The sequence below is a fragment of the Aplidium turbinatum genome, chromosome 5 (assembly GCF_918807975.1).
Source record: "Aplidium turbinatum chromosome 5, kaAplTurb1.1, whole genome shotgun sequence".
Taxonomy (NCBI): Eukaryota; Metazoa; Chordata; class Ascidiacea; order Aplousobranchia; family Polyclinidae; genus Aplidium; species Aplidium turbinatum.
Genome location: NC_137476.1, coordinates 13,972,522 through 14,260,879, shown reverse-complemented (window position 1 = coordinate 14,260,879; position 288,358 = coordinate 13,972,522). Strand labels below are relative to the sequence as shown.

Below are 288,358 nucleotides of genomic sequence, written 5' to 3'. Positions count from 1 at the left end.
TGAGTCTCACTCTTGCAACCTAGAAAATTTTTAGGTTAAAATATAACATTGCTATCCAAGGATAGGTATTCAAGGTCTGAATGTTCTGGTCACGTTTTCTTCAACTTACCTATGCGAATGCGGCTTCTCTGCATTGCTTACTATCAAACCTAAAGCACGACACCAACTTCATGTTGAGTCTGATATTTGTTGTGCACAATGCCGGTCTTAGGGCATTTCGGGCGTGTGCGGAATATGCTTTGCGGCCCCAATGACAATGATCCCATTCAGTAGCGTAGCTAGGTAATTTGAAAGAGGGGGGGTTGACGGCCGGCGGGCGAAGCCTGACGCTGACGGTGTGTTCTCAGAAGGCGACACCCAGCGGCGGAGGGATCTGGGAGGCTTCCCCCAGAAAATTTTGAACAATTACTGCATTTTCTCAGTAAATTGCGAGCGCCCCTAATTTGCGGGCCCTGTGCGATCGCAAGGTTTGCACACCCCAAAGACCTGCACTGGTTGTGCATTATTTCCTACGTTACCAGACATTAAACAACTCGTTGCCAAAAAGCAAGGACAGCCGTCGCATTGAATATGACTGATGGAATTTGTTACTTTCGTTTTTTAATACATGAAAAATGAGTATATACCATTTTATCTATTGGGGGTAAATCTGATATTCATTTTCCTTAAAAGGGTAAAACATACAAAAAAGATTAAGAACCACTGAGATAGAGCAACTGTCCTTAAGATACTTAGCTCATCCTGCTAATAATATCTCTTACAGTTGGTCGAAAGTGTGAGGGAGTCTCTGGAGGCCGATGGTATAGCCTAAATACACATTTCCTCAATAAGACTACATATTTTTGAAGTCGAAATATTTTCTGCCAAGCATGGGCCAATAGCAACTATTTGGGGGTGATGCAGGTTATTTATGACATCATAATGATATCATAGAAGATTATAATATTTTGTTTAATTGGTGCATTTATAAAATACCTTGTAAATGAATGTGCCTTGCTTGTTGGCAGTACAAGAAAAACAAAGAATAACACAAAATCTTGAAACTACTGTAACTCAACTTATTGCATTCCACATAGAACAGGAACAACCAAATTTTTCAGTACACACTACACAAGCACCTATTAATTAATTCAACAAACTTCGTACCGGTACCTCAAACATCCAACATAGGTATATAACATTGCTTAATGCTTATTAACACATAATTGATATGCAGCTTCTGCCTTTTTAGGCCAAACTTGTACATTTGACATACAAATCTCAAGGAAATCACTTAAATACAGTAGGTTGCAGTGATGTACGCGTATACAAAAAATATTGACGCCGTCAGCGTAAACGCACACGTTTGAAAAACCATTCAACGTAACTTGTAAAATAAATTGGCGGCGTCAGCGTCAGCGCATACACTAGCGTAAACTCATTTTGTTTGCTAGGTGCCAAACATTCACACGGTAGGCTATAAACCACTCGAAGCAAACAAGTTTTATTTTGAATTTCCACAAGGAAACACAAGCATCTGAAAGTGTTCATCTGACATTTTGCTGCATTTTGGTTTCAATATGTCTTTGCCCATTGAAAACATTCTTTCAACTGCAGCGCTGGAAGGTATTGGCGTGTTGCAGCGAAAAAAAGACATTAAAAAGTATACGTTGACGCTATGCGCTAAAAAATCGCGAAAACTTTACGGCGTAGCCTTAAGCGATAACTATCCAAAAAAATGTGGCCGTAAGCGTTAGCGTAAATAAAAAGTCTACGCCGCAAGTTTACGGCGTAGAATTTGCAGCGTATACGTAGGCTACATCTCTGGTAGGTGGTGACAATATTGTTTAATGTTTATACATGTTGGCCTTTTTGGGTGTGATTGAGCAACGAATTATGATATGCATTCAATTGGGTCCACACTTATTAGGGGGTTGCTGTGTTACCAAATACGAGGCCAACATTACAAGTTATATATGTGTTTTTAGAATCACAAGTTTTCAGAATGAACAGTTTGTTAGTAGCGTACTGTAGGCTATATTATGATTACTGCAACTTTAACAGTTTCTGAGATGGTTCTTTGCATGACAATGGAGTCATTGCTTTGTATAACTTATTGAGCAAAATATTGGACAAAGTAGTACAATGTAATGAAGTCATATCCATAAAAATCACTTACATATATACTGAAAAATTGTGCTAAGTGACTTTTGGCAAACATTTAATTTTACAACCAAAAATAAGCTATAGCAAAAACCACACTACTGAGTAGGCCTACTGACAATCTGACATGTTGCATCGTTTGTTAGGCTACATTTAATCCTCTCAGATTCAAGTACTGGGTATAAGAGCCAAATTTGTCATAATAAAAGAAAGTGTCGTCACTACAAATTTCCTCTTTCATTGTAACATATCCATTATTCAACTAAGTAGCCTAAACAATGGTTTGCAATTCATCAAATGATAAATTATTTTTTATACTTGGCAATCCCTCAAACACTTCCACTTCTGTTAAAACCATTCTGTATGAGCATAGATTGCAAACATGCCCTGCTGGTGCACATACAGAAGAAATGCCATTTCCCTGATGCAAAGCAAGCTTGGTCTTGCTTATTGACAGTTTTTCAGAGACCTACTGTCCGACAGACAGTCGAGACCGACAGTCGGCAGCAGTGGCCGAGTGGTTAGCGCGTTGGGCTCGCAGTCGAAAGCCTGCATGTTCGACTCCAACTACCCGCACTTGCTGTTGTTTCTCTGGGCAAGAAACTTTACGATAATTGCCTCTACTCAGTGATCGATTTCGAGTAATGGGTAGTACTAAATTTAAGTCATAAGTAGAGTAGACAACAAAACAGGAAACAGACATTGTCGTCGGCTGCAGCGTGGGTCAGGTGTACGTCGGAAGGCGTACACCGATCTATAGCGCTCAAGTCCACTTTCCCGCAATACAGGATAAAGATATGAAAAACAAACAAAAAAACAAAAACAAATACTGAACATTTCTAAAATATGTTCCCCCACAACCTTGTCAAATAATTTCTCAAGTGGATCTGTTGAAAACTCACTGAACATAACAAACTATGATCTGCTGATAAAAGGCTTCGAGCATGATCAACTAGACCTAAGCAGGTATGATGAAAAGCTGAGCTTGTTAAACTGTTGTAGGCTACTTGTTTTCTTTGAACTCTACCCATCCCATAGGCCTACATTCAACTGAATTAGCCAACTCTGTTAAAATCTTTAGCTGAATGTCATTGTCCGATCTTACAACATCTCTGACTGGATCCTTAAAGCACAAACTAGCTCCCTAACCCTTTCACATTGACAATCTTTCAAAACTGAAGAAACATTTTTATGAACTTATTTTTGTGTTTTGACAACCAAGGTTTATTTGAAATTGTTTTAAAATGTTTGAAAAAATACCTATTGACTTGGTTTCGATCACAGATGTAGCACCAATATGTGAACAACACTGCTCAAGTTTATCGAGAATAACGATGATTTGATCATATTGAAAGTCTGCTGTTAAATGATGAACTGGTATCATTTTTAATAAGAATTCGAGACCGCCAAAAAATACTTAACCATAACTGCTAGAACAATGGTTGCTAATTGTTTAGAATTATATTGAGCTTTCCAAAAAATCTATCTTCCGTGGTAAGACATACTAGGCTTGACATAAGCCTATATTTCGTTTATCAAAAGAAATACCGTACGGTAGCCTACTTGTTTCTGGCGACTCTGCAATGTATCTAAAATAGTTTTTAAGTTAAAACCTCGCATATTATTAACTTTTGATGCAATTCTAGTAAGAGCGCTCTCTCTCTCTTTTCACTATCCTTGGGTAAGTGATAAGAATTTATTTATTTCCGTAGTAACCAGATCTGCATCCAATAACACAACACTTTCTGCCTATTACCACTTATCACATTAGGGCTAGCGGTACGTCTCTAACCTACGAAACATATAGGCTATGTTACTTTCAAAAGCACACAATTTAGACTAATTAGCTTGGATTCAATGTAGGCTACGAAACATATCTATGTAGGCTACTAAACATATCATGAACTAAACATATCTAACACACTAGCCTGCTGGCTGGCTGGTGGCTTCTGCACTTTTACTGCCAGGCTAATCTAGTTTCACACATAAAAACCTCAAATTCTCTGAAAAAACTGCATTGCCTAGTTTAAATTTATTGTTATTAAGCATATTTAGCTCCCTGAATAACAATGCACTCGCAAAAATCAAAAGCACTTTGTGTGATAGCTAAAAACCTCGCTTGAACCATCCGCCTCCAGTTTTCGACTGGAGGCGCGCGGTGTCCAGGCCTGTTATAACTTAGAGATTGTCTTGCATACAGGCCGTGTAGCTGTCTTGTTTCTTGATTGATTGAATGTTTATCTTCGGACTGGGAAAGCTTCTTGCAGAGCTTAATCCTGGCAATTTTACACCTACTTGTAGAGTTTTTAACTACTAACGCAGACCCAATGACCCAGATTGACAGAATCAAGTTTCCGATTGTTGATGTGTTGTTGGCGGAGAATTACTCCATCCATTAGGTGCCACTAAATGGGTATAATGCATTGCTCAAGCGCACACCCCGAGAGTCGAACAAGCGCCGCTTGATCTTGAAGCTTCTTCGTTCCAGAAGTGACGCGTTAACCAACTGAGCTATCAGGGCGGCTTGAAATGCAATTGGCGAAGAGACTTCTTCAAAAGTGTATTTCGCTTGGTGACATCGCATACAGACGAAAGATATCGGGAATTTTATCTTACAACTTTCCCACGGAGATATTATGGTTTTCCGGTGTGACCAATATTAAAATCTATGAGGCTTTGTTCATAAAACTTGCAATCCTCCCCTTAATAGGCAGCTGTTTGCCGCCTATCTGCCAAATGTCTTTACTTAATTTTGCGTCATTGATTTGTATTTTTTTTTCTAGGTAGCCTAATTAAGCGTCATGTAATTTTGTCTCTCCTCTGCAGTGGCGTAGCTAGGGAAGGTGCCGGAATGTGCCGCCCGGGGCGGATTAAGATTTTTCCGCCCCTTCAATAAAAAGCATGTGAAAATGAAATGCGTTTTTTATCAAATTATAATCAAAAATCGTAGTTTGAAAGTGCCGCCCCCTGCCCTCCCCCTAGCTACGCCACTGCTCCTCTGCCTTGCCATTTCATTCTTATGCCTTTCTTTTCTCTATTTTTACTTTTAACTTATGAAGAACATCAGTCAGTTGGTTTCTTGAAAAGGGCTAACATGAGTATGACAGCAAACGTCTGTAATTTTTAGTTAATTTTCATGTTGTTATGTTAAATGCAGTCTGGTTGTTAGGTTTTATTTGTCTATGGCAGGGGTTCCCAACCTTTTTTACACTGTTGCCCCCTTGGAAAATTTTGAAAAATCAATGGCCCCCTTATTTTTTTCAACCTTTTGAAAAATAAAGAAACGTCATTTTAATTGAAAAACTTGTTAATACAGTAACGGTTACTGAGTAACCGGTAGTTACAATGATAAAATGATATAAATACAACACACAATGAACATGATAGTAGGCTACATTAATTAGTTATTACATGTGCAGTGTGGTGGCTGAGCTTGTTTTTGCTCTGACAATGTCTTAATTGCTGGTTTGGTGGTGGAAAGAGAAAGCCATATGTCATAAGTTATTGAGTATCCAAGACAATGCGCTGCTTTGTCTTCAGAAGTAACATTGTTGAAAACCAGTGACGTTCGGTGGCATTAAACCGTTGGGAAAGCAACTTGGAAATATGCTGCAGCAAGGTAGTAGGCACGAAGGGCGTAACCATCGGGCAAAGCCCGAAGGCGTGTTTCCGAAGGCAACACTTTCAGCGCGGGGTCTGGGGGGCCTCCCCCAGAAATTTTTGAAAAACACTTCCAATTTGGTGCGCTCTAAGAGCATTTCCAAAACAAATCAAAAATAAAAATCTGTCAAATTGTGCTTCGCCTATGTCGTGATCATACATCCATTTAATGTTTAGAAGTCATGAACAATCTTAATTTTAACGTTGCAGGACCAAAATCCAGTGTTAGACATGGAATAATAGTTGTCTAAATATTTAATTCGTCATCAATGTTCATTTTCAGATATTCAGTTAGGCCTACACTACAAAAACTAACACTTAGGCCTAAACATTACAACCGCAAGCAATTTGTACAGAAAGCTGGATAAGTTTGCCTCCTGCGTATAGAAGCTTAACGAACTAAATATTGTATCCGCACCTGAACGTTCATTGGCGAAGTAACGTTATATCAACGCTGTAAAAAGGGCAAAGGCATGACTATGAAAGCTAGTAGGCTAAGTACATGGCGAGGAGACATAAAAAAACAGCAAGAAATACAAACTAAACAAACAAAAGTACATAATATAACAATGAAGCTACCTTTCTCACCACATGAATAGGCACGGGTTAGATATAAAAAGCAGTAATGCCGCGATTTAAACACAGTTTCAATACACATTCACTTGAAACAGATTTTCTGCAATATTTCAGACTAAAGAAGTTTGCTGGTTCATAAACGTTACCCTTGCTGAATATCTGCTGCTTTTTGCAACGCACATCTTGAAGGGCACCAAATTGAAAAATTTTACCTGAAAGTAAAATTCATACGTCTTTCTGCTCTGGCGAAATGTGCGATGACTGAATCCTGGAAATTTTTTTTTTTTCTATTACTGAGGTGAGAAGCTCTGATTCTATAGATATAAGAGCCAGATCGGACAGCCTACTCTGACCCAGCTTATTGCGAGCATAGGACTTAATTCGTGTAAGAGAAGAAAACGATCTTTCTACACTTGATGTTAAAGCAGGTATAACGTTTACCAAGCAGCAAAGCAAATACAATTGAGGCAAAGCAGATTTTGCTGAGAAACTATCATTCAAAAACTTTAACATTTCTGCTGGTGATTTTCTTCGAAACTCCTGTGTCGAATAAAGCACTTTTAGTTGATTTTTTAACGAAACTTTGTCAAAAGCAAAACCGTAGTTGTCCCAAAAAACTTCAAAAGATTCAGCCGGAAAGTCTCCGCAGTAATCATTAAACTTCGAACTGTCCAACAAATCAAAAAATTGAATTTTTGAATAGTCAGCAAAACGGGTGCGCATATGTTGGGTAATATTATCTATGATTTCATAGAATGCAGCACGAAAATTTGATTGAGCATCATTGGTGGGACTTGAGCTTCTCAGTCGTTTCTTTGGAGGGCCCACATCATTGACAGTTGATCTCGTCAAAGAAATTGCGAATTGATTGAATTGTTTGAAGGGTAACATCGATTTTTTGCCTGCAACTCAGTATGTCAAACGAAGACTTTTGTAGAACTGAAAATAAAACGTCCGTGTGAGAACGAATTCTGTTGAAAACAGACAAATAGAAACAAAACGAAAAGTTTTTCAAGTTAGCCAGATGACCAGAAACTGATTCCAACACAGCAGAAGGCACATCGTCAAGCATTATCCAGCAAGGTAGTAAAAACAAGACGTAACTCCGACAGATTTTCGTACACAGTCTTTACGAGACGAGATGCATAACTCCAACGTGTTACGCACACATGTGGAAAACGACGAAGCTTGGTACGTTTTGCAGAATGCGAAAAGAAGGCAGCCAAACCATTCAGAGAAGCGAAAAACACTTTGCAAGAGGGAATTGCTTGGACACTTTGAGACGATACTAAATTTAATACATGTGCGTAGCAGTGAATAAACAAAGCAGTAGGATAAACAGATTTAACTTTAGCCTGTACTCCGTTAAGAGAGGATGACATCACAGCTGCGCCATCATAAGTTTATGAGACAAGTTTATTACCACAATCTGCAAAATCTTTGATGTTACTTAATATCAGAGAAGGCACTGCACTGGCTGACTTATCTTCACTCACGTCGTTCATACACATGAATCTTTCCACGGGACTTCCGTCACACACGTAGCAATAAACCAAAAAAAACTGACTTTTACAAGAAATATCTGTTGTTTCGTCAGCTAAAATTGACACAAATGGTGATTCTGCAATTTTTTTTTTGATTACTTGCCTGAAGGCGTGGGCAACAGCATGCATCATGTCATTTGAACTAGAAGAATTCAAGTGTTCTTGTAAATCTGGATCTAATTGGGCAGTGTAAATTAGTAATTCCCGGTAATTACCAGCATTTCGAGACACGGCACTTTCGTCATTGCCGCGAAATGCGAGTTCCTGCTTTCCAACAGACAATTTTGATTAACTGCAGTTTGCATTCTACCGTGCGGACGTGTTTCTGGAGCGCATGCAGTAATACGCTTTGGTGAGCGGTAAGAAGGGTAAACGATTATACGAATCAGATAGCAAATAAACCAAAGTATGTCACATTCAAAAAAGCAAACGTCAACGTCTAATAATCAGGTTACTCTGGAAAGTATACTTAAAGCAATAAAAGATACTGAAGATCGACTTTCTAACAAGTTCGAACAGTTAGAAACCAAATTAAACGGTTTAGATTTAGAAGAAAGATTGAATTCTACGATTGAACTACTTGACAAGAAAGTTGAGAGACAGGAAAATATTGTCAAAAACCTTGAACAAAAGTATGATGACGTTCGTGAAGAGTTAAAGAACTTCAAACAAAAAATCGAAAAGGAGAATCTAGAAAAAGATCAATACAGTAAAAGAATGAATATTCTCATTCACGGAATTAAAGAAGAAGCATGGGAAACGAAAGCAAAAACAGTGGAAAAAGTTAAGAATCTATTGAATAATTCACTGAAATGTGACGACATAGACATTGTTGATCATCGTCTGGGATCAACAACGAAAGGACGAGCAACTGGTGTAAGTACAACACGCCCGATTATATTTAAAGTTGGACCCATGCTGCAGAAGGAAATGATATTTAAATCGTTAAAATCTTTGAAAAAATTTAATATTTCTAACAACAGCAGAGTGTTTTTCTCGGAGCATTTGCCAAAATTGTTATATAACAAAAAAAACAATTGTTACCATTTGTGAAAAAAGCCAAACAAAGCGGCCAAACTTTCAAGTGGGTTAATGCGCCTGGTGACATAAATCTACTTGTGGATGGCAACCGAATTGATTTGTAGCTACTTTTCATTGCGAAGGCGTACCAGTTGGCGGTTGGCAATTGGAAGGTTGCAGTTGGCAATTGGCAATTGGCGGTTTGGCAGTTTGGCGGTTGGCAGTTGGCGGTGGCAGTTGCAAATTGGCAATTGGCTATTGGCAATTGGCAGGCGGCAGACAAATTGATTTACAATCAATTACTTTTCTATTTTACTTGTCTGAGCTTGGTTGAAATGTTTGTCTTTTGTCTATGCCTAATCTTAAGAAGTCTATATCTACTTAAAAACCGGTCGGCGGGGTTCCTCAATAAACTGACGCTTAGGCCTATTGAATTATTGACATTAATCAAGCTGTGATAGAAATCTGTGTCAGACCCTCATTATCTCACTCTTCTTACCAATCATTACCAATCGTATGTACCTAGACTCTACTCTAAGAACTCCTAATAGATTTAACTTGAATGATTCACTTACGTCGTCATTGACATCTAATATTAAATTGTGCAATTACTATGATCCTGATACTCCAACCTTCAGTAATAATCGACAAAAATCGCTACTGGTATTGCACGTTAACATCCGATCCGTACAAAAAAACATTGATTTACTACATGAATTTCTTGAATCCTTTAAGAAAGCCCCTGACGTCACCTGTATAAGTGAAACACGGATTAGAGATGAGCCATGTGTAAATATATCACTAACAGGTTATGATTTTGTATTTAAAAATTCTCATACCTCGGCCGGAGGAGTAATGATTTATATTTCGAAAAATTATAAATTTAACATTGTAACAGAATATCAAATTGAAAGTAACGACAGTGAAAACCTATGGGTTAGCATTGATACAGACTCTCCTCAATGTAAGCTTATAATTGGAGCAGTTTATCGCCACCCTAGAACTAGTCAAACTAACTTTGTTGAAGCTGTTGACGCTACTTTCTCCAAACTAAACAATTCAAAGAAAAAATACTTCATACTCGGAGATTTTAAAATAAACATTTCTGACTTCAACAGATGTCCCCTTGCAAACAATTATCTTACAATGCTTGCAAACAACGGAGTTTATCCTTTAATAACTAAACCCACGAGAATTTCTGAAAAATCTTCAACCGTCATCGATCATATCCTTACCAATGACATCTCTCATTGTTTAACGCCGGGAATTATTAATTACGATATGACTGACCATTATCCAGTTTTCTGTCTCATTACGGGTTGCAACTCCTCATCAAAGTAGCCTATTCAACAACCTACTCACGCGACAAACGAAATTTTGAATTAGAAAGTTATTGCCAAGAACTTTCTGATTGTGTGGAAAAATTCATGCCTTGCCTTACGGCTATATCACCTGTAAGTCTAAACGATAAATTCTCCGAGCTAATTGAAATAATCAAAAATGTAATAGATAACCATGCACCCCTTAGAAAAATCTCGCGGAAAAAGGCTGAATTGCATAGAAAACCCTGGATTTATAAAGGAATTTATGTGTCCATTAAAAATAAGCAAAAGATGTATAAAACTCATTTCTTAAAGGGCAATGGCTTAAGTAGGTTCCTTTACAAAAAGTACTCCAATAAACTAACAAAAGTAAAATCTTTTGCAAAAAAGTATTACTTCGAACAAAAACTCGCTTTTACCAAATAAAAAATCATCCCAAGCCATTGTAGGTACTATTAATGTAGAAGGAACACAGATCTCCCAGCCAAATAGTATAGCTGATAACTTCAATAATCAATTCTGTTCAATTGGAAACACTTGGCCGATAATGTTGAACCCAGTAATGATTATGATTATCTTAGGTACCTGAATAATCGAGTCCAATCTTCCATCTATTTCGAACCAACGGATGAAACTGATGTAGACAATGAATTACGTCTTTTACATACTAATAAAGCGTCTGGTTATGATAATATATCGTCATATTTTATCCGACCTGTATCAAGCATTATCGCATCTCCTTTGACAGCTTTGATCAACTATTCATTCACATATGGAACTTTTTCGGACAAGCTAAAAATTGCCAAAGTTATACCAGTTTATAAGTCTGGTAACAAACAAGATCTATCTAACTTTCGACCTATCTCGTTGTTATCATGCTTCTCAAAAGTATTCGAAAAGATAATATTTAAACGGATTTCCTGTTTTATTGATAAAAATTCTGTACTCATTCCTACGCAATATGGATTCCGTACTAATCGCTTTACAACACATGCCGCTCTCGATATCATCAGCACTTCCTACTATCAAATGAATACCAACGATTTTACAGGGCTTGCTTTCTTGGATCTAAAAAAGGCTTTCGATACTGTTTGCCATAAACGACTCTTGCGCAAACTTGTCCACTATGGCATCCGGGGAGTAGCAAACGACCTTGTCGCATCCTATTTGAATGGCCGTCAACAATATGTTGAGATTAACAATTGCTCTTCCACTCATCAGCTTATTGAGTACGGCGTTCCGCAGGGATCCACACTAGGCCCACTGCTCTTCTTGTTATATATAAATGATTTGTCTAATAGCATATCATCAATACCAAGTGTAGCATCCCGCTCGGTGGATGGCTGGGTTTATCGCTAACCTACCAGTCTAGCCTGACTCTCACCACAAGTAAAAACTACAGTCAGCATGAAAATTGTAATTTGACCAGAAAGTAATTAACAAGTGATAAACAGCATAATTTTAACAGTAACTAACCAATAGGAAGCAATTTAAACTAAAGTTTTCTTATCGTCCACCTTGCGACCGAACACCACATGAAAAGAAAGCACAAGAGATCAGCAACTTCGTTGTGCTATGTAGCGGACGCGTCGGTTAGTGCGCGCGCTCATATGCTGCCGTCCGTGCTGACGGCGACATTCCTGGGCAGCACGAGATTGGGGCTGGCAAGGAATGACCAGGACACGATGGTCTTCACTGTCTATTTTACTAACTGGCTTGACAGCTAATGCTTGACTACGAGAGTGAATTCTCCAAGGCTCCGTCGTTTATTAATCGATCCACTATTTTCAGGAGAACAGAGATTTAAACATAGCGAACTAAGAACGCCGAACTTTCAAAGAATAGAACTTCAACTTGCAGAAATCAAATAGCCAGCTTGGTTGCAAACAGAAAATACTAGCGAACTCTCTTGAATCGTCTCGAATAGTATAGTATAGTAAAGTCTAGTAAAGTTGAATAGTAAGGATCTAGTTGAAGGATCATGGTTGCCGTTACTTAAAAAGCACTCTAGCTTAATTGGAAAGGCGCAATCTACAGGCATTGCCAATTCTACATACGATCATTTAACATTATATTACGGTGGATCCACTTATCGATGAAATACAGTGGTACTATGATTCAGGCACGGTACAAAGATTGATTACAGGATTGCATTCCGAACGTATGCGGTATTTGTTGATTCGAAACGAAGGTGCTAGAATTCCATATGACGTCAGTATGTGACGTGCGTTACGTCAGAGCTTTCGGGCGCCACATGCTACATTGTCACACAGGTTCAAGTAAGAATAAATTGTAAACAAAAAGGGGCAAACATGAAATGATAGGAATCGTCCTCAACACCAAGATTGTTTGCTGATGACACGTGTCTCATTATCAAAGCTGAAAACTTAAGTCTGTTAGAAAACAGGCTCAACTCGGAACTAGTCGAAATCAATAGCTGGATAAATGCCAACAATAAGTTAACTATCAATACTTCCAAATCAAATTTATTAGTAATTCCGCCAAAAAAAACTACAGTAATCTTGATAAAATCAATGTTCTCTACAACGGTGATAAATTAGAAATAGTTGACCACGCTAAATATCTTGGAATAACTATTGACAATCAACTTTCGTTTAAACCCCACATTGATGATATAAAATTGAAACTTGCTCGGCCCATCTTGTCTAAATTGAAATCTTTCATTCCTCCGAAAATAAGACTTCAATTATATCACTCGCTTGTGCATCCTCATATACAATATGCAATAACAATATGGGGTTCCACTTTTAAGACACATGTCGACAAACTCCAAACATTCCAAAACAAAGCAATAAAAATAGTCGCGGGAGGTCGATGGTCGGATCACGTGACTTCATATTGCAGACAACTAAATGTTCTTAAAATAAAAGATTTGTTCAAACTCGAAACTTCAAAATTAATGCACAAATATGAAAACAATTCACTACCATGTACTTTTTCTAATTATTTTAAAAAAGCAAAAAATGTTCATTCTCGCAATACCAGAAATGCAATTGACAAGGATAATTGTTATGTTCCTCAATATTCATCTTCAAAACTTCAACGTAGTTTCAAGTATACAGGAGTGGAAATTTGGAATGCAATCCCATTGGAAATAAGAAAAAAATCACCTAACTTATTTAAAAAAATTTATAAAAATTTACTAGGCCTACTATCATTTTACCAATGATAATAGCCTCAGGACTATGTAGAACTTTTTATTAGATGATGTATTTTGTGTTCATTCAAGCAATTATACCGTAAATTTATGTTTTAGATTCTTTTGCCTCACTTCATTGATGTTTAATTTGTTACTTTTTTTTGTGTTGAGGGTGGCTGCTCGACTAGAAGACCTTCCAGGTCACTTCGCAGCCACCCGTTGCAGTATCCACACATAATACATTCTACGTTATTGTTTGTTTTATCCGGCTTTGTTGAATATGTGTGTTTATACTCGCAACAAATAAAATGTCAATCAATCAATGGCTCTGTTTTTCACCACCATGCGGTTGTGTGCAGAGATAGTCACCCGGCACTGCTCTCCTAGTTGCATGTCAACACGCTGGCTTCCAAAGATTGATGCACTCAGCGTAGCCTTGATATGTAACGTAGATTTTTTATGCTTGTGATCTTTAACGACAAGATTGCACAGACTTCGGATACCTTTTTTTACCCAAGGTCCGTACCGATCTTCAGAGAATAAAAGACAGCTCTAGCAGAATAAACAATTTTTTTGGTCACTTCCTGTAAGCCAATCAATTGTTTGGTAAGCCGAGACGTGAAAACGACGAACGCATTTTCTGTCTTGTTCTCTTAGCTCAGTAAGTTCAGGCAGAGGTCTACCAGCATCTACTATGTTACGCTTTTCTTCAAACTTTCTTCAGGAAAATGACCTGTCAAAAAGTTGATCCACAGTATTCATTTTACTTTTAATTTATGCAGTTCTTGAAACAATTAATTCTTGCACTCATCAGTTATTAACAAATCTCCTAAAATATTTTCTAACTTCAGAAATATACAAACGTACTTGGAATTTCCGTAGGCCTACAAGCAAGTGAAGTTTATATTCACGCTGAAGTTTAGATAGTTGTGTATTTGCAATAGCACTCAGTAGCAATAACAACCAAAGACATAATATAGCATAACCCAGGGGTGTGCAACCTTTATTACAGGAGGGCCAGATATAAATAATGGGGGGAAACCGCGGGCCGCACGTTTATTTAACATATGATTTCTAGTAGTGGCAGGCGCAAAAAAGTAGTTTTTTTGTTATTCATGTTATTCTTATGGCATTATTAGGAATTATCACCTTGCAGAAATTATAAGTTAAGACGCAGAAATTTTTAAAGAAAACTGTTATTCAAATTTATTGTCACACCGTCTTTAAACGAGTTCAGTGAGAAGTTTGCAGCTGGCTTCTTTTCCCGACAGCTTTTTTCCAAATTTACTTTAATGGAAGTGCTCGCAATTCAAGTCCATTTTCCAAGTGTTCGTCTGTCAGAATCGTTCGGTAGGGAGATTTCATGACGCCCATTTTAGAAAAAATTGGTCGCACAAATAGCCTACGTTGAGCCAAAAAGAGCCATTTTTGAAGCCATGGATTTTTTTAAATGTGGAAAGTCATCTTAGTTGAGATGTTTTCGGTAAAAATCGCCAAGATTCATTTCTAAATAACTTATACCTTGCTTTCAAATCTGTTTTTTCTTAAAAATCAATTAGTTCAAGTTATATTTGCTGGTGCTTTATCAATGTCTGTGTTGAATGGCGAAGCGAATATACCAAATAAATGTTCATGAGATTTGAAGTCTTTGAAACGAGCCAAAAATTCATACAAAAAATTTTCAAGTTGGTCTGCAAATTCAGTTTTCTTCTCAGAATGCATTCTATAGTCTCTCAAAGTTGGAAAGTGGAAAGGATTTCCTGTCTGTACGTGAGCTTTCCAGAGCTTTCGAAAGGACGTGGGTTTGACACCGCTTCAGAGCACGCGGCTGTGTCTCGGCAAAGACACTTAGTCTAATGACAAGTCAAAATAAGGGGAGCAGCTGACTCGAAGACTATATGTAACTTCGCTGCTTCTTATCGTCTGTTGTATCGCATCTGTGATCGCAGTGTACGGTATGTTATTGCAATGGGCGCAAATAAAAACACGAATCTTATTATTATTATTATAAGTCGTAATTTGTTCATAATGCCTTTTATGTGACCATACATTTTTACATTTCAAATAATTAAATACAATAGATTAGCGGTGGCCGGTGGGAGATTTCTAAAATGGTTAACAGAAGGGCGAAATCTACAATAATCCACTCCACAATGCATTGTTCACACGTACCAGACTAAACTAAACTATACACACGTTTCACGGGCCGCACACAATTCAAAATTGGAACATCTTCGCGGGCGCACAATTTTTCTTCGCGGGCCGCATTTGGCTCGCGGGCCGCACGTTGCACACCCCTGGCATAACCCATTACAACCAAATCATTTTAGTTTCAGGGTACAATCTATGCTGTTTTCCACCAACTCGAATAAGCTACAATGTGACTAAATTTGGAGCTACTCAGCACTCGCCTTTGACAGTAAAGTTTCTTGCCCAAGGAACAACAGGCGGTGGCTGGAATCGAACCCTCAACTCAAGCTCTCAACTGCGAACCCAACGCACTAACAATTACGCCACGACTGTTAGTTCAATGGTATAAGCCAGTGGCGTATCCTGGTTGGTTGAGCAAGGGAAGCAATAAAACTCGTGGGGAATAGAGCGTGCCGATGGCACGTGTTTTCTAAGGGGGTCCGGGGGCATGCTCCCCCGGAAAATTTTTGCAAAATTACTCTCAAATAATGAATTCTACTGCTTTCTGGAAACACTTTTAGGGTAATTTTTGTATGAAATTTATTAGCAGATAAACAGCTATTAACTTATTAAAGGTAGCTCTAACACACGAACGGGCAAAGGGCAAAAATGCGACTATAATTAGAGAACACCAAAAACTCAGCTACAAAGTCAAGTCTAGCTTAGACCTCACATATCCTGTCTTATTCCAAAGTCTATCCAGCCAGGATAACAGTGTAAAGCCAACATTTGGCTCAAACTTTTGCTTACAAGGCCGATATTATAACCATAACAGTGCCCTAGATTTTCTCATTACATAACTCACTGGCACAACATCCAACAGAGCAGAGTTGCCAGACTATGAAAAAGTCTTAAAGCCAAAATAATACAAAGAAAAGGCCAAAACAAAGAAAATATTAGACAAAAAAGACCAAATGGATATATTTACCTGTTTTTATCAAAAATAATAAAATTTACATATATATTTTATAACTTGTAGTGGATTTTAATAAATTGAAGCAAAAATAATTCTGAAAGTAGCCCAAAAAATAGCAAGTTAGCCTATAAAAGTAGCGGATGAGTTTTGATCCGCCACATTACGAGTATTAAACAAGTATAGAACATGTATTGAACAATGTTGAATATGGTTTCATCTGGTAAGGTTACAATATTAGAGAAATATTGATTATTATGCATTTTGAAAAGTTATTTTTAAAAAAACTAATTCGCGAAATTTGGCTAATCTGGCAACCCCGCGACTGGAAGCAATTTTTAAATCGCTTCCAGCGATTAGTTAAAAGAAACGTAAATTGCGAAAACTTTGCGCTGCTTTTTTCCTTTCTTTCAAACTTGTTTCTTCTTATTGCAAAAACGAGAGCAACGGATGCAATACGAATCTTCGCTTCCGTTGGCTTCCAACTTTTTAAAATTAAAACCGAGTTCAAAATCATACGGGGGGGCATGAGTTAAAAACCGTTCTAAATCGCATTTAGGTAAAGAAATTACGAAATCGTTTTACTGAAAAATATCAGCTTCTCTTTTTTCAATTTTGACAGGGGAAGCAATGCTTCCCTTGCTTCCATTGAGGATACGCCCCTGGTATAAGCACTTTCTTGGCATAATATTCTTCTTCTTCTTCTTCTTGCTTATGAGTCTTTTTGTTGCATGGAGCTCTGTGAGCTACAATTGCTGTCTCGATTTGTTGTCATTCGCTTGATTGCAAGAATCAATTACCAGGGCTCACCACTAGGAGGTTGACAACTTGAGCCCCGCATAATATTAATTAGGCTAGGCTAATTGCTTCTGTTGCATTTCCGACTTCCAACTGGTTAACACATTATTAGCTACTAGCCTATCTAGGGCTAGGCTAACTCTACTGCAATAATTAAAAGCAGCTGCTTTACAGCTTTATCCAGTGTAAGCTACCTATTGCACTGAGGAGGCCGGAAGGCCGAAACGGTGTGCCACTGTCTGCACCTACGAATACGCAAGTAGCAAAGATTGGCGTCTAGACAGCTACACGCTAGCGAAGTTGTTGGCGACTCGCCAGCGATAATCGCCATCCAGCCGCCACCGATCTGCTCATCGTTTAACCGGCGTAATGCTGGCGAAAATCGACAATAAAGTTGGTGGCGCGTAAGCGCCCCGAACGCGAAAGTCGCTCAAGTCAGTTAACGGCGCGCTGTCTGTACATCAACGAATTTCTCTAAACTTACTGGCACGTTTTTTCGGCTGCGCGCGCTGTCGCTTGGCTAACGAATGCCGCCCTGCTGAAGCCCTTTCTTTTTCGGCCACCATCAGCAGCTGTTGTTTTGCGAAATTACCAAAAAAAAACACTAAAACTTTTGGAAGTATTTTGTGTATTAATTGTCTTTTTGTGATTAAAGCGAGACGCAATTCAAAAATGTAAAACAACGAAAACAATGAAGATTTTTAATAGACAGTCTTACCACAGCTGCATTTTCGTAATAAAAATCTAAAAGATGTTGCACTAATTGAATGGCGGTTTTTCTGATCATTTGTAATACAAATAACAAATATATAGTTATAGCTAGGCCTACTGTATATAACTATATATAGTTATAGTTATATAACTATAGTTATGATACTGTAGTATGTAGTACACATAATAAGCTTATGTAGGCTGATTCTTTCTGTTGATTCTCTTACCAACTGCAACACAGTCGGCTACCATCAGGGGTAACTGTTACGGAGACTGACATGAGATTCTATACAAGAAATGCAGTTTCTCTGCGGTCTGAAATATTTCTATGACATCTTTTCGCCTTTATGATGCTGTGCTGTGTACCGTGACTAGAGACCATTCTGTGCGCATGACGAGATAGTCTAGCGATTGTACGCATTGACGTCACTGGGAAAGCAACTCTAACCATAACACATCTGATTGGCTAAGCAGCTGGTGACGTTTGGCAAAACGAGTGAGGATTGGATAAAACGAAGGCGTTTTTTGACGTTTTTGAACGTAGGGAAAGCAACTTTGAAAGTTGATTTCTCTGGAGCCTCAGTGGTGGTTTCTGACAGGAGCGTTTGCGTTAATTGGCATTTATAGGCAAGACGTGCGGTTTGGTGAGGACTTAGACTACTGACAAGCGTTACGAGTAGCCTAATTCTAGTCAAGAACACAGTAATTTTTAAGTTAAAATAGACGTGATAAAAATAATAAGAAGTTAAAACTAGAATTCAGTCATTATATTTTGCATAGTTTTCGCTCAGGTACCCAGCCAGCAAGCCCATATGGGCCCCATATACTATTTTAATGGGCTTGTGGGCATGTGGGTTCTATGTGGGTTTTTGTGTTTTTGCCATATGTGCCCAATATGGGCTTTCTTGCAGAATATGTTGCTAAATGACAAGGTGGAATATAAAACTTCCAATCTTCAAATGATCATATAAATGCATTTTCATAAATTTAGCCTTATAATGGGGATGATAGGGATGGACGATAAATGGCTCCTCGTGCCCCATCCTGTGAGTACCATCTGCTTTCAACCAGATGAGAAACGAAATTTGTCAACAAAGAGCCTCCACCCGGACGGCACAGCTGCAAGGGGCAATTGATAAGTTCAGATGCCCCACCATTCTGCAGCTCAACATAGAAGGCTACACAACAAGCAAGACCAAAGTTGTGGAGCAGCTTGCCTATACCAACCGGGCACTCGTCATCCTCCTCCAGGAGACCCACTGCACTTCTGCAGATAGGCTAGCCATTCCCAACTACACGCTAGCCGGGTCTACCTTAAGCAGGAAGCATATGGCATTGCCACGTTTGTGCATGAGAGCCTGAAGTGGACGTTTGTCGACCAATCTCCAACTGATGCCGAGATTGAGTGGGTGTGCATATGTATCTCAGACTACAACATCGTCAACATCTACAAGCCCCCACCCTCGCGAATGTTGCCATTATCCCTTCCAACGTTCCCCGCCCCAAATCTCTACGCTGGCGACTTCAACTGCCAGCACATCGACTGGGGCTACAACAACACAAGCAGCGACGGAGAATTGCTGGCTGACTGGGCCTCTACAAACCATCTTGCCCTCCTATTCAATCCAAAGGAACCAGCCAGTTTTCACTCCGGCCGCTGGGGAACAGGGACAAACCCTGACTTGGCCTTCGCGAGTGTCGACAGCTCTCTTCCAGACAGACGTGTGCTTGAGAAGTTCCCGCGCTCCCAACACCGGCCGTCCCTCATCATCGCCCCAAAACTTGTGGCTCCTGTCCCGAGTTCACCGGTGAAGCGATAGAACTTCAAAAAAGCCGGTTGGAATCAATACAGCCTCCTGACCAATGAGTCTGCTGCAAAGTTACCACCGACTGAAACATGCAACGCAGACGAAGCATACCAGGACTTCTGCAATGCCATAATAACTGCGGCAAAGGCCACAATACCACGTGGCCATCGAACCAGCTATAAACCATGCTGGGACTCTGAGTGTGAAGCTCTCTACCGCTCATACCTAGCCGCCACAAGTGGTGCTGCTTCTAACACCGCCGCCACCAGACTACTTGAGCGGCTTGGACACAAAGAAGCTTGAGCGGTGAAACGAAGCTGTCCAAACCATCGACTTCTCACACTCAAGCCGCAAAGCATGGAGCATCATCAACAACCTCACTGGGCGCTCAGCAAACTCCCCCGTCAGTGTCCGTTTCTGCTAATGCCATCGCTTCCCAGCTAGTGCAGAACGGGGTGTACAAGACAAAGGACCGCAAGGCATCCCGCCTTGTTGCCAAGGAAGTATCTGCCCTATGGCGAGTGGAAACACCACCAGAAGAAAAAATCTCTAGAGACTTCACTCCAGAGGAATTCGCCATCGCCCTCCGCCTAGTTAAGATCTGTCCTGAGCTTGTGCTCCATGCTGACCATGCCTTAAAGTCCTGGTTACGTAGATTCCTCTCTTCCTGCCTGCACCACCTCACAATCCCAAAAATCTGGAGAAGAGCTTTAGTAGTTGCGATCCCTAAGCCTCACAAGCCACCAGAGTACCCAAGGAGTTATCGTCCGATATCCCTCCTCTGTGTTCCTTTCAAGATTCTCGAAAGACTGATCTATGCCCGCGTCAACCCAATCATCGACCCGCTCCTTCCAAAACAGCAAGCTGGGTTTCGGCGCGGAAAATCCACTGTAGATCAGGTCACACTGTTGACCCAACACATTGAGGACTGCTTTGAGGCAAAAAAAGAAGGTTGGCGCTGTCTTTCTAGATCTCACAGCTGCCTACGATACTGTATGGCATCGCGGCCTTACTTACAAGCTGCTTCGCCTGCTTCCTGACTGACATATGGTCCATATGCAGAGGTGGGCAAAAAGTAGCGCCTCTCCCGCTACCGCTATTTTTTTGGTAAAAGTAGCAGTAGCGGCGCTACTTTTTAGTTGGAATAATGTCTGCAGAAGCGGCGCTACTTTTTTTCCAAAGTAGCGGTAGCGGAAGAAGCGCTACTTTTTGCCCACTTCTGTCCATATGATTATGGAACTTGTCAGGAATCGAAGCTTCACCCTCACCACCGGCAACCCACGGAGAAGCAGACTGAGACGCCTGAAAAACGGCGTCCCACAGGGTTCGGTTCTGGCTCCACTTCTTTTCAACATTTACACCCACGACCTGCCAACCACGGTCTCCGCATGTAATGAAATTGCGCTCTTCTGATTCGCGTGTGTGACGTCATTATTATTTTGTTTCGGACGCAGGCATTCTTTCTTTATTGGTACACGCGGTGTTTTGAGTTTTCAACTCGTTGCAGTCTTGAGTTTGTTAGCTGGTGTTAGGTTCCTATGTTTACAGAGTAATGATGTTCTTTTCTGTTTACGTATGTATTTATGTTCTGTATTTAGATATCATACTTTTAAGTAATTAAAACTTCAGTAAGTGAAATGTCTGGTTATTGTAACAGAACAATTTAATTAACTTATTTGAAAATGGAAAGCAAGTTTTATAAACCTAACGTCTTCAAGGCTGATCCAAGTTCTGCGCAATCCAAGAAAACCTGGCTACATTGGTACAAACAATTCACGGGATTCTTGGAAGGTACACCGGATGCGACTGATGTGGACAAGCTAAGATGCCTGATTGCGCATGTAGATGCCGACGTTTATGACTATATTAGTGAGTGTGACACGTTCGACAATGCAGTCGGGCCAGTCGCTACACTACGTGCTCTTTATGAGAAACCTATCAACAGTAGTTTCTCACGCTACCAATTGAAAACTTGCAAACAAGAAATAAGTCAATCGCTAGATGACTATCTACAAAAGCTAAAAACGTTAGCCAAAGATTGTGATTATAGACAGGTAACGACAATAGAATATCGAAACGAAGCTATATGCGAAACGTTCATTTCTGGTATTGTCTCTCACGAGATTCGACAGCGTCTTTTGGAAAACAACACGCCAGAGACCACAACGCTAGAAGCTATTTTCAAGCAAGCTCGTTCCCTAGAAATTGCTCATCGAAACTCCGAACAATACGACAGGCCGTTTGTGTCAAAGCCGATTTCTGAGTATCATGATGAACCCAGTACTGCTGCTATTCCAAACCAACTTGCGGGTAGTTCCAATCAATCCAGCTTCAAATCAAAATGTGGATATTGTGGAAGTTTTCCAAAACATGCTCGGTCGCTGTGCCCTGCCAGAAAAATCAAGTGCTACAAATGCAACGCTTACGGACACTACGCGGTGGTTTGTCGCACGAGTTGGAAGAACTCTTTTGCAATGGAATCGCTCGCGGTGGTATCATCGTCGGAACCAACAGGAGACCCCCCGACAAAGGTAAATGTTAGAATTAGCATCAATGGCATTTGGGCTAATGCATTAATTGACACCGGATCCAGTTTAAGCCATGTGGATAAAGAGTTTGTTCGAAGGCATAATCTTGTAGTTCACCCTCAATCATGTAAAATTGGAATGGCGATAAAGGGAAAAGCGTCAAGTAGTCAAGGTTACTGTCAAGTAAACATTGAACTCGAGCAACGCAAATATGTTGATGTCAATCTGGTGATTTTAAAACACTTACTGACTGACGTAATTTTGGGCCAAGACTTCTTAAAACAACACGAGTCAGTAAAAATTGATTTTGGTGGAAAGGAACCATAACTTCAGCTTGGCGCTCTAGGAAAAATTAAGACACCTCTCATGCCACAACTTTTTGAACATTTGACTGCAGATTGCAAACCTATTGCCACAAAATCAAGAAAACAATCTATTACTAATGAAAAATTTATTGGAAATGCCATTCAAACGCAACTAGCTAATAGAACAATTCGTCCAAGTACCTCCCCATGGAGAGCCGAAGTTCTTGTTGTGTCTGGGGAAAATGAAAAAATTCACCGGAAAAGAATGTGTGTGGATTATAGCCGCACAATTAACAAATTCACTGATTTAGACGCTTACCCATTACCCAATATGCAAGATCAAGTAAACAAAATTGCCCAATACACGTTCTTCAGCACACTCGATCTCAAAAGTGCTTATCATCAAATTGAAATTCCCGAAGCTGATCGCTTGTACACCGCTTTTGAAGCAAATGGTCAACTGTACGAGTACAATGTCATTCCATTCGGCTTAACTAACGCGGTGCCATGGTTTCAAAGAATTATAGATGACATTATTGATCGACATTCTTGTAAAAGTACTTTTGCTTACTTAGACAATGTGACCGTGTGTGGCAAAACAAAACAGGAGCACGATGAAAATCTGCGTCACTTCCTGGATCTTGCTAAAGACTGCAACCTTACTTTTAATGAAAAGAAGTGCAAGTACTCATGTAAAACAATTGATCTCCTAGGGTATAGAGTTCAAAATGGAACTATAATTCCAGATCCAGAAAGAGTAAGGCCCCTCCTTCAAATGCCTGTGCCCCGGAGTACAAAGGCTCTACGACGAATTGTCGGGTTATTTGCGTACTATGCACGTTGGATACCAAAGTATTCGGATAAAATAAAGCCTCTAACGGAAACAGCATCATTTCCATTGAATCAAGATGCTGAAAACGCGTTTAAAACCTTAAAACAAGTGTTGGCGGACGCGACGTTGCAAGCTATTGATGAAAATTTACCTTTTTGTGTTGAAACCGATCCGTCAAAATCCGAAACCGATCCGAAACCGTCACCGATCAAAATTCGGTAAAGTTTATGTTTGACAACAAAAATCATGGCAAAATTAAAAACGACAAAATTCTCCGATGGAGAGTTGAACTTTCACAATTTTCTTACGACATTATCTATAGGCCTGGGACTTTGAACGTAGCACCAGATGCTATTTCAAGAGTATATTGTGCCAGCACAGCAGACACTACACTGTACGAAATTCACGACAAATTATGTCACCCAGGGGTGACAAGAATGTTTCATTTTATTCGTATGAAAAATTTACCGTATTCAGTTGAAGACGTTCGACGTTTGACTGCTAATTGTGAAGTATGCTGTGAAGTAAAGCCACGATTTTATAAGCCACCGAATGCTACTTTAATCAAATCTACCCAACCGTTTGAGAGACTGAACATAGATTTTAAAGGCCCGATACCATCAGTTTCTAAAAATCGTTATTTTCTTACTATCGTGGATGAGTATTCTCGCTTTCCGTTTGTATTTCCTTGTGCTGATACCAGTGGCGATACTGTGATTTCATGTTTGCATAATTTGTTTTCGGTATACGGTACGCCTAGCATTATCCATTCTGATAACGCCAAAGCGTTTAAATTTTCTAAGAGGTTAAAAGAGTACTTGAGAAATTTGTCTGTTGCGACTAGTTTCACATCTGTATATAACCATTGTGTGGACTGCCATAAAACTGTGTTTAAGATCGAAAAATTTACGTACTGCCCACTGGGAAGCTGTGTTACCCAAGGCTTTACATTCGATCCGATCATTGCTTAATACTGCCACAAACGAAACCCCTCACGATCGCTTGTTTAAGTTTTCACGACGATCATCGTTTGGCACTTCTGCCCCGACTTGGCTCGAAGATGGTCCTGTGTATGTTAGACGGCATGTGCGTAACAGTAAATATGAACCTCTTGTTGACAGTGCCGAGATTCTCGAAAGTAATCCGAATTATGCCCGTGTACGTTAGGGTGACCCAAAAAAAACTAAATTTTGATTTTTAAACTTTTTCTTGTTTAGACCTCTGCATTATGGTCCAAAATGACACCTTGCCAAGTTTTGTTGAGATTGGTCCACATTTGACGCCCTAGCAGTGGGCCGATACCCCCCGCCGGGTCAAAATCGGCCAATCTGGCTGTATCTCAGCAACCGGTAGGCCTAGAATGCTCAAACTTGGCTTTAAAGAAGCAGAATGCATGGTTTCTTATCTAACTTCCAGAGGGTTTTGGGGTCTAAACCATTTAGTTTATGAAAAAAATGCAAAAAACACATTTTTGACCAAATGTGGCCCCCATAAACGTGTAATATTCAACTTTTAGTTTAATATACAACACTGATTGACTAATGACACAAAATTTAAAATACAAGCAACTTTTGTTTAATCATAGACAAGCTTTATTGCTTTTGCACTTTGGTTTACCACTTAACTTTCAACCACTGACCACTGTAATTACCCATTAAATAATTCAAGACAGTTTTTTTTTCATTTTTCCTATTAGTTCACCACTTAACATTCCTTAAAAATGATTTTGTAGTTGTGTCCAGCTTTTTGGTGGACAATGACTTCTTGGCCATATCTCGAACTTTGGAATGGTAAGCATGAGTGACTTTGATTGCTTTGTCCAATTCTTTCTCACTACTTGGAGCAGAAGCCCTTTCCTCAACATCAGTGACCATGCCCAAAACTCTCTCAACAACATCATTTGCAGCAGGCATGTTCTGTAGCAGAGTTTTGAACGATGAAAACTCCTCCATGTGGTGCCAAGATCTGGGACTTTCATCAGTCAGACATTGAAACTTGGGAAAAATTCTAATGAGTTCAGAAGAGTCTGGTCCGATCAAGTCCAGCAAGCGAGTGGAGTTTAGAAATGCATTTGAACCAAGTCCTCACCAATAATGGCTCTCTCAGAACTTGATCGAAATGTTTGCATCTTTTGCCACATTCGGACCTTGGTGGATATGCTCACACGATCACTTGCAAAAGCAAACACAACCTGGCGCTCAATGAGGTACCACAGGTGCAGGTTGAGTTTCGTGCGTGTAGTAACAGTCATTTCAAGGAAAAGGTCCAGGTAGCCTAAGTTGCTTCTTTTAGAGGTGAGCTGAATGGCATTTTTGAGAGTGTTCCACATTTCTAAGTCATACGCTGCAGCATTTGTCAAACTTGGTGATGTAAACCAATATTTAACATAAAAAAGTGTTAAAAAAGCAGCCAGTGAATATATATTCTCAAGGCCACAATCTTTTGTAAAAGCTGGATTTTCTAATTACTGCTGCTTGAACAAGGCAATTTGAATGGTATAAATGATCTTCGCCATCATACGTGCTAAACACACTTGGAGCATTGACCGTATAATATTGTATCCACACCGGAAAGTACCATCAAGAAAAAGAATGGACAATTTAGCTGACTTTTTGAAATCTTCTTGTATGTTTATTCCATTTTGAAGCCAACTGAACAAGAAATCTAGAACTGATTCTTTAATTCTTTTCAATTTTCTGTTGTTCGTTCGGAAAGTTTCGTAAACTTAAACATTTATATTGTTCACATAAACTTCTGCAAAGCTTTTAAATACAGCTTCATGTGGTGATTCTGTGTCACCGTAGACTACTGAAGCTGCTCCACCACAAACAAGCTCCATGTTATGATGCCTGCAGGCTAGTTGAAGGATACTGTGTCCTATATGGCTTTGAAATTGAACGGTTACGCCACTTTTCTAACCACTATTTACTGCAGTTGTGTCAAAAACAAGACTCAAGACTATTTTTATGTCGAAATTGACAGCATTCAGTGCTTCAATCACGTTTCTTGTTTCATTCTTTGATCCACTTGAGTCCGTGGTGTTTATCACATCAACCAACACTTCTGCCTCATTGTTTAAACATTTCAGTACTACTGCAAGAACTGGCTTCTTTTTTCCAGTATGTTAACGCTTTTTTATGTTAAATATTGGTTTACATCCCAAAGTTTGACCGAATGTGGCAAAAGATGCAAACATTTCGATCAAGTCCTGAGAGAGCCATTATTGGAAAGGGCTTAGTTCAAATGCATACTATTCAAAACTCCACTCGCTTGCCGGACTTAATTGGACCAGACTCTTTTGAACTCATTAGAGTTTTTCCCAAGTTTCAATGACTGACTCATAAAAGTCCCAGATCTTGGCACCATATGGAGGAGTTTTCATCATTCAAAACTCTGCTACAGAACATGCCTGCTACAAATGATGTTGTTGAGAGAGTTTTGGGCATGGTCACTGATGTTGAGGAAAGGGCTTCTGCCCCAAGTAATGAGAAAGAATTGGACAAAGCAATCAAAGTCACTCATGCTTACCGTTCTAAAGTTTGAGATATGGCCAAGAAGTCATTGTCCACCAAAAGCTGGACACAACCACAAAATCATTTTTAAGAAATGTTAAGTGGTAAACTAATAGATAAATGAAAAAAAAACTGTCTTGAATTATTTAATGGGTAATTATTGTGGTCAGTGGTTGAAAGTTAAGTGGTAAACCAAAGTGCAAAAGCAATAAAGCTTGTCTATGATTAAAAAAAAGTTGCTTGTATTTTAAATTTTGTGTTATCAGTCAATTAGTGTTGTATATTAAACTAAAAGTTGAATATTACACGTTTATGGGGGCCACATTTGGTCAAAAATGTGTTTTTTGCATTTTTTTCATAAACTAAATGGTTTAGACCCCAAAACCCTCTGGAAGTTAGATAGGAAACCATGCATTCTGCTTCTTTAAAGCCAAGTTTGAGCATTCTAGGCCTACCGGTTGCTGAGATACAGCCAGATTGGCCGATTTTGACCCGGCGGGGGGTACCGGCCCACTGCTAGGGCGTCAAATGTGGACCAATCTCAACAAAACTTGGCAAGGTGTCAATTTGGACCATAATGCAGAGGTCTAAACAAGAAAAAGTTTAAAAATCAAAATTTAGTTTTTTTTGGGTCACCCTAGTGTACGTTTCGAAAATGGTCATGAAGCCACTGTAGGGGAAGGGAAGGTAATTTGATACACTTTTAACATTTTTGCCTGTTAACTGAAAATTACGTGACACAAACTATTGATTTTAAGCTGAAATGAAAGTCTGATCCCTTACACACTTTTTAAAAACATTTTCACTTTTCTATTTTTGTTACTTTTTTTTTAATTGAAATTTTAAAAACGTCACTCAAATGTATCAATTTACCTTCCACGGAAGGTAAATTGATACACCCGGAAGGTAATTTGATACAGTAAAACTAATACAGAAATCCCTTTAGACAACAAAGCAATAAATGAAAATTTAATATGTGGTTGGCGTGCTTGGGTGCAAGGATGACTGTTGAGGACCATGTGTGCGGCGAAGCTTCTGCAGCGGGATGGACATGGAAAAGATCATTGGCTGGAGTTCTTATTCAAGGGGGGTGCTTTGCGCTGTTCTCATTTTTTGAAAGCAGATAGCGTGTAAGCCTACGAAAGCCCATATAATTGTTGTTTCCCAAAGTAGCAGGTCTTGTTAATAAAGAATAACTTATTTAAATCAACTAGATCAATGACAACATTTATTACAGTCACAAAAAAGAGTTTAATATACTGTATCAATTTACCTTTTTCAAAAAAAGTTATAAAGTTCTGATTTTTGTATGCTTGGATGCACATTGCAGAAAAAACGTGACAAGCCCTTGAAGCCTTATCAATGAACTGTCAAATGAGTTTGGTTTCATCTTTCAGGAGCTTTTCTTTAATTTTTCAGACGAAAATAATCATGAGTTAAAAATTTTACGAAAATACTCAAAAAACAGACTTTTACAATTTTATGCCATAAAAGCACGAGTTAGCTGCATGGTGCAATTTTTGTAGGCATTATTTTCACAGATCTTCCACCTAATGACAATATTTTTGTCTAATATTTTTTGTACATTTCTGTAGGGTGGGTGTATCAAATTACCTTCCGTATCAAATTACCTTCCCTTCCCCTATCTGCCAGAGATCTTGCCCCCACAGGACATTCGTCTTCACCTCCGTCACAAGATGGCGTGCTTGAACCTGATAGCATGGGAGTTAGCCCAGCAGATAATAGGCCTACCGACTTACCGCTCGCCGAAGTTGACGACTCGCCCAAAAAGGTTGTGAAAGCACAAACTGAAGTGGGTTGGCGATCATCAAGAGAACGTAAACCTCCTGATAGGCTATCTTACTAAATGTGTTCTCTTTAAGCTACCGTGTTATTATATTTGCTATGTATTCGTTATTATTATTCTCACTATTTTGGTGGAGGAGATTGTAATGAAATTGCGCTCTTCTGATTCGCGTGTGTGACGTCATTATTATTTTGTTTCGGACGCAGGCATTCTTTCTTTATTCTTTTCTTTCTTTTCTTTCTTTCTTCCACTCATTCAACCCAGATGGTGAAGCCTCCCCGGTAGACTCACTGCTTTTTGCGAACTCGTCACTTCGTCACGGTGACGAGTGTCCGATCCGCAATTCCGCACCACATCGTGGCTACCCCACCCATTTCGAGTCACCCTTCCCGAGGTCGAATAGACTGCAGTCCGTCTGCCCTATTCGCCTCACCCTCTCCAATCTATTCCCCCTTCTCTGTCCTTTCTCCACTTGCAGGAGGGCATCTCAACCTTACCGAGATGTGCAGGCGTATCAGGACCATATGCGAGCATTTCATGGTTCGCGCGCCGAGTTCCTGATCACCTGCAGCAGGTGCTGCCGTGTTCTCCCTCGAGCTTACAAGCTGGATGGGGCCCAAGAGCATTGGCGATCCTGCCCCGAGGGCCTTCAATTGCCAACCTGCCTTCCCTGGCTGAGCAATGACCCGACACCCTCGGAGAGCCAAACCAGACCCCCTATGATGACCAAGCCTGGGCTTTCCTACGCCTCTGTTGTCAGGCGTGGAAGGCGCCGGCCCTCGACTGCAGGCGCATCGGTCGAGGGGTCATCCCCTCTTCCCCCTTCTTCTGTCATCCGTTCTCAAGTCTTCTGGCGCCAAGGCCTAGACAGCACTCCCACTTTGCCCCCCCCACCTGACTTTATGCCTGAACTTTTCCGTACTGTTCTATCTCATCCAGGCAAGACTTCGCTCAGCCCTGCTGACACTGACAGCTTGCCTGACCTAGATGTGTTGTTTCTTCCTCATCTGTCTTCGGCCGGACCTGGGTCGGAAAGTGGGGACTCTTCCGACTCGTCTGACTCGTCGAACAGTGAATCTTTTTCCTCTTCCTCCAATTCTTTGCCCGATAGCCCGACCACGGACTGTTACGGCCCTACTGTTAGCGCGAACCATTTTCTACATGTACCTCTGCGCAAGCCGACCTCCACCGGAGCCGTGGCAGTGGACTCGCTCGGTTTATCCAAGCCGGCTTCGCGCCCTTCTTCTTCTCTGCCTCTGACGGCTACCACCGGAGCTGAAGCTGGGGACCCCATCAGCTCCTCCAAGCCGCCCATGCAAACCTTTTCTCCTAATTCTCTTCAGCGCTATTCATCTCACTCCTCCTTACCCTTTAATCCTGCTCCCATCTGTCCTATACAACCTTGTACCTCGACGCTGTCTGCTGAAGCCCAACCTTTTATCCCACCTACCCAAACCACCCACTCTAAATTCCTGCCAACTATCTCTTCCCAAACCTTGACTCAACCCCGAAGTGACACCATGACATGCAACCAAGCCACGATTGACTCCGGACTCCCACAGACTACCCCAGGGATGTCCATCTCACCCAACATTCAACGATCCATCCAAGACCCTGTTGAACCAGTCAGGGAAAGTAAGACGAAAAGCTCCAGGCGGGCTCTTTGCAGTTTAGTGAACCTTACTTTAGCGGGTGGCATAAATTTCGACCGGTTCTGCATTGAATTGGAAGAGTGGACCGCTGGCACTTCGCCGCCCAAGAGGACACGTCCTCGCAAACCACGCTTCAATCGTGGCGCCCGGGCTCGCGCGGCTCGCCGTCGTTCGAACGAGGGTTCTCCTCGGTCGGACGGCGGGGGTTCGCGCGGGAACGGAGCCCGATATTGTAGGGGCGTGGGGTTGCGAGCCGCCTTCTCACGGGACGCGAAGGGAACAGTCCGCCGGATCGTTGAAGGAAAAAACAGTGACCGTCGTTGCGAAATTCCACCTCAAGAAATTGAGGAGAGATTTCGACGCGACATGACCGCTCCTGAAGCTGGGAGTTGCTCGCAGATGCCCGAGTGGATGAACTCCCACCGTTACGAGCATGATAGTGTGAACCTCTTCCCCGTCGATGACGGTGAAGGTCCCATTACGGCCCGGGAGGTGGAGGCGGTCCTCCAGTCGCTTGATGTCGGTTCCGCCCCTGGTTCTGACGGATTGTCCTACGGTTTCTGGAAGACCCTGGATCCAAGAGGGGGACTCTTGGCCAGCCTTTTCGAGACCTGCCGGATCAACCGTCGTGTACCGGACCAGTGGAGAACCAGCAGGATCACACTCATATGTAAAGACCCTGAGGGTGACCTGCACGACGTCAGCAACTGGCGGCCCATCTCCATCTGCCGAAACATTTATAAAATCTACGCCGCCGTATTGGCCCGGCGCCTGCAGCGATGGGCGGTGGAGGGGAATGTTATCAGCCGAGAGCAAAAGGGATTCATGCCCACAGAGGGCGTCTATGAGCATGTGTTCATGCTCGACACCATCCTCTCGGATGCACAGTCACGCAAAAGGCCTGTGTCAGTTGCGTTTCTGGACATTCGAAACGCCTTTGGCAGTGTCCGGCACGAATGCATAGCCGAGGTCCTGCGTCATTTCGACGCCCCCACAGACCTTATTGAGTGCATCTCCGACATATACGTCGACAACACCTGCACCGTCCGCTGCGGCAATGGTGAAACCGACCGCAATGGTGAAACCGACCGTATCCCTGTGGGGCGGGGAGTCCGTCAGGGCTGCCCGTTGTCTGGGCTGCTATTCAATTTGGTCATCGAGGTGCTCCTCAGGGGCGTCCGTGACAAAACGGATTGCGGCTACAACCTTCCTGCCAAAGAAGACGACATCAAAGTGCGTTGTATGGCTTATGCGGACGACATCTGTCTCGTTTCTTCCGATCGCGAGCAGATGATCTCTCTTCTATCTGCTACTGAACCCTTCTCTTCCTGGTCCGGGCTACGGTTCAACCCACGCAAGTGTGGCACCCTTTCCTATGGGAAAGTGTCGGCGTCCCGTCTGCGGGTCGACCCGAAACCTTTCTCCCTTGCCGGGGAGAAAATTCGAGTCATCCCCAAAGGCGAGACGTATAAATACCTCGGCGCTCGAACCGGTTACGCCTCGGACGCATCCCTAACCCAACCCTTCATCTCCACTCTGGAGAAGCACATTTCCTTATTGATGAAATCCTTTCTTACCCCAAGCCAGAAACTTCTGGCACTCACTTCCATCATTCTCCCGTCCGCGTCATACCATCTGCGAGTGCGGCGCTTTAGACAGTATGAGCTTCTGAAGCTTGACCGACTGGTTTTGCGGTGTTTGAAGGTGGCGTGGCGTCTTCCCAAGTGGGCCTGCAGCGCGTTCTTTTACTGTAAGCCTGCATTGGGAGGTTTGGGCATCACGAACTTGTGTCGCGAAAGTGACACGCTTTCGCTAGCTCATGCTTTCAAGATGCTGACGTCACCTGACAGCATTGTCTCTGCCGTCGCTTTCGGGCAGCTTAGGCGTCATGCCTGTCTGAGGTTCGGCACTCCAGATCCCACGACTGACCACCTGGCCAGTTATCTGAATAGTGACCCCCCTCCTGACGGCGCCCGTCCTAGACCGTGCCCTACAGGCGAGAGCCTGTGGGGCCGTGTCCCGGCGGCCACCCGTCGCCTGAACGTACGTTGGTCCGCCCGCCCGGATGGCGGCCTTGAGTTGGCCGCAGGGAGCTCCACAATCACCCCTCCTATAAGGAAAAAAGTGGTGCCGACCCTCCATCAACACAATGACTTGTGGTGGAGGAGACAGTGGGAATCCAAACCTGACCAAGGCAAGACGGTCAGTGCCCACTGCCTGTCCGGATTTTCAAATTCCTGGACCCGGCGCCCGGAGCTCCTGGATCACGCGGACCGAGTATTTGCGTACAAAGCTCGATTGAATCTAATGCCACTTGAATCAAAACCAAGCCATGGGCGCCGTTACCTACCTTCCATGTGTCGTGCGTGTGGGAAAGCGGAAGAGACTCTCCCCCACATATTGAATCACTGCCCTACCGTGATGACTGTGATCACGGAACGACACAATTCGGTATTAAGGGAGATCGTGGGGCACGTGCCTGCCGAATGGCAACCCGGGCTTTCCATAGATAGTACGGTTCCACAGCACGTGGAAGCGGGCGGTGCTGATCTGCGTCCTGACATCGTCCTGCAACGCCCTGACGGTGTCACGGTCGTATGTGACGTCACATGTCCGTTCGACAACGGCGCGGATTCTCTTCGAAAAGCCGCCGACAGGAAACACGACAAGTACGGCGAGTTATGTGTCAACATAAAGGAAGACAGGAAGCGCCCTTGCAGGGACGTCCTGTCACTTCCATTCGTCGTAGGCTCCCTCGGGAGCTATGCCCCGATGAGCTCTCGAGCTCTGACGGCCTTGGGCGTTCCTACTCGTGGGGTAGCAGAGGTGGCTAGAAAAGTGGCTTCCCTCTCAATCAAAGGATCCTTCCGCGTCTGGAAAGCTTGGAACGCCGGGCTCTCTTGTGGAGGGGCTACGTCATAGAAAAGACGACATCAGCGATCAGAAACTTATTCCCCAATAACGTTGCAGTAAGTATCCGGGCGCGCAAGACAGCAAACCGTTTAGACGTTATAACCTTATAACAATATTGGCTTAAAATTGATCACCTTATGTCATCACCTTAATTCCATAAACCTGCGCCATTTCTTTTATATGATACTCCAGTCTCTTCAAAAACAACCATTCTAAAGTAAAAAGGAAGGAAATAAAATACCTCATGTACATTGTGACTTGAGACTGGTTTAATAGCAATTAAGCAATTTCAATCCTCACTAGATTCTCTATGTACTAATCAATCAATTGTTTCGAACTGTCATACGCTGCTTTCGCCTTGTAACGCTGTTCTTGCCCGCTCGGATCAACATCGCTCCGCTTTCAATGCATTGATCAACACGATCCCCTGATCAACTCGATGCAGCCTCAAAACTTCTACCCCAATTTTCTATTTTTACCAGTAATGCAGCCTATCAGTGCCTCTGGTTTCGATCGCTAGCCTCCCCGACCCAGCTGGGCGAACCTGCCTCAACGTCTGGCCAGTGCACATCCGTGCTCGCCGAATGAAAGCTTACTCTTCTCCAGTGAGTATTAATTACACTCCCACCTATATATATGTTGTTTTTTTTTGATTACAGTATATTGATTCATCGAGCCTCTGCTCCACATTTTTATTGAATATTCGTCTGCCACGAGAGCCAAATTATCCTTAAATGGTTCGACTCTCTTCCTCGTGGGAGACCCCAATTTCATCCGCTCTGCCTACTGGCAGACCGGGTATAAGAGTCAAAGTACCTGCGCGAGGACGCGTGAAGGAGACGTGGGCGCTGCCCGGCGGTCAATTACTGCCGGTTCCAGCGTCCACACACGACGGGTCGCCCGGTTCGTCGCAGGGCTTCTTTCTGGGCTATGCAGAAAGAGCCTGTCTCCCTGGCCCGCTCCGCCATTCTAAATTTGCGGACGGGCCATATAGTTTTTTGATCCACACTCTCCCTCCACAGCCTGGCCCTCGCGACCTAAGCTGGTGGACTTAACCCTCCGGGTGCATCGCCACCCCATAAATCACGCCGCTCCCCGCCGCCGCGGGGTGTGGCAGGCCGGTTTCTGAAAGTCTTCGACCTGGCTATGTTTGTTTGTGCTCTCTCGCCGTGTCAATTATTTGTACCCGTGCGCTGTTGATGCAAATAAAACAGTTTAACTTGATGATGAACTGTTTTATTTTGGTCAACGACGCACGAGTACAAAATAATTGACACGGCGAGAAGAACACAATAAACATAGCCAGGTCAGAGACTTTAAAGAACCGGCCTGCCACGCCCCGTGGAGGCGGGGAGCGGCGTGATTATGGGGTGGCGATGCACCCGGAAGGGAAATCCACCAGCTTAGGTCGCGGGAGCCAGGCTGGGGAGTCTAGGTACCTGTGGAAGGAAAGTGTGGATCGAGATTTTTGTGCGACTCGTCCGCAAAAGTTAGAATGGCGGAACGGGCCAGGGAGACGGGATTTGCTTTCTGCAAACGCAAAAAGGTCAGCTCACGACGGGCCGGGCGACAGAAGTTTTATAAAGCCAGGCAGCGCCCACGTCTCCATCACGTGACCGTAACACAGGTACGTTTGACTCCTATACCCGGTCTGCCCGTAGGCAGAGCGGATAAACTTTGGGGTCTCCCACGAGGAAGAGAAGCTTAGCTACAAGGACGATTTGAATACTCGTGGGAGACGAAAATTATTTAAAATCTGGAGCAAAGGCTCAATTAATTGGTGTAAAAAAAAAGATGGTAAGTGGGAATATATTGTATGCTTTACCTACCGAAAAAGTGTTGACGTTGAACCAACGAGCACGGAAGTGCACTGGCCAGACGTTGAGGCAGGTTCGCCCAGATGGGTCGGGGGGACTAGCGATCGAAGCGTAGATATGACTAGGCTACGTTACCAGGAAAAATATATAATAGTGGGATGAAACTTTGGAGGTTGCATCGAGTTGATCGGGAAATCATGATTATCGATGAGTTAAAAGCAACGCGAGGTTGATCCGAGCGGGAAAGAGCAGCATATCGGGAGAAGGTAGTGTGTGATAATCTAAAATATTGAAATATGAAAATACAGATCCAGTGTTGTTAATGATATTACGTCATTGATGATGATATGAGTCCATTCACGATATGCAATATATACTTAATTCATATATTGCTATTTTATTTTATTGATGATGATTGTATTCTTCATTGAGCTGCAGCATGCTGATGAAACGACAATTGTTTACAGGTAAATTGATAATGAAACAATGGATTTAACATACTATGACGTCACACAATTACTGGCGGGTTTTGAGGTTTGCTGTCTTGCGCGCTCGGATGCTTACTGCAGAGCTTCTGCTGTTGGGGAAATGAGCTTCTGATCGCTGGAATCGTCTTTTCCATGAATGTATATATATAATGGCCATGAAGGTATATGTATATCTATGTGACATTTTCCTATTTGTGGTACGTAAGCACCAAAAATAGTACTACTGCCAACCTTGCCAAAGTGCTCAAACTGCAAGCAGTGAGCTTTGCGCAATGCATAGCAAGGTGCCCCCAGTAAAGTGCTACATATGGGCAGCCCATATTAGATTTGTGGGTTGAGTGTGAGCAACCCACATGAAACCCATAAATGAATATGGGCAGCCTATATGGGGGCAATGTGATGCCCGCGGACACAATGTGTATGGGCCCCATATAGGCAGCTCACAGCTCACATGCTCACATGCTCACAGCTCACAGCTCACATGGGCCCCATATAGGCCCGTACATCAGCCCATATGGGTCCCCATGTGAGGCCCATATGAGCTTGCTGGCTGGGTAAGCACTGCTTTCCTTGCTTTCCCTCACCGATCGTCACTGTTGAAAACCCACAGATTTGGGCAAAATGTAGGCCTACAAGTATTTTTATTAAATTTTAATTAATTTCTTTTGTTATATAACGTTAGAGTGGACTTAGAGATGATAAATTAAAAAAAATTATTATTTTTCAAATGTTTCCATGTTGATGAAACCTCAAGCACCAACGTAAATTGTGTGACGTCATAATTGGTAGGCGTCGTGTTCTTAGTTCTGTGTTCACTGTAATCATTCTTTAGTTGCGCCTAGTACAATTGACACGTAATATTTGTTCTCCCTCTCACTCTTTTGTTAACATGGTGGCAGCGAAAACTTTAAGTTGAACAAATGAAAGAAGTTAACTGTTGAAAGTATATTGCTTAAAAAAAAAGATGGCAAATAATAACTTTAGAGCGCCCTGTCCGTTAGACTTACGTGATCCTAATTTATCAGAAGCATACAAGAGATGGAGGCAGCATCTAGAAGTTTATTTAAATGCAAGTGGAGCTTACGAAAAAGCAGACAAAATAAAAGCAGCCATCATACTTCAATGTGCAGGACCACAATTTATAGAAGCATTCTTTCAGATGAACTTCGATGAAGAGGACGACAAAAACAAACCAGACGTTGTTTTGAAAAAGATTGAAGAATATTGCCTTCCTAAACAGAACACAGTCATGGAAAGTTATAGATTTTGGAAAGTGCAATATCAACAGCCTTTCGACACATTTCTAACTGAACTCAGACAGCGAGCTGAAGGATGTAACTTCAAAGAAGCAGACAGAATGATTAGGGACAAAATTGTTTTTTCTATTCCAGACAAATTACAACAAGTTTTGTTAAGAGATCCAGATTTAAATTTAGAAAAAACTATTCAATTATGCAGGTTGGACGAAACGTCACAAAAACAAGCTAATGAAATGTCTCTTCAAAAATCTGAATCAATAATCCAGAAAGTGCAGAATCCAACACATTATGTGTATACCAGTGCTTCCACTTTTACAAAACTAGACAACTTTATCAAGAACTGTCCACGATGCGAAAATCTCATCGCCGAAGGAACTGCCCTGCTTATGGAAAAAAGTGCTTGAAATGCAACAAGATGAATCACTTCAGTACAGTCTGTCGCACTCGTATTCACTCTATGAAAAAGACGAACAACTACAAGGAAGAGCAAAAAGGTAACTGCGAAACTGATGACGATTTTTTATGGTATGTGTTGAAACATAACGAGACTCGCTTAATGGTGAAACTCAATATTAATGGACAAGACGTCAAATTCCACTTAGATACTGGCGCTGATGTCAACGTTATTAGGGAAGAAAATGTTCACAAACATCAAATAACTTTTAAACCCAATGCTCTAACCATGTGGTTAGAGCAACTCTGGTTAGAGCACTAACCAACTCTACACAAGTAAAATCGATTGGTGAAACAGTTTTGCATGTAGTGAATCCTAAAAATAAAGAAGTTTAGGCCTATAAATTACCATTCACTGTTGTAGAAAACAAGTTTGACTGTTTGCTAGAACTAAAGTCTATACGAGATATGGATCTTATTAAAGTAAACTTCGATAACTTTATATCTCAAGTTAAACAACTTGACCAATTAGGAGATTTAGGCACAGCAAATTTAATTGTTGATCCAAACGTGAAACCTCGAATATCACCATGCCGAAAACCTCCCTTTGCCATTCAAGATCAGGTCAAAGAAGAAATCGAACGTCTCGTGAAGCGGAACATTCTATCACCGATTGACAAACCTACACAATGGGTAAGCCAAATGGCTGTAGTAAAGAAACCTAATGGAAAAGTACGAATTTGCATTGATCCACAACCATTAAACGCCGCTCTACAGCGTGAGCATTACAAACTACCTACTATTGATGACGTGCTCCCAAAGATGAACAAAGCTAAAATATTCAGCAAACTAGATGTAAAAAAAGCTTATTGGCACATCAAGCTGGATGAAGAGTCAAGAAATCTCACAACCATGATCACTCCATTTGGACGATATCAATGGAATAGATTACCTTTCGGACTAAAAGTGAGTAGTGAAATCTTTCAAAAACGTTTCAATCATGCCCTTGTTTATCTCTCCGGTGTGATAACGGTAGCCGATGACATTGTTGTAGTAGGTTGGGGTAACACGAGTGACCAAGCTGAAGTTGATCACGAAACCAACATCAAGAAACTGCAAAAACGTTGTCAAGAGCAAAACATCATTCTCAACAATGAAAAAGCTGTAATCAAGCAAGAAGAAATCACTTTTATGGGTCACCGAATAACTAAAGAAAGCATTTCAGCCGATAAAGCAAAAGTTGAAGCAATCATGAATATGCCTGCCCCAACAGATATACACGGTGTGAAAAGATTTACCGGTATGATTCAATACTTGGCAAGATTTATGCCTAACTTGGCGAATGACCTGGAACCAATTAGAGCCCTCGTAAGAAAAGGTGCAAAATGGAATTGGTCAAGTGAGGCCGAAGAAGCTTTTCAAACAATCAAAAAGAAAGTGTCTGAAACATCACTGTTAGCTTACTTCGATCCCGAAAAAGAGCTTTGTCTTCAAGTAGACAGCAGCAAAGATGGTTTAGGAGCCGTACTTATGCAAGAAGGTAAACCTATTGAGTATGCCTCAAGATGCTTAACATCCGCAGAACGTAATTGGGCTCAAATAGAAAAAGAAGCTCTTGCTGTAGTATTTGGTTTGGAACGATTTGACCAGTAGCCTACACTTATGGCAATACAATTCTGGTGGAAAATGATCACAAGCCTCTGAAAATCATCCTAAACAAGCCTCTAAGTCAAGCCCCGAGAAGATTACAAGCATTGATGCTACGACTGCACAGATATAATTTTACATTTCAGTATGTTCCAGGAAAACAACTTAGGCTATTTTAGCTGACTGTCAACTCGATATCAGTCGACGGATTTGGAGATATACCCGATCTTCTGGTAGAAGAAGTAAGAAAAGCTTCCAATGAAGATCCCGACATCCAGAAACTATTAGAAGTTATTCAAAGCGTATGGCCAGATCACCAAAATGAACTCGAGGTATCTATACGACCATACTTTTCTTTAAGAGACACTCTAAGTTGCCACGATGGCATTGTCCTAAAAGGACAGAGACTTTTAATACCAAAAACTCTCAGACATGAAATGAAGCAGCGCTGTAGGGTTTTTAGCTTTCTACTCCCCTTAGTGTAGGGATTTGCCTAACTTAAGTCCCCAGCGTAGGGTTTAACTGTCTAGTTGTCGTATTTTTTGTTTATAAAAAGGAAATAAAAGGAGAATTTACAAGAATATATTAAAAGGATAATTTAGGCTTCTGGCTGTCTAGTCTAGGGGTATGACTTCCTACAAAAAGTAAACCAATCGAATAGAATCATACATTTTATTATTTATCAATGTTACAAGTTTTAGTATTTGGGGAGTTGAGAAAATATATAACTAATTTAATTTATTGAGACGGGTGTCGGATGAATGACATTCTCCCGGCGTGCATTTAACCTTCTCTTTCTAAAAAATTCAGTCCGTTCGTTTTGCCAGTCAAATTTCGAAATGCCTGTCATTTTCAATTCCCCGCTTACTTCATAATATACCGGTAGAGCCTTTTCATCAATAACAGCTATCGTAAGAATCAAGGGAAAAGCTATACCGGTTTCATAGTTATGTCGCTTTAGAAATACAGATGTGTTGAGCTAGATTCTGTGTGAGTGGCATTTGTTACAGGAAGCTTGACTTATGTTCTGTGAGAACGCTAGGTTTTGAATTTGCAGCATTGAAATGCATTTTGCAATACTGATAATTTTCGGTTAAATGTTAAAATATAATTTTGTTAGTTAAAAACATGGTACATGTTACACACTTCCCTCCTTACGGCAAAATAACAGATAAATAATATTACAATAACTCGGTTATACATGTTGCAACAATATATAGGTGTGTGGTTATAAGATATGTTTTTTTACAAAGAAAATTGACAATTGTAGGCTAACAATTGCTAGGGGAAGACACATGACCCCCCTCCTTTCGTGGGATGAGGAGATTGAACGCACACATAAGTTAACAAGTAGTCGATAACGTGATTGCAGGGATAACAGTCGATTATCATAAGAGATAAGGCGATGTCTTGAGTTCCCTGGGAGCCGTTTTGGCTTAGTAGGCTACGATATACAATAATTGCAGGACTGTAATAGGTTACAGTAATTGCGGTTACAGGGGTAACAGTCGTTTATCATAAGAGATAAGGCGATGTCTTAAGTTCCCTGGGAGCCATTTTGGCTTAGTAGGCTACGATATACTATAATTGCAGGACTGTAATAGGCTACAGTAATCGCGGTTTGCAGGGGTAACAGTCGTTTATCATAAGAGATAAGGCGATGTCGTATGTTCCCTGGAAGCCATTTTGGCTTAGTAGGCTACGATATACAATAATTGCAGGACTGTAATAGGCTACAGTAATTGCGGTTACAGGGGTAACAGTCGTTTATCATAAGAGATAAGGCGATGTCTTAAGTTCCCTGGGAGCCCTTTGGCTTAGAACGATATAGGCCTAGAGTAATTGCGGTTGCAGGGGAAACAATCGATTATCATAAGAGATAAGGCGATGTCGTATGTTCCCTGGAAGCCATTTTGGCTTAGTAGGCTACGATATAGGCTACAATAATTGCACTTGCAAGATAAAATACACAAATATGGTAGGCTAGGCTATATAGGCAGGTGAGTGTCCTTGATTGTTCATGCCCCGCGTTCGGGGAGATAGGCTTGACACTTCATAGAAGCAAACATAATAATAGAATAGCGGTGAGCTACGCGTGCGCGAAGGTTGTGCTAGGCGAAGATGGCGTTCATGAGAGTAATGTCTTTGAGGACAAGATATGCTATTGAGTTCAAGCATGTTGAGTTCGAGACTATGACAGCAGTGCTGATGAGCAGTTCAGTTTAGGTCTGTTGACGGATGATGAGCAGTGAGCACGACATGAATGAGTAGTCAGCTTGTAAGGTCGCAAGCTGTAAAGCAGACGTCTTGAGAAGCTGGATGCTGGATAGACAGTGCAACTGTGGTGCACGTCGGTGTGTCGCAAGCAACAGTGCTTCTTGTGTGAAGAAGGCTTGAGTGCGTAACAATGCAACTACGCGTGGTGTCGCAATGTAGCAGTGGACATGAGATTGACCATGTTGAAAGGTAACGATGAAGCTTCGGTGCATGTTGGCGGCTATGAGGTTAGCCGAGTTGACGTCGTCTGCGCAGAGCTTCTTTAAGTAAAGGCATCTCACGTGGAAGTAAGTTGATGAGAGTCACCGTGTGGTGGCGATAGAGAACTCTGTCGTGTCATCCGTCGTAGTGCTGTAGTCTCTCAAGGTCTCTCGAGGTCTCTCGCATCTCATCTAACAACAACCATGTGGTGAGGTGGCGCATCTGCAAAATTCGATACAGAGTAGCATCCGCAAGATACATAATTGCGGTGTGATAAGTAAAGTACGTACACAATAACACAATAACAAAATATAGCATAAAATTGTTGAAACCACTAGGCGACATGATTTAATCATGGCGGCAGATGCCAGCTTATGGGGTTCTAGAAGCTGTTCAAGTGTGAGAACAGGCAGGAAAAATCGGTAGACTGTAAGTATGTACAATGTGATATAATAAAGGGGATGCAATGTCAGTGAATGAGCGAAGTCGTTGAGGACGAATAGCTTAGTTAACGTAGGCTAGGTGAAATGGTGAGCACCTAAAATTGTAATTAAAATGCAGTGAAAAACAGGTGATGATGCGATATCAGTGAATGAACAATGTCAGTGAGACATGGCGTAGCTTAAAGTACGATATGTAAAAGCGGTAAATAATAACATAGGATAAATGGGAATACTACGTAACATGACAGTGTCATGGCGTAGGCTAAGCTTACGGCTAATAGGGTGTATGTAACAGGAAACAGTAATGGTTCAATAGAACATACCGAGATAAAATCGCTAGGCATAAAACGTCTAGCATGTTTTGTAATGGTTAATCAACGTTTGAACGACGTGGGATGAATGTTGCTGTTTAATCGATTTCAGAACGTGGCAGCGCTCCTGCCTTATCAAGAAACAAAAGAAATTACATGGCCAAATGCCAACCAAGCTTTTACACACAAAGTTCCATATTCAGGGTAAATAACTGTGCATATACTGCAATTCCAAACAAAAGAAAACAGCGGCTAAAACATAGCTAAACAAAGTTTCTCAAATCATGTTAGCTCCTAATAATTATAAAAAAATGGGGGGAACGATAACAACCTTATGTGTCCAGGCGGCTTCGCATGATTTCCCCTATCCTTTGCCCCAGGGAGTTGCACGAACTGATAGCTTCAGCTGAGAACGTATAAGGGTACCAAAGTGTCTCCTAGCCGGAGTAAAAAGACGCACAAAAATTACGATGGTTGCTTGGGAGCGAAACCACAACGCTTTGCAGAGCGGTGCCTGCACGTCTGTATAAAATAAGATTGGGACGGGGTGTCCTGCAATCTGCGATGCCGAGTAAGGCAAAATAAAAAGAATATTAAAATGAGCTAAAAATTTAAGTTACATTTGACACTGTGAATTTTAAACAAAAAATTACATGGTTATGTTTCCCTGAAAAGGCAACTTGTTGGTAATTACTAATTAGTAAATCTAATTATTCTAATGTGAACGTTTAAAAATATTAAAAGTGGCAAATGGCGGTTTAGCATGTAAATAAATTGTTGACATCGGCGTCTAAATGGGCTGTCTGCCGCTGAACAATTCGCTTTATTACTTTCCATGAGCAAACAACAAAAATCAGTTACGTTTGACAAGCAATGAATTGCCGGCGTTGCGCTTAAGAGTACAGTAGGCTACACAAAATTTATTGTCGAACTAACGTGTGAAATGTTATCAAGTAACATGTTTTTAAAAGATATTTATGATAAAAATTGTAGCATAGGGTACTTACCAGATTTTTTTATAGCTAGTTTGGAGAATATTTCTAAACTTACTTGTCTGAGTGTCACCAATGTGGTAGGCTAACATTTATATTACATATGTCAAATTAAAGGTTTAATAAGTTAACTATATTAAGACTGTCTGACTACCTGATAAATATTCTGTCTAATTTGGTTACACTAAAAATTTTTTCACAAACTAAAAATTTTTTACTTTGTTTGGACGAGCCCCCAGTGTAGGGTTTTTAGCTTTCTACTCCCCTTAGTGTAGGGATTTGCCTAACTTAAGTCCCCAGCGTAGGGTTTAACTGTCTAGTTGTCGTATTTTTTGTTTATAAAAAGGAAATAAAAGGAGAATTTACAAGAATATATTAAAAGGATAATTTAGGCTTCTGGCTGTCTAGTCTAGGGGTATGACTTCCTACAAAAAGTAAACCAATCGAATAGAATCATACATTTTATTATTTATCAATGTTACAAGTTTTAGTATTTGGGGAGTTGAGAAAATATATAACTAATTTAATTTATTGAGACGGGTGTCGGATGAATGACATTCTCCCGGCGTGCATTTAACCTTCTCTTTCTAAAAAATTCAGTCCGTTCGTTTTGCCAGTCAAATTTCGAAATGCCTGTCATTTTCAATTCCCCGCTTACTTCATAATATACCGGTAGAGCCTTTTCATCAATAACAGCTATCGTAAGAATCAAGGGAAAAGCTATACCGGTTTCATAGTTATGTCGCTTTAGAAATACAGATGTGTTGAGCTAGATTCTGTGTGAGTGGCATTTGTTACAGGAAGCTTGACTTATGTTCTGTGAGAACGCTAGGTTTTGAATTTGCAGCATTGAAATGCATTTTGCAATACTGATAATTTTCGGTTAAATGTTAAAATATAATTTTGTTAGTTAAAAACATGGTACATGTTACAGCGCCTTCATAAAGCACACTTAGGATGTGACAGTATGATGCGCCGTGCTCGAAACACCATTTTTTGGAAAGGCATGTGTAAAGAAATTTCTGAAATTGCTAATTCATGTGATGTTTGTCAAGAATTTAAGCCAAAAAATCAAAAAGAAACTTTAATTCAACATGCCTAAGGTAAAACGCCGTTTGAAAAAGTTGGTGTAGACATTTGTCACTATCAAAACAAAAACTACTTAATCACTGTTGATTAGTTTAGTAATTTTTTTAAAGTTGATGTTTTACCAAACTTGACTAGTAGTCAAGTGATTGCATGTTTGTGCCTGTTGGTGGAACCTCAAGCACCAACGTAAATTGTGTGACTTCATAATTGGTAGGCGTCGTGTTCTTAGTTCTGTGTTCAGTGTAATCATTCTTTAGTTGCGCCTAGTACAGTTGACACGTAATATTTGTTCTCCCTCTCACTCTTTTGTTAACAATGGCCCCCTTGAAAAAGGTTCATGGCCCACTAGGGGGTCATGGCCCCCTGGTTGGGAACCCCTGGTCTATGGTTAAGAAAATCACCTCCCTATCAAATTTGTATTTCATCTATTTTGAACTGTTGGGTTTGCTGGCCGTGCTTAATTTTCATCTACGCAACCTGTAAATCTGCATCGCGTGCACGTTTTAAACTATTGTGGTTTTTCCACCTTCTTCTTTTTAGTCTAAGCGTAAAACGTATTGACCTGGAATAAATTGCGACCCTAACAAATTAGGTATCGTTGAAAAGCTTAACTCCTCTAGATTAAGATTTTCACTCTCCTCCAATCAGAGACCCTTGGCAAAAAAAGTTATGGCCGTTTTTGAAGCAGCACCTTGCGCCGCTAGTGGCGAAACTGTATTTTTCCTTTTACACAAGTTTTTAGGCTCATTTTTAACTTTTTTTCCTATGTGTATAAGAAAGAGACAACTCACATTTGATAAAATATTATTTATATTTAAATGACGTCAATCTGACGTCATCAAATTAAAATTGCTTACCTATTACTCTCAGCCCATTGATAATTGCAGATCCAATACATTTGTTCTAAAAAATCGTTTTTAGACATAACGGAGCTTCATATAATGATTCAAGAGGGCATTTTGACCGCAGGTCCGGTTTAATGACGAAACTAAACGCTACAAGTGGCGAGAGTATATTATGGGCATTATACAAAAAATGCGAAAATTTTTTAAAACTTTGCTTCAATAATTATGCCGTGGAGTGTTTTATTATCTTTATCCTGCATTGCGGGAAAGCGGACTTGAGCGCTATGCACCGGTGTACGCCTTCCAACGTACACCTGACCCACGCTGCAAGGTCTGTTTCCGGTTGTCTACTCTACTTATGACTTATATTTGGTACTACCCATTACTCGAAATCGATCACTGGGTAGAGGCTATTTATCGTAAAGTTTCTTGCCCAGAGAAACAACAGCAAGTGCGGGTGGCTAGAGTCGAACATGCAGGCTCTCGACTGCGAGCCCAACACGCTAACCACTCGGCCACTGCTGCCAGTGCCCAAGGCGTGTAACTATTGTTCTTGTCGACGGTGAAAATTCGACTCACACTGCTAGTGGATATGCCATGTCTGAGGAGTACAGCTCAACTATCCAGTGGAATCTTTCGGGTAGCCCAAATTTGGGCAATAGGCTACACAAATAATAATATTTATTTGCATCAGACAAAGCTGTCAATATACAAAACAAAGAAATAATACACAAACTGCAAATGCACAAAATAGGCCATCTAATGTTACAAGTTTACAGACAATGGTACGGTAGTGTTGCAAGTTAGAAGAACTGAAAGTATTCAGAACGATAAAAATAATCAGATGACATGGCAGCCATCAAAACTAGATATCAGCATACATAGAATTACTATAATGAAGACGATGATTTGATATACGATGGCAATCAGACCTCATCAGGGAGGCAACAATAGTTAGACGATACTTCGCATCTTCCAACAAAAGAAAAAACATGTTTCCGAAGTAATGCATCAAATGTTATAATGTTGCACAAAACTTGATGTTCACGTACGCTATAATGTTTAGGCAAATTGTGTATAATTCTAAATGCATTATTGAAGGCAACACGCAGGCGATTAATGTTACGTTGAAGATAATTTTCCCACAGATGACATGCATACATTGGAGTACAATATGAACGCAATAGAACATTTTTAATATCACTGGAGCACTTGTAAAATTTTGATTTTAATTTATTGGCAGAACAGATCATTTATTGAAACATGATCAAAATGTCGCAATCCTCAGGGCAGTCGTCTTGTACACAACTGAGATTGCAACAAGTTTCCCCACGACACTCTCCACATGCTGTTACGCACTTTAAGCCATGTTTTCTGCAGCTGCAAGACATTGTACCACATTGATTTTTTGTTCCTTCTTTGCATTTGCATCGTACAACGTTCAATAGCCATTCTGGTGCCGGATCTAAATTGGCCTTTATTGGCATAACTGCACCTGCTGCGTCAGCTTTCCATTCCCATTGTGCGAGATCCAAGATTTCAGTGTCAAGATGCTTCCACTGACATACCTGAAGCAACAGTTTTATATCAACTTAGATAAATCAAGTCTTGCTGCCATAAAATTTTTGATTTGTAGTACACGACATGTTTATGCTAGTCCTATTATAACGCAAGTTGTTTTGCTATAACTTGCATCTTTTCCTTACAGCAGTTTAATAGCGCAATTTGCTGTAATATTTTGAAGTTACCGACAATAAACAATTCTTGAAAAATATCTTCAAGTGGTACAGTATAATCTATAGAGCAAAGACGCTTTTATACTAAATGATTACCGGTATTGTGTTACAATACCATTAGGCTACGCACTATTATTTCACCTGCAAAGGTACTCTGAAGGAATGAAAACGAATTGCAGCTTCGGTGGGTGGCAATCTTTCAGGATGAACAGTGGAAGCTGTTGCAACCATCTGCATGTAATTGACGTACCGTAGTTGGCCAAGTGAATCGGCAGGTTTTGCACTAAAGCTTGATGGATCAACAAAATATAGCATTACTATCGGTGAATCTCATTCAGACTGGTAGGCTACTCAGCAACATTTTCATTTCTTCTTATTTAATTAACTGTGCACCAATACAGTCCCAGTAACTAACCTTTTCAATAACAAATCTCTTCCAGCATCAGCTATTTGCTCACGTGTAGAATCTAATCTCCCAAATACATCAGCAGATTGTTGAAATTCTTCCTTCTTCAGGTAATTGAACATCTTTAGCTTTCCTAAGCAACAAGACAGATGACATAATTAATCATTGTCACCAAATAATGTGTGCAACTGTGCATACACTCCATACATTGGCATTCCAAATAAAAGTATTACAATATTAGAATAATATTGAGTGGATTTGGTAATGACTGCCATCTGAATTCTTGCATATCTTTTAAAAGCTGATCAGAAAATGGTAAAAATGTACTTTCAGACAAGCATGGTAAGCAGTTCAGGAATATATAAAACACTGTAACAAACACTATATATAAAACACTGAAAGCAAGATTAAAATGTACTGCTACCAAAGCTGATTAATTATACTGGTACCTTGTTGATATATTGCATAAGTTGTATCACATCCACTCCAAGCATGAGCAAACAGCAAGTAATTTTTGACACACCTCATGCACCTTACAACTACTTTCGCTCTCTTCTTTTTCTTTTAGATATTGATAAAGATGACTGTCACCAATGTTTTGTGCATAGCTGATTAATGTCTTCAGTCCACCTCGTTTCACTTCTTGTAGCTTCGATAAATTATGAGATTGGCATTTGATGCATAAACTTTCATTATAAAAAGCTTGATTCTGATTTTCCATTATTCAATTATCTCCATAACATCTGAAAACTAGTCTATCAATTCTAACTGTTTAATAAACTAAGCTATACAACTTAGAAATCATTACCGGTATTTCATAAAAATCTTTAAAGCTGTAAAGAGAGAAAACTAACATCAGACCTGGGAAAAAAATGGCCACACAGAACATTTGCTCTTTCGAACTTAATCTATATCTGAATATGTTATAGCCTTTACAGGTGGTCTCAGAAGTAACAAGAACCATAGCTCTTACTGGTAGGCTGGCCTCCTTATTTAACTGATAGTGTGTGCAATTACCAGAAAACGTATTGTTACATGGATATCAGTAGAAGCTACCAGGTCTCAATAAACACCCTTCCTTTGTCAGTTTGTGCACCAGTGCACTGGTAACAGTGGCCTACTACTACTACCATACTGCATTTATTGGTACAAATACTTCACACCTGCATGCAATGCCATTTAAAATCCAAGATGTTAAATGAAAGAGAACTCAACTAAAAGAACAACAGAAAACTCAAAAATTTAACATAAGCTAGAGATGATAAGACATGCTGCATGTAAAGAACATTTAGACCTGTTTCCTCTAACTTTCATCATAGCCCAGCATACCGTACTGGTACTGTACACTGTTATAGGCCTAGTGCATCTGTGTATCGCCTTCTGCCAGGTACCATATCTAACGTTTTGACTTCTGTTGCAAACCAAATTAAATGAATAACTTGACATAACTTACAGTACCGATAATGATGTTCTTGCAAACAGTTCCCAAAACATATTAAACTACAGTAGGCCTGCCTGGTACGGTACTCAGTTCTGTGATATTTAGGCTAGTACTGCAGCCAGTGCAGAGTGGTAGATCAAGAATTTTTGCTGTCCCAAACCTACTCAGTACTGCCTAGTTACTTACAAACCTCATGGCTATTTTTTTTTTCTTTTTGCGCAACGCTCAGAGTTCAAGATGGACACCACTACATGCCTAATAAGCTGGTCAGTTGTCACCGGAGCAACTTCGACTGCCAGAATTTTACACGCCTTGCTGTTTCTGCTGAAAACATAGCTAGATTAGCTGCGCCACTAGCGGCGTGTCGCGTTTTCGCTTATGGATGGGTTGGGGTCACCAGCTTAGCCCTTTGCTAAGCGCCACACGGTCTACGAAGCAACTGTGATGGAAGTCGCTTCGGCGACGCGACCGTGTAACTGTATAACAATAACTGTGTAGCCTACTTATTACCGTGTTCACTGTTCACTGCGTCCAGTAGTTTATTCCACGTTACTGTACATCCAAAGGTTGAGGGTTGTATCTCCAATATATAATCATTACTTTGATACAAGATCCGAAATAAATCGATTATGCATTTAAACATATATCCAGCGCTTGACTGTAATAAGCGACCGTTAAGCAGACGTCCAAAACGAACTAACTTTCTTTTTCAAGTTTGAGAAATAAAAATGGCTTCTTACAAGAGAGGAGCGCATCTCTCATAACGAAGAAACAAACACTGCGCTCTCACTAAATCTAACGTCACATTCCAGAACTGTGGAAGAGAGGACCAACCACGTGCTACTACGAGCTTGTCTCCCCAGTGATGCACAAAACACATTATTATTTGGGTTCCATGGAGGGGAGTACCGCGACATAGCTCCCCCTCTAAGTGGGTACGAAGTTATGCGAACACACGACCATAGCATCTTTTCACTTATAAGCTAGGTGGGCAATTGCCCACCTACTCCCTTCTCTTGCCTCCCTAGTCCTTTCTTTGCCCCCCTAGTTTGAAACTAGCTGGGCAATTTTTAAGACTTAATTTTGTTTAAGTTTGATCCTAGTTTTATCTTAAAACAGCAAGTCTGTAGTTTTTCTGCATTCTTATAGAACACTTCACCTCTGCGAGCTATCAGCTGAAAACGAAATAGCAACACTGAAAACAGCAAGAGAAAAATGCGGTAGCCACTTTAACAAGTCGAAATTCTGCCACTGAAATTGATTAGAATGAAACCGCCAACCAATCATAAGCTACGGTTTAAGTGACGTAAAAAATGGCGAAAAGAAGATCATAGAAAGCAAATTAAGTGATGGATCTTTTGTCAGCTGGTTGGCTTAGGGGATAGGGTTAGGGCTAGAAAGTAGTCATTTCATTGACGCGTGTTCGATTCTCACCACTGCTATTGCTCTTTTTCTTCTGTAATTACCAAATAAAGTTCAAAACAAGCATTAACTCTCTGGATGAGTGCTAGAAGGGTCACAATTGGACGGCAGCCTCTTATAACACGTTCTGATTGGTTGGCGGTTGCATTGTAGTCAATTTCAGTGGCAGAATTTCGACTTGTTAAAGTGGCTACCGAAAAATGCAGCGTTTTTAAGGTCTGGTGACTTCAGCTGTTCAAGTCAAATGTAAAATTTAGCTGACTGGGAGTGGGTTAGCGCTGCCATATCAAGGAGCTGGACGTTTAGTCTATTGGAATGTCGTCAGCTTCTTCACGAAGTAGAGTTATTAACAAATCACTTCGAATAAAACTTCTTTTCGGTCGAGGTGTTTTGCCACTCTCATTATCGCACTTTCCACCAAAGTAGCCGATGTCTTGTAGGGCCGAAACGTTGGGACGAAAGATCTCAGGGACGAAACATCTGGCACCCGCGCTGTCAATCAAAACCAGTATTCTGATGTGAAGTTGTTGTGATGGCCTAATTAAGTTATAGAATGCGCAGCAGTACCAGTAGGCTACCGAACGTGGGAATTCGTTGTATTTCATTGCAGCTATTTTTATATATTTATACTATAGCAACACAGGGTGGCATCACGAGATGCCTACATCATTTCTTACTAACAAAACCTGCCTTTCAACGCAACTACTTCGCGATTCTCACAGCTTTTACCATCAATGATTCATAGACCCAAGAAGCTGACTTGAGAGGGTAACCCCACCCCTAGTCCTTTTCAATTTTGATAAAAGTGATTCAGAAATTGCTTCTTAACGAAAAATGATGGGGAATATGTTTTGGTACGATGGGAATCGTCGTACTTTTATATTTTTAACTGGCTATAGGGCTAAAATTCAGTAGCCTATGCAGGGGTCCGCAAATACTGGGTCGCGACCCAAATTTGGGTCGCGAGACCATTCACAGTGGGTCGCAAAACGGTTTAAAATTACCATAAATATAACTTGTATGGCAAAAATAAATACAATCATATAGTCTTTGATGTGCTGAGTTTCGTACAATTTGGTAGGCTACAAGAAAATTTATACTTTCGATTGTAGTACAGTAGTTAAGCCCACGGGGCCACGGTTATATATATAGCCTGGAAGACAGCTTGAGCCAGGGCATGAAAACTCTCTCAGCTTAGGCTATCTCCAGAACTGGCGACTGAAACTTAGCGAAAACAAAACTTTGGCGGCAGCTTTCCACCTATAGCCTACAGTCGGGAAGTTGATCGTGAGCTACATGTTCAGAACAATGGAAAACCTCTGACCTTCTGCCCCGAACCAGAATATCTTGGGGTGACACTAGACAGATCGTACACATACCGCCACCATTTGGTGTCACTGCGCAAGAAAATGACATCCCACGCTGCACTACTCAAGCGCCTGGCAGGCCACAGCTGGGGGGCGAGGGCTGACACTTTGCGTATAGCAGCCTTAGCCCTTGTTTACTCTTCAGCAGAGTACTGTGCACCTGTTTGGTGCTGCAGTGCACACTGCCATAACATCGGCACTGCCATAAACAGCACCCTGCGCACAGTTACCGGATGCATGCGTCCCACATCATTGGATAATTTTGCCATTCTCGCTGGCATCCAACTTTCTGAGCTTCGTCACGAAGAAGCCACTCTGTTTCTTAGCCCACGGGCACTAAAGCCTAACCATCTTCTCCACCACAAGATCTCTGCTCTCCCCAAACCAGCACCCCAGTCGACTGAAGTCAAGACAACCATTCGTGCCAGCCGCTCAACTTCTGATCGACGCAGCAGATGAACTTCATCTCTGCGGCTACTTGGGCGGACTATAAATGGAATTCTGAAAGGAAGTCAAGTACCACCGGACTTCATTCGTTCATCTCCAACGCCGACACACGCCCCATCCGCCTGACACTACAAAGACAAGCATGGGTGCACCTCAACCGTCTTCGTACGTGCGTCGGGCTTTTCCGGTCAACCATGCGCCATTGGGGAATTAGCCTCTTCCTCCTCCTGTGAATGTGGTGCCGAGGAACAGACTGCAGACCACATCATCAATAACTGTACCATCTTCAAGCCACCTAACGGAGTGGAAGGTCTGCGTGTCATGGGTGATGAAACTAAATACTGGCTGCTCTCTAATAGCCTTCCAGTGTAGTCCGGGAACATCTTGAGTCTGGGCTGGTAAAAGGATAGAGTAGACCCTCGGCCCCAGAGGCTTGCACGACGACGAAGCGCACGGTTAATAGGTCCACCCGCTTATTAAGCCCAATTTGGTCCATTCCGGAATTACTGAAGGTATAGGAGTGGTAGAAAATTGTCTCCCGCAGCCAAAATTGTCCGGTCCCGATGTGGCCTTAATAAGTGGGGACGACCGTATTGGAATTAATATTAATTTGCAAGTGTTTTGCGCAAAATTATATGCTTCCGAAACGTTTGGGTCGCGAAGACTTCGAACGATTGCTTTTTGGGTCGCACCAAAAAGTATTTGCGGACCCCTGGATAGTTCCGTGGATTTCATTTTGTAACTCTGTTCATTTACTTCTTTCTGGTTTAAACCAACTGAATTTTCTTGTTCTTTCTAGGTAGCCTATGTGTAATGATGCATTAGAATTAGCAGGTCATGCCGGACTGAGCAATAATGTTTTATCAGCTTGTTGATGTCTCGCTGCCAGTTATTCATTATTGTTATTGTATCAGGGTCATCAATAATTAACGTTACAAGAGATCCAATTCAAAAACTGGCAAAAAAGACAAACGTGGCCTATGGAACCATGTTCACAGTTCTCAAGGATTGGAAGATGAGCCCATTCAAACACATGAAGAAACAGTTGCTAAATGCCAATGCCATTGAGAAACGTTTCTCCAGAGCCAGGATTCTGCTCTCACGCATTGAAGGAGGAGGCACGCTGCCAAACCTTGTGTTAGCAATGAGAAGAAATTTGATGTCCGGCATCATTTTAACAATCAGAATGATCGTGTTTGGTCACAAGAGGTGGTGACGTGGAACCCAGGGTAGTCACTCGGAGACAAGGGGCGACATGAATGATGGTGTGGGCCGCAGTCAACGAATCAGGAAGGGGTCCATTAATTTTTGTGGACCAAGAAAACTACCGAAATGATATTCCTGAGGGTTCATTGTTGCCTTGGGCAAAAAAAACTTCAAAAAACGTAATTGGTCATTTCAACAAGATTCTGCCCCTTCACATGGAGCTAAGAGAACGCAAAACTGGCTTTCAGCCAATGTTCCGTCTTTCATTTCCAAGGAAGAATGGCCTCCTTTATCCCTAGACCTGAACCCCCTAGACTGGCATCAGATCTTACCTGGAGAGCAAGGTTTTGGCTAAACACCACCAAAGTTTAGAAACGCTGAAAGCTAATCTGAAAAAGAATAAGCCAAAATACCTCAGAGTTATTCATGACTCTTGCAGGTCCTTTTCGAAGCGTCTCTGACTTGTTATCGACGCAAATGTCAGACACATGGAGTAAAACTTGTTTTTTTCTAATTAAGTTTTTTATTTATTTGACAATAATATTATATGTTTATTACTCAAAAATGGTCTACCATTTGTTAAATACAGTTGTTTGAAGTTATAACATTAATTACTGATGACCCTGCTATGTGCAGATTGCTCTGCAGTTTGACAAAACTGCAACATGATCTTCTAAATTTCCAAAAGACATGGAAAATGCTTCGCAAGACTAAAGAACAGCCAGGTACCCAAACCTTAGTCATCAATGACAAAAGAAAAGAGATAGGGCAAGCTGCATAACAGGTTCTGCACTATTTTTTATTTTAAAAATAATTTTTTATTAGGCATAACAGTTGGGAGAAAGCTTTGCAGCTTTTTTCAATTGAACTATTTAGATTATAAAAGTGATCAAGTAACGTTATTGGTACTCTTCACATTTTGAACTATTTTATTTCTTTGACAGTTAAAGAATGAACAGCTAAATGGAAAGCTTCAGCATAGGCTAGGCTACATCTAGAACTTATGGGCCCACCATTGACCTTACTTATAATATCCTTAATGTTCCATTCAAGCAGATTATCAATTTGTGTTGAGTAGCCTATCTCAAATTTTGTGTAAGATTTTAAAAGTCTGAATTACCGAAGTTTGTTTTCTAATTTTCATCAAAATGAAATACCAGCTCTTTAGAAACATCTAATTCTACAAAGATTCAACTCACTATAATATCTATGCAGTTGTGTTTCATATAGCCTAATCATAGTTGTTTCTTTTTACTTTGGTAGGCCTACAAGAGACCTCTGCAACTATATGTTGCTAGATTAAATTTTATTACATTATTATTTATAAAATATTGTGGGTTGGGATGAATATAGGAATCAATTATGATCTCAAAAGTCTAGCCTAAGTGTAATATGTCTTTTTACCCACAATTTTTGCCTGAGAAATCTACATTTGTACATGTTTTACGCTCGGAAAAAATGCTCTTTTCCCATCATTTACGGGCGAAAACTGCTCTTTTTAATATAATTCGCGCACTAAAAATGCCCTTTTTTGAAAATTTGCCCACCTAGTCTCAATTTGTGAAAAGATGCTATGCACACGACAAGAATACAAAACGAAATGACAAAAATATTGGTAGTTCTGGGTGAATCGGCTGATGGTCGTTGTTACGGCATGAAGCAGGCGGAGAAGAATGATCGTTGTTCTTCTAGCATGACGGTCATTCCGAGTAGCAATCCGGATGTGATAAAAATCCCGCGGAACGGCCGCAGTATCGCGTGAGCGATCGACATGCAGAGTATCCCTGCTCGCGATGACATAATGTCCGTAATTGTCCAATCAGTCCTTAGATTTCTTCTGATCTTTCAAAGTTGTGTCACCCAGTCTACAGCAGTGTTGGAGGTGAATATCTACAAAGTATATACAAGGCAGTAAGAGTCCTTCATAAGGAAGGTGTCTAAAGTAAGTCAAAAATTTTGAATCACAGTCATACTCAAAGATGTTCAAGACTCACCAGAGAAACGAAGGGACACGAACACAGAATCCCTAGACTCAAGGTAAGGTAAAAAAAAAAAGGAACTGTGTACAGCAGAAAGGTACGGTAAAGGCAAGGGTTCATCACTTCCGGAAACGAGTACGGTAGGTAACCTGACTTCTCTGCCGGTACGTGTCACGTAGTGTGAAGCGGTCGATGAGACTGGGAGCTCATCGGAAACCCTAGGATCATCCTGGGAACGAACGTACTGCATAGAAGAAGTCGAAGAAGTTAAGAACGTATCGTCTCGAAACGGCAGTGACGTTTCAGCATGACTTGAAAAATCCTCATCAGGGGAAGTGTCCATATAAGCAGGTTTTAATCTGTCAATGGTAACTGTATCAGTGCGACCAGCGATGTCAACGGTAAAGTACTTCTCACAACGATCGATTACACGGTAAGGCCCGTCGTAAGGCGGACGTAACGGTCCCTTCACTGCATCATGTCGTATAAAAACGTGTGAGCATGTGTCAAGGTCAGCGTCCATATAAACAGAGCGTTTGCCATGACGCGGCGTATGTAAGGAAAATTGTTGACAAAATCACGTAACTGACGCACGTAGTGGGAATTGACAGGACCTACAACGGGGTCTGCAAAAAAATCACCTGGTAAACGAAGGGTGGTGCCAAGTGTGGCTTCAGCAGAAGAAAAACCAAGATCTTCCTTTATCACTGCACGAGTGCCCAGGAGTGCCAATCCGAGGTGGGAGAACCAGTTGTTTGGGTTGGATTGAGCTCTGATGGCAGTTCTGAGTGTGCGATGCACCCTTTCAACTAATCCGTTGCAAGCAGGGTGGTAAGCAGTAGTTGTACGATGATCACACCCAAGGTATTGGCATAGCTCTTTCCACAGGAGAGAGGTGAATTGTCGACCACGGTCAGAGACCATGGTGACAGGGGCGCCAAAGCGTGATACCCAACCCCAGAGAAAGGCATCAGCACATGCACGTGCAGTAGGCCTAATGCTGGTCAACGGTAGGGCTTCGACCCAACGCGTGTGGCGGTCAATAACGGTGAGGAGATACGAATATCCGCTGGACTCAGGTAGTTCTCCAACGATATCAACATGGACATTCGCAAAACGTTTGTCAGGAGTAGGAAAATGAGTTAGAGGCGCCGAGACGTGCCGTTGAATTTTGGCGCGTTGACAAGATACACATGTCTTAACCCAAGCTTTAATGTCAGCCTTCATGTCAGGCCAAACGTAGCGTTGAGCAATAAGGCGTTGTGTTGATTTGATTTCTCCGTGGTTGAGGTTGTGCAGTTTGTCAAAAACTGTTTGGCGATACGTCGTCGGCAACAGGACTCTAAAGCGTCCAGTTGAGGTATCCCCCTCGATGGAGATGCCGTGTTCAGGTAGGAGTCGTTTTTCCAACGTAAGAGAGGTAGGACTCATACGAAAGTCAGCTAAGGAGGTGTCATCGTGTTGAGCAATGGCCAGGTCACAAAAGTCGAAGTTGATACCATCTTCATAAATGGCATTGACTGCAGCGCGACTGAGACAGTCTGCAACCAAGTTTTCACTACCCTTTAAGTAGCGAACATCAGTGGAGAACTCACTGACGTAGGCCAAGTAACGTAACTGTCGTGCTGTGGCTTTCGCCATCGTTGCGCTGAAAGCTGCAGCTAGCGGACGGTGATCTGTAAAGATTGTGAAATCACGTGACTCAAGGAAGTAGGAGAAATGTCGGACGGCGAGGTACATGGCTGTAAGCTCCCTATCAAAGACACTACTTCTGTTGAGCTGTATTAAAGAAACGAGAAAAAAACATGAGCGGCTTGGCTTCGCCATCGATGAGTTGTTGAACAACAGCGCCAGCGGCAGTATCTGACGCGTCTGTGACTAGTTGGATGGGAGCACCATGAACGGGGTGAGAGAGTAACGTGACTTTCGCGAGGCTCTGTTTCGCAGTCTCAAAAGCATGCTTCATGATGTCAGTCCAGATCAGAGGTTTCTTTGACGACTTACCAGGCGGTAAGGAAGTGTACAGAGGTTGAAGGATTTCCGCACAGTGTGGTATGAACATGCGGTAGAAGTTGAGCATACCCAGGAAACATCGTAATTGTCTTACGGTGGTGGGTAGAGGAAAGTTCAGGATAGCTGAGACTTTGCCAGGAAGCGGCCGTATGCCGCTCGAGTCGAGCTGGTGTCCTAGGAACTTCAGTTCGGGTACCGCAAAGGAACATTTTTCCTTGTTGAGGATGAGACCGTAGTGGTCAAGACGTTTGAACACCTGAGATAGGTGGCGTTTGTGCTCCTCTAAGTCTCGAGAATGGACGAGGACGTCGTCAATGTAACAATAGACATAGGGAAGACCCCGCAGCACTTCATCCATGAAGCGCTGAAACGTCTGTGCGGCACCCGAGAGACCCATAGCTGTACGTTTGAAGTTGTAACTCCCCATTGGAGTCACAAGGGTCGTCTTGTGACGATCCAGTTTTGCTATGGGTATCTGGTGGTAGCTCTTCACGAGATCCAGGCTGGAGAAGATAGTGGATCCAGAGAGGTGGTCTACAAAGTCGTGAAGATAGGGTATGCGGTAGGAGTCTTTCGTGGTTTGTTTGATTAGCAAGCGAAAATCACCCGTGATTCTGTACCGCCCATTTGGCTTGGGTACTAGGTGTACTGGTGTACCGTATGGAGAGTTCGCCGGTTCTATAATGTCCAAGTCAAGGAGCGTCTGCAGTTCCTTGCGGAGACCCTCCAGCTTTTCTGGAGATAGTCGTCGTGCCCGTTGGCACACAGGTGGACCATTGGTAGGAATATAGTGTTCCGTTGTGTGGCGAACTGGACGGTTGAAGTTCTCCAGCTCAAAAACAGAAGGAAACTCTTCCTCTAGGAAAGCTAGTTCAGCAGGAATCTGTGCCGTGCTCGCAGAAGGTGAACAGGCATCAGAATAGAGTTGAACTTCAGAAGCATCAGTAGGTGAAGTAGACAAATCCGTATCAGGAGCAAAGTCAGTACTCGATACACAGGGATCGGCTGGGGTCGTCTGTAGGAAACGGCCGTTAACAACGTCAGGTGTTAAACAAAAATGGCGTAAGAAATCCAGTCCAAGAATGGGAAAATCTACGTCTGCAATGCGGAACGTCCACTCAAATGTGCGGTCAAAACCAAGCGACAAAGTCAATGGTCTTTCGCCAAAAATGTTAACCGCAGTGTGATTAGCTGCGCGTAGACTGGATTGCGGTTCGGAAACGTCGGTATAACAACGCGGCAACAACGAAAAGGTCGATCCTGTATCAACACAAAAGTTAATGTCAGTAAGAGTGTCAAGAATCATGAAAAGAGCGGAATGTGTCGTAGGTCCTGCGGAGCCGAGGCTGCCCACTCGTCCATCCCTCGGCGTTATTCGTTTTTTGGCTTGCCTCTTGGGACCCAAGAGCAAGGTTTTTCACAGCGATGTGCCTTATTACCATATGTGAGGTGGTAATAGCATAAAACACGCCTTGAGTCATTGGACCTCGGTTTGGGTTTGAAGTCGGTGGAGTCCGAAATTTTCGGAGTAGAGGTACTCGGCTCCGAGCGCCTAAAATTCGCAGGCGAGCTTAGTGTAGACATCGAGGTTGTACATGAACGAGAGTCAGAAGAAGCAGTAATGGAGGTTTGGAGCTCCTCCAGGCGGTCCGCGAGTGAAGAAATGCGGTTCTCCAAGTGGAAGTTAATTTCTGGCTGTTTATTGGTATCTTGCGTGGGAGCAGAATTAGATGGCTCTCCCGCAGCAATGATGTCATCTGCTCGTTCGGCGAGCGTTTGAAGATCGTCACCCTTACAGATGGTTAAAAGTTGTCGCACTCCAGGAGGAAGACGGTCAAGAAAAACTATGCGAAGGAGAGGAAAAAAATTCTCAGGAACACGACCGTTTATAGCAACTAACTGACGTAAACGCTTTAAGAGCTCGGTCGGCTTAAGGCCTCGATCTTTGTTACCATGTAAGAACTCGTGAAGTCTCTCCTTAGAGGACTTCATATTCTCGGCAGTGATCAAAGTTTTAAAATTTTCATACGGTAAATCACAATGTACACAATTATCCAAAATTTCTGTCATATCAGCCAATTGCTTAGGATCAAGTTTTTGTACGATGCAATTGAACTTATCACGTGAGCTCATGTCAGGGTGCTGCATGAACGCAGATTCACACAGTGATAACCATAATTGCACATTGCTATCAGTAAACACAGGTAATTTAAGTTTTTTTGATACTGGTACGTTTGCCGACAAGTTCATAATATTTTGTGCAGCAGTGTGAAAAGCCTCTGTGGCGTTATTATTTGCCTTAGTATTAATGCTACGCACTACGAAGTACAGTAAGGTAGTTAAAAATGACGTCACAATAGCCAAAAGTGACACTACAATAACAATAAACTCCATGTTGGTTGAATTAGGCCAAGTTAAGTTACATAAAAAATTGTTGCAACGTTCCAAATCCAATCACGTCGAGGTCACCAATGTCGCCTTTTCGCTTATGGATGGGTTGGGGTCACCAGCTTAGCCCTTTGCTAAGCGCCACTCGGTCTACGAAGCAACTGTGATGGAAGTCGCTTCGGCGACGCGACCGTGTAACTGTATAACAATAACTGTGTAGCCTACTTATTACCGTGTTCACTGTTCACTGCGTCCAGTAGTTTATTCCACGTTACTGTACATCCAAAGGTTGAGGGTTGTATCTCCAATATATAATCATTACTTTGATACAAGATCCGAAATAAATCGATTATGCATTTAAACATATATCCAGTGCTTGACTGTAATAAGCGACCGTTAAGCAGACGTCCAAAACGAACTAACTTTCTTTTTCAAGTTTTAGAAATAAAAATGGCTTCTTACAAGAGAGGAGCGCATCTCTCATAACGAAGAAACAAACACTGCGCTCTCACTAAATCTAACGTCACATTCCAGAACTGTGGAAGAGAGGACCAATTACGTGCTACTACGAGCTTGTCTCCCCAGTGATGCACAAAACACATTATTATTTGGGTTCCATGGAGGGGAATACCGCGACAGGCGCAAGGTGTTGCTTAAAAAACGGCCACAACTTTTTTTGCCAAGGGTCCCTTGTTGGAGGAGAGTGATAATCCTAAACTAGAGGAATTAAGCTTTCCAACGATACCAAATTTGTTAAGGTCGCAATTTATTCCAGGCGGCCCTATATTTTCGCATTTTACGCTCAGACTATTTGTTGGTTTTGTTCCTGTTCACTATTTGTAAGTTTATCATTGTTGCTGTTGTTTTCCGACAAAGAAAAAAATCATGACTAGTCTCAACACAGTCAACTATTGGAAATATAAAAGCATTATGGGTACAGACGTCATTTCCAAAAAAGATTTGATTTGAATCCCACAGCCAAGGATGCCAGAGCTTGGTTTTTCCACCTAGATCTGGGTTTTTTTGACCACATCTGGGTTTTAAGTTTTTTTATTTCAAATTTAGGTAAATCTAGGTTTTTTTGGTTTTTAACTTTGTACAGAGCTTACACGGTATTAAGGCACTGGGATCCTCGATAAATGGTCCACACTGCAACACAAAAATGATAAGGTACCGGTAATGTTTTTTTGCATCAGCTACTGCAGTCAGTAGTACAACTATATGTGTTACTGAACATTTATTTATTGTGAATTTGAGTTATTCTTTTCACCATTAGCCTATGTTCAAATGAAAAAGGCTAAGCAGGGTTTATTGCTAAGAACCAAGTTATCGTAGTTGTACACTAAACTGTAAGCACTAAGCAGGCATGGTGATTTTCCTCAGCCGCAGTCTACAACTCACACAGCAAAAAGTTTAGTTCAAATGTCAAAACTAACCTTAATGGCTAGCCTATACACTCATACAGTGGCGTACGCAGGATTTTGTCAAGGGGGGGGGGGGGGCCATTGACAGTAGCGTATAGCCATAAATTTGTAAAGGGAGGGGTTTGACAAGGGTGGGCGAAGCCCGACAGCGTTTTTGCCTGAGAGGACACCCAGCGGCGGGGGGTCTGGGGGGCCTCCCCCAGAAAAATTTTGAAAATTACTTTGAATTTGGTGCATTCTGAGAGCATTTATCAACAAAAATGTGGGTATGAATATTCCTGTAAAATGGTGCTGTCAGGTGGCATAGCAAAAGGATAAGATCATGTTTTCTTCGGCATTTTTCGGAAATAAAGCTAAGTCTCTATGTTTTCTTGTTGTTAATTCCTGGCTGAGATGTTTGAATGTTTGGTATTGGCAAAACTCGCTCTTTTAATGCAGTTTTGTTTAAAATTAGGCAATTTTTTTATACTGAAAGCATCATTCCCAAGCATAAAGAGACCGAAGGCATGATTTTCAATATCGTGATGTCACACGCGTGCCAAAGGGGGGGTTGTAACCCCCAACTCCCCCCTGGCTACACCACTGGCCATTGATATCCCAGACGTCTTCATGATATCCCAGTATGGTTTTAGTTTAGACTTTATCCATTTTTCTCTCACAATAATAGGCTTACAGAACACTATGCTACATTGGCATACCTGGGGTGAGGTTGGTGGATTGGGCCATGTATTTCGTATTGGCTTAGTCTGTTGAACAACATTGTTAATATGCTTTGACAGTGCAATCCAAAACATATTAAATGCCTTAATCTACGTCGTTAACTACTAAAACATTTTCAAGGGGGGGGGGGGGCATGGCCCAATGGGCCCCCCCCTGCGTACGCTAGTGCACTCATACATCTAGTCAGTTTTAGAAATTTTGGTTAAACACACACTGAACCTTGCTAGCTAGACGCTTTACCATAAAGGTAATTTTGAACCAAAATTTTTGCTGTGAGCCCATATAGGCCTACCAAGCTCTTGTTTTTGTATATAGTTATATTACATATATATATATTAACTACCATACCAACATAAGCATGTATACGTGTTACGGTACTATTTGTAGCTTTCTGAGGCTCCTGTGTAACGATTTAAAATGGTGCTGAAAGCACACGCAGGTTTTTTTAACCGCTTTACTACATATTTTCTGGACCTGGGTTTTTTTTGCCTCATCTGGGTTTTTTTTAGCACACAATCTAAGTTTATTGGAAATTTGTCGCTGGCATCCCTGCCCACAGCTTAACCAAGGATGCCAGAGCTTGGTTTTTCCACTTAGATCTGTTTTTTTTTGACCACATCTGGGTTTTAAGTTTTTTTTTTCAAATTTAGGTGAATCTAGGTTTTTTTGTTTTTAACTTTGTACAGAGCTTGCACGGTATTAAGGCACTGGGATCCTCGATAAATGGTCCACACAGCAACACAAAAATGATTTTAAGTAAGGTAATGTTTTTTGCATTAGCTATTGTAGTCAGTGAGGTACAGCTGGTATACAGTAGTCTAGCGAGTTGTTGTGAGCAGGTTTTAATTGATACATATATTTGTCATCATTTATTACGCTTCTCAGGGTATTGGTATTAGGCTGCCTAAGCTATAAGACTCAAATACGACTGTTGGTGTAGATCTAATGTTATAAACTTATCTAAACTCTTCTACAGTACCGTACCGGTATTCTTACACAAACGAGTGATGAAAATGAAAAACCCAAAAAGAAGCAAAAATTGTGGTATGGACAATCATTCGAAAAGCACTGGCTAAAAGTTCCTGAATTCAAAGATTGGTTACAAATGAAAGAAGATGCTTCAAATAAAAACAAGGCAGTGGCTATTCGACCGGCGCCGGTCTTTGAATCTGAAACACTACTTGACCGTCATTATACAGTCACTTTTTTTCTTTTTCTCTTTCAAAGCAAAAGACGAGTAGCGCTTATATAAGTTCTAATCCAACAATTATCCAACTCGATATGTGGCGCGTGGGATACGTCGCCGGCTCCTATTCTAGAGGGACTGAGTTCGATACCACCCGGAAGCGTTCTATTTTCTTTTTTTAACTAAATTTTGACCCGAAGTGCAAAGGTTTAAAACGTGCCTGAATGAAAAATTATGTAGAGCTATATATCAGTAGTTAGCGCGACCACAAACGGAAAATTACCCAGAGAAATTCTCAAATTCCAGCAAATTAAAAAAACTCTTACTTTATTACTCACATTTGAAAAGACATAAAAAATTGGGCTGTAGGCAACTCAAATTAAAAATTGACTACAAAAATGCACTTCGTGTCAAAATTTAGTTAAAAAAAAATTAATAAGAAAAGGAACGCTTCCGGGTAGTATCAAACTCAGTCCCTCTAGACTAGGAGCCAGTGACGTATCGCACGCGCCACGTATCGAGTTGAATGAAATGGTTGGATTTAGAACTTATATGCGCGCTTCTTGTCTTTTGCTTTGAAAGAGAAAAAGAAAAAAAGTGACTGTATAGTGACGTCATGACCAGTTAAATAGTGTTTCAGATTCAAAGACCGGCGCCGGTCAAATAGCCATTGCCTAAAAACAACAGTTATATATTGTAAATGTTGAAATGTTGCAAAGCCATACTGAAAAATGCTAACAAATCATTGTTATTAGCTCACAGCAAGACTGAAAAACACAAACAAAACTACAGTGCTGCTAAGTCTCATGTGAAAATCAATACGGTACCTTTTTAACACAAAATGATCGTAATCGGTTTATTCAAGCTTTGGTTGACAACATTGGAAGCAGGATGGTGAACACCAACAATGAAAATTCTGTGAAGAGCTTGGAAATTATTGTACCAGAGTTATGGCCTGCTGCAGTCGAAGTTCCATGGCAAGAAGGGAAGCAGAGATTACGAAAAACAGAGGAGAGATTTCATGTCATCACTCCTATTTCCGATTTTTGATTGTATGATATGTTGACAATCCTTGTCATATAGCAGATATGATAAAGTTGCTCAAGAACGTAGTACTAAACATGATTGCTATAAGTTCTGCTGAAGCCGAACGCGGATTTTCACAAATGAACTTGATCATCACACCGCTACGATCACGGCTGACCGATGACCATATCACTTGTTTCAGCATTGTTGTTCATCAGCATCAATGGACCACCTCCTCGTTTATGGAATGGCACTGCGGCAACTCAGAAGTGGTTGCAGACTCATCGGTCGGCTGTGGATATTCAAGTTAAGCATTCTAAGCTCGGAATGGCCCGTTTCGGCGAGTCCGATTCGGCGAGTCCGATTCGACTAGTCCGATTCGGCGAGTTCCCTATTCGGCGAGAGCCTTTTTCGGCGAGTGCCCTATTCGGCGAGTTTTTGAAATTTTTAAAAGGAAATTATCGGGTACCGTAGCCTAATTACAATTGCCGTTTTTACATCGTTTTAACGTCGCTAAACGTTGAAATCGTGCAGAAAGGAATAAAAATAAAATGTTTGAACTATTAAATTAAAATTCGTCATGTCAGTTCAGTTAGTTTTATTTCTGACCATCATATCAAAAACAATACACGTCAACATAGCAAAGGTGTAGAAAAAGGTAGAAGCGACAAAACGCGAAGTTAAAACGTGCTTGTGACCGAAGTAAGTTATTGAGTTGAAAGAAATTTGGCACGGTCGCAACACCTTCAGAAAAATTTAAGATATGAAGGGAAAATAAAACAAAGACAATGTTACAAAAAAAATCATGTTTATGTCTATAAGTTAGTACTTTTGAATAGTTAAAATGATTAGTTTGGATCAACAAATGTGTGACCTACAGCTTAGATTGAAAGGAAATTATTGGGTACCGTAGCCTAGTTATCCCGACCAGCAAAAATTTGTTCCAAGAACCCAGTTAGCCTAACAGTTCATTTTTACATTGTAGTAACAGAATAAAAAGGCTAACCAAATGTGTGGCCTATCGTTTTAACGTCGCTAAACGTTGAAATCGTGTAGAAAAGAAAACTTTGCTGACTAGGATACGTTGAAACTGAAAAACATTCACAGAAGCCCTACGATACGTTGCATTTTTAAGATAATGTATTCAGACGTTGAATCAATGTACAAATGAAATGTTATGCTAAATGGGTTCTTGGAACAATTCGAAAGGCTTCTGTGAATGTTTCTCAGCTTCAACGTATCCTAGTCAGCAAAGTTCTCTTTTCTACACGATTTCAACATTTAGCGACGTTAAAACGATGTAAAAACGGCAATTTTTGCTGGTCGGGATAACTGGGCTACGGCACCCGATAATTTCCTTTCAATCCAAGCTGTAGGCGGCCTACAGTAGGCCACACATTTGGTTAGCCTTTTTATTCTGTTACTACAATGTAAAAATGAACTGTTAGGCTAACTGGGTTCTTGGAACAAATCGAAAGGCTTCTGTGAATGTTTCTCAGTTTCAAAGTATCCTAGTCAGCAAAAGCTCCCTTTTCTACACGATTTCAACGTTTAGCGACGTTAACACGATAGGCCACACATTTGGTTAGCCTTTTCATTCTGTTACTACAATGTAAAAATGAACTGTGTTCTTGGAACAAATTTTTGCTGGTCGGGATAACTAGGCTACGGTACCCGATAATTTCCTTTCAATCCAAGCTGTAGGCCACACATTTGTTGATCCAAACTAATCATTTTAACTATTCAAAAGTACTAACTTATAGACATAAACAAAATTTATTTTATTTTTTTTTGTAACATTTTCTTTATTTTATTTTCCCTTCATATCTTAAGTTTTTCTGAAGGTGTTGCGACCGTGCCAAATTTCTTTCCATAGGCGCCGACTTTTCAAAAAACCTTGGGGGGCGAGAAAGGTGATGACGTCATAACCATAACGCTATTTTACTCAATTAAAATAGTCTTTGATTAAGCTTAGTGTCTTGTTTATATTAACAAATAGGTCCCAAAGCGAATTTATTAGAAGCGCTGCTTGAAAGGATTAGTTTTACGCATGCAGTACGCCTAGTCGTAAAAATTTTGATATTGTTAGCTCATAATTGGAACTGTTGGAAAACAAGCCGATTCATTTCCTTTTCGTGCGAGTGAATAACAACGATCAAGACAGTGAAGTTATCGAAATAAAACGCAAAAAATCATGATCTCAAGCAGAGTGAAAACCCGCTATCAGTTTTATTAACCTCGTTTCGCTAATTACTTTCAAAGCGTTGACAACGGCGAAGTGTTTTCTCTTCTGTTTTTTATTGAAAGTCTTTATAGTCTTTTATTGAATACAGTAGGCTATACTCGAGTAAAGGTCGAGATGTTCGCAAGTGATTTTCACCTCAAAAAGACAAGTTCAACTAACACGGGACAAGCTGTTGTCTCCAGCTCGGCAATTTTCAAAATGAACGCACTAAAAATCATTGTCGACGTAGATTACGGAGTGTGAAATCGCGTCGGCCTAAGTAAAACTTTTGAATACGTTTATTTGCAGTGATTCAAACTTAATTTTCAAATTCAATGATTTCTTGTCAATTCTAAACTTTATGCACTTGTTGAGCAATATGCAAAGCTCACGAGACAAAACAGAAAGAGGAGATCATTTTTTTTATTTTTGCGTGTAGGATATAATCGTTCTTATTATAACGTAACATTCCATGATCGTTGAAGTCGATGTCAAACCTTAGCGGCCGCATAAGACAATGATGTCAGGTTAGCTAGGTGATAATAGCGGTAAGAGACGTCGTTAATGCAGGCAATATCTGCGACCAAGACCATTAAACACCTTTTCTTTTATCGGTTTTCGATTTAATTCTCACACATTGCGAAGAAAACAATGCGTTCTGTTGAATCATAATTGTCTCACAGCGGGAAGACCTCGTTGAAAATAGCGCATCTAATTTAGCTGGTTTACTTAATATTGCAGTGAATAGTTACGTGACTATTCCAGCAGTGCAAGTTACTCTACCATCTACTTTGAAACTTCCATACCGTATGAGAAAGCCATGCGATCAGCTGCTGTTTTGCGGGCAAGAGCAAAGTAGGCTTTTCTTGCTTTCGGCATTCTTTAAGTCCGTTTAAATTATCTAAATCTCTTTCACGAAGTGTTTTATCTTTGAAACACCACTTGTCATCACCATTTTTGTTGCCATTCAACCATAAATTTACGGGGGGCGCCGCCCCCCGGAAGTCGGCGCGTATGTACTCAATAACTTACTTCGGTCACAAGCACGTTTCAACGTTCGTGTTTTGTCGCTTCTACCTTTTTCTACACCTTTGCTATGTTGATGTGTATTGTTTTTCATATGATGGTCAGAAATAAAACTAACTGAACTGACATGACGAATTGTAATTTAATAGTTTAAACATTTAATTTTTATTCCTTTCTGCACGATTTTAACGTTTAGCGACGTTAAAACGATGTAAAAACGGCAATTGTAATTAGGCTACCGTATCCGATAATTTCCTTTCACAAATTTCAAAAACTCGCCGAATAGGGCACTCGCCGAAAAAGGCTCTCGCCGAATAGGGAACTCGCCGAATCGGACTAGTCGAATCGGACTCGCCGAATCGGACTCGCCGAATAGTAGCAGACCCTTCTAAGCTGCCCAGTGCCCACATTAAATGAACTCAGATCTCTGCAAAAACTGTTTGCGGGCTGTAAAACCAAAGACTGTCTTGGTGCTTTTAACTTAGCTCATAAAACCAAAGACCTGGCAAACAGGCTATTTGTTTTGTGTAATCTCGTTTGCACCAACTTGGAATATGTTTTTGCTGTAATTGGAGTTTTTTAAACTGTTTGTTAATAACTAAATGAGATTTTAGTGTAACTGTCACATTGGCAGCTTATTGGTTCTTATATAGCAAATCTGCAACCACAAGCGCTCATTTCAAGAATTGCATTTCCTTACTTTCCTATTGCAGTCAATGTTTTTGCAAGTGTGCTTAGGATTGGCTCATACAAATAAGTTTACAATTGAGTTAAGAAATTGGAATTAGCTCATGCAAATCGAGTTTCAAGTGTAGGCCTACGCAGTAAAAAAAAGCCAAGGAGATTGCAGTGTAGCAACCAAGCCAAACTTCAAACTTATAATTTTATATCGGATTCAACGACGTTTTCACGTTTTGTTGCTTCTACCTTTTTCTGTACTTCAAGCTATGTTTTAGCATGGGTTGTTTTTCGACATGATGTTCAAAAGTAAAAACATACTGAACAGTGTTTCCTTTTAAAAAAGGTAAACATTGTTGGCTAACCTACACCGATTACTTATACATACTTTGTCTATAACAACACAGCTAAATGTTAGAGCCCCCCAAAAAATTTTTTAGGAATGCACCCCTGATGACAGCCCCTATCGTTTGTTTTGCTGAGACTATGTCAATTAATCTCTATTGTACGGTACCGTAGTATTGTATGCTAATTCCTTTGAATAAACAAATGCGGCTGTGGGATTTTATAGAACTTCTATCTCTATGCAGACAATTGTATTTTTTTTTCACTGAGAATTTTTGGTTTTCCCAAAATCTCTGAAAAAGACTGTCTCCGAATTAGGACATCTCCAAATCAGGCTATTTCAAATGCAGATGAGTTTTGTTTCAACTTGGAAGATTGCATCAAGGATGTGCTTTTTCTGCCCCATCTCACTAACCTAGTGAGATGTGGCATTACTTACCTGTGTTTTTGTATTTTTTAGAATGTTTTTTATAGTTATAAAAGCTAATTTACTTGCAAAATCATGTTTTGGAAATTTGCAACAACATCAAATATTGATAACATTTTGGAAAAGGAAGATGTGACTTTACACGATCTGTTGGAAGATGATGATGTGCTGCAAGAATGCAAAGGACAAAATACTAAACTTGTTGAGTTGTAAGTTTTTGTTGAATATTACTGTGCAAAAGATCGGTCTACAACTTTTTGCCACGGTTCAAATGATGCGTACATGCGAATGACGCCATCCCTAGACTGCAAGGCACAAATGACGCAAGACCCGAATGATGCAAGACCTGAATTTGCCGCAATGCATGAATTTAAAATTAGGACGTGGTTCAATCGCTGTTGTGTCGTGGTAGATCGCAAGTAGGTTAAAAATTTTCAAAAAAGATTTTTGAGGGAGGCAATGGAAAGATCGTATTTTATTGAATAATAAATCCCATTGTAAACCTAACAAATGTAACAATGACTTATGACAAGTAACAAATAAAACGATTGCAACAACAAGGAAAAAACTCGTAGCCACGTGTTGCGTAATCTTCACGTAGCTTGCTTGATGTTACGCGAGTATCATGCTTGTGACAAAAACAATCATTTTCTTCGCAATACTGTATTGGTTCACCTCTTGCTTTACGTTGACTTGAAGTGAAAACCAATGATCAAAAAAAGATGTAAACGTCCGTTCAAATTACATTAATTTGCAGTAAGCAATGTAACCTAAACGGGGTGGCTGCCACCCCGCCATCGCCACAGCGGTTACGGGGTGGCGTGGCCACTCCGTAACCCCGTAAGTCGGCGCCAGTGGTATGAACGTGTTCCCCTAATAGTTTTTGTTGAGGCATAACGTCTCCAATTCATACTCTTCTTCATTTTTTTTTAACATTGTCTGCACTAATGAAGAAGAACTGAATGGTTTAGATGTTTGTTGTTGCCCATTCAAACATCTGGTGTCAAAATATGGTTTGCATCGGGGGCCTGAAGACTTGCACGTGCTGTAAGACGCTTGACAGTGCCTTCAATTCTGTCACATGGGCTTTTCCCATCTGAAGTGCTAAAAAAGTGCCATTCAGCAGAAATACCAAAGTCATGTTTGTGATAGCACAGGTTGGTGAAGTTCTTATAATTTTTATATTGTGAAGCTGCACCATCGCTAAAATAGATTACTTTGTGCAGATTTGGGATAAACTGTTTTAGATGAGGTAACAAGCGTCATAGAAAACAATGAACTGCAGTTGTGTCATGCGGCAATCTGAAATTACATACAGGCTGAGGCACTTTAGTTTCTGTGCATCTTTGTACCACAAATGAATGAAGGGTTGCTTGGCTGTTATCCCAGTGATGACCTTGCACAGCATCTTGGACAATAAAACTATAGTTTTCTGAAAAGTCCAAGAAAACAATTGCTGTAGCAGGGGCAACTTCTTCCTTCAGTGATCTTAGAAAAGACGCCTGTGCTTTCATAATGAAATGATGTTGTCGCAAGTGATCAAATAATGAACACATTATTTCTATAAATTCCTGGACTGACTTTTGCATTGACACAAGTGTTGTCCTGTCAGTGTGCACTAGGGTGGAGTGAAAATAACTTTTCTGCGAAATTCATAAACATAGCCCACTAAAAAGTTGCTTTTGTTCATGAAAAACACATTTGTGAAAAAAAAAAAATAATGTCTTGATGAAGCTCAATCCACAAATCAAAGATGGCCGCCAACTTTGCTTGAAAATACAGTAAATTTACCATAACTTTGCCAATACTTGCCCAATTTTCACCATATTTCAACAAGCTTTTCTCGTTCATGTCATAAAACACTAGAAATACATATGATGATAGCCATAGGCGTCAAAATAGGGTGGGCCGAGTGGGCGGCGCCCACCCTGCCGTGAAACGAGGGTGGGCAAAATATGTTTTGCCCACCCTGTTTTCATGACACTAATGAAGTGTTTGTTACAATTATTTATGTTTTTGTTAAACGCTGAATTATTCAACCAACTGCAGCGCAACTTCTTGTTTTACGCTATGTCTCTCGCTAGGTATCCGACAGAACAAAGCAATGTCGCAACAACGCTGGGTTGAAAAAAGGTGGTACTCACTGCATTGTTGCTACGGCAACTGCCACACGCTAGCAATTCCTGGTGAGAGAAAGCCACGTTTGATCTTTTCTCCGAATGGTCTCACTTTCGTTACGTCAAAATCAAACTTCAGTTCCGTGTCAGCGTAAGGGAATACGAATATGACATCATAATGAACATGATAATAAAATAACCGATACAAACTAAAGACGTACTGAAACAATCGCTTTTTACACATCTTTCCTCACAAACTTGTTGCTGGGTATAAATTGTGGCACCGCGCGATGTTGTCATTTCATTATTGAAAAGTTAAACATGAAGCAAAGTCAAACATCTATTCGCGCATTCTTAAAACCAGCTTTCAAAAGGCGTCGAGATGATAACACTGAAGAAGCCACGTCCAGCACGAATGAACGTAGAGATGACATTGATGAAGAAAGCAGTGCTTCAAGGATGGACAGTGGTGAAGTCAATGTCTCAGGCAATGGCACCGGTAGTTGTGGAAGACATCATGAGCCATGGATCTCGACTGCTCCATTTGACGTTAGCATGCTGCCGGATCAGCTTTCGGCTCGGGAAGGTCGTGTGTTGCAAAGGAAGCTTTTTCCGAATTCCAGTGGATGCGTCTTAACGGTGATGGTACTTGTAACTGTAATCAACTGTCCGAACATTTTGATTTTGCGGCAAATCCGAAGGCGCCATTTTAAAGATAACAGGTCACGAGTCACGCGCTTTTTAGGTCGCAAAGGAAAACATAAAAGAGGTTTATTTAGTTTAGCAGTGCGCATAAGATCGCAAGGCGCAAGAAAGCAAACATCAAACCTATTAAAGCTTAATTGCTGCAGGTTAATCACGTAGTCAAATGTTGCGAACATACACATTCAATGAAATCTTTTTGAAAACTCTCGCCCACCCAAAATTCCTCTCTTCTAAGAAAAAATTGACGCCTATGATGACAGCGTGAGCAAATTATGACGTCACCAAATCCAATATGGCCGCTAAATTATGTTTTTTTTTCATTTTTTCCATTTCTACTATAGTCAAGTGGGGTAAAAAAAAATAGTGGCGTTATTGGGGTAAAAAAAAACACTTACCATCTCACATCTAAAATGAGTAGATATTCACTCAACTTTTTTAGTGTCTGTTGAAGTGGTCTTTGGAGATTACTTTGAGGGGTAGAGGAAAAAGATTGGATTTGACAAAGAAGAGCTATGCTAAATAGAGTAAATATTGCCAGCGAAGGGTGCAAAATAAGGTTCGGAGGAGTTTATTAAAGGTTTTTGCTAAATTTTAGTGATAAGTAGTATGAATGTTTTAATGTTATATTGTGAGTACTATGTTGTGGGGCTACTAGATGCAACAAAGACTAGGGCCTCCAAATGTTTGTGTAAATTATTATTGAGGTGTTTTTTTTTACCCCAATAAAATTCGTTGATTTGGGGTAAAAAAAACAGTGCATTTTATGGAATGTTTTGGCTTTGTATTGGTGTTATGTCAACTGCCAAGCAGTATGATATATCACCAAAAAATACAAAAACAAACTTCTCGATGCATCAGTGCCAATGTATGCATGTGTTATGCACAATCAATTGATGTTTTTTTTTTGATTGAGAGTAAAAGCGCAGATTGAGAGTACAGAGTACAGAGAGAGAGTATTGAGAGTACAAGAGAGTATTGAGAGTACAGAGAGAGCGCAGATTGAGAGTACAGAGCGATCCATTGATTGATAGTGCACAGCACATACAATCATACATACACAAACTGTTGTTTTATTTCCTGTCTGTTGTTTTTTAGTTGTATGTTCATTCACAAACTGCTGGTTGACTTTTTAGGATTCACGATCCGCAAAATTTAATCGCCCACTTGCTTGTTCAAACCAGAGCTGCAGATAAAATTCAGGATGGCGGCATAAGTATACTTGTTCCCGACAATTTTCACCAAATCAAACGTCATATAAAAACCGTTCAAGTCTACTGAATATTACGTCATGGAAATTCCTAAAACGTGAGCCAAAATTGCACCAGCGTTCATAAGAATTGTGTCAGACCTGTTTGGGCCTGTTTGGGCCTGTTTAAACAGGAAATATTACATCAGCTTTAAACACCTGTTGGAATGACTTCATAATTGTCTTTCATTATTGCGTCACAGTACTGCATACGTGAATTTGAGATATTGCTATCTATTCTGGTCATTCGTAAAATGATTGTTTGAAAGTTGGCCGCACATTTAACTGTTGGCTTAGTGCTTGCTAGCTGGACAAAGGTTCCGTCTTTTATCCAAGTAATCTGTTCTGTAGTGACAGTTTTCAGTGGTGTACGCGTTGCACCCCCTCGTTTTCGGTAGCCGTGGGCTAATTTTTACAGAAATACACTTTTTGAAAAGAAGTTCAAGTGTGTGTTTCTTCGGTCATTATATGCAGTCGAAAGGATCCGGGAACTTTAAGTTACAATTTTCCCACGAAGAAATTATGGTTTACCGCTGTGACCATACAAAATAAAAGACGAGTTCTTGTCAGTTGGTAGGTCAAGAAGAAATTAAAACATAAAAAATAAAAGACGAAGTTTGTAGTTGGTAGGCTAAGAAGCACTTAGAAGCAAAGAAATAATAAAAGAAGATCTTATTGGTTGGTAGTCTAAAGAAGCAAAGAAAATTAAAGACATTTCTTCTCGGTAGGCAACTGAAGAACTTTAAGCTAAAAAGTAAAGACATTTCTTCTCAGTTTGGTACAGAAGAAAAATAACTTTGACATTTATTGGCAAGAAAGAAGATTAAAGGCAATCCATCTGTGCTTGAAGATTCAAGTGGAAGAATCCAAGCAAGTTTTGTGGACGTTTGGACTTCACATACTCGTACAGCTACGGTATCGTGCATTTAAATTCTTTTTTGTATTTTTACGGTCTTTGCAGTTAAGTTTTTTATAACTACTGTAATTTTGTGTGTTTGTGTAACTTAATTTTTTAATTGTTAAATTTAGCCCTAACATTTAATATGTCTACACTCGGTGGTGACAGGGACTCGACCGCCGTCGACTCGACTGAGTTTAAGCCTGATGATGTTCTTTGCGGTCGGGCAGGCCATTCTGGGGAGGGGCCCATTAACGATGAGGCTAAGTCAGTTCGAGAGGCCCGGCATCTTAGACGGGATATTTTGACTCAAATTGGGAAACTTTCTCTAGCCCTAGGTTCTTTGAGTGATAAGCAGGAACTGTTAATTTTTCGATCTAACTTATCTACTTTAGAAGAGGAATTAAGGCATTTCCATGCTCTTTTGAGTAAAATTGTTAACTCTGCAATCTTAGCAGAACTTCGTGATAGGGTAGATCCCGAATTTAACTCGTTAAAAAATAACTTCGAACAAAAAGAAAGTGAGTTCTCAGATAGGTTGGATGCTGACATACATCCTGAGGATAGCGCCTCAAATGTAAGCACTAGGATGTCTGAGAGCTCGTCACGGATAGTTGCACAAATTAATCTACAGTTAAGACGAGAGGAGCTCCAGATACAAGCTGAGGCCGAAGCAAGAGCTGCTGAGGCCATCGCGAGAGCTGAGGCCGTACGAGCTGAGGCTGCCGCGAAAGCTGCTGAGGCCGCCGCGAAAGCTGAAGCTAGAGCTGCTGAGTTCGCACTCAAAGACGCTCAGTTGAGGGCCAAACAACGTAAAGAGGTAGTTTTAGCTGAATATCGTTCTGAGTTGGGCTCCCGGCGTAGCTCTAGGAAGGGCTCTTCTAGGCATTCCAGAAGTGAACATCAATCGCAGTTTAATTTACCTAACCTTTTCCACACGCCTGTTCAATCCGTAAGTGGACCTGTACAATCCACATGTTTTCCAGCTGTTTCAGGAGGTCTCGGGGCCGCGGCTAAGGGTCTTCCGAAGGCTGTAGAGCCAAGGTCTGCAAATTATAACCGAACTCCTCCCCCAGAGCGTACAGGTCACGGGGCCGCTATCAGAAGTAATGTTTTGCCCCCTTCACAGTTTTCTGCGCCGCTAGTTTTTGATCGCCCAGCTACACGTAATTTGGGTGGTTGTGAGAGGCGTATCGCGTCTCCTGATTTTAACGTTTGCGAGGATCGTGATCGGGCTGTGCATGTGACTGAGCCCACTCAGCCCCTTAAGGGATATAGCTTGTCTTCTCCCGCTAAATCGAGTTCTCAACAGCAGGATTGCTTTTTTGAATACCAAAATAGTAGGACGTTCTTCGACAAGGCGGCCTTGATTGGTTACGATGGTAATAATATGCCATTTGTCTTCTTTAAAAATCGTGTTATGGCCTTGATGGCAGCTTCGCCCTTTAAGGGAACTCGTTTGACTTTGTTGCAAGCAGCTTGTGTTAGAACAGCTGCACAAACGATTGCTAATTTGGTTTCCGACACTCCTGGCTTGTCAGAGGAAGACAGGATAGAAATGTCGTTAGCTCGCTTGTCCCAACGTTTTGGAGTTCGTGGAGGTCTTTTCGCAGAACCAGAAATTAGAAAGTATCGCTATGGTAGCAAATTGACTTCTATCTCTTTCAGTGATTTGAAAGAGTTTAAAGATGAATTGTCGCAGTGTTTGCTTTACGCGAAAGCTTATGGTCAGCGTGATAAATTAGAAGGACGTTTTGTTTTGGATTTGGCTAAACGACTCCCGTTTGACGCTAAGCAGCGTTATCTTGACTTTTTAGGTGATCAGTATGGTAGCACTGAGGAACCTACTTTTCAGAGTTTGTTCGATTTTGTAGTACGGGAGGAAACGCGCAAGTCGACTGATTTTAGCATTATGCTAATGGGCGATTCTGGTGAGTCGCAGCATTTTAAAAAGTTTGGCAAAGGAAAATTGCCTTCATGTCCGGTTAGGCAGACGTCGGTAAAACCCCATGATAATGTGATTTCAGGGAGTTCGCAGTACTCGACTGCTGTTGGCGCACCGCGCGGCGGTGTGGCCAGACGTAGTGACATACCGGCATGTTTTTGTTGTTCGTCACGTGGTCAAGTTGAATATCATTTTTTGTCTAACTGTAAAGAATTTTTGCGCTTGACACCTAAAGATCGGAGAGATGTTATTGTGAAAGCTGGCAAATGCTTGAATTGTTTGCGCCAACATATGGTTAGGGATTGCGTTCATGCAAATAACTGTCGTAAGTGTGGACCTACCAGCGATAGGAAACACTATTTTCTTCTGCATGATTTTTATGTGACGTCACGTGATTCTCTGGATTCGATCGGTAAAGATGATGCTGATGCCAGAGTTCCTGTCCGTAATGTTAAGATTGGAAATGTTAAAGCAGCCTTTAACCGCGTTACTGCTGCTCGTGTTTTGAATCCAATGACTGGCAAATCGAAGTTGGTGTATTGTCAGCATGATCCTGGTTCGCAGTTGACCTTTGTTTCGAGTGACTTGGTGTGCGAACTTGGCCTTAAACCGTATGATAAAGCGTCGTTTAAAATGGATACTCTGGCTGGTCAGAAACCTACTTGTGCTGACCTTGTTAAACTCAACATCCAGTCGTTAGAGACTGATGAACTGTTTTGTGATATAACCTCGGTGGTTAACCCAGCTTGGGCTGACGATGTTAAAACTTTACCGCATAAACAAGATTTAAGTGGTTTCCGTCATTTTCATGACGTGAATATGTTTCATTTGAATGATTGTAGTACTGTAGATGTACTGATTGGCAATGACAACGCTTATTTGATGTGGACAAAAGAAGAACGTGTTGGTGAAAATCGCAGCGAACCGCATGCTTTACTCACTCCTCTCGGTTGGTTGGCTTGTGGTGGTAAGTCACCCTTAGTTGAAAGCGTTGCTAAAGTGTGCAGAGTGCAGACGTCTTCAGAGTCGGATGTCATCTCTGGCTTTCAGCGTAAAATTCAGTCTCGTGATATGGAAATAGCAGACCTGAATAAAGTCATTCAGGATTTGACTTTGCAAAATGAAACCTGTGAATTGTCTCGCAATGATATTTTGGCTAGAGAACTTGTCGAACCGAATATTGAGTTGAAAGATGGTCGATTTGAGATACCTGTTCCGTTGAAAGAAGATATTGATTTACCTAACAATTTTGTGTTGGCGTCAGATAGAGCTGCTGCTTTAAGGAAGAAGGCTTTAAAACAACCTGAACTTCGTGATTTCCTTACTGACACCATGAAAGATCTTAAATCTAATGGCTATATTGAGCGTGCGGGTAAAGCAGGAAATGTCAAGGGATTTGAATGGTATTTACCATACTTTGTGACGTCACAATTAAAAAAGCGTATTGTTTACGATGGCAAGTCTGAATTTCGAGGAACTTGTGTTAATGATGTAATGTTTTCGGGTCCTGACTTGTTAAACCCTCTGGTAGATGTCTTGGCTAGATTTCGGCTTGGTAGATTTGGTCTCATGGCTGATGTGACTAAATGCTTCTTTCAAATAAAGTTACCTGAGTCGCAGAGGGATTTGTTTCGTATATTGTGGTTTGAAGATGATGACCTTGAAAATGGTAGGATGGTACCATTTCGTTTTTGTGTACACCCTTGGGGAATAAAGAGTAGCCCGTATATCGCTTGCTTGGCTATAAAGAAAATGATCGAGCAGAACCCCAGCGGTGCTGGTGAACTAACTCTCTGCAATATTGCAGATAATATGTACATGGATGATTTTATATTTTCGGCTGATAGCTTAGAGGAAGCTCAGCAAATCACTCATGAATCAATTGCTTTGTTTGATAGCCGTGGGTTTAAACTTGTTAAGTGGAGTGCTAACAAGGAGGCTATGATTGTCTTGTCAAATTTGGATAATGAGATGCTTTCACCTTTGATTCGTGACATTGACTTTCAGACTGAAAATATGACTTTGCCATCAGCGAAGACATTGGGTTGTGTGTGGCAAACCGAGTCTGACGAGATGCGTATCGCATGTTCCTTAAAGCCCTTAGCTAAACACACGCGCCGAAGTATGCTCAGTCAGCTTGGACAAAATTTTGATCCGCTAGGCTTTGGAGCGCCATTTTTTCTAAAAGCACGCCTTATACTTCAGCAATTGGCGATAGACAAGTTTGATTGGGACACCGAGGTCCCTGATAGCTTTGTTAAAGAGTGGGAGTCGTGGCTTCGCTCTTTGGACCTGCTTAAGGATTTTTCGTTACCGAGATGGTATTTTGCAAACTCTGGTGTGTGCAGTCCGGATGATATTGTCTCATATCAATTGCATGGGTTTAGTGATGCTTCGAATCAAGCTTTCTCTTCTGTTGTTTACTTACGTAGACTGGTTAACGGAGTTCCGAGTGTGTCTTTCGTTCTGGGTAAATCTACCATTGTTGTAAAAAATCAGTTTTCTTGGCCGATAGCTAGGAAAGAGCTTGTTGCCGCTTTAAATACAGCAAGACTCGTGAAGCAGGCCTACGAGGCATTGAAGATGCCCGACTGCAGTAAGTATTTTTGGTGTGATTCTCGGACTGTGTTGCAGTGGGTTAAGAACCCTGATTTACGTTTGAATAAGTTTATTACGCGTCGAGTTGAGCATATTTTATTGTTGTCTGGAGCCCAGGATTGGCGTTTTTGCCCTACCGATATGAACCCAGCTGATGTTGGCACAAGGCCAAATCTTATTACAAAGAAAGAGTTTCGAGAGTTGTGGTTAAATGGTTCTAGTCTTCTCTATCAGTGTGAAGAAATTCCATCTGTAGAAAACCCCACTCCAGTACCTGTCCATAGCCTATATCTTCGTGACGAAGAGGAGTCGCTTGACGTTGGACAGGGTGGCCTTCACAAATTGATCGAGGCCGCACCTTCTTTGTATGTTATGAAAAAGAGAATCGCTTATTTAGTCGCCTTTGTTGAATATTTGTGCTGTAAAACGAGAAAGCGTAGCTTTGTGAAGCCAAAACTGGACGCCTCTTATCTTAACAGTGCCTTAGACTTGACTGTGAAGCTTGTTCAGAAGAGCGTGTATGGCGATGTGGTACATTTAATGACCAAGCGATCGCCGGATGCCCTTGAGGAAGTGATAAAGCGGGGTAGTGTTGGCGCTTCGCAACGTGAGAAGGAACGCTTAAAAGAATTGCGTTCACTTAAAAAGTACAGACCTTGTGTAGATGATGCTGGTGTAATCCGCATTGAAGGGCGCTTAAGTAATTCTCCCGAGATTTCTCTAGAAGCAAAGCATCCGATTGTTTTGCCTTCGAAACACCCCTTCACTAGGCTTGTTGTACTGTCGCATCATAATCGAAATGCGCACTGTGGAGTACAGCACACTTTGTTGTCTACGCGACAGAAGTTTTGGATTGCTAATGGTAATGCTTCCGTGAAGAGGTATCTTAATGATTGTGGTGTATGTGCGATTGAGAAAGCTCGGCCTATAAGGCAGCTCATGTCTGATTTACCTTTGTCTCGCACAACTGCCCATAGGAAACCCTTTTTTGATTGCGGCTTAGACTATCTTGGACCATTGACCTTTGTTGAAGGTAGGAGTCACAAAAAAGCTTGGGGACTCTTATTCACATGTATGGCATCTCGCGCTATTCATGTTGAGCTGGTTACGTCATTGTCGCTGAGTGATTTTTTACTTGCCTTTACAAGGTTTACAGATTTACGTGGGCAGGTTAATGCTATCTATTCCGATAATGGAAGTACCTTTCAGGCAGCATCTAAGAAGTTACCCGAGTTGATAGAATCAGCTGAATTTCACAACGCCCTGAGACAGAGAGAGATAAACTGGGAATTTATACCTCCGTATGCTCCGGCGCAAGGTGGCGCCTGGGAGGCAATGGTTAAACAATTTAAAATTGCATTTTTTCACATTTTGGACTCTTCAATTCGTAAGCCCAATTTTATTGAACTGCTTACGTACACAGGCAGTGCCGTTCGGATCGTGAACGAACGCCCTTTGGTACCTTTGAGTGACGACCCTAGGGATTTTACTGTCATCACCCCTGCCTCACTTTTGACCCCATACTTAGACCCATACTGTGCTGTTGGGCAACCACATGATCGTGACCAATTAAGAAGGGATTATCGGTTCAATTTGTCACTTTCTCAGCAGTTTTGGAGTAAATGGATCGATTTTTACTTGCCAGGTCTTCAGGGCCGGAAGAAATGGCTAAAAATGGCCGAGAATTTGGAGCCTGGTCAACTTGTAGTGGTAGGTTCTCTCCAAGACATTGGTAAACGTGGGAAGTATCAACTTGGGAGGGTGCATGAGGTAGTTCCACAAATTAGGAAAGGGAAGCCTGTGGTTCGTAGAGCCAAAGTTGCCGTCTGCAACTATGATGAGAGTACGGGGAAAGTAAAAGTAGACTACGTGTTGAGGGATATTTCGTGCCTCGCCCCCGTAAAGAACACCTAAGTGTTAGGGTTTGAGCCTGGTTTTGTCTGCGGTGGCCGACCCCTGTCTGAGCCCGGAACAGTCGGTTATTATCGCAACTATTGTATATAGCGTCATTTTAGCGTGTACCTATGGTACCAATTTCATGTATCGTCGTGTATTATTCCGTATTGTTGTTCATTCTTTGCATGCCCTTTGTATTTACGTATTAACTTAAACGTGAGTGATTCAAACAATTAGTGTATCATGTGTTTTTATTCATTGGCTCACAATTGTCGTCAATTCTTTTTAGTTATGCCATGTCAGACTGTCATAACTAGGGGCCGCTATGTTCCCGACAATTTTCACCAAATCAAACGTCATATAAAAACCGTTCAAGTCTACTGAATATTACGTCATGGAAATTCCTAAAACATGAGCCAAAATTGCACCAGCGTTCATAAGAATTGTGTCAGACCTGTTTGGGCCTGTTTAAACAGGAAATATTACATCAGCTTTAAACACCTGTTGGAATGACTTCATAATTGTCTTTCATTATTGCGTCACAGTACTGCATACGTGAATTTGAGATATTGCTATCTATTCTGGTCATTCGTAAAATGATTGTTTGAAAGTTGGCCGCACATTTAACTGTTGGCTTAGTGCTTGCTAGCTGGACAAAGGTTCCGTCTTTTATCCAAGTAATCTGTTCTGTAGTGACAGTTTTCAGTGGTGTACGCGTTGCACCCCCTCGTTTTCGGTAGCCGTGGGCTAATTTTTACAGAAATACACTTTTTGAAAAGAAGTTCAAGTGTGTGTTTCTTCGGTCATTATATGCAGTCGAAAGGATCCGGGAACTTTAAGTTACAATTTTCCCACGAAGAAATTATGGTTTACCGCTGTGACCAATACTAGACACAATTTTTTGTCTTGCTGCTGTTTTTATTACAGTAATGAGACTTTGCGATTTCACAATGTGTATTTTAATAAAAAGTGCATACAAAAATTGTAGGCAAAATCGTTTATATCATCATCATGACCCATCCGGTCAGTTCCGAGTATGGGTTCAGCATCTCTCACAGTCCTTGATTTATGAGTTACACAAAGCTTCTTTCCTCTGGTGGAGAATCATTTACATTACATATGAAATCGATAGCAAAACATATGAAAGCAATATTATAATAATAAAGAAGAAGAAGCTGCTATACTAACAGGTGTTTTTTTTACCCCATGAAAATTTTTTTTTACCCCAAAGCTGGGGTAAAAAAAAATTCAGGTATTTTGGGCATAATTTCCAAACCAGTTAATGGATTTAAAATATTTCATTGGGGGATGATAGACATACATGGTCTGCATATTGTGACCAACTTTAGTGGTCATACTTGATAAGCTAAAAAATCTAGGACAACCTTTTTGAAAAAAATTTTTTTTTACCCCACTTGACTATATATCTTCTTTCATTTTTTTATAGCTATATACCATCCATCGATTTGACGTTTCGGCTTGCAAGTGTGCTAACTTGTATAACTGCAAGTGTGAGAAAGAGTGTAAATTGCTTAATGTCGAAAAGGAATTTCTGATAGATCAAAGAAATGCCAGGCAAATGATTATTGGTAGTATTGATAAAGCAGAAACACAAAAGCTAGAAAAAAGAAACAAAAGGAGAACATTGTTAAAGCATTGTGAAATGACCCCAAGAAGTTGTGCAACTCAGTCGTCTGCATCATCTCAGGTTTATCATAGTGACAGTAACAGTGATAAAGAATGTCCTAACAATAGTGGTGGTACATATATAGATGCTTCCTGTCCAAAGAAGAGAAAGGTCTTCCCCAAATCTTTGCAAACAATGGCAACAATTTGTGACAGATATGGAGTCTCAGATAGGGCAGCAGCAGCCATGGCGAGTTCTGTTCTTGCTGATGTTCAAGGCGGCAACTCTTTGGTGATCGACAGAAGCAAAGTTTGCAGGGAAAGGATGAAGAAACGCACAGCTTAGTCAGGTGAAGCCAGCACAAAGATTACAGGTATAGTCAAGTGGGGTAAAAAAAATAGTGGGGTTGTTGGGGTAAAAAAAAAACACTTACCATCTCACATCTAAAATGAGTAGATATTCACTCAAATTTGTTAGTGTCTGTTTAAGTGGTCTCTGGTGATTACTTTGAGGGGTAGAGGAAAAAGATTGGATTTGACAAAGCAGAGATATGTTAAATAGAGTAAATATGGCCAGCGAAGGGTGCAAAAAAAGGTTCGGAGGAGTTTATTAAAGGTTTTTGCTAAATTTTAGTGATAGGTAGTATGAATGTTTTAATGTTATATTGTGAGTACTATGTTATGAGGCTACTAGATGCAACAAAGACTGGGGCCTCCAAATGTTTGTGTAAATTATTATTGAGGTGTTTTTTTTTACCCCAATAAAATTCGTTGATTTGGGGTAAAAAAAAACAGTGCATTTTATGGAATGTTTTGGCTTTGTATTGGTGTTATGTCAACTGCCAAGCAGTATGATATATCACCAAAAAATACAAAAACAAACTTCTCGATGCATCAGTGCCAATGTATGCATTTGTTATGCGCAATCAATCGATGTTTGGTGGAATTGGGGGTCCGAGGTTAGGGATGCACAATACAGAATACCTGGCTATTCTAGAATATTCTAAAATACTTAATTTCGAATCCAGAATTTCGAATCTATTCTGAAATTACGCGGCAATTTTTTCCAAATAATATCGAAGCAATAATTGATGCCTGTGTTACTGTGAATCAAATTTTTGATTTTTATCAAATTTTTTAAAAAATTTCAAACGGGCATCAAGCATTAAAATGCGTAAACTGAACATTCAAGAATACATTTCAAAAAAAAATTACCGAAAAAAATTTGTTTTCAATGGCACTGGCAAGGCCCAAAGTCCAATGTTTCATTTATTTTTAATTTTTTTAAAATGACCAAAAAGTGCAAACACTGCTCGATAATACATCACTATCGACAGCAATAACAAAAGCCACGTTACCACGTTACCACGTTTGTAACAGTTTTGCAGAGTTTAGTAAAATTGACAGATATATTTCTAAATCTATGTTCATGCTTGTTTTTGTGTGCATACGATAGTATTTTGCTACTATACAGCACCTTTTATTGAAGCAGAAAATGGAGCCATGCTCTATTGGAATATTGAAGAATGTAGAAAAACAATGCCACGGAACTTCCAGAATTCGAATCCAAAGTTTTGTCAAGTTTAGTGACATCAGTGATGATGAAAGGATCATTTATTATACCTTTGGCGAGCTGGACTAAACAGAAAGTTGTGGGAGAGAAGGAAAAATTTGTTTATTTCATAAAAAGCATTTAGGAGAATATTTTCTTTCCAAAAAGGTTAAGTGTATTGATGTGTATCAAAAACACAAGAAGAAAAAAGTTGCCGGGGACCGTATTATTGATTTGAAAATGGCATTGCACTTGAGGTCCAAAGACTTTACTTGCATACCGGGCAATAAATTATGTAGGAATTGCTGGAGCATGGTGTGGAAAGATATGAATGTTGAGGAAGAAGCTTCAACATCCTCAGCTGATTCTGAAATCAGATCATCCGATTCAAGCTCAATTGAAATGTTGGATGAATCCTTTAATCAATCAGATTCTTTAAAACGATTGAATGAAGTCCTACAGTTGTTGGGCAAATCACCAGTAAAAATGCACTCCATCAACAAGCGCCAACGTACCTCATACGCTCAAGCTAAAATAAGTATTGCTGTCAAGAATCTACAACAAAACATATCGGTTGCAACGGCAATACAAGAAGAAGAACTAACACCTTCCACTTCAGATGAGAAAGAGCACGAATATGCCATCAAAGCAAATGATTTGGATATGTTAATGAACGAACTAAAGGAAAAAATAACAACTGCAAATCGCCAAGAAAAACTTGCAATATTAACTTTAAAACCAAACTCTTGGCATGTAGAAAAGACAAGAAAGTTTTTTGAAGTGTCTAACTATTATGTTTCTCAGTCCGTCAAGTTAAAACAAGAACATGGAATTTTGGCCAAAGCTGATTCCATCGGAGCCAAGCATAAAATTCCAGAAGACACAAGACAGCTGGTTAAAGATTTCTACTTGGATGAGGAGCATTCATTTTCTCGAATCATGCCGGGCCAAAAAGATTTTGTCAGTATAACAAAGAATGTACATGAACAAAAACGTCTATTGCTTTACAATATTAGCTAACTTTATGCACTGTTTCAAAAGAAATATCCGGATGTGAAAATCGGATCATCAATATTTTACTGTCTTCGGCCTAAACAATGCATCACTGTATCAGCATCAGGAACGCATAGTGTATGCGTACAATACATCAAAATGCAAAATTGCTCGCAGCTGGAACAAAATCAGGCAAAACATGCAAGGATTTCATGCGTATGATTGTGTGTGATCCATCAAACAAACAATGCATGCTTCATGGCTGTGTAACTTGTCCAAGTATATCAGTTCTAGAAAATGAATTACAGAGTATATTCGATGCAGAAGATATAACTGATGTGATGTTTCAGCAATGGACTACGACTGACAGATGCACAATTGTAGCACAGACTTGTTCCACAGAAGAGTTCATAAGCTTGTTTACTTCAAGCATGAATAAGTTGAAAAGGCACTCTTTCATAGCAAAAACTCAGAGCATGCATTTGAAAGAGCAAAAAGAAAACCTACAATCCCATGAAGCAATTGTTCTGTTAGACTTTGCCGAAAACTACAGTTTTGTAGTACAAGATGAAGCACAATCTTTCCACTGGAATAACTTGGGTATGGTTCTTCAAGTTGATGAAAATCAAATGGATGCCGAAGTAAAATTTATGCGCCCTTCTGGACCTTCACCTTCTTTTTATTGGCCTCAGCATGACGACATATGTTACATTCCTTTTAATCACATACTGTGCAAAATTGAAACTCCAAGAGCAACAGGCAGTGGGAGAACATACAAACTATCTGCAAACTCCATAAAAAACATTTCTACTATGTGCCATGTTTAGCTTCAATCAAAATGTAGTCCTCAAAGTAAGAAAATATTTGAAAAAAGTATCATTTGCAAATCCCATTACAATTACAGACCAACAACCATCTTGATTAAAATAGAGATTGCCATGTATTTAAGCTAAAAAAACTTCCAGTTTCTTTTCTGTAGCTGATCAAAGCAAATTAAATATAAATTGCAATTACCATTTGGATTGTTTTTGCACTTGTTTCTCAAAACGTGATAATATGCTGTAAGGAGATTTGCAAATGAACACATAAATTGAGGCAGCCGTAATGACCCAAACTGCAATGCTTGACTACACTGTGTTAAGATTGTGTGTGTATTGCTGTTTTGTATTGAAATTGGTAATTATGAACAATTCAAAACACTGCTTAGTAATAGTATATTTGAATTAAAATCACATTTAAAGTATCGTACTAAATGTATCATTGGATATGGGTGCTTCATACATGCTAGTATTGCTATGTAATGCATATTCTATGGCTGTGAAATAGTGTAGAAATTGACTGGACCTTTAATGATTCGTGCAACATTGAGCTCTAGTAATAGGGGCTCCCCTTATATTGTTATTCTTCTTTGTAACCCAATCTTGGATGCCCTAGTAAAGGGCTTTCACAAGAGTTCCATTTTTGTGCTTTATGATATTGCAATCAACACACTCGACAGTTCATAACCAGACCCCAAGGACGTTGGTTTGCATAGTTTACTCAAGCCTACATTTGATTTTTTTCGATTTTCCGTTGTTTTCACAGTGATTAGTGCATGGCAGTAGCAAAACCGGTTACAAGCAACAATAAATTTGATGGTACTTGACTTTACTAAATTAATGAGTTTATTTGTGCCATTACAAGTTAAAATAAGAAATCTAATTGGCAATCATACAGCAATACAACGAGAAATAAGTCACCAAGTTTTCCCCCTCTATACTATTGAGATAGCCTACCTCTCAAACCGTAACTTCTTTTGTATATATACATGAATATAGGAATTAAATTGTATAATAACATTATAACTTTGTTTATACTAATGGTTATTTTTGTTTTTATAGGTCTCCTTGGTAATATGAATTCATGTAATTTAATGTTAATGTGATACCGGTAGGCTAGACATATTGAATTTGTCACTAGATACTATTTAATCAGTCAACACAATAATGGAATTTACCAAGAATCATTTCAGTAATCCCAAGTAGTATCATGCTTCAGCTTTCGTTTGCCATCTTCAAAATTTTTTTAAACATGTAGAGCGCTCTGGAACGGAGTTCGGAAGAAAATAAACTAAAAATGAAGTTTACGCCTAGAAGGCATGGTCAAAGAGCATTTTAAATAACTTTTTGAATTCTCCACCCCCAAAAATGGGGGAATAGCATTTTACCCCAAGTCTCTACCTCAACGTTAAGCCCACAGACCAAAAACCACTCAAGCGGAACCAAAAAACCCCAATTTCCCCATTTTTCACAAATTTCAAAATGCGATATCTCGGAAACCGCTTAATATAGAATGCTCATTTTTTTGCAAACTCATTTTTTCAATGAGATCTTTAATTGTGCCAAATATGAAAAAAATCTGAGACCATTGGTGAACAGGCTTTAAATTAAAGATGGAATGACCCGGTTGTATCTTTCAGCAGAAGCACCGTCCATAGAATTGAAGACTGTTGTCACCTTCATAGGCGTCGAAATAGGGTGAGGCGGGTGGGCGACGCCCACCCTGTCGTGAAACGAGGGTGGGCAAAATATGTTTCGCCTACCCTGTTTTCATGACACTTATGAAGTGTTTGTTACAATTCCGTTTTTGTTAAACGCTGAATTATCCAACCAACTGCAGCGCAATTTCTTGTTTTACGCTGTGTCTCTCGCTAGTCATCCGACAGAACAAAGCAATTTCGTAACAACGCTGCATTGAAAAAAGGGTTACTCAGTGGGCTGCTCACTGCAGTGTTGTTGCTACGGCAACTGCAACATGCTGGCAATTCCTGTTGAGAGAAAGCCACGTTTGATCTTTCTCCGAATGGTCTCACTTTCGTTACGTCACAATCAAGCTTCAGTTCCGGGTCAGTGTAAGCACCGGCGCCGAGTCTCGGGCGGGCGGGCTGCTCCCGCCGGACATTTCAGAAATTAAAAAAAAAGTTTAATGCAATTTTAAGTCCCAAAATTTCTGTAACCATTTGCCACCTTCTGATACTAGCCTACTTACATTATTCGCAGGGTTTTGTCGCCATATGATAGGCCCTACTACACCTACTAATTAAGCGATTAGTTTTCGTCAATTATTGCCATTGTTGTATTCATGCAACGTTAAACAACGTTGATTCGCCGTTAAACGAGCAAAAGTGTCCAGCCACGCCGTTTGTCTCCACTCTGCCACTCGTAGGCCAGTGCTATAAATCAAGTAAATTGCGCAAACCTGTGGCTGCGAGGAACTTCATTCGCGGCAAAAGTCTGACCGCAATTTCCACTGTTTTTACATCGTTTTAACATCGCCAGATGTTAAATCGCTGTAAAAACTGTAGCATTGTCCTTCAAAGGAGTGATTTTCTCTCAAACGACAGTATCAATTAACTCTGCTGCCAAAATGCTCTACTTTATCGTCTCCAATCATCACAGTTGCGTCTGTTACGTCACTGATAACTGTGCACACGTGTTGGTTTGGCCGGATGAAACTGTTGGTTGTCATTAGTTGCAATTCAGCTCCTTAGTTATATATATAACTGTTCTAATTGTAGATTTAATGTAAGCTCGGTTCAATAGCGCAGTTTATCGCTAGATATTTGCAATTTATAGTAGTAGGAACTAGGAAGCCTATTACTTGTACTTGTTTCCAAATCGTGTTAGAGGAGACATAGACTTAAATGTAAAACTAAGCTAGCCCAACAACCTAGCAAAAGCGCTCTTTTGAAAAACGCACAAAATAACCTTTATGACGTGACAGTATGTGTTCGCCCGCCCAGCTTTTTTGAAAACTCGGCGCCTATGAGTGTAAGGGAATATGAATATGACATTATAATGAACATGACAATAAAATAACCGATACAAACTAAAGACATATTGAAACAATCGCTTTTTTCAAATCTTTCCTCACAAACTTGTTGCTGGGTATAAATTGGGCCACCTCGCGACATTGTCATTTTATTATTGAAAAGTTAAACATGAAGCAAAGTCAAACATCTATTCGCGCATTCTTAAAACCAGCTTCCAAAAGGCGTCGAGATGATAACGCTGAAGAAGCCACGTCCAGCACGAATGAGCGTAGAGATGACATTGATGAAGAAAGCAGTGCTTCAAGGATGGACAGTCGTGAAGTCAATGTCTCAGACCTGGGTTTCCCAAACTTTTTTGGGCTACGGACCACTATTTGTGAATTTTTTTGGCCATGGACTACTTTCTTTTCGTAAACAACTTTTTAACTGCAATGAAGGTGCAACAAGTAAGATTTAGGATACTGGACTGGATAGCAAAAGCTTTCGAATTCATTTAAGTTGTAAAGAACTGCGGCAATTATCTTTGACAGGGTAGCCTAAGTACTGTACAGTAGGGAGGGTCGTCGGAAACAGGTCGCTTAGCAACTCGAGTTTCTTAGGAGGTTTGTCGAGTAAATGGCGAAATCGAAAACCATTTTTTAATTGAACGCCAGGAAGACGGCGCACAACACGGACCTAATCGGTAAATCACCCCATTCCAGGGATGTTGACAGGGTTGCCATACCGTCCTTATTTCTAAGATTTGTCCTTATTTTGAAGAACTCTATCTTGGAAAATATTACTGTCCTTATTGCTAGGAAATGTCCTTCTTTTTGATTTGAGTCCTTATTTTGTCTTATTTTCAACAATTAGTGAATAAACTTAGTGGAATGACAGCCAAATCCCTACTACAGTAAAAGTGAACCTAGACCAGAGTTGTCGTGAGATGTACAAAGTATTTTTTTACGAACAATGAGTTGCTGGGACACATTGTTTCTGGCAAACAATATGGCATGTGATATATAATGGCTCGTATAAATGCTGAGATTTGTTCAAAAACGTTTGTTTTACTTTGTATGAAAATTTAATTTTTCTGTTGTCCTTATTTTGGGGTTCATGTCGATGGCAACCCTGGATATTGCATTGGCGTATATTCAGAGTTTGTGCGCCGCACACCGATCAAACATGGTTGTTTCATCAATCGTCATACAGTTAAACATGCAAGTAGGCAACTTGGTTATACAAGTAGCCTAAGTACTTGGTAGCCTATATAAAAGGTGATGGCAGGGTATACAAGTAAGTATGCTTCTTGGTAGCCTATATAAAAGGTGAAGGTTTGGTATGCAAGTAACTAGGCTCTTGGTAGCCTATAAAAAAGGTGAAGGCATGGTATGTAAGTAAGTAGGCTACTTGGTAGCCTACATAAAAGGTGAAGGCATGGTATGCAAGTAAGTAGGCTACTTAATGGTACCGTAGCTTATATAAATGATGAAGGCAGGGTATACAAGTACGGTAGCCTAAGTACTTGGTAGCCTACATAAAAGGTGATGGCAGGGTATGCAAGTAAGTAGGCTGCTTGGTAGCCTACATAAAAGGTGAAGGCATGTTATGCAAGTAAGTAGGTTTCTTGATACCCTATATAAATGGTGAAGGCATGGTATGTAAGTAAGTAGGCTACTTAGTGGCCTATAGAACCTATAAAAAGTGAAGTCAGGGTATATGGACGACACAGGTATCAGATAAGTATCAGTGCTCAGTGAAGGCAGAACAGGTAGGGTGTTACCCTACTGGCTGAAGCAAGTACCATAATTGGGTTCTGTTTCAGTGAAACATATAATCATAATTTATGATTTCATAATAGGGAAGTGAAGGGATATTTAAAACACAATTCGCAATTTATTACAGGTATTCAGGATAGTAATTCGTAATAGTGTTAGTGTGGTAGCCTACCAGTCATATTTTACGTTGATTGATTGAATGCAAATAATGACAACATACTAGTTGCTCCGGTGGAGTCAACAGAAACTCACTGAGCCATCAATTCTACGCGATTTCAGCATCCAACAGCTCACAGAGCTTTTCGTCGAGACCGATGTTCCTACATCGATTGATAGTTTTCGTTGCTGCACACAAGCAGTTGAGCGCGCAGTCAAACTCGCCACCGAAGTGAGCGATGAAGTCATCGGCCATGATAGTAGACATGAACTTATTCTGACGCGAACTGCTGCTCGTTCACAGCGTCCACGTTTTGAGTCAAAGAAAGATTACGTTCTATGATTGTTTTTGACTGTTTACGTCGTTTTGTGTATTTTTTATATTTTTAATTACTTTTTTTTTGGAAAAACAATTTATTTTATTTTATTTGGGTGATATTGATTTTTTTGTGCGGCGTCTTCCCGCGGCCCGATCTAAAAAAAAATTCAGATTATTTGTTTGTGACCTAAGCCTCCTATCTGAGCCGAGTTGCTAAGGGATTTGACAAAAAAGTGCATTGACGGCCCTCCCTACTGTACAGCGTATATGTGTGACTTTTTAATTTCTTATATCGCCACAGACCACCTGTGCAGTCGTCGCGGACCACCAATGGTCTGCGTACCACAGTTTGGGAACGGAATTCCCCGTTTCGTTGAGTCCGATTCGGTTAGTCCGATTTGGTAAATCCGATCCCTTAACGGGGGATTTTTTCATTTTTTTTAAAAATTATTGGGTGCCGTAGCCTAATTATCATTGCCGTTTTAGGGTTAGGGGTTAAGGTTAGGGGTTAGAAGTTAGGAACTCACCGAATCGGACTCACCGAATAGTAGCAGACCCGTTTGGGAAACCCTGTCTCAGGCAATGCACCGGTAGTTGTAGAAGACAGCGTGAGCCATGGATTTCTACCTGCTCCATTTGACGTTAGCATGCTGCCGGATCAGCTTTCGGCTCGGGAAGGTCGTGTGTTGCAAAGGAAGCTTTTTTTCCGAATTCCAGTAGATGCGTCTTAACCCTGATGGTACTTGTTACTGTAGTCACCTGTCTGAACATTTTACGGCAAATCCGAAAGCGCCACTTTAAAGATAACAGGTCACGAGTCACGCGCTTTTTAGGTCGCAATAGAAAACAAAAGAAGTTTGTTTAGTTTAACAGCGCTCGTAAGATCGCAAGAAAGCAAACATCAAACCTATTACAGCATAATTGCTGTCAGCGGCGCTAAACACAGTCTTTGTGAGAAAGACTAACCATTGCGAATTTGCAAACATACACAATTACACATTCAATGAAATCTGTTTGAAAACTCTCGCCCACCCAGAACTCCTCTCTTCTAAGAAAAAATCGACGCCTATGGTCACCTTTATTTTGAAAGTGTATGCACCGATGTGGTTTTCTATTAAAAAGGCATCTTTGTGTACAGATGGAGCAAAACATGTCTACAAAATGGTAGACAAGGCCAGATATCTTGAGGATGAGCTTAAGGAAGTTGTTATGAATGCTATCCAGAGAAATGCTTTTTTTGCGCACCCTGAAAACGTTCTGCTGGAAATGTCGGCAGACGACAACATCAGTATCAGAGAACTGGCTCTCTGGCGAATACTGAAGTCCAGAGAACGCAAGAGCAGCAGTACCGTACAGTGCGAGTTTTTAGAGTGCCAACCTTGAACCTTCACGCTAGGAATTATATAGAAATAATTGACTGGCAGACTGAAGATATCACTGAACCTCCCCACACCAAGAACCTTAGCAATGAAGATTTGATTAATATGATCAAAACAAATCCATTCACGACGAGTCCTCTCACAGTTGAAAGTTTCCCCTGTCATAACCAGGCTGTGGAACGCCATGTTAAGCTTGTGACAGAGGCTTCAGGCTCCGTTTGTGGAGAAGATAACATAGATGGTTTCATCAGGGCTCGATTATAGAGCAGGCACAAAATGCCAAAGTTTGACAGCAAGGCTGATTTCAAAGTTTAGAATTTCAGTGAAGGTTACATTGAACAAGTCATTCTGGGGTGAAATTCATATCAATTGGACTTCCCAGAATGCTCTTGGGCGACAAACGTATTCCATCCCCGGTTTGCCCCTTAAAAGGTTCACATGTAGGACTGCCTCCACGTGGCGTGAACTGGAAACGTTAATTCTACGGGCTTAACGGCTAAACGTCCTATCCTACTCTGTTGCAATCATTGAAGGTATTTTTAATTTCTAGATGAATACTATACTAAATAAAGCTTCCATCCGTATTTACTATTATCAAGAGGAAAAATCGTACCCATGACAGAAGACAGCATAACCATATAACTGTCAAACGTTGGAGCAAATCGGAAAAGAAGTGTGTAACATGGATAGGAGATCTGAAAAACTGAATTTGGTGGCCATATTGGATTTGGTGATGTCATAATTTGCTCACGCTGTCATCATATGTATTTCTAGTGTTTTATGACATGAACGAGGAAAGCTTGTTGAAATATGATGAGAATTGGGCAAGTATTGACAAAGTTATGGTGAATTTACTGTATTTTCAAGCAAAGTTGGCGGCCATCTTTGATTTGTGGATTGAACTTCATCAAGACATTATTTTTTTTATTTTATTTTTTCACAAATGTGCTTTTCATTAACAAAAGCAACTTTTTAGTGGGCTATGTTTATGAATTACGCAAAAAAGTTATTTTCACTCCACTCTAGTGTGCACCCATTGTTTGTAAGAAATGGTATCATCAACATCAAAATCATTTTTTTCAAATATATTGTTTAAGTAAGCTTGCAGTCCTTCCTTTCCTGGGCATGAGTCACAAAGATGGATCATGCATTCCCTTTCATTTTGTGCTGTAGCCTGTAACATTGGATCAAGTATGACAAACCAAAAATCATAAATATCTTAAAAACAATACAAAATCAGGACAGGTGAATAGAAAATTTTGCCAAATTGGAAACCTAGCTAAAAAAATACTCCTAAATGGACCCATCTACGTAACCCTAAGCATTGTTCACTGCTTGGTAAGAGTGGTGTACCAACAACCGAACAATTGGAATATTGATTTGAGCTAAGCATTTTACATAATGCAGAATTATAGTGCAAACTGAAAACAGTTTATTTTTTGAAAACGGATAGATCATTTTTCTACAATTTTATCTCTACATCATAGCTTATTGATTGCAGGATTCAGGTGGGTACTTTTTCATGGGTGAGAAGAGGTGAAAGCATCATTTTGAACATAAATTAATGGTCAACAATGTCAGCATTCCAATGTTTATGATCACTAAGCATAGTACCTACTTATTTTCACTATTTTCATGATAAATCATTGTTGAATTTTCTCTGACCTACATTAAGGACTTGAGATTATTTTGCCAAAAATGACCAAAATGTTTACATTTGAAGACATAAAATTTATAGTGAAGGAGTTTGATACTCAAAGATTTTGTTTCATGAAATGAAAGAATTAATGTATGTGTTTGTCTGGTATAAATTTCAGCATGACCATAAAATGCCCACGAGAGCATTTGGGGCTCTAAACATAGGGGTAAATAAGCGCCATTTCTGCCTGATAGGGTTTTCAGACCCCCATAAGATCTCTGTTAATGGCACCACAACTCCCAAATTGAAGTTGGTAAAAGAAAAGTTTCCAAGTATTACAAATAATTAGGTTTTAGAGAAATATTTTGATTGGTTTGGGTGGTAGAAGCATTTGAAAATTGAAAAAATCACTTATGCTGGGCAAAAAAACAGGATTTTGATGACCCACGTAACACTTATGCATCAAGAGATGTTGTTAGTTACTATTTAATTGTGTAGTGTAGTTTATGATGAACTAGCACAGCAATTTTTAGTCTTCTACCACAATTACAATAAAAGTTATAGGGCTCTGAAAATGGCTGAAATTGCTATTCGCCACCCCCCAAGTCAAAAACTAGGGTAGCGCCCGAAATTCAAATGGCCGCCATGGGAAAACTGTTTGAGATATTGATCTAAAACTTAGGATTCTTTCGTTTGGTAGACTAAGGTATGGTATGACAACTTTTCAGCAAAATCTGAGAGGTGCCATATACATGGGTGGCTGAGTTGATATGGAATCACTCTAATGCAAGCGTGTGATGAATGATGTCATGAACATGGTTAAGGCACAAGAGTAGGGGTGCGCTGCACCTCTCCACCCCCTACTCTACACCTATATGATGACCGATAAATGACCAAAAACAAACAACCTATTCCTGCGTCATTCGAGCCTTGTGGCCTAGGGATGGCGTCATTCGTGTTTGCATCATTTGAACCACACCATAATGCACTGTATCCTTAATAGATTTTAGTGCTTATGGTGATTTTCCTAACCACGAATATTTAGTAGAATAACGCAAAACACGAATTTCAAAATAAACAGGCTAATGTTTGTTTAAACTCAAAAACTGAAATGACACAGGTAAAAAGATTGCTATCCCTATTTCTGCACTAAAAATTAGACCAAAACCACTTTTCAGATTTCAGCAATTTCTTTCTCAAATCAAATTGAAAACTTTTTGACCGTCTGCACTAACTTTGTTGTAAATTCTCTTTATAGTGAGCTTAGAATGACCAATGAAACATCAATACAATTAGAAAATAATACTCTAGCACCATGTGACAAATAAAAGTTTAAAACAGCAACCGCTAGATGCGATAGTAAGATGGCAATCGCAGTTCACGAAATTTTAACATTGCGCAACAACGCGACCAGGGTTGGCGGTTTCACTGCCATATACTAGAAATTTGGCCTTTTTTTAGGTGGTTTGGCAGGAAAAACATGGTTTGGCAGTTAGTTACAGTTTGGCATTTTTTTTGCATTTTTTTTGATAAGTTAGCTAGAAAACTTTTGTGTGGCAGTTCTTGGAGATGCAGCAAACCCAAAATTTTTATCCGCTCACTGCACTGCAACTGAATCACCTATACGGCTATACGCACAGTCGCACACCACAGTTTATTTGGAACGTGTTTTTATATAGTCAATTGTGGCAAAAAAACACCCATGGCATATAACTGGTAACATACCGGTACAGTTGTGCACTATTTGACTAGGCTAACCAGATCATATTGTCTTATCAACAATGCATTTAACTTCTAAGACATCATTTTTTTTCAAATAGAATGTTCCTGGATGCAGTATCAGGACTTTTGAACACTTTCTGTAAGCAATAATGCAATTTTAATGTCAGTGGTTGTATGAACTACACATACAGACACGACGTCAAGAGTAAAACTTATAGCCTGAACTCACTGGGCTAACTGTTATAGTAACTAATGCAGTAGTTGCGCTAGGCCTATAGCCTGGTAACTGGGAGCAGAGCTTATCAGCTAGGCTATTAACTAAGAACACTCGTACAGCTTCCCTCACAAGCAGAATTGCCAGATTTTTGTCACAAAAAGTAGCAAAAAAGTAGAAAAATGGCTTGCAAAGTAGCCCAATTTCCGCACGTTGTTTTTCTTTCAACAAAAACTACAGTACGGTACATTTTATTCTGTTAACCAAGTCGATGATTATGTTAACTTAATTAACAGCAAATGCGTTATGTATATCAAAATGATTAAAAAGCACCTCGGTGCTTACAACATCAAATATTTATTATTATTATTATTTTATATTTAGCATAATTTTCCAACATGTCCAAATTGTAAGATATTGCATAGTATATCAGTTCGAACTGTATTATACAGTTAAATTTTGCAACCTTAAATTACCTAAATAGAAAAAAGATTATACATTCAGTAATGGTTTAATATACAGTACATTCAAATATACATTCAAATACAATGGTTTGTTTTTTCAGTTACTGCTTCATCAACATAAAAATATTGCCTACTGTTTCCACCTATTTTAAGATTTACTACAAGTGAGCAATGATGGTAGCACAATAAAGACTAACGAGGAGAGTTTTGTGCTAGGTAGAGCTAACCAGAGGAAAACTGGTCACAAAATTGGTTTTAATGTCACTCCATTAGCTTTATTGTGATTGTTTCTGATTTAAAATATTATAAGACTGTCACAGCTAGTCACTATTAGGCTAATAGGATTTACTACATTACTTAACTCACTACACCTCTAGTCTTTGTCTAATTAAATTGTATGTTGTCTAAAGGTTTACTAATTCAAAACTAAACCCAACTCTTAACCATAAAAAATAACTCTATCACAAAATTCACTCTCTAACCTCTAACAATTTAGCAACTAGGCCTACTTACAAAAACCTCTGGGAAACTTCTGCCTTCTAACAAACGCATCGAGCCGGATAGAGGCTACAATACTTGGCCAACTGGGTAACTCAGCAAGTCGCCCCTAGGCTAGGAACAGTAGGCTTTAGGCTATACAATACATGGTCATCACGCCATTCTTACCAAGAAGAGAAAGTATATAAAAACGCTCGAATTTAGGAAGAGACGTAATGCAAGTCGATTATTCTGTGATTCTTTTCACTTTCATCTTTGTTAGGCATTATAACTTAAGTCTTAAGGCAAGGTAAAAGTAGCCCAAAAAGTCGCAAATGTCAAAAAATCGCAAACCTTCAAATTCAAGTCGCAAAGCAAATTAAAAGTAGCCCAATTCGCGATAAGTAGCCCAATCTGGCAACTCTGCTCACAAGCCAGCCCCAGAAACCCTGTCAACTGCAAGCCATTTGCACAGCTTTCCAGTTTAGGGTTTCCGTTAAAAAAATAAAAAGTGATCCATGTTTCCAATTTAAATTTGAAGTTTAATAACTAATAATTCTTCAAAGTTTACGCGGCAAGCGCGGCTTTGTCATTTCAACCTTCCAAGCAGCAAAAAAGTCAAAAGCGGCCTCGTACGCAGCGCAGTTTGCATCACTAGCTGTTATGTCAGTGGTTCCCAACCTTTTTTATCCAGTGGACCCTTTTTGTCGATATTCAAATTTAAATTCCCCCCCTATAAATTTAGTTTGTTAAAAACTTGTTTACATTAATATTGTAATCTAAGTCTTGGAAAATAAACTAAACTTTTACTAGTAATAAGCTGTTTAGCCTCGGAATGGCCCGTTTCGGTGAGTCCGGGTACCATAGCCTAATTATCATTGTCGTTTTAGAGGTTAGGAACTCACCGAATCGGACTCACTGAATAGTAGCAGACCCGTTTAGCCTGTAGGTCTAATATTCCTTTTCATACGGTACTAAAATAATTTAATTAATGAACAACGTTGCTGAAAGGTATTTTATTCAAAGAATACATTTAAAAGTTATGAGTCATTGCATTCAATAGGCTAGTCTGTGTGAAGCTTATGATTTTTCGTTTCGATAACTCATGAATGGTGAAAGAGTATTGGAAAGAGCACAACGAATATCATTCTCCACGTCTAATCTGTTTCTATTTGAATCTGGAGAAGAGCTCTTGTGGTTGCAGTTCCTAAGCCGAATAAGCCCCCAGGAGACCCCAAGAGCTACCGTCCAATCTCACTGCTCTGCATCCCCTTCAAGATCCTCGAGAGACTCATCTACGCCCGTGTCGAACCAATAATAGATCCGCAGCTCCCCCGTGAACAAGCTGGTTTCCGACACGGACGATCAACCGTAGATCAGGTCACACTTATGACCCAAGACATTGAGGACAGCTTCTCGGCTAAGAAGAAGGCTGGCGCCATGTTTGTTGATCTCACAGCTGCCTATGATACCGTATGGCACAGCGGCCTTACCTGCAAGTTACTCCGTCTGCTCCCTGACAGACACATGGTCCATATGATGATGGAACTTGTGCAAAACCGCAGTTTTTCCCTCACAACCGGTAGCGGTCGTCAAAGCAGACTACATCGACTTAAAAACGGCATCCCACAGGGCTCAGTCTTGGCTCCTCTCCTGTTCAACATATACACCTACGACTTGCCCCCCACCATCTCCAGGAAATATGCTTACGCAGACGACCTGGCACTCCTGCACTCAGCAGGAAACTGTCAGTCATTGGAGAGGAACCTCAGCCAAGACATGCAAACACTATCAGCATACCTCCAGAAATGGAAGCTACAGCTCAGCAAGCCAAAGACAGTGTCGACGGCCTTCCACCTTAACAATCGGGAGGCACAGCGTGAGATAAAAACATCAACATTGATGGGGAACGCCTGCCCTACTGTGCCGAACCTACATACCTCGGCATAACCCTGGACAGTAGGGTGGAGTGAAAGATTTTTTTTCTCTCAAATCAAAAAAGAGGGGTTCTAAAAACTTGTTATTTGACACAAAATCACCATTAAAATTGATTTTGGGGTGTGGCACTTGATTTTAATTGGCCGTGCCACCCGACCCTAGGGGTCGTGACGAGGTCAAACTTCATGAAATCCGCATAACTTTACAACCGTACATGCTAGAAACTTGAAATTGGTCTTAAAAGATTCAGAAGCTACATGTTTCTATCTGCTCTAAGAGCAATTTTTACCCTAAGTGCAACAGAAAACATTTTATCAAAAGAAAACTGATATTTGTATTAAACAAGCATCAAGCATTGTGAGTCGATGAAATGCATGCAAAAAAAAGCACTTTTAGAAATAGGAGAGTGGGATTAAACAAATTTCTTGACCTAACGTTGTAAATGAATGTATAGCCCAGTCAAGAATATAGAACACAGCCATTTGACACTTCAGGCATGTTGATGAACTGAAACTCAAAGCCATAAACAGACATAACTCAGCAACAACACTACATTTAACATTATAAAAAACAAAAAGCGAAAAGAAAAATTTCTAAACAATTATTTTATTTAACCTCTCAAATACTTGACCCGTTGTGCTGTGTAATTTTAAGTTATCAATTTGTGTGAGCGAGGCAGTTTCTCAAATGTTTAGATTTGACCATATTTTTGCTGTGATACTGTATGATTCTTTAGCATTTCTTTTAAAATGTATTTTTCTTATAGGCTTGAAAAGGGCTGTATGACTGGCCGAAAACATTCGCTTTTTGTTTTTTATAATGTTAAATGTAATGTTGTTGCTGAGTTATGTCTATTTATGGTTTAAAAGAGTTACCTCTCTACCCAAATTGTATGAAACTCAAAGGTATATACAGCAACAATAAGTAACTCTGTATGGTCACTGCTCAGTATTCTATGCCTGTTTAATGTTCATGAAGCAATTGTTTCTCTGTGTCAAAGCGTTTCAACAGACGTCTAGATTTAATTTTCTATCTGATGATTTCTATCTATCTATCTCAAACTGTCACGCCTGTCATACCTTGCTACAGAGGATGATGCATCTGTCACCAACTTTATGTGCCGTTCAACTCTTTGATTGTGGCAAGGATGCTGAAGGCGCAATGGACTATCTCAAATCTCCTCAAGTGTGGATCGACTTAGAGCTTTGATCAGTGGAGGTTCACAAATCCCAGGGTCATTTAGATTGATAAGCTTGTAATGCTCCTTCGCCTTGATGTTGATTTTAGGAACAAGAAACCAACGCACACTGGAACTAACATTTGTACCAGTCTTCTCATCTGATTGTTCCAGGTCACCTCCTTCAAAGTTGTCATTCGGTGAAATGTTGACTCCATGTTGCTGTAAACATCCTTTCATCGCCAATATTTTGTTCACAGCAATTCTGCAAATTTATTCACTGCCGTCCCACCAGAATATTCTCCGGATGTGCAAAGAATGAATTTCTTTGCACAACCTTTAACAAAGTTCCCCTCACTTTTTTGGACGGGAACTGGACGATTCAACTCTGGACAAGATCGAACAGAGTCTTTGGCCCATCAGATATTTTATCTTTGTGCTTGATTTGAAACCATGTGGAAGTATATATACCTTTAAGCAAAATTCAGCCAAAGTATGCCGGTTTGCGGACGGCTTTGATATTGAAGTATAATACCGCAGGATTCTGCATGCAAGTGTGAGCCACCTCGAGTGGAAAATTGGCCCTATCTCCAACATTGCTAAATCATCATCCACATGACCAAGGACAGTTTTCCAACAAATCCTGTAAGCATAATGCTGGTCTATGCTGAGGTTAGCGACAACCTTATTGGGCAGTAATGGAAAGTTCTGGTTTGAAATTGGTTTCATCATAATCCATCGTCGGTTTGTTCCCCACTAGTGGGGGTGGCCGATTGTTTCCGCGCAGAAATTGTTTTAATCCTTTTTCCCCATTTCACCCTGTCCCTTGCATCTTCCTCCTTCAGTCCGACTTTTTTAAATTCATCCTTCACTTGTTGTTTCCACGTTCTTCTTGGATGACCGCGTTTCCTCTTCCCATCCACCTTTAGATCTAGTGCCTTTCTAAGAAAACTTCCTTCCTCCCTCCTTATCACATGTCCATACCATCTTACTCCATTTGCCCTTGCCAGTTGGTCTATGGTCTCTCTCATCTCCAGCATATCCAACAATTCTTCAGTCCTTTTTTCCCTTCTCCTTAGTTTTGATCCAATCTTTCCTTGGAAAGTATTATGTGTTGTCCCGTCTATAGCTACAAGCACATGTCGCAATGGCAGTTCATTGCAGTGTAGAAGGCATATCAGTATCACCCACTGCAATGGATGTTCTACCTTCTCTTCTAATGCTCTGATTAAGCCATTGTATGATCCGGTCATTGCTGCCGTGCCATCAGTTCCTACATCTGCAAGTTTGTCGCCCAGTTCAGTGTACTTTATGGCATCATTGACGGTATTTGCAGTTGTTCTTCCTTTCCCATCCTCAGGTGTGACATGGGTCAAATAATACTCGCCTGGTACTCCAACAATGACATCGTGCTCTTCCAGGATTGATTGTGATTGTGAATGGATTTTGAAATATAGTCTATTATGTTGTTCCTCTATGTAATAGATTCTAAAATGGACGATTCCACAATGCACACAGTACATACTTATTATGCAGAGGTGGGCAGTAGCGCGCTACTTTTGTAGCAGCGCTACCAGCGGCGTTACTTTTTTGGTAAAAGTAGCGGTAGCGGCGCTACTTTTTAGTTGGAGTAGCGGCTGCAGTAGCGGCGCTATTTTTATTCCAAAGTAGCGGTAGCGGGAGAGGCGCTACTTTTTTTCAGTCGCACTCCCGCTACCCGCTACTTTTTAATTTAAATTGAAAAAAATGCTTGTTTTTTTTTTGCAATACTAGCATGGTCAAGCAGCTATATAATCGGCTTGGTTGCAAAGTTTCGGTCTTTTCTAGCTGACGTCAACTTCTTCGACGAATATCTCCGTGTGATGAAGCCTATCTGCCAGGCTTTAGACATTCTCTAGGGCGAGTCCAAGGCATATTACGGAGTCTTGCTTCCAACCATCACAATTTGCGGGAAGAAGTTGACCGAGATCAGTGATCTTGTGACCTGTGAGGAGTTGAAAGTGAAAGTCCTTGAAGGGGTGAAGACTGAAGAAACGATTCAACAAGTGCTTCAACAACATGAAATGCGTTATGGCATCATGTCTTCATCCCTCCTTCAAGACGTCGTGACTACAATTTCTGCACTACGTTTCCACTGATGATGTTGACGCACTGGGAGAAAAAGTCAAGACAGATGTAATTCGACTGTTGCGGGAGACATCAAGCCAGGTTGATACCGAGAAGAGTGACACCAACACCAGTCATGACTCCGAGGATGTATTTTTTGGAGTGTTTGCGCCATCCCGTGAAACTTCGGTGCAGAAGGAAGCAACAATTGTGAACACCTTTTTATCGGACAAGAGCAAGTCCTTGAGCTTTTCGAATACCGAGTTAAAACATAGGAGTTAATTCATTAAATACAACACCCCCATTCCTTCCAGTGCTGCGGTGGAGAGACTTTTCTCTGTTGGAAAAGATGTGCTTAAGCCAAAGCGGGCAGGACTTATAGTGACTCTCATTTTGAAATGCTCGTATTTTTGAAAGATGCGTAACAATAAATTTCCCTTAGAATGTGTTTTCTATAACGACGTTAAAATGACAGCGTAAACGAATGATAACATTCGTTTTCAAGGTCATTTTTGCGTCACTATGGACTTGCGTGTTTCCTAGTGTCATTTTAGACAAAAGTAGCGGAAGAAGTAGTGGTAGCGCGCGCTACTTTGGCCCGAGTAGCGGTAGCGGGTAGCGCGCTACTTTTGTAAATTGGTAGCGGGTAGCGGTAGCGCGCGCTACTTTGGCCCAAGTAGCGGTAGCGGGTAGCGCGCTACTTTAAAAGTAGCGGGTGCCCACCTCTGTTATTATGGTTGAGAGCGAAATGATAAAATATCAGTTTTTTTCATTTAAATCATTTTCTGTTGCATTTATGGTTAAAATTGCTCTTAGAGCAGATACAAACATGTAATTTTTGAATCTTTTAAGACCAATTTCAAGTTTCTAGCATGTACGGTTGTAAAGTTATGCGGATTTCATAAAATTTGACCTCGTCGCGACCCCGAGGGTCGAGTGGCACAGCCAATTAAAAGTGCCACACCCCAAAATCAATTTAAATGGTGATTTTGGGTCAAATGACAAGTTTTTAGAACCCCTCTTTTTTGATTTGAGAGAAAAAAAAATTTTTCACTCCACCCTACTGGACAGGTCACTCACGTACCGCCGGCACTTGAAGTCACTGCGCTAAAAACTATCTACACGCGTCGCACTTTTGAGGCGATTGGCGGGTTCCGGCTGGGGAGCTGGTGATAAAACTCTTCGTACAGCTACCCTAGCCCTTGTTCATTCCACCGCTGAGTACTGCGCGCCGGTCTGGTGTCGTAGTTCTCACACCCACCAGATTGATACCGCCATCAACGACGCACTGCGTACTGTGACTGGATGCCTGCGTCCCACTCCAAAGAACTGCCTACCCATCCTAGCAGGCATCCAACCCGCTGAGCTACGCCGTAAAGGAGCCACGATTTCTCTCGCTCGCCGCGTTTTGGACCCCGACCATCTCCTCCATGCAGCATTCAAGAGATCACCACCTATAAAGCAGCGGCTAAAATCAAGACGCCCCTTTGTGCCTGCCGCACAACAACTACTTAAGAACGCAGAAGAACTTGGTTTAAGTGCGGCACACTGGACAAACTATATGTGGAACACGGAGTGGCAAAATCACACCTCCACGCTCCGTGACTTCATACTCGACGCCGATCCCCGTCCACCAGGGATGTCCCTCGCAAGGCTTGCGTGGGTCAAGCTTAACCGCCTGCGAACTGGCGTCGGCCGCTTTCGTTCGGACATGCACAAGTGGGGCCTGGCTCCTTCATCAGAATGCGAGTGTGGTGCCACTGAACAGACCGCAGACCATGTCATCCACCACTGCGTAATCCACCGGCCTCCACACGGTGCGCATGGTCTGAGGGTCCTGGACGACGAGACTGCTGAGTGGCTGAAGATTTCCTGCCCTCCAATCTAGCCTGGAAAGATCGCTCATACGCCATCATCTGTTTCTCTGTTTTGCTTTCATTTGCAAGAGTTGAAAAACCTGATTCGCATAGATTAGATAAGTGGAAGCAAATGGAAAGAAACTTCTCAGCTACTTTGGAATAAGAATTACACATTAATGGCCAAAATCCAGTGATTGATTTTCTCTGAATAAGTCTCTTGCAAGAATGCGTTTTGAGTTCTAAAAATTCATCCTGCAATTTATCGGGAAGTTTTGCCATCAACAATGTGAATGAATTTTGTATTAAATCAAGCTCATCGTCATAAATTTCAGGAAAATGTCGAATGAATTCCAGTTGTAATGCTGTGAGGCAAGGGTGCGGGAAGTAGGGGTGCTCAAGGGGCTTCAGCCCCCCCTGGAATTTTCTAAAATTGCTTCAGCCCCCCTAGAAAATTCTGAAAATTTAAGGTACATAACAGATTTTCAGAAAATTATTCGAGCAATAATTGCTACGATGATTCGAGTTCCTGTTACGTGTAGTCGCGCTCATCATTCGCAATAAGAGTCGTCAATCACAGGGAGCTGTAATACCTCGCAGTAGCGGTACGAGCCACTCTCCTTACTAACATGGCGGTCCATCGTTTATTGGACATCAGTCTGCAATATCCACTTTGCAACATAAAATAGCAAGAGATCTGGTTGTTTACGGAGTGCGGGCCAAATTTAAAGCATTATGTCCTGGATCGTTATACATTCACTGCAGTAATCACGCTCTCGATTTGATTTTACAAGACGTTGTAAAGGAGGTGAGGCTTATTGCAGATGCCTTAAACTTCGATCATGGTGTTGCAGGTGTAATTCGTGAATCGATCGTCAAAACGCAAATCTTTATTCATGTCGCTTTTTGGTTCCGATGAAGTTGCCTGCAATTTGCTGGGTTTGTTTCCTACTTGTTGGTGCGTTCGTGCTTCTGCCCTTGCTCGTGTTGTTAAGTGCTACCCTACCCTGTTTGGCTGTTGCAATGTCTGACCCACATGACAGAAGATAGTGCAATGAAATGAGACTCACATGCGAAGATATTCAGCTTGGCAAAATAAGCACGCATGATGTGGCTTTATTTTGCGATGAAGTTTTTCAGTTTGCAGAAGCCGTCGCAAAACAGCTCCAAAACAAGAAGATCTCTACTTTTTCATCTTTGGATCATCACCATTTTCTGCAAACGGATCAAAAATCTCTGAAAAGATCAATCCGCTTCCATGCTTGTGGAAGCAGCAAACGTATTTGCGTCTGCCAATAACCTAAAGACGCCAAAGAATCCCCAAGTGAGCAAAACTCTAGCAAGATTTCGAAACACAGAGGAATTGGAGGCTTTGTTGTCTGCGGGAGAAGGAGCGTGGAAACGGCAATACATCGAAACCCTTGATTTTGTTCAAGCTGAGCTTGATCGAAGATTCGACCAAGTGGATCTGCTTACAGCAGCCAACAGAGAGAAGGCCCTTCTGAGGTGTGCAAACGGTGAGGAAGGATCTGATACTGAGATCAGCTTACCAGATGCCATCAGAAAAGATCGCCTATAAACGGAACTTAGGCTATCTTGCTCAGCGATGTTGTATGTGATAAAACCGCAAACTCCGTTAAAAAGGTTGCTGAGATACTATCGTAACTAAACCCTCGAAGACTAGATCTTTTCAAAGAAACGTGAAAAGTTGTGCAGCTCTGCCTTTGCCTCCCGGTTTTAGCTGCATCATCAGAATGTTCTTTTTCTGCTCTATGGCGCCTGAAAACGTGGTTAAGAAGCTCAATGACACAAAAAAAGACTTACTCGTCTTGCGTTGATGCATGTACACCAAAAAATTTTGAACACTGTCGACGTCAAAAAACTCATGACACAGCTCATAGAGAAAAACTGAGCAAAAAGCAATCTTCGGATGCGCGTGAGAACTCATTTCCACAAACTGTCGTTTTCACATCACTTTCTAAGTTGTTCGTTTTCATTTTAATTTCCTGAACAGCTACTTTTGTTGTTGCCGTTCTTCGTTTCTTACAACGTACAATGTGTGTGTTTTTGGGGTCTTATTCCACACAGGAAGGGATCGATAGGCCTAATACCTACTACCAGCCTTAAATGTTCTCCCACATAAGGGGGGTCTGGGGGGCTTCGCCCCCCAGAAGCTCACAACACTACGGCAGCTTCAGCCCCCCCTAGAGAAGAATAGTTCCACGCCACTGTGTGAGATGTTGCAAAATCAATTATTTTTCCAACTCTGGAAGAACTTGTTCTTTGCCGTCAACAACTAGCACCGATGATAATTCTTTAAACATAGTAACATGTTCAATTGTTCATTCTAACTTTTTCTTTTTCAATTATATCAAGCTTGCTGGTGAAAGCTTCCAAAGCATCTTTAAATAATGTTCAGCGGTACTGGCATCTGCTCTTGCAAAGGCCACTCAAGCCAGGGTGGTCGAAAAGTAGAGGCCAGACAAAACGTAGTCCCCCAGCGACCAGGACAGCAGAGCCTTCTAGTACCTTAAGACAATCTCCTAATGACAGTGACATAAATCAATCACTCTCTTCCAACCTGCCTTGAGCCAGAACGAAGCAGTACAGCTTGTAATTCATATGGTATCAATATGTCAATGGCTCCTGGATACAGATAACCTATGTGGGTGCGCAATCTGCTTTGAACGGAGATGGCGATTGAGTATATACCATATATTGGTGTTTTTCCCTTGCATTTTCAGATTTAGTTTATTCAATGGACCAAACATATCAACCAAATAAGCAAGGAATCTAATGCATCTGTCATCATTCAGCAATGAATCAAATTCCAATTTTATTTAAAGGTCAAAAAATAATTTAAACTTGTCTCTGAGCTCAAACACTCGTTTGGTTACGTTTCCTCATGAAAGCCATCAAGTATTTAAATGAAAAAGGAGTACGGTAGGCCCACGTGATGGTCTGCATCCATATCAGTGCACAGTTGCATAATCGGGAGTTAATCTAATAATAATTTCTTTTTTAACACCCTAGTCCAGGCCAACTTACTAGGCTTAAAAAGGTTTACACTCCTGAAGCCAAATTCCCCCCTAAAAATTGCAAAATTCCCCCCTAGTGGGGAATTCCCCCCTGGTTGGGAACCACTGAGTTATGTCATTGATTGACAGACCTCGAAATTCGTTTTTGTTGATGGCGGACACACCAGTTTTAGCGTCGATTGTCATGCTTAATCACTTTATCTTAAATATTCTTCGCCACTTGAGAATGATAGCTACGGTTTAGAAGGCTTTTTAAAATTTCAGCAAAGTCACTCTGAAAGGCTGTCATCAGACCAACGACGTGCGCTTGAAGAGTCAAAGCGCAGTGTAGCTGCTTAATACCCTGCATGACTGATTAACTTCCACCGAACGAGATCGTGTGTCTTCTTGCGTCACAATGCTCTGGGCACGAGTCGGAAAACTTCTACACTACCATAACGTTACTATTTTCTGCTGCGCAAAGTTTCACTAGGCTTTTTTTTCTTTTTCCATTTTTGCATGTCATGTGAATTTTCCCTGGGCCTTTTTTTTCTTACTTTAATACCAAAACTTAACAAATTTTGCTGCATCTTGCTGTAATAGCCTACTCGCATAATCTAATTTTGTAACCAACCTTGCCTTATTACTCGCAGATCAAAGACAGACGTTGTGACGTAAGACTTGAACTAAGTTGCGCGTAATTAGTGTAGAAGCAGTGGTGCTCCCATTGATTCTTAGTGAAGAATTCACTTTTTGTTATGCTGATTCAATGTCACCAATCGTTAAAGCAACGTAAAAATCAAAAGTTTTCCTGCTTCATTGGAAGCTAAGACGGGTCTGCTACTATTCGGCTAGTCCTATTTGGCTACAGTCCGATTCGGCCAGTCCGATTCGGCTAGTCCGATTCGGCTAGTTCCCCATTCTGCTACAAGTCTTTTTCGACGGACGACCTGCAAACATACGCAAGCATTTAAATCAGTGGTTCTTAAACTTTTTGAGACACGCCTCCCTTTTACAATTTTAACAAAATTTGCACCCCACCTTGTATCAAAATCAAAAACATTACGCCGAACAGCAATTCGTTTTTAGGTGAGTTGCATTAATGCAAAGGATGTAACTGTTTTTTGGATACTAAATATTTAATTCAATGATTAGTAGCAGAAAATGAACATCTCAGATTGGCTTCACAGTCAAGTTTGTGTTTAGATTTTGTCTTTATGTTCAATGGGAGTAAAAAAAACATTTCCGCACAAGTGGATGAAATTGGAAGAAGTTAGCCACAGCACCCACACGTTTGCTGTACATATTTCACCCAGAACTCAGTTAGTGTCACTGCTTCAAAGTCCTTCCTTTCAGTAGAATTTCATTTTAGCTCCAAGAATTCGTCTTGTAAATTGTTGGTGGGGTTTCTTCTCCCTAGCTATATGTGAGCAATTCTGAAAGACGCTTCTACAACTTCCGCCGACGATGATTGGCGAAAGCACTTGCTACTTGCAATCTTCATTTTTTTAAAAGAGTCTTTCTTGCATTGGAAAAAAGCTCAATGTTTATTTTGATGGTTAAGGTGTTCTATTTTTATTCAAAATGACGCTGCGAACAAGTTGGTCTCAAAGTGTCGTTTGCTCAGATTTTGAAAACATGATGCAGTGTGGTCCAGCTTGGTCATTTACTTATTAACTATGGCATCTATAAAGTGAAAATTCATATAATCTTCTTCATACTTTGTCTTTTTTCCACTCATTTTATTGTAATAGAATTGATTATTTAAAACTAAACCTAATCAAATCAATGCTAAAATTTAAAAAAAGTTTACCCATGGTACTGTTGTAGAGTTGGGGATACTGCTGCACTTCTAGTCGCTGTCACTTGTCAGTCAGTCATTGCCATTATTATTACAATTAAAGCTCGAGGCTGCTGTGTCAGAAAACCGTTGTGTTACGAGAGTTAAGGCGTCGCAGAAATATTTAGCAACGTTTAATACATCACAAAGAATGCGAGATGTGACAACAACGGTAGCCACTTCAACAAGTAGAACTTCTGCCACTGCGAATGACTACAATGCAACCGCCAACCAATCAGAACATGTTACAAGAGGCTACCGTCCAATTGTGACCTTTCTAGCACTCAGCCAGAGAGTTAATGCTTGTTTTGAACTTTGTTAATTACGGAAGAAAAAAGGGCAATAGCAGTGGTGGGAATCGAACCCATGTCAATGAAATAACTACTTTCTAGCCCTAACCCCTAAGCCAACCAGTTGACAGAAAATCCATCACTTGATTTGCTTTGTATCATCTTCTTTTCGCTCTTTTCCACGTCATAGAAAATGTAGCTTATGATTGGTTGGCGGTGCATTCTAGTCCAGGGTGGTCCAAACTCTGGCACGTGGCTGCATGCGGCCCGCGTGAAGCTTTTGTGCGGCCCGCAAACACTTTGTGCATGCCGGAATTATCAGTGCTAAATCCAAGGTTTAAAAAGACACCTACGTTTTATAAATACATTACATTTGCCACAACCCTAAATAAGTCGCGCATAATCAGGTCAATAGGTAACTATGAGGGAACAATGTCGGTTTGTGACGACACAAACGTGCTTTGATATTTTGCTTTTGTTGCTAGCACTTTCTCCGTTATGAAGCGGTTAAAAAGCAACACATGGAACAGAATGGCTGATGAAACCTTGGATGCCTGCTTACGTCTGTCGACCACCGAATTTAAACCAGAGATCGACACTATATGCAAAAGCAAAAAACAATAAATTGTTTTGGTTTGCTAATTTGTTGACGTGTTTTGAATGTATCGTATATTTTTTACTAGCTGAAAATCACTTTTTGAGTCGCAAGCAGAGATTAAAAGTTGAGTTAGGCATGTAGCAAAATATTAGGTCGAGCAGAATAGCAAACTCAGTCCTTTCATTGCAACTGTATAATATTGTCAGCGACAAGATTTGTTAATGTTCATAGCCTGCAAACTGTAAGAATGTAGCTAAAACAGATCAAAATCTATAGAAAAGAAGTTCAAAATCGCAACCTACTTACCTAGTTAAGTTTTTATTTAACAACGTTTCTACTTTCAGCAACGCGTTATCATTTCTCACTATGCGGCCCGTGAAGTTTTTCTCAGACCCTAATGTGGCCCTTCATGTTCGCAGTCTTGGACCACCCTGTTCTAGTCAATTGCAGTGGCAGAAGTTTTCCTTGTTAAAGTGGCTACCGACAACAACACGGCAACACGCTCTACAAACACTGGTACTGTTGTAACACAAAGTTTCATCTTCAACAATCGACTGTCCAGCGTAGTTGTGAAGACATGTTTAATTGTTTAGTCATAATTCATGCAGAGTTTTTCAATTTCTTGCGCCCCCCTTGTGAGCCTCACACGCCCCCCAGTTTAAGAACCACTGATTTAAATGGTCAACTTCAATGACAACTAAGACATGCAACGCCGCAATCCAGGTTTATTCTAAACTGTCACTTAGGTTTTCACTTCATCTTTTATGTCAAACGCTATTTGGCAACTGTCTTTTTTTCGTTGACACGTGTTTGCTGAGACTGTATCTCATTAACCTCTATTGTTAATCATGAAAAATGTTGTTTTGATGCAAAACACTTATTTTGAACAAACCCAGACAACAAAGTTTGTCATTTTTACAATGATTCAACGTCTGCAGACGTCAGATAAAATGCAAGAATGCAAAAGAAGCGATATTGTGGAATAAAATACAAAATTCTCTAAATAAACAGAAGAATCGGACATACATTTCTCTGTTATCATTTTTAATGTAAAAATTCCTTTTGTGGTCCCTTTGTCTGGAACAAATTCAAACTGTGCCTTTAAAATTTCCGATTTTAGTTTTGGTCTTAATTTCATCATGATTCGGAGTAAGATCTTTGTTAGATGATTCACAAGGCTAATTGTTCTGTGGTGTGAGCATTCTTTTGCTCCGGTTTCCTTTGGTAAAGTTATGAATATGGAATGAACCATATCACTAGGGATGTTTCTGGTGTCATAAATATAATTTAAGATCTCATTGGTTAGTAGGGTGGCCCTTATATGGACCTAAAGTTTTTTTTTGCAAATTTTTTAACTCCAATTGTCTAATTCTTTTCCTATGCCTGAAAAAATGATTTTGTGAAAGTTTGAAGTGATTTGAACAAAGTTTAGAACTTGCACATCGACGTTGAAGTTTTAGGGGGGTATTGCAACATATCGCGAGGGGGCAAAAACGCTAAATCGGCCATATCTTTTCTTCTACACAGCCTAAAATCATGTTCAACCACTCAAAATTTGTAGAATGATTATGGTTATTCACTGGAGTTACAAAATACAGCTTTTAATTTTGTTCAAAACCATTAACTTATAAGAAAGTGAAAAAAATTGCCATAATTTAGTGTTTTGCAGAATATTTTAATTGGTTTGATATCTTCGATAGTTTTAAAGTTCAAAATTAGCAAAATCACAAAACAGAGAGCTCTAAGAATTGTAAATTCAAGGCAAAACATTGTCAAACTGCCGCAGATAAATACAAATAGAGTTTACACAAACATGTTCTTAGTTACTGAGTGAGAGTAGATTTTTTGCAGTTTGGAAATTGTTTCCGATGTTCAGAAACCACCTGTAGCAGATATTGCGTCTGCTCTTCACTATGAGAGAGGATGCGATTGTACTCTTCAATGAGTGCCACTCCTCGCTCTGCATGATCATTTGTGACAGTAAGTGTGTGAACCGTTTGTAATGCCTTATGAAAATCATCACGTAGTGGCCAAGTTTGTGGATCAACTTCCATGAACTTAGTTGAAATGCCAAGCTTTTGTAACAGCGATAAAGATCCTCTGGTGACAAGATCAGGTAACTCGAATGGAGTAGTTGTTGAAGGATTAATCATTCGTCGTTTTGGGGCATCTTCTGTCTCGTTGTGGTCTTTGATAGCTTGAACCATAAGTCTCTTGGACTCTTGGTGTTGGCAGGCACAGATATATCGAAGAAGGCAAGGGCCACAAGTTCTTCGGATAGATGCCACAGATGGGAACAAAACTTGGACAATACAGCTTTGGATACTGCACTGTTGAATGTTGATGCTAGCATATGCTAGACTTGAACAGCTTGATATCATTGTTTGGGGCTGCAGCTGAAAGAGGAGCTTCTATCCATGCTTTAAGATAGATCTTCACAGCAAAAATGCACATCTGCAGAACCCCATTGCATTCTTTCACTGTAAGTTTGAACTGTTGATGAAAAATCCAAACCTTTAATGAGTGTAAAACTTCGGACATCCACCTAGCATGATGCATTGGACCAGGAGCCATGAAATGAAAACCTCTTGGAGGAGTAACTCCCATAAAAATTAATGAGAGTTCAATAAATTCTCTATAATCGTCACGAAGATCTTTTCTTTCAATGATTTTTCAGCCCAAGCAATAAGATCCGAATCTATAACTGTTTTAGCTATGCCTTCATTTTCTGTCACTATCGAGGTAAACCATGTCTTATCCAAAAATTCTCATTGAGACTGAAGTCGTTTGAAGAGTAGCACTTCAGGTGCTGCTGTGCTCCCCATAATTGTGGTGAAGGCTGTTTGCGCAAGCAATTCCAGAATGTGGTGGCGGCACGCCAAATGCAGAAGATCTTTTTGTAACTCTTGTTCGATCATGACACATGCGCCTTGATTTCTTCCTGTGTTGGAAGCTGTAGTATCGAAAGATATAGCAGCAACTGTATCTGTTAGATCCCAATCATCAAGAGCTTTTACTACAGCTTTTGCTTGTTGTAATCCTGTACCATTTGGCAATTTTGCTACTTCTAGCAGTTGAGACACACCATTGCCAGTAACAATAATTGGCAAGCGATCAACATGCTTTCTGGTTGTCAAATCTCGAAGCAGTTTACCATCCCAGCGAACCACTAAAAGACAATCAGCAACCACTAAAAGACAATCAGCACTCATCTAAATCTTCGATAATTTCAACTATAAAAGAAACGATATTGTGGAATAAAATACAACATTCTCTAAATAAAAAGAAGGCGTTGTTGGATTTGGACTTTTGTAATAGTTTGCATACAGCCGTTGAGGTAGGATACATGTCAATTTTATGTGAGCAAACATTTCAATTTAATACTTCAAACATTTTGTGCTAAATTTCATTTCAATTTATTTTTCTTTGTCGGAATGCAAAAAAAAACGATATTGTGGAATAAAATACAAAATACAATTCAAAACGGTAGCTGAATAGGAAACTAGCCAAATCGAATTAGCCGAATCGGACTGTAGTCAAATAGGGAACTAGCCCAATCGGACTAGCCGAAGAGATACAGTATTCACATTTTGTAGACGCGCGAGGAGTTATATTCCTGCAACAATTGTTCTTGCTATGGAATGACGATTTGTATCGCTAGTTCCTATTTTATTTCTCGGACAAATTTGACCGATCTAGATGGAACTTCCCATGGACATCGCATGCTGTTCGCCGTGAATTTCTAGACCTGGATTGACATTTTTTTTGTTTTTTATGATTTGGTAAAAAAAAAAATGGTTTAACTAATCATATTCTTTTAAATTTCACTGCCATTTATTATAAAACAATCCTTTTTGCAACTATAGGTGATATTTTTTTCGGAAAATTAGATTGATTGGTTGAATCTATTTCCTCGGACTGGGAAAGCGTTTTGCAGAGCTTTAATCCTGGCAGTTTCGCATACTTGTAGAGACTTTGAATCATTGACGCAGGCCGGTCACCGAGATTGACAGAGTGGAGTTTCTGATTATAGAAGTTGTTGCCGGAGAATTATTCCATCCATTTGGTACCGCTGAATGGAGAACAGTCCTTAACGTGCGTTGCTCAAGTGCACACCCCGAGAGTCGAACCAGTGCCACTTGATCTTAAAGGTTCCTTCCAGAATAGGGTGGGCTAAAAAAACTTTTTTTTTTGAAAATTACGAATGGCGGGGGGTGGTCCTAATTCCTGGCAAATGATCCAAAAACATTCCAAAAATTTTTTTGTGGAGTTGGAGGCAAAATCCAGCCTCCAACTCCCCCATCAAGGTCATGCGGGAGTCAAATTTCATGAAAATGGTGTATCTTGAGAACCGCTTGTGATAAAAAGCTGTTCTTACACTAAAATGCTGCAGAATAGTCATAATTCTATCTGTCTTAAAACAACTTTTTGTAAGTAATATATTTATTGAGATATTTAGAAAAAACTAGTATTCCAAATTTCCATGTTCTTATGTACATTCGCATGTGCTTATCACAGAGGTTTCGACTTTCGAAAGCGACATCGAGTCTGTTTGCAAGCGCATTAAGCTAAACCAGTGGTTCTCAAACTTTTTCAGCTTGTGGCACATTAGAAAAAATATAAAACGCATGCGGCACACTCACAAATAAAGAAAAGTTGCTTTAAAAAAATTATTTTTACGTGTCAATGCGATGGATGTGCTTGTTTATATCAATAATATAAGCTTCGGCTGAAACGAGGTTGCATTGTTGACAAACATATACCCAAATTTTATCGTCAATTTCAAGCAGTCTCTCTCATTTACAGCTTTTAATTTCAGTCAAAACAGAAAAGCCATGTTCACATAGCCATGAAGATGCAAATGGTAATATAATTTTGATTGCTTTTGCACGGATCATGAAATAGAATTTGGAAGCAGACAGCCAAAACGCATCCAAGTTTTTTTGTGGAAACAGCGTTTGAAAAAATGGGTCGTTTCGTAAATCAATGAGCTGTTCTTCTTCTGCAGAAAGATTGCTCGATTCATTGCTTCCAAATGGTGGGAAGTAATGTTAGCAATAGCTAACATAGCAGCCCAATAGTGACGTGGCAATTACCCTGCTGTATCGGCAATGCCATAATTGGTTTCATCGTCACATGTGCTTATTTATCATCTATTGAAGGAGTTAAAGCGCTTTTAAGTCGCATGCTTGTCTGAATGGCTTATTTCAAATATTTATACAGTTCTTTTCCAAAATTTCAAAAAGATTTGCGGCACACTTGAGAATCTGTGGTGGCACACTAGTGTGCCGCGGCACACAGTTTGAGAATCACTGAGCTAAACGCACACTGCGTCAACGTAGCAAATTATGTTGCTTTTGGGTGCATTCAACATCTGATGACATTGAATCGACGCAAAATGGTAGATTTTTTGTCTGGGGTGGGATTGTAGTAATGTAGTATCGCGACTCGTTCTAGTGATTATTTATCACAAAGCTGTTGCAATTTGCATATAAAATGTTTTCCTGCTGCCGATCGCTAGTTTATCTATTGTTTTATGTATCAATGCAGCATAAAAAGTTGCTCCCATACAGAAATATGTGTGGGAGCCTGGCCCCCATGACTTAGGCGCCTATGGTCTACGTCACTATAGACTAGCAATCAGCTGATCACTCAACAGTTGTTACTGCGGGCGATTTAACTGTAGGCTATGTTTGTATGTATGGACAGTATGGTACATCAATCATCAGATTTTAACATCAAAACATCAGACAGTTTGCTCAAAACATCAGATCTGGTGTTAAAACATCAGATGTGGTAACATGGCTTTTGTTATTGCTGTCGATAGTGACGTATTCTCGAGCAGTGTTTCCACTTTTTGGTCATTTTGAAAAAATTAAAAATAAATGAAACATTGGACTATGGGCCTTGCCAGTGCCATCGAAAACAAATTTTTTTCGGTTATCTTTTTTGAATTGTATTCTTGAATGTTCAGTTTACGCATTTTAATGCTTAATTCCAGTTTGAAAATTTCATTTAGTATGCCTGTAAGATCAAAACTTTTTGCCGTGAGCTGCTTTTACAACCAGCCGTATTTCAGTACCTATGATGTATAACATTAAAAGTGTCGATCAGTTTAAATTTGGCATTTTTTTAGCAGTTTGGCAAATTTTTAGCAGTGGTTTAAATTAGCGGCGGCACACGGCAATTGCGGTGGTAAATGCCGTCGCATAACGTCATAACGTCATAAGCAAAAGCAATAAAAATGCCGTCGCAAAATGAGCATTCAGTTCCGACAATAATTGTTCAAAATTTCTTCTAGATTGATTTACTCGCAGCGGGAGTTTAATCAGTCAGAAACATCGCACCAAGACGTCACCTCGGACTATTTTACTTGCTGTGAACACTTACACAGTCTTCAAAATTAGCGTATTTTTACTTGGCAAAAACGTTGACGAGGCCAAATGGCAAAAGTTGAAATTGCCTCGACAATTGCTGTGAACGTTTATTACGAAAAAATTGTACCAAAAAATGTAAAACGAGTAGAGAAAGAAGTAATCGAAATGAATCGGATTCATCAGAGGATGAAGTTGTTGCGTCGTCACTGGAATACTTGAAGACACAAAACTGCCCATTCATAAACGAGCGATGCCATATGATCGGAAGCATTACTTTTCTTTACTGCCGAAGGATCCTTTATCCAATTTTGTACCACTTTTTATATTCGCAACGATACCGGTCAAAAATAAACATTCGATGAAAGAATAACTTTTGCGTAACAATTATAAGCCAGCATTTATAAGGTTGCAAACTTTTTACAGTTCACAAGAGCATTGTCAGAGCTTAAAATAGCTTGCGTGATGCTCTGGGCTACCGTCGTGTGACACACGATGAGGAAGAAGCGCATAAAATTTCGTTTGGTTAAAGCATACGGTAGTTGCCGCCGCAATCCTAGGTTTGTTGATTTGGCGACGGCAATGTTTTTGCCGTCATAGATAGAAGCTAATTTCGAGGGCAAAAAGCAAAAGTCTGACCGCAATTTCCACTGCTTTTACATAGTTTTAACATCGCCAGATGTTAAATCGGTGTAACAACTGTATCATTGTTCTTCAAAGGAGTAATTTTCTCTCAAACGACATTATCAATTAACTCTGCTGCCAAAATGCTCTATTTTGTCGTCTCAATCATCACCGTTGCCTCTGTTACGTCACTGATATTAAACTGTGCACACGTGTTGGTTTGGCCGGATGAAACCGTTGGTTGTCATTAGTTTCAATTTAGCTCCTTCGTTATATAACTGTTCTAATTGTAGATTCAATGTAAGCTCGGTTAAATAGCGCAGTTTACTGCTGGATATTTGCAACTTATCGTTCAGTAGTAGGAACTAGGAAGCCTATTACTTGTACTTGTTTCCAAATCGTGTTAGAGGAGACTTAAATGTAAAACTAGGCTAGGTAAGCTAGGTAAGCTACACTTACACTTAAACTAGGTAAGCTACACTTAAATGTAAAACTAGGCTAGCCCAACAGCCTAGCAAAATCGCCTCTTTGAAAAACTCACAAAATAACCTTTATGACGTGACAGTATGTGTTCGCCCGCCCAGCTATTTTGGAAAACTCGGCGCCTATGATTCAGATATATGCATTAGAGAATGTAGAAACTTATTTAAACATGTATAAACAGGCTAGTGTGGTGGCCTTTTGGGTGGGCAAATTTATGGGGCCGCTCTTCCAAAATATGCACAAATAAAATTTCCATCAAGCACTAGCAGAAAGCAATAGGCTAACTTAAACTTTTCCACCATAGTTTATAATTTGCATCCCTATTTTTTTAGAGTCAGTTTTACATATTTTGTCAACTAACACCTGGCAACCTTGTTGAATGAAACTATGTGAAAATAATCATTAGGTATGCAGGAGCTAACCATGTCAAATGTAAGTAAATTATTCCAAAATTAACGTGCAATTGAAAGATATGTTTTATCCACAAATTTCCACAACTGCGCATTTACGCATTAAGGATTTTTTTCATTCTGCGAAAATCCTTGCTCTCAATCACGCTCTTCGTCGGTATGTGCAAAGTTGATGGAGTTTTTGTCTGAAATTAATCTTTTGTAATGTAGACGCAAGTAGCTGGAAGTGGATTACCATTAAAAGTATATATATTCAGCATTAAACAGTGGGTATTGAAAAATAGTTTGTGTTTCGGAATAAAATTCGTGGTTAGGGGAATCACTGTATTCAATCTACGGTACTAGTCAATTAAAGTTACATGTAATTTTTTTCTTATTCAGCTTGTGTTGTGCGAATGTGATGGAAGAACTAGTTACCCTTATTATAATGGAACCTGATAATGATGTTGATGAAGCCATTAAATACAAACATGCTAATATAGCATGTGAACTTCTTACCTCTGATGTTCCTCAAATCAATGATGTTCTTGGTGATACCGAGGTATGTTTATTAGGGATGGTCGATTTTCACACAAAATAGTAGAATTGTTGCATAAATCGGTATTTAGATGAGGCGTGCCATACTAAATAAAGTGTAAAAATTTCAATGTGATGGTGTGCCCCAAACCACTTACCCCAGGTGGTATGGAAAAATACATTTTTTTAATTTACGGTTAATTATAATCAATAGGTAGGTTATAATTAGGGCAACCAAAAGTCAATAAAGTCAAAATTTTTCTGCCTTGTTCAAAGTTTATAAAATGTCCATAAACTAAATTTCAGGCTGACACGAAGAGAGGTTTCAAAGTTATATGTAAAAAAAGGTCAAATTTTATGGTTAGGTCAAAATTTTCTTTTAACATAGTTTTTTCTTCTTTCTATTGATATTTTATTAAAGCTGCACAGATACTGATTTTTTGTTGCAATTTCTGTTGCTATTTTAACGTAATAATCCTTTTGTTGCAATTTCTGAGGTAATAATCTTGTTTCGCCCACTACTGACGATTGAATTCTAGCCAGCTACCCTGCTGTTGATGAGTTGGTTGCCAGGGTAAAAGCAGTGACCATTAAAAACAGGTCAAGAAGAGCTAGTTTTGCTTCCATTGACCAACCTTCACAGCCAATTGTAACTAAATGAGCCACTTGGTTGAAAGCTGCTTTCTATTCTTCAAGAAGTCTACCAGAAGTAAGAAATATTGTGGAAGTCTTCCATGATGGTGGTGTCTTGCTGCGGCATGCTCAAGATGCTGTAAAAGCTCACAATTTAGCTACTCGCCTTGTAGAAATAGAGGAGCAGTACAGTGCACTGTTTGATATAATTCAGAAGATGGAAGACAGCCGTTACACCATTCAAGAAGCTTACCAGAAAATGACGCGGTACACAACAACTGGGCGAGACAAAGTGGGCGAGACCAGGTGGGCGACGAGACAAGTGGTCGACGGACCAAGTGGGCGACGAGTCAAGTGGGCGACGTGCCAAGTGGGCGACGGACCAAGTGGGCGATGAGCCAAGTGGGCGACGGCCAAAGTGGACGACAGAAGCGAAAGTTTAGCTGTTCGGAAAAAAAATACGATTTTTAATTTTTACTTTAAAATACAATGATTGATTTGTGGAAGGGAGGCAATGAGAGTTCTCGCGCTGAGTTTCACGAAGCATTGGAAGCAACATTTTCATTATTTTTTGTAGTCTAGTAATAGCGCTTGCTGTTTGATGTTAATTTGCATTGTGACATCATCTTGACACATTATTTTGCAATTTGCAGCGTCAGGGTTTATCGTGAAGCTTGAGAGAAACCTCTCAGAAACGAGACAAACGAATGGCCAAAGAGTGGTTTAAGTCAGTTATGAACGTTCCCTAACCGTTATCAAAGCTTGTCAGTATAAAATATGACTTTTAATTTTTACTTTAAAATACAATGGTTGATTTGTGGAAGGGAGGCAATGAGAGTTTTCACGCTGAATTTCACAAAGCATCGGAAGCAACATTTTCATTATTTTTTGTAGTCTAGTAATAGCGCTTGCTGTTTGATGTTAATTTGCATTGTGACATCATCTTGACACATTATTTTGCAATTTGCAGCGTCAGGGTTTATTGTGAAGCTTAACACTTTGCTCCTCAAAGGGAGGCCAGATTTGGCCCCCCCCTCATATTTCCTTTAATTATTTGAAGCACAGTAACGCCATGCACTTGGTTTTTCTTGACTTTTCCTAAAATTGCCAGGCGGATCTGATGATATAAAATTTGATGCTAAAAGTTGTGTAGTTTTCTTGTAAATTCAAGATTTTGGTGAATTTTTGCTATTTCTAGCTCACTTCCAGCAAAGCGTGAAATGGATTACATTGCGATAACAAGCCATAAGCTCATAATTGCTTCGTGCATCGATATGCGCGAGCAGAGAGAAGCATCCTCTTGCTTTCTTTTGTTTGGTTTGACCTCAATAATACAAAGCGCGTTATTTCTTATGCTACAAAGAAAAGCCAGTGATCGCAAAGCTGTTAATTAGAAACAATAATAGCAAACGTTTTTTGCGTTATCAGCTCTACAAAGAAGAATAGCTATCCACGATCAAAATAGTAGGCTATGGAGGCCACAAACTATTCAAAACAGTTGTTTCAAGCAGATAATATTCATTGACGAATAAAAAACGTTACAATAAGAAATTTTCTCTTGGATAAAGACACGAAAACCTGGTTTCGAAATAAACGTTCTATGGAAATGCTCTCATTGACAAAACTTGCAATTGAGGAAATGTATCACTGCAAATGCTTTTGGGAGAAGCCGGAGAAATAGCGTTTTTGCAAACAGTAATTGTGAGATACACTCAAAATTATGAGATAGGCTCCATTTACACGTATCAGCTAACTCGATGGCGTCCTTTCAATGCTTTATGTCGCCTACTTGTTGTTATGTCCTGTATGTAATTTGTTTCACAGTGCACTGTGTTTTGTTCCAAAGAGCGCAAAATAAAGATGATAATGCCTCATCTACATTACAAAATATTTTGTAATGTACAAACAAAATGTACAATGTACACAATGTACATTACAAAATATTTTGTAATGTAGACGAGGCATAAAGTTAGGCGTCACATAAGACAAACCAACAAATCAGCTTTCTTCATCATTGATTCAACATCTGAATACGTTGCGCCAATGTATAAGAGGCCGGCTATTGTGAAGACCCGCCATTTATAAACGATCCGATTATACTAAAAGTGGGACAAACTAGTGGATCAAAGAATGAATAAACAATGCTGAGAAAACTAAATCTAAGTGACGAACAATACCGATGTCTTCATTTATCTTGGAAAAATGCTGCCTAAACTTATCAACAAAAAATACCGTGAATAACGGCAAGGATTCCGAAAGCAGAATTTGCTCGACTTTAGCATGAATTTAGTCAGACATCTACAGTAATAATTCCACACATACAATAACCGGCTCTCAACTGCTGTAAGATACATAATAATCAACCTGGTTCTGGGCGATTTGTGTAACAGTTTAGGGGAAGACACTACTTGAAATGATGCACCACACAAAAGATTTTCAATGAAGACTGAGTCTAAAAACCGATGTGGATTGTGCTGCACAATAACTTCAAGTTTAGGACAGAAGAGGCACAAAATATCACGATAAAAATAAAGACCTTGTGGGAAATTTTCGAGAATCATAACACGATGCAAATACCATAAACGCTTAGTTTGCATGCTGCTCTAAGCTGGCCGGCAACTACAAAGGTAGACAATAGCCTACAGGCAGTTTATAATTCGATAACAGCGCAATAAACATTATAAATACGTAAACCGACAATTTTCTTTTACAAACGTTTTACGTCTAATAGTAAATTTTCCCCCAACAATTTTTTGTGAAGCACTTGCAAACCATGGCTTTGTAAAATAATTCATCATTATTATTTTTTTACTTCTCGGATATTGTAAAACGTCATCAGCAAAATCACAAAAAAAATTTCATTACTTCAATGTTGTAGGCCTAAGAATTTTTTATAGAATTGTAGCCACGTTGTTTCAACAAAGAAGCCATTTTTTAGCAATATAAAGTTATGGAAAATAATTTGCAATCCTGCAAATGGTTGGAAAGAATCTAGGAAATCTTCTCACAATCTGGCACAAAATGATTATGTTTATTGTATCTCTGTAAAATTTTTTAAGACAAACTTTGAAGCTTCGTTATAATCATTTTTATCTTTGAAGTCAAAAGTTATTTTTTTTTTGGCCAGAAACATAATCACTGCCTTGCTGATGTTGTCGCTTTTACGCGTATTTTTAGTGCTTCGAACAATAAGGACCCACATTGATTCAACATTTGTAAACGTTAAATTTATGTAGATTTGCTGACTGTGGGTTATTTCACATTTCCTTTGTTTACGCATGTTCCTCAATTCGCTGTTGCATTATTTCGACGCTGGCGGACTAAAAATGTATTTTCAAATTGATTGACACAATCTTCAATAAAAAGTGAGCTTCGAACTTAGCTTTGTTGATGTAAATGCTGTATTTTTTGTGGATGTAATTTATGAGTCATGTTTATAAACACCCGTAAGCGAAATGACTTATGATGTGGCCTGCATGATATTTGTGATGCGACTTGACATAAATCCACAATTTCAAAAGCACCTAATTTGAACTTAAAAATTTCAGATAATTTCAACAACATGTTCATTGTTCAATTGTCTTCTCTCTACTAAAAATATTCATACTACAAACTCAATTGTAGACCTAAAATACACAAACGAAGATGTAAACAGCTATTCAAGCAGGCTAAGCTGTTACTTATGAAAAATTTGGTTCCATGAAACTAGAAGCTAGCCATGAGTTTCGGAATGCATTAGTTTAGGATAAAAATGTAAGACAACAAACGCAGTTTTGATTTTTTTTCAAATTCGTGTAACAATGTTACTCTGATTGTAACTATTTTAGAATCAGTGAGTAGCTTACAATAAGATTTGCTCGCAAGTCGTAAATTCTAATCAATGCAATGATTCGGCACACCGCACACACACTTCGTGCGTTCGATCGAACTCTTTGTTATTTAGAAATTTGCATGAAATCGGATTAGCACGGTAATTAAATAGCGGTAAGTTAAATCAAAATTGTCGTTTTTGGGTACCTTTGCAAAAATTGAAATATCTAGTTTAACATATAAAATTTTAAAACAATGACTTTTCAAACTTATAGACAAATGATTTGCTTTCACACCAGTGCAACTTCTGTTGAAATAGCATCAGCGGATAACACGTAACAGCTGATTAAATTTGATCCAAAAACGGCCCCCCCTTGAGCAGTTAACTTCCAAAAAACGTTGAAAAGCAAAGGGTTAAGAGAAACCTCTCAGAAAAGAGACAAACGAATGGCCAAAGAGTGGTTTAAGTCAGTTATGAACGCTCCCTAACCGTTATCAAAGCTTGTCAGTATAAAATATGACTTTTAATTTTTACTTAAAAATACAATGGTTGATTTGTGGAAGAGAGGCAATGAGAGTTCTCACGCTGAGTTTCACGAAGCATCGGAAGCAACATTTTCATTATTTTTTGTAGTCTAGTAATAGCGCTTGCTGTTTGATGTTAATTTGCATTGTGACATCATCTTGACACATTATTTTGCAATTTGCAGCGTCAGGGTTTATCAGGAAGCTTAAGAGAAACCCCTCAGAAAAGAGACAAACGAATGGCCAAAGAGTGGTTTAAGTCAGTTATGAACGTTCCCTAACCGTTATCAAAGCTTGTCAGTATAAAATATGACTAGGGCCATTTGGTTTATGACCTAAAAATTGAAAAATATGACTTTAGTTTTAGAGCATCAAAGTTATGCTAATCTCCGTAGTTAATGATTCGTATGTAAGTTTTTACTTGTATTTTAAACAATAACACACTCGAAGAACTAACAAAAACTTCTGTTTCGCTTGAAAATCACTACAAACATTCCAATGTCTAATGCATGTACCTACCAAACCAGCTACTTAGTAGTTAAGATCTCAGCACTGGCTGACCTAGTGACCTACCGCAAGTGTTTATAATATTCAGAGACTGGATTGTGTGTTGCAAAATAATGTGTCAAGATGATATCACAATGCAAATTAACATCAAACAGCAAGCGCTATTACTAGACTACAAAAAATAATGAAAATGTTGCTTCCAATGCTTCGTGAAACTCAGCGTGAGAACTCTCATTGCCTCCCTTCCACAAATGAACCATTGTATTTTAAAGTAAAAATTAAAAGTCATATTTTATACTGACAAGCTTCCATAACGGTTAGGGAGCGTTCATAACTGACTTAAACTACTCTTTGGCCATTCGTTTGTCTCTTTTCTGAGAGGTTTCTCTTAAGCTTCACGATGAACCCTGACGCTGCAAATTGCAAACTAATGTGTCAAGATGATGTCACAATGCAAATTAACATCAAACAGCAAGCGCTATTACGAGACTACAAAAATAATGAAAATGTTGCTTCCAATGGTTCGTGAAACTCAGCGCGAGAACTCTCATTGCCTCCCTTCCACAAATCAATCATTGTATTTTAAAGTAAAAATTAAAAGTCGTATTTTTTTTCCGAACGGCTAAACTTTTGCTTCCGTCGCCCACTTTGGCCGTCGCCCACTTGGCTCGTCGCCCACTTGGTTCGTCGCCTACTTGGTCCGTCGCCCACTTGTCTAGTCGCCCACCTGGTCTCGCCCAAGTGGGTATCGCCCACTTTGTTTCGCCCAGTTGTCGTGTACCGAAAATGACTTCCCTTGACTTTGGTGTTGATGGCTGCCAAATTGGAAAATATATTCAAGCAAGAATCTCAAGGAATGACATCAAGTGCTTTGTGAAAATGGGACGAGATGATATTTCACCACATTTATATAGCCCGCTGAGGAACTCCCAAGCAACTTCTGTATCAGTAGAAAGAAGCTTTTCCATTTTAGGAAAAATTTTGGCGAGAGACAGGAACTTCAACGGCGATAATGTGAAACATCACTTGATGTTGAAGTATAATACTGCAGAACCCTCTCAGTAATTTCCGGATATTTAAAGACACTCCATATTTATCTTTTACAGTTTTTCGAGTGACTTTCATTACTTGTTCGTTAGTTGTAGTGTCGTTGAGTCTTCCACATTTTTCTTTTATTTTATTAGAAAAAAAAGATATCCTTACCTAACGGTTTGATTTCTAATATGCTTTGTATTTTGCATTTGGGTTGCAAACGCAGAAAGTTATTGGTCAAAATTAGGTCAAAATTTGTAAATTATAAAGTCAAAATTTCAAGTTTTTAGGTCAAAAAATTGGTTGCCCTAGTTATAATATAATGAAAACGAAATAAAGTTGAAATTTAATGAGTTCAAACCACACCAGGATGTTAAACTAAACGACACAGTGTTTCTTTGATTCAAATATAGGCCACTGCTTTCTTGCATTTAAGAAAAAATGAATCATGGAGTTCCTTTTCTCTTTTTCGACAGTTTTGAGGCTGACCTCAGCTACTACACGAATAATTTTTTCAATGACTTGAGTCTGTGGTGTGTACGACAACTTTACTGGGACTGACTTTATTGTATCCCTAAGTTCACTCTCACTCTTAGATGCTAATAGGCAATTGCTGTGAACATTTATTACGGAAAGATTGTACCAAAACATGTAAAACGAGAAGTGAAAAATATACCACAGTGGTCTATCACGACCGCATGGTTGGATTTGTTGTGATTTAATAATACCAAAAGTAAGGATGAAACGAGCAACGCGATACGCACACTGTTACGGCAATTTACGTTAAATAACTCATGTGGGAAAGTAAGTTAATTTTGAGTTGATTCAATGTTCGAGTCAGCACAAATCGATTTAATTTACCTGGTGGGTTATATTGCGTAACAACAACGCCCAATAAAACATTTACGTTTGTTTTTCACAAATTCGACATCTAGCAACGTTGAATTATCATAAAATAATGTTAATTGCTCAATCAGGTAACTTTTTTCTGGACCTCTGTTATGTTTGTCATATATTGTTGTTTTTCTCGTTGCGATGGTCAGAAAGAAAAACAAACTGAACTGATATTAATAGCTCTCTGCGAGAAGATTGCCTCGATTTACGTATATGCTGACATAATTTCGACACAATGGGGACACTGCGAGCAACACAATAATCAAGTTTGATAAAGAACTAGTCAGAATGGGTATCATCAGATGCTGTATCAGCAGGACGAGATAATGGAAAGCGAGATGCAATAAGGAGTAAAGATAAAGGTCCCATACTCAGATGCTGAGCTTTGGGGAATGAGAAGATAAGGTTCTCCTTATGGGTCTGCTACTATTCGGTGAGTCCGATTCGGTGAGTCCGATTCGGTGAGTTCCCCTATTCGGCAATTTTTTGAAATTTTTTTGAAAATTATCGGGTACCTTAGCATAATTATCATTGCCGCTTTTACATCGTTTTAACGTCGCTAAACGTTGAATTCGTGCAGAAAAAATAGAAATAAAATGTTTGAACAAATAAATGAAAATTTGTCATGTCAGTTCAGTTGAGTTGTTTTTATTTGTGACCATCATATCAAAAACAATACACGTCAACATAGCAAAGGTAGAAGCGACAAAATGCGAATGTTAAAACGTGCTTGAATTCGTCACGTCAGTTCAACTCAGTTGTTTTTATTTGTGACCATCATATCAAAAACAATACACGTCAACATAGCAAAGGTCGAGAAAAAGGTAGAAGCGACAAAACGCAAACGTTAAAATGTGCTTGTGACCGAAGTAAGTTATTGAGTTGAAAGACATATGGCACGGTCGCAACACCTTCAGACAAATTTAAGATATGAAGGGAAAATAAAAAAAAGAAGATGTTACAAACCAAAAAAATAAATCATGTTGATGTCTATAAGTTAGTACTTTTGAATAGTTATAATTAAAGATGTACCGATATATCGGTATCGGTGATATTGGCCATTTTTTGAGTATCGGCATCGGTATCGGCAAAATTTGGCCGATACTGTGACCGATACTAAACATGTAAAAAAAAGACATTTGCTGCGGATTTTCTGCAGAAGCAAAGATATAGATTTTTTAAAGTAGTAACTATAACGTCACATTGAATTAGAAAAATAACAACCTGTTCAAATTTTTGATACCTCACACTCCCATGACTTCATGCGTGCACCTTTTGGCATTGTTTGCTTACAGTAATTCTTTCACTCAAACAAAACGTTTTGTTTCAGCAGTTTTGTGTTGTTTGATTCTTAAGTTGTGAAGGAGACTCGATTTCTCCAATATTTATCATTTGTGTTTCTTTTTTACTTTCAGCAGAGGATAAAACCAGGCCAAGACTACCCAGGTGGCGGAAATGTGTAGTTTTGCATTGTTTTTGCGTTGCTGGACGTTTGAGGGACCCGTGTGGCTTGGTTGTTTTTGGTGGGATAGTTCTGTCAGTTTGTGATTTGGTTTCCGCCTTTTGTTGTTGTGGACTCACCAGGCTTGAACGATGTCATGGCGGATTGGGTGGGGGCGGTGGGACTGCGAATCCTCACTGAATTAATCAATAAGTGGTCTTGTTGCGCCTGGGATGGCGGCCTCATTGTGGGGGTGGAAGTGTCCTTCCCTACTGTTGGCATGGGGCTTGGCGCTCACTGGTGCGGCGGGCTGTTGCGATTCGCTGGCCATAATGGTGTAGCTTCTACGCTAGCCATTTAGACCATCCAATCAACTATATGTTTCTCGGCAGTCGTTTTGTAGCAAGAATTGACATCGACAAGAATTGAAATGGCTAGTGTGGAAGCTGCACCATTGTGGTTGGCGGTCGCGGCAGCTCGCTATGCTGGTGAGTGCTCAGCCTTGTGCTGGCGGCCGGGGGGGGGGACGCTCCTTTCTTCGCAATAAGGTTATCATCTTGGCGCAACGGGACCGTTTTGATTGGTTCGGTGAGGATTTGTGGTCTCATTGCTTTCTTTTTGGGCCTACTTATTCTGCCGTGACATTGTTTGGGCTTGGTGAGTTTGTTGCACGGCTAAGGGTGAAAGTTGAATCACCGACTGGTGAAGCCGGCTTGCTGGGGGCAGCCGAGTTGCACGGGTTTTTTGAGCGTTTGGTGGGGTGGGTGCAATGGAGAATTGTACATTTTTGCTACCTGGGTAGTCTTGGCCTGGCAAAAGCTTTTCAACCAAACGACAAGCGCCCTTAGGTTGCACATTACTTGTCGAATAGTTTTTGTACGACTACAAAAATCACTTGGTTTACATTTTACATCTTATTATCAATTATGATAGCCTATTTGGAGAGTTTACGCAAACACTTTATTAATTTTTCAGAAACCCAAATTATGATGTAATGTTTCTTCCCTTATACCCCTATCCTCAATTACGGTGGCCTTTCATTATTAAAACCTACTATTATGACACAACAATGCGGTTGAGATTGGGTTCTTAAATCTTTAATAAATTATGCCAATTCAAATCTTTTTTTAATAGTTTTATGCATATAAGGTAAAACTTAACATTTGATATATTTCCTTGCAAATACCAAAATTGCTTCTTTTTGTAACACCAAAGTATCGGCCAAAATATCGGTATCAGTATCGGTGTCGGCCTAAAAAAGTGATATCGGTATCGGGATCGGTATCGGCCAAAATATTGGTATCGGTACATCTCTAGTTATAATGATTAGTTTGGACCAGTGGTTCTCAACGGGGGCGGTACCGCCCCCCGGAGGGCGTTTTGATTTTGCAGGGGGGCGGTATGATTACCTCGGCTTAAGGGGGGCGTTTTGATTATTAGGGGCATGGCTGGAGATGCGGCCAGATTTGTCACATTTTGAAGAAATTTCCAAATTTTGCCAACTTTGGACGACTACTTAAACAAAAATTAAATTATATTTTTCTCCTTCCTTACCGTTTTCCCCAGATGACACAATAGGTTTTAACATCATCAGATGTTGAAAAACAAAGACAATTTGATTTCGAAGATTTTAGTCAGACTGTTAATTTTTCAATAACAGTCTGATTGAGCGTTTTTCAACTTATTTTTTCTCATGTGCTGCTGCTTCCCCAAGGCAACAAAGAGCTTTTAATCATTAAGAGACAGCAAAAAGTAAAAACATTTAAAAAAATGTCAGTCAAACACTAGCATTAGCGGTAATCAAAATCTGCAGGATGTGACAGGTCAGGCCGCATCTCCAGGTGGCCATGTTTGGGGGCATTCTGGTTTAAGCCATCTACCGACCAGCGTAACGATTTCGTCGCATCACTGTCTGGATAATCTACTCTACATGCTCGTATGATAGCCAAACAATTTCTCTTATACCATCGTCATATTTGATTGACCAACCGTTTTGTTTGCAAACGGTATCTATTTAAAATTTTAATTCAGTAATTTTTCAGTATATCACAAAATCTGGTGAGTTCCATTATGACGTAACCACTACTACCAGTCTTTGAAGTTCTCTAGTAGTAAACTGATGGAGGAGATCTGCCTGACTATCTGAGCTGCTATTATGCTGCGACGATCCTTTGTCCATTACTACTTGGTCTGTCTGCACTGTCTAAGTACCAAAGGATCGGTCAACAGTCTTAATATTATATTAGAAATCGATTTCATGAGAGGCCGCAGCCCTCACATCGTCAGTCTATCTATAGTATCATAGATATAAATCAAATGTAGTTATTACTATCTGAAGCCTTTACAAATTGTTTCACCTAACGGATCATCAGAAGGTCTGCAAAAACATGTAAACAGTAAAGAATCGATAATTCTGAAAAGATATTAAATATTACAACTGTAATTTAATCTGCCAAAAAAAATCTCTAAACCTGTACTTCCTGAGGAGATATTAAATATTACAACTGTAATTTAATCTGCAAAAAAAACCTCTAAACCTGAATTCCTGAAAAGATATTAAATATTATAACCGTAATCCAATCTGCAGAAAAAAACTCCAGAATTACTAAGGACAGCCTCCATCCGCCACGATAAAGTTTCAATCAATTTGTCCCAATGGAAACCAAGCAACATGATGGCAACATCTATGACATCACAAAGAAGCAAAATGCTTGTTATGATCGGCGCATCCTGTAGTACTCTGAACAGAATGAACAAAAATTGTTTTTAAACCTGTAAAAATTAAATGAGATTTACAACCTGTAAAAATGAAATGAAATTCAATTTTTTCAAAATTATAACCTGTAAAAAATCCCAAGGAATTGTGATGATGTAACCTGTAGTGTCCTGAACAAATGAAATAAAATCTGTTTATAAACCTGTAAAAATTAAATGAGATTTATAGCCTGTAAAAATCAAATGAAATTTTAAAAAACCTGTGAAAATCAAAAGGAATTTATTTTATTTTGAAGTACTTGAGTTTAAATTTGTTTCTATGACGACATTTGCCGACCAGTTCCGAACGCTTGTTCAAAAGGTGGCCACTATCAGCCTTCAGAATGGCCAGCTTTTCAGCCAAACATAGGCCACAATTGTTACGACCACCACCACTTTAAGGCCGAGCACAGCTGTGGATGGACCAAGTTATTTTAGGATCAACAGTCAACACCCTTGTCCTTAAGGTCCCAAACTGCCTTAGATAGTTCGGTACTGTTTCGTTTAGACCTATCCATGAAGGTACATTTATGGTTGGAAAAACGTTTTTTAAAAGTAGTTTCGCAACAACCAATGTAATTAAGAACCTTCGGGCTGTTATCAATGGTAGCTTTGTAAACAATGGCCTTCTGCAAGCATTGCCCATTCAAAGGACATTCTGGCCTCACCCTACAATTGCAACCAGGCTGCGATGGTATTTTATCAGCCTGCAATATTGCTTTATTGTGGGAGGATATGACGCTTGCAACATTCGGAGTACAACTGTAGCTCAGCTTAATAGTATTACGGTTGAATATTTTGTGCAATCTATGATGGGGTGGAAAGTGTATGGAAACAAGTCTGAAAAATTCCTTACCAATATTGCTATCAACCTGCAAGCTGAAAGGAGGGTTAAACCAATAAATTTTCCGGCTCCTTTTCCTAGATGTTCGTAAGTTATTAGCCGGGTTGTAGCAAACTCTCTCCGCAAAACCACTTTTCAAAAGGGCATCGTTATAAACAGATGCGGTCTTATCAAATTCATTTTGGCCAAATGATGTGGCGGACAATCGCTTTGAAATCATAGTCGGGATTTGTCTCTTAATGTTGGGTGGGTGATTGGATTGGGCATGGATGTAAATTGGATCATTATTGGGTTTTCTATAAGGCCAGAATTTACCAGATAGCAAATTCAAAGTGACGTCAAGAAAATCAGTTTCAATTAGACCAGTATCCACAGTAATATTTAAGCCATGTTGTTTAAATAATTGAATGACATTCTTTCTCAAACGATCAATCTTAGGGCCGGATAAATTACGCAAAATAGCCAGACCATCATCACGATATAAGCCAAGCATGTTTCTTGTCAACAATAGCAGAAAGTTCGTTCAAAAGAAACAAGCCGACCAACTCACAAATCTCAGCACCATCAAATGAGCCCATTGTAACGTCAAACAAACCATCTTTCTTAGCCCAAGTTTCACCACCATCAAAAAGCAACGATTTCCTAGCATGGAAAATTGTTTGTATGATACAATCATCCAAATCCATAAATGGTTTGGCAAACTCAATTGCTTTACACAAAAGTTCCTCCGTAATGGATGGATAAAAATCAACAATGTCAAATTTCATAAAGGTGCATTGACGTTTAGATGGAATAGCCTTAAACCAGGATAACACAGAGTCTGTGTTTTTCCATTGATTCAGTCGTGATGCATCACGGATGGTTACGTTAATAGAGTCCAAGTATTGTTTACTTATATGGCCAATCTGGGACTTGGAAGGGTTAATCAACCTGCATTTAGGGTTCGATGTAAAATTTGGTTTATGATCTTTTAGCGTAATAAACGCTGGGTTGCTTGATACTTTTTCAACCCGATCATCAACCTTTAACGCCTTAGCAATCTTTTTAGCCTCAGTATTGATCGTGTCACTGATAGCAGGATTCACCTTTTTGTATTTTGCCGATACATTATCATTAAGCAATTTTTTATAATCCTGGGTTTTAACTTTGTATAAGTTAGTAGTTTTATCTGCTGATATCAACAGATCCGTAGAGTTAATAATATTCTTAATGTCATTAGTTAGTTTTCTCTGAAAAGAATTGTAAATGGGTTTGAACTTAATATTACGAACCATCTCGTATAAACCATTCTCAAATGGTATCAAAGCACCATGCTGTGGAGGTGTTCTTTCAGTCGTAAAGCCAAAGTTATTAAAATGCTCAGACTGAGAAACATCCTGCTGGTTAAGATCGAAAAAATAGGCCTTCCAACGTAAACGTTTAATAAAATTTTCAATCTTACCTAACATCGTCTTCAAATATCGATCTTTACTTGGAATAGCAATGTTTTTTAAAGAATAACCGTAGTTAATCTTTTCCAAATTCATAATAACTGGATAGTAGCATCAAACGAAAGTGCTCAACTAGATCAGTGCTAGGAGCAATATTAAAACAATGAAAACTATTAATACTACAAAAAGTGCTCAATGCCAAGCAAAAAGGCAAAGCAGAGCGAATTAAATCAAATGTAGTTATTACTATCTGAAGCCTTTACAAATTGTTTCACCTAACGGATCATCAGAAGGTCTGCAAAAACATGTAAACAGTAAAGAATCGATAATTCTGAAAAGATATTAAATATTACAACTGTAATTTAATCTGCCAAAAAAAATCTCTAAACCTGTACTTCCTGAGGAGATATTAAATATTACAACTGTAATTTAATCTGCAAAAAAAACCTCTAAACCTGAATTCCTGAAAAGATATTAAATATTATAACCGTAATCCAATCTGCAGAAAAAAACTCCAGAATTACTAAGGACAGCCTCCATCCGCCACGATAAAGTTTCAATCAATTTGTCCCAATGGAAACCAAGCAACATGATGGCAACATCTATGACATCACAAAGAAGCAAAATGCTTGTTATGATCGGCGCATCCTGTAGTAATCTGAACAGAATGAACAAAAATTGTTTTTAAACCTGTAAATATTAAATGAGATTTACAACCTGTAAAAATGAAATGAAATTCAATTTTTTCAAAATTATAACCTGTAAAAAATCCCAAGGAATTGTGATGATGTAACCTGTAGTGTCCTGAACAAATGAAATAAAATCTGTTTATAAACCTGTAAAAATTAAATGAGATTTATAGCCTGTAAAAATCAAATGAAATTTTAAAAAACCTGTGAAAATCAAAAGGAATTTATTTTATTTTGAAGTACTTGAGTTTAAATTTGTTTCTATGACGACATTTGCCGACCAGTTCCGAACGCTTGTTCAAAAGGTGGCCACTATCAGCCTTCAGAATGGCCAGCTTTTCAGCCAAACATAGGCCACAATTGTTACGACCACCACCACTATAAGGCCGAGCACAGCTGTGGATGGACCAAATACTCAAGTACTTCAAAACTCACCGAATAGTAGCAGATCCTCTACATGTACAAGTATGCGAAACAACAAGGAATAACCTATCAAGGCTTTGTTAGTCCGAGAATAAAGATTCAAAACCAACCAAACCTGGTTCGACTCTCGGCTTAAGCTGGTTGTTGAAAACACCGCTCACCTTTCGCTAGGGTGTAATAAATTGGGTAGGCATAATTTCTGGAGGAAAGGCGGCTGAGAGAAAGGAACTGGCCACCCTACTTTCTTGTTGCCAATGGCTTAGTACAGTGAGTACCTATCTTCTCATACCCAACACTTGAATCAAGTATGGGCTCACATTTGCTATTTTAGCCTATCATATTTTACGGACCATAAGGCGCACCGGACCATAAGGCGCACTGTCAATAAATTGCTTTGATTAGTTTTTTGTACATACACAAGGCGCACCGGACCATATATATTAGTAGTATCGGTACTGGTTTTGAGTGTAGGCAATAAAGCACTATCGCACTTGATCCATACATTAGGCGCACCGGACCATAAGGCGCACGATCAATTTATGAGGAAAAAAAAGGATTCAAAGTGCTCCTTATGGTCGTAAAATACGGTACTTTATACTGGTGTAAATGGCCCATTGTCTACTTATTGTGAATCATAAGCCATTAGGTGAAATAATTGGGTTAATATGATGCTCAACACACCTCAAAATGTGTAAAATTTTTGATAGGTTGTTTTGCGGCAGCTGTGTTGTACAGCATTTAGTACAATGATGCATAATTTAACTACTTGAGTTCTTCATACGTTAAAATTTGTCAAAACCATTTTAATGTCAAAAGTTTCAATTTTTAGGCCAAAAAATAATTGCCCTTTAGTAATAATTCATTGCATAGGCTACCGGGACGGGAAAATGCAACTTTGCAATATAATTACTGTAGTATTAGGCAAGGTAAACTTAAGAGCGTTAAGATTTCATTTTCTTATAATTTCAGTTGCATTTGTAAAGTTGTTTTCAACGTGTTGTAGGTTCAAGGCCTTACAAACCCATTGGGAAATGCAATGCAACGCTGAGCACTTATCCCACTATGGTCGGTGATTTAATTATTTTATGTTAAGTAGAGATGTACCGATACCAATATTTTGGCTGATACCGATATCACTTTTTTAGGCCGATACTGATACCGATATTTTGGTCGATACTTTGGTGTTACAAAAAGAAGCGATTTTGGTATTTGCAAGGAATTATATCAAATGCTAAGTTTTACCTTATTTGCATAAAACTATTAAAAAAAGATTTGAATTGGCATAATTTATTAAAGATTTAAGAACCCAATCTCAACCGCATTGTTGTGTCATAATAGTAGGTTTTAGTAATGAAAGGCCACCGTAATTAAGGATTGCGGACTGGGGTATAAGGGAAGAAACATTACATCATAATTTGGGTTTCTGAAAAATTAATAAAGTGTTTGCGCAAACTCTCCAAATTGGCTATCATAATTGATAATTAGATGTAAAATGTAAACCAAGTGATTTGTGTAGTTGTACAAAAACTGTTTGACAAGTAATGTGCAACCTAAGGGCGCTTGTCGTTTGGTTGAAAAGCTTTTGCCAGGCCAAGACTACCCAGGTAGGCTCAAAATATGAAAGCAATGGGACTACAAATCCTCACTAAACTAATCAATAAATGGTCTTATTGCGCCTAAGATGACAATCTCATTGTGAAAAAAGGAGCGTTCTTCTCGGCTATCAGCTCAAGCCTGAGCACTTAACAGCCCAGCGAGCGGTTGCCATTCGCTAACCATACCGGTGTAGCTTCCACGCTAGCCATTTTGACCATCCAATCAGCTATATGTTTCTCGGCAGACGTTAGCTGCTGTTGAATTACTACATCCATTCAGCGATCATGCCATCAGCGCAGCACACTTCATGGAAGATACGGTACTTGGAATGCAGCGTGGTGCACCACCGACACCAAACTACATGGTACCCCACCCGGTGGTGCGCCCCCCTGGTATGGACCTGCCTCGGCCGACTTGGGTCAAGCTCAACAGAATTCGAACTGGAGTCGGTCGCTTCCATTCCAACATGCACAAATGGGGTCTGGCTCCCTCATCGGTTTGCAAATGCGGCGCGGAGGAACAAACTGCTGACCATGTCTTTCTCGAATGTCTTATCTACAAGGCACCAAATGGAACGCATGGTATAGCAACGCTGGACGAAGCTACACTCATCTGGCTCTCCACCACCTGCCCCGAAATTTGATCTAGTCTCAAACGAAAGAAGAAGAAGAAGGCAGCCGTTTTGCAGCAAGAATTGACATCGACAAGAATTGAAAGGTAAAAACGATGGAAAATTATACATTTTTGCTACCTGGGTAGTCTTGGCCTGGTTTTATCCTCTGCTGAGAGTAAAAAAGAAACACAAATGATAAATATTGGAGAAATTGAGTCTCCTTCACAACTTAAGAATCAAACAACGCAAAACTGCTGAAAGAAAACGTTTTGTTTGAGTGAAAGAATCACTGTAAGCAAACAATGTCAAAAGGTGCACGCATGAAGTCATGGGAGTGTGAGGTATCAAAAATTTGAACAGGTTGTTATTTTTCTACTTCAATGTGATGTTAGTTACTGCTTTAAAAAATCTATATCTTTGCTTCTGCAGAAAATCTGCAGCAAACGCCTTTTTTACATGTTTAGTATCGGCCACAGTATCGGCCAAATTTTGCCGATACCGATGCTAAAAAAATGGCCGATATCATCGATGCTGATACTGATATATCGGTATCGGAAAATATATCGGTACATCTCTAATGTTAAGTAAAGCTAAACAAATGCAGTATATAATGTCAAATATCTAAATTTGCTTACCAAACAGTGTTTCCCACTCGATCCTCCTGCTGAGAAACGTCAGTCACATCAGCAAGGTAAAGCTGATTGATCTTTGCCTCTGTGTACTCAGGCTCAAAACGATAGGGTTCAGGTTCTGCTCATACTTTCTTCTTCATCATCACTTACTTCTTCAACCACCGTACTATCTTCCTCTTCGTATGGGAAACCAAGAGTCAAAAGTTCTCCAATATGACACAAAAAATTTATAGTAACCTACAGCACCTAAAAATTGACAAAGCTATATAAACCACGCATACAATAATGATGTTATAATTAAAGTAACTTGCGTTCTTCTGGTGACTATAGGCTACCATACTAGGTTGCGTTCTTCTGGTAACCTAGTAGCCTATAGTCACCAGAAGAACGCAAGTTACTTTAATTATCAAATGCCTGGTGAACCATTTCACTCTGTTTTTAACAATGTTATAGGCCTGAAGTGAATTCAATTCATTCAATTTTATTTTTTGCTGCTGGCGCAAACATGTACAGAATGACAAAGTAAACATACGAATTTGACACCAAGCAATTTAAGCAATTTTGTAAAGTTGGTTTTTGTCGCCGAAAAGTGCTTCAAACTGTGGTTTAAATCTTTAATTCATCACGAAGATCAAAAACACGTTTCCAAACTTTGCCTCTGGACAACCATCTCACACTAGTGTGAAATAACAGAACATTACTGGATGTATCCAATTCACTGCAAACTTTTGAAAATAGGCGGCTGTTTAAAGCACTAGCTTTTACAAAATTCACGACACTTACAAAGCTTTTCATTGTATCTTGGAATTCTTGTGGCAAAGTTTCTAAACTAATGAAATTCTAAACTTTTCAGAAGGCCTCAGGTGACCCCAGGCAAATTGTCAGGCGAACCCAGTTGGGGTCGCAACCCACAGGTTGGGAACCGCTGCACTAGGTTAATGGCCTTGTTGTAAATTAGGCCCTGAGGTACCGTACAGGTTATCAAAACCTAATACTGTAATTCTAAATAAATACAATAAACCATAAAATCAACATTACTTCATTAACTTGGCGTCTTCTATAAGCTGGTCGCCAGGAAGAAGTCAAATGTGATCTTTCAGCTGTTGCACTAGTTTCTGGTGGAGAAGGAAAGATTGATGGACAATGCAGTAACGTTCGGTGGCTTAAACCGTTGGGAAAGCAACTTGGAAATATGCTGCAGCATGGTAGTAGGCACGAAGGGCGTAACCGTCGGGTGAAGCCCGAAGGTGTGTTGCCCAAGGCAACACTTCCAGCGGGGGGTCTGGAGGGCCTCCCCCAGAAATTTTTGAAAAACACTTCCAATTTGGTGCGTTCTGAGAGCATTTCCAAAACAAATCAAAAATAAAAATCTGTCAAATTGTGCTTCGCCTATGTCGTGATCATACATCCATTTAATGTTTAGAAGTCATGAACAATCTTAATTTTAACGTTGCAGGACCAAAATCCAGTGTTAGACATGGAATAATAGTTGTCTAAATATTTAATTCGTCATGAATGTTCATTCTCAGATATTCAGTTAGGCCTACACTACAAAAACTAACACTTAGGCCTAAACAATAAACATTACAACCGCAAGCAATTTGTACAAAAAGCTGGATAAGTTTGCCTCCTGCGTATAGAAGCTTAACGAACTAAATATTGTATCCGCACCTGAACGTTCATTGGCGAAGTAACGTTATATCAACGCTGTAAAATCGGCAAAGGCATGACTATGAAAGCTAGTAGGCTAAAGTACATGGCGAGGAGACATCAAAAAACAGCAACAATTATTTCGGCATTATGATGCTGTGCTCTGCACCGTGACGAGAGACCATTCTGACGAGTTAGTCTATCCGCTCTAGCGAATGTTCGCATTGACGTCACTGGGAAAGCACAACTAAGCTAACCATAACACATCTGATTGGCTAAGCAGCTGGTGACGTTTTGCAAAACGATAGAGGATTGGATAAAACGAAGGCGTTTTTTGACATTTTTGAATCTGGGAAAGCATGTTTGATAGTTGCTTACCTGGAGCCTCAGTGATTGTTTCTGACAGAAGCGTTTGCGTTAATTGGCATTTATTGGCAAGACATGCGGTTTGGTGAGGACTTAGACTACTCACAAGCGTTACGAGTAATTCTACTCAAGTATACAGTAATTTTCAAGTTAAAATAGACGTGATAAAAATAATAAGAAGTTAAACCTAGAATTCAGTCATTGTATTTTGCATAGTTTTCGCTCAGATAAGCACTGATTTCCTTGCTTTTCCTCACCGATCGTCACTGGATTGGACATGCACCAGGTTTCAAGTCAAGTCTTTTAGCATGTCTCATTTGGAATTGAAGAAAATTTTTGAAGTCTGCTTCTTGAAAATGCAGACTACAAATTCTGTGGTGTGGTTTTGGTCCACTCCAATGACAAGTTGTGGTGTTGACAAATTTATTCCATTTCCTTTTTTGCGTACTCTTTTTGGGAAACCCAAACATACTAACTTTATGTAATGCTGTCGTCTCACAGTAAAGCACAACACAAAAGTCAGGAATAGTATTTGCTATGATGCAATTTTGTTTCTACAATAGTCAAACTATGATGCAATATTGATTTTATGGACATTTAATTTTTAGCAATGCTACTACATTTATACTACCGTACGGTACCTCACCTTTCTCGTAACATTGCTACTATTACGCAACAAGATATCCTAGAAACTTAAAAAACGTGTAAAACTATCCTGCAAAACTTCTTGAAACGCAACGCGTCCGAACTTCTGAAGTTTTGATATTGCTGGAACTGGAGCTCTCGTCTTTTGTGACGTATTCTCGAGCAGTGTTTCCACTTTTGGTCATTTTGAAAAAAATAAAAAATAAATGAAACATTGGACTTTTTGGGCCTTGCCAGCGCCATTGAAAACCATTTTTTTTCGGTAATTTTTTTTAAAAATGCATTCTTGAGTGTTCAGTTTACGCATTTTAATGCTTAATTCCCGTTTGAAAATTTCCTTTAGTAAGCCTTTAAAACTGTGGAATTGGGGGTCCGAGGTTAAGATTTGTGTTGCGGGTTAGTCGGTCAATAGCACAGATTAAGTGCACAGAGTGATCCATCGATTGATTGTGCATAACACATACACATATATACAAACTGAACTTGTTTGATTTCCTGTCTGTTGTTTTTTAGTTGTATGTTTATTCACAAACTGCTGATTGATTTTATGGGATTCCGCGAAATTTAATCGCCCGCATGCACGTTTAAACTAGAGCTGCAGTTAAAATTCAGGATGGCGTGCACAAGTATACTAGAGTCTAGACACAATTTTTTGTCTTGCTGCTGAATTTATTATAGAAACGAGACTTGCAATTTCACAATGTGTATTTTAATCAAAAGTGCATACAATAATTGGGTGGAAAAACGTTTACATTATCATCATGGCCCATCCCGTCGATTTTGACTATAGGTTCAGTATATCTCACAGTCCTTGATATATGAGTTACACAAACCTTCTTTCATCTATAAACAGACATAACTCAGCAACAACACTACATTTAACATTATAAAAACAAAAAACAAAAAGCGAACGTTTTCGGCTAGTCATAAAGCCCTTTTCAAGCCTATAAGAAAATACATTTTTAAAAGAAATGCTAAAGAATTATATAGTATCACAGCAAAAATATGGTCAAATCTAAACATTTGAGAAACTGCCTCGCTCACACAAAATGATAACTGAAAATTACACTGCACAACGGGTCAAGTATTTCAGAGGTAAAATTAATTGATTGTTCAGACAAGGACTCAGGCAGATTACGCAAGAAAGACAGAAGCACAAGAGATAGTGGCACAAAACAAAGTAAATGCGAGAAACACAAGACGTGATAATTCAGTCAAAAACTGCTAAAAGGTAAGAAGCTCCGCAAGCAAATAATTGCCTGTTGAGCCCTGGGTTTAAAGATTTGATGATCAATGCCTCGTGAATCTTGGTGTCGAATTCGGACAAACACTTACGAACAATTTTGAAAGACTGCAATGACGGTTTATTGTTAGAGCAGCTTCTTTCATCTGGTGGAGAATCATTTACATTACATATCATACATACATTACATACATACAAATCAATAGCAAAACATATGAAATCAATATTATGATAATAAAGAAGAAGCTGCTATACTAACATGTGTTTTTCTACCCCAAAGCTGGGGTAAAAAAAAATCAGGTATTTTATGCATAATTTTCATACCAATTAATGGATTTAAAAAAAATCATTGTGAGAACTGGGAAAATGCTCTCTATATTTTGACCAATGTTAGTGGTCATCTTTGATAAGCTAAAAAATCATGCACAAACTTTCTAAAAATATTTTTTTTTTACCCCACTTGACTATATATGCAGTCTTCGAAATTAGCATATTTTTACTTCGGCAAAAGCGTTGCCGAGACCAAACGGCAAAAGTTGAAATTGCTTCGGCAATTGCTGTGAACGTTTATTACAAAAAAATTGTAGTCTACCACAACATGTAAAACGAAAAATATAATAGAGTAGTCTATCAAGACCACATTGTTTGATTTGTTGTGATGTAATAATACCAAAAGTAGCGATAAAGCGAGCAACGCGATACGCACGCTGTTACGATAATTCATGTCAAATAACTCACGGGGTATGTTAATTTCAATAACTCACATAAGTATGTTAATTTTGGATTGATTCAACGTTCGAGTCAGCACAAATCGATTTAATTTTCTCGATCGGCTGTATTGCGTAACAACAATGCCCAATAAGAAACGACGACGACAACAGAACGTCATTTTTTAAGACGCTTGAAGACGCAAAACTGCCCGTTCATGAACGCGCGATGTCATATGATTGGAAGCATTACTTTTCTTTACTGCCGAAGTACCATATATCCAATTTTGTATACATACTCCTTTTTTAACTGGGCCCCGTAACTTTTCTAATTCCGATTTGTTTCCGTCATAAAATTCATTACAAATTTTTGCAAAATACCACACTAACTTTTCCTTCTGTCCCCCTCTGTTTCATAACCTATAGCACAGTGGTTCTCAATCTTTTTGTCTTGGTGGACCCCTTTTGGTGCCTTCGAAGCGATAGCGGACCCCTAAAAATTCTACTTGAAGTTTTGGTATATTGCGTCTCCTTATGGAATCATAATATTATGTTACTACATAAGCAGTGGCCGAGTGGTTAGTGCGTTGGGATCGCAGTCGAGAGCCTGCATGTTCGACTCCGGCCACCCGCACTTGCTGTTGTTTCTCTGGGCAAGAAACTTTACGATAATTGCCTCTACCCAGTGATCGATTTCGAGTAATGGGTAGTACCAAATTGAAGTCATAAATAGAGTAGACAACCGGAAACAGACATTGCCGTCGGCTTCAGTGTGGGTCAGGTGTACGTCGGAAGGCGTACACTGATGCATAGCGTTCAAGTCCGCTTTTTCCGCAATGCAGGATAAAGATATGACAAATAAACAAAAAACATAGCCTACTTAGAAGAATTTGCTAAATTCGCAACGCTTTTGACGATTGATGAGATGGACTTATGTTATGAGCTAGGCTATATGTTGACACACAGGATCAAACATCAGTAATCTGTATACTGATTTAAATGTTTTTTCTATAAAGTTTATCAAAAGTTAATAGAATACTTGCGACCGTTACAAAGAATTTTTCCCTTTTTTCATTTGTAATCAATATTAATTCGTTATAATCGCAGTCATTGCAAAACTGTGAGTGGTTATTGACTGCTGACTAACTGTGAGTGGTGATAGAAATGCAAACGTTAGTCAGCAGTCTAAGTTAATCATATCAACAACCTGCTGTCTCAAAAGAATTAAGTTGAACATAGCCAACATAGCCTTATTAAAAAGGTTTAAGTCAGTTAGATGATATTTTTAGTTCTAACCAAACCAAACCTTTGTGCCACGTCCTTTGCAATTTCAAATGACGCACCAATGCGTTGCGACTTACAATTTGAGAATCACTGTAGGCTAGTACATAAACAAACCACAAACAATTTTTAAATTTCATAATTTATCAATCATGCCGAAAACTCGGAAACTTTTGCGGACCCCCTGAAATCGCTTCATGGACCCCTTGGGGACCGCGGACCCCCGGTTGAGAACCACTGCTCTAAAGGTTAACCCGTTAACCTATTACTTACATGTATTCGACGTCTGTTGATGTTGTGTGGTTCGTTGTGAAAGCGGCGCGATCGTTTCTGATACAGCTGGACGAGATAACGGAAGGCGAAGCGCGATAAGGAGTAAATGCTTACAATAATTTGACGTCTACTGGCGTTGAATCAATGCAAATAGGGTGATATTTCTATAAAAGATTCAATTCTCCCAGCTGGGCAGTGGGCACGTGTCTAAGCGCCGGCGAAGTAGAAAGTAACCCAAATAAAAACATCAAGCAATAGTAAGGTTGAATCAACCTCCTAGTCTGGTGTGGTCTAAGAAAATTAGGGTTATTTTTGTAATATTGTGGTCCCTACAAGCGCTCGTGTGGCCTCGGCATTTTTATTGCCGAGGCTAATGTGCCATTCATGCATCTGCCTCGGCAATCACCTCGGCAATTGCCGATTGCCGAGGCTAATTTCGAAGACTGTATATGCCTTCTCTTCTGATTGCAGAATGTCTGGAGATTGGCATTTTGGTCACATTACCAGTGGGGTCTGTCTCAGATATTTTAGAATTAGACAGAAACTTTCCATTTCGACTTTTCGACTACTGAGTACTGACCACCTTGTCTACCTGTGTTCAAAGCTATATAACCACAATCTACAAAAAAAAAGAATCGCTTTACACAAGAAAAAACAGACAGCTTAGTAGGGAAACAAACAAAGGATTGTGGCGTCACACTACGAAAAAACTGCCATAAGCTGAAAAAAAGACAACCAATTTTTGTTTGTGAAATCAAGTAACTGTAACTTGTAACTGTTGAAAAACGCTAAATAGTAGCTAGTTACCAGCCCTTGAAACTAGCTTCCATCTACGATGGCAAAAACATTGCTGTTACCAAATCAACAAACCTTGGATTGCATCGGCAATCGGCATTGCGGTATGCTTTAATCAAATGAAATGCACTTCTTTATCGTGTCACACGGCGGTAGCCCAGAGCTTTACTCAAGCTATTTTATGCGCTGACAATGCTCTTGGAAATTGTAAAAAGTTTGAATCCTTGTATATACTGGCTTAATTGTTACGCAAAGTTATTCTTTTATCGAATGCTTATTGTTTACCCTTGTCGTTGCGATTGTAAATTATGGTGAAGGAAGATACAGTTAAAAAGTGGAATTTACCTGCTATAGGTTATTAAACAGACGGAACAAATGGAAAAATTAGTGTTGTATTTGCAAAATTTGTAAAGAATTTTATGACGAAACCAAATTGGAATTAGAAATGCTACGGGGTCAAGTTAAAAAGTAGTACGAAATTGGATAAACGGTTCTTTGGCAGTAAAGAAAAATAATGTTTCCGATCATATGGCATCGTGCGTTCATGAACGGGCAGTTTTGCGTCTTCAAGTATTCTAGAGACGACGCCACAACCTCATCCTCCGATACAGCATTTGATGATTCCGATTCTGACTAGTTCTTTATCAAACAGACTTTGTGTCGCTCACAGTATCCCAATTGTGCCGAAACTATGTTGGTGTCAACGTAAATCGAGGCAATCTTCTCGCATAGAGCTAATAATTTGTTACCGGTACCTGGTTGAGCAATTAACGTTATTTTATGATAATTCAACGTCGCTAGACGTCGAAATAATGTAAAACAAACCTTAGAAATTTCTTATTGGTTTGCATTATAACCGCTAAATCCATTTGTGCTGACTCGAACGTTGAATCAACCCAAAACTAACTGACTTTCCCCTATGAGTTATTTAACGTGAATTACCGTAACAGCGTGCCCATCGTGTTGCTCACTTTATCGCTACTTTTGATATTACTACATCACAACAAATCAAACAGTGCGGTCGTGATAGACTACTCTAGTATATTTTTCGCTTCTTGTTTTGCATGTTTTGGTACAATTTTTTCGTAATAAACGTTCACAGCAATTGCCGAGGCAATTTCAACTTTTGCCCTTTGGTTTCGTCAACGTTTTTGACAAAGTAAAAATATGCTGATTTTGAAGACTGCGTGAGTGTTCACAGCAAGTAAAATATTCCGAGGTGAGGTCTTGGTGCGCTGTTTCTGCTGATTAAACTCCCGCTGCGATTAAATAACACAGGAAGAAATTTTGAACAATTTTGTCCTAATTAAGTGCTCATTTTGCGACGCCATTGTTATTGCTGTAGCAGAATGGCAGCATTTACCACGGCAATTGCCGCGTGCCGCTGCTAATTTCGAGTACTGAGTTACTGCTTATCGTTTCTTTTACAGTTACACTTATTGAAGATGTAACTGGTTATGTTGCTAGTTAGTTATGTAACTAGTTGCTGCCCACCTGTGTTTACAATATTGTATGTGAAAGTACCAATAAAACTTTATTGGACAGCATCCACCACAGACTCTGTCGGACTTCTCAAGAGGCATAAGTCATAATTTTAACTTGGGCACTTAAAGTCAACTGATATTTTTTAATCCGAATGCTCTAGTCTAGACGCTGTGTAGCTGTTGTCACAATCAAGGTGCAAATGCCTCGCGATGGCTTGCTTTGTATCTTCAACGAATGTGCTATTTTCATTATGGAATTCTGGTGCGTTGTGTTATTATCGGTTATGACCTGAAGTAACCTCTGATTGAGAAATTTGTATTATGTAACGTATTTCTAGAATCATCTGTAAGCATGCAAATCTAGAAGGTTTTGTTGTTTTTCATGATTTCTGAGCGTCGTTTGTCATGACGTCATAAGGTTGTTTATTAGTAAATGTCCGATTGCGAAATCGTTATTATGTAAGAATCTTCTTGCGAACGTGACCTTCTAGAGACTTCTGTTGTTTACCTTTTAAATGCTACGTGACCGAACGATGGTTCTTTATGATGTAACCTTCTCGAAGTTACTGGACTGAACAGCCAACTATAAATAGTGGTGTAGTTTGTATTCTGATTATTCTGATGATGATTCTGAGATTATTATTATGGTGATTATTATGATGATTATTATTGAGTTGGTTATGAGAGTTGTGCTATGAGTTGTAGATTGGTAGTTGATGCAGAAATTAGAGTTATTTGAGAAGCCGTTTGTTAAAGTTCTTCAAGAAGTCAGATTATCATTTCGCTAGTAGAATTATTCGACATTTAATTGACTGCTTTTCGGTTGACCCATTAAACTACGTCATTGAACCTTTCCAAGTCTTTTTCCTGGTAAGAGATAGAAAGAAATCGTGACATTCTGGGGGCTCGTCCGGGAAAAACCGAAAAAGAATTAACCGAAAAACCGAAGAATACCGAAGATTTATTGAAAGAATAATAAATTAACAACAAGCTGTCAAAATGGCGGATACCGTCAAACATGAGATGATTGAAGACTTACGGAGCATGGCTGAACGAATGGGGCTGAGTGACAATGAGAAGTCTCAGTTTGTGATGGAAGAGTATCACAAGATAATGGACCAAAAAGCTCAGCGAGAAGCTGACGAAAGAGAAGATAGAAGAGCTGCTCGTGAAATAAGGAAAGCAGAACTTGAAGCTGAGGAAAAGCGAGCACAACTTGAAGCTGAAGCAGAGGAGAAGCGGGCGCAGCGCGAAGCAGAGGAGAAGCGGGCGCAGCGCGAAGCTGAAGAAAAACGTGCTCAATGGCAGTACGAAGCAGAAGCTGAAGAAAGAAGAGCGCAATATGAACTGGAAAAGTTAAAACTTGAATTAGAAAGACAAAAGCTGGACATTGGTGAGCGATCTAATTCTACTAATGATAATGCTCGAAATGTTATTGTGGCGCAAGTTAGACGTCCAGATTTGCCATCATTTGTTGAAGAAAAAGATGAGTTGGATAGTTATTTGTTAAGATTTGAAAGATATGCTACAATAGCCAAATTGGAGAAGTCAACGTGGGCTACCCAGCTAAGCATGTTATTATCGGGACAAGCTCTTGATGTATATTCAAGACTTTCACAAGAAGAAGCCATGAATTACGACAGATTGAAGTTAGCTCTGTTAAAGCGATACAATTTTACCGAGCATGGATACCGTCAAAGATTCCGTGAGGCAAAGCCTGAATGACACGAAAGCCCAGGTCAATTTATTGAACGTTTGAGAAATCTTTTGTTAAAATGGTTTGAACTTTCGGGGGCCGAACAATCATTGGACGGATTGGCAAACCTTATAGTTAAGGAACAATTCACAGATTCATGTTCAAAAGATCTGTCTGTTTATCTAATGGAGAGAAGTCCAAAGAATCTAGAAGAAATAGCCAGTGTGGCAGAACAGTACTTAGTTGCTCATGATGAGAAGTTGTCGACTGATGAAACGTTGTCATGCGATAATGACGAGGAGCAAACAAATAATTTTAAAGGAGGTGCTGTTCCAAGAGAAGTACGTTGTTTTAATTGTAATGGCTTAGGTCATAAATCTGTTAACTGCCGGAGGAAGACTAACAGAAATCATCAGGAATCGAGGAAGTGGTGCAATCGTTGCAATAGGCAGGGACACGAAGCGAAGGAATGCAAGGACAAGTCGTTTTCCTTACCTAATCAGTCTGGAAAAGATAAAGACACGGACGTTTATCGATGCGGTTGTGCGTTAATGATTCCTGAACCCACGCTTGACGAGAAGAATCCGGATGAAGATGTTTGCGGAAAAATAATACCTGAAGATCACCTGCCAGTAGTGGATGGAAAAGTTGGAGACAAAAAGGTAAAAGTTTTACGTGATTCTGGTTCTACTGGTATAATAGTGAGGAGAGATTTGGTTAAAGACAGTCAATTAACGGGAAAAACTGGCCATGTGACAAAAATAGATACCACTTCAATCCAAGGACCTTTAGCGATGATATCTATCGAAACTCCGTATTGTAGTGGGACTGTGAAAGCGTTATGTTTACAAAACTCTTTAGTTGATCTTATAATCGGAAATGTTATTGAGAAAGATTCTGAAGTTACCTGTTATTCTTGTGGCAAGAATGGTCACTTTGCTCGAGATTGTTCTGCAGATAATCAGCAACGATCTCACGATGACGGATATTACGAGCGCGATGAACCGAGAAGAAGAGGCAGGCGACGACCATTTGGAGTTTGCTATAGATGCGGTAGACGCGGACACTTTGCCAGGGAGTGCGTTGCTGACGGCGGACATTCAGAAAACAGACGTTGCCGTGACAACCACTGCTACCGATGTGGAGAGATTGGACACATAGCCAGGAGCTGCCCTTTTGATGAAAAGGCTTGCTACAATTGTCATAAAGAAGGTCATCTCGCCAAGGACTGTCCGGAGAGGAGGTGTTTCCGATGTAGGAAGATGGGTCATCTCGCTCGCCGATGCACTGAAGATGTTGAGGACGTTGGAGACTTTCGCAGAAAACGTGACTATTGTTTTGAGAAAAGCTATCGTTGGTAGATCATGCAACGATAGACTTATGAGAACTGATTATTGAGTAATTAATTGTTTTATGGTGTGTTTTGTAAATTGATTGTGTTGTTATATTGTTTGCAACAATGGTGTGTTTTGTATATTGATTGTGTTGTTATATTGTTTGCAACAATATTCTAAGGGGGGGGCGTATGTCACAATCAAGGTGCAAATGCCTCGCGATGGCTTGCTTTGTATCTTCAACGAATGTGCTATTTTCATTATGGAATTCTGGTGCGTTGTGTTATTATCGGTTATGACCTGAAGTAACCTCTGATTGAGAAATTTGTATTATGTAACGTATTTCTAGAATCATCTGTAAGCATGCAAATCTAGAAGGTTCTGTTGTTTTTCATGATTTTTGAGCGTCGTTTGTCATGACGTCATAAGGTTGTTTATCAGTAAATGTCCGATTGCGAAATCGTTATTATGTAAGAATCTTCTTGCGAACGTGACCTTCTAGAGACTTCTGTTGTTTACCTTTTAAATGCTACGTGACCGAACGATGGTTCTTTATGATGTAACCTTCTCGAAGTTACTGGACTGAACAGCCAACTATAAATAGTGGTGTAGTTTGTATTCTGATTATTCTGATGATGATTCTGAGATTATTATTATGGTGATTATTATGATGATTATTATTGAGTTGGTTATGAGAGTTGTGCTATGAGTTGTAGATTGGTAGTTGATGCAGAAATTAGAGTTATTTGAGAAGCCGTTCGTTAAAGTTCTTCAAGAAGTCAGATTATCATTTCGCTAGTAGAATTATTCGACATTTAATTGACTGCTTTTCGGTTGACCCATTAAACTACGTCATTGAACCTTTCCAAGTCTTTTTCCTGGTAAGAGATAGAAAGAAATCGTGACAGCTGTATCAGCAGTTTACATGCTCCCTAAGTTTACAGAACACATTGTGACTGACAGTCATTACTAGGTCCATTTTTTATGACTTAAAAATTGAAAAATATGACTTTATTTTTTGAAATATATGATTTTAATTTTATAGCATCAAACTTATGCTAGTCTCCGTGTCTAATGCTTGTAGCCTAAAACCGAGACTGGATTGTGTGTTGCAAAATAATGTGTCAAGATGATGTCACAATGCAAATTAACATCAAACAGCAAGCACTATTAATAGACTACAAAAAATAATGAAATTGTTGCTTCCAATGCTTCGTGAAACTGAGCGTGAGAACTCCCATTGCCTCCCTTCCACAAATTATCAAATTTCCATGTCTACAGGAGCTGTAGATTGGCACTGCTACTGCATTTACGAAGTTACTAGGGTTCAATCATTGTATTTTAAAGTAAAAATTAAAAGTCATGTTTTATGATTTAAAACAGAAAATATATATAACGACTGACAAGCTTAGATAACGGTTAGAGAGCGTTCATTATTGACTTCAACCACTCTTTGGCCATTCGTTTGTTTCTTTTCTTAGGGGTTTCTCTTTAGCTTCACGATAAACCGTGATGCCGCAAAGCAACTAGATAAATTAAATATGTCACCACCGTTCCGAACGGCTAAACTTTCGCCCACTTTGGCCGTCGCCCACTTGGCTTGTCGCCCAGTTGGTCCGTCACCCACTTGGTCTCGCCCAAGTGGGTTTCGCCCAGTATGTCTCGCGCAGATTTCGTGTACTGCTTTATTGTGTTATAATTAACCACTTAGCACCGGCGTTTTCGCCTGCGTCATGGTGCCATCCCAAAATTTGTTCCGGCGTTTCAGCTGTAATATGGGCTTGTTAACTCATTTTAAACTACTCCAAATGGCATATCTTCTTCTTCAAGCCGTAAATCAGCTTTTTTTACATTGATTCAACTTAGTCAGGCCTTCAATAAATGTGACTTGTTTGAAAACCATTGTGACGAAACAAGGGTTTGCCTGGTTTTGAAACTCCTTCAAGGCAAGTGAACTCATGTGAAACCTATTCAGCTTCGGCAATTCATTCGGTGTGGAGTTATCAGCAGTTTTTACATGAATTCAAGGTGTCCAGGCCTTGATTCAACGTGAAAAGACTCATTGAATAGCCAGTTTGAACTGAATTTCTCAAACCTGCTTGTGAACAGACCAGCTTTTTCCTTACCAAGCAAAACCATAACGATGATTTATTGAAGCCAAACTATTTCTGATAGATAACAGAAGCTTTAGGGAATTCACCGAAGCGATACAAGTTGTATACGACCATAAACGTTGTTCCAAAGTTAAGCAACAAAAATTTGCGTCCATAGACGCTTGCCAGGTGGAGCAAGCAAAACGTGTGCGCGCGTCTATAGATGCTTGCCGAGCATAAGTGGCTAATTGTATTTGAAGGACTCCAGCGTTTATGACGCAAAATCTAGGTCATTGGTTCTCAAACTTTTTTGGTTGCGACGCTTTTAGAAAAGTTTGTTGAACTTGCGACGCACCCAGCGATAGAAATTTGAATATGTTTTATTTGTTTGTGTCTCCAACTCACCACTCTTCATTTAAATCGCCACAAAGTGAATTAGAACAATTGTGCTGTATTACTGACTATAATTAATCAATTGCTACAGTTTCATAATAATGATTTCTAATACACATGTCAGGTAGGGTGGAGTGAAAAAAACTTTTTCTGTCATATTAATGAAGAGGGCTGTTAAAAGGGTGTCATAAGGTCTAATATTGACTTTAAAAATATTTTTTTGACGTGGCACCCAACATCGAGCGTGCCACCCAACATCGAGCGTGCCACCCAGCCCCATGGGTCACGCAAAGGTCAAAATCCATGAAAACAGCGTAACTTTTTTTTATAATGCTCCTAGAAAGCTGGGAGTAGGTTTAAAAGTTGCAGAACAGCTATGTTCCTATATGCTCTAAAAGAACATTTTGTTCTAAATGCATCTATTGGGCAGATATTCCAAAAAAACGGATATTTTCCATTTTCGGGGGCAAATTCAGATGAAATAGCATTTTTTACTTCACTTTGTTCAATTATTTTGGGTGTTATTATGGAGTTTACATAATTGGACAGATGGGAACCTTGGATATTTTAATTCAATGGTTATGGTTAGTTACCTAGTTTGTTGGTAGGTAGGCCTACTATACCATACCGTCCTTAGCATTAGCATATTGTAGCAGACTTAATGAAGCAAGCGAATACTATCTTTTAATTTGATATTGTTATGCATTCATTAATATTATAGAGAGTTACTTACACATTGAACAGGATATTTAGAAGAGCACATATCTAGGTATTTAAATTAAAATAGAAAATGCACATCAAACCATAGCTAAGCCACAATTCGACTGACCTGCCACCATCCCCAGTCCACAATCGAACAATTGTTCAATCTGCAGAAAGTTTAATATGAAGCAACAGTAGCCAGCTTCGAGGAAATACATGCATATAAATCAGTTGTAGTACAGTAAAACCATAAAAAAGTGTTACAAGAATAGTAAAATCATCATTTAATTATTTAAATCATCATAATATTTAAATCATCATAATATTAGTCCATTAAGAAGCAAAATGTTTTTTGGTGTCGAAACGTTTTATTAAACACCGAGGGTTAATTTTTTGCCTGATTAATCCGTCACGTTTTTCATAGCCAGCAAATGAAGACGATTATTCAAGTGTGTGATTACCCGAGGATCAGAGATGTCAGCCACGTTTAAATTCGGAATGGCCCGTTTCGGTGAGTCCGATTCGGTGAGTCCGATTCGGTGAGTCTGATTCGGTGAGTCCGATCCCTTAACGGGGGATTTTTTCAATTTTTTTTTTAAATTATCGGGTACCATAGCCTAATTATCATTGCCGTTTTAGGGTTAGGGGTTTTGGGTTAGGGGTTAAAGGTTAGAAACTCACCGAATCAGACTCACCGAATCGGACTCACCGAATAGTAGCAGACCCTTTAAATTAACCATATTAAAATATTTCTTTGTTTTAAAGTTTAGCTTTGGCACCAAAAATCGTCGCACATCAACATTGCTTGATTCGTTTTCACCATCTGATTGATCAACAAATCCACCATCAAAATCACCCATATCCATATTTTGAGTTGCCACTACGTCATGTTTTTATGGTTTTGGATGGAACGACAAAAAGCCTGGATTCCTTTTCTGGAAAAATTGGAAAGGAGTTAAAATCTGGCCAATCAGATACAAAAAATGGAAAAAATTCGTTTTTTTGGAAAATCTGCCTAATAGATGCATTTAGAACAAAATGTTCTTTTAGAGCATATAGGTCCATAGCTGTTCTGCAACTTTTAAGCCTTTTTCATGGATTTTGACCTTTGCGTGACCCATGGAGCTGGGTGGCACGCTCGATTTTGATTTGATCAAAATAGCTGGGCGGGCGAATACATACTGTTATGTCATAAAGGTTATTTTGTGCGTTTTTCAAAAGGACAATTTTGCTAGGTTGTTGGGCTAGCCTAGTTTTACATTTAAGTCTATGTCTCCTCTAACACGATTTGGAAATAAGTAATAAATATAATTGGTACACAACAACGTCTGGTCCTGATAATTCAGTTCTGCATATTTTTTGTGATTAGTATGTGCGGGTTGCGGAACGAAAACTGCAAGTACTAGTTCCATAGTTACATTACTATTGTTGATACAACACGATAACACACACACAATACATCGGTGGGTTCATACGATAAGTTGCTCCTAGCGGGGGCACAGATAAGATACAAGATGCTGTAATGCAATGCAGAAGCGATTTTACGGCAATTCAGCTTCCGAGAAGCTATCTAGCAATAAACTGCCCTATTGAACCGAGCTTACATTGAATCTACAATTAGAACAGTTATATAAGGAAGTAGCCAAATTGCAATTAATGACAACCAACGGTTTCATCCGGCCAAACCAACAGGTGTTCACAGTTTAATATCAGTGACGTAACATACGCAACTGTGATGATTGAGACGACAAAATAGAGCATTTTGGCAGCAGAGTTAATTGATAACGTCGTTGGAGAGAAAATTACTCCTTTGAAGAATAATGCTACAGTTTTTACACCGATTTAACATCTGGCGATGTTAAAATGACGTAAAAGCAGTGGAAATTGCGGTCAGATTTTTGCCACGAATGAAGTTCCTTGCAGGTTTGCGCAATTTACTTGATTTATTGCACTGGGCTACGATTGCAGAGAGGAGACAAACGGCGCGGCTGGACACTGAATTGCTCGTTTAACGGCAAATCAAGGTTGTTTAATGTTGCATGAATATAACAATGGCAATAATTGACGAAAACTAATCGCTTAATTAGTAGGTCTAGTAGAAGGTAAGTAGGCTAGTATCAGGTGGCAGATGGTTACAGAAATTTTGGGACTTAAAATTGCATTAAATTTTTTTTTTTAATTCCTGAAATGTCTGGCGGGGGCTGCCCGCCCGAGACTCGGCGCCGGTGTACAGGTGGTACACAAACACTGAACAAAATTGTTGAATGGTACGCAAATAGAAAAAGTTTGAGAATCACTGATCTAGAGCAAATAATCCCGGTTAGGTCGATTTACAATAGAATCCCAAATTCTCAATGGGATGTCAGTCTCTGCCTATCAATGCCAGCTGTTTCACTCATGTTGCAAAGACAATTACACAACAAAAGAATAACCTTATTTTGTACTGTAGATAAAATGTTTTCACTTTAGAAGCTATAGAAGAATTTTATCTAGCAATGATGTAATTCATGAATGACGTAATACACTAAGGACACAATAAACGAATGATGCATTACACCAATGATGCAATATACCAATGATGCATACACGAATGACGCAATACACCAATGACTCAATACACCAATAACGTAACACACCAATAACGTAACACACCAATGACGTAATACACCAATGACATAATACACCAATGATGCAATACACCAATGATGCAATACACCAATGATGCAATACACCCAGCGGCGCAACTAGAAAAAATCAAAGGGGGTCGGCAACGAGAGAGAAAACTAACAATTATTTGTAGAAGTGGATATATCACAGTTAGATTGTTAGAAGATTAGCCTAGTGTAAATTGACACCGCAATGATCCAATTCCGTGACGTGCGAAGCAACCTTTTTCGCTCTGTCTGCGCTTGCTACTCACTCTCAAAAAAAGTTTCCCACGCTTTCGCAATTAGTCAGCAAATTGTTTGCTCTCCAGGCCCACATTTTAAAAAGTAGTTCACACAAGCTTAGGGCCTGGACCTGGATAGGATGCAACCTAGTTCGTACCATGAACAGTTCGTACCCTCAGGTTGTACCTTGAAAAGATCGAGGGAAAAAATTAAAAAAGCCAAAGTCGCTGATCGCAGTTTCCGCAATCATTTTAAAATTTTCTCCCTGAAAAAATCGTGAGAAAAATTAGCTCAAAGCCTAAGCCCGCTGATCGCAGTTTCCGCAAACATTTTTCCGCAGTTTTCGCTAACCCTAACCATGGAGTAATCTACGCTCTAACCCTAACTTTCGCTGAACGCAGTTTCCGCAAACATTTTTCCGAAGTTTCTGCTAACCCTTACCCTAATTCTAACCATAGAGTAATCTATGTTCTAACCCTCGCTGATCGCAGTTTCCGTTAAACGCAGTTTCCGCTTACCCATGGATCATGGAATTAGAAATTAATAAAAATTAAAAATAAGAATTAAAAGTCTAATTCAGTGATCCATGGCTTATCCTAACTCTAACCATAGAGTAATCTATGCTCTAACCCTAACCCTCGCTGATCGCAGTTTCCGCAAACATTTTTCTGCCGTTTCCGCTAACCCTAACCCTTGAGTTTGTTTCAAATTGTTTGGGGAAACTCCGATCAGCGACTTCGGCGTTGTGCTATTAAACTGCGATCAGCGACTTCGGCTTTTTTAATTTTTTTTCTTGATCTTTTCAGGGTACGAACTGACTGTACGAATGGTTCAAGGTACAAACTAGGTTGCACCCACCTGGATACACGTCAAGTTTGACAAAATTGTAAAAAAAAATTAATTGCAGTCTTTTTGATACAAAAATTATAAAATTGGTTTAAGAATGTGTGAAGTTGCGTCCGACTTTTTTAAATGCATCCTTCACTTGTTGTTTCCACGTTCTTCTTGGACGACCGCGTTTCCTCTTCCCGTCCACCTTTAGATCTAGTGCCTTTCTAAGAAAACTTCCTTCCTCCCTCCTTATCACATGTCCATACCATCTTACTCCATTTGCCCTTGCCAGTTGGTCTATGGTCTCTCTCATCTCTAGCATATTCAACAATTCTTCAGTCCTTTTTTCCCTTCTCGTTTTCACCCCACACATTGCTTTCACCATTGACTTTTCCGTTCTTCTCAGGATTGCCGGTTCACTCTCTCTCAATACCCATGTCTCCCTACCATATAGCATTGCAGGCCGCACACAGCTCCGATATACTTTTCCTTTCATCCTTAGTGAAAATTTTCTGCCATGCAACATTTCCCTACATTCCCTGAACTTTGCCCAGCCAAATCTTGCCCTTGTTGTCACCGCTGCTTCACATCCACCACTTCCATTTATCCGATCACCCAGATAACAGAAGTCTGTCACTGTTTCGATGGCATGGCAGAACTCATCATCATGGCCTTCCACTTCATTCCTTCCTTTACTGCATTTCCCACAAACAAAAAACTTCGCCAATCTTGTTGCGGCTCTCTTGACATTAGCACATCTTGCATGTACCCACTTTCCACATTCCTTGCATTGCATTGAATTTCTCATCATTCTCTTGCCACATATTCCACAGAGATCTACTTTGTTCTCAACAACTGTTCCTTCTGCTCCACTCACCATCACTTTTGTTTTTTCAAGATTCACCTTCATACCCTTGGTTTCAAATGCTTCTTTCCATTTCTCAAACTTTCTCTCCAGTCCCTCCATACTATTGCTTGTCAAGACCAGGTCGTCTGCATACAAAATTTCACTCAATAGGCCCTCCCTCACTCCTTCAGTTACAACGTCATAATCGGAATCCGATGTGTGTTTGTCTGGCCTTGTAAACACATAGCCAGTGTCGGGCCTTCTTGACCTCAGAGGAATCGTTTGCCATGGCAGGTTTGGGGTCGAAACTTTTTTTTTCTGCTGACTGTAGCTGGATGGTCAGATGATCTGTTACGTGGTCAGCTCGGAGCCTTGACCTCAGCTTCGTTTTTCTTACGATTTAACATAACACCGTCACGTGATGTTGCGATTGCTTTTTTCTTACGATTTAACACGTGATGTTGCGATTGCCTTTTTCTTACGGTTTAACACGCACGTGTTTTGTTGTTTGACATAATAATACAACATAATACGATGATATTTTCGCACTGGACAGTCGGACCAGTGCGAAACGATTCGTACTGGTTCGTGGGGAGCTCACACTAGACATTGGCCAGAGGACCGGTGCTAAGATCGAACCCTGCTTCGGGTATGGGCTTCATTTAGATCACCTCATTTGTATTGCGATCTGTGTTGTAAAAGTAACAAATTTCTTGTTTTTTGTATGTGCAGAGCCTTCGTGAAAAATTGTTTTCATTTTTGGACAGTGAACCTGTGCTCAATCCATTACTTGCCAGTTTTTTTTCAAAAGTTGTGGGAATTTTGCTGTCAAGGAAGCCTGAACCGGTAAGTAAGGTAAAGGTCCCATACTCATTACTCAGTTACTAAGCTTTGGGAAATGAAAAGATAAGTTTCTCATTGTACTTCTAATAACAAGAGTAGGGTGGCTGATTTCTTTTTCTCGGCTGCTTTTCATTCAGCAACTATGCCCAACCAATTTAGTACCCCCTGGTGCCTGGGTACTGGTCAATGTCGGTGTTGATTTTTTACTGTTGAAGTAAGCCAAATCCAGGGGGTGAGAGATTCCAGCTAATTCTAAAAGGAATTTCTGAAAGTTGCCAATTTTCAGCGTTAATGTCATTAACGTTAATGTCAATATGCACGTTAATGTCAATATGTCAATATGCGAACGTTAATGTCATTAAAAACAGGTGAAGTACAGCCTTGAAAGATCAAAACAATTGAGTTCAAACAAAACTAGATCAGTGAAGTGCGCGATAAAGGCTTCCCATGACGTTCTTGAAGCAGAAATACTCGTAATGTATGAGATATCAATCAAAATGTTATAAATTAAAAAAAAAAATGTTCAATGGTCTTGATCGCAAATACAAATATTGCGGCTTTAACATTCTCAACCTTTGCTGTTTCAATTTTCATGTCGAAAGCGTCACACAATTTAAAAATACTTATGTAAGTTACTGTAAAACAGTGATGGGGAACCTGCGGCCCGTGGGCCGAATGCGGCCTGCGTGACTGTTCCATATGGCCCGCGTCAAAAATTCTTTACCCAAAATACATTGAAACAACAGCTCAAAAAAGAGTAGGCTCTGCATCTGCATTCTCGGTACATTGCAAATGGCCTTCTATGACTTTTGCTACAACCTACCTATGTGAAACTGGGTTCTCAACTCTTGTATACATCACAACTAAGCCGAGGAATCGTTTGGATCTATGAGATATGCGTGTGTCCATCTCAAAGAAAGATCATTGATCACTGTGTTCATCTCATTGATCAACAAAATAGCGATTCGTAGATTGACTGATGAATATTGTTGAACTTACAAGACTGTTTTTAATGCATACACTCAACACGTAAGTTATAAATTCACTGAGTTTGAATCCTATTATTACAATTTTATTTGCTTCCGTTGGCCGTTGTAATCAATGCCGGTCTTTGGCGTGTGCAAATTGTGCGATTGCACAGGGCCCGCAAATTAGGGGGCTCGCAATTTAGTCAGAAAATTAGAGATTGTAGATCATACTGTAATGTACTGTCCCTATCAGAAAATGCAGTAATTTTTGTCATTTCCAATTGAAAAAATTCAATTCGATTCACAAGCAAGTAGCCTACTGGTATTTTTGTTGAACGTGCTCTCAGAATGCACCAAATTCAAATAATTTTTCAAAATTTTTTAGGGGAGGCCCCCCAGACCCCCGCCGCTGGGTGTCACTTCCGGCGAACACGCCATCATGCTTCGCCTGCCGGCCGTCAAAAAAAACCCCTCTTTCAAAACACCTGGCTACGTTACTAAATTGGATCATTGTGATTGGGGCTCGCAAAGCATATTCCGCACAGGGCCCGAAATATCCTAAGACCATCACTGACAGGGGGACGGGGTACGAGAAAATTTCATGAAAGCTCAAAGGGTAAAGGGGGGTCCCATACTTGATTCAAGTGTCGTGTATGAGAAGATAAGGTTCTCATTGTACTAAGCCGTCGGCACTAAGGAGAGTAGGGTGGCCAGTTCCTTTTTCTCTGCCGCCTTTACTTCAGCCACTACGCCCACCCAATTTATTACACCCTGGGTAGAGATGAGCAGTGTTTTCAACAACTATCTGAAGCCGGGAGTCGAACCAGGTTTGCATAATTGGAAAGCCAACGCCTTATCCGTTGCGCCATCCCACCATGCCATCCCTCCACGCCATCCCTCAAAGGGTACCAGCTAGAGATGTACCGATATATCGGTATCGGTGATATCGGCCATTTTTTGAGTATCGGTATCGGCATCGGTATCGGCAAAATTTGGCCGATACTGTGGCCGATACTAAACATGTAAAAAAAAGGCGTTTGCTGCGGATTTTCTGCAGAAGCAAAGATATTATATATATGGATTTTTTTAAAGTAGTAACTAACGTCACATTGAAGTAGAAAAATAACAACCTGTTCAAATTTTTGATCCCACACACTCCCATGACTTCATGCGCGCACCTTTTGGCATTGTTTGCTTACAGTGATTCTTTCACTCAAACAAAACGTTTTGTTTCAGCAGTTTTGCGTTGTTCGATTCTTACGTTGTGAAGGAGACTCAATTTCTCCAATATTTATCATTTGTGTTTCTTTTTTACTCTCAGCAGAGGATAAAACCAGGCCAAGACTACCCAGGTGGTGGAATGTGTAGTTTTGCATCGTTTTTGCGTTGCTGGACGTTTGAGGTACCCGTGTGGCTTGGTTGTTTTTGGTGGGCTGGTTCTGTCAGTTTGTGATTTGGTTTCCACTTTTCGTTGTGGTGGACTCATCAGGCTTGGAACAAAGTCGTGGCGGAGTGGGTGGGCTCGAGGTGGGGGCTGTGGGACTGCGAATCCTTGCTGAACTAATCAATAAGTGGTCTTATGGCGGCCTCATTGTTGGGGGGGGAGTGTCCTTCCCTGCTGTCGGCACGGGGCTGGGCGCTTACTGGTGCGGCGGGCTGTTGCGATTCGCTGGCCATAACGGTGTAGCTTCCACGCTAGCCATTTAGACCATTCAATCAACTATATGTTTCTCGGCTGCCGTTTTGTAGTAAGAATTGACATCAACAAGAATTGAAATGGCTAGTGTGGAAGCTGCACCGTTGTGGTTGGCAGGTCGCGGCAGCTCGCTGTGCTGGTGAGTGCTCAGCCTTGTGCTGGTGGCCGGGGCGGACGCTCCTTTCTTCGCAATGAGGTTGTCATCTTGGGCGCAACGGGACCATTTTGATTGGTTTCGTGAGGATTCGTGGTCCCATTGCTTTCTTTTTGGGCCTACTTATCCTGCCGTGACATTGTTTGAGCTTGGTGAGTTTGTTGCGGCTAAAGGTGGAAGTTGAATCGCCGACTGATGGAGCCGGCTTGCTGGGGGCAGCCGAGTTACACGGGTTTTTTGAGCGTTTGACGGGGTGGGAGCGATGCAGAATTGTGCATTTTTGCTATCTGGGTAGTCTTGGCCTGGCAAAAGCTTTTCAACCAAACGACAAGCGTCCTTAGGTTACACATTACTTGTCGAATAGTTTTTGTACGACTACACAAATCACTTGTTTACATTTTACATCTTATTATCAATTATGATAGCCTATTTGGAGAGTTTACGCAAACACTTTTTTTCAGAAACCCCAATTATGATGTACGGTAATGTTTCTTCCCTTATACCCCAATTACGGTGGCCTTTCATTACTAAAACCTACTATTATGACACAACAATGTGATTGAGATTGGATTCTTGAATCTTTAGTAAATTATGCCAATTGAAAGCTTTTTTTAATAATTTTATGCAAATAAGGTAAAACTTAGCATTTGATATAATTCCTTGCAAATACCAAAATTGCTTCTTTTTGTAACACCAAAGTATCGGCCAAAATATCGGTATCGGCCTAAAAAAGTGATATCGGTATCGGGATCGGTATCGGCCAAAATATTGGTATCGGTACATCTCTAGTACCAGCGCTAAAAATGTTAAGAAACACTGCGCTAAGTTGTGTACCTACCATACACAGCTACACAACTAGAAGAAATCAAAGGGGGTCGGCAACGAGAGAGAAAACTAACAATTATTTGTAGAAGCGGATATATCAGAGTTAGATTGTTAGAATATTAGCCTACTGTGAATTGACAAGGCAATGATCCAATTCCGTGACAAGCGACCTTTTCTGTCTGTTTATAAAAGGGGACAAAAAAGGTCGAGAAACACTGATTTAAAGCGATTGATACAAATTCAAGAAGAAAATTCTGATGTTTACAATCTCTAATATCATTTATAATGTTTACTGTATGTTTCGTCTACCTATTTGCTATAATCTTTTAATGTTTGTTTGTGTAATTTATAGGCCTAACTAAATTGGTTTTCTTAAAGCTGAGCCGGTTTCCCGTACTTTAAGTTTTACTACCCTGGAAAGTCAGCCTTTTTGTTTTTATGACATCACAATTAATTTTTTTCCTTGTTTTGGGCTGTAATTCAGTTTTTGATTTTATATTGCCTTCATCTCCAAATTTAAAGTGCACGGAATTTGTCACTTCTAGTAAATATTTTAATGTAGCCTATTTTATGTGTTGAAAAACTTGACCTCTATTGTTACAAGCGATTAGAGATGTACCGATATATCGGTATCGGTGATATCGGCCATTTTTTTAGTATCGGTATCGGCATCGGTATCGGCAAAATTTGGCCGATACTGTGGCCGATACTGAACATGTAAAAAAAGGCGTTTGCTGGAGATTTTCTGCAGAAGCAAAGATATAGATTTTTTAAAGTTGTAACTATCGTCACATTGATGTAGAAAAATAAAAACCTGTTCAAATTTTTGATACCTCATACTCCCATAACTTAATGCGCGCACCTTTTGGCATTGTTTGCTTACAGTGATTTTTTCACTCAAACAAAACGTTTTGTTTCAGCAGTTTTGCGTTATTTGATTCTTAAGTTGTGAAGGAAACTCAATTTCTCCAATACTTATCATTTGTGTTTCTCTTTTACTCTTAACAGAGGATAAAACCAGGTCAGGACTGCCCAGGTGGCGGAAATGTGTAATTTTGCATCGTTTTTGCGTTGTTAGACGTTTGGGGACCCGTGTAACTTGGTTGTTTTTGGTGGTCTGGTTTCTGTCGCTTTGTGATTTGGTTTCCACCTTTCGTTGTGGTGGACTCGCCAAGCTTGGGCAATGTCATGGCGGAGTGGGTGGGAGCGGTGGGACTGCGAGTCCTCGCTGGGCTGGTCAATAAGTGGTCTTGTTGCGCCTGGAATGGCGGCCTCGTTGTGGGAGGAGCGTTCTTCCGGCTGTCGGCGCAGGGCGCTCACTGGTGCGGCGGGCTGTTGCGGTTCGCTGGCCATAGCGGTGTGGCTTCCACGCTAGCCATTTTGACCATCCAATCAATTATATGTTTCTCGGCAGCCGTTTTGTGGCAAGAATTGACATCAACAAGAATTGAAATGGCTAGAGTGGAAGCTGCACCGTTGTGGTTGGTGGGTCGCGGCTGCTCACTGTGCTGGTGGGTGCTCGGCCTTGTGCTGGTGGTCGGGAGGGGCGCTCCTTTCTTCGCGGTGGGGTTGTCGTATTGGGCGTGGCAGGACCGTTTTGATTGGTTTGGTGAGGATTCGTGGTCCGATTGCTTTCGTTTTGGGCCTGCTTGTTCTGCCGTGGCATTGTTTAAGCTTGGTTGGTTTGTTGCAGCGAGGGGTGGAAGTTGGGTCGCGGACTGGATTTTTGGACCTTTAGCAGCGTGGGGGGCGATGCGGGATTGTGCATTTTTGCTGCCTGGGTGGTCTTGGCCTGGCAAAAGCTTTTCAACCAAACGACAAGCGCTCTTAGGTTGCACATTACTTGTCGAATAGTTTTTGTACGACTACACAAATCACTTGGTTTACATTTTACATCTTATTATCAATTATGATAGCCTATTTGGAGAGTTTGTGCAAACACTTTATTTAATTTTTCAGAAACCCAAATTATGATGTAATGTTTCTTTCCTTATATCCCAGTCCTCAATCATGGTGGCCTTTCATTACTAAAATCTACTATTATGACACAACAATGCGGTTGAGATTGGATTCTTGAATCTTTAATAAATTATGCCAATTGAAAGCTTTTTTTAATAGTTTTATGCAAATAAGGTAAAACTTAGCATTTGATATAATTTAAGAAAAAAAAATAGGTTGAATACTTTAACATATTAACGTCCACCTTGTAGAGTACGGTACAAGTCAATTCAAAGAGAAACAAGAATTTATTTGTTAAACTTCCATGTTTGATCAATTGCACCATTAATAGTTTTCAAAGTTTTCATGTCCAGCTTGAAATTATCTTGTTGCAGATCGCGATTTCGGGTATTAAATCCTCTTCAGTACAACTATATAAACAGCATAGTACAGTAAAATTTATCAGTTTACTTTAGAAAATGACAAAATTGTTATGTGGTTGCCAAGAAACGAATTAGTCTGCGAAATTAGTCTACGAGCAGTAATAATGACAATTTTTATGCAAATTATGAAGATAATTGGGTCATACAAGGTTTAAAGAAAATACATTAAAAGCATTCCGGGAAGTATTTAAATTCTAACAAAAATGGGGGTCAGTCAAGCTGACATACGCCCAAATCTGAGACCAGTCAAGCCGGCCTCCTATACCCAAAATCTAAACACCCGAAAATACCCGAAATCGCGATCTGCAACAAGATAATTTCAAGCTGGACATGCAAACTTTGAAAACTATTAATGGTGCAATTGATCAAACATGGAAGTTTAGCTAATAAATTCTTGTTTCTCTTTGAATTGACTTGTACTCTACAAGGTGGACGTTAATATGTTAAAGTATTCAACCTATTTTTTTTCTTAAATTTTTGACGCATAAGTATCTGCTTTACATGGATCCCTTAACAAACTTTACGTTTATTTAAGGTTAAATGTGTCAAACCCCTTTTTAATTTTTGATATAATTCCTTGCAAATACCAAAATTGCTTCTTTTTGGAACACCAAAGTATCGGCCAAAATATCGGCATCAGTATCGGTATCGGCCTAAAAAAGTGATATCGGTATCGGGATCGGTATCGGCCAAAAAAGTGGTATCGGTACATCTCTACAAGCGATGAATCTAATTATTTGGTGTGAATTGTTTTTCTATTGGTAACTCACTTTGTGCTTCAATCGAAGGTGGTTTCTTGAACTGCCGCACGAGTGCTATCAGGTACATAACAAAAAGTATTTTATCTTTTTCACCCTTTCATGTTGCAAAGAAAAGTTTTTCTTATCAAAGACGTCAGATCACCGGTCTTCGTATTTAAAACATGATAAGAAAGAAGCTCACACAGTGACCCAATGAAGGTTGGCCCAACTCTGGCTCTTTTTGGGCCTCTGTGTGAGCTTCTTTATATTCCTGTGTTTTCGTTACGTTAATCCCAACCTTACAGAGGTACAATGTATTTACATTTGTTTTTATTCGACCATTGACACAAGTTTGCGTGAATAAATGACGGTCTGTTAATATTTTGTATTGCGGTTTATGCGACTTGAGCGTGAAGCAAGTTTGGTATGCATAGAACGTAGCTTGAACTGACACACATTAAGTAGTATGTAAGTCTCAGTCTAGTTAGTCATCCCTCTTCTTAAAGTTTCAAATCTTAAAGGGGTTGTCATGCCGACTAAACAGCCCCCTAGTTGCGCCCCTGACTGTACATGTATATTATTTGTTTTGTTCCAGGAAGGACGACCCAAGTGGGCGACGAGACAAGTGGGCGGCGGACCAAGTGGGCGACGAAAGCGAAAGTTTAACCGTTCGAAAAAAATATGACTTTTAATTTTTAGTTTAAAATACAATGATTGATTTGTGGAAGGGAGGCAATGAGAGTTCTCACGCTGAGTTTCACGAAGCATTGGAAGCAACATTTTCATTATTTTTTGGTCGCCAAGTGGGCGACGGAAGCGAAAGTTTAGTCGTTCGGAAAAAAAATATGACTTTTAATTTTTAGTTTAAAATACAATGATTGATTTGTGGAACGGAGGCAATGAGAGTTCTCACGCTGAGTTTCACGAAGCATTGGAAGCAACATTTTCATTATTTTTTGTGGTCTAGTAATAGCGCTTGCTGTTTGATGTTAATTTGCATTGGGAAATCATCTTCACACATTATTTTGCAATTTGCGGCGTCAGGGTTTATGTGAAGCTTAAGAGAAACCTCTCAGAAAAGAGACAAACGAATGACCAAAGAGTGGTTTAAGTCAGTTATTAACGCTCCCTAACCGTTATGGAAGCTTGTCAGTATAAAATATGACTTTTATTTTTACTTTAACATACAATGGTTGATTTATGTATTTTTTTGGACACGAAAAAAAAAGCGCACAATTAGTGTTCTTGACAATATAAATCGTATATGCGCGGAATATCCAATGTCTCATAGGGACTTGCTATTAACTTACATTTACAATGTTGTATGTGAAAGTACCAATAAAATTTTAATGGACAGGATCCACCACAGACTATGTGGGACTTCTCAAGAGGCATAAGTCATAATTTTAACTTGGGCACTTAAAGTCAACTGATATTTTTAATTCGAATGCTCTAGCCTAGACGCTGCGTAGCCGCATCACCAGTTTACAGAATACATTGTGACTGACAGTCATTACTAGGGCCATTTTGTTTATGACCTAAAAATTGAAAAATATGACTTTATTTTTAGAGCATCAAATTTATGGTAATCTCCGTAGTTAATGATTCGTATGTAAGTTGTTACATGTATTTTAAATAATAACACACTCGAACAACTAACAAAAACTTCTGTTTCGCTTGAAAATCACTACAAACATTTATATGTGTAATGCATGCACCTACCAAACCAGCTACTTATTAGTTAAGACCTCAGCACTGGCTGACCTAGTGACCTACCGCAAGTGTTTATAATATTCAGATAATGGATTGTGAATTGCAAAATAATGTGTCAAGATGATGTCACAATGCAAATTAACATCAAACAGCGAGCGCTATTACTAGACTACAAAAAATAATGAAAATGTTGCTTCCAATGCTTCGTGAATGCCTCCCTTCCACAAACCAACCATTGTATTTCAAAGTAAAAATTAAAAGTCATATTTTATATTGACAAGCTTTGATAACGGTTAGGGAACGTTCATAACTGACTTAAACCACTCTTTGGCCATTTGTTTGTCTCGTTACTGAGAGGTTTCTCTTAAGCTTCACATAAACCCTGACGCCGCAAATTGCAAAATAATGTGTCAAGATGATGTCACAATGCAAATTAACATCAAACAGCAAGCGCTATTACTAGACCACAAAAAATAATGAAAATGTTGCTTCCAATGCTTCGTGAAACTGAGCGTGAGAACTCTCATTGCCTCCCTTCCACAAATCAATCATTGTATTTTAAACTAAAAATGAAAAGTCATATTTTTTTTTCCGAACGGCTAAACTTTTGCTTCCGTCGTCCACTTTGGCCGTCGCCCACTTGGCTCGTCGTCCACTTGGCTCGTCGTCCACTTGGTCCGTCTCCTACTTGACACGTCGCCCAGACGCCCACTTGACTCGTCGCCCACGTGGGCCGTCGCCCACTTGTCTCGTCGCCCACCTGGTCTCGCCCAAGTGGGTATCGCCCACTTTGTCTCGCCCAGTTGTCGTGTACCGTTCGTTTTGGCGGTAGATTCTTTCAGATTTTGGTAATAATACGATACTGACTAACTGAAGACTATCTGCAGTCGGGCAGAGTTATGCTGTTCTTACAACTTGCAATACTTGCATATTACCTTGCCCTGTCCACTGTCCACGTCCAGTGACTTCCTACTGTTCTTCTGGAAGAGAACTCATACATACTGTATAGCGGCCTTGCTCATCTGTATTTCTGATTCTGAATATCTGGTCGAAAGCTTGGCTATTTTCTAGATGTAAAAAAACTTGCTTAATAGGGTGGCTCGTGTTTCAACTTTTTTTTTTAATTCTCTCGGGTAGTGGAAAAGTGAAAAAAAAAACTCATGACGAAATTTGAGATTTGTAACAAATTGTCTTCAGCCTTCTCATGGGGTTAAAAAATCGAAAAATGGGGTCAAAAACGCATTTTTTTCCAAAAACATTTTTAGTTTGGGTAGATACAATATTCTTTAGATATATCTAATTAACCTAAAAAAAAATTAAAGTCATTTGAACTATTCCTCACAGTTTCAGCTTCCTCACAGTTTCTGAAAATTTCTATTTTGCTGAAAATTTCGCATTTTTGTTTGTGGTTACATAACTACAAACTTCGTCAGTGAGGTAAATTCAAATAAAAGACGTCACTTTTTCCTGCCAAATTAACCCAATTTCATTAAAAATGACGCAACAGCTCAGGGCAGGTCTATAAAGAGAAATGCAATGATGTTTTATAGTTGGCAAAATGTCTAACGCAGTTACGTATTATGTAACCACCCACAAAAATGCGAAATTTTCAGCAAAATGGAAATTTTCAGAAGCTGTGCGGAAGCCGAAGGAATATTTTTAATGACTTCAATTTTTTTTTAGGTTAATTAGACATATCTAAACAATATTGTATCTACCTAAACTAAAAATATTTTTGGAAAAAGTTGCGTTTTTGACCCCATTTTTCAAATTTTGAGCCCCATAAAGAGGCTGACGACAATTTGTTACGAATCACAAATTTTGTCATGAGTTGTTTCTCACTCATTGGCACCATTTCCCCACTACCCCAAAAGATTTAAAAAAAATGAGCCACCCTATTGTGTAATAAGTATCTCACAAAGTCAATTTGTTGATTAGCTTAAACGACGAAATACAAACTGGCATAGACGTTGACAACTAAAAGTCGCCTACTTCGGTTATTTTGTCTATGAAAGAAACCCGTTGTGTCAAATAGTACGAAACATGTGTGGCGAAATGTTTGATGCCAGGCGTTAGAAGTTTGATCAAACAATTTTTCTGCAGGGTTTAAAATATTCTTCTGGAAGAGGACTCCTTTCCATAAAATAGCGGCTTTTTCATCTGTATTTCTGAACATCTGGTCGGAAACTGGGCTGTTTTCTAGACATGAAAAACTTTCATAACAAATATCCAGCAAAGTCATTTTAACCGATCAATATTGTTAATTGGCTTACGGCGAAATATAAACTGTCAGAGACGTTGACAACTAAAAGTAGCCTAGGTTATTTTATCTGTAAAAGAAACCCGTTGTTTCAACTAGCATGAAACGTGTGTTGCAAAATGTTTGTTGTCAGGTGTTAAACTTCTATCAAAGCATTTTCCTGCAGTGTTGAAAATGGCGGCGCGGATGCCTTGGGAATTTCTCGGGTGAAGCGTCGCTTTTAGGCCTTGCCTTGAAGTACCTGTCGCAAGGAAATTTAAGTAAGTCGGCACTCTTGTGATTGCATCATATGATACTCCTTCCCCCCATTGTACCTGACTTGACATCCTCTCTGGGTTTTTTTCGCCAGGCTTGGCATTTGTTGAATAGTGACGCCGTGTGTCGCGTAAAATCGCAACCCTGCATGCAATAGTATTGCACCGTACTGTAGTTTAAGCAAATTTATTTTATGTATTAGACCTTGGAGTACATCAAAAGCAAAAATGATTTTGTTGGAAGTGTACTTATACACTTGGGAACATCTGCAATAATGGATCTCCTACTACGTTTGGTCACATGTGTTGAAGCTGCAGACTTACGAGCACAAGTACTTTCAGTGAGTAATTTTTCATGAATATGTAAAGGTAAATGTAAAGCAAGCATCATTACAATTGTTTTTGTGGATCAAGGTGGATGATAACATAAAAATGTGGTTGTATAATGTATACAGTAGACTTTGTAAACTAAATTGAAAAAAATCTTATGTAAAATCAAATTTTCACTTTAGTTTACTCAAATATTTTAGTGCAGGGGTTCCCAACCTTTTTACGATGTCGTACCACTTGGATGCTCTGTACTGCCAAGCGTACCACTTCTTGCAGAACAACTAATTTGATCGAATCAAATTTGATTCAGAAGAATAATATTGGCGTACTAAAATAACACTAAAGCACCACAACTAAGTTTAATGAGATTTTTGTTTTTTGTTTAATGCCACCTAATTGGTCGATGCCCGGTGTAAATTTGCTAACAGCGCGTTTAGTTGTTTTCGGTAACAATAAGAATAGGCTTCAGGAGTTTTTTTTGTAAACAAAATCAGATAAACAAAATGTAAGGTTGTAAATCCATGTTTTTGTGAAAAAAAAAAAGCTACCCGCGTACCACTTGAAAAACCTTCGCTTACCACTAGTGTTACGCGTACCACAGGTTGTAACCCCTGTTTTAGTGTGTCCTGGGACCAATATTTTTAAAAGTTGCCTGTATTGCCTGAAATACTTCAAGATGGAAATTCATCCTGCCGCAAAAATCCAATCTCTATCAGGCTTCGAAATTTATGGCGGACATGTTCGCTGTCACAGCATGTGATGTCCGCGGGCAGTACCATCTGGATCGGTGATATTTGTCCGCTGAGAAATAACACAGAAAGTAGCGATACAAATCGTCATTGCATAGCACGAACAATTGTTGCAAGAATGTAATTTTCCGGTTAATCGGTTTAAACCGCCCGGTTAAAACCGGTTAAAAGCTGGTTTAAACCGGGCAGTTTTGACCACCTATTACTGGTCAAAACTGGTCAAAACACCTTTAGTGTATGAATCAAGTTGATTTTCAATGGAATTAAAAATACTACCCTCCATGTTTAGTAATGATGTTCAACTATATTTTGTTTTGATCAACAATAACCTAAATGCTGGATTTGGAACAAAAAATATTCAATTTTTCTGTTTATTTTTGATATTTCAATCAGTTGGTTACCGTATTTTACGGACTATCAAGCGCATCCGATTATAAGGCGCACTGTGAATAAATTGCTTTGATTAGTTTTTGTTCAGACATAAGGCGCACAGGGCTATAGAACGCAACGTATTTTAAGGAGTATGGGTTACCATATAAAGCTCATTAAACAAAAATGCGTAAGAATTGTAAGCAAGTCACAATAGTACAATGAGCAAAAGAAAAAAATGGGCCTAGTGAATATCACAGTTGCTAGTTGCTTTTACCGTAATTTATTGTGTACGACCGTGGTTTATTTATATAATAATAGTATCGGTACTGGTTTTGAGTGTAGGCAATAAAGCACTACTTGATCCATACATTAGGCGCACCGGCTTATAAGCCGCACGATCAATTTATGAGGGAAAAAAAAAGATTTAAATTGCGCCTTATGGTTCGTAAAATGTGGGTATTTTAATTATTAAGAAAATTCAATTTTTAAAAATAAGTTTCTGATGAACGAACAAATGCTTGGTAGAACAATGAACAATTTGCACAGCCAACTGAAGTACAAGAATTAATTCAACAAATTTTTTTTTTATGAAAAACATTTGCCATCAAATTTTGCCTGACAGGTCGGTATTGGCGGCCATTAATGAAAGTTCAGGCGGCCATGGTCGCCAGCTATTTCGAGGCTTGCATATTAAAATGGTCACAACTCACAACTGCTTTTATTTTATACATATTTCCTAAATAGCCCAGGTAGCCGACCATTCACTACATAAAAATATTTTTCTGGGTTTTGACCAGTTTTGACCGGTTTAAACCTCGTTTTGACCGGTTAAAACCAGGTTTAAACCGCTTAGTGATCAAAACCAGTTTTGACCACTTAGAGATCAACCCTGTTCTAATGCGCATCTAGAAAATGTGACTACTGTATCCCTAGGATTCCACAAGCAGGAAAACTTTCGATTTTTACGTTGTTTCAACGATTGATGACATTGAATCAGCGTGACAAAGGTGAATTCTTAGCTAAGAATCGATGGGATGGGAGTACCTGTAGTTCTACACTAATCACTCGCAACTTAGTTCTAGTCTTACGTCACAATGTCTGGCTTTGACCCAGGGATATCTAGAGAAGGGGATACGAAGGCTTTTATTACGTCTGACAATAGAAGGGCTTCTATTTATCTCAAATAATTTCTGTTTATGGTCAAATGACAAGTGGTACATATGGTAATTTAATAAACTTTGTTATGACAACCTGCATTGCACTATTACAACCAGGTATGGATATTCAATGAATGCTCATAATTACTTGTTAATTCAACTACCCGTATACTTGCTTTACACCTAGCCAGCTGCAAAGGTTTTGTCAAAAAAACAGCTAAACTGGTAACCTTTCAACTGTCTTTTCAAACAAGTATGCTTTAAATATGTTCTACATAACACTTGCTAACTGTCTTGTGTAGCTAAGTGTACCAGCTGCACTACAAAACTTTCTGCAATTTTAAAAAGAACCGCATGTTTAACGCGGTACCAACTACCGCCCTTCTAGTGTCATGAAAATCAGCAATCGCTCTGAGCCTTCGTATCCCCTTCTTTAGATATCCCTGCTTTGACCTCCGAGTAATATTGACAATGCAAGGTTGGTTGCAAAATTAGGTTATACGAGTAGGCTACTACAGCAAGATGCAGCAAAATTTGTTTAGTTTTGGTATTACAGTAACAAAGAAACAGCCAATGGAAAATTCACTTTTGCTCACATGATACGCAAAAATAAACCTAAAAAAAGAATTAGCGAAACTTTGCACAGCAGAAAATAGTAGTGTTAGCGTAGAAGTTTTCCGACTCGTGCCCAGAGCATTGTGACGCAAGAAGCCATACGAGCTCGACGGCTCATTCCATGGATGTTATGCAGCTACATGGGCGCTTTGACTCTTCAAGCGCACGTCATGGGTCTGATGAAAGCCTTTCAGAGTGACCTGGCTGAAATTTTAAAAAGCCTTCTAAACCGTGGCAATAACTCTCAAATGGCGAAGAATTATCAAGATAAAGTGATTACGGTAAGCATGACGATCGACGGCTAAAACTGGTGTGTCCGCCGTGAAATTTAATTTGTCCGCCAAGATAGCTGCTCAGACCGCACACTAGGGATGGGCAAAATAGAATACCGAATATAGAATAACCGGTTGTGAAGCCTAACCGGTTTCAAAATGCATTTGAAATCGGATAATTGAAACCACTTTAACGATCGACTCCGTACCGCTCCGTCTGGTCGCAACGAATTCGCTGCAGCGAAAGTAGAATTGTTTATCGATTTAGTGCAATCCGGCATAGGAAAAACGTACGAGTTTCGTTGTTCGCATTAAAGAGATCTTTCTTGTCAAGCGCAATAGTTTTGTGTAACTGCCACATCTGCTTCTTCAGAGAGATGTTTTTCAAGTGCAGGTTGAACTGCCACTTATGTTGGGCAATATTGAAAAAAACGATACGATATTTGAAAATATAATCGATATTTCGATACTTTTGTTCTAATTAAGAAAAGAGTTTCTCAGTCTTTGAATTTAGCGTCGGCAATAAAAATGCAGAGGCCACACGAGCGCTTGTAAGGTTAGGGTTAGAAATTCCTGCCAGTCGTTATGACACAGCCATAGATTTGTTCCTTAGTCAATACCCTGATGGAGCTCTGCGAAAGAGGCGTGTGGATGGGTATAAAAGCACGAAAGCCGCAAAACGTGGACGTTTCATTGCGAATGGCGAAGACAGTGCAGATTTACAGCCAAGCGATGAGCCTCTTGATGTGTCTGATTCCAGTGATGACGCGACAACCTCATCCTCCGATACAGCATCTGATGAAAACAAATCAATAGCTTTTTTCCCCTAAAGTCTGAACCTTAATTCATTTGTCCAGGCAAACACTCACAAAAGTATTTCAATAAAATTTAAAATTTAATTTATGTCGTGGAACCGGTTTTCGTTCATTAGAACTCTTCAGCACAACTGGATCGAAACAAAATTGCTTGAAACAAAATTTAGCCTACAAAATAAATACCGTAGATGTCACTGTCAGCATAACTGTACCAAAACGAACGAAAATTTACATACGGTATTACTTAGATAAAATGTTCATGTCTTCCATGTTCTTTTCTTTTTTTCTTTTCCTTTTCTTCATTGTTTTCATTGTTTTCTTCATTGTTTTTTCATTGTTTTCTTCATTCTTTTCCTTTTCTTCATTACTTCATTAACATTTTATCTAAGTAATACCGTATGTAAATTTTCGTTCGTTTTGGTACAGTTATGCTGACAGTGACATCTATTTATTTTGTAGGCTAAATTTTGTTTCAAGTAATTTTGTTTCGATCCAGTTGTGCTGAAGAGTTCTAATGAACGAAAACCGGTTTCACGACATAAATTAAATTTTAAATTTTATTGAAATACTTTTGTGAGTGTTTGCCTGGACAAATGAATTAAGGTTCAGACTTTAGGGGAAAAAAGCTATTGATTTGTTTTCTTAGTGATTGCTTTCTGTATTAGGTAGATCGCCCATTTGAGGAAGTGTCATAGTACCAGATCACCTTTTCCAGTTAGTTCTTCCCACACAGCATCTGATGATTCCGATTCTGACAGCTAGTTCTTTATCAAATAGACTTTGTGTTGCTAGCAGTATCCCAATTGTGCCGAAACTATGTAAGTGCATACGTAAATCGAGGCAATCTTCTCGCAGGGAGCTTTAATTTGTTACCGGTACCTGGTTGAGCAATTAACGTTATTTTATGATAATTCAACGTCGCTAGATGTCGAATTAATGTAAAACAAACGTAAATTTCTTTTTGGGCATTGTTGTTACGCAATATAACCCGCCGGGAAAATTAAATCGATTTGTGCTGACTCGAACGTTGAATCAACCCAAAATTAACTTACTTTTCCTCCCCGTGAGTTATTTAACGTAAATTATCGTAACAGCGTGCGAATCGCGTTGCTTTATCGCTACTTTTGGTATTATTACACCATACATTAGGGTGTTGCAGGCGCCCCATGAAATTTAAATGTTAGTTTCACCATGCTTACCTTTTTTGTGGTACTGTGTTTAGATCAGTAGACCACAAATATGAAGTTTCATAAATTTTTATCGACGTTTACCTCCACCGCCGAGGCCATTTTGAGGCCCACTTTTTGAATTTTTTCAAGTTTTTTGCCACTAGAGGGTAGTATATAAGTTTTGTAATATTGAGGGTATATTTAAAAGATGCACTATGATGTTCTGAATTGTTAAAAAAAAAAATTGGAGAAATGGGATAAGTATATCCAAAAATATTCAAGTTTTGTCACCAATTTTTTGCACAATACTGCCCCTAGTGGTGAAAAGAAAAATTAAAATATCTTAAAAACTACTCATCATATTGTTATGGAACTTGCATGTACCCCCTCATTTTCGTGGGTAAGGAATTTGATTTTAGCAATATTTTTGCAAAATATTACCACTAGAGGGCGGTAATTGTAATTTTGAACTATTTTTCTGTAAAAAGGCGATATTGTTGCATTTCTTGAGCTATGCTATCTGAAGAATACAATTTCATGGCTTATGCACAACAAAATTTATTCAATTGTAAAGAAACTGCATGCATGCATGTACTATATCAATACATCTAAACAGGCCATGTGAGTCTTAGTTAACACAATTTACGCAAAGGCAGTTGTACATCTTCAGTGTGTTGATAAATGACGTTTCTAAGATTTGGTATCTTTCTTCGATCTTCCTCCACTGGTTGAATATAATTTTGCAGATTTTTTTCTTGCTTTGCTAGATGAAGAAAGTCGGATACTAGTTTTACCCATCTCTCTGCTGAATCATTGCAGACTCTGAGTGCACTTATGATACCATTAGCAGAAGCGGGTCTGCTACTATTCGGTGAGTCCGATGCGGTGAGTCCGATTCGGTGCGTTTCTATCCTCTAACCCTAACCCCTAACCCTAAAACGGCAATGATAATTAGGCTACGGTACACGATAATTTAAAAAAAAGAAGAAAAAATTACCCGTTAAGGGATCGAACTCACCGAAACGGGCCATACCGAGCAGAAGCATAGTCATCACCTACTGTATTTCCCACTCTTTCGGGTGTTTTGCAAGAAAAGTTGTTTAAGTTTGCAAAAGTTCAAAAAACATTTTGCTGCTGGCATTTGCATAGGAGCACAATGAGTTATCATTAACAATGTCTGGCAGCTCTGGCTTTACCGTATCCATTACCAAACCCGTTTGTAACCTGGTCATGGAAACTTGCATTTAAATGCAGCAGAGTTCTAGCCAAAGCTTCGTTTTCATCCATAGTGACTTGTTCGTCCCATAGAGCTAAGCGGATCAGCTCCCCAGTTACATACCATGTGTGCCTACCTAAAGCTTTTAATTTTGTCTACTGCATCATAGCTTTAGATGTCACTTACCAGTTGCAAATCTTCTTGAGGTGCTGATGCAGCAATTGGACAGTTGAACCACCATCCATTAAATACAAAAGTCAACAAATCGCTCTAATTTTTGTATTTGTGACTTGGAAATGATTCCTTGTGGTAGAAAGTCTTGCAGCATTACTATCTTATAGCAATAGAGCTGCTTTCCCATCCACCTTGCTCGATGGACTGCACCGCACTTCATGAAGTTGTACTGTCCACTGTTGATTCCAATGTACATTGTACACCGCCATCAGGTCTAAAAGTTCTTAGTAGTCACCCCTCTGCTAATTTTGCATATCTCTCAAAATTTATAAGTGCTTCCACTTTTCTGCTTTGGGTTGTTACAAATTCTCCAAACTCTTGAGGATCTTTGGTATGCAGTACAGCTGCAGCATGTGGGGTTGCATTGAATCCTTTGTTCCGGAATCTTTTGAATAGTTCAATGCCTGGAGATCTTGACGTTTCGACTTTCAGGGCTTCCCACACATGAGAAAGTATAACTTCTCCAGTACGTTTTCTGCATGGTAGGCAGAGAAGTGGTTTGTCTAGCTTTATTTGAAGAAAAATGCATGCAGCAGTAGCTTGAAAAATGTTTTGGGTATTGTTTCAATTTTTTTTCTTTCTGGCCATCACTATGCTGCAAGCACTTCTCTTCAAATAAAGCTAGACAAACCACTTCTCTGCCTAGCATGCAGAAAACATATTGGAAAATGTGGTGCAGTCCATCGAGCAAGGTGGGTGAGAAAGCAGCTCTATTGCTATAAGATAGTAATGCTGCAAGACTTTCTACCACAAGGAATCATTTCCAAGTCACAAATACAAAAAATAGAGCGATTTGTTGACTTTTGCACTTTTGTATTAATTTAATGGATGGTGGTTCAACTGTCCAATTGCTGCATCAGCACCCCGAGAAGATTTGCAACTGGTAAGTGACATCAAAAGCTATCATGCAGTAGACAAAATTATCAGTGTTGCTGCTTTAAAAGCTTTAGGTAGGCACACATGGTATGTAACTGGGGAGCTGATCCCCTTAGATCTATGGGACAAAAAAGTCACTATGGATGAAAACGAAGCTTTGGCTAGAACTCTGCTGCGTTTAAATGCAAGTTTCTATGACCAGGTTACAAACAGGTTTGGTAATGGATATGGCAAGCCAGAGCTGCCAGACATTGTTAATGATAACTCATTGTGCTCCTATGCAAATGCCAGCAGCAAAATGTTTTTTGAACTTTTGCACATTTCAACAACTTTTCTTGCCAAACACCCGAAAGAGTGGGAAATAGATGATGGCTATGCTTCTGCTAATGGTATCATAAGTGCACTCAGAGTCTGCAATGATTCAGCAGAGAGAGGGGTAAAACTAGTATCCGGCTTTCTTCATCTAGCAAACCAAGAAAAAAATCTGCAAAACCATATTCAAGTGGTGGAGGAAGATCGAAAAAAGATACCAAATCTTAGAAAACGTCATTTATCAACACAGTGAAGATGTACAACTGCCTTTGCGTAAATTGTGTTAACTAATACTCACATGGCCTGTTTGGATGTATTGATATAGTACATGCATGCAGTTTCTTTACAATTGAATAAATTTTGTTGTGCATAAGCCATGAAATTGTATTCTTCAGATAGCATAGCTCAAGAAATGCAACAATATCGCCTTTTTACAGAAAAATAGTTCAAAATTAGAACTACCGCCCTCTAGTGGTAATATTTTGCAAAAATATTGCTAAAATCAAATTCCTTACCCACGAAAATGGGGGGGTGCATGCAAGTTCCATTACAATATGATGAGTAGTTTTTAAGATATTTTAATTTTTCTTTTCACCACTAGGGGCAGTATTGTGCAAAAAATTGGTGACAAAACTTGAATATTTTTGGATATGCTTATCCCATTTCTCCAATTTTTTTTAAACATTATTCAGAACATCATAGAGCATCTTTTAAATATACCCTCAATATTGCAAAACTTATACACTGCCCTCTAGTGGCAAAAACATGAAAAAATTCAAAAAGTGGGCCTCAAAATGGCCTCGGCAGTGGAGGTAAACGTCGATGAAAATTTATGAAACTTCATATTTGTGGTCTACTGATCTAAACACAGTACCAGAAAAAAGGTAAGCAAAATCCAAGAGGGTCGGGGCGCCTGCAACACCCTACCATACATCACAACAAATCAAACAATGCGGTCGTGCCGGACTACTCTAGTATATTTTTCGCTTTTCGTTTTACATGTTTTGGTACAATTTTTTTCGTAATAAACGTTCAAAGCAATTGCCGAGGCAATTTTAACTTTTGCCGTTTGGCCTCGGCAACGTTTTTGTAAGGGTTTGCAGTTACGAGTTAGGGCTGTGATAGTTAAAACATCGGACAAAATTGAAATGAATATCGATATTGAAAAGATATCGTATCGTAAATTTTAATTCAATTTATTGCCCTACACTAACTGCCACCAAGATGAGATCCCGTTTGACTGGTGAACATTTAAAAAGCCTAAATTTGTTACACTGCAATAAGCAATTTTGTGATGTTCATTCTTTTTGTAGAATCATTAAAATGTGTTGATGGTAAAAATGGTCAAATATTCTAGAATAGATATCTGTATTCTATATTCGGTTTCAGTATTCTAGAATAGCTAATTATTCTATTGTGCCCATCCCTACCGGATACGTTTGTCCGCCCTCAACAAAAACGAATTTCGAGGCCTGTCTATACAACTGGAGTTCTTCAAAAAGAGTAATTACACTGCAACGGAGCTGAAGTGGCACACTTGAAACAGCCACAGTCGGTCAAAGTTCGTGTATTGACGTCACAGAGATTGGTAAAGATGAAAAAAATTCGATTACCACAGTGTGCTTTGATCATACAATCGAATGCTGGCAATGCACTGTGTTGTGTAATGTGTAACCCATAGGATTTTAGCGTGTATACTGTATAGTCATGTATAAAAAGCCGATTCAGCAATTACTAGTGTTACCAAATGCTTTTTAGATTTCCATCTGAAGTTGCAAAATTTAGTCCATTATTTGTATGGTAGTTATCTTCATCATTGTGTTTCTTCCTCGATCCTCGTATTGAAGATTGGATACAATGCGCCATTGTTCTCGATCATTTTGTATTGCACATTCATAATTTAATTTTGTTTATTTAGAGATGCTTGTTGTCCAAATCATTCTTGGTCTGCCTTTGTTTCTTTTATATTATATAGTCCAGTGGGGTAAAAAAAAATTAGTTTCAGAAAGGTTGTCCTAGATTTTTTAGCTTATCAAGTATGAAGCTATCATGTCAGCATCTGTTGCTGCTACTGCAACTCCACCTTCCAAATCGAATACCATAGAACTTAGCAGAAGGACAATCCGAAAAGAATGTGAAGTCTATGAAACAACAGCAAAACGGCCGGCCAATCTTCAAATTTATTATGAAGCGCTGCTTACCATTCAGCCCACTTCTGCAGAAGCAGAAAGAGCATTCAGTGCATGCAGGCTTTTTTCTACGAAACTCCGGTCTTATTTAAACGATTCAACTATTGATGCGTTGTGCTTTATTCGAAATGCATTACAGAAAAAATAAGCATTCGATAGTTTTCGTTTTATTGTGTAAAAATGAAACAGAGTTGAACCATTAACTTGTAACTGAGTTGCTTGTAAGATGACATATGTATTTTAGTGGTTAAAAGACTAGATATGTTGCGACAGGGTAGCTTTCAGTGTTCCTTCCAATATCCGGTTAAATAAAATTGCCAAATATCCGTTATCCGGATATTAAGCTTTTACAACTATCCGTTCAACCTTACTCTGGAATCAGTTTACTTCAGTGAAAAATCGATGCCTTTTAATATATGTCATTATATGACAATAATTTAGGATAACTACTAACAACAATTTTCAATATTCCTTTTCAGTGGCTGAATGAGAACAAATTGATCGAAAGATTAATCGGCCACATTGATCCATCTTTCAATGATGACTTCCATTGTAATAGCGCACAGTCATTGTGTGACATCATTCGATTAAGCAGAGAACATATGTATACCATGCAAGAATCAGCTCAAGAAGATCCTTTATTGCATACTTTAGAAAGGTGGATTATGCACATTGTAGCTCAATAGGTTTATTCTACAGCTGATTGTTATGTATGTAAATTTATTGAGCGGATTTAACTGAAAATTCTATACATTGTCATTATTGTGAAAAAAGTATTTTTAAAATTGTGGTTCTGAGTTACAGAAATAGCTCTGTTTTCAGAAAAGAAACTGTTCAATTGCTGCTACAGCATATGTTTGACAAAGAGGTTAAGGAATCAGTAATCGTTAATGGAATAAGTGTATTGCTTGCATTACTTGAAATAAGAAGACCCGCTCCATTTGGGTAAGCTTAATTACATTATTGAGTTTTATTGAACTGTGGAATACAATTGTTTTCATTAAAACGGATATTATTAAAGTAAGATTTCTGACAAAAGAACTTTGCTGCTTCATGAACAATACTGGACAGTCACATCAAGTTGTACTACACATATGTTATACTGGCGCCCACAGGAACCCCGTATAACGCGCGTCTGCTACTATTGGGAGAATCCAATTCGGAAAATCCTTATTCAAAGACAGCCTTTTTCAGAGAATTGTAAAAATCACAGCGGCATATGTATATTAGGGTGGCCAAAAAAATTCGAAATTTTTTATTTTTGTTTGCACACCCTCTCATTTGAGGAGGATTCATGAGGAAAAATACTGTGAAAATTTGAAGTCAATCCGACAAGAGGAAGTGTTCTCCCACCAACCTATGAATTTGCTTTCTTTTTTTCTTTCATTTTTTCTGATGAATATACAGTCAACCCCGCTTAATCGGACCACATCGGGACCAAGCCAAATTGGTCCGATTAAGCGGGTGGTCCCATTAAACGGGGAGAACGAATTTCGTTATTTTTTTCATCGTTTTTGAAAATAGTTTAAGCATTTTACAATTGCGGCTATAAACACAACCAAAACACCATCAACAATCAAAACAAAATACAGTACTGTACAGTAGTCACTGGAAAAATGCATCAAGGGTCGTCTGTCTTTTGGCTTTATCGGCAATTTTTCGGACTGTCTGTACACAAACATCCAAATGCTTGTGGATGTCTTGCTCGGCTCCTTGTTCGACAAAATATTTTTGGAGTATTGCAACGCAATGCTTGGCTTCACGATGGGTAACCTTAGGCAAAGGTTCGGCCTCATTATCTTCGTATTCTTGGTCGTTGCCTTCTTCTTCATCATCAATTTCGCGATGCCTTGCCACGATACTCTCAGTTAAATCTTTGTCACACACTTCCTCCCAGCACTGTATATCGTCGTCAATACAATTGTATTCATCTCCACCAATTATGGTAGGCCAACAATCTCGGCTAACTTCCTCTCTGACGTTCCCGAAGGCTGGTTTTTGATTTTGTTAAGAATCTCTATTTTTTCTTTAAGTGTTCGATCTACGTGAGTTATTGCTGCCATTTTTATTCAAGCACTAAAAGCATTCATTCATTCTTCTGTACAGTACAGTATTCGGTGCTGCATCACAATTACTGCAATACTGATTAGATGACAATTGACCTTATGACGTGACAACAAGCGTTTGTTTATCTGTAGCCTACTTCACTTTAAAATGGCTTAGCGAGAACGTAGCACGTTGCCCATCAACAACTCTTGACGCGTCACCTCGCAGAAAAATGTACAAAAGTAAAAAACGTTTACCATAAAGGCCTATTTTAGGGCGGAGGGTGGTCCGTTTCAGCAGGGTGGTGGTCCGTCTAAGCGGGGAAAATTGTACAGAAAAATAGATTTGGATTCGGGACCAGTGCAAAATGGTCCAAATAAGCGGGTGGTCCTATTAAACGTGGGCCGATTAAGCGGGGTTGACTGTACTTCCTTTTAAGTAGCTGATACAAAAAAAATTGCCCTTTCTGACTAGCTACAACATTAAGTTTCGCTGAGAAACGTTGTGTGTTTTATCTGAGAAAAGTTAGAACAGACAAACGTTTTTTCAACGTTCATCAGCGAAACTCAACCTTGCAACACTCGGCCGCAGACATCTTTTATTGCACACTAACACACGTTCAAAAATAACGCAAAACAAAAATACAGTACAACGGAAAGGAATAAAAACAAGTAAGAATGACCAAATAAAAAAACATGTTACGCTCTAATGGTTCGCAATTACAAAGTGATTTAACTCCTAACAATTTCACCGCTCACGTTGTAGCATGCTGGCTTCGCGTTACTGTGCCAGTGCGCGTATGCCACGTCATAATTGAATGTTTTGTATGATGCAGCATTTAACCTCAAACACATAAGTTTACTGGTATCTGCAGTTGAACAACGCAAGCGATTTCTTGTTGGAGTTCGCAACCGAGAAAGCAAACTAAATCCACGTTGTACGGTTGCGTTCTCTGCATTAAAAGTCAGCAAAGCATTAGCAATAGCTGCCAAACTTGGCCAATCTATGCAACGCTTCGTAGCTATTGTTAAAACTTTCCGCCAATTGTCATCTGGTTCACAATCAATAATGTTAACAATTCAAGCATAGACACTAGACAGTGTGTACTGTGATTTATCGGGTGCTTTGACTGCTTTCTAATCCTTTGTGATTATAAGTGACAAAGTACTTTATTCACAAGACCGCTTGCGTAAAATTTTCTCGGAACTTCATGGCGGACAAATGCGGCCGACGGAAGTGCGAGACCTAGTGGACAAATGTCGGTTTTTGTAGGTTAATTGCGGCCATGTTCGCGATGGCCGCCTTCAGTATCGAGGCCTGAGTTGGAAGCTGTTTTAATTCGTATTCAGGTTAGAAAATTACGAAATCGTTTTACTGAAAAATATCATCTTCTCTTTTTTCAATTTTGACAGACACAAAAAACCACACAAAAAACTATCTATCGATGTGGAGTCAAACATTTCACAGAGGTTATCACCAGCTCCAAAGTTAACAACATTATGCAATATGCTGGGATAATTTCCTGACTGACAGATCAATTTTTTCCACGACTTGAAGGAAAGATTTGAAAACACAGTGGCATTTCTAGAAAGTTGAAGTCTTTGAGTGTGTTATTTTCATGTTTGCGTTTATCACATGCAATGAGGTATTGGATCAACGTACAAAGGGATACTTCGTTGTTTATCGAGGTCTGGTCAATAACATTTCGAAAGGGTTGACCACCAGCTCAAAATTTGATAATAATTGCAACATGCTGAGAAAATGTCCCGATTGACAGAACAGACCAATCAATCTCTACCAAGCGGTTTGACCTTTCCAAGGCAACGCAACGTTGCGTCACACGACAGTCACGCTTGGGATATGTTATTTCTGTATTTACGTTATCACATACAATAAGACATTGGATCAACGTTCAAACACTAAGTTTACGTCTTGTATTTCCGATTGACAAAAAATCGTAGAGTGACGCAAGAAGCTTCTTTGCAATCACTGAAATCGATTTGCGTGCATAAATATTTTTTCTAACATTTTGGCCAAATTGACTATATATTTTTTTGGATATTTTGACCGAATTGACTATATTATTTTCGGACATTTTGCTAAAAAATCGGTTAATGACCGATAAATGACCGGAAAAAACCCCAGAATTCACAACAGAGGACCCGATGTATCGGCAAGCTGCTGCAAAGTATATAGAAAGCGCAAAGATGATGAACAGAGACGCAACAGAAATCGCATTGATCCAGTGCCATCACGTGCTGCTACCCTCTCATCTGAAAATTTTTCAGCAGACGAAGATTCTTCCAGTGACCCATTGTTTGCACCACAAATCCAAATAACACCAAAACGAAAGAAAACCCAGCAAAACATCCATTACCAAAATGCTGCATTATCGATAATCTACTGTTTAATGCAGCACTGGACAGAACTCTAACATCAAGTCATCAAGCAATGATGATCGTCACATAAATGAATTGACAATGTCACGTTCCTCTGTCATGAATGCTCAGAACACCTCACATGAAAGCCTTGCAGCTGCAGTTTGGCAAAAGTTTAAACCAACAGTTCCACTTGTTGCTCATTTTAATGGTAAACTTTTGACTAATGCCACTGGCACCAAATGCGACTCTTCGGCCATTGTAGTTTCTGGTATGCATGTTGAGAAACTGCTTGGCATTCCGAAGCTGCCTGTTGGAACGGGATCACTAATGGGCCAAAAAGTAGTGGAATTTATACATGAGTGGGACTGCAGTGGTTCCCAACCTGGGGTTCGCGGACCCCTTGGGGGTCCGTGAGAAAGCATTTGGAGGTCCTTGATGAATTTTGGAAAAAAAAACTTTACTAGCAAGTCTCAAAGAAATTCTGACGAATTGCGTGAAAGTAGTTAATTGCATCAAAAGCAGAGCTGTAAACCACCGTACTTTTAAAGCGCTCTGTCAAGAAGTAGGGTCAGATTACAGAGTGGCCTACTTTTGTATCATTTTGAGGTACGTTGGTTATCTAGAGAAGTTTTAAAACGACTGCAGCAGCTAAAAATGAGGTATCAACCCTTTTGAAAGCAAAAGGAAGTCCCCTCTCAAAGTTGTTTGAGAGTAAAAGTTTTCTATACGGCATGGCTTACTTAGCCGATATTTTCGGTCATATTAACAATGTTAATCGTGGCATTCAAGGACCAGGCGTGACAATAACTGATGGAGCTAAAAAACTGAAAGCATTTTTAGCCAAGTTGCCGGTTTGGAAACGCAGATTGGAAGCAGGTAATTAAGCTAACTTTCCAATGTTGGAAGATCTTATCTGATGGATGAAACTCAACGAGAATGTACTCTTTTGATCTTCACATGAGAGAAAAAATTTGCGCACACTTGAAACCCTGCGAATCTCATTTCAACGTTATTTTAATTTAGAACACCTGCCGAACGAAGTTCATCATAATCCATCGTCGGTTTGTTCCCCACTAGTGGGGGTGGCCGATTGTTTCCGCGCAGCAATTGTTTTTATCCCTCTTCTCCATTTCACCCTGTCCCTTGCATCTTCCTCCTTCAGTGCGACTTTTTTAAATTGATCCTTCACTTGTTGTTTCCACGTTCTTCTTGGATGACCGCGTTTCCTCTTCCCATCCACCTTTAGATCTAGTGCCTTTCTAAGAAAACTTCCTTCCTCCCTCCTTATCACATGTCCATACCATCTTACTCCATTTGGCCTTGCCATTTGGTCTATGGTGTCTCTCATCTCTAGCATATCCAACAATTCTTCAGTCCTTTTTTCCCTTCTCGTTTTCACCCCACACATTGCTCTCACCATTGACCTTTCCGTTCTTCTCAGGATTGCCAGTTCACTCTCTCTCAATACCCATGTCTCGCTACCATATAGCATTGCAGGCCGCACACAGCTCCGATATACTTTTCCTTTCATTCTTAGTGAAAATTTTCTGCCATACAACATTTCCCCACATTCCCTGAACTTTGCCCAGCCCAATCTTGCCCTTGTTGTCACCGCTGCTTCACATCCACCACTTCCATCTATCCGATCACCCAGATAACAGAAGTCTGTCACTGTTTCGATGTCATGACAGAACTCATCATCATGGCCTTCCACTTCATTCCTTCCTTTACTGCATTTCCCACACACAAAACACTTCGCCAATCTTGTTGCGGCTCTCTTGACATTAGCACATCTTGCATGTACCCACTTTCCACATTCCTTGCATTGCATTGAGTTTCTCATCACTCTCTTGCCACATATTCCACAGGGATCTACTTTGCTCTCAACAACTGTTCCTTCTGCTCCACTCACCATCAGTTTTGTTTTTTCAAGATTCACCTTCATACCCTTGGTTTCAAATGCTTCTTTCCATTTCTCAAACTTTCTCTCCAGTCCCTCCATACTATTACTTGTCAAGACCAGGTCGTCTGCATACAAAATTTCACTCAATAAGCCCTCCCTCACTCCTTCAGTTACAACGTCAACCACAATAGCAAATATCAGAGGTGACAAAACTGATCCTTGGTGTACACCAACCTTCACAAAAAACTCGTTTGAATAATTTGATCCAACTCTCACTTTTGTTCTTGCATCCTCATACATAGACATCACAGCTCTCACTAATCCCTCCGGTATACCTCTTTTCCTCATTGCCCACTCCATCACTTTCCTTGGTACTCTGTCAAATGCCTTTTCTAAGTCGACGAAACACATATATAGTTTTCTCTGCTTCTCTCGGTATTCCTCCTGCATTTTTCTCAATATAAACAGAGCATCCACTGTACCTTTTCCTGGCATAAATCCAAACTGCATATCATTTAATTTCACCAATGTTCTCAACCTCTTTTCTATAGTTGAAACCTATAGAAGTTGAAACATGGATTCGAAATCCTTTTCATTTTGGCTTGAACAACATTAGTGATGACGATCTCAGTAAAGATGGCCTTATTAATTTGAGATCAAAAGAGTTATTACGCATTGAATTTCATTCAAAAACTGTGGAAGAATTTTGGTGCTCACAACCTTGGCAAAGCAAGCGATTATTGTTTTGTTACCATTCATAACCACTTACCTTTTGCGATGCAGGATTCTCAGCTCTTGTTACAATAAAAACAACTTCAAAATCGCCTAGACCAGGGGTTCCCAACCGGTGGTACGCGTACCACTAGTGGTACGCGGGAGCTTTTCAGGTGGTACGCGAGCAGCTCTCCGTTGCATGCGATATGTAGTAGTATTGTCAAACAAAGTAGGCCTATTGCAACAATTATTTAATATTGAGTTTCTAAAATATCCGAACAACACTTTTATTTCTTTCGATACTAAATTCTCTGCACTCAGTAAGCTACTGTTGTCGCATCGTGCTCCCTGCTGTCATTGTTATTAATACAATGCTCCTGTGCGAACTTAACGGTGTCTGTGACGAAACTATTACGTGTACAATGTGGTCTGTGCAATTGCAGAATTGCGTTTATTCTGATGTTGGTTTTCCGACGTGTAGTGGCTGAGACCTGAACAGCATTACACTTTTGTCTAAATATTGGAAAATGTCGAAGCGAAAGTATAGCGCAGATTATATTAAGTATGGCTTCATTGCTATTCAACATCGTGGAGATAGCTTACCTCAGTGCGTGATCTGTATGAAAACTCTTTCAAATGCAGCTGTGAAACCAAGTTTGCTTAAGCGGCATTTTGAGTTCAATCATGCAGATAAAATGAATCGAGATAAGAGTTATTTTGACCGACTTGGGGAGAACGTGAAGCGACAGCGCATGGATCACACAGGCCAGTTTTACCGAAATAATGCCGGAATTGTGAAGGCATCCTATGAAGTATCTCTTCTGGTGGCCCAAAACAAAAAATCTCATGTCATTGCGGAGTCACTTGTTTTGCCAGCAGCAAAGATATTAGTCAGAAATTTGATTGGAGAAGATTCAGTGGCAAAGTTGGATAGTGTATCGCTTTCTAACAATACCGTGAAACGACGCATCGAGGAAATGTCAGTTGATATCACTGACCAAGTGATTGCAGGAGTAAGAGATTCGAAGTTTGGATTTGCCTTACAACTTGATGAATCCATAGATGTCACAAACTGCTGCCAACTGCTTGTCTACGTCCGCTTGACACAGAACGATGCTGTAAAAACGGAATTATTGTTGAATCATGAGGTGTCCACTACATCAAAAGGAAAAGATATTTTCAACTCTTTGGATAATTTTTTCAAGGAAAATGAACTGGATTGGGGAAATCTTGTCGGATGTACGACAGATGGGGCTATCTCTATGCTCGGTAGAAAGTCTGGATTTCAAGCCTATGTCAAAGCTGTGTCACCTAGCGTCATAAGTGTTCACTGTTTCATACACAGGTTTTCTCTTTGCACAAAGGTTTTTCCTGCAAAGTTGTTAATGTACTTGAACAGAGTAGTCAAAATCGTAAATTTTGTTAAAACATCAGCTTTAAATACTCGATTGTTTAAGGTTCTTTGTGAAGATCTCGGCTCAGACCACACTTGTCACTTCTATCACACAGAAGTGCGCTGGCTCTCTCGAGGAATTACAACTAAGCGTCTTTTTGAAATTAGGAATGAATTACTTCTATTTTTCCAACAGAAAGACCATGAATTTCAAAACGATCTGGAGGATGAGGAATTCATTCCAAATTGGCTTATTTGTCGGATATATTTAAAGCTTTCAATCATTTAAATCTGTCATTTCAAGGGCAAAACTGCACTGTCGTAGACTTTGTTTCAAAACTGGGAGCTTTTATCCGAAAGGTGGAATTATGGAGGAAAAATGTGGAAAACAAGCGCTGTGGTATCTTTAAATTTCTGTCAGCCCTTGAAATGGAAATCAGTGATGACTTTTCCTGAGAAATTACCCAGCACCTCTCGCTGCTAACTGCTGAATTGCAGCATTACTTTCCAGATAGCCTACCACAAGCTGCCCATACATCACAGATCCTTTCTCAGTGGACCCAGCCGACCTACCTGTCGGTACAAGGGAACAAGAGGAACTGATAGACATGCAGGAGGATCAGACAGCAAAAAAAACAACGCAAAGAATGTTCTACAATAAACTTCTGGCTTAGTATGGCTTCTTCATACCCAACGCTAGCTTCCCACGCTGCTCCACAACTATTATACTGATTTTTCCTTCTACTTGGGAATGCGAGCAGGGATTTTCTATTCTTATGAACATCAAATCAAAAATCGAAACCGACTAAGTGCCCTTGGACGTGACTTCAGATGTGCTATTAGCAAAGTTATGCCACGCATCGATCAACTGGTGAAAGATAAACAAAAACAAAAATCTCATTAAATTTAGTTGTATTGTGTTTGTGTTTAGTTGTGTCTTTTTCTTTGTTATTCTGATGCGTTCTGTGCTGTGTGGTGTAATGGCCTCTGTGATGTTTTGTTGGTAATTTTGCTACTTTCGCTGACTTTACATCCAGATTCATCATCTTGCAAATAATTTAATATTGGATCAAATTAGTTGTTTTGAAAATAGTGGTACGTGTGGACAATCCGTGGTGGCTAAGTGGTACGAGAACATAAAAAGGTTGGGAACCCCTGGCCTAGACAGTGGACATTGAAGATTATATGCGTGTTGAATTGTCAAAAACTCAACCGCAGTTCAGTCGTTTAGTTCAGGAAAGGCAACAACAACCATCTCATTAAATTTGCTTACGTTGAAAAAGTTTCTGCATGGCACTTTGGGTCATCTTAATATTCAAATACTGCTGACATTTCTTGAACAATACATTAATTTTCTTATTTGAGCAACTGTTTAACCTAATATTTGCCGCAGGAGTCACAGCGGCAATACAATATGACATCGTAAAGTAGTTGAGTAGCATAATTACAGAGATGTTTGTTAGACTTCCCCAATCACTGGACTTTCTTTTGTTTTCTTCTATATTGTGACTTTTTTGCATGGGTTTTTAATGCTGATTTCAAAAATATGCATAAAAACTTTTTTTGATCAACGTCTTGGAAGTTATTCGCCGTTGCTTAGCATCAACTTTTTTATAAAAACTAAAAAATCCAATTTAAAACCCCTTTACTTTTAACCTAGTATGCTGATATCTAGATTATCTGAAAGCACTTCTTCAGCTGAAGAATTAAAAAAAAAAGATATTAAAATTGGTCAATCGGTACCAGAGTTATCACCGTTTAAGTACCCAGATTACGCAGTCACACATGACTGATTTTTGTTAATTCATTGCCAAATGATACTAGAAAAATGGTGAAAGTTGCTGTCAACGGGTTTTTGGGGGTAAGAAGTTCAAAAAATGTATTAAAAAGTGTCTCAGAGCAACAGAATAAAAGTTATTAAAAAATTGATATGAACAGTCATGCATGAATGATTTTGTCGCAGTTGCTTCATTTCTACAATGAGATGTATTCCTTTGGCACCACAAACGTTAAATGCCTGGAGTCATATACAGTATAACGTGAAACCGATCATCTCAATGTAGCTAACATCTGGGTAGTGGGTACCCATTGCACTTGATGTTAGAATACATGCTTCATTGCTCGAAAAGAGCTCTGATCAAGTGCAAGATGGTCACGGTCCGCCACAATTTCAATAGCATCTCTCACCCAGCATAATGTAGTCTATGTATCTAAATCATGTGGCAAAAATGGATTAAGTCAGCTGAACTTAACGATAACCTTCTGCAATGCATTTCCGGTTTCACCATTGATTAGTTAGCATTTTCTACGTGTATATATCTTGTATGATTATATAACATATTGTATACACTTCTCTCTAACATTCCGTGTATTCATTTTTCCATCATGGAGCTGAGGAAGAGTAAAATGCAATGGTGGTTTGCTTGGTAATTTGCAGCCTTTAAAACATTTTAAGGAAGGACAATTTGTACCAACTACTGGAGTTGTTCTTCAGAAATACATAAAATATCATCCTCAATTTAATCAGTGGTTCTCAACGGGGGCGGTACCGCCCCCCGGGGGCGTTTTGATTTTGCAGGGGGGCGGTATGATTACCTCGGCTTAAGGGGGGCGTTTTGATTATTAGTATTACTATTTTATTTTCTATATTAAATTATTAGCATTCTGGTTTAACCCATCTACCGCCCAGCGTAACGATTCAAAGAGCTCGTATCTTCGTGGTAGCATTTCCTACCTCATACCTGGTGGAAAAGGGATTCCACTGCGTAGTTTTGCTACATACCAAACAGCGAAACCCAATTGACATATCCATAAGAGGTGATCTTCGAATGTTTCTCACTGGCTTTACATTTACACCGGATGTGAAGAAACTGGCACTTTCTCACCAAGCCCAAGTTTCACACTGACTACCAGTAGTAGAATTAGAAGTAAGAAGTAGAATTCTATTTGAACAAGGACCTTCTGATGATCCCCCTTTTAAAGTAAAACAGGTTGTAAGCCAAGGGTTTTAGAGACTGGTAACTAGCCCATATTTGATGTAATTATATCGCTCTGCTTGGCTTTTTGCTTGGCATTGAGCACTTTTTGTAGTATTAATAGTATTGATTGTTTTATATTTGCTTTTCGCAATTAATCGTTTTTGTTTGGGGGCGGTAAAATTTTGCCAGTTTATGAAGGGGGCGTTGAGCCAAAAAAGGTTGAGAAACACTGAATTAAATCCTCGTAACCACCAGAGTGGGAAGCTTGCAGCTTGGGATACAGCAGTATGTCTAGCAAAAGTATGGCAGCCTGCTTGCATTCCACCGATGACAAAACAAAATATCCAAAACAAAATTATTCGTTTGGTTGATGAATACAAAAAATACAAACATGCCTAAATGGAATCTGCTGCCTTAATTAAACTTTGAGAAACACTGACAACACGATGAACTTGAATCTGCTACTACCATAAAAGACCAATTTATTTTCCCTGAACATCTGGTAGTCCACTTCGATGGGAAGCGAAGAAAACAAAGAGGACAAATGCATGAGTTTTTAGCTGTCTGTGTCACAGGATATGGCATTCTTTGAATATGGAGAAGTTGCTAGGTGACATTCCAATTTCAGAAGGCACTGGAAAACAAATAGCACAAAGCGTTTTATTGCTCTTGCAAGAGTGGAAGATCGAAGAGAAAGTTGTTGGTCTCTCATTTGATACAACAAGTGCAAATACCGGCAGTGAAAATGGTGCTAATATCTATTTGGATATCTTTATGGAAAAACCACTGTTTTGGTTTGCGTGTCAGCACCACATCCTTGACCTGATCTTGTCGGCAGCAGTAAGGTGTATATTGGGTCCAACTTCTGGTCCAAATGATCCATTCTTTTCAAAATTTAGAGATTGGATTGAGTGATGAGAGTTTTAATGGATGGAGTGAAAGTGACATGGAATCAACAGTTTAAAGCGCTGCTGAGAAAATCAAAATTATTGCAAAATTTAAGAAACTGTATATCTTCTGCCTTATCTTCTGGTAGCAATGTTTTGTTTTTGTTAATAAGATTTTCGGCATTCTTAGCAGATATCATAAATCGTGTTGTCAGTGTTTCTCAAAGTTTAATTAAGGCAGCAGATTCCTTTTAGGCATGTTTGCATTTCTTGTATTCATCAACCAAACGAATAATTTTGTTTTGTCATCAGTGGAATGCAAGCAGGCTGCCATACTTTTGCTAGACACACTGCTGTATCCCAAGCCGCGGGCTTCCCACTCTGGTGGTTACGAGGATTTAATTGAAGATGATATATGTATTTCTGAAGAACATTTCCAGTAGTTGGTCCAAATTGTCCTTCTTTAAAATGTTTTAAAGGCTGCAAATTACCAAGCAAACCATCATTGCATTTTACTCTTCCTCAGCTCCATGATGGATAAATGAATACACACGGAATATTAGACAGAAGTGTATACAATATGTTACATAATCATCCAAGATACAAGTAGAAAATACCGTATTTTACGGACCATAAGGCGCACTTTAAATCTTTTTTTTCCTCATAAATTGATCAAGCGCCTTATGGTCCGGTGCGCCTAATGTATGGATCAAGTGCGGTAGTGCTGTATTGCCTACACTCAAAACCAGTACCGATACTACTATTATATATGGTCTGGTGCGCCTTATGGTCCGGTGCGCCTTATGTATGAACAAAAAACTGATCAAAGCAATTTATTGACAGTGCGCCTTATAGTCGGGTGCGCCTTATGGTCCGTAAAATACGGTACTAACTGATCAATGGTGAAACCTGAAATGCATTACAGAACGTTATCATTAAGTTCAGCTGACTTAATCCATTTTTTGCCACATGATTTAGATACATAGACTACATTATGCTGGGTGAGAAATGCTATTGAAATTGTGGCGGACTGTGATCATCTTGCACTTGATCAGAGCTCTTTCCGAGCAATGAAGCATGTATTCTAACATCAAGTGCAATGGGTACCCAGATGTTAGCTACATTGAGATGATCGGCTCCACGTTATACTGTATATGACTCCAGGCATTTAACGTTTGTGGTGCCAAAGAAATACATCTCGTTGTAGGAATGAAGCGACTGCGACAAAATCATTCATGCATGACTGTTCATATCAATTTTTAATAACTTTTATTCTGTTGCCCTGAGACACTTTTTAATACATTTTTTGAACTCCTTACCCCCAAAAACCTCTTGACAGCAACTTTCACCATTTTTCTGGTATCATTTGGCAATAAAGTAACAAAAATCAGTCATGCGTGACTGCGTAATCTGGGTACTTAAACGGTGATAACTCTGGTACCGATTGTCCAATTTTAATATATACTTTTTTAATTCTTCAGCTGAAGAAGTGCTTTCAGATAATCTAGATATCAGCATACTAGGTTAAAAGTAAAGGGGTTTTAAAGGGGAATTTTGTAATTTTGATGAAAAGTTGATGCTAAGCAACGGCAAATCACTTCCAAGACGTTAATCAAAAAAAAAATGTTATGCATATTTTTGAAAGCAGCATTAAAAACCCATGCAGAAATGTCACAATATAGAAGAAAACAAAAGAAAGTCCGGGAATTGGGGAGGTCTAATGTACGTATACGCCTCAAATTCTACGCCGTAGACTTGCGGCGTAGACTTTTTGTTTACGCTAACACTTACGGCCACAATTTTTTGGATAGTTGTCGCTTGAGGCTACTCCGTAAAGTTTTCGCATTCTTTTAACGTATAACATCAACGCATACTTTATAATGTATTTTTTTCGCTACAACACGCCAATACCTTCCAGCGCTGCAGTTGAAAGAATGTTTTCAATGGGCAAAGACATATTGCAACCAAAACGCAGCAAAATGTGAGATAAACACTTTCAGATGCTTGTGTTTCTTTGTAGAAATTCAAAATACTGTGGAAATGTTTGGCACCTAGCAAACAAAATGAGTTTACGCCAGTGTATGCGCTGACGCCGCCAACTTTTTTTTACAAGTTATGTTGACGCATACGGCGTATGGTTTTTCGAACGTTTGCGTTTACGCTAACGGTGTCAATATTTTTTGTATGTGCGTACAGCCGTACATCACTGCATAATTATTACAATAGTCAATAGTACTGTGATTGAACTGACTGGTGCAGGCCTTAAAACTCGTATTTTTTTCTGACGGCCATTGTGGCCTACCGGGAGCTCCTTCTCAGCGGCCAAATCTGCGCACTTGGAAGCCAAAATACAAATAACGACAGCACAAATAAACAGAATTAAACTTGCTACAATGCTAAAATGATCACTTAGAATGGTTGAAGTCTGGGTGACGTCCTGCTGTCCTAGAATTGTTGTACAACGCAATAACTGCTTTATTACTGCGGGACCATCTGACGACACGATATTATTTCAACTGCTTGCTGCTCAGTAAATTGTTTCAACTGCATGCCACCTTTCATAAAACCTGACCATTTATACCGTTATGATGTCACCATTGAAGGTGTGAAGTCACTAAACCAACAGCGAGAACATTCCTCAACTATGAAGACACATGTTTTCCTCTCGGCTGTTAACTAACCTAGTTTTCCTTTTCATTAACGATTCAATGTCAGAGAACATCGAATCAACATAAAAACGACAATATTGCCACAAATGTAAATTAGCATTTCGGATTAACACTTTGTTAAATAAACGTGGGGAATTACAAACAAGACTTGTAGCTGGTAATCGCAGCTGGATAGTGGATATATTCCATTATATACAATTGCAAATGTTCCCGCATAATACAACAGTGGTGATTATGACGCGCTGACCTAATTCTGCGTCACTCTTTGATACTATATATTTCGACAGTTAATCCACGATTATTCGAAAAAATTACATAAATAAAACGCAAAATTAAATAATTGGCTAGAAGAAACCGGCGGCCAAACTTGGCCGACTGAGGAGGTAGCACTGGCGGCCTTTCAAGGACTACTTAGCGGCCATGGCCGCCGGCTGCTTTAAGGCTTGTGGTGTGAAAATAAATTTCTTTGCAATAGTCTATAGTATGTTAATTGAGTTTCAGGCATAATTTAGGTAGCGGTCAGCAGAATTAATAATTTGTCTAAATGGGTCTGTGACAACAAAAAGGTTGGGAACCACTGCTAGTGGGAAGGTGTAACAGAGCATTTAGCTGCACTTTGTTTTGATACACCATCACGCAATACTGGAATCCACACCGAAGCTATCACTGTCGTGCAACAGGCATTTAATCGAAGGCTGCGATTTCATGCATGCTGACATCATATGTTTAAAATATGTGCTTTTGCAGCCGTTTCAAGGCTCAATGGGACTTCATAGATAAGTCAAAGTTTGACTGCATTGATAGCGATGGCATACGCTTGTTAATACCAAACGCTTGTTAATGTGCTCTATTTTGTGCATTATTTATGTTTTCCTGCATGTAGAAACACTTATTGTATCATAAATTTAGAGTAAAACAATGGTTAACACAAAAATGCTACAACTGCAAAGTAGTCAAGTCAAAAAAAATTACGTCACATACCACATTATTCAAGGAGATTGTGACGAATTATGCCAAATAAAGAAAATTTAGACGTCGGTGGGAGAGCACTTTCTCTTGTCGGATTGATTTCAAACTTTCACAGTGTCATTTTTTCATGAATCCTCCTCAAATGAGAGGGTGTGCAAACAAAAATAAAAAAATTTCAGTTTTTTCTGGCCACCCTCATGTATATTGAAAAGAATTAGCTTACAATGGAGAAATGAAAGATAATAATTAATGATCACCCAGTTTCAAAGTTAGTTTTAACAATCTTGCTTTCTGTTGCATAAAATTAAGGTGTTTTTATAGCCTACCTGATAATAGCATACGATACGGTGTTAGCCGGTTATAGTCCGCCACAAAAGTTGAAAAAATATAGAGATGCTGACGACCGCATTAAGAAACTTGTCATTCGCATAGCAATGTTCCACCTCAGTCCATGTGGGACTTCCTATGTGGTATCAGCCATAATTTCCAAATGGACGCATGAACTGTTATTTTTTGTTTGTTTTGTTATTTGACATCGATTGAATCACCTCCGGCGTTTTTGTATTGTCTTGTTAAACTAGGGATTGGAATTTTCTAATAGTTGAGGATTTTAATCTATTCTAAGTTTGCATACAGATGGCGACGCAGGATATAATTATGTGAGCAAACATTTTAATTTAATAGTTCAAAAATTAATTTAATTTGCTCTTTATTTTTCGCTAAATTTCAAAGCAATTTATTTTTCTTTGTTGGAATGCAAAAGAAACGACATTGTGGAATAAAATACAAAATTCTCTAAATAAACAGAAGGCATCGTTGGATTTACAGAAGGCGTCGTTAAAAAAATTTCCAAAAAGGGCTTTCTCCAAATATGGCTGTCTCCGAATCGCACCATTCCGATATAACACATATGTTATTCATGACAGTCAATGTGTTGGAAGCTTCGATAATGTCTCTTTTTTAAATCTTTGCTGGAAACGTTTAATGAAACTTGAAGCATTTTTTTGCTTTTTTATTCAGTTTTCCTGAAATGGCTCCAGAACTTACTCAACTAGATGTAGAAAGATTGGCATGTGGGGTTTCAAAGACTCTGCATGGTTTAAGTGCCCGACTTGCTGATTTCTACAAACTTTTGGAACATCCACCACAGGTTGGTTGGCATGGTTGCTCAATTGCTGTTGCTTTTTGAGGTGCGATTGTCGATGGTTTGAAATGAATAGCGTTGAAAAAATTTCTACATGTTGCTCGACGAGGTAATTCTGCAAAAGATTGTAGAAATATCCTCTGTTGAGTGTTGTTTAAAAAGTCTTATTTTTGTTTTATCTTGATTCTTGATGTGGTCAGTGGTTACACTTGAGCAACATTTTCTTCTAAGCACTAAAAGTATTGTTCAAGAAAAAACTGCCCAAAAGTTTTTATTGTTAAGTGGAGCAAACAGCATTTGGATAGTTGGGATGAAAAAGCACTTCTGACCGATTTTATTACATGGAAATTGTTTTTGTGTAAACTTACTGCCATAACCTTAGAAGCTTTTTATTAAAATACAATGTTTTTCTGCTATTTATTTGAGTGTAAGATGCAGAGTTTTATACAAAATGCTTAGAAAGTCAGTCTTCGAAAGTAGCGTCGGCAATTGCCGAGGTGATTGCCGACGCAGATGCATGACATGGCCTATTAGTGTCGGCAATAAAAATGCCGAAGCCACACGAGCGCTTGTTAGAACTACAAGGTCACAAATAAAAAACTAACTTTCTTAGACCACACCAGACTGGGGTGTTGATTCAATCTTACTTTTGCTGGATGTTTTATTTGGGTTACTTCCTACTTCGCCAGCGTTTAGACACGTGCCCATTTGGGAGAATTGTATCTTTTATAGAAATATCACCCCATTTGCATCGATTTAATAGACTTATTTAATAGACTAAAATTATTGTAAGCATCTACTCCTTATTGCACCTCGCTTTCCGTTATCTCGTCCAGCTGATACAGCATCTGATGACACCGGTTTTGACTAGCGTGGAAGCTACACCGTTATGGTTAGCGAATCGCAACTGCTCACTGTACTAGTGAGTGCTCAGCCTTGTGCTGATAGCTAGAAAGAACGCCCTATTCTTCACAATGTCCTCTGCCCTGGCGCCTGCTGGTTTTGTTGGCTCTTTTCTTTCCACAAAGATAAAAGTTAAGCTGACTGGTGGGGCGGCGGTCGAATACCCTTGTGGCAGAATTAGTGGTGCGATGCTGACGAGCCCAGCCTCATGGGCGAGGCACGGTGTCTATCGCTGTCAATTCTTGCTACTAATCGGCTGCCGAGAAACATATTGTTGATTGGATGGTCTGAATGGCTAGCGTGGAAGCTACACCGTTATGGTTAGCAAATTGCAACTGCTCGCTGTACTAGTGAGTGCTCACTGCTCAGCCTTGTGCTGATAGTCGGGAAGAACGCCCCTTTTTTCACAATGTCCTCTGCCCTGGCGCCTGCTGGTTTTGTTGGTTTTTTTTCTTTCCACAAAGATAAGAGTTAAGCTGACTGGTGGGTAGAGTGCATCAGTTGGCTCTTTATTTTTAAAAAATTGGAAATTCAACTCGGCCCTTGGTAGTTTTTTTCCTATTCACCAAAAAACGTCATAGCCAAAATTTTATTGAATTTGAACTTCATTAAAGGGGTCAACAGTGAACTAAAAATTTTGGAAAATTAACGCATCCGTTATCACAGTATGTACACTTGTACAGCAAGGTAAGGAATGAAAAGTGGAATAAATACACAGTTACACTGTAACTTCCATATTATGGTTATGTGTAAGAGCAGCTTCTCAGGCTGTTTAAATCGTATATCAGTGTGTACATAAAACAAAATATAAGAGGTGGAAATGTTGAAGTGATCTCATTAAAATTAGAGAATTGGACGTCAGTGAAGCACTTGACTAATAACTATGCTCCAGGCCTGTGAACGCGTTGCATAAACCAAATTAAGTTTTAGTAAAGTCGTTAACTAAGCTCAGACATGCACATATTTCAAAGCAAACTTAAAAGTTCACACCAACGTAGTTATATACCAAATTCATCATTTATACAACGATTCAACATTGTCAAACGTTGAATTTGTGCAACTATGGTCACTTCTCTCAACTGAATCGATGTAAAAGTTAAGACTGTCTCATAAAAGTTAATTTACGTTGCTGTTATCTATCTTCAAGCTTCTAGCTTCTATCTATCTTCTATCTAGCTAGCTTTGACAAACCATTAAGCAAGCATAACTCTAACTAAACAGCAAACGAATCAAATTATCAAACAACGGTTATTTCAACTGCATATTATACAACGACTAGTTTGTTGATTGTTCAAAGACAATAAACCATTGTGACGTACAATGGCCAATTGCAGGGAAACTCCACAACGTGACCGACGGATATTCACAAAATAGCTTTAAACATCAAACTTTGACTTGGATGTTGACCCCCTTAACCAACTCCGATTGACAAAATATTTCACATCCTGTGTTTTTTCATTATTTGGAACAAAATTACCAAGGGCTGATCAAAAATTCCAACATCGGGGCAACTGATGCACTCTACTGGTGGGGCGGCAATCAAATACCTTTGTGGCAGAATTAGTGGTACGATGCTGATGAGCCCAGCCTCATGGGCGAGGCACCGTGTCTATCGCTGTCAATTCTTGCTACAAATCGGCTGCCGAGAAACATATTGTTGATTGGATGGTCTGAATGACTAGTGTGGAAGCTACACCGTTATGGTTAACGAATCGCAACTGCTCGCTGTACTAGTGAGTGCTCAGCCTTGTGCTAATAGTCGGGAAGAACGCCCCTTTCTTCACAATTGTTGTAACTTGTTACGCAATATAACCCACCAGGAAAATTAAATCGATTTGTGCTAGCTCAAACATTGAATCAACCCAAAATTAACTTACTCCCCCCCCCCCCCCCCCCCTGGAGTTATTTAACGTGAATTACCGTAACAGTGTGCCTATCGCGTTGGTCGCTTTATCGCTGCTTTTGGTATTATTACATCACAACAAATCAAACAATGCGGTCGTGATAGACAACTCTAGTAGATATTTCGCTTCTCGTTTTACATGTTTTGGTACTATCTTTTCGTAATAAATGTCCACAGCAATTGCCAAGGCAATTTCAACTTTTGCAATTGCCGACGCAATTTCAACTTTATTGCCGAAGTAAAAATATGCTGATTATGAAGACTGAAAGTAGTCCAACTTATGCATGAGTAATATAAAAGTAACTTTATTAGTATGTTTCATTTCAACAGGTTTGTGCTCAGGTTGTGACTTATGTTGGAATAATTATAGCATAAATCTCTCTGGTGGCTTGGGTTTGTATCATGCCTAACTGTGACACTGAAAAACTTTTTGTAAGTTTTTTTTTTGTATTGTATATACTTTGTTTGTAAAAGGTATTTTAGTGTTTAGTATTTACAAGGAATAATATCAAATGCTAAGTTTTACCTTATTTACATGAAACTGTCAAAACAAGCTTTGAATTGGCATAATTTATTAAATATTCAAGAATCCAATTTCAACCGCATTGTTGTGTCATAATAGTAGGTTTTAGCTATGCAAGGCCACTGTGATTGAGGACTGGGGTATAAGGGAAGAAACATTATATACTAGGGTGTTACATTTTTTCAAACCAACTACAATATAGTGTTTGTTTGGTGGGAAATGCACTCAAACAAACTTTGTCAAAATATTTTTCACTTAAAATAATATTTTGAGGTTCCACACTTGCATTAACGATTCACCCGATATTGGCGATTTTATCGTATGAACAACACAGCAACAGTATGACTAATGTTATTGAATCTGTCCTGGTAAGAAACATAGACATGGGCTAATACATGCAAGGACGTCGGCAGAATTTTTTTTAGGGGGGGGGGGGGCGTTTTTGTAACTTTTTTTTGTAATTTTGACATTTTTTAGGGGGCGCCACTTAAGTAAGCTACATAAGTAGAATTAATTTCGTTACTTTACACCTCTGGTCATGGCTGTGGAAAATTTGGGGCATTTCTCCCCTCCTCCTGCCAACGCCCTTGAATACATGCACTGTATTACTAAATAATATCAAACTCTCATAGTCCACAATTCACTAGTGTATCTGTATATTTTAAATACAGTATACGAAATATTACAAAAAAATCAAGTGTCTTACAGATATTTGAGACTGGTGGTCATGGTCATGCAAGTAACACATCCTCTGATCGCTGTATCAATCTTTTTCATTTTTTTTGTCACTCATGTCATCATTGCTATCCTTGATTTTCTTTTCCTCCAAGCATTTCTTAACATTCCCAATCAGTCTTTCAACGTGTTCCTCAGTGCCAACTTATGCCGATAAACTGTAACATCGGATCGCTTTGCTTCTGGATGTCCAAATATTTCAGCAGCTGAGTTCAATAGTGATGATGATAAACGGTTTGAAGCCAGTTTTTTATCCGCCATAATACAGTCATCTGTGCTAACAACACTTAACCTTTCTGTACGCTTAGATGGCCCAGCCTCATCTTCTTCAACTTGGATTTCTGCACTTTCCATTTCATAATCATCATCACTATTTGACTCGGTTTCATCAATTGCTGAACTGCTTGCCTGTATTGATTGTTCATAAAGAATTCTACATGGTTCTGGTCTATTGTTTCTACAGCTGTATTTGTTAATTCTTTTCATATTAGCTTCAGTTTCCTGAATATCTAAACCACCACAATCACTTGTATTCTCCTATTTCTCTGATCAATGAAAAACCCTGCTTCTAGCACTGGAATGCGCCTTTCAAAATCACATTTGCGTACTGTTTTCTTGTGCCATTGCTGCTCAACTGTTATTTTGCACTTACAGGAACTCACATCAAATAAGTTCTCAAGTTTACTCTGAAATGCAGCTACTTTCATTAAATGTGCTGGGGAGTTTAGACGAGATAATGGCTGAGCTTGAAGTTTTTTCACCTGATCAAAACGTTTTTTCATCATTTGAGTTACACGATCAATGTTAACATGTGGCAAACCAGCTTTTCCCCACAACTGAATGATATTTTGTATTAACAATGTCTTGACTTCAACAAATGTAGGAATTTTTTCAGTATTTTGATCAAGCATTATTTTATTTCTTAACCAAAAGAAAGCTGCGGTAACTCAGTTGGATAACCAACGCAATCCAAGATTTTAGTCCGATTTCTAGTGACGCGTGAAGATATCATTTCATATTTTAGGTTGCCAGATAAGTACACAACAACTTGAATTCATAAACTACGGTAATGTTTTTAGGGGTCTGCTACTATTCGGTGAGTCCGATTCGGTGAGTTCTTAACCTCTAACCCCTAACCCTAACTCCTAACCCCTAACCCTAAAACGGCAATGATAATTAGGCTATACGGTACCCGATAATTTAAAAAAAAAAATTGAAAAAATCACCGAATAGAGATCGGACTCACCGAATCAGACTCACTGAATCGGACTCACCGAAACAGGCCATTCCGTGTTTTTAGAGCCTATTTGCTGAAAAAAAGTTAATACACATGAATAAATCCAAGAAATAGCAGGCATAAAAATCCTGCATTTTTTTGAATTTTTTAGATTTATCCAATATTAACCACAGAGCGTGGAACTTCAAAATATAAATATTTTTAATTTATTTTTTGTGCTAACTAGTGTTTGTGCAAAAACCCATCAAATAAATGATATATTGAAAGATTTTGCCCTAAGTTGTAAAAAAATGTAACACCCCATTATATACATCATAATTGGGGTTTCTAAAAAATTAATAAAGGGTTTGTGCAAACTCTCCCAATATCCTATCATAATTGATTTAAAAATAATAATATATATATAATAAAATGTAAACCACGTCATTTGTGTAGTCGTACAAAAGTTATTCGACAAGTATAATAATGTGCATTGTGCAACCTAAGGGCGTTTGTCATTTGGTTGAGAAGCTTTTGCCAGGCCAAGAATACACAGGTAGCAAAAATGTATAACTTTGCATTGTTTTTACATTGCTAAGCGTTTAAAAATCCATGTAACTTGGTTGTTTTTAGTAAGCTGGTTCTATCAGTTTATGATTTAATTTTCACCTTTCATTGTAATAAACTCATCAAGCTTAAACAATGTCATGGCAGAGTAAAGGTGGGTTTAGACTACGCGCGTTTTCCATACGTCTTTGTTGCATTGCGATTTTCGTGCGTCTTGTCTCAAACAGCTCGCGTTTGCACTACGGTACTTGTGGTTTTCTTGCGTATTGTGTTACGTCATTTGGATAATATAGGACAGGGTTGTCCAAAGCCTGGCCCGCGGGCCGCGATCTCCTTCAATGCGGCCCGCCGCCTCTTCTAGAAAACTTTTAAAAATTACCGTATATCCTCGCATATAAGCCGACCCTAGAAAAACAACCTTAAAATGGTAAATTTATAAAAATCCGCATATAAGTTTTATATTTAATTTGTAATGAAATGATATCTGTTATGAAAGAGTACAATGTACAACGACACTACAGCACTCTTCATGTCACTGGCTATGATAAATACACTGGTGAGGCGCGGCGAGCCCTACTCAATGATCTCAAATCAAACCTGCGTAAGCGTCAAGAAAACATGTTTCAATTAGTGAAGCCTTCGTCTTCTACAACCATTGCTTCTTATGATGTATCACTTTTGATGGCTAAATCCAAAAAACTTCAATGTATTCAATGCTTCGCTGACTATAACTATATCAGAAGCCAATGACGATTTGCAGCTTGAATTGTGTGACTTGCAAAGTCACCAGTTTTTATTAAGCAAAGCTACACTGCCAATCACTCAATTTTGGCCTCTTCTTTCTGAAGAGCATTATCCTAATTTACGCTGTTTTGGATTGCACTTGCTGTCAATGTTTGGCAGTACCTACCTTTGTGAAGCAGCATTTTCCGCAATGAAGTCGATTAAATCCAAAGAGAGGAATCTACTTAAACAAACATCTCTCGAAGCCTGCCTTCGTTTAGCCTTAACCTCAGTTGACATTGACACAAAGGAGCTGGCTTCCAAAATGCAGGCACACCCATCTCACTGAATTTTAAGTAAACTGTACCGTTTTACGTACTTCCTTAAATATTTTTTACGAATAAGATTATGGTTTATTCTTATTCATACTTGTCAGTTATTTATAAGGTTTCCTGGTCTACTGACGTTGCTTAAAATTTCCAAAACTCTCTTATTCGTAGTATTCACTTCACATCTTAGCTTCATTAATCTATTCCCCAATATGTTTTTATGATAAATATAAAGATTCATTTACACATGTACGTGTTTTACTTTACATCTGGTACGGTGAGACAGTGTATAAGAGGAAAAATGTCAACTGCGGCCCGCAATCTAATTTCCTTGCCGAATGCGTCCCGCGTCCCATAAAGTTTGGACAACCCTGATATAGGGTATTCCCTTACATTGATGTCAATCAGCTGATCTAGTTGACATCTTCTGTCAATGCGATCATTGCAATACATTTTGAGTTTTACTTCCTCTGCACAAATGACTTAAATCACAGAAAGAAACAAGCTTATAACACAAGTACAGTAATGAAACTCTAGCCTACACTATCTATCTGCACACTATGATATCAAAGTAGAACACTTTTGAGGGTCATAGTAGGCTATATTGCAAATGGAGAAACCAAAGAAAAAAGACTTAACAATATGAAGTGCAGAGTGGCATCCAGACTTTTAAAGCAATGCCAGAAACCTTTAGTTGCACCGAGTAGGTTGTTATGTTACGGTAATATAAACTTTGTTGCCTGTGGACCAACACCAAGACTGCACCATTGTATTTTTGGACAGGCTATGCTTTTAGATGTGATTTTTAATAACTTTTGGATTTCTGGGCTATATATTTTTTGATTAGATTAACCTCGCATTCCAGCCATTTTGCTCCTGACCTTGGTATCTTTGTTCAACAACCTTCCTTGTTTCATGACCTTTGTAAAATAACTTTGAATTTTTTGTTCGCTTTTTAATAGATTGTTTTTTTTTATATCATACGTTAAAACTAGACCACAAGTCCACTACTATAAATGTGGCGTTCCTATACTGTAGTGACTACCGTATTTTACGGACCATAAGGCGCACTTTAAATTCTTTTTTTTCCTCATAAATTGATCGTGCACCTTATGGTCCGATGCGCCTTATGTATGGATCAAGTGCGGTAGTGCTTTATTGCCTACACTCAAAACCAGTACCGATATACTATTATATATGGTCCGGTGCGCCTTATGGTCCGGTGCGCCTTATAGTCCGGTGCGCCTTATGTATGAACAAAAAACTAATCAAAGCAATTTATTGACAGTGCGCCTTATAGTCTGGTGCGCCTTATGGTCCGTAAAATACGGTACATCTAAGTCAGTGAAAATGGCAAATAGCCTACCCCTTGGGGTCATCAAAAACCTTAGAAAAGTGCTTTCCTACTTTGCACTCAGCATAAAGAGCACTGAAAATGCCTGCATTGTAAACCACTGAGCAATGCATATTTGTGATAAATATACAGTAGGTATGAGACCTCAAAGATCACTATCACTTGTAATGGACTAAATTCTCTGATTGATAGGCTATAGTTTAATAGCTGTTTATTTTCTGCTTTTATAAAATATTATTAGGCTAATACAAAAAAACTGAATGCAATTCAATCTTATTTGTTACCAGCGAATCAAAAAGATAGAATTTTTGCATGTTGGCAGTTTTCTGTATAATTGCTTATAGGTTATGCAGTAGCACAGATAATGAAAAAAAAAAACAGATGCTACAAATTTGGTAGAAGCAAATAAAATAGCACTAACAGAATTAAAAAGGTTACAAAGTCGTAACAATGAAAAACATGGACAATTAATTTTTTGTAATGACAATGTTGACAATGATAAACCACCATTTATAGTTGCTATGGCTGTTATCAACAAATCTATAGGCCTGCAAGTGCAATGGTAATTGGTAGTTAAGTTATTCACAACAACAAATCATTTGCAGCAAACAAATGCTCTTCCATTAATCTGTCTAATGATGGAAATTACAATTTTCTATATTAACATGTTTGTGTCACACACGTATGGAATAATGTCAGTTAATATTACACTTTTGTCAAAACAATTCTTAATGCCTAAGAACACATCTTATAACATGATATGCTATATGTGTGTTCTTACCATTAAATTCCTTTTGAGGGTGATTGTAACGAAATGCACAGCCAAAGTAATCATAAAAACTCCTGACTTCAGAATAATTCCTTTTAAGAGGGATCATAACAAAATGCATAGTCAAAGTAACCATAAACACCCATAACTTCAGAACAATTTAAGGGTATTATATAATATATTTTAATATACCAATGAAATAGGTTATAAGCAAAAGTTTACATGTATATTATACTTTTGGAATATTGTATCATACTAGAATATAGGTGTATATAGTGCATTAATTCTGATATAGTATATGCCCATGATAGTACAATGACTATGTAGTTCAAATTCTTTATCAATGACTTTGCATTGATGAAGTAGAAAGTGCAAGACTTCAAATTTCAACAGTAGAAGAATCATCACGAGTCCGATAAGACCACAAACATATCTGCAAAACAAATCAAATTGCAATCAACGACGATACACATAAATGCACTTTTTATGTTCATAGCAAAATGTGACTGAGAGACATAGCCTATAAACCTCTGAAAAGGAATATTACTTTATTTTGTCTACAAAGTACAATGGACAAGCCAAAACAGTGTTCGGTGATGGCAATTGTATCAGGCACACTTTGTTTTTATGCAGTATATATGATCAAGATATAGTCCAGTCAAAATACAAAAAAAAAACCTTTACCCTGAACAAATTCCAAGAAAGCGTTTTATTGTTTTTTTTGGTAGTACAACATGTAGGGAAAAACATACTAAAAGTTTACCAAAATAGGGTTACCACAAAGGGTCCAAATGTGACGTCAAAGAATATGGCCGCCAAGCTATAAAATGTTAACAGTTCTGCTGCCGTAAACGAATTAGCTCGTGCAATTGTGATGTAATTTAACGTCACATGACGTCACAATGCCCCAAAATCAACAAAGAATTACCAACAGATGGTAGGAATTGCAAGGGAGCTTATCGAGGCCGATCGTACAGGATCCTGGTTGATGCACCTTCATGCTGTAGCCGAATGTTTGCCCATTTTTGCAGCTGCTGGGCATGGGAACTATGTGAAGTCCGCCTACCTTTACCTCCAGTCAATGACCAATCTGGAAGATGATATGCCATCAGTGTTCCATAGATTTATAAATGGCTTGCATGTTGTAAGGCGTACTGATCAGTACTGGGCAAGCTTGGGTTGCGACCTAGTCATCGAGCAAGCTCTGATGCGTTCCCTAAAAACTGCAGGAGGACTCACCAGAGGAAATGGAATGTCCGAACATCAGAGGGCCTTGTGGACTCTGTCTGTGCCAGTGTGCTCTTCCTACAGTGATACAATGCAGGGTTTCACTCGCCAGAGCTTTGTCACTAGTGAACAACACAAGGAGGCAAGAACGTCAAGGACGAGAAGAGATCGTGAAGACCTGGAGAAAATTGCAGATAAACTCGAGACCTTTTCACCTTTTTCTGATGAAGTGTCTCTTCGCAACATTATCACCGGGGTCAATGCAAATAAGGATGTGAATGTCCAGTCCATAACCTGTTTACCATTGGCAGAGAAATAGTGGCAACAATGGAGGGTCAATCACTGTTTTCAGTTAAGTACAAGCGGTCAATGAAAGCCAAGACCCTGGGATCTAGTGTGGCAATTGACGTTGCTATGGACAAAACAATAGACCCCGCTCTTTTGTTCCAAAGGTTTCTTGTGGTGTCTCAAACTGCTCATCTTTCCCTTGATGAGGTGATGGCCTATGAACTTTCACCACACCCACCATCCCTCTTTGAGGCAAAACATCTTTTACGCAAACCAAACAAAGCACAACTGATGGCTGCTATAAAAGAACAGAGTTTAGATGATGCAGTACTCAAGGATGTACCAGAAGTGAAACATCATGTTCTTGACGGAGGTTCTCTTCTCCATCGACTGAAGTGGCCAGAAGGAAAGACATATTGTTCAATCGCTGACGACTATGCATCTTTCACAGTAAAGCAATATGGTAAGGCTACGATAGTATTTGATGGTTACATTGGAGGACCAAGCACTAAGGACATTACCCATCAGAGACGGCGCAAAAATCGAACAAGTAACAAAGTGAATATTGCTGAAGCCTGAAGGAACGAAATTTGTCGGAAAAAGGAGGATTTCCTTTCGAATGTGGAGAACAAACAGTCTCTTATCAATCTCATTTCACAACGCATGAAGGACAGAGGTTGTCACGTAATACAATCAGGGGGGGATGCAGATGTGGAGATTGTTAAGGCAGCAGTGTCAATGTCATCCAACAAAAGTACTAGTCTCATTGGCGAAGATACAGATCTATTAGTGTTGTTACTTGATCACGCGTCAACCAGCGATGGCAACAAGCTTTATTTCTACTCGGATAAAGGGATTCCTACAACAGTATACGACATTAAGGTTATGAAGAAGTTGCTTGGAAACGATGTCTGCAGCAGTCTTCTGTTCCTGCATGCATTCACGGGATGCGATACCACTTCCGCGGTTTTTGGAATCGGAAAAAACTCGCTCTACACAAGGTTTTGAAGGGAGACTCTGTCTTAAATAGCTGTGCTACGATGTTTTCCACACCTAAGAAAAACATAGCTGAGATTGAAGACGCTGGGTGTAAAGCGATGGTGGCATTGTTCGGGGGCAAACCTGGAGACAATCTGTCTGCAATGAGGTATTCTAGTCTCTGCCAAAAAGTTGGTTCAGCCAAAAGCTTTGTTACACCTTAACGACTGCCACCAACCACCTCTGCAACGAAGTATCATGCCCTTCGGAGTTACCTCCAAGTAATGCTTTGGATGGACAATGGTGAGGCCATGGACACTACTGAATGGGGATGGGAATTGCAGAACAACAGTCTAGTTCCAGTGATGATGGATACTTCACCTGCGCCAGAAACACTTCTGAAAATAATTCACTGCAATTGTTCTCGTGGTTGTAGTACAGTTCGGTGCACTTGCAAAAGACACGGACTTATCAGTTCACGGGTATGCGGACCATGTCAAGAAGGGCATTGTGACAATATGAGTGAGGAAGCAGTGTCTGATGATGAAAATAGTGACTATTAAAATGCACTGTGTATTGTATAATTTTTAGAAATGTACATGTATGTCATGACGTCATTGATGACGCCATGACCTCGCCTGTCCATGTAGTTAGTATAAAACTTTGTATAAAAATTGTTAAATCAAAATATATAGTATAAAAAATGCAAACTCTTCTGTAACCTACAGCTACAGCTTTGAAATAAGGAAATATTGGTTATTTTTAGTGCGATGGCTGTCATCGTCTTATGACGTTATATTTAGAACCTTTGTGGTAATCAATTTTTGGTAAACTTTTAGTATGTTGTTCCCCACATATAATAGTAATAAAAAAAATCATAAAACGCTTTCTTGGAATTTGTTCAGGGTCAAACCGTATTTTGACTGGACTAATATGCATTAAAGGAATAAGATCATCCTCGTATGAGGTTCTGGGGCCGAGGGTCCATCCTAGAACAGACTAATGTAAACTAGGTTGTATAATAGGAACGGTATAGTAGTAATCTACAAACACATTGCTCACTCAACTAGTTGACAATTAATTTGGCCTATTTCAATGTATGAGGTGCCTACACTAAGGGAAGTTTGGACCACACTAGCAAATTTTTAAAATTATATTGAAAGCCAACAAAGCACTATTACCTACAAACCTTCAACAAATCAATCATTAAAATCTCTTTGTGGCTATGATGAACGTAAAATATTTAAAACAAAGCTTTAATTAGAAATCAAGATTTGTGTCACAAACTTCTACACAAGTCCAGTTTTGATAAACTTGGTAAAAATAAAGTGTGTGTCTTGATACGAAATTTACATTATGAGGCTTTTAAAGTGTACGAAATGTCACCAAAGCAAGGTAAACTTTAATAGGGGGCAAGCATCCCAGACCCCCTCTCACTCTGTTTGTTTTTAACAAATTTTGCATTGTCTATGTTGTATTACATATTTCCTTTGTTTTAAACTTTGGTGTCCCCCCCCCCCCTAATGTTTTTATAGATCCGCCACTGGACATGCCTAGCATGTTTGTGTTTGCGATAACTTTTAAAAGTTAAATATGCCTTCAATTGAATTCATTTTTCTTTGTTGAAATGCAAATCAAGCGATATTGCATCAAAAGCCTCTGCAAGTATGCGAAACTTTTAGGATTAACCTATCAAGGATTTTTCAGTCAGAGGATAAAGATTCAAAAACCAAACCAATTGTAGAAACAAAATAATAAAGCCAACAAAAGAAAAGGTGGCAAAACCATAATGGTTTTAAGTGAAATAATCAGCACTTCCAAATAGAGATGTACCGATATATCGGTATCGGTGATATCGGCCATTTTTTTGAGTATTGGTATCGGCATCGGTATCGGCAAAATTTGGCCGATACTAAACATGTCAAAAAAGGCGTTTGCTGCGGATTTTCTGCAGAAGCAAGTAGTAACTGAAGTCACATTGAAGTAGAAAAATAACAACCTGTTCAAATTTTTGATACCTCACACTCCCATGACTTCATGCGCGCACCTTTTGGTATTGTTTGCTTACAGTGATTCTTTCACTCAAACAAATGGTTTGTTTCAGCAGTTTTGCGTTGTTCGATTCTTAAGTTGTGAAGAAGACTCAATTTCTCCAATATTTATCATTTGTGTTTCTTTTTTACCCTCAGCAGATGATTAAACCAGGCCAAGACTACCCAGGTGGCGGGTATGTGTAGTTTTGCATCGTTTTTGCGTTACTGGACGTTTGAGGGACCCGTGTGGCTTGGTTGTTTTTGGTGGGCTGGTTCTGTCAGTTTGTGATTTGGTTTCCGTCTTTCGTTGTGGTGGACTCACCAAGCTTGAACATCAACATTTAACAATGTCGTGGCGGAGTGGGTGGGCTTGATGTGGAGGCGGTGGGACTACGAATCTTCACTGAACTAATCAATAAGTGGTCTTGTTGTGTCTGGGATGGCGGCCTCATTGTGGGGGAGGGTGTCCTTCCCTACTGTCGGCACGGAGCTGGGCGCTCACTGGTGTGGCGGGGTGTTGCGATTCGCTGGCCATAACGGTGTAACTTCCACGCTAGTCAGTTAGACCATCTAATCAACTATATGTTTCTCGGCAGCTGTTTTGTAGCAAGAATTGACGTCGACAAGAATTGAAATGGCTAGTGTGGAAGCTGCACCATTGAGGTTGGCGGTCGCGGCAGCTCGCTGGGCTGGTGAGTGCTCAACCTTGTGCTGGTGGCCGGGGGGGGGGACGCTCCTTTCTTCGCAATGAGGTTGTCATCTTGGGGGCAACAAGACCATTTTGATTGGTTTGGTGAAGATTCGTGGTGCCATTGCTTTCTTTTTGGGCCTACTTATTCTGCCACGACATTGATTGGGCTTGGTGAGTTTGTTGCGGCTAAGAGTGGAAGTTAAATCCCCAACTGGTGGAGCCGGCTTGCCGGGGGCAGCCGAATTACACGTTTTTTTTTAGCGTTTGGCGGGGTGAGAGCGATGCAGAATTGTGCATTTTTGCTACCTGGGTAGTCTTGGCCTGGCAAAAGCTATTCAACCAAACGACAAGCGTCCTTTTTTTAGGTTGCACATTACTTGTCGAATAGTTTTTGCACGACTACACAAATCACTTGGTTTACAATTTACATTAGACCGTTGCGTTTTGAGGTCAATTTTTAAAAAACAGAAGTAATAGGTTTGGCTAGATGGGAAATCACATAAAACCACCCAAAAAAAAATTTGAGCAAAAAATATCAATGTTTAGGGGTCCCTCCGCCTTCCCGAAAATGTTCGAGCCCCATTTTTCCTTATAATTGCATTACTTTTAAACCGCTTGAGGTAGAAACTTCGTTTTTGGTTCTAAAGACTCAGAAGTCACATGTTCCTATCTGCTCTAAGAGGAATGTGTTCTTTAAAGTGTTGAGAAAAATAGTTATGAGCCACAAAATGATTTTCAGGGCATTCGAGACTTTGAAAAATCATAGTAACTGCCTGATCATGCATATTTTAAAAACAAATGTTTAGTTGCAGAGTAAATTGTGTTGAAAGGTGTTGTGTATACTATAAATAAACAAAGTAACTGTAGGAAAATATCAAAATAAATGTGAATATTCTAAATTATCCCAAATTGGAGTACATTCTACTGGAAAACATATTTAGCTCAGGAATGCATTTAAGTTAAAATACAAACAAATTCAGGTGTATGTTTATGAAATGCATGTGTCAGCTCAGTAACAAAATAAAAAAGAACAACATTAACTAGCAACATACAGTTGCCTGATTTAATTTAGTTCCCAAACTGTGAGAGGAACCTGCTAAAGAATATTGAATGAACACAAACAAACACTGAAGGAAACGTAATGAACATGCTGTAAACAGCTAAAACTGCCAGCGAACACTGAATACAACAAATTCACATCACAACTGTGATACCTTCAAGAAGACAAAAAGATACACTGTATCTAGAAATCAAGTAAGCCACATCGCGCAAAGTCATGAAGAGAAATAGGCAGTTACCAGACTCAGCAGGAATATACGATTATAACTAGGGCAACCAAAAGTCAATAAAGTCAAAATTTTTCTGCCTTGTTCAAAGTTTATAAAACGTCCACAAACTAAATTTCAGGCTGACACGAAGAGAGGTTTCAAAGTTATTAAGTAAAAAAAAAGTCAAATTTCATGGTTAGGTCAAAATCTTCTTTTAATGTCTTATGTTTTTATTCTCTATTCTCTATTTTTATTCTCTACGAAATAGTTTTTATTCTCTCTATTGATATTTTATTAAAGCTACACAGATACTGATTTTTTTCTGCAATTTCTGTTGCTATTCTGACGTAATAATCCATTTGTTGCAATTTCTGAGGTAATGTGGAGCATTCACCTTGAAGCAAGAACAAAGACCACATTACCTGCCGTGGAAGGCAGGTAATGTGGTCTTTGTTCTTACTTAGGTGAATGCTCAAACAATTATACATATAGTATTGAGTTTTAGCTTCCTGATGTTCTGAAATTTGTCTTTAGCTAGCCTATAATTATGCCTAAAGTTAAACAATATATTAAAGCAAGAATCTGAAGGAATGACATCAAGTGCATTGTGAAAATTGGACGAGATGATATTTTACCACATTTCTATAGCCTGCTGAGGAACTCCCAAGCAACTTATGTATCAGCAGAGAGAAGCTTCTTCATTTCAAGAAACAATTTTGGCCAGAGACAGGAACTTCAAAGGCGATAATGTGAAACATTACTTGATGTTGAAGTATAATACTGCAGAACCCTCTTAGTAATTTCGGGATATTTAAAGACACTCCATATTTATCTTTTGCAGTTTTTCGAGTGACTTTCATTACCTGTTCCTTAGCTGTGGTGTCGTTGAGTCTTCCACATTTTTCTTTTATTTTATTAGAAAAAGAAGATATTCTTACCTAACGGTTTGATTTCTGATATGCTTTGTATTTCGCATTTGGGTTGCAAACGCAGAAAGTTATTGGTCAAAATTAGGTCAAAATTTGAAAATTATAAAGTCAAAATTTCAAGTTTTTAGGTCAAAAAATTGGTTGCCCTAATTATAATAGTTGGGTAATGGGTATATTTCACACGAGCATAACGAGGCGCAAGCTCGATAGATACACTATCCTGTGAATCAGACAAATGGCTTACAATGAATTCACGTCTACAGTCATGGACGTGGCATAAGATCTTATGGAGTCGTCAATTTGCTTCAACATGCTGCTTGGCAAATGGCATTGCATCGTCACTGTCTTTAACTTTTCTGTTCTGAAGGCATTGCGTTACATTCTTGATTAACCGTTCATTAGGCATTTGATTGTTTTTGAATGATAGCCAGTCTCTTTTCTCACCATGTGTTAAGCATGGGTAGCACTGGCTTGTTGCATCAAAGAATGCAGCCAATGGCCGATTGCTCCATGCAAGCTTCTTGGTGTCTACAGATGTACGGAATGGCCCGTTTCAGTGAGTCCGATTCGGTGAGTCCAATCCCTATTCGGTGAATTTTTTTTTTGAATTATCGGGTACCGTAGCCTAATTATCATTGCCGTTTTAGGGTTAGAGGTTAGGAACTCACCGAATCGGACTCACCGAATAGTAGCAGACCCACAGATGTAACACATATTTTTCGAACATCTGCAATCAAAATTAGTCGATTGTTGGAAAGGCACGCAACGACAAAGACAGTGACGATGCAATGCCAAGCAGCATGTTGAAGCAAATTGACGACTCCATAAGATCTTATGTCACGTCCATGACTGTAGACCTGAATTCATTGTAAGCCATTTGTTTGATTCACAGGATAGTGTATTTATCGAGCTTGCGCCTCGCTATGCTCGTGGGAAATATACCCAACCGTTAAAATCGTATATTCCTGCTGAGTCTGGTAACTGCCTATTTCTCTTCATGACTTTGCATGATGTGACTTACTTGATTTCTAGATACAGTGTATCTTTATGTTTTCTTGAAGGTATCACAGTTGTGATGTGAATTTGTTGCATTCAGTGTTCGCTAGCAGTTTTAGCTGTTTACAGTGTTCATTACGATTCCTTCAGTGTTTGTTTGTGTTCATTCAATATTCTTTAGCAGGTTCCTCTCTCAGTTTGGGAACTAAATTGGATTAGGCTACTGTATGTTGCTACTTAACGTTGTTCTTTTCATTTTGTTACTGAGCTGACACATGCATTTCATAAACATACACATGAATTTGTTTCTATTTTAACTTAAATGCATTCCTGAGCTAAATATGTTTTCCAGTAGAATGACCCAAATTTGGGATAATTTAGAATATTCACATTTATTTTGATATTTTCCTACAGTTACTTTGTTTACTTATAGTATACACAACACCTTTCAACACAACTTACTCTGCAACTAAACATTTGTTCTTAAAATATGCATGATTACTTAGACAGTTACTATGATATTTCAAAGTCTCGAATGCCCTGAGTATCATTTTTTGGCTCATAACTATTTTTCTCAACACTTTAAAGAACACATTCCTCTTAGAGCAGATAGGAACATGTGACTTCTGAGTCTTTAGAGCCAAAAACGAAGTTTCTACCTCAAGCGGTTTAGAAGTTATGCAATTTTAAGGAAAAATGGAGCTCGCACATTTTCGGGAAGGCGGAGGGACCCCTAAACATTGATATTTTTTGCTCAAAAATTTTTTTGGGGGGTTTTATGTGATTTTCCGCCTAGCTAAACCTATTACTTCTGTTTTTTAAAAATTGACCTCAAAACGCAACGGCCTATTTTACATCTTATTATCAATTATGATAGCTTATTTGGAGAGTTTGCGCAAACACTTTTTTTCATCTTTTAAAACTTAGCATTTGATATAATTCCTTGCAAATACCAAAATTGCTTCTTTTTGTAACACCAAAGTATCGGCCAAAATATCGGTATCAGTATCGGTATCGGCCTAAAAAAGTGATATCGGGATCGGTATCAGCCAAAATATTGGTATCGGTACATCTCTACTTCCAAATATGGAATAGGTATTTGGTATGATCATTAGCTTCATACTTTAAAATAACATTTAGGTACCGGTAGTAGGAACTTGATATTCAACTAGTCATTTTACTTACCTTCTGGTAGCCTCCCATAAGCATGGTGATCACTGGTTGGTTGGTTTTACTTCATAACTTTCATAACATAAGTTTTACTTCATACTTCACTGTTACTTCATAATCATAGATTTTTTTATGTGTGACAATCTATCGAACATAAAGTTCAAAACGGTGGCCTAAACCATGAGGAATGAAAAATAATTAAGTTTGATCTGAAAGAAAAACACTACTGGGAGGCATCTATCTTGCTTAAAAATACAATAAAACCCTTTCAAAAAGTCTAAACTTCAGCAGAATCTGCCCAACAAGTCACTTCTGATGTGAAAAGTAATTTTTCTATCAATACTTCACAAAGAACTAACCTACCTCGGCGTTTTTTCGCAAAACTTCCTTAGACTGACTTAGCAAATACGCGACCTAGGATCGTTTGCGTCAGCTTCAGCTTGCATTCAGATGGATCGCTTGCAACAGCTTGCGATTGTCTGAGTGCAAACGCACGAAATACGCGGCACGCGCGCAATGTAAACACTCCCATTCACTTGTGTGTAATGGATCGGGCGATACGTTTTGTCAGAGTGGTTACGCAAGAAAAACGCATGTAGTCTAAACGCTGCTTAAGTAGGCTCAAAATAAAAGCAATGGGACTATGAATCCTCACTAAACCAATCAATATACGATCTTGTTGCGCTTAAGATGACAACCTCAGTGTGAAGAAAGGATCATTCTTTCTCGCTAACCACTGTGACGTCAGGATATTTTGGTGCGGAGCACTTTGGCGTGCTTTCACTTAGGTGCTATTCCAAGTAAAGTCTGCAGATTGTATTAGCTTGACAAGTAGGGCAATGCTTTTCACACAAATGTTATATTGAACAGAAAAATATGTTGTTTTGTTAATGCGTTTGCATTTATATGAACATTGTTAGTCATGGCTTCAGTGAGTGAAGCTGCTTTATCCGGCAATGCTTATCACACAAAATGTTGTATTGAACAGAAAAATATGTCATGGCTTCCGTGAGTGAAGCGAAGCTGCTTAAACCGGCAATGTTTTTCACACAAAATGTTATATTGAATAGAAAAATATTGTTTTTTTTAATGTACGTGTTCGGCAATCAGCATTTTTTTGTTGTTAGTCCAGGTTTTATCGATAAATTACTCAAGTTTCCGAACGTGACTGAGATCACTTTTAGTTAAGTCAAATATTAACTACACTAAACATCAGTAACAAATATACTATAGCCTAATTAGCCTGTATTCAAGCGGGTGGTTTGAGTGAAGAGTAACTTAGTTTTCTATCAAAACCCCGACTAGGTTTTGCCAAAGCTGAGCTGATACAATCTGCAGACTTTACTAGGAATAGCACCTAAATGAACGGGCGTCGAGTACCACAGTGCTCCGCACCTAAATATCTTGACGCCACAGTGTGCCTAATTGTCTGCGCCTAAAAGACGTGGATTTGCAGCTCGTGTACTAGATCAGTAGTCAGTACCCCTAACATCAAAGAATATTTTGTCGCATTTCTTCTCAAAATGAAAAAATTCAGTAGTACAGAGAGCGATACAAATGAATGATCTTTTGGTGGAAGCCACATTGTCATTTTGCCATTACATTTCAGAGCAACAAACCAAAATTTAACTTTATCTTTCCTGCAATGTGTCAACTTATTTCCAACTTGGTGCATAAATTTGTGAGCAAGAAAGCTTTTTGCAGTGATACAACCACAAATGTTGCGTTTGATGTGGAAAAACATGAAACCTTGAAGCCTGTAAATTTAGTTGATGTTGGCACAAAAGGAAAACAGTTGCTCTCTGATCCCGTTCTTTCACAGTCAGATCAAATGAAATTCCAACATGGAGTCATGGAGGTATCAACTTTTACATGAAGTCCACTAAATATCTGATTGACCATATGCTCTTCAATAGATCGGTACCGTACTGAAATAGCTCAATATCTTCATCCAGAAAAGCGAATGCATGCGAAGCTATAAATGCTATGTCAAATTGGGTGTTAAAAGTGGGAAGCGTCTTGAAAGGTCGCCTTTCAGTTGTGTTTGGTACGTCTAGTTTAACAACGGTGGAAGGAATTAGCAACAAAGTGAGAGACCAGTGGATGATATATCATTATGAAGATATGAAAGAGGACTGGTATAAAATAAGCAATGATGAAGTGCCAAACACAACAAATCAAAATAAATTGTCTCACTGGCAAGAACCTTTGGAAAGATATGACTTATTAAACGTCACTGAAAGTGAACCTGCAGTTTCATACCACAAGCAAATTGATGAATGCAAATTGCAGTCTTCGAAATTAGCCTCGGCAATCGGCAATTGCCGAGGATGCCGAGGCAGATGCATGAATGGCACATTAGCCTCGGCAATAGAAATGCCGAGGCCACACGGGCGCTCCGGCGCTCGTAAGGACCACAAGATTACAAAAATAACCCTAATTTTCTTAGACCACACATGGACCACACCAGACTAGGAGGTTGATTCAATCTTACTATTGCTTGATGTTTTTATTTGGGTTACTTTCTACTTCGCCGCCGCTTAGACATATAGAAATATCACCCTATTTGCATTGATTCAACGCCAGTAGACGTCAAATTATTGTAAGCATTTACTCCTTATCGCGCTTCGCCTTCCGTTATCTCGTCCAGCTGTATCGGAAACAATCGCGCCGCTTTCACAACGAACCACACAACATCAACAAACGTCGAATACATGTAAGTAATAGGTTAACGCGTTAACCTTTAGAGTGAGCTTTGTTAATTGCGGTTTTGCGGTTTGTGATAGATGTCTGGTTGTGTAACAACAGGTGCAATTTTATGCGCTGACAATGCTCATGTGAACTATAAAAAAAGTTTGCAACCTTATAAATACTGGCTTAATTGTTACGCAATAAGTTATTCTTTCATCGAATGCTTGTTCTTTACCAGTGTCATTGCCAATATAAATCATGGTAAAGGAAGATACAGTAAAAAAGTGGAATTTACCTGCTATAGGTTATGAAACAGAGGGGACAGAAGGAAAAGTTAGTGTGGTATTTTGCAAAATTTGTAAAGAATTTTATGACAGAAACAAATCGGAATTAGAAAAGCTACGGGGCCCAAGTAAAAAAGTAGTACAAAATTGGATAATTGGTACTTTGGCAGTAAAGAAAAGTAATGCTTCCAATCGTATGACATCGCGCGTTCATGTACGGGCAGTTTTGTGTCTTCAAGCTTAAGCTTCAAGCGGCTTAAGAAATGACGTCGTCGTCGTCATTTCTTATTGGGCATTGTTGTTACGCAATACAACCAGTCGGGAAAATTAAATCGATTTGTGCTGACTCGAACGTTGAATCAACCCAAAATTAACATATTTCCTCACCGTGAGTTATTTAACATGAATTATCGTAACAGCGTGGGTATCGCGTTGCTCGCTTTATCGCTACTTTTGGTATTATTACATCACAACAAATCAAACAATGCGGTCTTGATAGACTACTCTATTATAATTTTCGCTTCTTGTTTTACATGTTGTGGTAGCCTACAATGTTTTCGTAATAAACGTTCACAGCAATTGCCGAGGCAATTTCAGTTTTTGCCGTTTGGCCTCGGCAACATTTTTGCCGAAGTAAAAATATGCTAATTTCGAAGACTGATTTGCAAACACTTTCCTCATTGCAATTTCTCAATATACCTTCAATCCTTCATTTGACAATATCTATGCCACACTTTTCAATGTGGCCAGTACTGGACCTCAAAGACAATTAACAGCGTCAACAAAGTCATCCTTGTAACTTTTGTAGAAGACCATTTCCAATACGCTTCCTATTCTTGCTTTTCTACTTCAAAAATATCAATTCTATACTTATCTGGATTGATAATAAAACTTTTTAAAATTTCTGTTGGAATCTTTTTTGTGTACCAGTACCATGCATGTTCCAGACTTAGGCGTTCATGCGTAGTTCTATTTATCCCGGTATTTGACTGTATGAAAAATTGTTGTGGTTATACCATTATTGGAATATGTGTATATAAATTGTCCCCAATAGGCTGTTGTTTGATGATTTACATCATCATTCATTTTCAGCCTGTGGTAGCCCACTGTTGAGCGAAGACCTTCCCCCTTTCTTGACAATTCAGTTGATCGTGTGTTTTTATGTACCTGTTTGTTGTTCCTCACTCTTTGTCAACCTTGTCTCCCTATCTCATTTTTGGCTTTTCTCATTTGCATTTGTTTTTCCAGGGTGTCCATTGTCCAAGTTGTTAATTTGTTATTCCTTCGGCATGTTTTTTTTTTTCGCTTAGATTTTTCGATCATTTGTCCAAAATGACTTGAAAAATTTGGTCATTTTTTATTTATTTCGGTCATGTTTTTTATGAAAATATTTCCTTTCAAACAGTGTTGTACGCATCAATGAAATAAATTGACGGCGTCAGCGCAAATTGCTTAAAAACTTAACAGCGTAAAGTACTGCGTCAGCTCTTAAAAAAATTGACGGCGTCAGCGCTAATTTCTACCGCTATTTTAGCCAGGGTCTTACAAAACAGAAGTATTTCAACCAAGTTTAGGCTAGTAATAGCTATAAATAAAGAGCAGGTATTATGTTTTGAGACTGTATTGTAATTGGTTGCTTAATGCTTACAGGGTTGATTTCTAAGTGGTCAAAACTGGTTTGGTCAAACTGGTCAAAACTGGTTTTGACCACTAAGCGGATTAAACCTGGTTTTAACCGGTCAAAACTAGGTTTAAACCGGTCAAAACCCAGAAAAATATTTTTATGTAGTGAATGGTCGGCTACCTGGGCTATTTAGGAAATATGTATAATATAAAAGCAGTTGTGACCATTTTAATATGCAAGCCTCGAAATAGCTGGCGGCCATGGCCGCCTGAACTTTCATTAATGGCCGCCAATACCGACCTGTCAGGCAAAATTTGATGGCAAATGTTTTTCATAAAAAAAAAATTGTTGGAATAAATTCTTGTACTTCAGTTGGCTGTGCAAATTGTTCATCGTTCTACCAAGCATTTGTTCGTTCATCAGAAACTTATTTTTAAAAATTGAATTTTCTCGATAATTAAAATACCAATATTTTACAGACCATAAGGCGCAATTTAAATCTTTTTTTTCCCTCATAAATTGATCGTGCTGCTTATAAGCCGGTGCGCCTAATGTATGGATCAAGTAGTGCTTTATTGCCTACACTCAAAACCAGTACTGATACTATTATTATATAAATAAACCACGGTCGTACACAATAAATTACGGTAAAAGCAACTAGCAACTGTGATATTCACTAGGCCCATTTTTTTCTTTTGCTCATTGTACTATTGTGACTTGCTTACAATTCTTAGGCATTTTTGTTTTTAATGAGCTTTATATGGTAACCCATACTCCTTAAAATACGTTGCGTTTTATAGCCGTGTGCGCCTTATGTCTGAACAAAAAACTAGAGATGTACCGATACCAATATTTTGGCCGATACTGATCCCGATATCACTTTTTTAGGCCGATACCGATATCACTTTTTTAGGCCGATACCGATATTGATACCGATATTTTGGCCGATACTTTGGGTTACAAAAAGAAGCAATTTTGGTATTTGCAAGGAATTATATCGAATGCGAAGTTTTACCTTATTTGCATAAAACTATTAAAATAAGCTTTCAATTGGCATAATTTATTAAAGATTCAAGAATCCAATCTCAACCGCATTGTGTCATAAATAGTAGGTTTTAGTAATGAAAGTCCACCGTAATTGAGGACTGGGGTATAAGGGAAGAAACATTACATCATAATTGGGGTTTCTGAAAAATTAATAAAGTGTTTGCACAAACTCTCCAAATAAGCTATCATAATTGATAATAAGATGTATATAAAATGTAAACCAAGTGATTTGAGTAGTCGTACAAAAACTATTCGATAAGTAATGTGCAACCTAAGGGCGCTTGTCATTTGGTTGAAAAGCTTTTGCCAGGCGAAGACTACCCAGGTAGCAAAAGTGTATAATTTTGCATCATTTTTTCTTTGCTAAACGTTTAAAAAAACGTGTAACTTGGTTGTTTTTAGTAAGCTGGTTCTATCAGTTTGTGATTTAATTTCCACCTTTGGTTGTAATAAACTCACCAAGCTTAAACAATGTCATGGCAGAATAAGTAGGCTCAAAATGAAAGCAATGGAACTACGAATCCTCACTAAACTAATCAAAATGGTCTTGTTGCGCCTAAGATGACAACCTCATTGTGAAGAAAGGAGCGTTCTTCCCGGCTGCAAAATTTTTTTTTCCCACGAGATTTCTGTCTCATTGATTCTAGTCACTCTAAAAGTAAGATTTTCCGAAAGTGTTTTGAGAGATTGATTGGTTCAGATTGCGAAATAACTATTTGCCAATGAAATTCTGCAATGATAATAAAATATAAGCTTTCCCTAACCCTACTTTTTTTGAAAAGCTCTTGTGCACCGCAAAAATTAATTTAAGGAAAAAAAAAGTTTGACTTCGACGGGCGTCGAACCCTCGTTCTTACGATCACTAGGCAGAGGATGAAACCACTGAACCAACCATGCCAACGAGAAAGTGTTGCATTCACACGGTTTTAATACAAACTTTTACTAAAATATACCGTTATGGTTAGCGAATCGCAACTGCTCGCTGTACTAGTGAGTGCTCAGCCTTGTGCTGATAGCCGAGATAAACGCTCCTTTCTTCACAATGAGGTTGTCATCTTGGGTGCAACAAGACCATTTATTGATTAGTTTAGTGAGGATTCGTAGTCCCATTGCTTTCATTTTGAGCCTACTTACCCTGCCATGACATTGTTTAAGCTTGGTGAGTTTGTTACAACTAAAGGTGGAAATTAAATCACAAACTGATAGAACCAGCTTACTAAAAACAACCAAGTTACATGTTTTTTTTTTAAACGTTTAGCAACGTAAAAATGATGCAAAATTATACATTTTTGCTACCTGGGTAGTCTTGGCCTGGGTTTATCCTCTGCTGAGAGTAGGCTAAAAAAAAAAAACACAAATGATAAATATTGGAGAAATTGAGTCTCCTTCACAACTTAAGAATCGAACAACGCAACACTGCTGAAACAAAACGTTTTGTTTGAGTGAAAGAATCACTGTAAGCAAACAATGCCAAAAGGTGCGCGCATGAAGTCATGGGAGTGTGAGGTATCAAAAATTTGAACAGGTTGTTATTTTTTGTGACATTAGTTACTATATTAAAAAATCTATATCTTTGCTTCTGCCGAAAATCCGCAGCAAACGCGTTTTCTGCATGTTTAGTATCGGCCAAATTTTGCTGATACCGATACTCAAAAAATGGCCGATATCACCGATACCGATGCCGATACCGCTGTATATGTACATCAGCTACTTGAAAGATATATCGATATATCGGTACATCTCTACAAAAAGCTAATCAAAGCAATTTATTGACAGTGCGCCTTATAATCGGATGCGCTTTATGGTCCGTAAAATACGGTAACCAACTGATTGAAATATCAAAAATAAACAGAAAAATTGAATATTTTTTGTTCCAAATCCAGCATTTAGGTTATTGTTGATCAAAACAAAATATAGTTGGTTTATGCATGATATTTTATGCAAAATATGCTGCATTACTAAACATGGAGGGTAATATTTTTAATTCAATTGAAAATCAACTTGATTCATACACTAAAGGAGTTTTGACCAGTTTTGACCAGTAATAGGTGGTCAAAACTGCCCGGTTTAAACCAGCTTTTAACCGGTTTTAACCGGGCGGTTTAAACCGCCCCGGTTTAAACCGATCAACCCTGAATGCTTAGCCTATTAGGCTAGTTATTGCTTTGTAGAAACACAAGCATTTCAAAATGTTTGTCCGACAATCTGCTTCGTTTGGGACGCATAATGTCCTTTCCGAATGAAAACATGCGTTCCATAGCAACGCTGGATGGTATTGGTTATTTGGTGTGTTGTATTTCAAAAACAAGCCATGAAAACGTTTACTCGGAAAGGTATCACTGTTCCAAGCGTGCTGTGATGTAGCAAATATATGTATATTTTCACGAGGTCCACAGCACCAACATCGCTTTTTTCAGGGCTTAGAGCTCTTGAAATAGAGTATCTTCAACCTCCGACGTTCCTTGATTTTTCGCTTTCTCTCTCTGATTCTTCGTTCTCGATATTGTTCACCATGTGAGTGATCTGTGATCACCATTTGGCTAACTTCTTCCGCTTGTAGTCCAGGTAGCCATTCCAACCAACGCGAAAGCCGGTAATTCGGATAAGTCGCGCTGGCCAGAATACATTGTGAAACTCTCATTGTGAAACGAGATTTTCCATGAAAACAAAAAATGACGCATAGCGCTTGACGTCAACTAAAAAATAAATTGACGTCGGTAGTCTCACCGTCAACAAAAAGTTGACGCCGTCAACAAAAAGTTGACCCCGTCAACGTACAACACTGCTTTCAAGTAGCTGATATACAAACCAAAATTTGCACTTCCTGACTAGCTACAACATTAATTTCGCTGAGAAACGTTGTTTTTTTTTTTTCGGACATTTTGACCGAAATGACTACGGTATATATTTTTTCGGACATTTTCACCAAATTGACTATATTTTTTCAGTGATTTTGTTAAAAAATCGGTCAATGACCGCTAAATGACCGAAAAAAAAACAGTCTTCGGCTATCCTTATGTCTTGCTATATGACCTGCTATTGACCAAAATTGTGGGATATTTTGATTGTTATCACAATATCACATAATTTTGTTTGATTTTAAATCCATTCAAACGTTGTTATTGTCTCACCATGTTAACCCATCATTCGTTCTTGTGCTCTTTGCATTGATCTTAGTTTAAGAGTTAACATTTTTGAAAGGTTCCAAGTTTCCGCGCCATATGTGACAGTTGGAAGGATGCATTGAGCATTGATCGTAGACTTGTTTTTTGAAAGGGGCAATTTTAACTTAAATAATGTGTTGCTTTGTTTTTTTTTGGTAGTATTACAGCTGATCATTTGCTTAAATTGTGACCAGTATGTAGCTACGGTACAATTAATTTACATTATTTTCAGAGAGAAGTAATGCACTGTACCTTTGGAGAGTTAAATCCACCATTAGGAAACACAAGACTTCACGTAGGAAAATTACTATCGGCAATCTTAATCACAAACACTCACAACATCAATGTCCAATTGTCAGAATTGCAAATCTTCAACGCATTATTGGTGAGTTTTTCATATTTCATCATCATCAATCAGTTTTGATTATACAGTATATGCAGTGTTGACATGGACCCAAAAATAAGGACAACCGAAAAATTAGATTAGCATTTAAAAAACGTTTTCGGGCATACTTTGTGTTTATACGAGCCGTGTCATATCACATTCTATACTTTTTTGCCAGAAACAATCTGCTCCAGCAACTCCTTGTTATTAGAAATTGTCAAATTGCTTCATGGATCTCACGGCAGCTCAGGTATAGGTTTATCTTTACTTGTAGCTGGGATTTGACTGTCGTTGTACTAAGTCTGTTCCTTTCCTTGGTTCACTGTGCCGAAACAAGAGAGAACACTCTTTCCACAAACGCATTGCTGACCGGAAAAGAGAAAATGATGCTAACCAGCATGTAGAGCAGCGGAAAAGAGTTGTTTCCGGTAAAGATCTGCATCCACTTGACTTGACCTCAGGTTCATCCTTGCTGAACAGATCATCTGGAATCTTCTTGAGCAGAGCGTAAACAGCCGAGACCTCATCGAACAGCTCATCTCTCATTGCCATTAGTGGATCAACTTGCTTCGCCAACACTTTGACTTCCTCGTACTCGATCGATTGCTTGATCATTCAGCAGGGTCCAGTTGATGTGCGTTGGATGTTTCTCAAAGTGATACCATAATGGTGATATATTCCAAAGTAATGATGTAGAACTCTTGGAAGCTCGCTTTGAGAACCTTAGCATGCTCTTTATCGACTGTTTTTAGTAGTTTGTCTGTTGTTGCTCCAAAAAACCCTGAACACTGGCGTTGCAATATTTTGATCTTGAAACACTCAATTATCTCTGCCAGTTCTGGAATCAATGCAGTTGACTTTTGCTGGAGCAACAATGGTTTATTGAAGAGCAATAAAGCGCTGTGGAGGAATGATACGATGATGAGTGACTCTTCTGATTTAAAGAAATCCTCCAATATTCTTGGGGGATGTTTCAGTGAAAGAAAATGCGCTTTGAGTGGTTCCTAGAGATCGATCATTCGCTCGAGAACAGCATCAAGTGTGGTCTATCGAGTCGGCGTGTGTGTTGGTAGAGTCGAGTAGTTGCTATCAAGCTCTTCACAGAAATGTTTGAGCCTCATTGTTCTACCAGTTTGGCGTTTGAAGTGGCTACCAATTTTCAGCACGATTGTTTCCATGTCAAGTGTGAGGCACTCTGATCCCTTCTCTGCTGCATTATGCAAAATATGAGCAGGGCAGTCGACTGGGATCAGATGCAATGTTTGCTCTTTGAGACGAGAAAAGACGTTGTTTTTTCCACTATGCTGTGATCCTCCAAAATTCACTGGTGCATTATCGGCACAAAATGATGACAGCTGTTTCATGTCTAGGCCATTGTCTTGAATAGAGGAGAGAATAAAGTTTGTAATCTGTGCCGAGGTCTCGCCTGGCATCGATCGCAGGTCAAGAAGACGCACTCACACTCCAACTTTGGCGTTGAAGAATCTGATGACTAGAGGAAACTAATTACAGTAGACTAATTTTAGAATATTATGCAACACCGGATACCAGAGGAAAATCGTCAAAGTTCTGTAATTGTTGAAAATAAGACAAAGTAAGGACGCAAGTCAAAAATAAAGACATTTCTTAGAATTAAGGACATTTAAGTTTTCTAAGACCTGGCCCTTCAAAATAAGGACAAATCTTAGAAATAAGGACGGTATGGCAACCCTGATTGCCATGAATTAAAGCTATGTTGCCTGTCGAAAGTGAAGTCTTTTTATTCATGCATTGTGATCCAGTGGATCTTAGAGTCTATGCTCGGGGCTACAAGATCATGTTTAGTAGTTTGTTCAATTTTTTTTCTTCACTTTATTTTAATTGATAAATCGGCTAAAGTGGTGAACTAATTGTATTCAATTGAGCTTGGCCCATGTGAGTTGAAACATGTCCGGTCCTGGGGGCTATGTTACTGGGTGAAGTACGAAACTGTGGAATCTGGTGTTGGGGTAACATCAATCTGGTTTCCGAGTAACCAGCTCCATGGTTAGTGTGTGTTATAGTCGTCATTTTATTTACGTTGAATATATGTAACTCATGACCAGCGTCACTACATAATCACAGTTCAGCGTTTTCTGGTACAGACGTTGGAATTGATTACCACCGCACTGCGCGTGTAATCAATTGAGCGTTCTGTACCACGTTCCTCAGTTGATTGTTTTGCGTTTCTTTCTTACTATATATTGCGTTGATTTTATACACTGAATCAGTAAGTAACAAGAGGTAAATGGTTTTCTCACTTGGTTGGCTATCGCTACAATTATTATTATTGTTTATTTTATATTAAACGTCTGGAAATACAACAGACATTTAACTGGCGTCGCCGGCAGGATCTTTACAGAATTTCTACAGGATTTTGGAAACATGGAGAAGCTGATCGAAGTCCTGCAACAACAAATTGCCAACCAAGAACGCCAGACGAAGGAGCAAATTGCCAGACAAGAAGAACGTCACCGAGAACAAGAACAACGTCATCAAGATCAAATTCAACTCATCCAATCAAATGCCAACCAACAACTTGCCAAACAAGAACTTCATCAACAAGAACAAGAAAAACGCCACCTAGAACAACTACGAGAAATGCGAGCCCAAACTGCGAGATCACAGCCAACAACAATACAACAGCAGGTATCTTTACCTAAGTTTATAACGTTCGATGCCACTACTGAACTGTGGACTGACTATTGGAAGAGGTTTAACACCTTTGTAGCAGCACATTCAGTCGCACAAGACAAAATGCAGCAGGTTTTTCTCACCAATCAATCACCTACAATTTACAAAATGTTAACAAATTTGGCTGCGCAGGAAACAAACCCAAAGGAAGTCAACGATCTCACCATGACGGAAATTACAAATTACATGGCTCAACAATTCGACCCAAAACGCTTCATCGTGAGGGAGCGATTCCGTTTCTGGAGCGAAATGAAGCGCAAGCCCGGTGAAACAGCTCAAGAACTAGCCGCCCGCATACGTCAAGCAGCTGCCACCTGTGACTTCTCATCCATTTCAAATCCATTGGACGAAGCTTTACGTACTCGTTTTATTTGTTCAATAGGTAACGAGGCGGTACTTAAGGCGTTATTCAAAATCAGAGCTGATGAACTTACTTTCAAACGTGCGGTGGAGGTTGCATCAGAAACCGAAGAGGCAGCCAAGGTGGCCAAAGAAACTGTTTACCGCACTCCACCAGCACCAGTTGCGAAAGTAAGGACCATCAGCAAACCTCCAAAAACTAGGCAACTTACAGGTACTTTCTTTACTTCTAAAAATAAAGAATGCTATCGTTGTGGTAATTCCAACCACAACGCCAATGACTGTAGGTTTAAGAAAGCCACTTGTCATTTCTGCAATATTACGGGACACTTACAGAGTGTTTGTCGAAAGAAAGCTAGACAGTTTAAACCTTCTAAGGTAAATTGTATCGAAGAAATTAACATGCTTTCTAGTTCTTGCAGAAAACCTCGAAATTTAAAGTTGGAAGTACCGATCTCCATTAATTCGGTAACCACACACTTAGAACTGGACACTGCTACAAATGGAAATTTCCTTTCCAGCGACGTCTGGACTCGGGTAGGCGCACCTCAATTGCAAGCACCAGTGTCGCAGTTCCAATCTGCTACCAAGCATCTAGTACCAATCACGGGTTCTTTCACGGCCCAGGTAACTTGTCTTTCCACGGGAAGGTCAGATAATATTTCTTTTGTAGTCACGACAGTCAAAGGACTAAACTTGCTAGGTCGTGATGCAATCTCGTCTTTAGGAATTTCTATCGATAAATTCCTTCTGTCTAACTGTTCTACTTAACAGAGCACCCAGTCATGCGACAAGCCTGATAAGAGTCTGGAGAAGGCATGCTCCCTCTTATGTGACGAGTTCAAAGATGTTTTTAAGCCTGAACTCGGGTGCTTACGAGATTATGAACTAGACATAGATTTTAAGTCTGATGCTAAACCTGTTTTTCTAAAACCTAGGCCTGTACTTTTCGCGCTAAAGGAGGACTTAGCACAAGCCTATGATTCGGGCATTGCACGTGGTGTATGGACACCAGTTCAGTTTTGCGATTGGGGCACACCGGTTGTTCCAGTCCGTAAGCCTTCAAACTCTTCAGAAGCGAAGGCCAAGTTACGCATTTGTGGCGATTATTCAGTCACGGTGAACCCTTCTCTGGAGACCCATCGTCACCCGTTACCCTTACCAGAAGACTTAATGCAAAAGTTGGGTGGTGGGTATGGTTTCAGCAAGATAGACTTGGCTGATGCCTACAATCAGATTCGACTTGGTCCTGACAGTCGAAAACGACTCGCATTAAGCACTCACCGTGGCGTACTTTTACAAAATGTTTTACCTTTTGGCATATCTTTTGCTCCAGGTTATTTTCAGAAGATCATGGACGACCTTACAGCCGACCTTCCAGGGGTCGCAGTCTACCTAGACGACATTCTAGTCAGTGGCACTACTGCTGAGGAGCATCTCCAGAATCTTAGACGGCTCCTCGATCGACTTCACTCAAAAGGCCTGAGGTGTAGGAAAGACAAGTGTAAGTTTGCACAACCTCAGGTAGAGTATCTCGGACACATTTTGTCCAGGCAAGGCATCTCCAAAGGTCCTAAGGTAAACGCCATACTGGAGATGTCTGCCCCCACTGACGTATCTTCTCTTCGTTCATTTTTAGGTTCCTTACAATTTTACTCGAAGTTTCTACCGTTGAACGCTTCTACTGTAGCAGAACCACTATACCATCTCACGAAAAAGGACATTCCTTGGAGATGGGGAAAACAAGAGGAAAACTCTTTTGTTCAGCTGAAGCATTATCTTTCTACTGATGAGGTTCTTACACATTTCAATGCTTCACTTCCGGCAGGTATCGCATGTGATGCTTCTAGTGTGGGCATCGGTGCTACTTTGTTTCACCGTTACCCAGATGGCACAGAACGGCCCATAGCAAACGTTTCAAAGATATTAACAGCTTCGCAGAGAAACTATAGTCAAATTCAGAAAGAGGCTTTGTCGATAATTTTTGCGCTAAAGAAATTCTATCAATATCTTTTTGGTAGATCATTCATTTTGGTCACAGATCATAAACCATTGCTTAGTCTTTTTGGCCCGACCAAATCGACACCTTCTTTGGCAGCAAATCGTTTGGCTCGTTGGGCACTCTTTTTGTCGCAATTTACATACACTATTGAGTACAGGAAGACGAAGGATCATCAAAACGCTGATGCTTTGAGTCGCTTACCAGCAGGAGGGGATAAAGTCTTCGATGAAGAGGAAAGTGCGGATGACATTGATATCGTCTGCGCTATCGATGCTTTGGATTTGCAGGTCCAGACCCCAAATGCTGCCTCACTACGTAAAGAATCTTCTAAAGATCCTATCATTTCCACGGTAATGCGTTTCATTCATGAAGGATGGCCGGCCAAGTCTTCTCCACAAGACCCGGTCGAACCGTTTCGTAAGTACGCAGACTCTCTTTCTACTTGTTACGGATGTCTACTTTACGGTTCCAGAGTGGTCATCCCGTCCAAACTTCGTCCTTCCGTCCTTCAGTTGCTTCATGAAGGACATTTCGGCATTGAGAGAATGAAGCAGTTGGCAAGAACGTCCGTCTACTGGCCAAACATCGATCGAGACATAGCGGAACTTTGTCACAAGTGCAGTACCTGTGGCGACTATCAACCGCAATCTAAAACTCAGGTCCAATCATGGACGGTTCCAGAAGCACCGTGGAGTCGCTTGCACATAGATCATGCGGTAGAATTCATGGGTTACCATTGGTTACTCAGCATTGATGCTTTTTCTAAATACCCATGTATTCATGCTACTACTTCCTTATCTTCAACAGCTACTATCAACCTGCTAGAAGAAGATTTTGCTCATTTTGGCTATCCCCATACTATAGTTACCGATAATGCTACTACTTTTAAATCCACATAATTTCAAACTTTCTGTAAGGAGAGGGGTATGGTACACATCACGGGTGCCCCTTACCATCCGGAAACCAATGGAGCGGCGGAGCGCCTCGTACGTACGTTCAAGCAAGCACTTCGCAAATCTTCCCTGCCCCCGAAACAAGCCGTCTTGGAATTCCTACAGCAGTATCGACGCACGCCAACTCCGAGTGGCTACTCTCCAAGCCAATTACTCAACAATCGTCAGATTCGAACCAAGATCGACACGCTTCTCCCCACATCGTCTCAAGTGGTACCCCGACAAAAACCTCACAACACGGACGCCTCCGAAGGTACAAAACGGCATTTCAAACCGGGAGATTCCTGTTACGCGCTATCATTCACTCCACGACGGAGCCAGGATCCTCGTTGGGTTCCAGCCGAGGTGATTAAGCGACAGGGTAGCCGAATCTTCCTGGTACGTCTGCTGCCACATGGTCCGACGTGGAGGCGCCATATGGACCAACTGCAACCTCGCTATGCATCATCGGAGGACCAGGAGCCGGGAGAAACTCCTGCACCAACAGTCGACTCCTCCGCTGTCTCCACCTCAGCCCGAACGAATTCGGACGACACACCGACTGTACCGGAATTCGGGCCACACAACCCACGAAGGTCGAGCCGTCGCCGCAGACCTCCGGCCCGTTTCGGACTTTGAGAGTTGTTGTTTAATTCGGTGTCTTGTTCATATTTTTCTTTGTGCATAAAAATTATCGGGGGAGGTGTTATAGTCGTCATTTTATTTACGTTGAATATATGTAACTCATGACCAGCGTCACTACATAATCACAGTTCAGCGTTTTCTGGTACAGACGTTGGAATTGATTACCACCGCACTGCGCGTGTAATCAATTGAGCGTTCTGTACCACGTTCCTCAGTTGATTGTTTTGCGTTTCTTTCTTACTATATATTGCGTTGATTTTATACACTGAATCAGTAAGTAACAAGAGGTAAATGGTTTTCTCACTTGGTTGGCTATCGCTACAATTATTATTATTGTTTATTTTATATTAAACGTCTGGAAATACAACAGTGTGTTTGCTTCTGAATCAAAGCATGGATTTGATAAGAGTAATAGTGTGTTTCTGGTGTTTCTTAAACGTCTGACGTCTGGTTGTTGAGAATTGCAGATTTAAATCAGGCTTTGAAATTCGCAGCGGACATGTCCGCCGTCACAGCATGTGATGTCCGCGGGAAGTGCCATCTAGATCTGTCATATTTGTCCTACCCGAAATAACACAGGAACTAGCGATACAAATCGTCATTGCATAATGCATAGCACGAACAATGGTTGCGATAATATAATTTCCTGCTTATCTAGAAAATGTGAATACTTTGGCTTCCATTCAAGCAGGAAAACTTTCGATTTTTACGTTGCTTCAACAATTGAAGAGCCCAATTCCAAAACCACTTAGGCACCACTTTTACCAAAATTGAGTTTAGGGTGTCATTAGGTAGAGTATTACCATAGGTACCTACTAGTACTATCAAATTCTTTCTTTCCAAAATCTTTTCTATCTGCTTCAAATTCAACACTTAAAATTGCGTTTGTTTCCAAAACCACTTAAGCGACATCACACTTTATTTCCAAAACCATTTGTATCCACATTAACCAATCATATTAAGCCATTGTGTCATGTGACATATCGCTGATTGTTAATCGTTTTTGTCATCATTTCATGATAAGCAGCAGTGTTACCATTTGGCAAATTTCACTGCCAAATTCGAGAAATTTGGCAGAATTTTACGTTGTTTGGCAGTAAATTTTTGAGTTGGCAGAATTTTGGCAAATGTTTTTGGTGAGTTGGCAGTCAGTTTGGCAAAATTTGAAATGTGTTTGGCAGTTTGAAGCATCCACTATCTGGCAATACTGATAAGAAGTGTTTTAGGCTTGTAGCCTACTGTTGCAGTTACCAACAGTGCTTAGTAGCCTGCTTGAGCTTTATAGCTGTGTTTTTGCTTTGTTTAAAATGGATTTGGATTGTGGTGATGCATCAGTGGTGGTCAGCTTGGAAAAATGGTTTCAAAAATTGGTTTCTTTCATTCTGGCAATTTTTATTCTCCAGCTTATTTCCAAAACCACTTATATCCACATTTCTAATTTTATAAAAAGGTGATTCTAAGCAATCCAATACACGCATTACATTTACCAAGCGAAACTGTCATAAACGTTTTTCGTGGTTTTCTTGAAATCACCGAAAGTGGATGTAAGTGGTTTTGGAAATAAGCTCTTCAATTAATGACATTGTTGAAGCAACGTAACAACAATTGATGACATTGAATCAGCATAACAATGGTGAATTCTTTGCTAAGAATCGATGGGAGTAACAGGTACCGGTACTTCTACACTAATCACGCGCAACTTAGTTCAAGTCTTACGTCACAATGTCTGACTTTGATCTCTGAGTAATATTGATAAGGCAAGGTTGTTTACAAAATTAGATTATACGAGTATTCAAGTAGATTATTACACTATTAGCCTACAGCAAAATTAGTTAAGTTTTTGTATTAAATTAAGAAAAAAAAGGCCCAGGGAAAATTCAGTTTCGCTCACATGACTTGCAAAATAAACCTAACGAAAAAAGCGTAGTGAAACTTGGCACAGCAGAAAATAGTAGCGTTGGTATAGAAGTTTTCCGACTCTTGCCCAGAGCATTGTGGCGCAAGAAGCCACACGACCTCGTTCGGTGGAAGTTAATCAGTTCTGCTGCGTATTATGTAGCTGCACTGCGCTTTGACTCTTCAAGCGCACGTCGTTGCTCTGATGAAAGCCTTTCAGAGTGACTTTGCTGAAGTTTTAAAAAGCCTTCTCTAATGGCAAAGACTTAAGATAAACAGATAAAACCAAGCAACCACACATCATTTAACATCATACATTAGAGTGAACATAAAACTATAAACTGCGAACGTTTTCGGCCATACTCAAGTTAGCCCTTCTCAAGTAAAGAAAATAACTGATTTTTACAATAACATCTATATTGAAAATAACTGATCTACACAATCTATTGAAAAACGAAATGCACAAGAATGAAACTGCAAAGCAGTGCCTTTATATTTTCAATGCAAATGTTATTGTCAAAAATCTGTTATTTTCGTTGCTTGAGAAGGGCTAACTTGACTGGCCGAAAACGTTTGTAGTTTATAGTTTTATGTTCACTCTAATGCATGATGTTAAATGCCGTGTGGGCGTGTGGTTTTAGTTGCTTGTTTTTATCTGTCTATGGTTAAAGAAAATCACCTCTCTATCAAAATTGCATTATCAAGATGAAGTGATTAAGCATGATGATTGACGATTGACACTAAAACTGGTGTGTCCGCAGTGAGACTTATTTTTCCGCCGAGACAACTGCTCAGACCGGACACGGTTCTCCACCGTCAACTAAAACGGTTTTCGAGGCCTGTAAATTATATTCCAATTGGTACCAACTAGCACATAACACTGGTCAGCAAAATGAGAAAAAATTTTTTTGGCAGGACGTCTAAGAGTGTTTTGTGGGGTTTTCAAGGTCGCTGATTACGAATGTGACATTGGTTTTGCCAGATTGACTCTAGTTTAGAAGATACCTATACCCCTAGATTAGCCCAAATTAGTGTATTTACCTGTATTGACCCCCTAAACATCTCACCAAGAAGTACGTAAATCTTATCAATTTTGTTTGATATGGCATAATAATTAGTAGCAAAAGCTAATTTAAAAATCACTGTAAAGTCCTACGTTCCGTCCTACATTTTGCTCCTGTACCAATTGGACATTCTCCCAAGATGAAAGAGGAGTATGATGCCATCAAACTTGTCCTTGAAAAGCTTGACTACAATACCCATAGATGGCTCATCTTTGTTGACATAAAAATGGTCAGTTTTCTAATTGGTCAACAAAGTGTATATACCAAGTATCCTTGCTCCCAGTGTTTGTGGGACAGCAGGACGAGAATCCAGCACTGGTGCAAGAAAAACTGGCCAGAACGCACCAGTCTTTAAGTTGTGACAGCCAATGTAATCAATGAAACTTTAGTTCCCAGTGATAGAATTGTATTTCCTCCTCTGCACATTAAATTAGGGTTAATGAAGCAGTTCGTCAAAGCATTGCAGGGGAATTGCTTCAAGTACATTTGCAGTCATAATTTCCAGGACTCTCCGATGAAAAGCTTAAAGCTGGTGTCTTTGATGGACCTCAGATTCGAACGTTGATAAAAAATTTGGATTTCACCAGTCAGATGAACAGCAATGAACTCACTGCATGGAACTCCTTCAAGGATGTAGCAGGCCTCGAAATTCGTTTTTGTTGACGGCGGACAAACGTGTCCGGTCTGAGCAGCTATCTCGGCGGACAAATTAAGTCTCACGGCGGACACACCAGTTTTAGCGTCGATCGTCATGCTTAAATCACTTTATCTTGATAATTTTGCGCCATTCGAGAACTATAGCTACGGCTTAGAAGGCTTTTTAAAATTTCAGCGAAGTCACTCTGAAAGGCTTTCATCAGACCAACGACGTGCGCTTGAAGAGTCAAAGCGCCGTGTAGCTGCTTAATATGCCGCATAAGCATAACTGATTAACTTCCACCGAACGAGGTCGTGTGGCTTCTTGCGTCACAATGCTCTGGGCACGAGTTGGAAAAACTTCTACACTAACGCTACTATGTTCTGCTGCGCAAAGTTTCACTAGGCTTTTTTCTTTAAGTTTATTTTTGCGTAATTGCGTGTCATGTGAGCGAAAGTGAATTTTCCCTGGGCCTTTTCTTTCTTACAGTAATACCAAAACTTAACAAATTTTGCTGCATCTTGCTGTAATAGCCTACTGAAATCGTATAATCTAATTTTGTAACCAACCTTGCCTTACCAACATAGGCGCCTAACTATTTTTTTGGCCGTGGGGGCGAAAGCGTGTTTCATAAGCAGCAACGTAAATTCAGCGAAATGTCACGCAGATGGATGACGTAATTATGTCGTCACACTAGGATCGCTTTTATTGCCACACTCGGAGTTATCGCTACGTTCGACCTACCGTTAATTATTATAAACAAAACTCGACCAAAACACATGCTATGCGTCTGCGTTGGCCAGCGGTTGATGGACTGCGACTCTTTAAGCTAAGCACAACATAAAGTTTAGCAACGAACTAGATTTATTAGCATGAAACAAGAGACGAAAAGGTTTACTAAAAGGTATAATATACTGTAAATGGAATGAAAACACTAACTTGATCATATGCTTGAAAATATACCTGTTGAAAGCAAAACCATTCATGTTTACATCAATTCAACAGCACGTCAACTTGAATAAATTTAAAAGTTGCTGACACCGTAAACAGCCCTTGAAAAATAGTTACGGAGAGACCTTTGATTAAGTTTTCGACTTGACATTGCTCCCTTTTCACTACAATATTGCAACTTATGGCTGACCGGTTTTCAAGTTTCAATTGGCTGTAATACGCCCGTGTTGCAGATGAAACAAAAGACGCGCATATTCCCCGCCTTTGATCGGGTTTCTATGGCAACGGTCGTGTGTGCTCCATGCAATTTGCACGAGTCCGTTGTTGTGTTGATTATGCCGCGTGTGCGCAATGCGGTTTGTACCAGCCCTTGTTACGTTGGTTAGTGGTCACCTCGGGCCGAGACTTCAAGTTCATTTTCACAGCGAGCGATTCACTGGGCACCGCAATTCACTGCAGTGCAGAGGTTTCGACTTTCGAAAAGCTAAACGCACGCTCCGTCTCCGTAGCAAATTATGTTGTTTTTGGGTGCATTCAACATCTGATGACATTGAATCGACGCAAAATAGTAGATTTTTGCTATGTCTTAAACAGCAAAATCAGTCATTTTTACATTGATTTAACGTCTAATGTAGAAATGACAATTTTTTTTGTCTGGGGTGGGATTGTAGCATCGCTACTCGTTCTAGTGATTATTTATCGCGAAGCTGTTGCGGTTTGCATTTAAAAATGTTTTTCTGCTGCCGATCGCTAGTTCATCTATTGTTTTATGTATCAATGCAGCATAAAAAGTTGCTCCCACGCAGAAATATGCGTGGGGGCCAGGCCCCCACGCCCCCACGGGTTAGGCGCCTATGCTTACCAATATTACTCGGAGATGAAAGCCAGACATTGTGACGTAAAACTTGAACAAAGTTGCGCTTATTAGTGTGGAAGTACCTGTACTCCCATCGATTCTTAGCGAAAAATTCACCTTTGTTACGCTGATTCAATGTCATCAATCGTTGAAGCAACGTAAAAATCGAATGTTTTCCTGCCTGAATGGAAGCTACCCAGACAACAAAATTTATCATTTTTGCATTGATTCAACATCTGCGTCTACATTGAATTAATATAAGAATGATAGATTTTGTTGTCTGGGTGAGAGATACAGTATTCACATTTTCTAGATGCGCGCTAGAGTGCGGGGGAAATTATATTCTCGCAACAATTGTTAGTACTATGCAATGACGATTTGTATCGCTAGTTCTTGTGTTATTTCTCGGCGGACAAATATGACCGATCTAGATGGTACTTCCCGCGGACATCACATGCTGTGACGGCGGACATGACCGCCGTGTCCGCCGTGAATTTCGAGGCCTGATGTAGTACAAAACTTCTTGGGGAATCACAAACCACCTAATTACAGAGAAGTAGTTCGGAAGATGTTATCTGCATTGGAAAAGTTGGAGCTAACATGTGCATTAAAGTTCACTTCCTATTCAGCCACCTTGACCGATTTCCTGACAAAACCTGGTGATTACAGTGAAGAGCAGGGGGAAAGGTTCCACCAAGACATCAAGACAATGGAAGAAAGATATCAGGGCAGATGGAATGAGCACATGATGGCAGACTATTGCTGGAACTTGTTGAGAAACTGCCCAAAAGATTCTCACAAGCGAAAATCTTACAAGAGACATTTTTTTCGGGGCAAATTTAGTTAATAGCCTAGTTTTAATTTTATTGTATTTCATACCATTATTTTCAATTTACAATAAAAAAGATAATGTGATGGTTCCTTTTATCTAAGTTTTATAATATACAAGGTTGATTGACTGATTTAATGCAACATTTTTTAGTGTTTTATGTACGACGACGACGACTGTACGCCGTACGGTATATGATTGTGTATTTTGTGTACATGACATCGGTAACATCAAGTTTTCAAGTATGACAAATCTAATATAAAATCCCTAAAAATCTCGTGATATTGCTGTATTTAAACTTAAAACTGTCTTTATTGTTCACAATTGACCATTAAATTGCATTTCTGAAATATCTAATATGGTTAAACCGTTTTTTTGATCTTGCGCATAAGGCTCAAATATAGGATTTTGGTCAAAATGACCCTATGCGATATCTCCAAAACTAGAGCCAATTCGGGAAAACTAAGGCCATATTCGGAATCAGCGCCCTTCAAAACCCCCAAAAACACTCTAACTTTGTCTGCCAAATAATTTGCGTTGACCAGTGTAATCATGTAAATTGGCATAAAAAGGGGAAGGCTTACGCTCTGCAGTGGGCTCTCACAGGCTGAAAATGATGATGATGATGAAATTATATTCGGATCCATTTTAATTGTTTATTGATGCAGTGAAACGAATAGAATAGGCACATGAATAAAACAAGCAGGTTTAGCAACTAAATAAAATGTTAAGTTTCTGGGCAGCCGATTTGTAGCAAGAATTGACAGCGATAGACACGTGTTTCGCCCATGAGGATGGGCTCATCAGTATCGCACCGTATTCTTGCCACTTGGGTAATCGACTGCCGCTTTACCAGTAAGTTTAACTCTTATCATTGTGAATAGAAAAGAGCCAACAAAAGAGCTCTTTCCATGTGCTGACGGCCAGGAAGAATGCTTCTTCTTCACATGTCCTACCCCTGGCACCTGCTGGTTTTGTTGGCTCTTTTCTTTCCACAAAGATAAGAGTTAAACTGACTGGTAAAGCGGCGGTCGATTACCCAAGTGGCAAGATTACGGTGCGATACTGATGAGCCCAGCCTCATGGGCGAAACACGTGTCTATCGCTGTCAATTCTTGCTACAAATCGGCTGCCCAGAAACTTATCGTTCATTGGAGGTCTGAATGGCTAGTGTGTGGAAGCTCCACCTTTATGGTTAGCGAATCGCAACTGCTGCTTGCTGTACTACTAGTGAGTGCTCAGCCTTGTGCTGATGGCCGGGAAGAACGCTTCTTCTTCATAAATAAAATGTATTATAAAGTAGAGCTTTCATCACCGTAAACATGACTTCATCAGTTTTTATTCAAATAGGATCAATTGCAATTCTATTTGAATAAGAGTACTGATAAAGCCACCTGTACGGTGGCAAAAGCTATACTAATGAATTTTATGTGTATTGTTGCCAAACCTGCTTTTTTATTTACCAATTTTATGGGTTTGATACCCTATCAGGCCATACCAAAAACTTTTTTAAAGTGGTACGGCGCTGAATTTTATTCTAGTTTAGCGCTCAACAATGGAATGAATTCTGGTAATAATGTACACACACAGCTGTGCCTCTAAGCTCTACACGGCTGTATTGACAATGTCTGCTTTGTAAAGTGATGAGGAGCAACACATTCTGTGATGGATGCAATGCTATAAAATTAGCATTATTATTATTTTGCATGCACCTATTGCACTGGTGTTATGGCCTCTGGATGATAGTATCAGTTCAAGCACAGCTAACACGAGGTGACAATTCTTTTGTAATTGAAGTATATATACCTAACATGCTGTTTTTATGAAGTATGTGTATAGTTTTTTTTATGAACCCAGGATTTGTTCTTTCAATATGAATACAACAACTTTCTTCACACTCAAGTCGTGCAGTGCATACAAACAGTGCTTGGAAATGCTGTTACTGTATCAACCACTCGTACTCCATTGTACTCTAATGATAATGAAGAAAACTCTGTGAATTTACCGGAACTAAGGAATGAAGAAGACGAAGCAGAAAATCCAAGAAAAGTTGCGCCTTTATTAACTCATGTAAGTTGAAAGTAAAAATTATGTATCTCTATGTCTGTATGCAGAGAATAGGGAATTTTTTTAGATGTATCAGATTCAGAAGGCATTGGTGTCTTCAAAGCTAAAATTGAATTGTGCATGCATTGGATAGGAAGTTGGCTGGTTTTTGCATTGAACCTATTTGTTACAGAGAAAAATATTGATTTTCTGCATACTTGAATTTACACGTAGTGTACAGTAGAGGGCAATAAAAATATGCTATTTTTTAAATTTTGCTATGATCGCTTGGTTCATTGTTGCTATGGGTAAAATAAACGTCCAGGCCAAAGTTTGTGTTAAGGCTACAATACTAGTGCTAGCAATATTTTTTCATGGTGCGCTTAAATAAGTCCAAATCAAACAAGATGTTGTTACAACCCCAACAAGTTATATATTTTTGAAAAGGTCTTGAAATGCTCTATAAGATAGAAACAAAAATTCATAAAATAATAATAAACAAGCTATTCAGCTGGCTTTGAAGCCAAACAAAAATAAATTACAGCAAAAATATTTGAAACCTAAAAACATAAATGAGGTGCACCCTATCAAGTTCATGCACCCTATCCTATTCAATATCATGCAAAAATCTCAAAAACCTGATGTGATGGGTAAAATCTGATGTGATTTTTGAAATCAGCACTCAGCAGCCTCAATATACCCCAAATCTCACATTGCAGTGTACAGCAATGATATATATATAATAGCGAAAGTACAGTAAATACAACAATGGTTCTTGTACCAAACTTGTTCCCCAAAGCAAATAATTTCAAGGTAATTGCAAGAGAACTGAGAGCAAGGCCAGATTGCAAATGTTTGGTGAAAATCATTTAAGTGACTTTTTGGCCTTTACCTAGATTGGAAGAATTGCTTTTGGCTTTTTCTGCCTTTCTTTTTATGTTATTTGCTTGATCAATCATCAAATTTACCACATTTTAGTCATTGGGTAATACAATTACTTTGTGGCAGTTGTTTGAAGATTGTCGATTGATACAAAGAATATTGGATGCTTGGGAAAACAACAGAGTTCATGAAACCGAGGCATGTGGACATAGGAAGGGCAATATGGGCCATCTTACTATAATAACTAATCAAATTATAGAAAATATGGAAAAAGGTACAAATGCCGAAAGAATCAGAGAATTTATTGAAGGTTGGTGTTATTTTATGAACTTCAGTGAGAGAGTTATGTGTGTGTTTAATAACACTTCAAAGTGATTTGTAATAAACTGTTGTTTTTGTTTGATTGGGGTACATGTACTAGTGAGGATACATTTCGACTTTAATAGATGCACATTAATATATTTACCTATCTTGTTTTTTATGAAAGTAATAGTTTAAATTTTAATGTCACATATTTTCCATGTATTCTTGCCATTGTTCAATGATGTACCAAAACTGGAATGCACTAATACCAGTAAAGTGGTACACCGAGGGGTCCTTTTTATGGAATACCTTTATTTTCAAATCTGAGTTCGTTTTAATTATGAAAATTAGCCTTTAATGAAATGCTTCTTATAAGGAAGATTCCACATGAGCCTTTTTTGACAATTTTTAGCAGTGTATTGTCGTTTTCTATTTAATATATTTTCAGCATATTGTCGTTTTTTAGTTCTTGTGATGCTGAAGTACAGTTAAAAGAAAGTAAGTCAACGATGAAGTCTCAATCACTTCAAACCAAGTGGCATGATTTGTACGGTCTACGACATTAAGGCGCGAACAAAACGGCGCGAGACAAACTGGCGCAGAGACAAAATGGCGCAGAGGCAAAACGGCGCAGACAAAACGGTGCCAAAGTCAACGTAACAATTTATTTTCTTTTGAAAATACTAAACTCAAGCGCTATAGTCAGGCATCGACATGGACCCAAAAATAAGGACAACCGAAAAATTAGATTAACATTTAAAAAAAAGTGTTTAGGCATACTTTGTATTTATACGAGCCGTGTCATATCAGATTCCATACTTTTTGCCAGAAACAATCTGCTCCAGCAACTCCTTGTTAATACAAAATGCTTCAAATAGTCTGCTCCTTTCCTTGGTCCACTGCGCCGAAACAAGAGAGAACAATCTTATTCTTTCCACAAACGCATTGCTGACCGGAAAGGAGAAGATGATGCTAACCAGCATGTAGAGCAGCAAAAATGAGTTGTTTCCGGTAAAGAACTTCATCCACTTGGCCTCGGGTTCATCCTTGCTGAACAGTTGAACACATCATCTGGAATCTTCTTGAGCAGAGCAAACAGCCGAGACCTTATCAAACAGCTCATCTTTCATTGCCATTAGTTCATCAACTTGCTTCGCCAACCCCTTGCCTTCCTCGTAGCCTACTCGATTGCTTGATCTTTCAGCAGGGTCCAGCTGATGTGCGTTGGATGCTTGTCAAATCGATGACACTTGTTGATACATTCCAAAGTAATGGTGTAGAACTCCTAGAAGCTCGCTTTGAGAACCATAGCATACTCTTCATCGACTGTTCTTAGTAGTTCGTATGTTGTTGCTCCGAAAAACCCTGAACACTGGCGTTGTAATATTTTGATCTTGAAAGATTCAATTATCTCTGCCAGTTCTGGAAACAATGCAGTTGACTTTTGCAGGAGTAACAGTGATTTATTGAAGAGCAAGAAAGCGCTGTGGAGGAATGATATGATGATGAGTGACTCTTCTAATTTAAAGAAATCCTCCAATATTCTTTTCAGCGAAAGAAAATGCACTTTGAGTGGTTCCCAGAGATCGATCATTCGCTCGAGTACAGCATCGAGTGTGGTCCATCGAGTCAGTGTGTGAGTTGGTAGAGTCGAGTAGTTGCTATCAAGCTCCTCACAGATATGCTTGAGCTTCATCGTTCTACCAGTTTGGCTTTTGAAGTGGCTACCAATCTTCAGCACGATTGTTTCTATGTCAAGTGTGAGGCGCTCTGATCCCTTCTCCTCTGCATTATGCAAAATATGAGCAGGGTAGCCGACTAGGATCAGATGCAATGTTTGCTCTTTGAGATGAGAGAAGACGTTGTTTTTTCCACTATGCTGTGATCCTCCAAAATTCACTGGTGTATTATCGGCACAAAAGGATGACAGCTGTTAGTGTTTCATGTCTAGGTCATTGCCTTGAATAGAGGAGAGAGTAAAGTTCGTGATCTGTGCCGAGGTCTCGCCTGGCATTGATCGCAGGTCAAGAAGACGCACTCGCACTCCAACTTTGGAGTTGAAGAATCTGATCACTAGAGGAAACTAATTAGACTAATTTTAGAATATTATGCAACACCGGATACCAGAAGAAAACGATCAAAGTTCTGTAATTGTTGAAAATAAGACGAAATAAGGACGAAAGTCGAAAATAAGGACATTTCTTAGAAATAAGGGCATTTAAGTTTTCTAAGACCTGGCTCTTCAAAATAAGGACAAATCTTAGAAATAAGGACGGTATGGCAACCCTGGCTATAGTTGATCAATAAAAGTTTTGATTCAAACGCGTTGCTCACTTCAAGTTCATTTGGGAAGCACGAAAAACATTATTGTAAAGAAAAACTACCGTGCCATAATATCTAATTTGTGATAATTAAATGAGTTCAATAACACTCAATGACATTCTTAATTCAAATGCGTTGCTCCTTATATTCGAAGTCAAGTTCATTTGAGAAGTAAAGACCATATTTGGTCGGGGAGCAATTTGAAACAGCGTAAATTTGTTTGCAATAAGTTCAAAGATTATGTCGCATCATTTTCAAGACAAAATACGACGCAATTAATATTCCCGCATCACACTTTGCGTTCTGTCTCTCACACTAACAACTGTGACGGCTTATCTTTGTAGTACAGAATTAGCGCACGTGACAGTTCAGAGAGATGGGTGTCTAACTGTCTAAGATAGGATGCAAATCAATATCACAATTGGACGGAATCTATGGCAAACCAGACGGGTTTTATTTTTACTTTTCGAGCTGGGTACAAATTGCAACGGTTTGCCGATGTTTAGAACGATTCAATTAGCGAAATCAGGAATTGCTTATTTACCACGTTTCTGCAGAAACAGATGCAAAACAAAACGTAGTGCAAAAATATATAGTTACAGACTTTTCGCAGTCTATACTCACGAGTTACGTCATTTTACATTGATTCAACCATGATGATAATAAATCAAAGCTAAAGCAACAATGTGCTGGTACGAGCTAAAAATAGCACGCTTGAAACAAAAAGTTCAACGTCAAAGTTCGCGTTGTGGCGTCACAGATCGGTGAGATTAAAAGAAGTCCGATTGCAGCAGTTTGCAGAAAAATGCTTTGATCATACAATAAGCTCTCCCATTCAGCAAAGCTGGTCTTATTTACATTGATTCAACGCCTGCAGACAATAAAACAATGTAAAAAGGACCAGTTTTGCTGGCTGAAACATACTGCATAGTGTTCTGTAACACAGAACTAGTAAACTCTTTAAAGTCTTATCGAAACTTTTCCTCTGCAAAATAAACAAACAAGATGACCATAATCTCTCTCTTGTAGTCTCATGCTCGAGGACGAAAATAGCAAACCGAATAAAACAAAATCTATCAAGCTGTCTAGCTCTCAATAAATGACATATGCCGGTCCGTATTTATACCATTAGCCAAACTGGATCAAACAGAAAAAATAAAACCCGTCTGGTTTGACACCCATCTCTCTGAACTGTCATGTGCGCTAATTCTATAGCCAAATCTGCCTACATCTCAAGCAAACAGTTGTTTCCGAATTTTCACGTCTAAGCACTGTGGTCGCACTTCTGCCAGCTCGATAATTACTCATTTAATTATCACAAATTAGATATTATTGCACGGTAGTTTCTCTTTACAATAATGTTATTTCGTGCTTCCCAATGAATTTGGCGCCGTTTTGTCTGCGCCGTTTTGCCTCTGCGCCATTTTGTCTCTGCGCCGTTTTGTTTGCGCCCTAATGTCCTGCTTCGTGATTTGTATGCCATTGTTCCTAATTATCTTTAGGCATAATGACTTCAACTCGAATGACACAATGCCTGGTTGACCCAGCATGACCCTATTTATTTTATTGTTGAGGTTTTGCTCTAAACCAGGGTCACCAAACTACGGCCCGCGGGTCGGAACCAGCCCGCAAACTAATTTCATCCGGCCCGTCAAGTGCTGCAGAAATAACAGCTGCACTACAACTGTAAAGGAAAAAGGTTACCAAACTTTTTGTAAAGGACTGATGTTGCTGTTGAGCAACACACAACCTGCTAATGATTCTGTTTTTATCATTAGGCCACCACAAATGTGGACAGCCTAGGCCAAATTTGGAAAGATGTAATGTTTTTTCAAGAACACGATGCCCTGTAGTTTATCACACCAGGGGATAAATTTTCCAGCAACCTTTCGATTGTCATCACAACTTTGCTATTCCACCGCTGACTTTGTTATTTATTGTGCTCAATTCAAGTCAATAGAGATTCTAAATAGTTGTATATCTTTTCGCAATTTACAACCGGCCCACAGCTGTTAATCTCGCAGCAATCCGGCCCTCAGAGAAAAATGTTTGGTGACCAATAGTCACAAAACTACCATTTTGCGTATCATTAATCTATACTAGTTGGTAATTAACCCCCATGAGACTGCAACACTAAACAAATGTGAAATTATTGTAGTTTGGAGGGTGTAAAGATGGTTCGGGAGATAGCGGACATCAAAAATTGATAAAAAAATTTCAAATGTAAAAAATTTCAATTTTTGAAAGGTTCTATATCTAAAACTAATTTGAAATTAGCAATTTTGGTAGTAGATATGAATACTAGGGCTGCTTCTTAATCAGAATACCAAATTTCAGCTTTGTAAATGCTTTAGATTAGAGATGTACCGATATATCGGTATCGGCATCGGTAACGGTGATATTGGCCATTTTTTTAGTATCGGTATCGGCATCGGTATCGGCAAAATTTGGCCGATACTGTGGCCGATACTAAACATGTAAAACAAGGCGTTTGCTGCGGATTTTCTGCAGAAGCAAAGATATAGATTTTTTAAAGTAGTACCTAACATCACATTGAAGTAGAAAAATAACAACCTGTTCAAATTTTTGATACCTCACACTCCCATGACTTCATGCGTGCACCTTTTGACATTGTTTGCTTACAGTGATTCTTTCACTCAAACAAAACGTTTTCTTTCAGCAGTTTTGCGTTGTTCGATTCTTAAGTTGTGAAGGAGACTCAATTTCTCCACTATTTATCATTTGTGTTTCTTTTTTACTCTCAGCAGAGGATAAAACCAGGCCAAGACTACCCAGGTAGCAAAAATGTATAATTTTCCATCGTTTTTACCTTTCAATTCTTGTCGATGTCAATTCTTGCTGCAAAACGGCTGCCTTCTTCTTCTTCTTTCGTTTGAGACTAGATCAAATTTCGGGGCAGGTGGTGGAGAGCCAGGTGAGTGTAGCTTCGTCCAGCGTTGCTATACCATGCGTTCCATTTGGTGCCTTGTAGATGGGACATTCGAGAAAGACATGGTCAGTAGTTTGTTCCTCCGTGCCGCATTTGCAGGCCGATGAGGGAGCCAGACCCCACTTGAGCATGTTGGAATGGAAGCGACCGACTCCGGTTCGGATTCTGTTGAGCTTGACCCAAGTCGGCCGAGGCAGGTCCATACCAGGGGGGCGCGCCACCGGGTGGGGTATAAAACCATGTAGTTTGGTGTCGGTGGCGTACCACGCTGCATTCCAAGTATCTTCCATGAAGTGTGCTGCGCTGATGGCATGATCGCTGAATGGATGTTAGTAATTTAACAGCAGCTAACGGCTGGCGAGAAACATATAGCTGATTGGATGGTCTAAATCAGTGATTCCCAACCGCGGCTCTTAGAGCCGCATGCGGCTCCAAGCTAGCCTTCTTGCGGCTCTCGTTGACCCCTGAAAATCCCACAAAAAAATATAAAAAATCTATTTATAATAACTAGGGCGATTATTTTATGACTTATCAAAATTGTTTGCGAAGTCAAAATTATTTACAAACTGTATTGTCGTTGTGTCGTAGAGGTTGCATTGTCAGTGAAATTTTCATTTTACATCTTACACAGTGATGTCAGGTTGTTTTTTTGAAAACAAGAAAGTGAATCTAAGAAACAAGCCCAAAACAGGCAAATCAACACAAAGACAAGCCCAATAATTTGCAACCAATACCAATTAGCACAGAGCACGCTTAAAGCACACATAGGCTATCCGCTAAAGCACACCTTAATTACTTAAGTGTTTTCATGCGGCTCCATACGTACTCTGAAGTTTGAAATTCGGCCCCGACACCAAAAAAGGTTGGGAACCACTGGTCTAAATGGCTAGCGTGGAAGCTACACCGTTACGGTTAGCGAATGGCAACTGTTTACTGGGCTGTTGAGTGCTCAGGCTTGAGCTGATAACCGAGAAGAACGCTCCTTTTTTCACAATGAGGTTGTCATCTTAGACGCAATAAGACCATTTATTGATTAGTTTACTGAGGATTCGTAGTCCCATTGCTTTCATTTTGAGCCTACCTGGGTAGTCTTGGCCTGGCAAAAGCTTTTCAACCAAACAACAAGCGCCCTTAGGTTGCACATTACTTGTCAAATAGTTTTTGTACAACTACACAAATCATTTGGTTTACATTTTACATCTTATTATCAATTATGATAGCCTATTTGGAGAGTTTGCGCAAACCCTTTATTAACTTTTCAGAAACCCCAACTATGATGTAATGTTTCTTCCCTTATACCCCAGTCCCCAATCCTCAATTACGGTGGCCTTTCATTACTAAAACCTACTATTATGACACAACAATGCGGTTGAGATTGGTTCTTGACTCTTTAATAAATTATACCAATTGAAAGCTTTTTTTAATAGTTTTATGCAAATAAGGTAAAACTTAGCATTTGATATAATTCCTTGCAAATACCAAAATTGCTTCTTTTTGTAACACCAAAGTATCGGTCAAATATCGGTATCAGTATCGGTATCGGCCTAAAAAAGTGATATCGGTATCGGGATCGGTATCAGCCAAAATATTGGTATCGGTACATCTCTACTTTAGATTACAAGTTATGAAGACCCAAACATGGAGGAAAATGTACATGCGAACCCATTTTGAGGGACCTTGGTGACTTTGAAGGGCTTTAAGGTCTAAACGTCTTGAGATAATGAGCTGAAATTTTTTTTGTGTTTATTATACATCAATATGAAACTTTAGTGTGAATTTCAAGAAAATCTAAGACGGTCGAGCTTGCACACCCCGTTGAGTTGATATGGAATGACCCATTTGTGTATTATATGCAGCTTTCAAAGTCGATAGCAACCTTAAAAATGCTTTCGATTGCCCTAAAAATTTGACAGGATTAGTTTTTCAGGTATTGACACGATACAAGAGGGTGCCCCATTGAATTAAAAAAAATTTCAATTTATGAATCACCCTACTGCCCATAGGCTTCGTTGTTATGGTCAGAAGTAAATAAATACAAACTGAACTGGGAACAATAAATTGTTTATGGTTTTCTTTTCAATAAATATCACAAATGTGTATTTCGCACTGCGTCGTTTCAATCGTAAGGGGTCGTGAAACATTTTAGGAGATTGAAAGGGGTCACGAGCAATAAAGTGTTAAAAGCCCTGTAATATAGAGGCCACAGTAAATGAACAAGTTGTACCACAATGCGTCATAATTATGTTTTTAAAATCTGAGCAACGACGCTTTGAGACCAACTTGTTCCCAGCGTCATCTTGAAAAAAAATGACTTGACCACCACAGTAAACCTTTAGCTTTTTTTCCAATACAAGATAGACTCTTAAAAAAATGAAGATTGCAAGTATAGCTAGTGCTTTCGCCAATCGTTGTCGGCAGAAGTTGTAGAAGCGTTTTTTGGAGTTGCCCACATGATAGCTCGGGAGAAGAAACCCCACAGACAATTTACAAGAGGAGTTCTTGGAGCTAACATGAAATTCTACTGGAAGGGACGACTTTGAAGCAATCCCACTAACTAAGTTCTGGGTAAAACATGTACATTGTACAGACAATTACAAGAGTGTGGGTGCTGTGGCTATACGCACACTTCTTCCATTTTCATCCACTTACTTGTGCGGAAATGTTTGTTCTACTCTCATGAACATAAAAAGACAAAATCTAGACACAAACTTGACTGTGAAGCCGATCTGAGATGTTCATTTTCTGTTACTAATCCTCGAATTAAACATTTAGTATCTAAAAAACAATCACATCCTTTGCATTAATACAACTTACCTGGAAACGAATTGCTGTTCTGCTGAATGTTTTTTGATTTTGAAACAATAGGTGGGACGCAAATTTTGTTAGAATTGTAAAAGGGATGCGTGTCTCAAAAAGTTTAAGAACCACTGTTCTAAACCGTTGCTATAGTTTTCAAGAATTATCAAGATGAAGTGATTAATCATGACGATCGATGCTAAAACTGGTGTGTCTTCGTGAGACGTAATGTGTCCACCGAAATAGCTGCTCAGATCGGACACGTTTGTCCGCTGTCAACAAAAACGAATTTCGAGGCCTGCAAGACTATAATCGCAGAACGTAAACTGTTTGTTAAAGTAGTGTTGTTTACTGGCAATTCAGAATTGTTCAGACTTTATAAAAACCAAAAAGTTAAGTTAAAGTTATTGCTGAAAAGCTAGCAAATCCATCATATTTCTAAAAAGCTGGCCCATCTATTAGCTACTTTTTTGCATAACATTGTTAGTTAATTGTACTGTTTCTTTGAGTGTGTGTTACAGTAGCTCTGAATAATTTTATGCGCTTGTGTTATTTTGTTTGTTTGCAAAAATAGTGATAATCACATATTCTTCATGTTCGACTGAAACTACCAATTTAAAACTTTTTTGAAAAATTGCCTTGGGTTGTTCAGCTGCAAAAAGTAGGTTTTGCAACAGAAAGTGGAGCTAAAATGTGACAAAACTTTGGGGGTGCAAGCAAACCTATAAAGTGTCTGAAGGGTACCGATAAGCAAAAAGTTTGAAAACCCTTAACTGAAAAAATGCTTCATCATTTAGGTATGCCAGAGGAAGACCAAGGAAGATGGCAAAAGTTTGTTGCTGAGCCCTTAGCTGAAATGAACGGAAAAAATTCTCGAGAATTAGGGGGTCATAACCCGATGCACTTTTCTTCTGATGATGATGGAGAAACCGATTACAGAGACATTCCTTTCAGCACAAATTCTGCTCAACAGGTAGAGATTCAGATTTAACAGTTTTGCTGTGAAAGTAGATTCTAATTATGGTCTTCAGGTAGGTTGATTGGGTTTTAGGTCTTTTATCAACAACATTGTGAATACAATAACATACTTTTCTGTCTAGATATTAATAATATAAAGACTACAGAGACATAACTCAGCAACAGCACTACATTTAACATTATAAAAACAAAAAACACTAAGCTAACGTTTTCAGCTAGTCATACAGACTTGGTCTTTCAATAAGGTGCTTAGAGGGTTTTTGAATTCAGTTTCCACTACATCTCCACTCTCCAGTTGAGGAGCCTGATTTCAAGAATTTTTTAACAATCTTGTCTATTGCTAAGGAAACCAAACGTTTTGTTACACAGATTTATTACCTTGAAGTTTACCGTTAAGATTTTTCCTGCCTATAAAACAGAAAGTGAGGAGGGATCGTGGAGACACATGGTGGTGGGATGAAGAGGTGAAGCATGCGATTTCACAGAAAAGAGATGCATACAAGCAGTGGCGCAAAAATGGGTCAGAAGAAAATAAAAAGAAGTATAAGAGTATGAAAAAGAAGGCAAAGAGGGTTGTTGCAAGAGCTATGAAGAATGGTGCTGAGGAGGAACTTAATAAAATGGGGGAAAGCCAAAACAAAGTATTCAGACTCATAAAGCAAATGAAAAAGGATGGGAATGATATTGTAGGGGGAAGATGTATAAGGAGTGGAGATGGGAAGTTGCATTTCAGCCCGGAAAGCAGAGGAGAAGTGTGGAAGGAACATATGGAAAATGTTATGAACAAGGAGAATGTATGGGATCATATGACAGAGGTTGATCTGGTGGAGGGTCCAGTGGGAAAGGTTACTCGTGATGAAGTGGTGGAGGCAATGGGGCAAATGAAACTGCATAAAGCAGCCGGTCCATCAGAAGTGAGCGTAGAGATGATAAAAGCAAGTGGAGAGTTGGGAATTGAAGTAATGCTACAACTTAGCCAAAGGGTATTAGATGGAGAGGGTATGCCGGAGGAGTGGAAGCATAGTACTCTTGTTCCATTGTTCAAGAGAAAAGGGGATGTGAGAAGTTGCAGTGCATATAGAGGTGTAAAACTACTAGAGCATGGAATGAAAATTGTGGAGCGAATAATAGAAAAGAGGTTGAGAACATTGGTGAAATTAAATGATATGCAGTTTGGATTTATGCCAGGAAAAGGTACAGTGGATGCTCTGTTTATATTGAGAAGAATGCAGGAGGAATACCGAGAGAAGCAGAGAAAACTATATATGTGTTTCGTCGACTTAGAAAAGGCATTTGACAGAGTACCAAGGAAAGTGATGGAGTGGGCAATGAGGAAAAGAGGTATACCGGAGGGATTAGTGAGAGCTGTGATGTCTATGTATGAGGATGCAAGAACAAAAGTGAGAGTTGGATCAAATTATTCAAACGAGTTTTTTGTGAAGGTTGGTGTACACCAAGGATCAGTTTTGTCACCTCTGATATTTGCTATTGTGGTTGACGTTGTAACTAAAGGAGTGAGGGAGGGCTTATTGAGTGAAATTTTGTATGCAGACGACCTGGTCTTGACAAGTAATAGTATGGAGGGACTGGAGAGAAAGTTTGAGAAATGGAAAGAAGCATTTGAAACCAAGGGTATGAAGGTGAATCTTGAAAAAACAAAAGTGATGGTGAGTGGAGCAGAAGGAACAGTTGCTGAGAGTAGTAGAAGTAGATCCCTGTGGAATATGTGGCAAGAGAGTGATGAGAAATTCAATGCAATGCAAGGAATGTGGAAAGTGGGTACATGCAAGATGTGCTAATGTCAAGAGAGCCGCAACAAGATTGGCGAAGTGTTTTGTTTGTGGGAAATGCAGTAAAGGAAGGAATGAAGTGGAAGGCCATGATGATGAGTTCTGCCATGGCATAGAAACAGTGACAGACTTCTGTTATCTGGGTGATCGGATAAATGGAAGTGGTGGATGTGAAGCAGCGGTGACAACAAGGGCAAGATTGGGCTGGGCAAAGTTCAGGGAATGTGGGGAAATGTTGTATGGCAGAAAATTCTCACTAAGGATGAAAGGGAAAGTATATCGGAGCTGTGTGCGGCCTGCAATGCTATATGGTAGCGAGACATGGATATTGAGAGAGAGTGAACTGGCAATCCTGAGAAGAACGGAAAGGTCAATGGTGAGAGCAATGTGTGGGGTGAAAACGAGAAGGGAAAAAAGGACTGAAGAATTGTTGGATATGCTAGAGATGAGAGAGACCATAGACCAACTGGCAAGGGCAAATGGAGTAAGATGGTATGGACATGTGATAAGGAGGGAGGAAGGAAGTTTTCTTAGAAAGGCACTAGATCTAAAGGTGGATGGGAAGAGGAAACGCGGTCGTCCAAGAAGAACGTGGAAACAACAAGTGAAGGATGAATTTAAAAAAGTTGGACTGAAGGAGGAAGATGCAAGGGACAGGGTGAAATGGAGAAAAGGGATTAAAACAATTGCTGCGTGGAAACAATCGGCCACCCCCACTAGTGGGGAACAAACCGACGATGGATTATGATGATGATGAAAACGTTTAAAGCTGGTTGCTATTTTCAGTTGAAGTCTAAGACTTCTTTCCGCTTATGTTCAAACGTTGCGTACCAGTTCACTTGCTCGCATGATACGAGTTTGACATACATTGGCATGACCACTCGACATTTGGCGACGAGAGTGAGAGAGCATTTGAATTTAGCTAATTTCAATATAAGCAGTGCAATTAAAGATCATAATAGAAACTGTCAATCGTGTTCAAACAATAAACCCTCATTGGAGTCCTTTGAAATTGTTCGTAAGTGTTTGCCCGAGTTTGACACCAAGATTCATGAGGCATTGATCATCAAATCTTTCAACGCAGGGCTCAACAGGCAATTATTTGCAGGCTGAGCCTTCTATCTTTTTGACAGTTTTTGATTGAATTGTCATATATTTGTGCTTCTCATGTATTTGCCGTGTTTGTTCCACTATCTCGTGCTGTGCTTCTGTCCATCTTGTGTAATCTGCTTGTGTCCTTTTCTGAACAATTAAGTAATTTTACCTCTCAAATACCTGACCCGTATGATTCTTTTGTATTTCTTTTAAAAAATGTATTTTCTTATAGGCTTGAAAAGGGCTGTATGACTAATTGACTATCCAAAAATGTTAGCTTATTGTTTTTTGTTTTTATAATGTTAAATGTAGCACTTGTTGTTGCTGAGTTTTATCTGTTTATGGTTTAAAAAAGTTACCTCTCTAGTTTCTACCCAAATTAGATATTAGTAGATTTTGAAAATGATTATTTTATACCTGATGTAGTAGGGTGATACAAAACAGATGTCAATTGTTTATCTTCGATTTTTTGAGATACCATTTTTGCGTCATTTTGATACAAAAATTATCATATGAAATTTTCAAAGTTATATAAACTAATAATTTTTAGAGGTGGCACTCAGTTGTTCAATATTGCTGATTTTTATGACACCCATAATGAGGTACCGCAAGTATCACTTGACTTTTTTTGGTGGGCGTTTCCTTTTGGTCTAATCATCATCCTTTTTTTGCTTGTATTTATGTACGATTAAGCTTGTTATTTGTTAATATAACTAACTGCAATATGCATACACGAATTCTGCAATATGCATAAGGCATACACGAATTCCTTATGGCAGAATAAGATTGGGTTGAGAGTTTTTATAAAGATTGCTTCCAGTGCTGTCAGGTGGAAAAGGAACGGCCTTTAGCAAGAATTGAAAACATTTATAATATAGTCTAAAGTTCAAAGCACATTCTTTGATATCCAGCTGGTGTTGCCCTATTGCAGTGCCAATGGATACGATTTTGTCATTTACAGTTTTGCAAACTCGGTTTGGTTGATTTTTGTTGTATTGTTTCCTTACTCTAATTATTTTGGGACATGTTGTTTGATTTGTTCCTCTAAGCGTTGGGACCTACGACTCTCACAGTGGCACTTAAATTGGTAGATGTTGAGTACTGGGTGTGTCAAAATGGAAATAAGGCTAACTTTACTTATGTTGGTGGAAAAGAAGTTTCAAAGTACGTATTGGCCAGTGGAGGTGGAGCTTATTTTATTCTGATGATAGCTCCTGGAGAAAGTCAGACAAAAACCTGCAGCTTTGAGCTACCATGAGGGTATCTGGACAATTCCCCCCCCCCCGGACGCGAAATATTTTTTCCTACGAGATTTTTGTCTCATTTACATATTTTGGTAAAAGTTTGTATTAAAACCGTGTGGAATGCAACAGTTTCTCGTTGGCACGGTTGGTTCAGTGGTATCATCCTCCGCCTAGTAATCGTGAGAACGAGGGTTCGACGCCCGTCGAAGTCAAACTTTTTTTTTTCTTTAAATTAATTTTTGCGGTGCACATGAGCTTTTCAAAAAAGTAGGGTTAGGGAAAGCTTATATTTTATTATCATTGCAGAATTTTATTGGCAAATAGTTATTTCGCAATCTGAATCAACCAATCTCTCAAACACTTTCGGAAAATCTTACTTTTAAAGTGACTAAAATAAATGAGACAAAAATCTCGTAGGAAAAAAAATTTCGCCCCCGGACAACTGCTCTTGGATAATGAATACCAAGATAATAATAAAATTTAAGCATGACTTGGTGAAGTTTATTCATAGCACGAAGATGTTTGGTGGCAACATCGTTACTCGTTACACTGAACAAAGGAAAGGCAGGCGGAAGGATTGCAAGGCTAATGTCAGGCAGATGCTGACTTTGCTCTGAAAATTTGTGTGCTTTCAGCAGATCAGCTCTGGCTTTCATTTGACCAAATGACGTAGTTAGTGCATTTGCAACACTTCAGGATACTATGCCAACAGAAGCTGACTTGATCGTAGATTACTTTGAAGATGCCTTCATCGGAAGAAGGCTACGTATCAACAGACGATCACCCCGCTTTCCGATCAGCATGTTGAGCATGCATGATCGACTGATTGTGTAGTGGAAGATCTTTGCTGCAAAAACAATTTGTTGGAAGGATGGCATATCCACCTTCAAGCTAACATTGCTGCATGTCATCCAAACGTTTGGAAGTTTATGGACGCATTAAACAGCGAGCAGGCTTTAACAGCGGTAACAATTAACCAAATGGTTGCAGGATTAGGCCTACCTGCACCACCGCCCAAAAAACACTATCAAGACTGTTCAGTTCGCGTAGCAACCATTGTAGAAGACCATGAAAATCGCAATATACTTGACTTTTTTAAGAGAAATCACTCATAATTTACATTTCTAGTGGCGATGTTTATATATCTTTCTGCGCAAATAAGAATTAAATCATTAGCGCTAATTAAGAAAAAACTTTACTGCACTTTTTGATTAAATTGTCTGGGAGGGAACTGTCCAGTCGGGCCGTTGTCACAGGGGAAATTGTCCTAGAACCATCATGAGCTACCTTCTACTAGCAACTTCCTATTTTTGAATATGCACATCAAGCCATAAAGCAGCCATCGACCATTGCGGCCATGTTCGCTAAGTAGTGCTCGCATGACTAGTTTTAAGGCCTGCACATAACTTTTTCAAACACAATTTTCAACTTTTAAAAAAAGAAAAACACTTCTAAGTTATTGATTATACAACTTTTTGAGTAAAAGCATGTTTTTGCTTTTCCATTTCTATAGTTTTATGATAAATGCGTTGCTATTGGTTCACCTAGACTTCACTTTGAAAATCTTGGCAATGCAATCTATTAACTGCGGAAAATTCTGCTTGTATCTCTTTTTCTGTACTAATAAAAAAAAATAAAGAGCCTAATCGGTACATATTAAACTGTTTATCTTTAGTGCTATAAATGTTTAGGAAACGTTTGCTGAACATGTATTTAGCATCTACATTTTGGTTGTCCATGTTTTGATTAGATAAACCGGGCATTCTAATAGTGTTGGGCGATATTGAGAAAAACAAAACTATACAATATTTGAAAAAATACTCGATATTTCGATACTTTTCGATATTTTTGTTCTAATTGAGAAAGAGTTTCTCAGTCTTCGAAATTAGTGTCGGCAATTGCCGACACAGATGCATGAATGGCGCATTAGCTTCGGCAATAAAAATGCCGAGGCCACACGAGCGCTTGTAAGGTTAGGATTAGACATTCCTCCCAGTCGTTATGCCACAGCCATAGATTTGCTCCTTAGTCAACACCCTGATGGAGCTCTGCGAAAGAGGCGTGTGGATTAGTATCAAAGCACAAAAGCGGCAAAACGTGGACTCTTCATTGCGAACGGCAAAGACAGTGTAGATTTACAGCCAAGCGATGAGCTTTTTGATGTGTCCGATTTTAGTAATGACGCGACAACCTCATCCTCCGATACAGCATCTGATGATTCCGATTCTGACATCTAGTTCTTCATCAAACCGACTTTGTGTTGCTCGCAGTATCCCAATTGTGCCGAAATTATTTTAGTGTATACGTAAATCGAGGCAATCTTCTCTCAGGGAGCTATTAATTTGTTACCGGTACTTGGTTGAGCAATTAACGTTATTTTATGATAATTCAACGTCGCTAGATGTCGAATTAATGTAAACAAACGTAAATTTCTTGTTGGGCATTGTTGTTACGCAATATAACCCGCCGGGAAAATTAAATCGATTTGTACTAACTCGAACGTTGAATCAACCCAAAATTAACTTACTTTTCCTCCCCGTGAGTTATTCAACGTGAATTAACGTAACAGCGTGCGTATCGCGTTGTTCGCTTTATCGCTACTTTTGGTATTACTTTTGTGCGATTGTGATACACTACTCTAGTATATTTTTCGCTTCTCGTTTTACATGTTTTGGTACAATTTTTTTCGTAATAAACGTTCAAAGCAAAGCAATTGCCGAGGCAATTTCAACTTTTGTCGTTTGGCCTCGGCAAAGTTTTTGTTGGGGTTTGCAATTACGAGTTGCTATAGGGCTGGGTTGTAATAGTTAGCAGGGCTGTAATAGTTAAAATATCGAACGATATTGAAATAAATATCGATATGGAAAAGATATCGTATCGAAAATTCGATATATCACCCAACACTACATTCTAACCAATTGTTTTGCACTACTACTTCAGTGACACAACAGCTCATTGCCCATTATCTTTTTATAATATTATCTTTTCTGAATAATTTTTATATAATAATTATGTTTATGTATTTTCACTTTTTTTTAAAAAACACTTAGCTATAGCTGCTGTCAGGTTTTAAATGTGTATGTAACTTTTTTGAGGAAATGGACCGTCTGCACTCCGCATGCATAATATGACACTGATGAACTTTTCTTTGAGGTCATACAAAGAAATCTAGTAAAGTTGTTAATGTTTTGCAGCATCAAGTTTAAGTTTAGGTTACAACCACTCTTTACTGTTTTTCTAAGTGTTGCATTTTAATTACCGGCTAACGGGTAAAATGTTGCGTCAATGAAATCTTGTGAATAAATACCCCTGTTTCGCTTGTAAATGCTTTTAATGCTTTGGCTCACCCACAACTGTGCAAAGTGTCTCTTGTTTTTTATTTGCTAAAAAAATGTAAATTATATTTTGTTTGAATTGGAGTCTTGTTAAGTGCATATCAAAGTGAATGATTGAGTTGAAAATTTTATTTTTGCATGTATTGTACTTGCAATGTGCGATACCAGCTTTTGCGTGTCTTTGATGCTAAATGTTTCAAATCCGAACTGTAGACTAACGTTAACAAAAGCACTTCAATTTTTTCGTTTTAATTGGAAGTTGATTGTGGTGGTTTTCTCTTTCCTTGAAATCATCTGCCTTTGCTTGTTTTAGTTTATTTTGAGATTCGTTTCAGAAACTAGTATGCTAGAGCGTTGAAAGTTAATTACTGACATCCCAAAAATTTGTTGAGGTGTTATTCAAAATTTAAAAAAAGTTCCCAAAGCATAGAGAGTATTATTAAAAAACTAGAAAGCTTGAGAGACTTTGCCAATGTTGTGCGTCTGCCAGGCATTCATGGACTTTCAACTTCAACAAATCACATCCAATTTTATTGATCAGTTTGGATTCACCGATGGAGACTTTGCCAAACATGATGACACTGACAACAAGTGAGTATGTCTTGTTGGTCAAGTTACGTTTGTCTGTGTAGGATGTTGGATAAATTCTCACATTGAGCTTACAGGATAATGGACAATTTGAAGCATAGGCTACACGTTCAAATATTTTTGAATCACAGTTTATTTTACACCATTAATGAAGAGACTTCAACATCAAGTCGCAACACCCTTCAAGAACAGCTCTCCACCCAACAAGGGAAAACTTCATTCTGTCACCCTCTGTGACTAGCTCTCCATCAGTGGTTCGTAGCCTTCAATCTGTTTCAGTTCGAGGATAAAGATTTCCACTATCAATTAGTTATTTTTAATCCAGCAGTAATCAAATCTGTATTATCTGTAGCATTTTCGCATAACTGCGTATGATTTCGTTTTTTTTATTACCTTATTTTTGATTGTAACATACGCTACTGTTAAAGCAGCTCAAGAAAAGGAGTGCATAATTGCTTAATATGAGATATCATGTCTATATTTTGTTGTACATCATTCAGATTTAACAAGCTCAATTCCATTGACTTTGATATCAAAGCGGACACTGATACGGTGAGTGTAGTAAAGGTTTTCACGCAGCTTGTCATTTAGCGGTTTGACCTGTCAGAGTATTGTACTTAGTGAATTTGTGCACTTATTTTGTTGCAATATTGCAGCCGAGCCAAGAGTTATTTGAAGGAGTATGTCGTGCACGCCTTCCAAATTTCGGAGATAGCAGTGATGAAGAGGATAACAAAGATATTTTTGACTCTGGAGGTGATTTTGAATCAATGTTTTTACTAAATGAAGTGAAAACACTCCTATATCACCTTCAGATTTAGCATGTGAAATAGCATGTACCATTTCATAAACTTTTAATTTTTGTGTTTTTGAAAGTTTCTTGTGCTGTGATAGTATTTGCATGATGCTGTCTGCGTACGAGACGTATATGGTCTTGAAAGTCATATTTTAACTGCTTTTTACAATGCGAAATTGTAGAAGGTAATGCTTCCATTGTGAAAATACCAAAACATTGAATGTGGAAATAGTTCAACAGTCTAAGACAGCAATTTTTAACTGGTGCGGGGCACTGGTGCACCATGGAAGGTTGCCAGATGCGCCGCAAAAAGTGGAAAATTATTCAAAAAGTATAGAAGTTTCAACTAAACAGTTCATATTCATATTTTTCTATTTTCAAACTGTGTGTATGCTTTCAGTTTCTGTTTGCTGGGTAGTTCAGTTTATTAAATGGTGTGATATGTTATTGAAGTAAGATCCAATTTTTTTTCTACCAAAGATTGTGTTCAGCGCTTTCATAATTTGAATTTATTATAATATTAAAGGCTATATTTTTTACTTTTTTGTTCTTTTGACTTATCTTTTTGCATACAGAGCTTTAAAAATAATGCAAGTATGAGTCTTCAATAAAAACTTGCAAGTAATTCAAAAGAAATGCTGGTATAGACAAAAAAAATTACGTCACCACATATCCACAATAAGTGTACAGATGCACACCACGAGGTAAAAAGAATTAACAAACACTGGTCGACAAATATACACCGGTGTAGCAGTGCGATGATCATTTTACCTTAAAACACAGTATTGTACTTGGTGTGTGTTTGTTTCATGCTCAACCAACTTCCACGTTTTGCCAGTGTCTATAGAGCTAGCCATGTCATATACTATATATGCAAGCATGTTAAAAATCAGTAATTGCATGAATTATTTTTAAGTCTTTTTGTTTCTTCTAAATGTTATGAAAACATTAGAGCAGGGGTTTTCAACCTTTTTTCCACCGTAACCCTCTCAGAGCAATCAACGTAGCCTCGCGACCCCCCATGAAATATACAATAAAAGAATATTTAATGCACAATTTAACCAAATTTGATTCATGCTGACATCTAGTTATGTTTAGTTTTGCTGTTGCAATGTAAACTTGTGAAGGCCAAAGTGTCTTTGCGATGTTACTTATTACGGCTTTTATTGCGTTTCCTCTCGTTATTATTTCCTTTTTCTATTAAGCTTGGCTAGATATCAGTCTGAGAAAATGAGAGGTTCTGATTGAGAATAATCTACATTATCACCAGTTAAATTTATTGCGATCTTTTATGGATTTATTGAAATCCGTTTCAGTGACATGGTTGGTGCTGCATATTTTTAACAATTAAGCTTGTCAATGCGTACACCTGTTCCTGAATGAACTTTCCAACAAAATAGCCTACATTCAATTTATTCAATGCCATTGGAAACAATACTGATAAATCCAAATTTTGCTTAGGATTTTAAATAAACTTGGTTTATTGCCGTAGCGTAGTTGCTGGTTAACTTTAGTCTGCACAAAGCAAGATACAAGAACTTGGTGAATAATATCAAATGCTTTCCTATTGTTATAATGTTAAAGCCTTGCAACAGCTGAAAGCATAAGCAATAGAATAATCTCAGCTCGAGGAATGGTCGACTGCGAAAATACACGGTTTTTAATATTTTTTGGAAAAAATTGAAAACAACATGTCCTGGATTTTCAGGAGCCTCATGACCCTCCAAAAAACGGTTTGCGACGCCCAGGTTGAAAACTCCTGCATTAGAGAGTCCAGTGGAATGATGTTAAATGATTTTTGCAAATAATAATCAGCATCTTGTCAAGCAGTAAATTGAGTTTCGCTTTTAACAGCATGATCGTTGTTCTACTTCACAGAGGCAGATACATACAAACTGTTTTAACATGATGCTGCAGATTTGCTGGGGTAGTAGTGGTTTGCCACTAGCTTTCGGAACACACTTCCCTAGTCATATGCTATTTTCTTGTGAAGCTCAACTTTAAATGTTAAATGTACATTTTCAACCTGAAGCTTCCAACCACTGAATTTTCTATTATTTGCGAAAAAAAAAACTTAAAACAGCTGTCATGGTTGCTTTGAACAACAAAATTATAGTGCTAATTGCACTTGATGCTGATACGGTTGGTCTACCAGAAGCCTTCGTCACGTTGACTGTACAATATTTACCCAATTTTTTACTTTTATTTAGTTATTGATTTAACATGCCACACACTTCTGAGTGTATTATATTGTGTGCAGATGACGATGACTGGGATCTCACTAACAGCGCAATTGACTCGCCATTCAAATATGGGAGTACAACGCCCACAATCACCGTTCGGTAATACCTTTAGTTTACCGTTCCACGCAAATTCGCATTGTATTGTTCCTTGATTCCAGTAAAAACATTGCTTGCAACGAATGATGCTTCATTAAATTCCAATTTTACTTTGTTTCATTCAATTAACTGATGTAAACGTATTTATATACACTAGTTTGTCTATCTTTTAGTCCTCGAAGTAGCTCAGGAAATAGCACCGGAAGCAACAATAGTGAGGATAGCGACACCACAAAGACCCTTCTCTTCAAGATACCCGATGGTGATGAAGAGATGGACACACACCTGCAAAGTACTAAAGTTTTTTTTGTTAAGATTTTACTGTAGATTTAACTGCCCGGTGCTCTGTTCATAGAGGCCCGCCTTACAGGATGCCTGCCCGTCAGACACTGCCCTCTTCTGCCAAAAAGTTGCCGTTGGGCACTTTTACGTGTGTCTATTAGCCCCAGGAGTTTCTAGGAGTGAGCCTAGTTTCAGCCTGGGTTCACCTCTACACCACGTTGAGGCATCTCAATAGAGATGGGGCTGAACAAAGTCAGCTCCCTAGACCAGGGCTACTTAACTAATGTTAGCAAAGGTCCATTTTGACAGGTTGAATATTTTTGCGGTCCGATGAATATTTCATATGCAACCACGAAAATTAAATAACCAGGTGCCTACAAGCACCGAAATATTTTTCAGGTAGTATGCAACATGACTTGGATTTTGGTCTGACACAAACAAAGAAATAAAAAAGGAAAAATGTATTGTGTTTCTTTGTATTGTAGCGGTGTTGATCGCACATCAGAGAAGACGGCAAAGTTTTGAGGGGTCTGGGGGCAAAGCCCCCAGCTCCATGGATAATCACAAAAAAATGCTTTTCCCTAATGGAAATCTGTTTAAAGAGGCCCTAAAATGGGGCAATGAGGTTATTCTTCCAGAAGCCCGAGGTCCACCTTCAACACCCAGAAGGTCCGGATTCGGACGCGGTTCAGTTGAGTAGCCCTGCCCTAGACACTCTAATTGCATAATGCATTATCGAATCCTATAGCTTATTGAGGATTCAAATATAGTTATTAGTCTCTACTAAACCCTTGACAGCCTGTTTCACCTGAAAGGAGGATCATCAGAAGGTCAAGGGTTTAGATAACTATATTTGATTTAATTCGCTCTGCTTGGCTTTTTGCTTGGCATTGAGCACTTTTTATAGTATTAATAGTTTTTATTGTTTAGCTTATTGAGTAAATGTTCTTTAAAGTGTAATTAGTCAATCTGCAGTGTAGTCAACTGATGCAGGTTTACTTAAATCAATAAAAAAAAGTAGAGAGTACCACACTAAATTGACGAATTCAAGTTGAACTTGAAAGAACAATTCATGTTGAACTTGAATTTGCCAATTTAACTTGGTAATCTCTACTTTTTAAAAAGCATTTTAGGTACATACCTAGGACTAGGTACATCTCACTGCCAGACTATTTGACACAAATTCTACTTGATGCAATGAGCACATCTTGCCTTACATAGATACTTCTTTTACCAATGTTTAATTCTATATGTCATATGTTTTCACCCGACAATTGCTATGATGTGAAAGTTATTCAACATAATTCTGTTTGAAACAAGGAAACACACATTGCAGGCACACAAAAAAGCTTCATCATTAACATGTTTTATTGTAGCGTGATATGTATTTCTAAGTTAAAGCAATTATATTATTTCTGTACGGTAGTGCAAAAACAGTGTAGTATGTTGTGATGATCTATATCCACACTACAGTGTTTAAGTGTTGCTATCTGATGGAACTGTGTGAAGCCAATTATTTCAAAAGGAAATTATCATCATCCATTTGTCTCTTCTTCAAAAGATGAGACCTCGTTTTGTCTCCGCTATCAGGGGTCATCCAGTTTTTGCAGGCCCTTCGCCAGGCTTCACTGTTGTTGGGGTTGGTTTTGTGTCGGTTCTTTGCGTGGTGTCTCTCACCAACTCTCGCCATCTGTTGTTTGGTCTCCCAATTTTCTTTCCTTAGACAGAAACTTCTTTGCCATCACTGGAGCTTTGTTATCAGACATACGTTCCACTTGCTTATACCATCACAAACGGTGGCTTATAAGAAACTTACTGATGTTTTCTACTTGTGCTTGAATACTATCATTTTTAAATCTATCCTTTAATGCTTTTTTGTCAATCATTCGAAGCATTCTTGTTTCTGTTGTTTCCATCCTGTTTCCATTCCATATCGTCATGGCCCTTCCTTTAGCAGCACATTGTGCTTCTCAGTTCTTATGCATGTTTTGTATACAATGTGGTTCATTTTAATATGGGAAAGCACTCTTCCGTGTAGAATCCCTGACACTTCATTAGATTTTCCCCACCAGCTCTTATTCTTGATTTTATAGAATCTTGCACTCTTTCATCCATACACAGAACACCTTCTAGGTAGCAGAACGTTTCAACTACTTCCAGTATCCCCATCCAGAGTAACTGCATCTTGATGTCTTTCGATTACCTTTCCTTGGCAACGTTTGCTTTCAAAGTTTTTCATTCTTATCAGGCATTCCTTGCAGTAACTACATCTTATGGAGTTGCTTCCAACTCTTTCCTCGTATACTGAGCAAGGATCAACCTTGTCTGGATTGACGGTCATTTTATCAGTATGGAAGGCTTTTGTTTTACTCACATTTATCTTTAAGCTTTTACATCGTAAAGTATCGTTCCATTTAGCACATTACCCTTCCATTTACAGCTAGTTGTCCCCAAGACGTACCAGATCATCCACGTATAAGTATTTCTTTGTCAATCCTTCTCTGACATCCTTTGTTACTTCGTCCAGTACACCAGCAAGAAAGAAAGGGTTAAGAACTGAGCTGTGGTGAACCCACCACTTTCAATCGTTCTAATCTATTTTCCAGTACTTTTTCTTCAACTGACGCACTGAGAAAATTGCATTGATTGTGCCACATGATCCTTGTATTGTTTTTTCCTTTGTATGTTGATATCATTTTTCCTTCAACTCTCTGGCACCTTCAAACCATTTGCAATATTACCTAGTCGTTTCACACTTTCTTGCCCAATGAATTTCTACAAATCAGCAGTCATTCCCCTGGGCCTAGCAGCTTTTTCTTTTTAAGTTCCAAACTTTCACCTCATTTTTTGAGCTGTTGAATGTTGATGCAACATTGCAAACTATTTTTTTTATGATCAATATTTTTATTTATATTTATTTATATTTATATTTATTTTATTTATATTATTATTTATATATATGATTTTTATGATATTTTCATCTGATCGTAAAAATCGTCCATCTGTTACTGCAAATTGTACAAGACCCTTCATACTTGAGAATATTTCAACATCTTCTTCTTCCCCTTCTAACACAGTTAAAAAAGGAAATCGTCGATTTATTAGAAATTTTAAAAAGCAAAAGACCCCGATTAAAAAACATGTTCACATTCTTTCAGATATAACACTGACTGAAAATCAAATTGACTTACTTAGTAAAGGACTAGGTTTTAGCGTAACTCCAAAAAAGCTTGATAAATTTCAATTTACTACTGATATTAACAATATGACAAGATCTTTCAGTCTCAAAGAATTTTTCAATGATTCGTTCCATAATGAAACAAAAACTGAAACAACTTCTTCTTCCATTGAACAACCACCTAATTTAAAACCCAAAAGCACGTGGACCCCACCTTCTGGTAGAAACATTAACCTTGACCATTATTTAAATATAATAAAACACGAAGCTACCAAACCCGATCAATTTCATAAATTCAACCGGAATTTAAATTCTGAAGAAGAAACTGCTTTGTTAGACTTGCAAACTCAAACTGGTAAAAACATCATTATTGTTCCAGCTGACAAGGGAGGAGGAACATGTGTTTTGTCTAGAAATGATTACATTAAGGAAGGACAAAGGCAGCTTAATGATACCCAAGTCTACAAACCTCTTCAAAAAGATTTTTCTTCACAAGTCACTAAAAAAGTCAAAAACATTGCTACTGAACTAAAAAATAAAAACTTTATTTCAGAAGAAGTCTTCAAAGGAATTTGTACAAAAAATAACAATCCAGGACGATTATACCTTTTACCAAAAATCCACAAACCTAATAATCCTGGCAGACCTATTATATCATGTAATGGGGTAGCAACTGAAAAACTATCTGAATTTGTTGACTTTCATCTCTCAAAGTTTATGAACAGATCTTTCATTTCTTCCTACATTAAAGACACCACAGACTTTCTTTCGTATTTAAATCAAATCAAATCTATACCTACAGGATCATTGCTTGTCACACTTGATGTTATATCTTTGTACACAAACATTCCGCATGAAGATGGTATCAATGCATTAGACCAAATGTTACACAGCACAAATGTTAACAACGATTTCATTACATTATTAAAAGAATCTGTTAATTGCATTTTAAAAAACAATTACTTCACCTTCGATTCTAAAAACTACTTACAACTTCAAGGCACAGCCATGGGCACTAAAATGGCTCCGAAATATGCTAACATTTTCATGGCAAACTTTGAAAACCAGCTACTTCAATCTACAAAACACAAGCCACTCTGTTACTTAAGATACATTGATGACATCTTTATCATTTGGACAACGGGAGAACAATCACTTTTAGACTTCTTTAATTTTGCCAATTCACTTCACCCCACTATTCGCTTCACATTAAACTACTCTTCAAATGAAATAAACTTTCTAGACACAACTGTACACATTATTAATAACAAAATTGAAACAGAACTTTATTGTAAACCTACAGATGCACATCAATACCTTTTACCCACCTCATGCCATCCATCTCACGTCACTAAAAATATTCCATACAGTTTAGCACTACGCCTTCGCAGAATATGCTCGACAACTCAATTTTTTGATAAACACACCCAAATTTTAAGCATTCATCTCAAAACACGAAATTACAAAACTAAAATCATAACTGATGCCATTAATAAAGCTAAAGCAATGAATCGTGAAAGTCTTCTTGAGCAACAAAGTCTAATAAAAACCACTAACTCTAAACGTATACCATTCGTCACCACATATCATCCCTCACTTCCTAACATCAAAAAAGTATTTAATAAATTTGATTACATTTTAAAAATTGATGAAAATTTGAAAACTTTATTTCCGGATCCTCCACTTCCTGCTTACAAAAGATGCCCTACTCTTCGTGATCTTCTAGTCAAAACTAACCTTAAACCTTTACATTCCACCTTGACCCCACCTGGTTTCACCCATTGTAACAGAAAAAATTGTTCCACTTGTGCTCATTCTAATCCTTGCGAAAACTTTTCCAGCAGTGTTACAAATAAACAGTTTAATATTTTCCAGTCAGTTAATTGTGATTCTTCTAACATCATTTATTTAATTACTTGCCAAAAATGTTTCCAACAATACGTTGGAGAAACTGGACGCAAATTTAAAATCAGAATTAGTGAACACTTACGAGACATCAAAAACAATAAAAACACAGCTGTTGCTTCACATTTCAACAAACAAAATCATATCACTGTTGATTTTCACGCCATTGCCATTGATAAACTTAACAAAACGTGTGAATATAGAAAAACTAAAGAACAATTTTGGATTAAAACACTTCACTCACAAGAACCTACTGGGATAAACATTAGAGAATAAACAATCTTATCACTCTTTTACTGACGATCTTTTTACTAACTACTTTTTAGACCTTCTTGTTTTGTCTATTTTCCTAATTCTCTCGTTTTAGATTTAGATGTTCTTTTCTTTCACTAATTGATTTAAACATTTCAATACGTTTTTTTCTTTACTACTCCCTTGTTCATTTTTAATTCATTTCTTATATAAAATTTTCATTATGACATCATTATTGAAATGCATTTTTACTTTTAACCTATCGTTGCTATGCCAATGTCATTGCATCTCAACATTCTTAGAATTTAGTTCTGTTTAAATTAGCGGTTCAGTTTGTTTGCATCTCAACATTCTTTGAATTAGCAGTTCAGTTTGTTTTCATCCCTTGCTATCACGATAATAAATAGTGTAGGCTATGTCATCGTTAGAAGTCAGACAAGTCAGACAAATGATAGGAGCTACAATACGTAGAAACTAGTTTTATAGTTAAAAGTTCTCTCCAATTACAATTTTAATAGATTTGAATTTTTACATGTTAATTATCATCTTATTATCTAGTGTATTGACCTAAAGTCTTATAGTTATGTATAATATTTGATCTTTTCTATTTCTTTACTATATTATCTACTTTTTTAACACTTTCATTAAATTTTATAACCATCTTAATAGTATATCATTCTTTATTATTGTTGCAGTTTATACTGATGAAGCCACACTTGTGTGGCGAAAGCTCTGTATTTAAATAAACCGATTCTTCTGATTTGGTGTGATATTGTTTACTTTATTTAAAATGTTTTGTCACACCGTGCATCCCAGTGGATCATCAGTTGAATTATAGGAAAATTTGATGAAAAGTTTAGGAACGAAGCTTTGTTTTGGTATTTTTTTTATCTTCTGCTATTATTCCTATATTGATAATAATTTATGTAGGTTGGTAATTAAATGTTTTTTAAGCTTCATGATAAAATTGTAACTTGTTGTCTTGGCGTTTTTCTAATGACGTAGCTAGAAAGAAATCTTTAGAGGGGAAAAAGCAATTGTTGGGAGAACAAACGTCACTCAACATGAATTATAGGCTAATGATATTAAAATGTCGTAAAATATATTAATACCTATTTTGGGGATCAGATAATTTATTTAGGGAGGGGACGATTATCCCCTGAATAAGTCTCTGAGTTTTTGCATTTTGTTATCGCATATCCATTTTCGTTAAATGCTAAGTCATATGAGGTACCCATTATCATAGGAGTGACTTGCATCGGTCAATATATTTGCACAATACAAGATGAAATAGAATTCTCGTCAGATAGTCTTGTAAAGAAATGTACCCCGCAATAAAATGTCCTTGTAACACAGTGGTTCTCAAAGTATGGGTCGCGACCCAAACATGGGTCGCACACTGGGTTTTTTTAGCTGAAACTTTTCAGTCATTTGTCCGAAGTGACTTGAAAAAATTTAGTCATTTTTTATTTATTTCGGTCATTTTTTCAGATGAAAATATTTCCTTTCAAGTAGCTGATACAACTTATATTTTTTTCGGACATTTTGACCGAATTAACTAAATATTTTTTCAGATATTTTGACCAACTTGACTATATTTTTTCGGACATTTTGCTAAAAAATTGGTTAATGACCGAAAAAAAAACCAGGTCACACATGGTCAAAAAATGGGTTGCGCTATGATGATTCATTTCTTCCCAAACGAACTTTTTTGGTTTCAATTGTCAAGTATTTTCAATTCGATTGCTACATCCCGGATATAAATCTGGCATCTTAGGTGTGGGTCTGAAATCCGTTTAAGGCGAAGGTTGACGACATCAGCAAATATTGCAGGACTACAGGAAGTGCTTATGGAACTGCATCACGATCTGTCCATCAACAATTTTTTTCCACAGCGTCACTTGGAGAATTCTGAATTCGGTTAAAAAGGAAAAGCCAATAATAGATGACAAAGCAATGACTTTTCTGCTCTCATTTGCGACCACGTATCTGTGCGAGTAAGGATTTTCGACACTGACGGTTAGCCTACTAAAACCAAGGCTCGCAAACGTCTCAATCTGCACATTGCGCTCACTGAAATAGAGCAGTGCATTGAAGATGAAGGAAAAACTTCAGTTTCATCAATCACACTAATATAAATCAATCATTTGTTTGTGATAAATCATTGTTTCATAGTATTGTGTATTACAACTGATTGTCTGTGTCTTTTTCTATTTCATGCACATTAGAAAAAATACATTTTTTGATATTTGAGGCTTGGGTCGTGAGGTGTTCATAGAACTCAGATTTGGGTCGCGCTCAAAAAGTTTGAGAACCACTGCTGTAACAGGTCGGGTGCGGTCAATATTGTCTCATGTCGACTCAGGCGTGACAGAACATCCTAATCCCTTTCCGTTTATTGTGCATTTTGTAAGATATCGGATGGAGGGCGTCGTTTGACCACATTGAAACCAGTTCCAGTGAGGGTAGCAGCAACAACACTCCCAACACATCGCCTTGTACCAGTGTGACAACAAACACAGTTTTGGAAACAGTGTTGTGGACATCTGAGGTTGGAACAACATATCGTGGTTACAACAACTATGTTTTGTCATTTGTAACAAGCAGCACTGAAAATTGATATCTTTTTCAGCCTGATATTGCTCCCCCTGATGCAGAACAAGAAGACAACTGGGCCAATTTTGACAGCCTTGAAAATCTGGCAAGGTAGTCCAGTCGCCGAATTTAACTGCATTTAATAACTGTTTTTGTTATATTTTTGCTAACCATGATCCTGTTTTGCAGTGAACAACCAGAAGATATAGTAAACGAAGTCAGAACATCCCCCATTTCAGATAGAGCAGTTGCTTATGGTGAGAAAAACCTTTCTGATTTTAATATGATATTTTTGAAAAGCAAGCGAATGAAGGTGAAAGACAACATTGCTTGATTTGTACGCTTGGGAAAAGATCTATACTTTTACCACCCTGGAACTAATGTGACACTGTTACGGTTGTGTTATCATTTAATTTACCTTATCCGCTGCGGTGGGATGGTGCAGCAGAAAAAGTGTTTGCTTTCCAATCATGCAATACTGGTTCGGCTCTTGGCTTCAGCCGGTTGTTGAAAAATACCGCTCACCTCTAAGGGTGTAATAAATGGGCATAGTTGCTGAAAGAAAAGTGGCTGAGCGAAAGGAACTGGCCTCCCTACTCTCGTTAGTGTCGAAGGTTTATTATAATGAGAAGCTTGTCATCTCATCCCTCGATGCTTGGATCAAGTATGGATTCACCTTTACCTATCATCAAGCTATGGAAAAAATATATTAGTAGACAATAGACATGTGAATGACCCATAGTAAGATGGAACAAAAAGGTTAATAAAGCACACAAGGTAATAAAGCACACAAGCACACAGAGGTCAATGGTGAGAGCAATGTGTGGGGTGAAAACGAGAAGGGAAAAAAGGACTGAAGAATTGTTGGATATGCTAGAGATGAGAGAGACCATAGACCAACTGGCAAGGGCAAATGGAGTAAGATGGTATGGACATGTGATAAGGAGGGAGGAAGGAAGTTTTCTTAGAAAGGCACTAGATCTAAAGGTGGATGGGAAGAGGAAACGCGGTCGTCCAAGAAGAACGTGGAAACAACAAGTGAAGGATGAATTTAAAAAAGTCGGACTGAAGGAGGAAGATGCAAGGGACAGGGTGAAATGGAGAAAAGGGATTAAAACAATTGCTGCGCGGAAACAATCGGCCACCCCCACTAGTGGGGAACAAACCGACGATGGATTATGATGATGATGATGACAAGCTTTGGAATAAGTTGCCATTTTCATGAGAATAAAGCTATTTTGCATTGCATGAGAAGGTTCGTTTGTATTGCACCTTTGGAAATAGTTTGGTTTGTGTTTTTTGACCAAGAATGGAGAAAGTCAGTTAACATCAAAAATGGTTTGCAGAAAATAACATGAACTTTATGTCGTAATTAAATAGTTTTACTTGGTTGTACGGTACTGGTATTGACTTCACTGAAGAAGAATGTTTTATTTATTTTTTGTTGCATGACATTTTTCAACTGATTATGATAGATTTTTTGCGCTGATTCCAAATCTGAAGTCGGTTTTTGTCTGCATGCTCTAGTTTTCGCTGAAAATTTTGAAGTTTTCTGAAAACTTATTCGTAAATGCTTGTATTGCTACGGTATACGTTACGACATAACGTGAGTATCTTTACCTTGGTCTCGAAGTCACAAATAGCTCATCGTGTCATCTCTCAGTCCCCTTTACATATTAGCAGAATAGACAACTCAGAAACTTATCAATATGGCGTGGTTGCAAGGCCGGGTTGCACACGTGCTGATAAAACATAGAAGTATCTGGAAGGAGCACTAAATGTGTACGGTCATGTGAGACTACTAATTCCGTCTTTTCATGTGGTTGACTTCGCTAGTTGGAATATCGTGACTTTATCTGTCCGCCTTATCAGCACGATTTTTGATTACTGATGTTGACCTCACGTGTAAGTTCAATGACTTGGTTTGCTGCTTATTGCATGCAAGATTGTCAGTTTTGCGGTTTTCACGCAAAATTAGGCTAGTTTTGATTAGTGTAACTGTAAAATTCAACTCAAGTTTATTTTTCATTGCTTTCTCAACATGTAGAAAACGACAAAGTAAACACTCGAATTAACACTAACAAAACGAAAACGTTTTAAAATATGCATCCATAAAGCAGTGTTCTGAAATCCATATCTTAAATTTGCACAGTTACCAAACCTAGAAGAGAGAAGATTTTTTTTTAAATCAGTTAGCAAGGATATTAAAGCTTTAGTGCAGCCAATGTAGAAAATAAAAATAACCACTGTAGCTATTGGGTCATTCCATGCCAAGCGTCCTAGACCTATCAGTTTGACCCTCTTCGATTTTGCTCAAAACTTGATCAAAATGTTATTTGCCTTGATTTCGCCATGCATTACAAATTTTAGCTCAATAACTACTGTAGTTTTGGAAATATGATGCTTTAAAGTTTTAGGTACCCCCTAAATTTTTCTGCATTCGGTTTTTTGGACCATTTTCAATTAGCCATATTATTTTCTCCGAAGGTTATATAAAGTTTATTTTTGGTAAAATGATTCACTTTTAGCTATATTACATGATTGCATTGTCAAAATGCAATTAATTTTCAGCATAATGGAGTAATCAAGCCTCAAAGTAGCTATTTTCTTCACCAAAAACAAGTTTTGTGCTATATTTGGAAGTCTGTAACTTTTTTATGAAAAGTAGGATGGTTATTATATTTATCACGTATGCTCTTTCCCTACCAGGCAACAACTTCACCAAGTTTGATAAGTAACATTATATTTATTAGAAAGTTACATGCATTAAAATATGCACCCCAAGCAAAAAAAGCCACAATAACACCATCTTGTGGTATACAAATACCCCGGTAATAAGTGTTTACAAAATATCTTTTTAACCTGTTGAAGAACATTACCTAAGGAGCTTGTGTACAAAGTTTTGACTACCTGACTCTACCTGACTCAACCAGTTTTGACTACTGCTCTGAGCCATTTGGAACTGTTTTCATCGAATTCAGCACCCCTGAAAACCCCCAAATAAAAATTCTTCCCACTCCTGTACCATTTATATAAGAAATATACTTAAAAATCACTCATGCGTAACCAGGATTTGCACTTCATGTGGCCAAATTGCAATCCTCAATATCTCGAGAATCGAAGGTCATAGAACGCTAATTTTTTTTTAAAGAGTTGTCTCAATGAGCTCTATCTGAACACAATATATCATAAAATTCTGGAACCATGGGTGTACTAATATTTTTTCCCTAAATTATAGTTGGAATGACTCCTCTGCAAATAAGCCAATTTTTTATTATGGGGAGTTAAAAATTGGCCCCCAACTTACCTCTTAATAGTTGAGTGACAAAGTTAAAACTTTGCACACAGGTTCCTTAGGTAATGTTCTTCAACATGTTAAAAAGATCATTTTGTAAACACTTTTACCGGGGTATTTTTATACCACAAGATGGTGTTATTTTGGCTTTTTTGCTTGTGGTGCATATTTTGATGCATTGTAACTTTCTAATAAATATAATGTTACTTATGAAACTTGGTGAAGTTTTTGCCTGGTAGGAAAAGAGCATACGTGATAAATATAATAACCATCCTGCTTTTCATAAAAAAGTTGCAGACTTCCAAATATGGCACAAAATTTGTTTTTGGTGAAGAAAATAGCTACTTTGAGGCTTGATTACTCCACTATGCTGAAAATTAATTGCATTTTGACAATGCAATTATGTAATATAGCTAAAAGTGAATCATTTTACCAAAAATAAACTTTATATAACCTTCGGAGCAAATAATATGGTTAATTGAAAATGGTCCAAAAAACCGAATGCAGAAATGTTTAGGGGGTACCTAAAACTTTAAAGCATCATATTTCCAAAACTACAATTGGAATTGAGCTAAAATTTGTAATGCATGGTTAAATCATGCCAAATAACATTTTAACCAAGTTAGAGCAAAATCGAAGAGGGTCAAACTGAGATCTTTATGATTTTCAGGACGTTTGGCATTGAATGACCCATTGTGATTCTTCCGTTCAATCTAAAATGGATTGATACACAACACATTGACACATTCTTTTGTGACGGAGTTGTGTACTGAAAGGTTCCGTTTACTGCACTCAGTGGTAAGCTGAGGGCAACAGATGGTCCGCTGTTTGGGACTTGATGTCACAAATACATGTCACCGGGCCTGTGTTGTAGCCCCGCTTGACCATTGTAGATTTAATGCGGCCAACACTGGTTCAATGTTAATTTAATGTTTTCTTCTTTGCTCAAAAAGTGTTTGTTCCTGGGAGGGAGAGGAACTCTGATGGTAGAAACTATTTCAGTGCAGGACGGATCACTTTTCAAAATATCGAATTTTCTCTTATCCCTGAAACTGCTCACTCGCTATCTTCTAATGCATTCTAGCATCTTAACTTAATGGACGCAATAAGAGGCAGTAACGCAAACTTGTAGCAAGAAAAGTGGTTTAATTAGCAACTCCATGAACACTGACACGTGTATTACTCTCAAAATGTCGAATTCTACCACAATTCAGACATGATTTTCTTTGTTCACCGTAGTAAATATCTACTGCTTTCAGTTTCTTGAATCATTTGACGATGTTTATCGATTTTCACAGGCCAACAATTTTTTTTTTTACATAAAGGCAGGACAATAGGACATGTGAGAGTTATTTTAAGGTACTTCGAGGCCCCTGATTCTGAAAATGCACTAAGTTTTCTCGAATTGGCTCTAGTTTTTGAGTTAGCCAAGATTCCAGCTACCACTTTTGATAACTAAATCTTTAACTACTACAGTAGGTGGTAGAAATGGTTTTGAGAAAAAAGCTTGACCTTGCTCCAAAACATTACTGAAGGTATTGAGGTTGCTTTTAGTCAGGCCCGTTTTCCTATTGTTTCAAGCAAATCACCACTTGAAACAAGAGAGGGCAAACAAAAAACAGAAATAGCAACGTCCACGCAATGACTGTCTTGCACACTCCATGTAAACATGATGTTCCAACTTCCTTCGAACATGCTCACCATACAGAAGTATCAATTGTCATGGTGATTCCACGGCTCTCTTTATGCCATGGCACTCTGAACTTCTTAGCCTTGAGCCCAGAAACGGGTTTGAGTGCAATGTTTGCATACTTTAAGAGGAACCCAGGACTTATCTTGATCACCCAGCTTCATGTCAAAGTAATAATAATAATGCTTGTTTTTATATAGCGCTGTATCTATCGCACAATGCATTGCTCCTCTGTGTTGCCTCATGCACTAAAATATATCTGGGTTGTTTGTATAGCATCCTGCTTGTCAAAGGCATATTTTATTAGCCTATACTATATATGCCATTCTTCTTCTTTCGTATGAGAGGTTGTTCTTTTGGACTACATTTCATTGGGGTCAAATCTCCGGGCATTGTTCCAGCAGCCACTTGATTGTAGAGTCCTCCAGCGTTGACAGGCCAACTGCCCTTGGAGGAGTAAACGTCGGGCAGTGGTAGAGGATATGATCTGCCGTCTGTTCCTCTGCACCACAGTTGCATGCCGCAGATGTTGATAGGCCCCATTTGTGCATCAAGGAAGCGAAGCGCCCAACACCTGTGCGGAGACGATTCAGCCATACCCAGGCAGGTCGTCTGAGCTCTATTCCTGGTGGCATGGGTCCAGCGTCGGGAACAAAGGTGTGGAGTCTGGAGGTGTTGTCTGTCCACTCCTCTTGGCAGGTATTGGCGATCCAGGATGAGGCACTGGTGTTGTGCTCCAGCAAGGATTGTGCTTGAGCGACAAAAGGGCTTCTCGATTTGAGGCGTTTCTTTATTACTCTCCCTGGCTCGCCGGTCACGGCTCCAGTGACCGGCGAGCCAGGGAGAGTGTGGCAGCTTTGCGGCGAAGCTCAGCAGGGGTGATGCCTGAAAGAACTGGTAAAGATTCAGTAGGTGTAGGTTTCAGGCATCCCGATCAGTGGCGTACGGTGACCACATTTTTGGGTGTTCACATTTTTTCAGCAGACTTTAAACACACTATAAGTTTGCAGTTCTGCTCAATAGCTGTTTAGATCATATCAAAGTGACGTGAAGTGATATGATATAGAGAGTCACTATGCAATTCAAGCACGTGTTATAAAGCTTTTTAAAACTTTGAACACCCAAAAAAATGGCCACCATACGCCACTGATCCCGATACAATACGCAAGGCGTCGTTGATGGGTTTGTCGGGCAAGGGTAGTGGTGGGTCGATGATTGGATCGACTCGGGTGTGGATGAGCCTTTCGAGGATTTTATAGGGTATGCATAGGAGTGAGATAGGACGGTAGCTCCTAGCGTCATCCAGTTGACTTGTTGGGCTTTGGAATGGCTATGACGTCAGCTCGTCTCCAAGTTTTGGGTATTTTTAGGTGGTGCAGGCAGGAGGAGAGGAAATCGCGCAGCCAAGATTTTAGTGCTTTGCCGGCGTAGATGATCAACTCTGGGCATATATGGTCTGGGCCCGGTGCTTTACCTGGCTTCAGGAGGTTTAGAGCATGCTGGAATTCTTCGAGGGTGAAGTCTCGGGATATATTTTGCTCAGGTGGTGTTGTAATCTTCCACAGTTCAGACACTTCCTTAGCCACTTGGCGAGCCGTGCTTTTATCCCCTAAGTTGTATACCCCATTATTCACAAGTTGTGATGCAATTTATTTAGCCTATAGACCAGAAAAAAACTTTTTGCAGCAAAGACTTGGCCTTAGCAAAGGCTTAGAATAAAATTTCATTTGTACAGTATCCATTTCAGTAGGCCTACCTTTTCAATGTAAAGCTGCATTCATAAACACATGACTTTCTGGATATTTTTCTTGTGATGTAGGCCTACTGATTCACAACTGTTTTCATTGAATATTTATGTCTCCCTTGCGTTAAACACAGTTCATTTCAACCTAATTGCTTGCGTTTTGAACTTTCGTGCAATATGAACCAATTGAACTAGACAAGTGCAATTATGATATCATAATGGGTAAACAGGCTGAAAATAAGTAATTTGCTAATTAAAAGCTTTTGAGTAACGATTTCAAAAATATTTTTATTGTCAAATATCTCGAAAACTAGAGCCAATTCGAAAAAACTAAGTGCATTTTCGGAATCAGGGGCCCTGAAATACTCTAATATGACTCTCATCTTTTGTGCCAAAACTTTTTGTTGGTCTATATGTTATAGATTCACTGACTGCGAAAAGGCTGTAAAATCAACTAAAATGACACTAAAAGCATGTACTATTAGTGACTCTCAGACTTGGAGTAGGGTGAAGATGTTCCACGTGGAAGTTAACAGAGGAAATGACGTCAAAATCACGTGGTCAAATTTTGAGAAATCCCCTCTTCAGATACTGCTACACCACTTCGAAATTTACAAATTTTTCAGAAAAATTCAGAATTTCTCCTTGGGTAAACCAGGGTCAAAGGTCAAAACCCAACAAAAATTTTTGGTTTGCAAATATCAATGAGCAGAATGGAACATTATTCCAAACTGACAGAAATGTTAAAGAACATCAAGGAAAATGAGCCACCCAAATATCCATTGTCCATACAGAGAATGCTTTTCATCACATGTTTGCTTTAGCTTTTCATCACATGTTTGATCTAATACCAGAAAGCAATGAAGTTGGGTGGTATTTGAAGGCTTCATGCACCAAGTAATTACTTGAATAGGCGAGACCAGAATGGTTGAGTGCCTAAGTTATTTTCTTTGACTGGCAGGACCAGTCCTCGATAGGGCATGCATATTCTGCCGTGGAGTAGCACAGTCCCAATGTGATGCTTCTGAGGATTTGTGGGTGAGTGCCCCACTCATCGTTGGTGAGCTTCCTCAAGATATGGTTTTTGGTAATGTTAGTTTTAAATGTTTTTCAATATGCTTTTTGTAGCAGTGAGTACGATCCAGTGCCACTCAAAGGTACACGGGGTTAGAGCAATGTTTCAAATATACAGCGTACATGTATTACTATATTAATATTGATGTAGGCAACTGTATTGTATGCCTGTTGGAGCATTATTAATCTGCAATTTAGATTACCTGATTAAGAAGCTAAACAATAATGTAATAAAAACGTCCATATAACCAAATTCAGACAGTATTACAACTTTTAACGGAAATGGACAAAACAATATATTTTTTTTTAATAACTCATTTCCTGTTACTGTATAGCGCTTAACAATGTGCTGAAAGCATATAGAAAACCGAGCCTTCCGGTCATTTTGGTACAAGTTCCAGCTTTCTAGCTCTTACTATTTTATTTCTCGTGATAGCTCTTACGGCCAAAGTCATAAATAATCGCTAGGTGTTGCCTCAATTACACGTCATAATGAAAAAAATAATGTCATTTTGAAATTTTGTCTTGAAAATCCAGTCAGAATATGACCCAAAGTTATTTTTTGTCAAAAGTTGCCCAAAAATGAGGCACCCTATGGCTTCTTAGATCTATGCTTTGAAAAAATGCTGAAGCCACCTTTTCATGCAGTGCAACAAGTTGATGGTGTAGACCAGAGGTGGCCAACACGTCGATAGTGATCTACCGTTCGATCGCCAAGTGTTAACAATTTAACTGGTCGATCGCGTCGAAGTTTATGTTGATGTTACAAGATCCCTAAAAATCGAATTTTTTAATCAAAATGATAAATATTGTCAATCAATTCAGACATAGGCGCCGACTCCGGGGGGGGCGCCCCCCCCCCGTGAATTTAGCTCGGGGTGGCTGCCCCCCCGCAAATTATTTTTAAAAAAATCCTAAAGCAAATGTTTGTAAGTTCAAATTTGCGTTAGTTTGACCGTTGCGGATCGATCTCAATTAAAAGATCTACTTGTTGCAACGAGAGCGCTGCTCCTAAGATAACAGAAGTACGGTAGCTGATAAACGCCAGCATGGTGCCGTTGAAGCATAGTAACAATGATTGAAAAACATTTTTCTTGATTTCTTTGTTTTTTCTTGGGAATGTCAATAACGAGGTGCGGTTTGCTGTTTGCTCAGGTTATTATCTACGCATGTTAAGAGCTAAAGTTCAAAGTGACCAGCATATAATTCGAAGTAGCCTACAGGCCTCAAAATTCGTTTTTGTTGACGGCGGACAAACGTGTCCGGTCTGAGCAGCTATCTCGGCGGACAAATCAAGTGTCACGGCGGACACACCAGTTTTAGCCGTCGATCGTCACGCTTAATCACTTTATCTTGATAATAATTCTTTCGCCATTTCAGAACTATAACTACGGTTTTAGAAGGCTTTTTAAAAAATCAGTAAAGTCACTCTGAAAGGCTTTCATCAGACCAACGACTTGCGCTTGAAGAGTCAAAGCGCCGTGTAGCTGGTCAATACGTCACATAACTGATTAACTTCCCCCGAACGAGGTCGTGTGGCTTATTGCGTCACAATACTCTGGGCTGGAGTCGGAAAATTTCTACACCAATGCTACTATTTTCCGCTGTGCAAAGTTTCACTGGGCATTTTTCTTTAGGTATATTTTTGCGTGTCATGTGAGCGAAAATGAATTTTTCTTGGGTCTTTTCTTTCTTACTGTAATACCAAAACTTAACAAATTTTGTTGCATCTTGCTGTAATAGCCTACTCGTATAATCTAATATAGTAACCAACCTTGCCGTATCATTATTCGAAGAATTCACCTTTGTTACGCTGATTCAATGTCATCAATCGTTGAAGCAACGTAAAAATCGAAAGTTTTCCTCCTTGAATGGAAGCTAAGGGATACAGTATTCACATTTTCTAGATGCGCGCTAGAATGCGCTGGAAAATATATTATTGCAACAATTGTTCGTGCTATGCAATGACGTTTTGTATCGCTAGTTCCTGTGTTATTTCTCGGCGGACAATAATGACTGATCTAGATGGTACTTACCGCGGACATCACATGCTGTGACGGCGCACATGTCCACCGTGAATTTCGAGGCCTGAGCCTACATTATAAAGCTTGGCGATATCCAATGGCAGATAGACGCAAACAAACATCAACACTGACAAACAATCATCAGCATTTTGAATGTAAGCAATCAGTCGGCTAGAAAGTTTGCCCTCCCTGCAATTTTCAAGACCCGGCGCCTATGAATTCAGACAAAATTCAATCATGGTTTTCTGGTTATTAAAACAGAATACCTGTCAGTCATAGCCTACACGCTCATTGAAACAGAATGTGATGTAACAGATACGAACATCTAAGTGTAAAAATTGAAGTAGACTAAAACAGGTACCTTGACCAACCGGTTGAGGCATGACCATAGATTTCACGAAAAAAAAGAAGTATGGTAAGCTGTGAAGAAGAAAAAACAGTGTGGTTTTCAAAAGCGAGTAAATAAAATGAGGAACTAACATTTTAAAAAGAGAATAAGCGTTGTTGTTGTGTGAGCCACTGAAGCGGAAGGTCTATCCTTTCATCACCAGATTCAAGATGTTACCGAACTCGGCTGCACTGGAAGGCCAGCCATTGGTGCATGGTTGAGCGCAAAACCCTACACCCATACGAAGACGGTTGAGGTGCACTCACGTCTGTATAACAATAAGCAGCATAAAAACACAAATTTTTCCACACAACTTATGGTGTCACAGGAAAAAAGTTGCTCATTGACTTCATCACCGACCGGTCGATCGCTAATAAGTAAGAAATTTTCTAGTCGATCCCATTCAATAAAAAGTTGGCCACCCCTGGTGTAGACTGAAGTGATTGCTTTTCTGTCCCAACTATGTCATTGGGTTTTAACTCCATATCACTATGCTTGTACAACTACAAAAGTTTGCAAGCTAAATAATTTGATATGATTTTGCAAGATGAATCATATTGTTGATAGTTGTAAATCACACAAAGATTCTTACCACGTTTCATAAACTACAGATAAAGCAAAAGATCAGAATGCTGAAGAAAGTACAGAAGATAAGAGCCAAGCTCGGTAAGAAGACTTGTGTTTTTTTGTCTTGCTACAACCTGGGTGATTGGTTATCAGTGCGTGATCTTGGCGTGTTTGACGACTCAAAAGTATGTTGATCATGATAGTGATGTTGATTTATGCGACTCAAAATACGATTCTGCTGATGCAACTATTTTCCTCAATATTTACAGGTGTGAAAGCATGGACGTGAGTATCGAAAGCGTTGCTTCGGAATCGCCGACTCTGTCTGTTTTTCCCGGTAAAACTGCTGATGTCCCTCCATCAGATAATGTTGTCTTGATGGAAGTCCAAAACAGTCTTGTCGACACCGTCTCTTCTGCTTTGCACGATGAGTTAACGAGTGAGGATCCATCAGCTGCTTCCTCACCTCCAGAAGAACCGCGTTCGTCTCAAAATAACGCCATGGAAACTGATGACGTTACAATTTCGATTCTAGCTTGTTCGTCACGATCTCAAGAAACGGAAAGGTTGGCTAGATGTAAATTTGATGTTTTTGCACCGGGCACTTTTTTATATGATTTCAACTTCTGTTTTAGGTCGCCAGAAAGCAATGGTGAGAAAAGTATCGAATCGCAATCACTTTGTGAGAAAAGTATCGAATCGCAATCACTTTGTGAGAAAATTTCATCAACAACTGAACTGGATCCGTGCGGTGGCACTGTAACTCGTCGTGCTGACTCATCGAACCTTCCATCCGACTTCACTGAGTCAGATACCGTTCTGTTGAACTCGAGCGAAGATGATAGCATTGTAGCACATGTTTCTTCTGGTAAAGAGGATAAAGCTATTTTGACTAACGATAACGAGATAGATACGACAACCGTTGAAAGTTCTGCCACGTCGGCAAACGGCGACAACGCTGCTATTCCAAACAAATCAGACAGTGACCTGCAGAATAATGAAGTGACTTCGTCCACTGTCCTAACGCAGCAAATAAACGGCCCTGTCTGAAAACCATTAATAAGCAGCTTGAAATTTAAAATTACTTCTTCTTTGAAGCAAAATGGATCACGATGAAGACAACGCATGAACAAAATGTCCTAATTTGACTGCTTGGGTAAAGAGGTGGGAATTTTTGAGCTCGTATGAGTGCACGAAACCTGCCTCACCACTCACTCGTCGTATAGCTCATATATGTAGTGATGTCACGACCAATCCAACCAAGAAGACCTGACCCTTTAGGGAGGAATATATCGTACGATCGTCGAAACGCCAGCTGCTGTGGTCAACCCAGTCTCGCATGAATGTATTATTGAATTGTAGTCCAGGATATTGCTCTTCCTATTTTGAGCGCTCTGTGGTCCAAGTTGTACCTTTTTTTCCACTCTAGATCAAAGGTGTTAATCCGAAGTACAGAGTGACACGTCATGTACCATGGTCCATGGGATCAACAACAGCAATTTCGCTTGTTAAATAATAGTAATTACCTTGTGCCATTTTCTTGGCTTTTCAGTGTATTTTTTATATACTGTAGCCCAGGGCTTCCCAATCGTTTTTGCTCGCGACCCCTTTTAATCGCCTAAAATTTTCCGTGACCTTTCAGTTAAAGTGATAAACAGTGCGAAATAAACATTTGTGATATTGAAAGGCTTAAATCAAACTATAAACAATAAACATGTTACCGGTACTCGAAGCCTACTACTTTTGTGTTTGCATGGTTACAACTGCTTTCTACTACAAGGCGGTTTCAATGTTGCTTAGGCTGAAATGATATTTTGTTTTGATTGCGTTAAAGTTGAAAACGCTGACTCGCACATGTACGTGGACACAAACAGCAGGAGTGCGGTTACTGCTGTGTCAGATAATGGTGGCTATTCCGCTCCAACGTTAGGCTACCAAAAAGTGTGAAGCTTTTTTCCAAAAAATTCAACCCAGCACAACGAGTCAAAAGGTATATCTGCAAATTCTTTCTGAGATTTAAAAGAGAGGTGCTCGGTACTTTGTTTTTGCATTGTAAAAGGGTTTTGGATCCAATCCAGTTTGATATTGCCCAATTATGGAAGAAAAGACTTTTTAAACTCTTTCAACAGATTTGACAAGTGTCGATAACCAGAGGCTTAATAACGTTTTATTCCACAACATAGTTAGTCAAAAACTTTTCAGTAAATGATAAAATTGCAATATTTTGTTTCCAGATGTTTATCTTTTTGATAAATGCTCCAACTGTAGATTTCAATGTAAAAACATAGACGTTTTCTCCTTAGAAGAATAAATTAAATTCGATCAGTTTTTAAGCAAACCTGACAAATAGCATAATTTGAAAGCCAGATATCTTTACAAAAACTGTGAACCAAGTCTGAACTTTTTTCCATCGAAAAAGCACAACCTATTCTTAACAGTAATAGCTTTTTTGAAGCTTTAGTTTTGAAACCCGCGATTCATTTAGTTTTAGTTTTATAAACTCCGATTCCATTTCTCTCCGATTAAATTTCAAAATACGGGTATTGAGCACTCTACTCTTAATAAAGTTAATAGCTTTCACAGCATCTTGCGCAGAAGTGTTAATATACAGTAAATACTTTGTGTAAAATTTGTATATTCTCTGCAACTTCCGAATTTCATTACGCAACTCCTCAAGGGGTCGCGATCCCCACTTTGGGAATCCCTGCTGTACTCAACCACTTGTGTGGCTATCAAAGTAAACAATGATTCATCGAGATCTCATTCTTTAAAGCGTGCTTCTACGCAGACGCACATACAATGTCAACCAAGCTAAAAAGATATATAAAAACGTCACCATGACAGTGAATCGCCATGCTTTCATGTATTGAATGACTAGTTTTGTTCATTTATACCCGTGGTTTCCAATCTTTTTACACTCGAGTACCGGTAAAAATCATGAAAATGTTCGCGGACCGGTAACGACATATCGTTGCAAATGGAACGGTTATTTGTTCGTCGTCGTGTGAGCCTCTGGGGCCGAGGGTCTATTCTTTTACCACCCCAGATTCGCGATGTTCCCGGACTACACTGGAAGGCTACTAGAGAGCAGTCAGTCTTTGGTTTCATCATCCATAACACGCAGACCTTCCACTCCGTTAGGTGGCTTGAATATGGAACAGTCATTGATGATATGGTCTGCGGTCTGTTCCTCGGCACCACATGCACAGGAGGAGGAAGAGTTATTTGTTAATCAAAGTTGTCGCAGAGTCGCTGCATACCATAACGCAAAATCTTGGCTATGTATTTGAGACGAAAGTTAGCCTACAGCAAAATGACAACTAAAGCAGCAGACCGTCAATGCATTATCTGTAAAATCAATGTGAGTAAAAAAACTCTTTTTTTGCTGCCAATATACGAGGCAAACGAAGCAGCAAAGAAGTTTCTGAAATATGCAGCTCTGCTTCGGCATCCAACCGATTTCATTGTTTAAATTAAAGCTAAAAACAAAAAAGATTCTCGCGTAAGTAGCTCGTTGAAACAATCACCAACAATGCAATTGTTTTGCGACTTAGATAAGAATATTTGTTTCCAAGAGATATCCAGAATTGTGACAATGTTTTTTGTATGTCGATTGCAAAGTAGAAATAATAATTCAAACAAAATAATTCACACTTTCTATTTTTTGAGGGATTGAGGTCGCGTATGTTGACATCTTTAATCGATGGATTGTCGATCCAAAAGTTTTCTTGTCAATGATTTTCATGTTCCGCAAAATTATGTTCAAAATTGTTAGCCAACTCATTCAAATGTTGACTTACAGTGCTTATCAACTCAACTTTTTTCCTATTCACGACCTAGTGTGGACTGCTTTTGCCAACTCTTAGCTTATTCGAAGCGCTGTTTCCCACCACTTCCTACATGAAATATAAAGATCTTCGCACAATTAAACTCCGATTTGTCTGGTTTTCAGCGAAGGCCTTGCCTTCCGCTTCTGAAACCTCACAATTTCTCCTACTTCAAATTTTTATCTCCACAACCTTAGAAATTTTTCGAAAGGACAAAAGAAAACTTGAATTACAAAACTTTTTGAAAGTTACACGCAGTTCATGACGAAACAATCATAACCGGGACAAAATTTAGGTCTTCAAAAGGTTAATCTTTAATACTTTGCGCTAACAACAAAGGCGAAATAAGTCAGTTTCACAGGAGATAACAATTTTACAATGCCTTGTGATTCCATATCAAAATTAGCTCGGCAAAACGTAAGATACTTTGCAGACCGGTGGTTGGGAACCACTGATTTATATTATAACGTCATTTCTATTTTGTCAAGAGGCTGTATAGTGCAGGCCCTTAGGGGCAAAAATGAGCATCTTTAGGCTAAACGTGTTACACGTTGTTTTTTTGTAATTGATGAATCTAACTTCAATTTTAGTGGGTGTCGCAACTTTTTGGGTCACGTGATCACCCCCAAATCGGGGATTCCCCCAAGTCAATTTTGAGCTCTTTTCACTGCATTTTTATGCAATTGGATACGTTATTTTTTTACATTTGGACTGACTGCCACTACAAAATACACGAGATAAAAATCACACAAAATTATGTTATTAATGACGTCATTGTGATGTCATGTATTAATTTTTTGCTTGTTTTTTTCTTATTGTAGTCGCTTGTTTGTTGTTGGTGTTACTTTTTTGGTTACAATAAGTTACCAATGGTTTTTCAACTGATTTGATTAGTATTGAGTGTCAGTACTAACATATTCAAAATCTTAAGGAATCCAACTTCCGGAAAGTGGTTATTTTCAAGATAGCTTCCAAGATGGCCGCCAAACTATTGAACAAAACAGTAAATTGACCATAACTCGGTCATCATATGACCAAAACATGTAGTTTTGGGTTTCTATATCTAGGTTTTTATACCCTGTGAATTCAATGAGACTATTCTCAGAATAGTTGAATTATCTGATAGCCTATAAATTCAAGATGGCCGCCAAACCATTAAAATAACAGTAAATTGACCATAACTCGGTCATCCTATGACCAAAACATGTAGTTTTGGTGTCTATATCTAGGTTTTTATACCCTGTGAAGTCAATGAAACCATTCTCAGAATTGTTAAATCATCTGATAGTCTATAAATTCAATATGGCAATCTAAGATGGCCGCTAAACTATTAAAATAACATAGTAAATTTACCATAACTAGGTCATCATATGACCAAAACATGTCGTTTTGGTGTCTATATCTAGGTTTTTATACCCTGTAAAGTCAATGAGACTATTCTCAGAATTGTTGAATTATCTGATAGCCTATAAATTCAATATGGCAAACCAAGATGGCCGCCAAACCATTAAAATAACAGTAAATTGACCATAACTAGGTTATCATATGACCAAAGCATGTCGTTTTGGTGTCTATATCTAGGTTTTTATACCCTGTGAAGTCAATGAGACTATTCTCAGAATTGTTGAATTATCTGATAGCCTATAAATTCAATATGGCAAACCAAGATGGCTGCCAAACCATTAAAATAACAGTAAATTGACCATAACTAGGTTATCATATGACCAAAACGTGTAGTTTTGGTGTCTATATCTAGGTTTTTATACCTTGTCAAGTCAATGAGACCATTCTCAGAAATGTTAAGTTATCTGACAGCCTATAAATTCAATATGGCAATCCAAGATGGCTGCTAAAACAATTAAAAATGTACAATAACAATGTATTGTTTATTAAAAATCCCGGTAAATTTCTATATATATTTGAGTTAACTGAGCAGGCATAAAGAGCTCATACGATGTGGTCATGTAGACTCTTGACATAATCAGCGAAAAGAAAGCAAATGGATCAATTATTACTAATGCTCATCGCTGTCACTCTCGATGTCATCGTCTGTAATTATGTGATTGCTGTATGGACGCATGATCGGCCTGTATGGACTCATGATCGGCCACTCAATACCATTGCCAATCGGCCACCCCCACTGGTGGGGAACAAACCGACGATGGATTATGATGATGTATGGACGCATGAACCAGTTTGGCATGGTCCACATCCAGCATGGTATGGTAGCACATACCTCCGGCAACTACAGTGAGGTGAACACGACTCGCAGTTGCAGTGATCATTTTCAGTAGGTTGTCCGGGGCAGCTTTCATGTCCGTCATGATTGGAACCATCTGATTATTGTCTACTTTCCATCCCCAGTCTAGAGCATCCATACCATCGTCAGTAGCCTACCCATTAGGGTGTTTCATTTTTTCCACACTTTCGAAATTAAAAACGTTCGGGTTTGCGTATGATGGGATTTTGGACACTGATTTGAAAAATGTAATTTTTATTTCATTATGACGTCATTTAGATGTGGCACCACGTGATCGAAATTCGTGTGGGGCTACAAATAGGGGATTTCCCGTAACTCGGTAACGGGACATGGTAGAGAGACGAAATTGGTGTCAAAATGCGCAGAAGGGCCGCTTTCCTATACCTTCTTAAGAGACTTCATTGCCGTATCTTCCCCGCAAAGCGAATTATATCGAAAAAACGATATTTCGCATGCATAAGGTGTTGCTATAAGTTCAATTTTTTCCGTTAGTAGAGCTGTTGCTGCAAATTTACCTTGCATTACTGCTACAAAGCTAAGAAAAGGAAAAATAATGAAAGTTGAGAGTGAGACCCATTTGGCTAACTTAGAAAGTTCCGACGAAGACGAAACAAGGGCCGCTTTCCTATACCTTCTTAAGAGACTTCATTGCCGTATCTTCCCCGCAAAACAAATTATATCGAAAAAACGTTTTTTACAACTTATGATGCACGGTACTTGTTTTGCTCCTTAACAAGTACTTTTTCGTAACATTCTTTGATGGTCTCGAGGTAACTGTTCTGTTGCAAACTTAGCAATTGTATACGTATTGCAAAGCTGAGAGTTTGCAGAGATAAATTGATACTGGGATGAATCAATAGTGTAAAACTTGCTAATGATTTCTACAGTTAATGTTGCAGTACCGTACTGTATATCTGAACGAGGTTTTGCAAAACCGGCTCACATTTCTCGATGTGCTCATTTCTCTCATGCTATTGCCTATATTAACTGATCGTTCTAATAACAAAATAACTCTTTAATAGCAAACAACGCTACTATAATAAGCACTATCATTCCATGTTGCACAAAAATGGACAAAGTCGCAAATCGGCGCGGGGTTGCTTTCATCACTAATTCGCTCTCCTATAACATTTTTGAGCTTTCCGATTCGTCGCTCAGTGGAGCGATTATTGTTATCAATCGACCTCCAGAAAGATGGGCGCACATAACGCATGTTGCAAATTGGCTTTGAACTGTGAATAAAATTTCTCAATCTCGCTGCTCGGCTCTTCAACAAATTTCGAATATCAACAGTTGCTGGAAGCGAAGTAGGGATTTTCACAATTTCAAGGGGAAACGGTGGAGACTCCGAAAAAAAAAAATCAAAGTCACGTTTTCTGAAGACAGCCACTGAGAACCATGTTCCACGAAATATCTGTAAACTACATCAATCACTTCTTCAATGTCCCGATATGCTAGAAGCAAATCTCGCTGAAACAAAGTAATGAATGGTCCATCACATGCCTTTGGTTTTAAATGAATCATTATAAATGAAGGAACGTAAACAGACACGATGTAGGAAACTAACTTGATCAGTTTTGACTTGTCTGCTGTAGAAAGCTTGTCAAATTGAAAAACAAACAAGCGAAAATAGCCATTGGCAGTCGTTATCCATCTGGAGTTGCATATGGTTTCTTGTTTATAAATCAAAAGATGCTTCAAATTGTGTGGTACATCGTGATAGGTTTTAGCAAAAAAGTTGGATCAGTTTTGTCTTTGTCGGAACTTTCTAAGTTAGCCAAATGGGTCTCACTCTCAACTTTCATTATTTTTCCTTTTCTTAGCTTTGTAGCAGTAATAAAGGTAAATTTGCAGCAACAGCTCTACTGACGGAAAAAATTGAACTTATATCAACACCTTGTGCATGCGAAATATCGTTTTTTCGATATAATTCGCTTTGCGGGGAAGATACGGCAATGAAGTCTCTTAAGAAGGTATAGGAAAGCGGCCCTTCTGCGCATTTTGACACCAATTTTGTCTCTCTACCATGTCCCGTTACCGAGTTACGGGAAATCCCCTATTTGTAGCCCCACACGAATTTCGACCACGCGGTGCCACATCTAAATGACGTCATAATGGAATAAAAATTATATTTTTCTAATCAGTGTCCAAAATCCCATCATACGCAAACCCGAACGTTTTTAATTTCGAAAGTGTGGAAAAAATGAAACACCCTACTACCCATCCTGACCATGTAATCTGGTAGTAAACTCTAAGGCAGTGGAATTTGGTAAAGGATGATGTAGGTGGCAAACGTTCAGGGTGAACAAAGGATTTGGCTGTTTTAATTTTCTTGACCAATGTATTGTATCGCTGTGTTTCTAGGTTACTACTGCCATCGTTGCCAAACATAACGGTCATAGCTGTGTTTCCAAGATCCTTAATGATGTGGTCTGTCTGATTTGGGAGAATAAAGCAATTTGCACATTCTTTGATTATTGGTTGACTTTTCACTAGTTTCTTGAAAGCGTCTTCTTCCGGATACCAAATATCCTTGACGTTGAATCACAACCGGTGAATGCATGAATGAAGAGGAGCTGTAAGCATAATTATGTCTGGTCCGATGATTGCTTTAAGTTTGTTGATGTCGTGTATCTTGGTTGCGTAAGCCTTTTCGGAGCGGAAGTAGAGGTCTTTAATGTCTGGGTCAGTGTCAGCATAGCGTAGTATCAATATTAAAAGGTCCGTGTCTTCACCAATTGAAGTCGTACTATGTCGATGAGGGCTGTCCATCTGCCGTCTTGACGATGTCAACATCTGCATCACCTGGAGCGTTCATCACATTGCAGCTTCTATTCCTCAGTTGAGCAGAAATTAATCCTTCCTTGTTGGAAGCTCGAGGCAAGAACTGCTCCTTCTTTCCAATGAACTTGGTGTCTACAGTAAAGTGAACAACCGGGTGGACGTTCATGCCGCGTCTTTGATGGGTATTGTCTTTGATAGACGGACCACCATATCCATCAAAGACCACCGTTGCTAAGCGATAATGACGAATGGTAAAATCTGCATACGACTGTGCAATAGACCCATAACTGTCTCCAGTTTCCATGGCACTCGATGCAACAAGAACCCTCCATCAATGACGTGGTGATCGGTTTTCGAGGCAGATTCTTTCACTACTTCATAATCGGCTGACATCACACTGCTGGCATGTTCTGTGATGGCAGTAGCTATTTGAGGCATATCTTCTGCAAGAAACAGGTTCTGGATGTTACGTGGCTGTCACAAGTAATACTCGTCTTCTTCTCAACTGGTCTGAGTTTTTGGGAAATGACAGCAACAAAACTGCGTTATATCAACTGGTTCAACAAGCTGTGATAACTTCAGTCGATCCAAACTTGTTTACGATTGTTGTAACATCGTTAGATACAGCTCTTAACAATCAAACATTGGACATGTCTGAGGTTTCCCCATGTGATCAAGAAGAGGCAGACACCCGTATGTTTCTCCATGTGAAACATGGAAAATCCGATGCCATAGTCAAAACAGTAGATACTGATGTGGTAATTATTGCAATTTTGTGTTTTGACAAGTTAGAAATCTGTAAACTATGGGTTGAATTTGGAGTTGGAGAAAAAACTCGCTTCATTCCAATCCATGATATTGTTTCATCTTTACCTCAATCTCCGATGATTTGCGCTTCTTTACCTTTGTTTTATGCTATCACAATCTGTGATAGCCTACTGTTTCGTTTTTGGAAAAAAAGGCTTGGGATTGTTGGATGCTTAATCTTACCGAAATGCGTGGCTTATTTAACTCTCTGAATTTCTCAAGCTCACCTAGTTCTATAAATGACATATAAAAGTATGTCATAGCTCTTTATGGCTTATGGCAATGGTCCTACTATCACGGATGTAGACGAATGCCGTTATATGATGTTTACCAATGGTTGCACTATTGAAAAGCTGCCACCAACGTCAGCTGCTCTGATGCAACATACACACAGAGCGATACATCAAGCTAAAATACGGAAATCAAGCCTCGTAAATGTTCAGCAACTACCTTCTCCTTTAGCTTGGGGTTGGAAACATAATGATGCAAATCAGCTTGTTCCGTTTTGTCAGTCTACTTGTGGCTCTCGATGTTCCTGTAAGAAAAAATCCATAAAATGCACAAGTCTTTGTTCATGCGAGTACGAAACATGCAATTCGACCACAAAATATCCAATCCTCTCTGATGTTTCATCTTCAATCCACATTGACGTTTCATCTCCAATCCACACTGATCATTCAAGAAATGCTTTTGACTTTCTAAACTCTATCTTGTAACTTGAAAAAACTTGTCGTACACGAATTTTTTTAACATCAAATTACGTATGGTAGGAATTTAGCATCGAAAACCGCTAGTTTTTTCATCTTGAATTAACAGTGTTAAGACTCTGACATTGCATCATCTGGGGTAGTGTATTAATTTGATTTGTAGATCATAATTAGGCCTACATATTATTTTAAATTTTAAAGTGGCATGACCAAAAGGAAAATTCACCCCTGGTAGCTGCTCTTCTGGTTATTCCTTTGATGACGTCGTTATTGCGTCATACTGTACTGGAATTATTGTTATTGCTTGCAATTGTAAAATTTTAAGCATTTGCAAAACTTATAATGAAAGTATTTGATCGCTTTTTTCGGAATAAACTTACCTTTGGTTCCTGAATTTGAAGTTGTCTAGTTTTAATAATCTAATGATGACGTCATAAAAGATGCAATCATGACGAAACTACTTTTAGGAAGTGTGAAATGGTTTTAGTAACCGGTACTCCAACTAAAACCAAGGGCAAACGACCAAAATAGGTTAAAAAAGCAAAAAAATATATGTGATGACGTCATCAATCAAATTATTTTGTGTTTATTTTGTCTCACTTATTTGTATGTGCTTTTTAAGTTAAAATACACAAAAATCACATATGTAATTGCACAAAAATGACGTAAAAAGAGCTGAAACGTGATTTCTGGGGAAATCCCCGATTTGGGGGTGATCACGTGACCCAAAAAGTTGCGGCACCCACTAAAATCAAAGTTGGGTTGAACAACTGCAAAAATATGCAAAAAAACAACGTGTAACACGTTTAGCCTAAAGATTCCCCTAAGGGCCTGCACTAGTATCTTGTCAGCAAATATGATTTATACCAGTGCTTACCATCACCACTATCTTCTTTAAACTCAATGTTTTGTAAAAAAAAAATGATGAACTCGAGTTTGTGTAGTTGTTGGTTATTACGAAAGTAAAAAACTTGTTTTGTATTTCCGTGAGATAAATTGAACTAATTTAGTTAAGCGATTGTTGCGTATTTTGTTGAGGTAAGCATGAACGTCGCTACATTACAGCATCTGGACAGGAAGCCAAGAGCTGCCTCCCAGGATTAAGCTCAACGAATCGCACTTAGCCTCACTGTGGCGGCAGCTTGTGGCTTCCTGTCCAGAGTATTATAATGACATCTACGGAAAAAACTGCGATAA

The 288,358-nt window shown here is 39.1% G+C and overlaps 5 protein-coding genes across 9 annotated transcripts; 4 read left to right on the top strand and 1 right to left on the bottom strand.

Moving 5' to 3' along the window:
* Nucleotides 1-21,526: 21,526 nt before the first annotated feature.
* LOC145770973 (uncharacterized) lies at nt 21,527-22,699 on the top strand. Its single transcript, XM_082582714.1, has one exon. The coding sequence runs from the start codon at nt 21,527-21,529 to the stop codon at nt 22,697-22,699; it is 1,173 nt and encodes a 390-aa protein (XP_082438840.1).
* A 13,963-nt stretch (nt 22,700-36,662) lies between these two features.
* LOC145770972 (uncharacterized) lies at nt 36,663-37,361 on the top strand. The gene has a single exon (XM_082582712.1). It carries the CDS (start codon nt 36,663-36,665, stop codon nt 37,359-37,361), a length of 699 nt encoding a protein of 232 aa, XP_082438838.1.
* Nucleotides 37,362-56,924: 19,563 nt separating this feature from the next.
* Nucleotides 56,925-59,422, bottom strand: LOC145770971 (uncharacterized). The gene is made up of 2 exons (XM_082582710.1): nt 58,612-59,422; nt 56,925-58,432 (listed from the first exon to the last, which is right to left on the bottom strand). Exons 1-2 carry the CDS (start codon nt 59,420-59,422, stop codon nt 56,925-56,927), a joined length of 2,319 nt encoding a protein of 772 aa, XP_082438836.1.
* A 9,236-nt stretch (nt 59,423-68,658) lies between these two features.
* On the top strand, nt 68,659-281,488 carry LOC145769914 (serine/threonine-protein phosphatase 6 regulatory subunit 3-like). 5 transcript variants are annotated; one of them, XM_082581461.1, is made up of 22 exons: nt 68,659-68,825; nt 117,225-117,384; nt 155,146-155,259; nt 166,451-166,588; nt 177,033-177,211; nt 177,376-177,498; nt 193,514-193,643; nt 221,282-221,434; nt 236,176-236,388; nt 237,373-237,556; nt 246,415-246,590; nt 254,550-254,650; nt 255,148-255,199; nt 255,304-255,403; nt 257,704-257,785; nt 257,956-258,074; nt 265,814-265,950; nt 266,032-266,105; nt 266,184-266,251; nt 276,821-276,875; nt 277,046-277,342; nt 277,412-281,488. In XM_082581461.1, the coding sequence occupies exons 1-22, from the start codon at nt 68,692-68,694 to the stop codon at nt 277,824-277,826; spliced, it is 3,204 nt and encodes a 1,067-aa protein (XP_082437587.1). In that variant the 5' UTR covers nt 68,659-68,691; the 3' UTR covers nt 277,827-281,488. The 5 variants fall into 5 exon arrangements, with proteins under 5 accessions (XP_082437587.1, XP_082437588.1, XP_082437585.1 ...); XM_082581462.1 differs by having other exon boundaries at nt 155,146-155,268; nt 254,601-254,650; XM_082581459.1 differs by having other exon boundaries at nt 155,146-155,268.
* Nucleotides 184,125-185,279, top strand: LOC145770104 (zinc finger BED domain-containing protein 5-like). The gene has a single exon (XM_082581691.1). It carries the CDS (start codon nt 184,125-184,127, stop codon nt 185,277-185,279), a length of 1,155 nt encoding a protein of 384 aa, XP_082437817.1.
* Nucleotides 281,489-288,358: the final 6,870 nt, after the last annotated feature.

Coding starts and splice junctions, on each gene's coding strand:
- LOC145770972 (XM_082582712.1), top strand. CDS start 36,663: ATGGCAAATAATAACTTTAGAGCGCCCTGTCCGTTAGACTTACGTGAT.
- LOC145770973 (XM_082582714.1), top strand. CDS start 21,527: ATGGAAAGCAAGTTTTATAAACCTAACGTCTTCAAGGCTGATCCAAGT.
- LOC145770104 (XM_082581691.1), top strand. CDS start 184,125: ATGTCGAAGCGAAAGTATAGCGCAGATTATATTAAGTATGGCTTCATT.
- LOC145769914 (XM_082581459.1), top strand. CDS start 68,692: ATGTTTTGGAAATTTGCAACAACATCAAATATTGATAACATTTTGGAA. Junction 254,651..255,147: donor CATGATGACACTGACAACAA/GTGAGTATGTCT, acceptor TACATCATTCAG/ATTTAACAAGCTCAATTCCA. Junction 255,404..257,703: donor AGATATTTTTGACTCTGGAG/GTGATTTTGAAT, acceptor TATTGTGTGCAG/ATGACGATGACTGGGATCTC.
- LOC145770971 (XM_082582710.1), bottom strand. CDS start 59,422: ATGAACTTGTCGGCAAACGTACCAGTATCAAAAAAACTTAAATTACCT. Junction 58,433..58,611: donor CTATTACCACCTCACATATG/GTAATAAGGCAC, acceptor GTGTTGATACAG/GATCGACCTTTTCGTTGTTG.